The 288,358-nt window shown below is 37.5% G+C and overlaps 2 protein-coding genes and 1 long non-coding RNA gene across 19 annotated transcripts; 1 reads left to right on the forward strand and 2 right to left on the reverse strand.

Annotated features, from left to right (window-relative positions):
• Positions 1-1,061: 1,061 nt before the first annotated feature.
• AEBP2 (AE binding protein 2) lies at positions 1,062-53,000 on the reverse strand. Of its 2 annotated transcripts, XM_055711743.1 has the most exons (9): positions 52,209-53,000; positions 33,549-33,756; positions 30,311-30,418; positions 21,721-21,907; positions 15,847-15,971; positions 8,446-8,513; positions 4,751-4,864; positions 4,429-4,495; positions 1,062-3,147 (listed from the first exon to the last, which is right to left on the reverse strand). In XM_055711743.1, the coding sequence occupies exons 1-8, from the start codon at positions 52,829-52,831 to the stop codon at positions 4,441-4,443; spliced, it is 1,488 nt and encodes a 495-aa protein (XP_055567718.1). In that variant the 5' UTR covers positions 52,832-53,000; the 3' UTR covers positions 1,062-3,147; positions 4,429-4,440. The 2 variants fall into 2 exon arrangements, with proteins under 2 accessions (XP_055567718.1, XP_055567719.1); XM_055711744.1 differs by lacking the exon at positions 4,429-4,495 and having other exon boundaries at positions 52,209-52,998.
• A 15,970-nt stretch (positions 53,001-68,970) lies between these two features.
• On the reverse strand, positions 68,971-237,750 carry PLEKHA5 (pleckstrin homology domain containing A5). 16 transcript variants are annotated; one of them, XM_055711670.1, is made up of 30 exons: positions 237,511-237,745; positions 237,303-237,379; positions 234,210-234,267; positions 140,746-140,829; positions 139,647-139,767; positions 133,245-133,349; positions 129,074-129,146; positions 125,349-125,449; positions 124,212-124,327; positions 116,167-116,634; positions 111,007-111,475; positions 109,378-109,461; positions 106,565-106,684; positions 105,814-105,867; positions 99,303-99,383; positions 93,365-93,427; positions 92,098-92,178; positions 91,814-91,963; positions 90,274-90,375; positions 89,103-89,214; positions 88,801-88,847; positions 87,699-87,887; positions 87,026-87,143; positions 83,036-83,151; positions 81,481-81,690; positions 78,602-78,760; positions 77,128-77,255; positions 76,178-76,323; positions 74,953-75,037; positions 68,971-71,914 (listed from the first exon to the last, which is right to left on the reverse strand). In XM_055711670.1, exons 1-30 carry the CDS (start codon positions 237,606-237,608, stop codon positions 71,896-71,898), a joined length of 3,834 nt encoding a protein of 1,277 aa, XP_055567645.1. In that variant the 5' UTR covers positions 237,609-237,745; the 3' UTR covers positions 68,971-71,895. The 16 variants fall into 16 exon arrangements, 15 of the variants coding, with proteins under 15 accessions (XP_055567645.1, XP_055567651.1, XP_055567647.1 ...); XM_055711676.1 differs by lacking the exon at positions 87,699-87,887 and adding an exon at positions 87,971-88,018 and having other exon boundaries at positions 237,511-237,744; XM_055711671.1 differs by having other exon boundaries at positions 71,871-71,914; positions 74,933-75,037.
• Positions 237,751-245,175: 7,425 nt separating this feature from the next.
• On the forward strand, positions 245,176-252,010 carry LOC129736213 (uncharacterized). The gene is made up of 3 exons (XR_008732520.1): positions 245,176-246,422; positions 249,471-249,599; positions 251,534-252,010. It is a non-coding gene; the product is annotated as an uncharacterized LOC129736213 (long non-coding RNA).
• The last annotated feature ends 36,348 nt before the right edge of the window (positions 252,011-288,358 follow it).

The raw sequence follows: 288,358 nt of genomic DNA on the forward strand, positions 1-288,358 counted from the left end.
GGCTCCATCCTCCTTGTAACTTCTTAGGTACTGGAAGGCTGCTGTGAGGTTCACCTAAAGCATCCTCTTTCCAGGCTGAACTTGTCCAGCTACCTCAGCCTCTCCTCAAGGAGTACACACTCATTTTGCTATGATTTAACTTCAGCTGTAAAATCAGTCATATATTTTTGCACACCTTCTGTAACGTGTTAAAGATAACACACAATCTCTAAGAAAAAAAGCACAGATTTAGGATATTTACCTCGTTACTCATTAAAGCAGACTGGAAACAGACTGCAGCAAAGGGTAAAATAACTACAAGTTTTTCCTGGTGCCATTTCTCTACAAAGAAAATAAACTCTGCAGCTGGGTGTAGGTATTTGGAAAACCTATTAAAAACCCCAGCCCTGCTCTTGAGAAAGTTAACTTCCCAAAAGAAAGCACATGGAACTACTCAAAAGGGGAGGGGCCAATTAGTTCATTAACACTTTTCAAGGACAAAAATAAAAGCAGTAAGATTTTATTTTTTTTTCCCAGAACAAAGTGATCAATGCCACCCAACACACTCTACCAGTCCCATATTATCTGATACTCTAACAAAACTGAAATTCATCTGGGGACACACAAAGTGAAACAGAGCTTTAGAGAGGTGTGATTGTCATTTGAAATAAAACACCACCAAGTAATAACATAATTCATAGAACACAAACAACTTTCAAGCATAAATAGTTTTAGCAATTCAGTTTGATAACTTCAAGGTAAAAGCAGCCAGCAGTCCACTTACCTGTTGACTACTATGGAACCTTCAATTAACTCCAACATATCCATTTGTTCACAGATGTTTTGAATTTAAACTGATTTTTCCTTCCAAGGTAGAAGCTGTACCATGAGAACATCAGATAATACTTTTCTCAAACCCAAGAAAGAGCCTTTGTTTACATGAACAATACATGACTTGAATCCATTAATTCCCTTTTTTTTAAAGATATGCCTGTTACTATGTACAGAGTAAATAATGCGATAGTGACATTTTTATATTTATCTTTGAAAACTTCATTGAAATCTTACACTTTTGAAGCTAATGAGGTTTGTTTGCTTTGTTTTATTAGAAAAAATACTCAGGCAAGGTCTACAATCATCTGTCAATTATAAATGACTTACAAGAAACTCATGAAGCAATAAAATTAAAAAAATACAAATACAAACTATATCTGAAACACTTCTATTTGGCAATTTTATAACAAATTCAAAAAAGAAACAAAGATTACGGATTACTTTATAGGTACAGAAAAAGCAGTAGGTGAAGTGCTCAAGCAAAAAAAAATAAAACCAAAACACTGCATTTTTTCAAAAATAAAGTCACATCACTACAGATTTTATGAATAATACCCTTATTAAACAACCATTCCAGAACATCTTATATTAGTGGTGCTTTTAATCTGCACTTTATTTCGTTTGATAAGATTTTTTTTTTGTGTGTATATAAGTAACATTTTTAACCCACTGGAGCTAAGCAAGGCTCTCGTGTCAGTACCAATGCAGAATGCATTTGTATTATATTAGGATATGCTCACTTCTGCAACCAAAGGGTTACTTTAAGTTTTATTCTATTTAATAAAAATTTAGTGTAAAAACTGCTGGTTATTAGTTTCACTGTAGTAAATTCCTCCCCAACAAGGAGGACTAACTCTGCAGTTTGACTGCATATATCCATACAAATTTTACATATTAGTTCCTTCCAATAGTAAGGAAAAAACTAATTTTGTGTTTACTATTAGAAAGGAGCGCCATGAATTAACTATGGGTACTATTCATCCCTCTAAGATTTCTGGGAAGGATGTTCAATGTATTTTTGTTCTTACAACAGATATTAACAGTAGTATATAGTCCCTTAGGTATGTAAAAGAAGGGTTTTTTTATTGTTAAGGAAGGTGCTTTTTTAAAACAATTCTTCTGGCAGCACTAGTGAATTACAATATCCTTCAATATTATTTCTACCATAATATATACATTTTAACTTTCATGCCTCTAGAAAAACATCTACAGTACATTTCATAATATAAAAATATATTACAAATCTGCTGAAATATTTACAAGCAATGTCCTATTATCTATATGCAACATTTTTGTCTCCATACAAAGACTAAACAGGTTAGACGCATCTCTATTTGTCAGTTAAAAAAAATCCATGGCTTCTTGCTTATTAAGCAAGAAAATGATTTTACTTTCCTTTTCAAAGCCAACTTTGGTGCATAAAGGATTGAATTTCTAGATTATTTTTTTTTCAAAAATACCATTTTCTTTACATCTAGAAAACATCAGGCCAAATAAAAAAAGTATACTTTACAAGTGAACGGGGATCCTAAAGGGCCAAAAAAGTAAAACAAAACACCAATAACACTAACTGCTTAAGTAGAGGTTTTTCAAAACCCGTCCATTGATACGGATCACATAAAAGCAGATCTTAACATACTATACTACTCCTGAAAAGGGGGTCAGACATACTGCAACACTCTTAACATCTTTAAACCGTACTATATGTATTCATAGTTGATTGGAAAAGACAAGCATTCCATCAACATTCGTTTAAATATTATAATCCAACATATTTTAGGGATCTGCAAAAGGACACGAGATTACAAATGACAAATGATTACTATCCACCATACTCAAAGGGCAACAGGATAATCCCTCGGTAGCTGTTTATTGTCTGGCGTGTGTTATATTTAGTTAACATTGACAAGAAGCCTAATAGCTTGTTGACAGTTCTCCTGGGAATTGTGAGTAAATGGTGATGGTTACTTTTTCTTTTCATCAAATATAAACTACTGTATTCACTAAAGAAAAAAGCAGCTTAAAGAAGCAAGCATGCAAAGCCTTTCAGTTGTTCCACTAAGTTGCCAGAAGAGTGTTTGCTCAGTCTCCCACTGTACCATTCCATGAAAATGTGGATATACAGTAATATATTAATATATTCCACGGAAGCATCAACTTCATTCACAGAATGTTTACACTAAGCATAAATATTTATCTAAGAAAAAGAAAAAAAAAAAGGATGGGATTTGACTAATGTGCAACTTTATTTCTAAATCCATTGTCAGTGACTAAGACTGCAGGTGTCCCCACTTGCTTGGTTTTTACCTCTTCAACCTCTTCTGGGGCATTGTTCTGTAAAAGAAGATAGTACAGTTTTACATAAAGACCCTGAAAGTCAGCCAGAATACACTATGAAATCATGACTGTATAGAATCTAGTTTAATTTTATTAAAACTGAAAGCCATTTTAGATGATCCCATATTAGCATACACTTCAGATAATTCAAATTTGCCGTTGGAGTCATCATTTTAGCGTGACATTAATAGCTGTCACTGAATTTCTTTAACCACTTTTTCCCCTTGCAAAATTTTAATCTTCAACTTTCTTTGACCTCCCACAGTTCACCCCAAAGCTCTTCTTAATTATACACTGCTCTGTACTGTTAAAAGTCTAGTGCAGTATCATGTGATAGGACTTTAATTTTATTTGGGAGAGAGAGAAAGGGTTGCTCATTTTTCTCCAAAGACTTAATCCCAAAGATTACATTTTTATTTTGAAAGGTTATTTTTTTTTCCTTTTCAAATCAAACTAATCTATCAAGTTCTGCAAAAGTAAACAATACAAAAATTAACACCTAAATCAGATTATAAAAGTCACTGTGTTAAGCAGTTTTAAAAGACACAATCCAATTTCCTCATACCATTTTTATGATTTATGATTAACATCAGTTGTTCATATACTAAAGTATTTTAAACACTTGTATTTGCAAAGATAGCAGATACAGTATGATGATTTATTTTCATATTGTAAACCAAGGTTTCATTAATTTGATTAGTGAAATACACTGAATATTAAAGGTGAACTGAAAGGCTTATCATATACTGAGACCTCAGATTAGTGTTCTAGTTACTCCTTTAGACCATCCTAGGTCACTGGATATTAAAGAAGAAACACAGGAACATCGAACTTCTGTTACGGCAGAAAAAACTCTTTTTTTCTGACCCATTTTCATGAATTTTTAATAGAAACCCATAAATATGTATCTCTGGATGTTCAAAAACTTTAGAGTGAATTAAGCATTTCAGATTACCTTTAAGAACTGTACACACACAGAACTGTGGGTACTGACAATTATGTGAGCGCACTAATAAAGGTGGGTGGGTGGGGAAATCAGGGAATTATTAGAAACAACATGTATTAGAAGCCAATCTGAAGTCCTAAAAACACAAATGTGAATGCAGCTTAAAGACAAGTGACGTACTGTCCCCTTCTGTCCCCCTCTATAGAATCTTGTATTAAAAAATAACAGTACTTGGATACAAGTACAGATTTCAAGGTAATACTGCATGTATTACAGTTGAATATAAAATATGTAAAGATAAATTTGGACTTTAAAAAAATTGGTATACAAACCAGTATGTGATCTTAACAGAAGTGATCTTTCAGGATTCCACTGTATGTACCTCCTTTACTAGAATTTCTGTACACCAAGCACAAAAAAGTAAAATACACTTGGTAAATACACACATTCCCCGTTTCTCAGTAACTAGAGTTCAGTTCAAGTAGTAAAGTAATTCTGAAACAACTTAAGACCTCAGAACTTAACTCCTGGACGCTGACAGGATTGAGGCTCCCTGGTCTAGTGTATAATGTATTAGCAATCCTGATATTCCAACGTCAAAAAGTTAAGTGAGGCTTAAGACTATATTTAAGAGATTCAAAATTAGGACGTTACCTGTATATGTTCGGGTCCAGAAGCAAGGCAGTATCTTTTGGTAGTTTTGATAAATGAACTACTTTAGTTTTTAACTGATGTCGCTCACTTTCATTTACCCACACATCAGGCAGACTATGAATAAATAAATAAAATAAAAATATTCAAAAAAGATCAACTGTTTTTCTTACCATAAAATTATGCGGTAAACTAGTACATATGATTTTTTTAAAGTAATCTTCACATTTCACTGGTTAAAAAGCATTTGCACTGGCCTGAGGAAAAGACAGCCAGTCTTTACACAATGAACTTCAAAGTTTTTCCAAGTTCTCAGTGTGAAAAAGATACTAAACAGAACTTAGATTATTCCAGAAGGATACTAAACCAAACATACAATGATAATGGCACTACACTCTCCAATTTAATGTGAAAATGAATAGCAGGAAAAAACCCAGTTCTTTGAAAACACTTTATTTTACTGGGCATAAATACTTGGATGTTGTCAAAAAGTAAAGGCCAGGATATACTGCAGGCGCTGAGCTTCAAGTTACACTAATTTGCTTGCTCCAAGTTCAAAGCTTTCAATGTCAATATGCTCCAACTCTGCCAAAGTTAATAGTTTGATTATATTCTGAGGAAATCCAGGCAATCACCACAAAATATTCTGGCTATGTAACAGTTCCCATTGTGAGATGGAATAAAACTTGGTCTTCACACAATAAAAATAATTGTTCTTTCAGTGTCACTTGCAGTGAAACTTGGGGAAGAGAGAGGCAGATAACACACAATTGAGCTATGTTCTGTACTTTAATTCTTTGAAACCAAACATGCCTACTTCAGAGTGGCTTTATTGCATTATTGCTTCTTTTACTGAAAGTACATTGTGTTTTTAAGGCCTTGCTGAGGTTTTCAGGTGACACATTGTTAAGAGAGGTACTGGGCTTGCATAGGTTATCAGTATCTTACTTCCCTGTCTCCTTCCTAAAAGTCAGCAATGACCAAGGCCATGCAGAAAACACAAGTGATCCATTTTGCTTCCACTACTGGAAAACATAGAAAAAAACCCACACCCACCCAAAAAAAAGCATAAAAAACCAACCCAAAACCCAACAACCTCCTGAAATCCCACATAAAATCTGGGAGATTTTTGTTGGGTTTTTTTGCATGTGTGGGTTTTGTTTGTTTGGAGGCTGGGGGGGTGGGGGAGTGGTGGGAATGGTGCTTGTTTTGTTTTTGTTTGGGGTTTTTTGTTGGTGGTTGGGGTTTTTTTTGTGTACATGACACAAGAGTCAAAAAGTAATTTCAGGTTAGGGAAAAAAGTTTAAGTTTGTAGCTGAGAATTCTAACATTCTGAAACAAAATTCAAATCGAGCAACCCAACATTTAAGACTATTTAAATGAAACAGTTCCTTCCTTGACCAACACTATATAACACTATATGCAATTTTAGAGACTTTTGCAAATTATTAAACTGAATCTCGATTTTTCAGCAATAAAAGTTAGCTGCAATTCAAAATCAAATTTTTGGGTAATCCATCCAAAAATTGAAATGAAACTGAAAACTTTTATCCTGGTAGGAAAAGGAGTTACTCCAATAATACCTTTCCCTTTTCAGATGAAGATGGAAGAAAAAAGAAAAAAAATGGAGGGGACGACACCAAAACACTCAGGAGGCAATATGCTAAGGTTTAATACGGATCATGACAGGTGAAAAACAATAAGACTTTTTTTTTTTTAAAGTCAAAATCAGGTTTTTGACAAATAACATTTGAAAGACATTTTTAGTAGAAGCTATATGCTGAAGATGCAGAACACCACAAACAGCAAATAAGAAAACTTTTCACATGCAAAGACTATTTGAAATATACATAAAGACAACTAATTAAGCTAAGTAGTACTGGCACAAAGAATAAATTCCTGCTCTAATTTAAAAGTTATTTCCCTCTTGTAGAGGAAATGGCTTAAAGACTGGTATTCACTTTTCCTGAAAAATTACTTAATGTACAGATAACCTGAGCAGTTAAACAGTTTCACAAAATGACTCAGCACAGAAAAAGTTAAAATTATGACTAGGTCCATCTGAAAGACTGATGAACAGCTCAGCAGAACAGAAAGTAATCACCATGACTGCATTCAACTCTTCTGAAGCGCGAGTACGTTCACTGCATAAGACTGATGACATGATACCTTGCATTTGCTGTTCTTAACTGCAATAACTGATGGAATTGAATCTACTGAATACTCAATAATTCAAAACTATGTAACTCAGTGCAGGAAATATACCCTCTACCTAACCCAATCAAGATGCAAGAAATACATCAATATAAAATACATTATTCCTTTGACCTGACTGACCAAATCACATTCTGTCAGGGATGTCTTAACATTACTGAATAACTTGTCTTCTCTGATGCAGAGATTCTAATATTGTATTCATCTGCATGATCAAAAAAACTCATTCAACTCTGTATAAAGGACAAAAAGTACTCTGTATGTTCCCAGTGTTTTATGTTTTTAGTGTTTTTTATCTTAAAATGCAATTAACTATCTTTACCTATAATATTTTAGTAACTTCAGAATGCTGTTACATGAAGTATTACCAGCTGTCCTAAAAAAATCCCAAAACCCTACACATTTTACTAGAATATTTCAGTTATCTTCTTGCAAGTTGAATTGAAACTTGCAGTCTACAAGTGCTGCAGTGAACAGCAAAAGTTACAGACACTTTAAAATTGCATCAAAATGCCAAAGATAAACAGCAGCCTTAGCCCTCTGCAAATAAAAGTTATAATAGATTCACACTGCCAAGTTCACATTACTGTAAATGAATAATTTGGGACACTACAAAACTAAGTAATTTAAACCACTTGACCAAAGCCAAGGTAAATTTCTGTTATGTTAAGGCTTTTCATCACTGTCCCACACAGCCACTTAAAAACAGCACTGAATCTGAACGATCTCCTTGTTGTAAAAGCTTCAGAAGAAAGAGATGGTATCTTAGCTATTTCAAAGTAGTAGAAAAATGATTTCTGAAGTACACTTACTACTCCATAAGTCCCAAGCCTACCTGAGGGCAGTGCCTTCATCCTGCATTGCACAGAAGGAACAAGGCAGAACTTCGAAAAACCAGGAGAAAAAAAGCAGCCAAACATGCTGAAAGTGTATTCTAAGCTTCAGTGGGAGAGCCCAAAGAAGCAGCAACATGGGATGGGTACCTTAAAGGGACCAGCTGTAGCTGTTACACTGTTAAAATTGTGGCACCTAAGCAAAGATTCTTGTAGTTCTACTGTTACACTGATGACGGTACATTTTTCAGTACCTGAAAGTATTTCAGGATCATGATGAAACAGTGGGTAAAACAAAGCTGTCTTAGTGACAAATTTCTGTATATATACAGCTGGCAAAACCAACCTGAACATCAATAACAGAGAACCTTGTTATTAATACCCATTCTGAGAAAATGCATTAAAAATACATCTTCAGATTTACCTGAACTGGTATCAGAGTCTAAAGACTTGAAAGCTAAAGTAAAAAAAAAAAAAATCAAAGCACTGCTTATTGTTTTTTAAAATTCTACATTACTCTTTAAAATGCATTTTTAAAAATATGAACTTTAATTTAAATATTCAAAGGCATAACATAATTTAGTGACAGCTCGTTTACCCCACTGTAAATCCTTCCCCATTTAAATCCTGTATCACTAGCAACATACTCACATGTCCTCTGGCGTCCAATGAAGCAAGAGTTTTATTTTTCCAGAATCTTCTTTTCTTTTAGCTATTACCTGATAATAATTACATAAATCATAATTAAAACCAACTCTGCAGATCTTTTGCTCAAATATTGTTGTTCTTCATGTTCAACTGAACATTCATAAAAAGCAAACTTTTTTACTCTCTGAAATGGTGTATTAACTCTAGATATAGTAGAATGTACGTATCACTACTCAAGCCATTCTTGGCAAGGCTTAACATTTTCCTGTAATATTTTTCTACTGAGTGGTCCCTGGGAAAAAAAAAAAATACATCCTGTAAGTAGTCAGCTTTCCTTTTAAATAATACAAATTTTTAAGCAGCTACTTCAAAAGCTTTGAAGAACATACTCTCCTCTACAGATATGCTCATGTTGTTCCACAACATATCTACAGAAGATGCAAGAACTGATGCAGCTTATAGTTTAATTATAACATGGCATAAGAATAAATTCTCTGACAAATATTTTGACATCTTGACACATCATACATATAACTTCCTAGGCAACCTTTACTCATTCCTCTTCAATACCTAAACAACACACTGAATGACACAACAGCAAAGGCTGCTTGGAAGAACTCACAGGTTTACAGAGATTGTTTAATGCGTACATACCAGTGACCCTTAACACTACTAGTGAGCATACTTGATACATCGTTGTATGAATGACAAATCAAATGACGTGTCAAAGACATGTCAGCAATAGGTAAGAGTTTAAACAGAACACAGGTGCTCCACTGCTAAGGTCCCAGACAAAAAGTGAGAAGTCCCTTATAGTTTCTCATACTAGCTCACAGTAGACCAGCACATAAGACACTCTCACAGAGAATGAAGTCTAACTTCAGGGTCCTACACATAAAGACTCCTGCCTTTAACAAAGATAAAGTTAGAAATACACACAGAGGAAGTATAAAAAAAGAAATCTGTTCATTCTGGCACAAATATATTCTTTAACACTGGCATTCAAAAGGTATCATAAAGATTTACAGTACCTGGAAAAACAGGGAAAAGCTGTTTGCTTCCTCTTCTACTGATTTACCCTCAACCTCTTTACTACATGTTAGAATACTTCATACAAATTTTCCTATTTGCTTCAAACACCAACTCCCCCACCTTCTGTGCATATGAGCATAAAATGGTAATTAAATCTTTGAAAGATTCTATACACAGCCACTGCAGATACTGTAAACTCCAAAAAGTTTACTAGAGAACCTCTGAAGCACAGAAATACCAAATGGTGGCAAGCATTCTTTATGAAAAAGACTAATTAAAATGTAGCATTCAGAACTTAAATACTGAAGTCCATAATCTGCATCAGCCAAAGCAACTTCCCACAACTGAGTATCACGGTAAAGTATACTTAGTCATGACATTTCAAAGAATTCACAAACTTGTTTAAAGTTTTATTTTTACAACTACGCAATGATCCTCTAAGCAAAAATGATGCAGAGAGATGCATCCATGGATTAAATCGCCAGATTATTAATACAGATATGTTTGAGATACCTGAAGGTATCGTATCAATATGCTTGTAGATGAGAACTGGGTTTGCACAGCAAGGTTTTGAGAAGCTGCTAGAAGCCTCCCCTATGTCCAACAGAGCCAGTGCCAGCTGGCTCCAAGATGGTCAAAGCCAAGCCCATCAGCAATGGTGGTAGCACCTCTGGGATAACATATTTAAGGAGGAGGAAAATTTGCTGTACAAGAGTAGCTGGGAAAGAGGAGTTAGAATCTGTGAAAGCAACAACCCTGCAGACACCAAGGTCAGTGAAGAAAGGAGAAGGTGCTCCCGGCACCAGAGCAAAGATTCCCCTGCAGCCCGTGAAGACCATGGTGAAGCAGGCGGTCCTGACGGGGGACCCACGCTGGAGCAGTCTGTTCCTGAAGGACTGCACCCCATGGAAGGGGCCCACGCTGGAGCAGTTTGTGAAGAACTACAGTTCTACAGTTCAGTGGAGAAGTTCACGGAGAACTGTCTCACTCTCCCGTGAAGAGGGTCCCCACACTGAAGCAGGGGAAAACTATCAGGAGGAAGGAGCAGAAGAGACTATGTGTGATGAACTGATGGCAACCCCCATTCCCTGTCCCCTTACACTGCTCAGAGGGACAGGACGTAGAGAAATTGAGAGTGAAGCTGAGCCCAGAAAGGAGGAAGGGGTGGGGGGAAGTTTTTTTAATATTTAGTTTTATTTCTCAGTACCCTACTCTGATTTGATTGGCAATAAATTAAGCTCCCTGAGTTGAGCCCGTTTTGCCTGTGGCAGTAATTGGCAAGTGATCTCTCCCTGTCCTAATCTCAACCCATGAGCCTTTAGTTATATTTTCTGTCCTGTCCAGCTAAGGAGGTGAATGATAGAGCAGCTTGGTGGTCACCTGGCATTCAGTCAAGGTCAACCCACCGCAGTGATAGTGAGGTTTTTAAAACAAACAAACAAACAAAAAAACCCCAAAACTCAAAACCACACAACAAAAAACCTGAAGTCTTACACTAGAAGGTTTTAAACCAAGTTGTCATATGGTATGGAAAAGGCCATCCAATGGCCTAAGATTAGAGAAGCAATAAACAAAGTACAGTAACACACCGTTCAGTTCTTCCAAAAGGAGAAAGTTCCCATCAGCTAGCCCCAGTTTTAGGACCTCTCCTATATATGTGAATATATATTCACAATTCATCTGGAAATGGGATTGGAAGGCAGAATGAAAAAATCTGCTTTGCTGTCTGGCAATTCAAGATAAACTGAAGGAATGATCCCTGCAAGAACTGCAATAGGATGTTGTAGTGCAACACTGTAGATAATTGACAGTAAAAAAATCCTTTTTTTATTAATTTTTGCCAATTAGACAAAGTTTAATTGACTCTTGAATTAAAGTTTACTATAAGGCTCTTAAATTTGGGCATGCAAAACATTGCTAAGACTTTTCCTCATAAGTTTCAAACCATACCCACACCAGGATACATCCTTTTACTGAATTTGGAGCAGGGATGAAAACCTTTTTAAACAAAGATTTCTAAAGCACTCCTCCAATCCCTTCCAATTTGTAAGTTTTAGCCTTTGCCCAGAACCCAGCTGCTGCTTCTGCAAACTCAATTTCTTTGCTGCAGGCTGGAACACCTGAGCCTGGAACCATATAAAGTTAAGTCAAAGGTCAATTTACAGTGCAAATAAAACTCAGTTCTCACCAGCCTTCCCATTCAAAACCATACATTTTCTTGTACAGTCCAGTTCATTCTCAAATTAACCTACAAGTGTTAAGGAGATGCATAGGCTCTCTCATGTAATGCAAGCATCAAGGATATCACATACTCAAAAATTTGTGACATTTTAAAATGTTACAATATCGACACAGTAAACTAGTTACAACCAAATCACAAGGAAGAAGTTAGTCACCACAAACTGCTCTTCATCCTATCTAAATCTTGAAGAACAGAAACTAGGAAACCATACAAAATACACAAGTCACAGACGCTTATTACATATAAGTACTGGTTAAAGCTGAAGTTGCTGTCCCTCTATCACACGATCAATAGCACTGCTTCTACAGCAATTTACAGTATAAGATATGGTGATTCCAGAACCTCATAGAGCTCTGTGAGAGCCACCCAACATCACCTGCATTCTCCGAGGGGGGGGGGGTGGGGGGGTGGGGGTAAAAAAGTATGACATTAACAATTCCTCATTTTCAAGAATATGCAGTAAAAAATTTAAGACTCTCTTGTCTCACCATCACCACACTGAGAAGAGATATTTATAAAAAATAAAATAACGAAATACTGATGTGTAAAAGAGATTTGGGGTACAAAATTTAGGGCAATTCAGGTAGACCTGAATTATACCGCTACAGCTACCACCGACCTTATTCTAGAGCCCTCGTAACACCTTCAAGCAGTCAGTGCTAAACTCAGGGCTTGAACCAGCTCTCTCACACATGCAGAAGTTTAATAGAAAGAGAAAGTAAATTTTAGCAGTGGAAAATAAAATCAGAATTTTTCATAACAAAGAAGTTAAACATATATAATACAAGTAAGGTATTAAAGTTATGGCTAGGATGCTTTTGCACAGATACACTTGCATCCAATGTGCATTTTGCAGATTTCTTGCCCGTACCATTGGCTTATCTTGTCTCAACTAAATAATCAATACTCAAAATCTGAGCAATTCACTTGTTTTTGACTGGGATGAAAGATCCTCTCTCCATATATGGAACAAGTCAATTTTTATTTAATATTAAAAAGCAGTATTTTAGCTTTCTGTCAGGAGACAAAAGAAATATGGCATCTATTGCTTTTTCCCAATGTATTTTGAAATGGTCAATTTAAAAAAGTTTTTATAAAAAGGTGAAAAAAACCATGCAGTTTTATCACAATAGTGCAATGAAAATTTGACCACATACTAGGCAGGCTCGAGTCAGAAACACAGCTATGATGCAGACAAATCGAAAATTGCAAAAATTTTGCGGAAAAGCAACTTAAAAATATTATTTGCTATTTTGACACTAGTAATCAGAGTTTTATGGTCAAGTCTGCAAAAGTTTAAAATGACATGGAGGAAATCTAGCATATCTGCAGTAACGGTGCTCTGAAGACTTAAAATGGTTGTGCAAGGAACGTAAGTCCACTTAAGTTTTTAATTTTAAAATATCATTCAGCCAGTAGATGTATGCTCAGTAAAGCTTTGTTTGAAAAATCTCTTACTACGTTCTTTACATTTCATGCACTGTCCCGGGAAAAAAAAAAATAAATAAGGGTGGCTAGGGGGTGGAAATCAATTTGAATTTCTCTGTGAAGGAAATGTGCATCAAACTTGTCTCAAATCAGAAATGGAGTTCTGCTGACCTCTTCTGGAAAAGAAAAAAATGTCACCCTTTAAATTGGTATGCATCATCTTACTTTTATTCACTCACCATGTTTCAGAGTTTTAGGATTTCAAAATCACATGTAACTAGTATTAATATGTGATCAGTAAACTGAAGTATCTAAAAGCTAAAACCAGTGAAGAACAGTTTAGTATTCAAATATATTAGAGAATTAATTCTAGCCATTTCAAAGAGCTGAAGGTGGGAGAGGGGGCCACAGAGGACAGAGTAATCTATAAGCTGGATTTTTTAATCAGTGTAATGTCTACTATTCTTTGGGTTAAATGGAAAAGTTTGACTTTTTCCATCTGAAAATTCAGAGAATCGAAGTACCAAGAATTTGACTCCAATTACAAAAAAAACCCAAACTGGGCAGAAAAAAATTATAATGAAGTAAAAGGTAAACTCTGGATGGCAAAAAACATTTCTTCAAAAAGGCTTTATTGACAACTTCATTCTACAGCTTTCCATATCTATAATTAAAAAGGATGGGTTTAAAAAATATACATGTACATTAAAAAAAGGAGCGCCTTTCCGTAGCAGATGAAAGCTATGTATAGTGACTGCTCAGAAATTCTTCGCATTAGTGATTTTTCACTACAATATCCATCCTGTAAAATGCTGCATTGTGCTGACACTATTCTTATGCTGCATTAAAAAAAAAACCCTACATCATTTATGCGAGTTTTCAGACAGCAAGGCTGTGTTCATGTTTTTCACCTTTTAAATTAATGCCCCTGATAATTACGCATTTTTTCTTCACCTGAAGGTGGACCACACAAACTGTATTATTAGGCTATTTAGCCAGTCACCATTCAAACTCAACGTCCTAATGCTTATAAGTTACGCAAAATGTGTTTGCATCTGAGGTGACCATGAGCTAACAGTGTACATCCACAAGACTGCTTCTATTCTACCTTTTCTTTTTAAAGCAGATTTTAGGCTGAGTGTCTTCAATATAGCTGATGTCCAGCACAAGCCCACACAACATCAGCAGCACACTAAAATAGGGTAGCAGTATAAGGCTGGAATCTTAGAACAGTTATCCCATTGGTACAACATTTCCCACAGCTGAGGTCTTAGCAATTTCAGATCTAATCAACCCCCTACCATCTCAAGTGACACATGCATGGATGAGCTAAAAGGATTTTCACCACTTCCTCCAAGTTAGTTCGAAGCAGTTTTAGAGCACATTCCTCACTAATTCCATCTCCTTATAAATTATTCCAATAGCCAGAGGTGAACTTCCACAACCGAGCAGTCTGTCTGGATAACCTTTCAGATTAAAAGCAAGCTGTGAATTGGAAGAGAATCTGCTTTTCTCACAGTACTGTGAAATCCACATTGGCCAGGAAAACTAGAATGAGATTTAAATACAGTAACAGCTAAATCACCTGCAAATCTTCACTGCTCAACTGAGCTGGTGCTCAAGGCACACAAATTTCAGGAGTAATCATCTGAGAAAAATTTCTAATACATGCCACAGATTGTTTATAAACAATCATCAGTCTTGGAGAAAAGGACAAAGTAAGTTTCATGCATATAAAATTATCTTTTATTTATGGAAAGAGACTTGACAGTTCAATAGGTTGAATCATGTGTTAAGGTTAAGCCACAACTAAAGACACAGCAGTCAGCATTCCTTCCTCGGACTGCAGTCCATCTTGCCCTAGTCTGCCAATTTACAAAGTGTGTTTCTCTGTGTCCACCCCATTTTGTCCCATCTCACAATTCTTTTCTTCAGATAAATCTCTACCTGTTCTGTGCCCGTATCGACCAATTCAGTCCAGGAAACCTGAGGTTACATAGCTTTTTGAACTTTCAACCCCTATACCTCAATTCAGTATTTTTTTCCTCCGTTTTTAACTTTCCTAAATTAATACAGATGTCTATCCTATCCAAACACAAATGAAATTAACAAAATAGGATATGGAAACAGGACTAAAGGACAGTTCCCCACCTGGTCCTTGCCCCCTAGCAATTCACTGATATTTTGGTGGCAAGTTTATTAAAACAAAAAGAATAAAAGGGGAACAACAATAGATTTATTCAGGATTCTATCTTTTAATCTGAAAAAAGGAATACACGTAGATTTCAGATCAACATCTTTAAATACTCAATTATACAATTACCCTCGAAAATATTCCTGTGATAAATTAGCACTGTCACTCATGACTATGGAAATGCCATCTGAATTGCATTCTTATTTAGAAGACATAACCAAATGCTTCTGCAACATTATTTACTGTTAGCTATTTCCCCAAGTGTATCAGACAGGAAACATTGCAAACTACTCAATTTGTGAGCTAGAAAAACTACTAACACTACCTTTAAAAAGTTAATGTACTAATAGAAATACCAACAATGTAAAATACGCCGTTAGTTATTTCTGGTTAAACACCTACAGCAGTTAAGAGGAAAAATAAATCTTTCTGGAGTATTAGATTTTTCAGATGCATAGGTAAACAAACAAAATGCGTCATATACATATATATATATATATATACTTACAGTACTATGAAATACAACACTGTGGCCTTTTCCTAAACTTTCTATATGTGCCGAGAGGTTAAAGCAGATTGCTCGATGTCTTATAGCATCCAGTGTTTGCGCATCAAAGAAGTCATGAGGTCTTGCTAGAAAAAAAAAGGAAAAGAGATCCTTAGGTGTTCAAACATTGAAATACTCAAACACATTCAGACATATAAAGAAGTCTGAAGTGTCATTAGTAAATCATTTATCATTATGGCAGTAGCATCACCTTGTCAAAGAGTTGTAAACATTAATTTAACTGAGAGGAAAAAATGGCTCCAAGAGGGGCACAATTCATTTAAGTTTGGTCAAAACATACTCCTTGTAGATCAAACAGCTATTCTGACAAACTCAATTACACTCACTTTTTTTTAAAGTTTCAGGTGAATTCTATTATTTCTTAATTTTGAAAATTAAGAATTCATTAATTTTGCTGAGTACCTCTGGGAACGTTCATTGCTATTATCTCTTATTAAAAAAAGGGAAGGAAAGAAGTCCCAGTACAAATAAACTAAACCCAAAACTCATTAATTCACGTGAATTCTAATTTAATGTGAAAACAGCACAGTTAGATTGTGATGTTTATGGAAACCTAAATGGCCAAGTCACTCTTACAGCAATCAGTAATTCCAGTATTACTGCTGTGACTTTGTAAAAAATATTATTAAAGTACTTCAAAACATGATCAGGCATACAATCAACATCTTAAAAGCAGAATTATACCTATACCTTATTTCTTAATTTTATTAAAAACAATCTCCTCTGATCTAATTTATAATCAGTAAAAACTCCAGCTATTTTCAGTGAATACTGAGATGCTGCAAAGAGATCAACAATGGCACTGAAAACAAAACTGCTGGGTACTGCAGTGGAACACAAAGCAAAGGATTAAGTAAGAATTACTATGAACATACAGAGAATACTAGCTCATCAAGAATTTTTTCATCTCCAAGGAGTAATAACAATGAACAGTCACATCGCATGAAAAACTCCACACTCACTGCTAGACATGTTTCTTTCTACATACAAGCTGTCATTCCATGTTCTTTGATTATTAGTGAAGAGATTATTTTCTTCTGCCAAGAAGCAGCAACTGCATCACATACTACACCTCAATTTATGACTAAAGTGCAATTAACATTCATCTGGTATTTTTACAAGTAGTCGAAAACCAGCAGGCACTAATAAAGCCCTTTATCCTTTTAGAAAAGGACTTTTACAGTTAAAGTGTTTTTTTAAAAAATTAAATTCAGTAAAAAAATACTGAATTCTGATTTAGAGCATAAAGGTCTATCAATTCTACACTCAGAGTCCTTTAAAAAATAATTGCTACTAGGCACATATCTGTATACTACTAGAAATACTTCACACAATTTTGAAAAATATACCATATAGTACAGCAGTAAAATTATACGAGCAAATAAGCATGAATAGAAGTACTTGTATTTTTTAAGTCTTATATGACAGCAGTAGTTCTCTATATAACACACTGAAATTAAAACTAAGAACAGGAGTTGATATTACATTGTCAACTATCATTCTATACTGTAAAAACTGATTCAAAAGTTCTGTTGTCTTCATTTAAAACAACTTTTATATTCCTTTTCATCAAGGTTATCTATCCATTATTTCAAAACAAACTCCACTTAAAGCTAGTCTTTGCTACACTCCTGGGACTAACTGTAAACTGTAGTTAAGCATTCATCTGTGCATTATGTTCTGTCCTTACTCTATCTCTCAGATACTGCCAAATAGGCAATCATCTCATTGAAATCTTTTCTTGCTCTAAGTGGTAACATAGAACCACAGCTCATGCTGCAGGTGGTCAGTGATGCAAGCATATAAATATTTTATAAATAAATATGAGGGAGGAAGGAAGGGAGGGTGGAAAGGAAAAGATAACCCCAAATGTTTGCTTCTGGTATCATACAGCAAATTTCTCCACGATTTACCACTGGATAACACTAAACAGATGCAAAAGAAAGGGCATAATTTGTCAAAGGCATACAAATAGTTTTATATATCTCCTATTGAGTGTTAATGCTGTACCTTCTGTGTATCTTAAATTTACTTCCTCAGAAGTATTTTCAGAGTAAGGTATCTCCCTTCCTGCATAATACAAGTTCCAAGTACACATCACTTAAGTCAAATAAATTAAAACCTTCATACCAGTAGCCTACTAAATTAATTTCCAAGTGTTACATAACTAACATAGTCTTATCGTCAATTCCATGAACAGAAAGTTTCCTTATCTTGCTTACAGTTCTCCAGTGAACTCTATTACAATGCTTGTTAATAACTACAGTGTCATCCTAGCTATTCAAAAAGCAAGTGACAATATTGTAAATATAATCTTAGGTTCTGCAAAATTCTTTGAGGTAGCTTCAGAATAGCAATACTATGACCTATTTGAGAGATAGATACTTGAAATATGTTTGGCTCTGTACCTCTAAATGACAGACTACATAGAGCAGTGCATGTGTATAATGCTATCCAGAAGAAAAAGAAAGCTGTGACTGTAATCTTGAATTACTCTGCAACGTCAAAGTTTGTATAACAAATCAGTCTCTATATCACCAATAATGTAACCAGCTATATAGGGGGTGTCTATAGTAAAACACGCTTTCATCATAGAAGTACTAATTTCCAAATTTTAAAGAACACATGCTGTCTACAGACAGGAAAAAAGAAATGGAAAACTGTTCAAGAATGGCAAGACATTACCAAAGAATGGGAAAAAAAAAAAAGTACCAAGTAACAGTAAGAATTCTCTACAGTTAAGGTAGAAGATCATGCCCTTGTCATATATAAAGCCACAATAAAGTCTCCTTTTTTTATTTATGCATTAATGTCTGTTAGAAAGGTAGCGTTCAGATATAAAACACAGAGGAAGCAAATTTATTGGTTTGCTGTATTTAAACTATTAAGAATTTATAAGAGGATGCTTCAATAGCAGCATGTATTAGCCATCAATTGCCAATAAATATTCAGTAAGCCACTTACAACTTGCAAAAAATAGCCAAGGACTAACCAAACCATGAGGAGGTACAAAGAACACTACAACAACATTTTCTCACAAGAAAAAATTGTTTTGTGATGCAAAACTGTAAATCACAAATAATCATTTGATGAAAAACTAAACACATTGTACACTATCACATAGCATCTTGCTTTACACCCATTTGTCGTAACTTCTTGTGACCCAGCTTGCAAAGAACCTGGTACTTAACTTCAACACCTCTCCTTTTGGACACTTTTAAAATATCTAAATGTAAGTCTATGTTCCTAGCTTTATACACTCTAGACTGAAAATACTTAATGCTATTATTTTGTTATTGTGGCTTCTTAGATAACGGTTCTTGCCCTTCCCCAACATACAAACTTGCACACTTTAACATTCTTTAACTAAGTAAAACTAAGCTAAAAACCAGAACGATAAGCAAAACTGTATCAGCCCTTTGTCAAGGTCACCTGATCAACAATAATCCACACAAAGTTTTAAAGAAAAGCTACCAATACTTAGCATTATCAGAAAATGCCATCAACTTTGGATCCATTTCTGGGTCGCGTACCCTCTGGAGAAATACATTACAGTAGTCAGTTCCCAACTCAGAGATTATTTCTGCCTTAAGGCAAAACTCTACAGCCAGCACTGCATTTGTCTCAAGAGGCAAGAAGATAAGAAATTGCTCAAGCAGATGTCATTTTTCTTCCTGTGCAAGACTTGATCAAGACAGCAGACCATTCAAGTACCACAGTCTGATCTTTAAGATTCGCATAATATTTACTTCTTACTTTTTTTCTTTGCTATACACTCATTCAACAATTCTGCAGTAAACATCTTAGCAGGTAATTTGAAGTTTTAACTACAAAGCACTGATATAAAACTTTTAAGTCAATAAAGTTCATCAATAACTAATAAAACGCCAATCTAAAAAACTACTTCTGCATATAGTGGGGCAGGGGAGAAGCGGAACTGAATTAAAACACATTAAATCAGCCACCTAACAAAATCAATCTGGAGGTGCGAGCCAAGATGCAACTCGGTAACCTCTGAAAGTGAAAACTTTGAAGTGACCAGTCTTAGACATCTATATTTTGTTTGAGTAATGCAGACAATAAATTGCGATAATCCTTCAGGAACCTGCAACTCTTTCAGTAATCCTCTCTTTCCTAGCATCTAAGATGAAGTAAAGGATACTGCAAAGTGACCACATAACCCTTCATTGATCAGCTTTCCCTTCTCATTTACATAGATTCCTAGATGAAAGGGAAAGCTCTTTGGAAGTCAAATTCTCTTTCCACCTTCTTTGAACGTCAAATCAGTGTCAAAATCAGAGGAGTTCCTGTAATTTACACTTTTAGATATTTAATGATACAAATTGCTCACATATATAAAAAAAAATGAAAGAAAAAAGTCACCGTAACTGAAGTTAACAGTGGCTCTTCCAGCACTGAACTGCACAGCTGTCACTGTGTGCAAGACAGACACAGAAAATAAACTTCTCAGAATCTAGGTGATACTGGTACTGTCCAGGACAGGGTTCTTTGCCTTCAAGGCAGAAACATGGCACATGGGTGGAGTAATTCCCTTAGACCACTACTATGTGTATCCATTGTTGTAGTACTGTTTGAAAAACCTGTAACTACTTCTTCACAGGAACACAGAGATAGATACAGCTAAGTGTTTACCACAGAAGAGTTCTGGAAAAATAAGAATTACTGACCCAACAAAGCAACACAAGTTCTCCAGCACATCATCACTAAACTTGTACCACCACCCAGGAGACAGGACTGAAATAACTGTCTGCTTATGAACACAGCTCCGTTTCTGTGGACAGTATGAGATGTAACAGGCCCAGTGGTTCATAAAAATGGTATCCTGCCCTTCTCTCCAGTACTGCAAGGTTGACTTTACACCACAGGTAAAAATTCATGGAAGTTTTTTCTTCAGCTGTTGACATACCAGCAGGAAAAAAATCTAAATGGGTTTTTACATGTCTCTACTCTAAAACGCAACTGTCCCAGTAACAGTTTAAAATTAGTAAATAATCAGTTCAGTACTGGAAAGTTGCATCCCAAGCAGTTAAAAAACAAAGTTAAATACTTCAATAATTTCCTAGTCTTTTCCAACCATTTCTGTGCGTGACAATCTCTAAATAAATTTGACATGGTTATCACCGATACTAGGACAACTCTGGAATCGCACAACTGGATCAAAACTGACTAGAAAAGGTACTGCATAAGTGATTATTACTTGCTAGAGGAAACAATCCTCACTTTAAATGATACATCACACTTCTCAGCACATTGGTTCATACAAAATTAATGAACGTCAACTAACTGTGCAGAAAAAGATTTTAAAACCCCAGCAAGTCACATCTGCCCAGAATTAGATCTTGGTTATGCTCATAAAACTATCATTAAGCTAATGAAATGTTGTGCTTGAAAGAGAGCTTATATAATATGCATTTATCTCTAATTTCTATGAATCCGCAGTCTCTGTTTGCAGTACTGAACTTCAGATCTCATCACTAAACAGAAAGTTTTCCAATAGTAATATAGTTAAAGAAAAAGCAACTCTAAAAATGAAATTCATCTTTAAATCATAAACTCAAACTGTTGCTCACAGAAACCTGATCTCTTCTACCAAACACATAGATGCTTTACCTGAAAAAGGAACACAAACAGAATCTGGAATTGTTTTCCTCCCATCTCAAGAGATGCCAACAATATAATGCTAAAGAGATCACCAACCCTACCAGACTCACACCTGCAGAGAAACAACCACATTGAAGAGGAACTTCCCATCCAAGACAAAGCTTGCAAGAACTTCTAAGTGGAAATACTTACGTAATGATCGTCGTCTCTTGTTCTTCAACTTTCTTCTTTTATTCATTCCAGCTTTAGATGGAGATTCCTCTTTGGCCTTTGGCTGGCTGGCAACTTTTGAAGAGTTCTGCTGGCTGAAGTGTGTGGGCACATGACGGGCAAGTCCTCCCTGAGATGCAAAGCTGGCATTGCACCCACCAACTACACACTGAGAAAAAGAAACCAGAACAACTATTTTATCAGCGTGCTATAAGGCACTCATTCACAGGATCTTTTCATTTGACTTTTCTGGCTCAACCTCAAACACACTAAAAGGAAGGCAACTTCTTAATGACCATGCAATTCTTAAAACCAAACATAATCTGAAATAAATTTCTACCTGAACTTTGTAACTCTCAATAATTATTCCATGGAATAAAGATTTTTTTCTATGCTATATTATATTCCAGAATATTGTATAGCATAAAACCAAATACACTGAAAGTCTTCATACAGAAAATAAATGCTTCTGAAGAACTTTCCCCTTCATAGACTAATATTCCCACCTTTCAAAATACTGCACAGTTATTCTGTATTTCTCAACAGCTCTCCAATCTTCTGCATTTGATAACTAATTCTCCAATGTCCTCCTTTCTTTTAACAAGTCAGAAGTAAAATAAAACATTCTTACTCGTTAAATTTGAAACAGCTTAATGCTTTTTATAAATGCTATAAAAAGTCAATAAACAGTTATCTTATAGTTCTATATAAACCTTTAACTTCAGTAACTTGAAAGTTGTATTAATAATTTATGCATTTATTTTGGGATGTTACTATTATTTCAGAGCTATTTAAGAAAGTTCTTATTTAAAGAAAATGCCCTCTTTTCTCAAACAGAAAAATAAGAAAAGATCCAACAATACTTAAACAGAAATCACAAGATACGTGCAACTAAGCTAGTACTGGCTATGGTAATCATTGGTATTTTTGTAAGTATTTGGTTTCTATTTAAAATTATTTCATTTTCAAAATCAGTATTGAAATTATACTGTTGGAGAGGGAGGCACAAACCTTTTCTCCTGTGCTCTGAGCTTACAAGGGTAATAGAAAGGTCATTTTAAGATATGCATTCCATCATTGGCTGCAATGAATTGTGCATCCACATGACCAATTCTCCTTCTGATCCAGAGAGCAGTGGTTGATCAGCCAGTAGCAAAAAACCCATACCACTCTAAACTATTGGCAAGTTCTTCTTCCACATCTGTTCTGCTCCTTCCTCTCTTTCTCAGCTCTTTCACCTGTACCCCTCTTATCCAGCACTTCAAAGCAAACTGATGAGGCAGCTCCAACAAGAGTTCAGGACTAAGTAATATTGCAACTATATACATAGTGCTAAATTTTCTCTGAAGGACAAATTTGCAAGCTCTTACAGTAATCTGCCCCAAGTCTGCACATTTGATTGAAAGACAATAAAACATCACTCAGCATGGTTTGTAGACTGAAAAGTCTGTTTCTGCTTCAGACCTAGCAAATGGTTTTCCATGAGCACCATAAAACAATGCAGCATCCATGAAGAGAAAAACCTGTATTAACCCCAAACACTTAATACTTGCTATAGGACTGAAAATATGTATATATATATTTCAAGATAGTAAAAGACAAAAAATAGCAGGGTATTTTTCACATTTTTATTTGGGGTTCCCCCCCTCCCCCCTTTATTAAGGGGGAAAAAAACACAGAAGTAGTTAGGGGAAGTTTTCTAAGTACTGAGCTAACTACAAACATGTAATTCCCTGACAAAAGAACTTCAGGATCTTCACACTGTATTTGTTCCTCCCTCTCTCTCTCACTAGTAACTATCTTCATAATTGTGAAGATTTTTACCAAAAACCTACCTACGCCTTTTTAGCTTGCCCTGTAATTTCCCGTGCTCAAACAGCAGCAATATTGTATACTTATATTTTAGTGACTTACAATGTAAGAAATGCCAGCACATTATGAAATTCAAAACTCAAGAACATGATCTCATTTAAACTACAGCAACCTCAATGCAGTATTTATTACTTAAAATCAATACTGACAATTACAATTTACACTTACAGATTCATAGAATGGTTTGGGTTGGAAGGGGCCTTTAAAAATCATCCAGTTCCAACCCCACTACTGTGGGTAGGGACATCTACTGGATTAGTAGCCCCATCAAACCTGACCTTGAATGTGACCCATTTACTTGTATTAAAGATGATCAAATTCAAAATCAAATACAGGTAAAATATATGTGTGCATTAATTCAAATAGTTTTTTATCCTCCTTGAAATAGCTGTCTTGCCCATAAAAACAGTTTCATGAAACTAAACCAAGCAACTAAATCTAAACTTAGATTTAACTTTCATTAAGGTATTCCTAACTTCAGCTTCTGGATCCTTCTGATCCTACAAATACTGACATACACAATTAAAAAAAAAAATCCACAAAAAAAATAGCCTCCATACCCTGAAGTTCAGTCAGAAAGAGAAATTAAAATTTCAGCCTTGTCAATGCCTGGTAGAAGTCAAAAAAACAAACTGAAGTTTTGGTACAGTGCATCCATTAGCATATTCCAAGTTTAATAAAGTGTAATATCAAAAGGCAATACCTTCTGAAAATAACACAAACTTTGTATCAAGCGCATTTCTGAAACTTTTTAAAACACAGGTTCGTAAGACTTAATTGTATTTCTTGTCAGATGGGAAACCGTTATGACAAACTACAGTTTGACTCACAATGTCGTAACTTGACTTTAGTCATGTAAAACAAGCACAGATATTCTATACAGATTATCTACAGAAGCTACCACTTACTTGTCTTGCTCTACACATTTTACTTTCAAAAGCCCCAAACCGGCATCCTTAAGTCTTCACAATATATAAAATGTGCAACTAGAAATTATCTTTTCCAGAAAGCCTACTTACAGCCTGCAGCCACAGAATGAAATATTTGCAGAAATCATTACATTTAGGTATCACATATTTTGAGACTACCTGATCATGTCATCAAATAATCAACAGCTGATATATCAAAGATGACACAGAATTCCTTTGCAGTAGACAGGAAATAGTAGAAGAGGAGAAAAATCTTACCTGGTTTTTTTTCCTTTTTATTTTTTTTTCTCTAAAATAATATATCCAGCAATCCGTTACTAATGGGTAAAGTCTCTTCTCTCCAAAGATAAAGGAGCAGTTCAGGCTGTCACTTCAGGATCTCTGGACGGTAAGTCACACCAAATCAGCTTCCCACCAAATAATTATACAGATCTAGAGGGCTTCTAATAAATCAAACTCAACTATTATGCAGAACTTTAAACCAATCTCTTTACTTTTCCCCCAAAACCTAAATCTCAACATTTTGCATTCAATTTTAAGTATGATAGATTGGGTCCGGATTGGTGGATATGTTACTTCAAGAGAAAATAAGTCAACACATAAGAAGTTTAATTTCTCCAGTGTACCCATACCCACCATTATTAATGGGCAGTAATGACCAGTGACTTTAACAAACAGGATATAAAAATATCTAGCAATACAGGGGTTTTTTTCTAGATTCAAAATTCAGAATGTCCTTTTTAGAATATTCAATGTGTAATTTTTCCAGTAAATCTCACAGTAATATTGTAGACATCTGGATAAACTCTCATACTATCTCAACAGCTAAGTGTTCAGGTAGAATGCATTTACATTTTCTAACTGCATCTGCATTGCTCTTAATGAATTGAAAATATTCTGCCAGAAGAGTAACATACACAAATTTCAAATGAGGACTGAACTGCTTGGCTGTGTTTTTTACATTTCAGCAAGTGTTACTCTACTGAGAGTCGTACCAAATGCAGTCACCATTTAATGAATTCTGGGAGTTACAGGTGGCAGAATGAGCACCAAATTTCATTTTTGTTATTACTTTCTTCTCCCCATTCTAACAAAGGACAAAAGCCTGCAATAAACCTGTGTATTGTCATTGAATGCCTTTATCCCACATGAGCAAACCTTGCATGACTGATGTGAAGCACACCCACTGGAATCAGTATGTGAAAGCAGTTGGTTGCACACCTACACGCAGTCTTAGATTTACAGAAGATTACTATATGCAATTATTTTGCATAAAATCTCACACTGTTTTGTGCTTGCTCTACTATTTTTCCTTTCATTGTGCCTAACATTTTGCATTTGGTCACCCAGACTACATTTTAAGAGTTCATTTGATGTGTCTTCAAGAACACGTACAGCATGTACACTGTACAGCAACAAGGTATGGTGAGTAGTACTTTGTTGGGGTTTTGGGTTTGGGTTTTTTTGTTTGTTTTTTTTGAGTACCAGCAACCATGCTGGAAAATGCAGGTTGTCACAGCATATTAATTGTTCAAATACTTACTATTTGTAACAGGCAAGTTTAGGACAAGCAAGAATTTCTTCATTCACTTTTTCTCAGCTTACCAAAGACAGCTACCAGCATCAGTTTTCTAACTCAGCAGATTATACCTCTAGATCTACCTGTCTACATGTTCTGAAAGTCTGAAAGTTAAATTGCTGAACCCTTGACACGACCATCACTACATGTTGATCATACACCACAACATTCCACCATTTTCTAAAAAGCTGCAAAAATTATGTAATAACAGAACTAAAAAAGAAAAATGTTTAGGTTTTTCTCTCTCAACTCTGAATGTAAAATCAGACACAAACACACTAACATCTCCAGAGAAATAATTACATGCTCTGAGAATACGTATATTAAATGAATGTCTACAATGACAGGAAAAAAAAAAAAAAACAACCAAAAACTAAAAAAAAAAACAACCCAAAACCCAAAAAACACCACGATGGCTGGAATCAGACTGCAATACGCAAAGAGAAAACTTCCAGCAGCACATGAGCCATTAACTTCAGGTATTAAGAGGAACAACATAACTTCAAAAATACCCAAGAGCGGGCCAAAGGCGGCCAGTAAGTTCTCAACCAGATACATGTTCTGTAAGACCAGTCTGTTTGTTCCTCCTGACAAGAAAAACAGATCTAGGAAACTCCGCTTACCAAAAGTAGGACTGGAAAAGCATGCTGATTGGCAGAAACAGTATTTGACTAGAGACTGAGAACTAGCTGTAATGGTTACTATATCTCATTTAACACACTTTTTCTTTGGTGAAGGGCTTGGTGGGTGCCCTAGGAAAAGACACTTTATCAGTAACAGAAGTTAGTGATTATGGCCTCAAAAAAAAAAAAAAAAAACCACAGGCAAAAAAATCCATCCATGCGTTCCACATGAAATCCAAGGCTATCAGTATTAAAAACTTAGAAGAAAAAGGAGGGAATGAACAGAAAAGCAATATGACAACTAAAGGGGAACTGAGGTCCTAAAATCTGCCCTGAGATCTAGGGTATCTTCCCCCACCACCATCACCCTAATTCACTAGATAACTCAGATATAAAATGTCTCCTTCTTAGGGGCTGGACATGCACTACCAGGATATTGCCCCATATAAAAATGGAGCTAGCATAACAGAGGTCTCAAAAATGGATATTGATAAAGATTAATTTACTTTTTCTGTGACACAGGTATTGCAATATTAATGCTGAGGGTGACACACTAAACTACACAAAAAACCCAGGAGAAAATTATAAAAATATGAAACATTTTGACTTTGTAATTTAGACGTGTGTTCACTTCTGTGACATATAAACTATGTGACTCTGTAGTTCATTCGAATGTATGGAAAGCGCAGGTAAATCCACAAAGACCTTTTAATATGAAAGCACAGCAGCTCATTTACAGCTGGATACAGCTTTTAATCAAAGGACACCACCATGTGTACCACAATAATAGATAATTAAACCCAAAATGGGCAACTACATAAAACGAGTACATTTGCAAGCAAAAGGGTGACAGGCCAGGGACATATCCTTAATGGAGTAGTTCTAATGCCAATGACAGCTTTATGCCTAAGACAGTCCCCAACTACCTTTCAATTTAAGAAAATACTGTTTTCTCTTATTTTGACTAGAGAAATAAGAATATGGCAGTCTGCCATATATTTTTTACGCTATCCTCTGGTCATTATATGATTACTTTGCTTTTACCGTTACAAAAGTAAATTTTCCATGCTTTTAATTGTCACTTTCCTAGTTAACATTCTTTGCTTTTCTTAAAAGCATCCTGAACAGCAGTTCTTCAGACAGAAACACGTATCTATACTATTTCCATTATGGCTTTTTACAGCTTCCCTCAAAAATCCTGACACTCGTTTATTTTTTTTTTCAATATAACACTGAATGACTAAGTATTTTCAGCAAGTTCTCTGTAAGTATATTCACATGACGCAACACAAATTTCATTTGTAATTTAGGTTTTGGGAGATATTGTCTGCTCATCATCAAGAACAAGAGGTCCTTAATCCAACTCTGACTTGAAAAAATTTGGGTTTTCCTAAATGTGAGCAGTCCAGATTTATAAGAACAGCTAAATGCACCAAATGGAAACATTTGCTCTGTTTTTGAATGACTGACATAAAACAATTAGTAATGGCTGTTCTTTGCCCAATCAAGACTAATTTCCAACACTAAGTGTTCTTCTATCAGACAGCAGGTTTCAAAAGCTTGTAAAAAAAAAAGTGAGGAAGGGGGGCTAGTTAATTAATAGGTTGCTACCACAGACAGTTATGTATGAGCCCTGAAGCCTATATTCAGCATAAATGACAGGGGAACAAAAGATGTTACAAAATTCTACTGAGACCACAATTATCCTCCATTCAAAGCCCCCAGGAACAGACTGAGAAATACAGAGATAAAAACAAACAGAAGGACTAAAGACAACAGTAGGAAAAAATGCGGAAGTGACACACGTTGGGCCATGATGATTAGTGCAATCCTAGCCTGTGCTTTGTTCTTTCCTTTAGTATGACCAGAAAGTACAGAAAATCAGCTGGTGAAATAACACATTAAACACAAGATTATTACTAGAACTAATTGTTGTAAATTTTAGGGCTCTAGCTCTAACTAGCCAAGCCAAAAACCTGGGATACCAACTTTTACTGACTTTGCTAAGTAACTCTGACAGATTCAAAAGTACTACTGATATTTCTGACCTATGCCCACTTCTTTTTAAACGCAATGTCTCTAAAATTTAGTTTCTTCGATTTAGATCAAGTATACAAATTACCCTACTGAAAGACTTTCCCTCAACACTAAAGCTTGCCATTATACTTTAAGGTATGTAAAATACTAAATCCCAAAATGACTAAGGTACAAGTTTCCTCTGATGAGTGGGGGGGGTTTTATTTTATTCAGGGATTAGCACCTAAGATTTGATCAGTTGCTGGAACAATCATATCTGCAAACTTTCAGGGATCTATGATCCTTATGCAATGCTTCCAAAAGCATGCTAATTTTATTCCTTTGAACAAAGGGTATGATAACCTCAAGAGCAAGTTACCTGTTCCTATTAGTCTGAAAATTTCTGACTGAGAGCGAAACTACACAGTTCAGTATGGAAAAAAAGTCTAGCCTTTATTAAAAAACTTTTTCATATACAACGCACTATTTTTACTCTCTAGGTTTGAGTTTAGTTTTGTTTTCTGTCACAACTACTGTTTATAAGCTATGTAGAAGTAGTAACTTCTGGAAGACATCACTGTAACACAAAATTATTTTTCAGTAATAAAGCTGCCTTAAAATAAATAAATAATAATTAAAAAAAAAGGCAAAAGATACTACCTGAGAAGAAAGAGAGGAGAGGGAAACAGTGACTAAAACTTGGTGGGGTTGGGGGGTGAGGGAGAGGAAGGTATAAAATGCTACCTAAACTTTTTTTTTTTAAAAAAAAAACCAAACCACAACAAACAAACAAAAAAACCAAAACAAAAAACTAATTCATTTTCATATCCTATATGGAAGGAGAACTTCAGTCTGAAGTAGTGTGGGTGGGACTTACCATCAAGTGATGCAGGACTGACAGCTATGAACTGCCCCAACTGTATCCATAAGAGGATGAAGCAACTCATTAATAACGGATTGGTGGATATGGGAATGATAAACACTACTATACCTAGAATTGCAGGTACAGATTAGGGGGAGAAAGAAAGAGAAAGTTAGAAAATACTATGCAGGAAACAGTCAGCTCAATGGTCCTGCATTCCTGACTTCCTTATTATTCTGAGAGGTTAACCAGTCACTGACTGTGTTTCAACTGAATTTTGTTAACAAAACCAGTTCTTCCCTCAAGCACAGGATGTGCACCATCAGGCATGATCCAAAGTTTAATGTGAAAGTGTAAAGCATGAGGCAAAATATCTCACTGTTACAGTGTAAGCAGCTCAACTGGAAAATAAGCAAAAAAATGGAAGTTCAGTAGTATTTAGTTTTACACTCTCCTACCATTTATAGGCTAAAAGAAACAGGGACAGAGAAAGCAATAGTAGGATCTTCACCTGTCTTCATAACAGAACAGGACCTTTGGGCACTACTACTGCAAAGATGAAAGCTCAGCTCGCTGGATACTTTTTAAGAAATCCTGCTGTGATGCCATTTTTAATTAATATATTGAATCAGGAAAAATAAATAGGATCGCTCTTAAAATAAAAAATTATGTATCTTACAATGGACCTTACCTTGAAAGGTTTGTCCCCACTGTGTGTCAGCATGTGCCTCTGCAACCAACTTTGACTTGTTGAAGGTGTATTATATACTTTGCAACCTTTCCACAAGCAAACAAACACCTAATAGAGTAAAAATGTGGTAAGTTTACACACGTCAAAGAAAACACAAAGAAAACCACATTAGCAAAGAAGCCTGTTTTCACAAAACAAATTACTTCAAAGAATTGTGAACAATTTTGCAACTACTTCTCATACCTCACCAAGATAAAAATAATTACAATCACAAGAATTCAAAAAAAGGAGGTCACTGGAAAAAATATCAAAACACAGATGTTCCTGCAGATACACACAATCAAGAGCCACAGCATCCACTGTAAAGAGTTTGCATCTGCAATCAATAGCTGTATCCACCAGACACTGAGACAGGTCATTTTTAAATGAAAAATTCACATTTTCTGGGTAGCAGATACAGAAATAAAATAATTTACTGTCATAAGCAATTAATAACTTCATCCTTTGAGCATGAGAAGCTGAAAACTCTTAATTACAATACAATTGTTTACATACCAGAGTTTTGTATTATGGAATACTGGGTATCTCTAATTAGGGCCTTATACTCAATTCCTGACGAAGAAAGTTACACTTTCTCATGGGATTAAAAAAAAAAATAAATCTATGGGTGTTCTGTGATTCTAGTGCACAGATCAGTCACATGCACAATAGTGCATTAAGAGTAGAACCTACTCTTTTGTCTTTCCTCTCACGTCTATCTATAACTGAGAGAATAAAAAAGCTCAATGAACTTGCCTTTCATTAGAATTTCCTCAACAGGTCTGTGTGAAGTGAGGTATAGGTCTTATTTGTGGCAACAAAATACAGTATCAGGGAGTAGCACTGACCACCATACAGGTTTTCAGAACTTCAAGAAACTAAATGGAAATTAATTCTCTTTGGGAGATTATAAAACTCAATCTTCAAAAGATTGTTTTTTTTCAAAACAAAAGAGCAGCCACAGGAGTGCTATGTACTTGCTGTACAATATGTATAACCCAGCTTACTAATACAAAGCTGAAAACCCTGCATGTCTGTACGAGTGATCCAGACCTACCGACACATGAAGGCCCTACCCCCTAAACCTTTGGTGTCTGCCACTCCTCAGTTTTGAGATCCCCCTGAAGCCACAGAATTGGCATTTCTGAGATTCCTGGCTCTGCAACAGCTCTGTAACTGTTCAAATATTTCCATCAGCAACTGCAGGGCACTCAAAGGAGTGTCATTATGAAGTTACAGGTCATGGAAATGCAATCCCTCCAAAAACCAAGACCCTGGTTTTACAACTTGCCAGAAGTTCAGGCAGGGCTTTTTGTGAACCTTGTAAAAAGGCTGAATCCGGTATTTTTGTGGAAAAAAAAAAAAAAGTCCGGTAAGTAAAACTATTTTGTCAAAAAGTTTTGTGGGCTCTTCATGGATCTGTCTGGATTAGTTTGAAGCTGTTATCTCAGTATTAGCTTAAATATATACATTTTACCATACAAAGACGCTTATCACATTGCTTTTAAGTTTTCAATAAGCAGTTACTACAACCCCCCCCTTTTCTTCAAATTTATAGCCATTGTATGTAAGTAATATCTGAAAAATCAAATCAAATAAGAATACAACTTCTAACACCACTTAAACACCTCACCAGCAGGTGGCAGACAAATCCTTGAAACAAACCAGCCAGGATCAGTCCCCTTCCATAGCATCAAGTTGGAGAATTTTTCAAGTAAACCAGCTCCAGTAGGGGGATAAAAAGTGTGAACTGAATGCAACAGTTACTAGACACCAGGTGCTTCCAACAACCTCCTCCTTCAGAAAGACAAACAGTCTGACATTTTCTACATAATAATATCCACAAATCATGTTACGTGGAATGTAAGTGAACAGAATTTTTTAAAAAAGACAAAAAAAACCCCACACACAACCCAACCACCCTGAAAAATCTTCTAGTCCCTTTTTAAGAATTGAAAAGGGGTCATGGATGGGTAACGAAGATCCCCAGAGGTGCAGTTATGGGAAAGCCCACAAGATACCAGTACACCTCATCCACTTCATTGTTTCATCCAGGATTCATGTAATACTTCTATAAACCTACAAACAGAACTACAGAAACTATCTTATAGGTGGCTAAAAAGCCAGCTCACTAGATGGATGATTCTGCTTAGAGCCTGAACTAGAAAGCCAAACATGAAGCCGAAAGTCCAACCATACCAAAAAACCTTAGCTAAATACAACCAGTTACACCTGCCTCAGTGACACAATTACATAATAAAGTCATGCAAATTAGTGTTTTATTCAAGTCTCTTACTCAAGATAAAAAGTGTAATGTCCTAAGATATTACTTCTGGAGAAGGGACAGGACATAAAGTCATAAGATAATGAGCATTATATGTTAAATTTTGGTATTAGCTCTCCAAGAGCTGCGATATAACAGTGTTGAAACCGGGCAGATTGCTTCTGTTTTATGTGGAGATAGTCTACACAACGTATTGCAGGCATCAAAGGTGATTTTGGAGGTTCAGGAGGGGAAGGTAGTTAAAAGTACAGTGTTGAAATAACTCTACTGGAGGATGGTTGAAACATTAAAATTGTGAGACCAATGGAAACTGCATCGTTTGACCAGGGTTTAGACTTAAATATACATGATTATATATGCACCTCAATTAAAAAAATACTAGACGCAATTATATTGAAGGTATACTTGCCATCAGTACTACAGACAGAGCTGCTCTGGTAAGAGTTCGCACTCTCAAATCAACAAGTCTTACATCTTCCCTATTATATGTTCTATAGATGTTTTACCTCTATTGAGACTCCATTCATAAAAATAATCAAGATACAACTTCACCTGAGTTCACCTGCAGTAACACGTACACTAACAATTTAAGGAAAATTAATTCCAAGTATAAGCACTTCAAGATATACCAACAGCTTCAGGATGTTGACAAGTTAGCATATCTAGCCTCAAATTGTTTATTAAAAAGAACTTACTACATTCTTCAGGAGAGACATTCAATTAAAAACACAGAATACCAAATGAAGTGAACTATGAAAAGACAACAGCTGAATGCCTAATACTGGCAGGCTGAAGGCCCAAACTTAGTTGCCACTAGCTACAGAACTGATACTTTAAAACATAAAATTTGCTACTGTCATCAGAGTAAAATACTAGCAACTAATAAAGAGGGAGAAAACAAAAATTAACACCAACCCCTCCTCGTTGACCATCCACATGTATGGAGCGAATGTGATCTGCCAAATCCGGGCTGGAGCTGAAGCAAGCATGGCAGTGGTCCCAACAACAGTTATAAGCAATGCTTTTTGCAGAGGAGGCAGGAACTCCTTGTCCATTCATCATAACTGGAGTTGAACGCCCACTGGAAATTGTGCTGTCTACATCCATAATAGTGCTGCTTATGCTAGGGTGGTGGGGAGAGAGAGAGAGAAAGTTTGTAGTTGTTGCATGTTAACAGAACAAATAAGAATCATAGCTCTTTGGGGTTTTGTTTCAGATATATTTAGATAGATTGAAAAGAAAATCTTACACAAACTTACAATTTATTGTGGTTCATCACTTTAACTATAATAAATATATAGCCAGAAAATAGCTACTATTACTCGACCCTATATCTTCTTCTGGACACTGGCACAAAAGGGAGGGATGGAAGATTCTCCCATTCACTGATTTGTCAGAAAATTAACTCTCATGTGATTACCAAAGTCATTGTTAAGCTACATTAAACAGCCATTCATTATTTTTATTTCCCAGGAGGGAAGAAAAGGGGGGGAAAAAAAAAAAAGAAAAAGGAAAAAAAAAAGGCAGGTCAAACTGGAGATGTATTTAGCTCAGCATTCACTGCTAACACTAGATCCTTAAAAAAGAATACAGCACTGAGGTTTTACAGAAGGCTTAAAAGGTACACTTGGACACATGGATGGTGCCCACCACATGCTTTTTCTAAGCTAATGCTTTTTGTTCTGTTGTTTTAAAACTTTCCAGAGAAGCCAGACACCACAGTGGGAATACCCGGCCAGCAGGGGTCATTTTCATCAGCCGTTCTGCTCTGCATCTTGGCAGGTACAAACCCAAGTATCAAACTGACCCGGAACAAAATTGCAGAGTGTGCTCTTTCCATACATAAGCCAAAATATGGAGACACATGGATGTTCTACCTGGGAAAACTTTAAATAGCTACTGATATACTTTTAACTTGTGAACCTGTTCACTGCCTTTTAGGACCTTTATGTTTTTGCCTTCCACAAAGCCACAGCATTACAGAACAACTCATCTTTGGAAGGACCTCAAAAGACCAGGTGGTGAAAATCTCCTGCTCAAACAGGAGCAAGTGAACTCAGATTGCTTGTGGTCTTGACCAGCTGAGTTGTTAAAGGGTGTTTTCAAAGCCTGGAATTTCTGCTACCTTTCTGAACAATCTCCCCAATGTCTGATTAATCTCATTGTGGGGGAGGGAGGAAATTTCCCAACATCTCATCAGAATTTCCAGTGTTGCAATTTCATCTGTCGTCTCTCATCCTCAGCAGCTGGTTGAGATGACTCTGGCTCCCCTTCTGCCAAGCCTCCCTATCAGGTCACTGAAAACAGCAATAACCCTGCCCCTCTTATCCTAACAGTGAAGAAACCCAATCTCTCAGTCTCTCCATGTATAGTATTCGCTTCAGCCTTCTAACCATCCTAGAAACCCTCCACCGCATCCTCTCCAGTATGTGAGCATCTGGGATGAGTTCCAAACTAGTCACAGTAATCCAGACAGTCTTAAAGGCACCAAGTAGAGATGAACAATGATTTCTGTTGACTGTATAGACAAGCTTTAGCTAATACAGCCCAATATGCAGCAGTAATTTTTACGCAGGTCTCTACATATTCTTCTAAGCAAAGTGCAAGGGAAAAAAAAAAAATCATCTGATGACATTAAAGAAAAAATATTAATTTCCCATTCAGTTCTACATATTATTTACTTTTATCATATCCCTCTTATCCCCCACCACTTGCACACAATTTCTATGCTAAAGCATTCTGTTTTTAAAGGTATAGATACTGTTCCGTATTTTTTACTATCACCATATACATATCCCTCATTGTTCTATTGCACATTCTGTGATGGATGAAACAAAAAATACATCATTATTCAAATTTTGATAATATTATTAGCTTGTTTGGGTTTTTGCTCCAAAAGCCTTTACTAACAATTTCTTACATTATCTGTATCTTTTTTCAAATCATTACTGTGCTAGCAGTTTTTTTCCTGTGATAGATCTTGAAAATATCATAGATGATTTGTCTTGGTTAGATATCCTCCTCACCTACCCACCATGTGGATTCTACTGCATTTATCAATAAAAAGTGTCTTGCCTTAGAATAACAGATTCCTGATAGCAATGCTTTCTATAGTTAAGCTTCAGTTTTAACTACCTGGAGTAATTTGGTTTCATAGGCAAACTATGACCTGAGAGATACCAGCAAGGTAACATTTATGAGAATGCTCACTACCATGTCCCAAGCACAGACCCCTTCAAAGTCTTCTTCCAACCCATTATCCTCCTCCTATTACTGAAACTGACCAACTGTTCTTACACTTTTGCTTTCCAAGTTAAAAAGAAAGTTTTAGAGACCTTTTCAAGAGTTCTTTTGCTTTAAAAAAATTATATAAAATACATACTTCCTAAATGCTATACAAATACCACATGCCTTTTTTAATTCTCCTGCCCAATTTCAAAAAAGATCTAACCATTCACAAATCATGACTTCTATGCATGAAAGCCATACAGGCTCTTTGCTGCTACACAGCATTTTTCCATGTGCCCACTATTTTGATTTTCTTGCCTTTTCTATACCCTGAATAAACACAGCTTGCCATGATTCCTCCCCACCTCCTCCTTCCCCCTAAGCAGTCTTGATTACTTTCATGACATACAATCTCACAATCTGCAACTAGCAAATACAAAAAAGGTGGGCAACAGAGGGCTAGATAGTTTTGAATCTTCCATATTGCTGCCTTTCCCAAAGAGCTGCTTTTATATTCACCAGAACTTTTTAAAAAAATAATACGCAACTAGCATTGAGCTGTAGCTACCAGTCCCAACCACATTAACAGCCACTAACTACAGCTACTGGTAATAGTAATTTCAGATCCCTCCAAGAAATTGTCAGAAGCTTTTAAATCCAAAATATGTTGCAAGCAACCCAATTTTTGCACCATGCCAGGCCCACAATAGATCCAACTAGGACTAACATCCCTCCTTCTTCAGCTGATGCCTAAGCCAAAAATTATCCCCAAAAGCAAAATCTGTAGAACTGTGTTATGAAAGCAAAGTTTACCAACAGGACAGGAAAAACTGAATAATTATATGTTACCCCCCAACTGAATCTGAGTTATCCAACTACAGTTTTCTCAGAATCAGTACTTAGAAGTAGGTCTGAATGTGTGCAAAATGGCATACAGCCTGACCACTTCTGTTGCATACAGTAATGTTACACAGATCAGTGGTTCCAACAGGAAGCTGCTTAACCAAGGATGGCAAAGCACTGCAGATACAGCACTCCTGCAACAGCTGCCTCAGATCATTTCACGTGGATACATAACCCTAACTTTCTCACAGCTGAAAGGTGCTGAAGTACAGTACTTTGCAAATACTTTAACCAGGAGCTCAGACTTCCAAAGCTATTTACCAGTATTAGTACCATTCTCAAAACCCCCACAAATACGCATATGCAAACTTCAGGCTCAGAAGTATGCATGGTGCTGGTGACCTCAAGGACAGACTATGAAGTGGTATTTTGCACAGTTCTTTCAAGGGTTCCCTGGTTTTACAGCCTGGTCTTATGCAGGAAAGTAATGAGAAAACATAACCCAGAACGATTTCTGTGAAGGAATCTGGGGGAAGGAGAGTGGGGAGAAGGACACGAGCAGGTGTGTGTGGTTTCTCTGGGTCACAGACATGCTATCTGGTTAATTTCTCTAAGCAGAGATAAAAAAACCCTCAAACCGATGAACTTGTAGCCTAAGAGTCTATTTCATATTGCAAATGCAATTCAACAGACCTTGACCACCTCACCATACAAAATCACAGGTCTCTAATTCTACAGCCTAAAGAATACAAATACTTAGGCATTATGAATATATATATATATGTGCGCTATCCTACCTGTAGAAGAAAAATATATAAAAGTCAACTAATAATAGTGATCCAGCAGAAGATACTCTGATCAGTAGGGTTATTAGTGACAAAAGAAACCAATAACACTTCAAAAGCTGATTTAGTTATAATAGTTTAAATGTTTGCTTGGTTTGGTTCTAACAGCCTAAGTGTTTGCTAAGGGCTAACAGATCAGAGTTGCGTACACTATACCAAAATCTAGTATCAGAGGAACTGGAATAAAAAAAGATTGCCCATAGCACTTAAATCACATAGAAGCATACAGAATTTATTCTAAACTGAGTTTGAACATAGTCTAAAAATGAAGGAAAAAAAGTAACTAAAATCCAGTTGAATGATAACAGATCAGAATTTTATTTAAGAGGGAATGCCTGCCTTTCTTCTAGTTTGAAGAATGTTGTGTAAGTCATTAAGTAGTACAGACAAATATTGCTGTAACAGGACTTACTACAGAAACTAAACAGCTCATAAAACAAAATGGCCAGGAGTCACACAAGAGATCACAGTTTTCTGATGGTTCTCTTGATAGGCTCCACCAAAATGCAAGAAACCTGCTGCCCTGACACACTCCTCTAAAAATTAACCCATTAAACAAAAACGTCAATTTTTATTTTTTTTTTTTTACTTTCTCTTCTGCACCTCTCGAACCAACATTATTTAAGGTGATCAGGCACCTCACAGTACTGAGAACCTAGAATTAGTTTGCATCTTTCTCACTTAGTGAGTTCTGCGTGACCCAGGAAAGAGGTAAAGGCTGTGAAAAGGATCTGTGAAAGACCAGCAACATCTTTCTTCTCTGTAGTAGTGCCTTGTACGGCTCAAGCTTGTGTACGTTTTCTTCCCCATACTGAGAAAATCTGAAGAAGCTTTTCAGGGAAAAGTTTGTAGTATATATATAGCCTCAGAGAAGAAACCAACTTGGGAGGTCTCTTGCCCTCAACTTGCCATTTCAAGATAAAGCAGAAAGATGATAGTAAGCTTTATAGTCAGAGTTGTGGCTGCTGCTAAGTCTGCGAAGACTTAACTGCAACACTGTTTTCGTTAGACCTGCTAGTTCATCCACTTACTTGTTTCTTGGGATTTCAGAAAGGGTGCGAGGGCAGAACACACAAGTGGGCAAGATGTGTGCACACACTCCACCATCTTACCTAGTCCACTTGAGTCTTTTCCTGACCAAAATAGTGGAAGCCCAAAACAGGCTAGGTGACCAAAATAGCATCTGTATATCTTTCAATCTGTGAATGGGTCTTTTCAACCCAATCTGACTTTATATCTGCTTGGGATAATCCAAGACAGTGAAAAAGTTCCTTAACAAAGGGAAGGTAGTAATGGAAAATACATCTTTCTGCTTTCTCATCTGGAATCCAGAAAGCCTCTAAGTAGGAAAGTAACGTGTATTAAAGAGGAGAAAACAAAACAAAGTAAGGAAGATACAGATATTCTGACAAACTACTGGTAATAAAACAAAGAGATCGAAACAAATATTTAGCCAAGTAAGTTAAAGCAAGTTTTTCTGGCTTTTTCTAAGCCCTTTTTCCCCAGCTGGGAGATCTGTTTAAGTCCTGACTGCCACTATCAAAGCAGAATGACACGAGCAGAGAACTTAAGCGCTTGTGGCATTCCCCTATTGCTAGTGACAGACAGGTCTGGGTTTGCTCCCAAGCTGTAAGCAGGCTCCAGCTCCATTGTAATGGATCTATAGACCATAGCCTGATGAAGAACATTAGACATTTGAGTTTCAGGAGAGTTCAACTCAGGGGTCATCCCAAACAATAGAGCATCAAAAACAGTCACTGCTGGAGAGAGCTTGCATACACAATAGCTGTTTTTAAGAAGCACCATTCAAAAGACTGACTAATTACCAAAATTTAAAACTGTTACAGCAAGCACAACATAGTCATGGAGCTCATGTTATCACTATTTCCATCCTAATCTAAGCATCAGAATCAACTTGAAGTAAAAATCACAGCTCTAGAGGCAAGAACTGAATGCCCTTCTAAAATACCTTACTAAACCCACACCTTATTTTACCAAGTCTGCAAGCACTGGCAAACAGGGCCTTCCAAATGCAGAAAGGTAGAAGTAAAGACACAGAATCTTCTCAAAAGTCAGATCTCTCTCCCTCCTCCTCCATTTTTTCCCTCTACCAAGAGATCAACAGCTTTGGAATGAAATTGACATTTAAAGTGTGTTCATTAAGCAACAGTAATGCAAGCTTAAATAGAGAAATCATTACCTCAAAGGCACTTCTTTCAGGTCTTATTTTCACCTGTACCTACTTTACCTGTAGCTAGAAATAACACCTCTTCATAATCAAGATGATTAAGATTTTTTTAGCATCACTTTCATGTTAAAAGGTTAGTGCCTGCACAGTCTATATGTTCATGCGAACCAAGTGTGTCTCACTGGTTAAATCCAGTCAAAAGTGTATTTTAAAACAATCCTGAAACTGAAACAAAAAATAATAGCTAAAAACTTATAAGAAGTTGCAAGTCATTTTCACTTTTATAGAGAATAAAAAAAGTTCTTCAATCATTTTAAGTCCTGGGTTATTTTTTTGCTTTAAGGATCTGAGCAAAAGTCAGTCATAGTCAGAGTCACGTAAACAGGAATATTTTCTATAAGGAAAAAAAATTTCCAAAATGATCCCAAATTAAAATGCACATATCTGAAACTACATTTTACCATGTGCGCATTTGGGCACTAATTATTGTGTACTGTTAAATATGAATGAAAATATAACGAGCCTATTATTGAATGCATAAAAGAAAACGGTGTATCACATACCATTATTGACACACACTTGGCTCTCCAAGGAGTTCAATTTCCTCACTACTACAAGTAATCCCTTCCATTGAATTTAATGAATGAAATGCCCAAAATATTTTCTTTCTCTTTTTTTGTTAAATCTTTCAGAACAACAGACAGTAGGAGTCTAGAAGGAGTATCAACAAAAGAAAAACAGTGTAATTTTATTTTTACTTTCCATGAACCCCCATTAGCAACTGTCCACTTGAAGTAATAGTAGAGCCAGGCACCGAACACATGCACAAAAGCCCAATCAATTTCCTATTATACTTTTAACGTCTGCTAAACATACTCCCTGTAGACCTTAACTGAAGTAACCTTCCCTCAGGCAAATTCAGCCCTAACAGATGGGCCTTATACCATGCCCTTGAGGGTCAATGAGCACTACTTCAGCCTGATCAACAGGAGCTCATTTCAGAGTTACAGTACCTCCACCGAGAATGCTTAGCTTCCAGTCCCCAGATGTTCAGTAGGTAAGCAAAGGACCCAGATGATTTCAGCTAACACCAAGGGAAACAACTGTGACAGATCCTGTAATAAATAACCTCATCTTGTAAAGCATCAAATTAAAAATAAGCAAGAGATTTCAGTGAACACACACTGCAGGGTCACTACAACCAACACTACTGAATAGCCACCAAGCTGCACACAACACTAATCCAAGTGACAAATCTTCAGAAACGGTTTCTTCTGAAGTACACAGTGATAATCCAGCCAAAGCATCACATCCACAGATAAAAAGCATGATTAACATTCAAGAATCCAAATACTACAAACCTCACTGGAAGCAGATGAACATTTGAAGGATAAAAATAAAAAATACCCTGTTAGCTTCTTCAGCTTTTACTAGTCAGTGAAATAACCTGTCATTATTGTGTGGAGCTTCAGCGGCATTGTCCAAATCCACGAGGGAAGCTTAAGAAAGAAAATTGAACTGTAACACACAGATAAACTCAGAATATGGAAACACTGTGAATGACAGTCATTTCTTACAGCAGTTTCAAGGGTTAAAACCTAGAATCCAACACAAAAGCTTTTACCACATGGAAGACTAAATCACAACTAGGTACTAATCCTAAAAGAAAACAAACAGCAATCACAATCATTCAATTACAAACACCAAATCCAAACAGAAGAATGAAAACAGAAAGGGGGGGGGGGGGGGGAGCCTGGGGACATACCCCAGCACCTCATTCTTTACATTTCACTAGGAAAAGTCCAGCATGAAAACAAAAACTTCTCAAGTTTTCCCATTACTCTATTCCTTTCCAAGACAAAGGGTGGAAAACTCTGGTGTGCAGCTCTGGCCAATGGACTAGTTCCACAAAAATAACAGACCACCTAACACAGTTGTTTGAGGCCACCAGATTCAAAGTTATTTACACTCACTACTTCCTAATGCAAGCAATGGTCAAGCAAAAATTTTTCAGGCTTTGTGAGCATTTGATCAAATTATCAACTCTGAGCTCCCACCATTGATAGGAATCTCCTCTGTCTTAGGAATTTTGTATTTTTTATAAAATCTCCATCACTTCCAAACATGGGAGCTGCTGCGTCTTCTCCAAGAAGCATTTGATGACTAACTTTTAATTTTTTTACATTCCATTCAGCAATATGAACTGCAGACCAAGGCTGTTAAAACCCGACAGTTTCAATGACGCAACTGAACTCACTACAACTGATTAACAACAGAAATTGCTACGTTGGCTCCTAAGTGAAAGCAGAGGTATAATTCATTCATATGCTTTTCTACTAAGATTTAACTTTTGCTGACCTTCAATGAATATTAAACAAATTTTAATGCCAACTCCTTTATGAAGTTTCTATCAGAACATCTGTATCAGGGTACCAATATGCAATAAAATGCAGTGCTCAAGGCAACTACACACAGGTGTCCAAGCAGATTAAAATTAACATTTGCTTTATGCTCTCCAAATGATCACGACAATTTAAAAGTGATATTAAAACAGATCCTAAGAAAAACAATGAGTTCACAAAGCATGAGCAACCACTATAAGCCAGCAACTGAGTGGAAAAGTTTAAGATTTTCATGATTTTTTTTGTTCCTCTCCCTGGTTTTGGTGGATTTGGTATTTTATGATACATCTACATTGGTAACAGATATACTCCTACTACTAAATTTCCATGATTTGTTGATTTAATTCCCCAAATCAAACAGTTACGTTTCACAAACAAAACAGTTTCTCTTATTTTAATGGATGTAGTTTGATTGTGGCATAGAAATGACGTAATGCTTTAGAGCTCCTACAGTTTCTTTTTATCTAACAAGCAAGTAACGCAGAGACAACCTTCAAAGCAGACAGAAAATAACTTCAGCTACCCGTATTTCTAAGTTGTAGATTTTTTTCTATTTTCCTGAGAAAACAATTAGTCTACAATTTAAACAAAAAGTATCCAAAATAGTTTAATGACTGATAATGACCAGTTTCTGAACTCAGGAAAACCTACCACCACTAAGAAAAAAGTATGCTGATAAACCACCATCAAAACAAGAACAGAACAAAAACAGATTGCAGAACACTAAATGGCTGCCAAAGAGAAAGAATTCTCATGGCAACAAGAAATTAGAATACCTGGATCAAAACAATAAGCCAGAACTACATAAAGTGAAAGCCTGCCACTGTGGTTTAAAGGCAGTCCCTTCTGTTCACATCTGCTCCTGTCCACAAAGACCCCCCAATATTGGACAACAAAACTGACTCCATGGCTCTTCAGAAGCAAGGGCAGAAAAACAGAACAGGTAAAAATTGCACATATCAGCAAAGTGACTTCATGGAAGTGAGGGAGAATCAATCTAGCAAGTAAGAGATACAATACTAATAAGTTAGGAGAGAGAAAAAAGGAAAATAGTAGTGTTTGGTGGTATAGCATTTTCCAGAAGCACCTTCAGGTTCTTGATACCTTTAAATAAGAAAAAGCAACATTAAGGCAACTTCTAGATAAAGGAAAAAGATGTGATTTCCAGGATTGCATGATTCTACTCACTTGGAAGCTCTTATGCTCCTGAATCACTTAAGCATTTATCTTTTTTTAAAATCAAATCTATGCTTTACACAGATTAAGTTATTCTAACAAAAACTTCTCAAAGTGAACAAAAGTCAAAAAGTATTCACACATCCATCTTAAAAATAAGTCCATAAAATGTATTTAATAGCTATATAGTTCTATGACTACTAAAAAATCAATACAGTAGAAGATAAAACAGTCGAGAGAGAATTTTACACAACATGGCAAGTGATAACATTACAATTTTGTTTTGAAATTCTTTTTGAAGCAGCAGCTTATTATAGGGTAAAGCTATGTCTAGCTTAGGTATAAATACCTAGAAAAGGGAGCAACACTGCAAACACTTCAGACTGATAATATACAACCAGGGGAAGATAGTAAAGCTCTTCAAGATAGCGGAATCAAAGGAACTTAAAATAACAAACATGCACAGGAAACAAAACAAGACTGAAAAAGTGTGTTATGAATCACCACCTCTCTAGAGCTGTTTCCACTCTCCTGGAACACTTAACTTTGATTATTTAAATTGTCAGCCCTAGAATATTTGGGCTCATAATATTTACATAACACAAACCCAGGTTATCACCGGATTTGTAGCATACAGAGGAACAGGTAACACTAAAGAAACTTGGAATGACAAAATACCAGAAAAGCAGTGAGCGTAGAGCAGGTTAAACATACATGCCCTGTGATATGACAGCACAAAGACAACATATGCAAAAGGATTACACAAATCAAGAAACTGTAAGTGGTTCTGCCTTGAAGATAGAAATGAAGCTGACTCATTTCTGGGAACCACATTATCTTCAAGTTGATAATCCACTTGGAAAATTAGGGAACAGCAACAAGTGGTTCATAATTTTCAGTCTTTACTGATAAAATAGTATGTTTACTAGCACAGCCTAAGAGAAGCACAGGAGTAACACATTTGTCGTTAAAGAACCACGAGAATTAATTTTTTTTTGAGCTGTGCTTGCCATCCCAAGAACCAGTCAATATAAAGTTGTCTAATCAGTACAGTTAATAGCCTTCAGGCATGGTGTCAAGGAAGTTTCACCTGCTGTAACTACTACCATCCCATTCTCCCATCCTCAGGATACCTTCCCCAACACCCACAACACAAAACAAGCAGAAGACAAAACCCCCAAAGAAAGATGCAAAACTCCCAGAGGAGTACTAAAAAAAACCCTCCAGTTTCAGTTACCGTTACGTCAGGTTCAACTTAACAGAGAATAAAAATACATAGATAGGATAGCATTCTATAAAGTAGCAGCTTTGCCTACTCATACCTCAGTGAACAGTTGCTACTTCTAAGTATTAACGCAGGCATCAAAAGCAGAGAAACCAGCAAAGTAAAACTTCACTAATTGAGTCAATTCCTAACAGAAACGTCATAAATTAAGGTCTGATTCCTGTTCTGCTGGGGACTGAATTGTCTAATCTACAACTTGGCATGCAACTTAGCCTAAGGAAGTCTACTTAAATACATGTCAAAAGTACTTTTTCATTTACAAATGGAAAAAAAAAATGTTTATGTTTCTCTGTTTACTCTGTATACAATGAAAATACTTTCTTTGCACCTTTAAGATTTTTTGTGTTTGGAATCTAAGTTATGATTACAGCACAATAAAATATAATTATCAAAATAAGGACTTTACTGCAATTTTACATGGGAATTAGTCATCTGTACAAGATACATGGAACACCACTGAGATCAACAATAAGTGGAGATTCTTTATGCTATATGCTTATTTAGGTAAAGTATATTTATTAAATGATACTACCACTATATGTTTCAACAATCTTGTCTTTTCCAAGTCTCCCACCTCAAACAACTTAGGTTCATTTTACTCCCTCTGACACTACACAAGCTAATTGAATTACAGCACTCTTCTACAGTGCATCACCGTAACAGGACTTTGAAGATCATAAACTTTTTGCTTTTCTATCACTATCACGTATCTTTGGATAGACCTTACGCAACCCTCTATTAAAGAAAGTATCCATTAAACATTTGCAACTGAAGTTTATCAAAATATATTAAGATTTTAAATTCTAGCATAGAGAAGAGAATTAGATATGAGAAAAGAAATCCCCAGTCTTTTTTTTTTTCCCCTGTGCATTTTACCACAATGAAAGGAAAAAAAAGTACACCAGTATCTTGAGTGAGAGGCTTCAAATGTTTCCTTGGAATCATTTGTTGGTTTTTTTAGTTTTGCAAAATCGCAATCTGAGAATTGTAAACACTATCTTGGCACATCACAAAACCAATGATAAATAGCAAGCATAACATGGAATATTTATATTTCATTTTCTAAAGCAAATTTATTTGAACATGTTCAAATTCTAAGTATGAACAACTGTGGACAGAATTCATATAAAGCTATAAAAAGGAACCAGCTAGACAGATAGCAAAACAAAGAAATCTCTACCTCAAAGAATCTATCAAAACTACCACTTTTTCTGCAAGTCATGACACTGTTTTTTGAATAGCAAATGGGAGAGTGGATAAAACTCACTGTTCACATGAAGGAGTTAACTAGACATTAGACTCCCACCTGCTTCAAGGATTCCCTGCAATTGCTTGGCTCCTTTATGGCAGAAAGTAATTTTTCACTTCCTTTGGGTTAAGCTTTTGTTCTTCTTCAGGATATCAGACCTATCTCATTCCCCATCATACCTAAAGTTTTCTGTATATCACATCTCCCTTTTGCCCAAAACCTCTATTCTCATCTCAAATGCTCCATCTCGCCCCTTCTAAGCCATGCCTCTACTTTCCTACCCAGTAACAGGTTATTCTACAACTACCTCAACACCGTGGGTTCTAGGTGTACTTTCATACTGCTGTCTTCCACGCTAGCGCTGCATACTGCTCATTCCCCTGTTATTCTCTAACTGGACAGTGATATCCAGATATTTTCAAAAAATATGTAACTATATCAAAGCTATTGGAAAGATGTGCAGATTTGAGTAAGAGTGGTTATAGTACATTTCCACTGCAGCAGTGGAAAAACTGAACAGTTTTATCTGTGACCAGCCTCAGAAATGCACGACATCACATCTCTGTCAAATGGATGTTCAAGCTATACATAACACTTGGTTTAACTTAAAGAGAAATGGACAAGGGCAGGGAGGGAATGAAATAAAATACCAAGACAGGTCTTTCCACTACTGCCTAGGAAATTCCTTGAAACAACCCACCAATCAAACCTCATATTCAGAAGTTAACAGACTTAATGAACCACAAACTTAAAACAAAACGTACATAGACCTGCGTGGAGGTACAAATCCAACATAAAAGCAATACCATTTATCTCAAACTGAATAAGATAATGTTTTTCTCAAATTCTATGAAGTATATTTACATCTTACTACAATAACTGTAACAGCTCATTATACCAGACTCTTTCATCTAGTTCACAAAAAGACCTCATGTTAACCACTCAATTATAACAACCAACAGCTTTAGCAATAAAGATACTCGCAGTATAAAATATCTGTCCTGTTTTGTCTTCCCATGAGAAGCTATTTTCTTCAGTGCCAGAAAGGCCTGGACATAACCATTACAGAAACAAGGGGTTTATTTTGCACTTTGAAAGCAAGTAACAATAAATGCAGTCAAACCCACAGAGTTTTGGAAACTCAGGTGATCTTCTATATAGCCCAATTTGACACGTCAATATTACACACACTCAAAAAAAAAAAAAAAAAAGGCTTAACCACCTTGCCGTTAGTGCTAATGAATGATTCTTCATTTCCTGGATAGGAACAAGTGAGACTATGCAGCAAAGAGAGGACTGAAGCACTTCTTAATCTGGTCACATGGATACATCAAGTATACCTATTAGTACCGTATGCCTTCCTGATTATATTTCAAATTTACTATTCTGACTTCCTTCATAAACATCACTCATATTCACATCATTGCCTAGTCAGCCTTGAAAATTTTTCATTTTTAAGAGTTTAAAAACTAGATAAAGACTATATTTAAACTTTTAAATAACTAGTATTTTAAAATCAGCACACCTATTAAAAATTGAGAAGGCTTTCATTTTAAACAACATTAAAAAAACTCTCAGCCTAGATCCTGGATTTTTCACATCTAAGCCTCTTATCTTTCAAACTATTAGTTTCACACTGCCTCATTCCACTCAATAAAATGAACAAACCTGACAGTCTGAAGCACAAAAAGGTTTATTATTGAAAATTTCTGAAACTTCCATTTTCAGTACTGCTCACCTATTACACAGAAACAGAATAATAGCCAGAATAGTAACATTTCTAGAGGTATTCTACAAGTCTAAGATGGTTAAGATAGCTAAAATTTTCCTTGAGTATTATTAGGATTATTGAGTATTCCTTGAGTCAGTCTCTCCTAATAACTGATTCTGTTGGTGAGTAACAGTAAATGTGAAAAGGCTAGGGGGGGGGGAAGGCAAAAAGCAATCCCTACAAATTACATGAAAATTGCCCACTCTGTGAAAAAGATGGACATTAATGAGTGCAGTGCCTGAGGGAAAGATTACTACATAGGTCCAATGACAACCTGTTACATTTGGCATACCAGCTAGTCAATCAGCACTTCTGTAACAGTCAGCAAACCAGCTGATATCTCCAGCTAAAACGTATTTTTTCAGTGCTTCTTGCCTAGTGGGTAAGAGGAGGTAGCAAAGGATGAACTGCTAAAAAGAAGGGCAAAGATGATGTAAGAACCAAAGACCAGGGGTAACTTCTAGATGAGAGTACAAAGACACAAGGCAAATTCACAAGGGTGAACAAAAAAGCCCTTCATACAGCTTTACTTCTTATATTTCTTCTAAATATCTTACTACAATTGCAATTATCTACCACTGTTCTAAAGTCAAACAAAGTCTGATAATGCAACTATTTCAGATTTAAATGTACTTCCATAACAAACTTTCCAGTGTTAGATTACGGAAATAATTGTTTACTAAGTGTTTGTAAGTAAATATTGTAGTTCAGCAGTAACAAATCAGCAAGTTGCAGATGCATCTTCACTGTATTCCGATCGGCTGATTTACACCCCAATCCATGCACCTGCTTAGGTCTAGTTTCAGTACCTGTGGCTCAATGCTGAACTCAATTACTCTTTTTATAGTTACCTGAACTATTATTTTTTCTTTTAAAGTCATATCAAATGTTTCTCCGCATTGTAATAAGACTAGCTGCTCCAGAGAACTCTGGGGAAACACAGCCATCCTTTCAGCACATGTCTGAAGTTAGGGAAAGGCACATGAAAACTGCCAGCATTCACATGCTGATAATAGTCTTTGTTCTAACTATAAATCTGGAGGATAACTAGCCTTGAATGCAGCCTATTATTATTGCACCAGCTGATCTAAGCTTGCTGTAAGGTTGCAGAAAAACTTCAGCACAATAGTGGGAACTTAGCACAATTCCTAGGAAAGTCTGGAATGATTACAGATCAACAAGACACCTACTAGTCATAGATATTACCCCTGAACTGTAAACGCCACCTGGTTATCCTAGGTATCAGTTTGGGGTTTGCTTCTTGCTTTCTGGGGTTTTCTTGGGGGGGCATGATGGGTGGGGAAGATATGTTTTAACGAAGTGCAAAGCCTGTCCAAGTATGTGGAAATAGCTGGTTAAAATACACCCTAAGTTTCAGGGCATTGATATTCAACGTTGTATTTGTTTCTTGTGTTGTTACTGATACTTACAGATTTCCTGCTGTAATGCCCCAAATTATTTATTCCATTAGCAAATATATTCAAATTGTTAGTAATAGAAGCTGCTGAACAGTAGTTATATTTTGATCATATGCAAGATTTTCCCGTTCAGCTAGTTTATTTGTAGTTTATATTTGGTATGACTAAACAAAAAATCAAGAGATAACACATTGATAATTGTAGAGAATGATAAAGATCATATACATGGAAACAGGAATTTGATTACTCACAGAACTCAGGCCTTCTCACCACACCCTCTTATTTATTCAAATTTTCTAAAGAGGAAACAAGAAAAGAAATTCCAAGCCTAGGGGCATGGTCTGAATGTTACCAAACCTGCCTACAGCAGAAGCATCTTTACGAAGTATACCCTTCTACCAGCTTCCTCTTGCTTAACACAGGGACTGTAAATTCAAGCATGTTACTTCAGTCTCTCTCCTTCCTTTTCTGTCTTCCCTCCCCAGGTAATCTTACTCTACAACACACTTTTCAGACCAGACACCAAGTTCCTTCGGACTTCAGAGACACAAGTAGTCAGCAAAGGTCATGAAATACTGCACAATTTCATACAAAACACCACTTAATAGATAGAATTTAAATTCTCTAATAGTTACAGAACTTACATTTTAACACAGAGGTGATCAAATCAATGAATGATTAAATCTGTAAGGATTTTAATCTATTATCATAAACCTGTACTTCTGCCTAGAAGTCTAAACTGTTCCCACCTCTTCCCTGGTATTTCACCATCCCACCTCACATACTATTTAGCTCTTCAGGACATCCCCTACTTTTGAAACACTCTGCTTGTCTGTCTGATCATCTTAAAGGCGCAAGATTATGTTGTGGCTGGCTTCCAAGCAGCAGCAACCGTTCACATCACTAGGTCAAGCAAGTGACTTGCTAGACCGCATGTAGCAAAAATAAAGCATTCTACCATGCTGCTGTGCAGGGAGTGCACACAAAATTAAATTCTCAACCACCAGGAGTAACAAATGGCACTCTTGGTAGCACTGCTCTTCTCCTACCCAACTCAGCTTTGAAATTACAGCACAAAATTCCCTCTCAGCACCCTAAGTTTTCAGCCTGGCAGCTGAAAACTTTGCTAAGCTCGAAAACAAGATACAGCCCTTATTTAAACCACTAAATGCAGAGAGTCCCTCTTCTGCAACTGAGTCTGTATCAATGGTATTAAAAACGCACAATGATGAGTACACACAGAGATTTAACTGTGTGAGAGTACAGCAAGAGAACCATGAGAACAATGACAGGGAAAGAAAGTGGCACACTAGCTCTGGAGCACACAGGCAGGGCAAAACAACTCTGCACTTCCAAAAACCCCTGCAGATTATTTCTGTTACTTCCTCAACCCACAAACTGACACACACTCAGATAAGATGAGGATTAGATTTTTTTTTATATATATATATGAAAAACAATAAACTATTATTTTAAAACTCCATTATGTACCTGTTGTTTTAACAGAAGCCTACTCCCATCTTACAAGACTTCACGTAAAATCTCAGCTTTTGAAAAAACAAAACTCCAACACCCATTCCCCATTTCCATCTTGCATAAGTTTGGAAGAAAGAAAATGTGACTCCTATGAGTAGTCTCAAAAGTCAGAGGGCAGCCAAAGAATGTTTTCTCTCATCTTAAGACTTTTAGGCCAATTACATGATTTGGGGGAACTGACTCACAAGGATTTTGTTGTTTGTTTTTAACACTTGAGGCTGTAGACGTAGTGATGCTCTACTTCTTAAATATGGGCATTTGTATAGCTACACAGAACTTAACCTAATATATTCAAAGTACATTTCTGGATCAAACCCACGTAATTCTTCACACTTAACAATGAAGCTAATTTAACATACAAACAAAATCACCATTGCTGCTTAACTAATTCTAACAGGGAAGTCTGATACTTTTTTATGCTAAACTGGAGTAAGAAAATAACACAACTTTCTTAAACTATTTGAAAGGATTAATTAGTACAAGGCACCTACAGCATTTCAAGACAGCTCTTACATCCATTTTTCATCCTATTTTCAGTTTGTCAATTAAACCGTTGCACACAACATCCAAGAAAACTACTATATGAGCCATGTTCTTTGAAATGCTTGACTCAGTATGCTAAACCTGCCATGAAAGGTAGAATTCAACCATGGGTGAAAATCTGGTTGTGCTTTTCCACAAGAATCAAGCTAAAATAAGTGTACACTTAACATACAGAAGTCTACAAAATAATTATTCCATTTACTATTACAGAACTCATCCAAAGATGACTTTGAGCCTCAAATGACTGAGCCTTGCTTAATACTGTGCATGCTTATTACCTGTGCACAACTAATACGGAAAGGTCACTCTCGTTTTTATTTTAGTAAACTAGAGGAGGGGGGTTTGCCCCTTACGTTTTAAGAGGTTACCGCCCAGGTTTCTGCCTCTAGTGCAAAGACCCTTGTGCGGGCGCAGGTAAAATCGCATCCACCGATGATTTCCCATCGCGAAGCTTTGGTACACCCTGCCTGTGCGTTAGCGCAAGACACAACCCTAAAGAAGCCCAAAAGCACCATCTGAAAAAAAAATCTGCAGGTTCTGAGGAAAGCGGCAACCAAGTACCGCCACCTGAACGGGCAGCGCCCCGCGCTCAGATCGCAGCGGGGGCCGCTCCGGGGCTCTGCGCAAAGCACCTAACGGTGATGGCTGAGGCCCCAGCAGCCCCCCCGCAGCCCGGTGCCGGGCCAGGGGGGGCGCGCCCCCCCCCCAAAAAAAAAAAAAAAAAAGCAGCGGCCAGGCTGTCGGAGGCGGCCCGCCGGAGCCGAGGCGGGGGCGGAGGGCTCGCCGCGCCGCCACAGGCCGCCCCCCGACCCGCCCGGCACAAGTTGGCCAGAGAAACCTGTGGCTGACCCCCGCCGCCGCCCTGACAGCCCCCGCGGCCGGGAGGGCGGCGAGGGGCGGTGGGCGCCACGGGAACTGGGGCCCCTTCGCCGCTGCGGCGGGGCGGGCAGGCTGGCGAGCCCCCCGGCGCTGCGAGGCGGGGAGGCGACCGGACATGGCGCCCGCCGGCCCCGGGCCCGAGGGACCCCCCCTGCTCCCCGGGGAAGGGCCCAGGCGGCGGCCGCCGGTGGGGGGACGAGACACGTACTGACCTGTCCTCCGAGTCCATGCGGCTGAGGGGCTCCCCGTCCGAGGACATCTCCAGGCTGCCCCGCCGGCCCCCCGACGTGGCGCTGCAGCTGCTGCTGCCGCTGCTGCTGCCGCCGCCGCCGCCGGTGCCGTAGCCCTCGTCGCCACCGCTGGACACGCTGCTGGAGCTGCTCCCCCCGCCGCCGCCGCCGCCGCCGCGGCCCAGCCCGTCCTCCTGGCTGCCCCGGGGGCCCTTGGACTCCTCCTTGGCGTCGGCCTCGCTGCTGCCGCCGGGGCTCAGCGAGCGGGTCTCGTCGCTGCAGCAGCCGCTGCTTGTGCTGCTGCTCCCTACCAGGCTGCTCTCCTCCTCCTCGCCGCCCTCCTCCTCCTCCTCCTCCTCTTCCTCCTCCTCCTCGTCCTCGTCCTCCCCGTCCCCGGCCTGGCTGGCGCTCTCCGGGCTCGGCTCCGACATGCTCTCCGCCTCGCCGTTCAGCAGCAGCAGCGACTCCGTCTCCGCCGCGGCCGCCGCCGACGAGGACGAAGGCGACGACGAGGATCCAGCCCCAGCCTCCTCCTCCTCGGCGGCCGCCGCCTCGCCGGGAAGCAGCCCCTCCGGCTCCGCCATGTCGCTGCGAGCGGCCGCCATGGCGCCTGCGAGTCGCTGCGAGCGGAGCGGAGCCGAGCGGGGCCGGGCGCGCGCGGCGGCGGCAACGGCGGGGGCGTGCGCGCGGCCCGTGCGCGCGGCCGCGCCCCCCCCCCCCGCCGCGCGCGCTCCCTCCCCTTGCCCTTCTCACCCGCACAATCGCGCGGCGGCGCGAGCCGCAGAGAGGAGGGGCCCGGTCCGCCGCCGCACGCGCTACGGAACGCGCCCGAGGACAAAAATGTGGGAAGGGCGGAGGGGCGGCCGCCGGCGCGGGGTGCCGAGGGGGGCGGTGCGCGGGAGGGGCGTTAACGGTCGAGCGGGGCGGGGCGGCGGTTGGGCGGCGGGGCCCCTGGCTCGCGCCTAACGCCTCGCTTGAATCGCGCCATCGTCACTCGCCGCGCCCGGGGAAGCGTGTGCGGCGGGGAGCCCCGAGGAGGAGCCGGGAACGGCGAGGGAGGCTCTCCCGGCTGGGGTCGCAGCCCCTGCCGCGCCCCGCCCCGCCCGGCAGAAAGCCCGGTGGCGCGAGCGTCCCGCCGCCCCTCAGGCGCCTCCCGGCGGGTTCAGTCAGGAGCGGGGTAGCCTGGGGCCGGAGGGGGCCAGAGCCCGGGAGTCACCGCTGGGGAAGGCTTAGCGACATTTGTATCCCTGAGAGGAAAAGGGGGGGACGACGACGACGACGAGTCGGTAGGAACTCCCCAGCTGGCTGGACTCGTAATAACTAAAACGGGGGAAACGGAATATAGAACTTAGGAGAAAGGGAGAAGCGAGGCACCTCAGCAAAGAGACCTTACAGGGTGCAGGGCACGATGTGACATTACCCAGTGAGAACTGTCAAAAGACAATTTCAGCGGAGACACAAAGGGGACAGAAAAAGGTTCTCAGCGATACTCAGGAAAAGGAACGAAAAAGCCGTGGCACTACGCAGTGAGGAGGGAGAGCGCAAAGAGAATAAACTAAATGTGGCCTTAAGCCTCCATTTGCCATAAAGAGGCGTGTTGGCTACCAGGGAAAAGCAGTGTGACTAAAGGGGAATGCAAAGTATAGATTACGGCATTTAAATGAAAGTAAAACCAAAGCGTTTAACGTACTAAAAGTGGGGAAATTGTTCGGGTTCTTTTTCCTCATGAGGCTAAATTTGGTTCTGGAGGCGTGGGCTTAGTAAATCGAGTTGGGAATTGTCCAGTCTGAAAAAAACCCCACTGCTATGTATATGTATAGGGGGAAAGGTGAGAGACAGCTGAAGAGAATGTCAATCACATACAAGACTTCAGGGGAAATTTTGAAAATTAAAGTCATTTTAATATTAATGTAAAATGGGATAAAGTTTACAAAAAGTAAATCATGCCAGCCTAATGTTACAGGCTTTTTGACAAGAATCTTGTTCTACATGGACATCAAGAAAGCATTTGATAAATTGTTGTGTGGAAGTGATTAGCAAAAGTTTATAGGAAGGGGATTTGCCATAGAACAGGAGGGCGGGTAGAATCTGAACACAGAGATGAAATCAGGTAGTTTGACAAATTACTGCAGGGATGAAGAGAGTAACTGAAAGAATAAAATGCTATTGCACATGTATTTTATATGTCATGTATACATCTGTCAGTCTTTACCCAACTCTTACAGAGCTTGCCACATTTAAAAAAAAAAAAGTGAAGCAATAGCAGTTTAGTTTAGAATCAAACTACAAAACACTGAACCACAACTCAGTCCAGAAAAACACTGTGCTTTCTGCACAATAGGAAGAACATCTCCAATTCAAGTTACAGCAGGTATATCTGGCATAGCCACAGAGATCCTAGATTCCAGAAGTTAACCACGTAGGATTAAAATCTGGAAAGGGTGCTTCTAAAACCTGCATAGGCATAGCTGGAGATGGCTCCCAGCCCATAAACAAATGCAGTTGTTAGCAGCAACACCAGCAACCCGTGGTACAGCAGCATCAAAACAGAATGCCACAGTGCTGAAACAGCAACACAACATTGGAGCAAAGGGACATGACATCGGATTAAGCTTTGAAAACAAACCAATAACACTGGGAACCTGCAGAGGAGTATAAGCGAACCTTGGAAACCAACAACATCAAAAAAGTGATGATAGTTCCCCAGATATCTAGAAAACAGCCTCAGCTATAAAGTGGAAATCGCAAGAATGCTTAAAAAAAAAAAAAAAAAAAAGAGAGAGAAGAAAAAAGACAAGGACAGCTGTAATGCTGTTTAAGCTGTATAATATATGTATTGCTCGTCTAGTAACCACCACAAGAGTCACCAAACCCTGAGCTTCTACATCCTCTTCTGCCTTCCCCCTTCTCTCCTGGTAACAATGTGCCTTGTACTTCATTCTTCACTCAGCAAGGTGTGGCACTCCCGGGTGGGTGTTGCTGCCACTAGTCTTACCGAAGAAGAAGTGTGAGGTTTCAAAAAATAGATGGCAGTAGCTGAAGTAATTCCTGTCTCTTCTACCCATTTATATCCTTATGGAATTCTCTGCTTTAGCAAGGGACAGATTCAGAGAGGGGTCAACTCATGAGAAACCAACAATGTATAAAGGACTTGGGTAAAAAGACATCTTTCTCCTGACCTAGGAATTTAAGGGAAAAGGGGGAAAAGCTGAAAAGTTTATCTCAAAAACCTCCATGTACCCTAATGTAAATTGTCCAAATCCACTCCACTGTGTGTTCACAAGCCCACCAATGTACTTTTTTTTTTTTTTTTTTTATCTCCAGTCTCTGGGTTTCTCGAGGTCCTGTGCGCAGGCAAGGCTCCCGCTGTTTGTGTACTGAAAGCAAGCAGGGCCATTCAGACCTCCCACTTTCCTAGTAGAACGGTAGAGACGCCAGCTCATTTGGTAATTTGTGTATTCAAAGAGGGTCAGGGAAGGAAACCTCAGGACACGAATGAATAGGAAAGCCGGTGTGAACCTGCCTAATGCAAATCACTTAGCATTTAAGCAAGAGATCAGTACCAAAGGGGTCACTACTGCAGCAGGCAGTCATCAAAGAAATACTCCGTGATAACATCTTGGTGTCCTGCTCTCAGTTTTCTGAAACCACAAAATTCTGCATCCAGGCTTGGTCCTTGAGTGCTGTAATATAGTGAAAGACTCACCAAGTGCAAGCAGCAATGATTAGTTGAGTCACTTGTTACTGAGCTTTGTACAAAAATACCCAGCTTGCCAAAGGTAAATCTCCTTTTTCTCCAATTTTTTTTTGACTTTTCAAGCCTTTTGAAAAAGGAGATCTATCTGAGAACAGGTGACTCTAGAACTTGCAAAGGCATCTAAATCACTTGTATTTGAATGGTCTGATGAAAGCTCAAAGCAGGAGACAGGCTGTTAGGAAATCCTTTGGCAAAAAGAACTTACACATCCACTTAGGCTTTGAGGGTGGAGGTTACTCTCTTGTTCACACAAAGGGCTTCTGGAATGCTCAGTCTAGCTTGGTACTATCATGTTACAACAGGGATGATGTTTTAAAGCTGAGATATTTGTGTTGAGGCATACTAATCTCTGGTACTTGGAAGACATTCTCAACAAAGTACAGAGTGAAAAAGAAATGTAAGTAGATAAACTAGGAGAAGTTTGTTGACAAGCAAAGAATCCAAGCAGAACCATTCTTCAGCAGTGTGAGAACAAACCATGTTGGAGACACAGCAGAGCAGGGGGAAGAAATTAAGATGTTATTCTCTTACCTGAGGAACACCAGGGTGCAGGACGTTCACATTGACTGCAGCATCAATAATGAGCACACTCTAAAGAAGTAGTTTCTTCTTGAGTCACAACAATTTTGCTGTTTCGGGGTTTGGTTTGGGTTTTTTTGAAGGACAATTAGATGAGATCATCAGAAGATTTTGTACATGTAAGGCAGGTTTTTTGAGGGTTTTTTTTCCTAATGTTGATCAGCATCATAATATGTAATAGTAGTAGGTACTATAATATGCAAGCAAAACACTGCCAAACGGTAAGAAATGCCTATATAGAGAGAAGAAAAATGTCATAGGCCCAAGATACAGGAAAAGTGACATCCTGTCTTGCATTTGTTAGGATAACAGGGGAAATTCTGTAAAACAAAACATTTGGTCACTGAACTCCCTTCTCCTGCTCCTGCCTCCGCATGCATGTCTTAAGCACTGCAGGAAATTCCTGCTGCCTGAACCTCATGACTCACCTTGCTCGCAATATTCTGCCTGCTCAGCAGCCTCTGGAAACGGCACCCTTCCCTTCTTTCTGCCCCACCCTCCCACATCCAAATTGAAGGGCTGGAGGAAGAGACAGCAGTCTCCCATTGCTCCAAGTAAGCATCCAGCTCTCAGTTCTCACCCAGCCCTTCAGACCGGACTGAAACTGTCTCATTCTGCAATTCTGACCCCACCCTCTCCTGCAGCACGCAGTTAATTCTCCCTTTAAACTCAGCTTCTACGCTGTTTTCTTTTTAAAGGTGCCTTTAATCTTTGCCCATACTGTTTGCTTAGAAACCATGACTATAGGAAACGTCAAGCCTTGCTTAGGTTGGGTCAACCATAGGAAGGCTGCTGGAAATGCATGTTGTGCTGGAATCCTGCTCTCCCCACTGGGTGGTGAGCCCTTGCTGGGGCTGTACGCAAAACACTTTGCAGTGATATGAATTCTAGACGCTGCTCGGGTCCTTCTTCCCCCTCTTGCCTGCTTGTGGTTTGTTACAGCTCTCATGGTGACACACTGCCTCTTCTGTTGTGCCAGCACAGCTGTCTCTGAAATTCAGCTAGACCAAGGAACTGTTTTTAGTGGTAACTAGGAGAAAAAAAAAAAAAGAAAAAAAAAAGTCATTCTGTTGCTGTTAATTCATGAAACTTAAGAAAACTCCAGACAGCTCAGTTAAATGTAACTGTGCCCACTCTGGAGACAGAAAAAAAGGAATAGAAGAATTAAGAAATTATTAAGGTGACACAAAGAACCAGGAGTTAGTTCAGGAGTGGAAAACCCCATTCTGTCATTCTGGAGCTCCTCCAGAAGCACATCCTAACATTCATTATATTTGCATTTGTATTATTCTAACAACATGCAAGCCCAGCAGAGATGAGGGCATCTTTGCATTAAGCCATCTATTAACACAAACAGTAAGAGGAAGCCTGTCTTCCATAGATGCTTTCATACAATTGAATCAGATATTTTGAAAGTGCATAAAACCTCTTCTCTAAAATGCACACTAATTGATGTTAAATTTGCTGTCAAATGATATTGAAGGGAAAACAAAGCTAAACAAGAAAGCATGAAGATCTCCTGTAAGTGAAAGATACATAAAGCTTTCAGTTCAAGGCACTGAAAGGCCTCGTAATATGGTTCATTTATGTGCTTTACAGCTTGTTGCAAAAACTGAAAAATAGGCATAGAATTTCAAATAGATACTATTTAGCTATGATAAGCTATTGGTTATTATACGATACCACTGAGAATGAACTCGGAATTTGCTTCAAAAGCACAAGCTACTTCCCATTCTTTTGCATTGGTATACCTACCTGAATATTAATTCTGTCACTCCATGTCTCAAAATTTTTGTGAGTTCCAGGGACTTGCATAAATATATGCTAAAAATATGTTGTGCTTTTCTTTGAAAATATTCAGAAAGTTTTCCAAGTGCCATATTGGAAAATTTAAATAGCTGATGCAATACATTGTATGTACGGGTGAAAAAATAATATATGCAGTACTATACAAACAAATAGAGCATCTTTTCTCTGTCATGAATATTGTCAATATTTACGTATTATGATTTAAAAAAATTATAAGAGACATTTTCTTTTCCTCCCAAAGTATCCTATACCTCCTTGTGTGTATTTTTTACTTGGCAGAGTCTGCTCTTTTTCAGTAAAAGGCAGCCAAAATTCTTAAGTCTCAGAAGAATCAACATTCTTAAAGAGTGCAATTTAGATTAGTTTTAACCAGAGATAATTAGCATATTTCCAGATTAAAGAGTCTTAACATGCTGTTAATTTGGGGAATGCTGTTTTCCACATTCTTATACAGAACAGAGCCGGATTCCAGCTGTAAATGAAGGTGTGCACCTGACCACAGATACAAGGTTGCTACCAGTATGGCCATTTATTTTCTGCAGGTCAGTTACTACAGAGCTTTACAATAAAACCAGGGGGATGTCATCCCAATGCAGGGGGCAATTCTGCACAAGCACACTAGGCAGTAAATCCCAGCAGTTTTTTTCTAAAAGTGTAGATGTGAAGTCAAGAGCAGAGTCTTTCTTTGCACACATGGAGGTTCTTTTCAAAACCATAAAAGTAATCAAGATCTTGCATGTTGCAAAACTGGTGTGTAACCATTACAACCAAACAGAAATGCATAATGAATTGAATGCTCATTAAATACAAATCACAGCTTGGATGGAGTACAAGTTTACAGCAGCTTTTCCATGTTCTTCTAGGATTACTTTAAAACTCCCCTTATTCGATTTGCGGTTGTAACTAGAATATGGGTTTTTCATAGAACAGTCTTTTTTTTAATATTTCATAGAATGTAAAAGAAAATTTCCTTGAAGAAATGTAGTTATAAAGTTTGTGCTTTTTTCCCCACCCTTCTTTTCATTCTTGGAAGACTTTCTTGTCTTTCAAAGATCAAGTTCTTGTGAACACATGTCCTTCCAACCACGGTTCTCAGCTTCTCAGAACATGCTGTGGTGGCCCAGCAAGGGGCCCTGAAGATAGTTAAGGGAGTGGAACATGTCAGATGAGCAGAGAGTGGGAGAGCTGGGACTGTTCAGCCTGGCAAAGTGAAGGCTTAGGGGTATAAGGTGTATAAATGTCTGGGGGGGAGGGGGGGGAGCAAAGAAGATCGAGCCAGACTCTTCTCAGTGGTATCTGGTGAAGGGCAAGAGGCAATGGCCATGGACTGAAATTCAGAAAATTCTATTTAAACATAACAAAAACCTTTTTCACAGTAAGGTATGTCAAACAGTGGAAGACTTTGCCCAGAGAGGTTGTGGCATCACCATTCCTGAAGATATTCAAAACACATCTGGACATGGTTCTGAGCAGCCTGTTCTAGCTGACAGTGCTTTGAGCAGAGGGGTTGGTCTTGGCAATCTCCAGGAGTGCCTTCCAACCTCAGCTATTTTGTGATTCTGTAAAGTTGAGATATTCTTCCCACATTACACAAAGACACAGGCATTGCCAAATCTGCAAAAACAGTAAACATTTTTCTGAGCTCCCAGATATAACCATATACCCTGGCTTTGCTCCAGCTCCACATGGGGATAAAAAACATGTTCACATCAGTCATGTCTTGCACCGTGATTTCAAAAAATGGGAAGGGAACCCTGGTCAGGAGCCACAGAAGCTGAGCTGAGCTGCATGACTAGGACCAAGCAGTGAGTCCCTGCAGGCAGGTTTAGATGCAGCCTGAAAGACTAATGACTACATTCAGAAATCCCATGGTAGTGTGTATGACAAATCTAGGGTCCTGCTAAATCCTGTAAGATTAAAAGTGATAAGCAACTAAGATTACATATTTTCCAAGATCTTTCCAGATGTTGACATGATAGAGTGTTAAGGGAGAGAGGTTATTATCCTTAAGAGAGGCATTTATCACACAGTCTGGTCAGCCTTGGGCAAGATGCTGCCATGGAGAAGGTATCACATTCCAGATTTCCCAAAACCTTAGCAGCTGGACAATTTCTCTTCTCTCCACACTGCTCTGCTTAGGTTAAAATAAAAATCCAGGTCATGAAATGTTTATCAAACAGCTAGAGTTATACAGAATTAGTGTATTTATATAGAAATTATTATTTGGTAGGCTTAAGCACAAGCAAACAGCTACATTTCAGAAAAGTTCAGGTTTGCATCCATTATCCTTTCCATTATTATGGTATCCACTGAACAGCAGAAGCCATATTCAAAGTAATCAAAACTAATAATTACAAAAACAGTAGGATGACTTTATTGTCATTTGTCAGTAACAAATATTTATTACAGATATTGTATTTGCCTGATGAGCTATTAAAACATTTCCAATTCATAGCTCTTCAAACCTTTTCTATAAAATCAAGGATCCATCGTGTTCATGGAAAATAAGCGGAGTCCACAGAAGTACAGCATCCGTCCCTGTTCTCAATCAATCAATTAAATCTGAGAGAGAGAGGGAGATTGATGAGAACAACCTACTTTTCTGTGCATGGCATTCACTGAATGTGAAAAGGGGTTTCAGAGGACTGAGAAAGTAGCTGTTGTCATGACAGCACTGGGAAGCCCAGGGACTGAAAAGATCTTCATCAGCTCACTGCAGCAATTCTGTGCCAAAGGAACTGCACTGCCTGTCTGCATACTGACAACAGAGCCAGGGGAATGCCTGCCTGTCAAATCTCCCTGGTTTTGCTCTGCAAACTTCCCCACTCTGAAGCTGGAATATAGTTGCAAACTTGCAAAAATGGAACTCTCCTGCTCCCCTCCTCCCTCTTCAATACCCACACACACCTTCTATTCATGTATCCGGTTTGACAGGGGGAGCACCCAGCCTTGTGTACTCCCTTTTGCCCCACCCTGGCAACAGAAACATAGAACGCAGCAGTAATCTGTAGAAAACCTATACACATACCAGCACATTCTGCAATCCAACTCCATTGATGTAACAACTGCCACTCCTGTTACCTCATGTTATGGGCCAGTGTGTCTGTATGCTGTGATGTTTGCATGGCAGCTTTGGGGCAAGAGGTTGAGAACGTTTCTGTGGCAGTATCAGCTGCTTGGGGTCGTACTCTGGACAGCCGTGGGATCTTGGCAACTCTGGCCATTCCATTCCCAGTAAATGCACTGTCTTTCATGCTGCAGTTAGGCAATGTGCCATCCAGGCCAACTGCCCCACTGTAAACACCACAAGTACCAGTTCTGAGTGACCTGTGAGTCCATTTCTTTCAGTGAAGCTTTTATTTTACCAAAATAACTGAAATGTTTGGTGCATGGCTGAGATCCTCATAATGTAAACAAAGAAGGAGAAAATAAGGTCTTAACTATGCACATGTTGATTGAGTTCCAACAGTGTTTCTTTGAAGCACTGGGAAATAAACATTTGAAAACTTGCATTATGCTCCTGCTGATTATCACTAATGGAAACTGAGATTGAGTGCTTTACACCCAAACTCGCAACAGCCACCTTTATTGCAAACTAAATGGTGAGAGATGTGTGCTCTCAAATGAACTCTGTAAGCCTTGTCGGAAACTTTGGCCTTGCAGGTATTGATTGCAAAATTCCCATTGACCTCAATGGGGCCAGGATGTCAAAACCAGCCCAAGAGCTGGGATTGTGATGAGTTTTGAGGAGCTCGTAGCAAATCCTGATATTGTTGGCCTATAGAAGCTGGCTGCTAGGAGGTGGGGACTTGGCACGTATCACACAGGAGAGTCTAAGTTGCACCGTGACCCTTCCATAATTCAGAATTTAAGTAGTTCAGAGGGTCCCTCGAATACATTGCAGAATTGAGAGACCTAAATCTTAAATTAGCTTAATGCCCCAATGACATGCCCTACAGACATGCTGCATGTCTTCTAATAAGCAAAGCAGCAATTCCCCTCTTCTGAAGTCTATTCCCAGCCCAGTTGCTCACAGCCTCTCCAAAGCAACGGACTGTATAGGAGCAGGTAAACTATTTTTTCATTTTATTATGCAGCAGTTTAACCATGGTTAGGGTGTGCATAATAAAGTCTCTTTCCCAGGATTGCTCAGAGGTATAGTTGTCTGTCTTTGAAGTCTTCAGGTGAAAGCTGTTATATATAGACATGGAGTATTCTCAGTAGAGATGGGTCTAGTTTTTAATCACATAAGGCTTTTGATTTTACTCAGTCTTTTAAAATGTCTTTTTTTCAGTGAAGACGAACATTTATTATGTGCTTAATGATTTTTGCCTAGTGACACATTTAAACTGTATTCAAGAAACAAATACTGTCTAGTACTTTTCCTAGGCAGTTCAGTGCCCCAAAACGACATACTATACTACTTAAAATATCATAGGAAAATGTGGCACTATAAATTCTTAGCAAGCTGTTGCTGTAGAAGTCTACTATCAGGACAAATGGCAGCAGTTTGGCTTTATATTACATTTAACTAGATATTTTATCAGAACCATCATCTTTATGGTTGAATTTCTAGCTGGTTTGGCAACGTGAAGTATTTGTTTCATCTTGGTGAAAAGTGGATCCAGCTATTTAAAGCTTAGAAAACATAGGAAACATTTTTATTGTAACACTTTGGAGCAAGGTGAAAAAGATCTAATTTTAAATGTGCGTCTTACAACAATTCATGCCTACATGTCTTCACGTAAAACTGTGGACTTTAAAGGTGAGAAAAATATTTGATTTAGGTTGCGCTAGCGCATGAGGTACAACAAAGCAGCACATATTATAGAAATGTAATTCAGGCACTGAAAAGTGTTAAGGTGTCAGCCTGCAGAGAGCGATGACCTACTTCTGCTTGTTTCTGCCAAGAAAAATCCTTGCCACCACTTGAGGCCATGGTTTCTGTGCTCCCTGCTACCTTGAGGATCTGATCTTACACACCTGTCCTTCAGCCACCTTCACTTCCCAGTTTCACAACCACAAGTTCCATGTAAAGAGGGAGCAAAGCATTCAGCTTAAGATGAGGCTTTACAGAAAAAAACCCAAAACCATTCCCCCCCTTGATTATTTTCACATTAATTAATGCTGGACCAGTGGCTGTGAACCACTTGGTTTTCAGTTTTGTTACACTAGCATACATTTTGAGGATCTTTTTTTGTGCTAATACAGTCAGATTTTGGGGCTTGATTACACTAGGTGATCTCAGTCCATCACCTGCAGTGTCTGTGGTAACTTCCTTTGGCAGATTGCATATATAATATATTCATTTCCATTACATGCAACATACTATCATCAGCTGATGCTCTATAGTAAAATATGTATGTACAGTACACCTCAACAACCCCGTTTCTATCATGCGTAACAAAGTACAACAAAATAAACGCTGGTTTAAAAGCTATACAAATACTAAAACATGAAATTTGAGAGTTACTCTCCTCCTCCCTTATCTAGTTACAGAATTTCTAAGCAACATGCTGAATTTCCTCTGAGATGTAGTAACCACAAGAGATCAGACTCTCACACAGATTCTCTCTCGTATCATGTTTGTAGTATAAGCATGTTTAACTTTTAATTAGACAAGCTGTCCACCCGAAGCCAAAAGGGCTGTTCCCATCTGGGCTTAGGTCTGCTATGTGAACTTGAACTCTGTTGCCCTGTTTGTATGCAACTCCAGATTAGGCCAAGCACATATTTTCTCTGTTTTGCAATATTTTTTTCCCTGTAGTTCCTATTTAATATGATTGCCCAATTTTTATCATTAGCCATTGCTGTGCATGATTAAGCAGCAATTCCATGACACCTAAGTCACTTTGTCTTTATGGTTGGTAAAGCAACCCTGATTTAGGGGCAAAGGAAGGCTCTGAGATGTGGCTATAACCTTGCAAAGAAACCTGCTTATGCAGAGTCACATCAAGAACTTCTTTCATTTAGGTTAAAAGGATCTAGTCCTTAATATTTGAAAATACGCAATAAACATACAACACTGGATCATTGAGTGTGAAGGTTAATAAAAACACGCCTAGCATTAACATTAAAAAGGCTCTAATTTTTTCCTCGCAGGTAATTACTTCACACAATGAAATAATCTCCTTTCTTATCCTGGAAACACATGCATAAAACAGCTCAGATAACATCATTTACATATAGGCTGCTGCATCTGCATGTTAATGTCTGGCAGTGAAAAGTTCAGACAAGTTTGTAATCCCCGATTTCCTGCGCGTGCTCAGCACCCAGATTCCCAGAAAGTCAGAAGAGAATGGGATACTAAATATTACTAAGATGACAGGTCAGCTGCAGTCTGTGCCACATCTGGACGGCTCAGAAGGTATGTGGATTCCCAGACCACAAGATCTTTTGACAGTTCTGGACATTTTAACATCAGGGTGTTGATTTTTTTTTTTTTTTTTCCAGAAGTGTTGGTATTTTTATATCACCATTTCTTTTGTCAGTCACTTATGTTTATGGTGGCCATTCTAAGCCTATTCTGCTGCCTCCACTTGCTTTGTCAGCGTTACTATATTGCTTGGTATTGGAACCAATCTGAATTCCCACTTAAAGCCCTACCATGTCACCCATCAGCCATCATTTGCTTTCATCCCTTAAAACTACTATAAAATGGCAAGCACACCAGGAGGACAAAAGCACAGGCAGAGGAAAAAGGAGGAAAGCTAAAGTGGAAAAGTGGCAGCAGCATCTGCAGCAGCCTAACTTTGCTCTTTTGGGGTCCTTCCGGCTAAGTACTTGAACTTGGCCTGACAATGTACGCGCCCCTCATCATCTGCTTCCCCTGTTAACACAACTTACCTTCCCCGCGCGAATACTGGAAGCAAGCTTAGATTGGCTGCTTTTGCATCAAGGCCAACAGGTAATAACACTGTTTTTACAGCACAAGCCAGCGAGTCTGTGCCTACTGACAGCTGCAGGAAAAAGGAGGGCTGTGGGAGGGAAAGCCTCCTGTTGCAGTAATACTGATCTAGCAGCACTTTACAACACAAATCCAGCTTGCTGGGCATCCTTAAAATCAACAGCTCCTCGGCAGTTGTTGGAAGAGGCCATCCAATCAACTGAACAGAAATCCTGTTTGCTGCATTCAAAGATGCAGTTACAGCATCGCAGGATTTGGGAATTGCCTAGAAAGTCTGGAGTGCTTAGGCTTTAACTGGCATTCACTCCTTCCTGTATACGGCCATCCTCCTAATAATTTAGAGCCATTAGCTGTAAAGAGATCTTGGACTTCACAGACTGCCTATGATTAATTGCCTGAAAATGTTCTAAAAGTTAGGGATTCTGTTCAAAGGTGAAATAACTGAAGTGCTGTAGCCTGGAACCAGACAGACAGGGAAAGATGTATGGTAATTCATGCAGAGCATTTCTCTGAAACAGGCATCGCTCAAAGCAAGGCTTTAGACTCCTGTCTTTTACAAACATGCCCTAACTGTGCTCCTTGGAGTCCACAAGATTTTAATGAGGCAAAAATGATCAAAATGTCATGAACTCTGTTCTTCCTTGTCCTAAATTCTGGATAATGGAAAACAAGAGGAGCTTAGCTAGGTTATGTTTAGCTGATCACATAGAATGGAGTATGTTTAAGATCATGAAATAAAAGTTCTAAAATAAAATGCTGTGAGTTCAGAGTACTTATGCCCCCCATATTCCAAAGAATCAGATTATATAAGCAAATACGGTTTTCCCAGCCCAGTGTTGTAAATCCTTTTAGTATTAACCGATTCTTCTTCACTAACACAGACTCCTAAATGGTTGAGAGGCTGGCGCTTCAACTAGGAACTGCTAATTTGTAAACAGTGATCAGGATCTCACACATTATCCAGGCACTTTGTCTTTATTAAAAATATTTATTATTTGTAGGCACAATATACTAGAAACAGTAATTACAAAATATTATAGGTATGTTGCCATAGGCTAAGAAAACAGCCAGAATTGTTATTCAAAGGTGCTTTAGCTCAAACAATCCCAGGTTTCCAGGGAATCTCCTAGCTCACAAAAGGACACCTTCAGCTAATCCTCACTCATACACAAGTTGGCTTCTGTGCAATACCAGCCCTTGCATGTGTAAACTCTCTAAGAGTCTCCAGGCAGCCAGAAATCAAACACAAAATTGCAGTATTAGTCACAAACATCAGAAAACATTAATCAGAAAATTCAGTTGTCTTTTCTCTGTCTAGATGCGACCATTTCAGTGTATAAAAAGAATAAATACAATAGCCACTAACAGCTGTTTTCAAGACTGGTGGATAAGCTATTAAAAAAATAAAAATCATTCATCTTTAAAGCTGAAACATCTGAAACAGCCTCCACATTCTTGCTGACTTGGGATTTTATCAAGAAAGTTGCACAATACAGAGCAGTTGACTACACGTGTAATCAGTGTCAAGACTCAGCAGAAATTCATATTGTGAAGGGGTGATTTTTCCGAGTTGAAAGTTGCTGAATTTTGCTACTTTTTTTTCCAATCACTTTGAAATGTGCTCGTCAATTAATGACAATTTCCTCAAATTCTTATGTATTTGTTTGTACCTAGTAATTATTTGATTTCTAGCAATGTGACTAGTACTTTGAAAAAAATCTGTTTTTCTTCTAAATATAATTATTGCTGAAAATAAGAGAGATCCACATGCAAGTTATTTCAAAACATTGGGTGCCTCACATAATATGCTTTGAGCTTGATCTTTCAAGATGCTAAGCACCTGCAGGTTTTAGTGAATTCAAGCAATTAACTGGTGGCCTGGATTCAGCTGATGTAGGGACAGACAGCTGTTGTACGGATAAAGCACTTTTTCTCCATACAAGGAACACAGAATATTTGACACATCAGGCTGGAGTGGATTTAAAGCTGGAGAAGAGAGTCCTGGACTGTGCCAGTCACTTCACTGAAGTGAAGATCAGGAAAACTACCAGATGACAACATATGAGGATCAGGTATTTTTCTGAAAGTTTTCATTGACCACATCTCTAGGCCGTAAGTAAATCTTGCTGCTTCTACTTATAAACTTAAACCTGCAGAGTCTGCTTTTTTTTTTTTTTTTTTTTTTTTTTTTTTAACAGTACTCATTTTACCTTCAAAGGAGGAAGAGGGTGTTTCCATTTTTAGTCTGAAATTCTTTGAAGTAGTCCTGTTCCATAGAACAGGGATCTGGATAGAATTTAACAAAAAATTAATTCCTTATTTTAGGTTTGGTTTCAGCAATAAAGAAGTAAATGAGATCACATCTGTTTTTGTCCTGATAGACTCTACAGCAGTCCACTGGAAACATCACCATTTGCTTACAGCTTTTTCTTTTATTCCAAACAGAACCTAACCCAGCCTAAGTAAGTGTTCTTAAACACATCCAAAGCAAGACTGCCACATGAGCCAATTAGCAACCAGTGATGTCACTTCGCTACACTTAGCTACAACTGAGAATTGCCTGCAGTTTCACAACACCTAGGTAATATTTAGGTAGACCTCAAAAACATTTTCTTTGCCATATGACAGAATAAAGAAACATCACAAAAAATACCAAAAACTTCATTCCATGAGTAACATTTGAATACTGACATCTGGAACAGCTGGGTAACAAGTTGTGCATGTCAAGTTCAGAAAGCAGCTGCTTTTAGCCTTCATTTCGGGCCAGACGTTTGCTTTCAGCCACCAGTATATTCCATTTTATTTTGTAGCAGCTTCTTCAGTGTTCCCATATGGACAAGCTAAACAGCTCCAAGGATATAACAGCAAGTATATATAATGTTCTTTAGAAGAAATAAAGGCCAGATGTTGCTTTGTTATCTTCACACGCATCCTTAAAAAAGTTAAATTGTTTCAGATATATTATTAATACCAGGTACAGGCAATTTGTTCAATGGCCATTTAAATGTCAACTTTCCAAAGGATGGAAAATAATGTTTTAACTGAGGATTCAAACTGGAAAAAGATTAAACTACCCTAGAATAACTTAAGTAGTATAGCAAAATCTAGGACCACTGGGACAAAAAAAAGTTTTGTGCAGAAAATACATGATGACTCACTTCTGAGATCTGAACGAGTATTACTTCTGGCTTGTTTTATTAGAAAAGAAAATCACTTCACCTTATTGTTACAATATAATGAAAAGTTTGGGCTAAGAGTTATCCAACACCACCACTGATTAAAGATCTTCCACTTTCCTGCTTTACTCAACCAGGACAGAACTTAAGCCACCAGTCCAAGTACTAGAGGATTTAATAGATCTATTACTAACAGTATAATTAATCCATTAACGTTTTTCATGTATGTATGCCTGGTTACTATATCTAGTGGATCCAATAGGGTGGGTAATAATTCTTTCCCAGACTGTCCAATTAAAGTGATTTAGATAGAAATGAGCTGTTTAAAATTATTCTGATTTCCTGAAAATAGACCTTATTAGATTATAACAGATATATTTATGAGAAAATATTAACTGAAGTCTACTTTTCCCCCCTTAGTAATAATATAAACAAGCTTTGGTTTTCAACTGCCCGGTGAGGTCTTTCTCTTTCGAACCAGTCCACAACATACAAAAACTGCCAAGACACCAACTATAACTTTTTGAGTAATGTCACTTTATTAAGGGACTTAAAAGATTCATATTCTCTAGTAGTCTTGGAACAATGCAAATGGTGAACAAAAGACAAAAATAGATGTAATTGGTTCTGAAAAGCATGAACATCTGTAGAGAATGTGTTGCATTATTCCTAAGGACTCTTGCTTTTGAAAAAAGCACGTTCCATATATACAAGTGTCAGTGCAATAGCCAATAAAGCAATCAGAAATATAAAAATATCCTAGATACAAACTTAAAATAGATGTCTGAAGGCTGACTATCAGTGTTCTGATATTTCTGTACCTCAGGAGTATGATCACTGGGATAAGTTATTCTGATGAGGTAAGAGACAGTAGATGCTCTGCGATAACACAAAGCCATTCATTTTTTTCATAAGACACAAAAAAATAGAGCACCCAGTGAAACTGCAAGTCTTTGCTGCAAGTGCCCATAGGAAGTGAAATTATAGCCTATGAGCATTACTACATTCCTGCATCATTTACATTTGCTGTGTTTGCCAACAGTTACACCAGCAAAAACTTGCCAATTCTCCCACCTGCCCTCCCCCAGCTTCAGTATAAACTGCATGTACTTCGCAGATACACCAGACTGACACTGCTTTAAACACAGACAAGATCTATAAATGTCCAAAACCCACTTAGTCATTCTTTTCTTTATAGGTTGCAATTCTTTTTTTGGCAGCAAGGACAGAAAGAGATTGCAAAGCTTGACAGCTGAACAGCTCTCTCCAGAAGGGTTAGGGAGAGAACAGGGTGTGTTCTATTTGCTTTGCCCCAGGTGTTCCAGCGATGCCACAGAACTTAAACCTCAGTTGTTGAGCAATAAAAAATAATGAAAAAAATCACACTCCTTTTCTTTGCTCTACATTTTGAATGGAATGATGCTCTAGTTTGGGGCTACTGTTCCAAAAAAAAGGCGTCTATTTCATCAAACTTTCAGCTGGATGCTGTCTGCCTGCATCACGCTGCATCATCTTCAGCTATCTCTTTCACTGTGACCCTCCAAGCTCTGCTGCTAAATTCTGCTTCCTGTTTCTTCACTTTTCAAATGGCAAAATGACAGGTAGGCAGACAGCGTACTCTGTGTCTTTGTGGCAAAGACCACAGGAAGAACTGGCAGCAGAGGTTGGAGGGGCAGAGGAGTACAATGAACACAAACTCCTACTTAGGGGGCAATGATAAAGAATTAATTTCAAACTGCGTATCAATCTCAGGTCTCCTCTATGGAAAAGTACAATGAATTATATAGTCCCCAGTACAGCAATATTAACTTGAACAGGATATGATTTCTATGATAAAAAAGCACAACAGGAGCTGGCAGTTGTCTTCTTATGAAACTTGCCCTACCACTTATGGCATGCACGTGCACTGAAGCACACAGCAGTTGCCTGAATCTTTAAAAGATTTCTTAGTTTTATATACTAGATTCAAAAGCTTTCCCTTAAATCTTTTGATTTTTCATCATTCTTTTCTAAACCCCTCTTGTCTCAGGCAAATTCAGACAGCTGTGTGAGATGGAAAAGCGAAGCTAGTAACATCTGTAGTATGATGACACTTGACAAATTATTTCAGGTTTTCTTGCAGTTTCTGGAAGATGGTTTGCAGATATCAAAGCCTCAAGGAATCATCATGCGTCTCTCCTTAACCCCACTGAATGTGGCATTCAACATTTGAAAATATTGAATTACTACTCACCACACCCCATCAGCAAGACAGGCTATTACCTCTCAAGTAAACAGGCAGGGAACAGACACACAGAATGACTAAGTGATTATTCCAACATCATGATACAAGTCTGGGAGAGTCACGAGCTGAACCTGTATTTCTTGCGTCTCCGTCTCAGGTTGTCTTTTTGTTCTGTGTTGCAGCCTTATTCCTTCCTGTAGAGGAAGACTGGAATCTCTTAAAAGAGTCTGTCACTGCTACTCTGGTTGACAGGTGATGTCGCCAATGAGATAAGACTTGTTGCATTTCCCACATCAAAATGTGGAACACAGTGTGACATCTGTTTGCTGGAAGAAGTACTAACCATACAAGTCCTTAAGAACATCAACATTTATTTAATATGATATAAAAGAAATGGGATATGAACATTCGTATTTGAACAATAATAGGTGGCTTCTTATACTTACATCGTATGTGCTCATTGTATAATATATACACAATGAACATAATTACATTTGTACACAAACTAAGTACTGGATTGAAAACCTGCTTATTGCTGTACACACCCTAACCCAATGAATGAGAAGCCCAGTACCTCAAAATACCTACGCTCCATTTTATTTAAGAAAAAGTAACCACTAACATTAATGTATAAGTTGACAGAAGTGTGGCAGTAACTGCTGACATTGCAACCTGACCAAGAAATAATTACAGCAGAAACAGGACATATTTTACTAAGCAATAATAAAAATGGCACATTTTAAATATATCTATATTATATATATATAAAAATTTTACAAATAAAATGTTAAAACAATAAGTTGTAATGTTTTAAAAGTGTAAAACAAGGTTTAGTGGCAATATGTAAAATTAACTGAGTTACACATCTAAAAGAAGCAAAAAAGTAAACTTATACGATCCATAATTAAAAGAACACTAAATTCTGGGGAAAATCAAATAAAGTTCTGACTGTAGGCTGCACATTAAAAAAAGCCTTTATTTTATGTGCACAGAAATCATAGCAGCAAGCTGGTATCAGGAGAACAATCTGAAGGTTGCTGAGTGTACATGTGGGCCATTTAAAGCTCTCTTGGAATAAACATTTTCCAGGAAGTGATAAAATGATGCTCTGTGGCCAAAAGCATCAAAACTATGAATTTCATAGATTTAAAATATACTGTACAATATCTTCTCATATTTTCATAGGTCAGCTCCATACATCTCAGGCATGAATTGTTTCAATAGAAGCCATTAGTGCTGAAAGACAGATATACATTAAGTTACTCTATTTTAGCAACAACAGAATATTGTATAAAGCAGTTCCTGGGATTGAGCACAGCAAGAAATTTCTGACCTCATGCTAGCAGTAGTTATCTATGGTGTAGAACATAACAAAATATCTTAGAAATCAGCTGTTTCCAAAATCAGTTTTCCTGATGAATATTACTGCTGTCGATACTTCAACAGCAAGAAGCAAAAGTGAGCTTCTCTCAAATTTACACAACTTTGTATGAAAGTCTGTTTATTCGGAGAGTTTTATCTTGTTATACATGGCTATCTCCAAATGTTCTTTATATAAAACCAGTAATAATAACAAAGACCCTAATTGCTCTTGCAAACAACAGGCACAATTTGAAGAGGAATGCAGAATTACTCAGTTGCTACCCTGTCATGGCAGCCTAGCTGTAAGGTGTTCTGAAGTTCAAGTGGTCCACCCAGAGCCTGCTGTATTTTGGAAACTGCTGAAAGGACTTCTATAAATAGCTTTTAACAGTTCATTAGTAAAAACATTTCTGAGCTTTGAAACCAGGTGCTGTATAAAATTTCATTATCTCTCCATTACTCAGTGTAAATGTAAGGCTTAAAACATAATGTTAGTGGTACAGATCCAGATTTGTCTCTGCAAAGCAAAAGCCATGACAAAGAAAGTAGCTTTGTACTCATGGGGTGAATTTCCTCAGCCCTACAATATCCTGTGCCACCAATTTCCTATACCAAATTCCCCTGGCATTGTGCCAAGAGTATCATTTTACTAATTGACCATAAAAGCCAAATATAGGTATTACCTCATTATTCTTTGAAATCTACCATACATTTTCCAGATGCTGCCTGAAAAATTTGGTTGCATATGAACAGGGCTGATCCCACAGCTCTGAAGTTCCCTCTGCCGCATAGCATTTCTGGCATCTGAGCTCTTGCACGTTAAAAGACCTATCTTTCAGCAAAGCGCAAAGCACTGGAATACAGCCCCAAAAGGTACGAGGCCGTAAATACTGCAGGCAAGCAGACTATGCATGCTTCATACATCTCCTGTGTATACTAGGGCCAGCTCATGGCATGAATTTGTTTTGGAGCTCCTAGGAAACAACCAACAGAGACATCAGGAACAGCAAAGAAGTGCGGAATGTATATGCGCAGAGTTCAATGCTTTTTCCAACACAATTCAAAGAATAAACAGCCAAAATGGATATATTTTAACTTCTGGAATCTTTTCTTCATTATAGCGAGGCATGTGTAAGCAGAGCGTCAGTTCTACACGTGCCATCCCAGATGCACCGTTTTGTCACAAGCAATTAAAGCCTATTTGCAGAATTGTACTTAACACAGAAATGGTACAGCTGCAGTACTACCTATGAGGATACACCACACTGTGGGATGTCGAGGACTGGGCATTAAGTTACAAAGCAGATCGCTATAGGAATGCTTCACTTTTTCTAGTCTCATATTTAGCATAAATCCTTAAAAAAAAGAAGAATTTGCTGATCTGATCATTTGAGCTGATGACAAGAGCTGAAAGCAACTTGGTGTCATTGGTGATAAATTTCTACTGAAGCTGTAAGTTGCTTCCCCTTTCAAGACAGGCATGCTATGGCTACGGACAGAACTCAGCAGCACAGTTTCAGTTTCACTACTGACCTGAAACTGAGTTGATAGGGTAATGTTTGTCCTATTTAAAAAGGAAGATGCATGATAAATGCATATGTATTTATACAATGAAACTGAAAAGCATTAACGCAAATTAGTATTTCCAGGAAAACTGAATAGTTCCACTTATCTTTTTTAAATAGTTCTGTAATAAAACTTTTCAATAAAAGTACAGAAGTCCAAGCAAAATCTAATCATGACAGACCACAACCATCAGGAAACCAGCAGCACAAGTGGCAGTACTGAACGTGAAGAGGACATTTTCCACTCTCTCAAAAGCAGAAAAAGATATATATATATTTTTTTTTTTTGTAAGAATACAAATAATATATTGCCCATAGTTCATACAAGAAAGGTGTCTATGATGAATACTAAGCCTAATTTTGCTAAGATAAAAGCTTGGCAATGGAGATTGGGACAGTGAATGACAAAATGCATTTTCAGATCTCCTCATGCTAAATGACTGCGAACATCTTGATTTAAAATTTTTCATAAGTTACATTGGTAATGGCATTTAATATTACCATTGCAGCAAAGCTCATTTTTTTAGTAGAAAGCTTATTTAAACAGGTACTTCCTGACAACAAAGAGATGTGGATTGATTTAATTGCTGTTAAAGTGCTGAAGCATTCACATTGGTATCCTATTAATTTCTTTAAACACTTGTATAAATAAATATGCTTACTTATAATTCCATTTCTATTCATTAAGTAGGTAGGAACTTCTAAATATAGCTTAAATCATGCTTTCTAACTTGATTCCTAGAAAAAAAAAAAAAATCACCTACTATGACAAGGGAAGAGAAGCTGTGTAGGGCTATCGCTATAGAAAGAAAAAAGTTTTGTAATTGTTACATTTCTTCCACCTTCACTTTTTCCATTCCTGTGTGTCATGCCTCAGTTATCTAAGTCTTAAGCCATAAACTCTTCAGGGCATTAGACCATTCCCTCCTATGAATCACTAAGAGATGTAGCTCTAGTTGCTATTACCAAGACTGAGGCATCAAGATTCACGTGCACCTCAAGACTGATGCTGTATCTTAACTGGGTGTCTGTTTTCTAACAGCTTTGGTCTCTCATGTAATTCAAAGGGCTATTATCTTGCCAGTTGTGGAGAATGTGCTTGATAAGCCAATTCGTTCCTTTCTCTTTGTACTTGGGTAGAGAGTACATTACTTGCAAGTAAATCTATACATGTATTCGTTTTGTTTTCTGGTTAGTTGATATTCAACACTGCAGGTAACTTTGTCTTGCCAAGTATTGTCTACAGATGTTTCTCAGAAAAATAAGTAGACTACATATACTTAGAAAAATAGGAACATGGCAGGAGGGGTGGGAAAAAAAGACGTACTTCTCTGTAACTATACACACATGAAATGTGATCCTTCTGTGAGCTGTGTCTGTGTAGATGGAGCTGGTGACAATGACGATTCTGGTGAAGAAGGCAAACTTTTCACTGCGAGTCATACAGCAAGATAAATAAAAATACAAGTTACAGAATGCATGATTTCAAGCCATAATAAATATAAGCAGAACCAAATGAAAGTTACACAAGTGAAGACTTAAAATCTGATCAGCACAATAAGCACAACTTCAAGGGACACCATAGCTGTTCTCAGGAAAGATCATTACTCAGGCCTATAAGTGATTAGTAGAACACCAAAGGAACGAACAAAGGACACATGAATGCTGATGTGTTATTTATGTTGCAAAGAGGTTGTGTGTGTGTGAAGTAAAATTTAACTAGTTGTGATACTTCCAGACCCACCTTTATCCCAGTTCAGATTAACTAAGCATTTTTTATTCTGCTAAGCGCTATAAAATGTATTTACAAGTTCTGGTTTTGATTATCAAGTCACAGAAAGGATTGCTGACTGCACTACAAAGGTCCAGGTCACCTTTTATATCCATAAATTGAACCCTTTGGCTTAACCATTCCCATCACCAAATAACCTAAAAACATCTTAAATTCTATCTTCTTCCTTCATCCTCCCCTACGCACTCCCCTCTTTTTCTCTTTGCAAACAATTTTGCTTTATTCCAGCCTTGTCTTCTTGCAGAGTAGTACCCCACCAGTCATTTTACCAGTCAGCTAGTGTTTTCTGCTTTTTTGTACTCCTGAAAACATGACCAAACTGGGGTCTTTTACTTGCTAATTCAAATTCTGCTAGATATATTGGAAACTCTCGCAGATTCCTCTATCTTGGGCATACCTGGGGTCATCCATTATCAAGGAGGTGAAGGTAAATAATCTACACACGATCAGAATTGAGATGCCGTTCTACAAGATGAATAGGAAAGGATTTGCTCCAACTAACAACTATAGTATGACTCAATTTATGGCAACAGTTTATTTAATTCCCGAATTAAACAAAACCATAAAATCTATATTAAAGCCTCAGAAAAATGGAATTTCTGTAGTCGTCCACTGGGAAAATACTCTCCTCTATGTTATAAAACCATACACTTGACATCTAGACTAGCTCAGCACTTTACATTCACAAGCGTTTCAGAGCATCAAAAGACAATCAAAATGAAATAAAGTTTTACATATGTACTATATAAACTGTGCTTCAGTCAAAACTCTTTTCCATACCTGCTGTTGCCTGATTTCCTTTTGAAGACTGTGCTGCTAATTCAAATGAAGACATAATCCCTTCTTGTTCTTGAATGCTAACTACTTCACTTTCTTCTGAACTGGTTTTGGGTTTGTGGTTTGTAACTGTGGTTACACTCTGCAAGCTGATTAAAAAAAGCACAGCATTCAGAACTCACTCTAACTTCATTTCAAGTGTTAACCACTAAGTATAGGAGTTACAATTTAATTTTCTTTTGTTAGAAAAAAAGTTGCAACTTGCAAGTTTGTGTAATATAAATTAAACATGTATTTTGAAATCCTTCTACCTTGTAAAGTTTGACTTTTTTGGAAACTGAATTCCTTTCCTTTACATACTCATGCAGTTTCCTACTGCGTGATATCCATTTTGCTGAAGGGCGCTATGAAGAAGTTATGACCTAATGTAAGAACTCACTTAGGATCTGCAGTGCAACTTACACTGAAGTTACAAATCCTTAAAGAGGAATATCCATGTCACAGTATTTCTCTAACTCTGCAATGCTCCAAAAGAGTGAAGTAAAAGTTAGGCAGGAGATACAGAAAAAGCTGTTTAGTCATCTCCTAAATATCAGTGGTAAAGAGCTTGCTAAGGAAGCCCTGGCTGAAGCTTTCGTAATAAAGCGATACAAAGCCAGAACTCACATTACTAAACACATTTTGTATCCCAAAGCAAGGATTATGAATGTATTCTCCTTATAACTGGGGCACTATTTGAAAATAAACATTGCTTCACCCACCAACTCATCACCTCTTACTGAACCCCTGCAGTCGTTACGTTTCTTACTAGATTTCTTTGAATGTAAAACCACTCAAAAATATATACCTTTTAAGTATTTACAGCAGCATTTCATTAGTTGCTTCATCCGATGAGCTAATAAATACAATGTGCAAGTTTAAAAGAGCCTCTGAACATCTTGTTTTATTTTTACCTTATATCACCATCATGTGTTTCTTCCAATTTATTTTTCTTTTCCTTTTCTGCTTTCTCTTCATTACTCACTTCTTTTGAGTCAGATACAACATGTGTATCTGATAAAAGATCACCAGTTTTTGTCAGCTATAAAAAAATTGAAATCATGAAACAAAAAGCTGTAGCACATACTAAGTGGCAGATAAGAAATACAGTATCAGGAAACAGTTTTATTAACAGACAAATTTTGCCATCATGTATACTTAGTAACTCAGAATTACATAACTTAAGAAATTTTTATCAATACCATTCAGGTTAATAGAGTTATCCTGAAACTTATACCACAGCCAATGGGCAGGGCTTGGCTTAATAACTTCCAGAACTTATCTGAACTGTTTGGATTGTAGCCTGGCTATTTTTTTGTGATATACCTCTCTTCACAATGCCAACAGAGATTCCAGCTACTGGAATATATTGCTGATAAGCCTGAACACTGCCCTTACAGGTATGATTAGATACTACCGATACAAGTATATTACATAAGTTTCCCTTAAAAAGATCTGCATACATAAGAAAGCAACAGACTCTCAACAGAAAATGTTTTTAGAGAATAACAACAGATGTTACTTGATTTTATAGCATTCTCCAGACATATTTTTAGAAATGCTTAACACAAAATAGGAAAACAAGAGGAAAAATGAACGACGAAAAGGAAAAGCAAAGCATGATTAATTAAAGAATATGGATAGAAAAGAAGAAAAAAACCCCTCTACACAAATTTTTTTAAAATATTAAAATATAAGAAGGATATGATTACGTAGAAACAACTCCAGTAATCTATTCTTCACGGTCAGCCTGTTTTTGCCAAGTCTTCAGGGCACTTTAGTATCAGACACACCAAGGTAACTCACTGCCAAGTGAGTGAAAGAAAGCATTTCCAGACAGAAATCAATCCAGTGACCAAATAGCACAAACTAGTTACTGCCTACTTCCATGTACAAACTGTTGTGTCAGCTTTATTCTGCTTTCTATAAACGATTTGATGCACTACAGTCAACCGAACAAAAAGTGTATTAAATTGCTGTCAAAAAATACACTGCGATATTCTGATCAATGAACAGATCAATGATTATTATTTAAAGATGCATGAGTATTTGTTTTGTTTCCAAAGTAGTAAAGACCATAATTTTGTAATTTTCCAATCAATCAAGATAGTAAAGAAAAAGTTAAGCAAAGTGAAATTTAGGAAGAAAATAGACAAGAAAACTCTATAGAAAAGATATATATATATATATATATATAAAAGCTATAGACAGATCTGATACAGAATATTCTATAGAGAAGCACAAAATTGTTAATATCCAAAAAGAAAAATTAATCTTCCAAGCAAAAGGAACTGACTCAATTTCCCACACACTGCTGTCTGTGGCTCAAAATACTTTTTCTGCTGCAAGACAAGCTGATGAACAGTTTAACAAGGGAAAGTTTAGTACCTCTTTAGTAAAACCTGAATTATGTTCCTGTTCTCCATCATGTTTTAGTTGTGCTATTTCTTCTCCAGGACTTCCATTATTTTGTTTCAAATTATTTTCTTTACTGGTCCTCTCTAATTCCTTCATGTTACTAGATACAGTATCATCCTTTTTTCGATTCTGTGGAACAAAATTGATATACAGATGTATTCATATAAAAGCTATCACAGTCTCAGTTCTGGGTCTTGCACTGTCCTCTGACTGTGATAAAACAAATGCTTAAAAAACCTTAAGTATACCACACTGCAATAAGAAAAATGGAAATTGTTAAAGACTTAGAATTTTCTCATTTTTTGTACCTTTCAAAACAGTTCAGGCTACCTAAAAAGACTGTACTTTGTGCACCCTGCCCCAATCCCCAGCATTTCTATTAGGCACCTTTTCATCTGAAATTTCATTCCTACTTAGCTTAGTCACACACAGGCTTAGTACCATTCTTATTTGAGCTCATAAGCACTGATTTTTTTTTTTTTTAAATAGCTTTTCCCGATTAAAACAAAAAGATGGCTAAAAATCTGCCGTCAGTACAAAATTCAGTGCACCTGCATGCACTTTCTCCAGTTACCTTGAATGTCTTCCAGGCTTATCCTGTTATAACAGAGAACAACACAGCATCTTACAATGACAGAGAATAATACTTAAAAAAAAAATTTAAAAAAATACTTAAAAAAACCAAACCCATTGTACAGAGAATAATTTGACATAAAAGTTTTGAGGAAGGATGACAGAGGTGACTTAAGATTGTGAACTGCAAATGTGATGTTGGCAGTGTAGCAAACTGAAGTGAGGTTCACATGAGCGTCACCAAACTAAGTACTAGGGCTGAGAAGAACAGGAGCCATGAAAGTAGTAAATCTTGTGACTGAATTCCTGCGATTTAACACACGCACTCTGTTAAAAGCAAATTCCATGTAAGTCAGTTCACAAATGAATCTTTACTTTCCTAACTGAAGAATGCACCCATATCATACACTTGTCCCAAACAGTAACAATTGTGAAACTACTTCCTTTTGTACTTTGGTAACCACTTAAAAATTACACAGTAGGCCATTTATAAAATCTTTTTTTTTTTTTTTCTCCAATTCTCAAAAAAAAACAAATCCCAATTGAAAAGACTTTCAGCAGTTAATGCTATTGCATTATTTTTCTGTATAAAAATCAATAGGCATAGAAACTAAGCTTATAAAAGTAAGAGCTATTACTACAGTGTAAGCCTCATCTTGGGGCTTTTTGCCAAACAGCATTCTGGAAGAACTAAAGTTGTGACAGAAAAAGTGATTCTGTAGCATGGATTACTAGCTAAATATTAAATTCAGACATACTCTCACTTATTCTATACATTTCTTCTCTCATCCGCGTAGCACTGATTTCACACAGAAGGCTGAAGAACATGCTGACATGAACAAAATTATTTTGCGTTCTATATAGCAAATAGTGCTGGCACAGAGGATTTGGCCACTTGTCCCACTGCTCCCAACATCCTGGCTAACCAGGTATGACACATACGTGATTGCAGTTTCCTCACCTTGAGGTATGACATGATACCATAGGAAAGTGGTAAAGCTCAAACACCGCTGTAAAAACCGCAAAGAAACATCTGTAAAGCTCTGCTTTGCATGTCCCCTTCTTGAGAAGGGGCAGTGTTAATCACAAAAATATTTGTAGAGGCCTACTTCATGTTTAGCCTTCATGCGAGCCCAAATACAGATGCTCTAATGCAAAGGCAAAACTTTAATTCAGTGTCTTCTGGGGATCCAATGTTGTTGAAGGAAAAGTAACTTTTGTATAGCTCTGAAGGCAGCTTAGCATGCTTAGAGAAAAAACAAAAAATCCCCAACCAAACCTAAAACTTCTCTGAAAATATGTGACTGAACAGTGCAATGCATTTAATCTGTTAAATCAGATCTTAAAATGCCTATGAAACATAGAAGAAGGCATTTCCATGCCACTGTAAAAAAAAACCCAAAACAACAAACCAAACCAAAACCAACCAACCAAAAAAATCCAACAAACCAATGTGGTCTAAGGAAAAAAAAGTATGCCAGAAGCATAAAAAAATCCCCCCAAAACAACCAACAACCCCCCTTCCCCCCCGACCTTGATTAAGCTATTGAAAAATGAAACATTCCTAGCATTTAGAAAATAGTAGGTTGTCTAACATCCACTACCCTGAATCTGGGTTTGGTTTTGGTTTTGTGGGGTTTTTTTTTGGATGTATGTTCAGGATAGTATTTCCTGGCTAATGACAAGCAGTTATATCTTCCTCCTCTCTCCCCACTCTTTACCCTTAAATAAACTCACTTCTTTGCCTTAACTGTTTAAGAATGAGTGAAAAGTGTTCTATTTTTATGTATTTATGGGCTCAAAAACTACAGCAAAAAAGCACCAGTTAAGAGCTATCATCATAAATATACATTCCTACCTAAAAAAGTTACAGATGTTTGAATATATTATATGGCAGAAAAATCTTCATAATTTACACATCAACTGAATCATGATTCTCCCCGAAACTGCCTTTAGTCACAAAGCTTGTCATTTCATGTTGTTTGCTAAATTTGACAAAATAAAACCTGTTAACAAACATCAAAATGCATAATCAAACATATGTAGATTTGAACTATTTATTTTACAAAAAGACAAAGAAGTGACTTCTACTATCATTAGGTATAAACATGAAGATTGGTATCTCCCCTCCTCTTGTGGCTGGCAGAAAACTGACTTTTACTCTATACAAGCACTCTCAAATCGACACCTATACTATCATGTGATTTTGAAAAAAGAACAATATTGTAACTTTTTAAATTGGACATATTAAAGTTTTTGAGTAACGTGGCACCCACCTGTGCCAATTTGAATGGATTATCTCTGACAAACGACAAACTCTGTGAAGGAGACTGGTCTGAAACACCAATAATATTGAGTCCTTTTCTCTTCTCTCTCAGGCAAGCTTGTTGGTGTCTCTTTATTCTTTCCATCTGTTCCTCCACAGTCATTCGAGGCCGTGTGCTTTCTGCAAGACACAGCTGCTCCACTGCACTTCTTGGTCTTTCCTTAAATGGAAGAATATATACACACACACACACACACATATATATACACACACACATAAATATGTGTTTGTTTTAAAAAAAAACAAGGTTCTAAACTGTTTAGCTTATTAGAAAGATCACCTAAAGATTTTACTAAAAAGCAGAAAAATAGTGCACAAGTAACGTTTTCCTATGTCTGTGAAGAAAGTACAAAACCCAATCATTAATAAATGAACACCAAAATTCAAAATAAAAGGAAGGGATACTTTGCTTTTTTGAACAGTGGCATTACCACCATCAATGATAAACATTAGGAAAATGGGCAGATGCTCTCTCAAAGCCATCCTATTAAGCTGAAACAATTTACCAGACATTATACAACAGGCAAACACAAGTTACTTGACTGAGATAGAAACATAATCAAAATTTAATGATCCAGGACATTTATACTAGTTGATCTAATAGTGATTTCTGCCTTTTTATTTCAAGAACTGCAGCTGGGCATCACTTAATGGCAAGTGCAGGCTGAGACAGAATAAATTTATCACCACTTAAAAATATGTAATTCTAAGCATTATATTATTCCCAAAATAACAACGATCACTTTACCTACTCTGTTCTTGAAATTCACTGTTTTTCAGTTAGGTCTGTATTTTGTATGACAGGAAAAAATTTACTTGGGGCTAATCAGCTGCATTTAGTACATTCACAGTAACTGATTTCACTTCTGAAAAGCCGTGTGCTTTCTCCAGTCAACATCCTGTGAGTTTCTCTCTCCTCTCCCATTCTTCCTACAAGTTTTCATTTTCTATTCATGCTGTAACTATGGCAAAAGTTTTCCTCTTTTTTGTGTCAACTACGTGTAGACATCTGTCTTCAACCCAGAGACTACAGACTCTCTAATCTGAAATCGCAGGCTAATTACCTACATATTGCTTACTGTATGCTTGTTTTCTGGCTGCTTTAGGTATTTCCCAAATCATCTTAGTAATGAAATAAATAAAAGCCAGTATTTTTTATGCAGGGCCCCAGAAGCCAAATACAAGTCCTTCAAGTTTTCACCTAAGATGCTTCATATCCTTTTAACTCAAGCCTGAGCTTCAGTACCTTAGCAGATCTATCATTTCCATTCAGTTCTTGCCCAGTTTGAATGCCTCTATGCAGTTTAACATACATGAGCTTTACATTTTGTCATTCTTTCTACAGCTGTCTCCATTAATCTGATTATTATATTTTTATAACAGTGATTTTTTTGTAAAAAAAAATAATTACAAAGATAACTACCACTTTTGAATTTACTACAGAAATTAAACTTAGAAATTAACACATCACTATTCATTAATGTTCAAAGGTTATCTTAAAGTACCGTTCTTAGATCTATCTTCTTATTCTTCCTCAAAGTGACATAGGATGCGATTGTTGAAGACTCTGGTGTTGGTGATTTGGTCCTGGGTGGTACAACTCCCACAGGAAAATGTGAACCTGCAGAACAGTAAAGCAATATACTAAGTGCTATGCAAAACATTGCCCAAATACATGTTGTTAGCCTTGGAAACTATTTTTCAAAAGACAGCAAAGATTTGAATGCCTATCAAGTCTGCTAATGTATGCAGGCAGATGGGTAGCCCCTGGCCTGAGGTTTAGCTACACAGCTGAACAGAACATGGGAAACTGTTGCACATGGCACGAGAAACTGTTGGACATAAAAATAACAGTGGGAAACAGACACAAATTAGCGCTTTGTGGAATGGCAACATTTCACAGATCTTTAAGGGGGAATCACATGAAAGATGGCCAAACATCCCAGCTAACTGGACGGCCATACTGGGGACTTTTTCTGGACTAGAGTTTGCAAGGCCAGCAGAGATCAGTGCTATCACTTACAGCCAAGCTTACCTAGACAGCAGTGTCAAAATACAAGATTTAGCAAAAGTAGGACTAATGAAGAAAAAGTAATTATGAGTGGGATGTTTATTTGGAAAGAAGCAAAGGCTGTGATAGGGAGGGGGCAAGGTGGATGGGAAAGAACAGGCATGGAATAACGGAGAGGAAGGGGAATAAAAGGCACCAGCTTTGCATAAACAAGCTGTTCGTCAGCACGCTTGCCTGATCAAGTCCCATGCCTCAGTATTGCATTCTGTCCTATCTTCTTATTAAACTTTATTCTGTAAAATATTTTGCATGTGAGTATGCCTTCCCTTTTCTGTATGAGAGCGTGAGAGATGCTACTGATCCTCAGGCCAGGCTAGCTGGCGAGTAGGAGACAGCTACCGAGAGATCACAGGTCTGGGAGCCAAAGGCAGGAAAGACTGCAGGCCTGCGGGCTGGCTACCAGAGGGACCGTAACTCTGGCCCTGCTAACCAGGGCAAACCTTTTGTCTCTGAGATGCTAACAAACTTCAGGGAAGACTGGATGGCAAATCAAACACAAGGCATGGGAGCCAGCTGTTCAAGAGACCTTTAGGTCTAGGATTCAGATGCTGGAGAGGTTAGAGGTACTGACAGTTGACAGATGAAGATACTATAGGTCTACTCAGCTGCTGGCGGGACTCATTTGTGTGTGTGCACACACGTGCTCACGTCTATGTATGTATGAGACCAGCGAGCAAGCTTTGAGCCTGGTGAGCTGGCGAGTGAGAACAGGATCATGCTGTTTGTGTTGCCCCATTTTCACGCAAGTGCTGGTCTTGTTTACACGGTGCCTGTAACACCACCACTCAAACCTGTTTGTGTTACCAGTTGTGGTTAGCTGAGCATGTGCTTGTGCACAGCTGGGACTATATCCTCAGCCTCGCAGCTCGATGCACTTAGGGACAGGGAACTGCAGCAGCCAGGCACTGTCTGGTTGGGAGCTGAGCATATTCTGTGTCCTGATGTCCACTACATATTTGGCCTCTTGTAGTCATATCCACCACTAGTTTTTTAGAGAAACCCTGCCAAAATGTTATTAAGCTGGCAGAAAATTGGAGTAAGTTAAAACTTGCCAAAATACACAGATATAATTACATAACACATGCTTTGTTTTTGCTTCTTGATACATGCAGGAAATCAAACTATTGAAAATACTGTTTCCTTGCTGATTTTGCCTAAAAAAACAGATATGCCTTCTCTGATACGCAAATTATTTCTATTTGTTTTTCCTGAGGTTGCACAGATTTTAGAGGCTATATTGACTTGGTGAAGGCTCAACTCTTTCTCCAAATTGTTCGACAGTCTGACAAAACAGCCTAGAAGTATTTGAATGCCAAATCCATCATTCAAAACAAAACCTATAAAGCAACAGTTTGGGTGTCCTTTAGACATAAAAAGGATAAAACACAGCAAAAGTCCATTTTCCTTTTGAGTCACCTTTATGTACCACTCAGGTCATAAATATTTCTCTGTTTGCAGACAGCTGTACGGGTTACTTTACATATCCCCATTAAAACATTTCTCTTTGATTGCTGACATTTGAAAAAAGAGGGAAATGGCTGACATGAGAAGTGTCTAGATACAGCTATGTGCACAATGAATTAGAAAAAATGTTTTAAATTTCCTCTGAATTTACTTGTTTTTAGAAACACCCTCAATAGGAAACTACATCATTTAAGTATGACTTCTTGAAACAGCAAGAAAGAAAAATTGCAGAGATGAGCTGCCTTTGTTTCCTTTTCAGCTTATAAACTGTTAAGATAGAATGGCATAAAAATGTTTGTGAACCAGCATATAGTTGTAGTGGCATACACACTATAAAAAACCCCAAACACCCAGGAATGTTTATATTTTTCCTACTGCATGGGGATTGTTACTACAAGTGAATGCCCAGAACAAGAAATATCTGTTAGAAAATTCGCATGCTCAAAAAGTGTAGACAGGTTGATAAAATGCAGCTATGATAAACCCACTTTGCTCTGTTGTTAAAGAAGATAAAAAGCCTCTCGCTGCTTGCTACCACTGCAGCTATTCTCTTCCTCACCCCTGAAGATTATTTATTTTAGAGGAATTTGTATTATAACTTTCCTTTGCTGAGGAATGGTTTTCTACAAATCGACATAATAAAATTATTTCTGCCTTTACAGAAGGAGATAGAAAGTAGATTGGGGTGCTCAGAAAGTATTGGTTTGCTTTATATAGTCAGCAGAGGCTTTCTTACAGCATCTTGATAATTACTTTCCCTCTTGTCATAAATTAATACAAATAATGTGGAACACCACAGGTCAATAAAATCTAGGCATGTTGTCAGAAAGGCAAATTCCTCTATTTAGGTGGTTGATGATTACCAAATCTCAGGTTAAACCTTGCATTTTTCACCAACAAGTTAAAAGAAATTTAACATGTATCTTAAGTGAACCTTGCATGTGAGCAAATACCATGGTGAATTTGAATTGGCTAATTGCCTGGCAAGTGCAAGCTTACACCGAGCACATTGTTTACACCCAAACTATATGCTAACCTTAGTTTTAAAAACCTCCACTACCATTTGCCAAAAATAACACCCTTATATGATATTAGCTCTTGGTCAAATTCTAGTACTGTTACACCCACCTACTATGTGCATGCTTAGTCAAACTACCAGAACAGAAGGCAGCGATCTTGCTGGCACTGGAAACATCACCTTTTCCAGTGAAAAATGAATGGGTAAGTTTAGTCACTTTTAGTAAAAGTTCTTAATGTGGTTTTGGGAGGTGCTCAAGCTACTTTTCCGGAAGTCACCTTTAACAAACAATTCTGTGTGTTTTAACAAACAGAATGGAGAAGCACTTCCTGGTAAAAGACTCTACCAAGCAATTAGTAGGTTTTATGGAAGCTAGATGAAGAGAAGAATCTAAAGCATTTAGCAATTGCAAAGACCTTTATTGTCTGTACACTCCGAGGTCATGATCATTATTCCTATTATATCAGAGGACAGAAGGCAATTCAACAATTACAAGATTAAAAAAAGAAAAAGACATTGTTTCCCTGCCTTATGAGAGCCTGAAAATTCTGTGGTGCTGCCTTTTTGGACGTTCCGGCAACATAACATCGGGAGCTTGATTCAAAAACTGAGTAATTGTTCAAGGGCAAGAACATAAAATGGGTAATTGTTCAAGGGAATGGTGTGTGGGGAATGTGAGTGATGTGATTAGACATGGTGTCAATAAGGATTTCAGGGTTGTTGGCGAGTGTAATGTTTGATTTTTCTGCAGTGTAACTGACTGAAATCTTTCTCGTCATATAATTAAATCATTATTTTATTGTGGAAGCTGTTTCATCATATTAAGAAACGGACAGACTACAAAAAGTACAAAAGATGATATAGCTTCTATAACACAGTTAAAGCTTTGCATTCCTTGTGAGAAAGGCTGAGAAGTTGTAAACACCACGCCTGGGGACAAACCTTTAGCAGCAGACTCTGATTCTGAAATTTGTTCTGTTTTTTCTTCACCATTAGACTCATCCACTTCTGCTACTGTAGTTAACTCTGGTTCACTCTTATAAAGCCTATAATCAGGACCCTGAGGAACGACAAATTAAGAGGTGAATAAACAGGCATTTTCATAAAAGCATTTATGTCTTAAGACTCAAAACAGTTATTTTGTGATGACTCTGCTCTCACTTTAAGACAATGTTTCATTGTTCAAGTGTGCTATTGAAGCAGTATTCTTCTGTAGTTAATTTGACTAATAACATTTGCAGACTTTTCAGAAATTACAGAAAAAAATTGCCATAAAAATGCAGGGGACTTTTTTCTTTTAGATAATCTGCAGGAAACAAATTTGTAGAAGGCTTCAGCAAAAACTGATTCTAAGCCTAGACTTTAAGAACTTGTGAGTAGAAGAATCTAAGTTTCTGAAATCTACTCTGACACAAGCATTTAAGTCTTAAGACATTATATATATGTGTAGAGTATATGACAGGAAAATGTGGAGAGCAAATGATGGAGCTTTACATAAAGCTAAGTAAACAAAAGTAAAACCAACACAAAAGTAGCCAGATGACAAAATAAAAACTGTGACTGTGCAAAGGAAGGAGGATGCTTCAAGAACAATGTGGCAGTTTAAGCCACTTACACAATAAGATCCATTTCTCTGATATCCTTGAACTTGGTGAATCTTCTTTTCTTCTGGCAGATGTACTGGGCCCCTGCTATAACAGAGCAAGGAGCTGCTATCACTGGGCAGAGGGGGGATTATGGGAGGATGCTCTGTAAAGTCATAGGACCGAGGGAGTGGAGGACGAGGTGGGACTACTTCCTCTTCCTAAAGATTGTAGAATAGTCACCTTATTTAGATGTGCACACCTGTTACAATTATTTATAACTTTAAAAGAAAAAATATATTACCATAGCTACACCAGCTATAGATTTTGAAATTAAAGGGACAACGTCACACTAAAAAAGAAAAGAAAAGAAAAAAAAAAGGTTTAATTTTCTTTGGGTTTATTTGTTTTGGGTTTTTTTGTTTGTTCGCTTTTTAATTACTAGCGCCTAGACTGAAATATTTCAACAGTTTCATTATTCAGCTTATCAAATTTTTTTCTAATTCTAACACCTGCATTTTCTGCTGGATATGTATGAACTTTAAATCATCCTCTTAAAAATTAATTTCAAGATATTTTTAAAGATTTTCAGATAAATTAGACTTCTAGAAAGTTCTGTAAGCCAAATATATATTGCATACACTATAGATAACCATGACAATGTCCCTTTAAAACTGTAGCTTGCAGCCAGATTTTCAGAGGAATTAAACATTTTGGAGCTCCCACAATTTCAGCTGTTCTTGTGGGTGCTCTGGCCATCTGAGAACCAGGCTCAATATGTGAACAGACATATAAAGCAATGTATTTTTTCCCATGAAAAGTGTGGTGGGTAGAAAACAAATCCATAAATCAGGGTTTATATTTCTAGGGTAAAAGCCTAGGGAGGGGAAAAGGTGAGAAACGGTAAAGAGAAACGTACTGGTGAGAATATAAAGACATAGAACAAATGAAAGTGTTAGAATTACTAGTGGCGATATCAAGTCTTCAAAACTAATTCATAATGCAGTATTTTCCCAGAAACATACTGAGTACATACTTCAGACATCCTTGAAACAATTATGATAATGTTCATTTTTATCATCGGTATATTAGAAATCCAATGATGTTAAAATGGTAAATATACTAAAACCATACCTCATTTTTATATTTAATAGTTGAAAACGTCCTTGATCCCATGATACCTGTTTGAAGGGAAGGGAAAAGCACAGAAAGAAAGAGAAAACTTGATTTCAATAGACAGCTTTTAAAATATGAACAATAACCTGTTGGTATCAAATAAATACACAAAGCATCAACTTCAAATAGACGATTACTAACTTCTTTTCTCAGCAATTGTACCATTTTTTCAAGCATACAAAAGCAACTATGGAGCTTATCCTTCAAAAACGCGTATCATCCAGTCTCACTTCCTGTAAGATAAAAACACATCAGTTTACCTGCCTCTGAAGAGCTTCTTTGTTGTTTATGTTTACTTAAACCCTCCATGACATCTTGAATTCTCCACAGTTCCTTCTGAATCTGAGCACGCTGTATCCCTGCTGACTCAGTCTGCCAATAGATAAACAGCATATATAGGCAATACGTTAGCATACACTGGAAGTGGAAAAAAACAGAAAACCTTTTCCTTTCTTTAGACTGCCCTGCCATATCCTTTCCCAATGAAGGAAATTGAATGCAGTAACGACAGGCACTGTCCTTTACTGTGAAAGTGGAACATTCAAGTATTGTCAGAAACAAAAAGGATTTTCATAAAACAAATCCCCAAAATTAATTTCATAATGTGTTAGTTAATTTGACAGCAATTTGCTAGTTCAGATTCCACTTAAGAATAGAGCTGTATCTACTGTCTCCAAAGAAAATCCAAGCCAACTTTGCACAGGAGGTCTACATACAATGAAAGAAAAGGAATTGTCAGTTCCAACCCTAACTTAGGTGGAAATGAACATGGTGTTTGCATACTGGCACATAAACCGTAGGCCTATTTGCATTTGTGGTCATGCATGCTTTGGAGTGCATAACACTAATTTCTCAGCTCTTGGGCTTTCTTGTAATCTCCCTTTCATAGCTGCATAGAAAATTAATCCCTGGAGCAAACAGCCTCTAACACCTCCCAGCACGGACCACACCTGTCTGCCTGGTCCAGATAACCTCTGTCTGTCTGCATCTGTCCAATTCCTCCACAGCTTGGCAGAGGTAAGAAGATACACATCAGAACTCTTCACATGCAAGACCCAAAGCAATGCCTAGAATCTTTTTTATTGTAATTTATTTTGATACAATGATTTAATTATATTTTTTAAAATTCAGTAAATGGAAGGATCTGTGTGAAGATTTACTATGACTGTTACAGCAATTAAGGGCTGAGAAAACTACGCCTTTTCGGACCCCATCACTGAAACAGAAAGAGGATGCTTCCAGACACTGGAAGCCCAGTGCTGCAGCTTCAAAAAACACCAGGAAAAAACAGACCTCAGAACCTACACCTTTTTAATTTCTTTTTATACCTTGTACGTTAATGCACCATATGTCCCCCTTTTTTTCATTTGTGTAGTTTTTAAACAAAATCAGAAAATGAATGACTCAAGTGTACTTTAAGACCTATGCCACCTGAATTTCTCCAAGGCGATCAAGTTGCTCCTGCATGTGGTTCCTTGTTACAGTTACATCATACTCCAATTTATCATATTCTCTCCAAGCTCTTTCCAGTTCCTAAGTATATAAAAAAAGTAAAGAATTACAGATGCACACTCAAGTAAAAAAAAAAAAAAAAAAAAAAAAAAAAAAAGAAAGAAAGAAAGGTGTATTTATTTTTCTTTATTCAGTGGCATGCAACTTCAGGAAGTAATGCATAAATACATATCAGCAATAAATAAATATATATTTTTGAGAATGCAATGTTTAAACAGCTTTTTGATTTTCTAATGATACGGAATGGAATTCAAACAAACAGCACTTTGTCTTTTCACAAACAGAAAAGACAGGCAAGGGTAAAATCTTCAGAATACATCTTTATAGTCGGCAGGCATCTGGGTCTTAAGCCATCCTTCCATAGAAGAAGAAAACCCACAAAAATGGATGCAAATTTGTCTCTTTTATCACATAGAATACATATATGTGAGTACACAGCATGTGCATTTATATATATAATGTATTATATGCAAGACAAATATAAGTCTCCCAACCCAGCCTATAAGGTTACCGGTGAATGCCCCAGTCCTGCTAGTAAACCAGTACCTATGTATGTAAAGCACCAGAAGGGAGAAGGTGCAAAAAGAAAAACTTCTTTGAGGTCAGCTCTGCCACCTCACTTTTGAAGCCTTCATCAAGCAATTTACTCAATTTAGCATAAATTAATAAGTGAATGAGGAAAAGTATATCTTGAAGATTTCCTTTCTCCAAATTCCCTTTTCTTTGCCCAATCAATTCCTTTTGCAACATAATCTAACATTCCAACTAAACCCAGTATTTCAAGGCCTACTTCATAACCACTGGAATTTGCACAGAAATACCTTTTTGGATACATATCTATATATAAGTAGGCAAAAATGATTCTTTGCCTTCTCGCTTCAGTATAGAAACCATCACGAAGTGGAAAAGGACAGTACATAAAAAAAAAGGAAAGAAAAGGAATTGCGAAGTTTTTTTTTAAAGTGTGTAGCTGGAAAGATCACTTAAATATAATGGCCCAGTATTAAGAGAGACCATGACAATATAATCTGTTATACTTTTCATCCTGCGGCTGCTTTTGCTTAAAATAAGTCACCTATCTGATTGAATACCTGAAAGTTTTTGCTTGCTAATACATTGCCATCACATAAAATAGCTTATTTGCATTATTCACTACTTTTGTAATCAATTTTTCATATTTTAAATATGAAAGTTACCACACCAATTAAAGTCAGTATGCACTTATTCCTGTCCAGGAAAAAAAAAAAAAAAAAAAAAAAGAAAGAAACACTACTCAATGAATACAGTGAAAAGATCATTTTCCAGCTGCCTTTGACAAAAAAACCAAGCAAGTAAAAGACAACTGAGTTTTATTGGAACATAATGACAAATAACCAAAGTCAACCCCATTAAAGATATGAACATGAAGATAATCGTTTAACACTTCATTGAGTTTTACTGGCAAGAACATATTACTTACTGCAGTAGCTCGCGATACTTCTCGACAAGTGCTAAGCAGTCCGTTCTGCAAGTCATCTCTCTGTAAGACTACGCTTTGTATGGCTGCGGGATTATCTGCATTCATTTCTATCTCCTGACTTGCTGATAGCAAAGCTTGCTCAAGCGTGTACTATTATAATAAAAAGAATTATTTTTAATGTTCTGCATCATTGCGCTGATTTTAGTGTTATTTCAGTTATCAATGTTCTGATAATAAGCATGTAAAATAACATCCACTTTAGGTAATAAATACAATTGTCCTACTTTCTCCTTGTGCAGCTGTTGAAGCTTCTCCTCCAGTGCTTGTACAACTTTATCTTGTTCACATAAATGGCTAAGCTTAGCCTAATACATAACAGAAAATTTTTGCAATTAGGATTTCATTTTTAACATCTTCAGTAATCAAAATATAACTTGATCAAATCATTTCACGAATCTATATACAATATTATTACCACAAAATATGAATTCTAAAACTATGAAGGCAGTCTTGCATTTTTAAATTTACCTTAAGAAACCCTCTTAAGATACTATGAAATAAGTGTTATTATATATTATAACTTCAAACAGCATGGTTCAAAACTTATAATTTATGAGTCTAGAGATAAATCTTTACAACTTAAGAAGTAGTATTGAAAACTGCTACAATTTCTGTATTTCTCAGTATAATAAAGAATATTATATACATTCACAGGCCTTCCCATGGTTTATCTCAGGTGGTAGTTTTTAATAGTTAGCTACTAGTACTAAGTAGTACCTTAACTAACTACTACCATAAACTAGTTACTGTCAATGCTCTGCTCTGTTTTAGCTGTGACTGACGCTTGGCTATGACTAACACTGTTCCATTCCAGCTCCAGTTTGAGCAAATAACCGTTCAGGGCACTCTAACCAATTTGAAACAGTTGACTTTTCTATTTGAACAAAGTTTTTGGTTCAGTTTGTGCTGCTCTGATTTTTTAACTCTAAGATAACATTAGAAGACTGCTTTCTTTTTAACTCTTAAAATAATATCCCTTACATCTTTATGTCTACTCTTAGTTGCATTGTGCAAGCATGACTAGACATGCATATGTATGCATATACAGTAGGATGATACGTGTGTATTTTTCACCACCAATTTTACACCAAGTCCCTTTTCTTTACTAACTAGCAACCCAATACTCTCAGTGGTAACTACCCATGCCAAATTGCAGTTTTGGAGCACAGTCCTGTCTCCTGAGAAATTACATCTCATGCTTATAACTGAGCTACAGGTGCAGAGTTTTTCCCTTCTAAAATAATTAATTCTTTTCTAGAAGCAATTAACTTTTGAACACATATAATACTCAAAATTTAAATTTAATGCTTCCTGCAAGTTAGAAGCTTATTACAAAAACAGTCTTATGCCCCTCAATTCCACAAGGCAATTTCTGTTGGTAATCACCTATATGAAATGCATTTCAAACCCAAAAGTCAAGGGGAAAATTATTACCAAAATAAAGAGACAAACACCAGCATTTCCAAGGAAGAAGAAATACAAATGACTTACATCAATATCCAGCTCTTCAGTTCTATATTTGTATAGTGTACCCCTACATTCTTCTTGTGTTAACTATAAGGAAGAATAATATTGCCATAAAACAACTTAATTGGACTATGAAAATGAAACTACTGTTCAGCTTAAGAGTTTTAATACAGAAATCAGCTTTTGCTTGACAGTCAGACATACCACACTGAACAATATATTTTAGCCAATATATATTAATGAAGATAAGTAAATGGGAGGTCAAGCAGACTGTCAGTAGAAAGTTGCATTAACTTAATAGGCAATGTTTCTAATGCAAACCGGATTTTTAAAGATGCACAGCTAAATCAAACATGGATTATGTAGAAAGATGAAGCTACCAGAATACACCTAGACACAGTTATACATCGTTATGTAAGTTTCTTATGTACATTCTAAATACTGGGGCTCATTCCACTTGGAAATAATCACTCTAGGCCCACTAAGGTCAAGTGTATTCACAAGGAGCATGTTCTGATGTGAACCTGAAATCAGAACAGAATGACCAAAGTATACAAAATACGTCTAAAATACCTTGTTAGACATATGCCCAATAAGTGCCACCAAACACCTTTCTACCTGCTTTTCCAAATGGATTCCCTGCCCTCCAACAGCATTACCAGAAATGCCATAAAAGTAAGCCCTTCTACTTTAGCTTTGGATCTAGGCAAACTTGTCTCTCCATGCCAGTTAGCATGTAAGGTATCCTCAAACTACTTTCACACAGCTCCCCACATGAAGTGCTTAACTTTTTCAGACTCTGAACTGACCAGTAACAAGATCTAAAAATATTTTACATGAAAAAAGGTAGCTTCCCATTTTAGAATGGACTGTCACAGAGTAACTACTTAATGTCCTATACAGCAAGGATTAGCATAACGCTATCAGCCTTAGTGTTCTATTTAATTAAGAACATGCGTGCATTGAGGCCCAACATAGATGCTTTCCTTTCATCTATCTGTCATAATTAGGTCATCATGACTCAATAGTGCAAGAAAGACTATAAAAACACAAGTCCATTTTAAAGGACAATTATAAATACAAGGGCTAGGGAAGGGTTAATCAGACAAGCATTCCAAACAAACAATAAATCTTCAACACACTTAAGTGTTTCATTTCAAGACATTATGTCCACATACGTCATGCAAATGCACCTGGTGACAATTTAAAAGTATGTATAGTGTATTAAAACCACATAGGAACTTTCTTTGAAACGGACATTTTATGAAAATGAGTGTTGGAATATGAAAAAAGCCACAGCACTTTTGCACCTCATGAATGTCACAAAAATTAAGATATCCATTTAAACTCCTAATACTGTAGTTGTGTTTTTTAACTGTTGATTTTATCACAATGAGAGAAAAATGAGGAATGGAAATATTTAAAAAAAACCAACTCATAAACATGGCCAAATGTCTTTAACTTAGAGAGAAAATCTAGTTATATTTCACAACATAAAGATTTTACATAACAAAGATTATACCCTATTAGATAAATACAACTTCCCAAGACATGGCTCAGCATTTTATATGGCTTGCCTGGAAAGATATCATGTTACTTTTTCAAGCCAGTATTTTTTTTACACATTTTTTTAAAAAGAGAACTTTTTATTTTTTGCATTTCACCCTTAATTATAGCTGAGTTTAACACAGCTTGCCAATTCAGCATCCTTATCCCTGCCTACCTCCTAAAAGGAACATATTTTATGTATTCAGAGAAGAAAACCACATTTTCAAGGAACACTATACACGTGCTAATTCTTCTTATTAAAATCCTTCCACACTTAAAATTGCTGCCAACTTCTTGCTTTTGTCAGCAGTACTAGTTTCCCACAATAGGCACTGCTGGAGAGCCACTTCATTTCAACTTTTCTACTTCAACATTTTATGTAGACTGAGCACAAAACCTCTAAAAATAGTATGAAACACTTAATCAGTCTCCGACTAAACAGCAGCTTCTCTTTCCACAGCACATCTATATATCAGCTTAAGGCAAAAAGTGCAGAATGCTATTGCATCCTACTGGAATTATGAGAGGAATAGCAGTAGACAAAATGCAATTAAACATTACAAGAAAGGTTAACAACCTCATAACCCTGGAAAATGCATTATAACAGCTCCAACGATCAAGTTATCAAAATGTATTTTATGTCACGTTCAACAAATGCCTCTCTCACCAAATCATTTCTACAAATACTTTTACCAGGACAGTAATTTCAGATCAAGAGTGCCACCTACTGAACCAACGACATGACTTGCTGATGGCTTCTACGCTTTCCCCCGACATTTGCCTACTCGATTACAAAAAAATTCCATCCCTCTTAATGTGATGAAATACACTGCACAGCTCCAAAACATTCAGGAGCAACACCCTCGATACCTACAAACAGAACTTGCCATTCCTGACATGCAAACTACACACACAGAACTTGGCCAAACGTGTATCTTACATGTAAAAAGCTAAAGTGACCTTAATTGAATCTCCATTTTGTGTTAGAAACAATTTGTTTTAACAATTTGTTAGCTACTGTACAGTCCCCATCTCCATTAAACGCCCGTACCAGATGAATCACAGATGTGGATAAATCTACCACAATGGACACAATATAAAATGTCCTTAGAGGGAAATTTTTTTCCAAATAAATGCAGATTAGGCAAATCTCTCTCTTGAGACATAAAGGGTTAAACCTATTTAAGCAGTCAAGATTAAAAACATTCCAGTGACAGTACTATTTCATTACCTTATAAGCTATTTTCAGATTCCACTAACCATTTTGATTCAACAAATACATGGCAGGCAATTTCACACTCTGAGAGCACACTGAGCACCTCTGCAAAATACTGCACTTAGGAAATTAAAACAGGACAATCTAAGACATATTGTGGGGAGCACGAAGTTAAAGTCAGACTTCCAAGAGGCTTTTTTTGTTTTTTCTTTTTTGAAGTACTTCTTACTATCAGGAAGCAGGGCAAACGGGCATTTACCCCACAGTAAGCAAGATTCTCTTCTAATTGTGCATAACATGACAGATAACATTGCAAATACAAATTGGAAATAAAAGATTTTTAGCTCAAATGCAATCATCCTGTGTTTGTAACACGACCTGAAAAATATTTCTACCTACAAATCTCAAAATCTACCATGCACAACAGTTTAAATGCATGCAGCTGCAACAATAATAATACTATTAATACTAATAGCCATAAACAAGATCTCCCTATCCTTACAGGAGCAAAAAAACAAGGACTATTTTAATACATTTTAAATATATTAAGAATAATAATCCAAGCAAAGACTTGGTGTTAAGTTGTTGCACTCAGATGTTTTTCCCTTTTTAGGGAACTCACACACATAAGAGGAACTGAGGATAATTCTACTTTTTAAAATCATCATATACTGCTTTAGAAAAGAAGATTAACTCTCCTCACCTAGCATTAGAAAGAAATAATAACATAAACAAGGTAGAAATGGGTGGGTCCAGGCTGTAAAAAGTCTCTATTTTTCTCGTCTTTATATATGGAATCATTGTCCTGGCTTATACTTGCAAATTTACAGTAAAGTCTGTAGACTGATGTAAGTCAAAGTGATTTAAGTAACTGTGAAGATGTAACAAATCACAAAAATGTGTTATAAATTACACATTAGAAATAATATGTATTTTAGCTATTTTACTAAAGTACAAGTGAACAGGAAGACACCTTAATTTTTAATTAATTACAAGCTTTTCTTGCTTTCCTTTGCTTAACTCTAAATGAGCACAGTCATAAAACTTAACTGGATAAATTGAAGCAAAGAAACATCCTTTCTTTGTACCCACAGGAATAGTTACTGTCATCAGAAACTAGTTTATCATCTTGACAACAAAACGGGTTTCAGTTGCTTACACAGAGGCTTCTCCCAATTGTTTACATAGTTTTAAAACTGCATCGGGAAAGATGACTAGCAAAAAATATATATTCTCTTATTGGAATAAAAAAAAAATAAATAATTGTACGTTGTTTAAACTTCAAATAGGTTCCCAGAATTTTAAACTGGTTAGTTTTCAATTACAAAAGTTTAGAAGACTATTTAGGTAGGGAAATTTTTAGTGTATTTTTCTCTTTTCCTGGAAATCAGTTGACACAGTATTTCATATCGGAAACTTCATCCATGAAAGCAGAAAGTCTTGCTGTTCTCCAGCTTGTGCAAATCTTCTGCCCAAGCCTGCCAACATGTCACAAACACTCTGACCTGAAGAAACCACATCCCCAGTGACAAAAGGTTATTCAGTCTTCATGACCTGTTGGTTTCATTGTTTCTTTGACAAGAATGTCAAAAAAGGTGCTTATCCAGTGTCAAATCGGAAGCAGCAGGTACGCCTGCAAGGTGAAGGCAGTGCTGTGTAGCAATACCTTAGCTGATGGCGTGCTTTGCCAAGACAGCACTCTGAAATTTTCTGGTATCTTTAAATAAGTGGGCAGACGAGCCCAGCCACAGCTATACCGCAGGTGTGTCTATAGGAGTGTTAGAAGCTGAGCTAGTTTACCCTGACACCTCCAAAGCACCTTTGGTCATGTTTTGGTATGTTGACTTACTGGTCTTACATACGCTATTACAGAAAATTGATTTGCTTTCAAAAAATTGTAACAGCTAGGCTTCTTGGGGGTGGGGGGGTGGAAAAGAAAACACAATTTCATCTAGGGCTTGAGGGCACCCTACTTCTCCCATTCCTCTCCCAAACAGCTCCTTCAGGTTCCAAGTAAAGCTCCTAGTTTACACACAGGAGCACAAATTGCATGATCCTGAAATCAAAGTCACTCACAACCCAACCTCCTTTGGAAAGCTGAAATTTTTCTTACAACTTTTCTGGATCACAATCAATCTACTATGTGAAGCTGACGTCCAGAAAAAATGAAACATGAAATTAAGGCAGACTTTTTTAGAAACAGGGCAAAGCATTAACCACTACCACATTACTGTTTTACACGGCAGAACATCTCCTTTCCTTCAACCTGTGCAACCTTTTTATGTCATTTTGGTTCACAAGGGCATAATTGCAAGCGTAAGGGAACAGGTCAGATACTCCCTTGTGACTAGCAGCCAGAATTGCACACCTCACCTGCTGCAAAATTATCATAGTCCTTTACAGAAGAACATCATCTTTGTTGCAGTTGAGGCTAGAAACTTCTTAGACATTCCCTGATGTGACAGCAGCTGCTCAATTAAGCACCGGTATCCCTAAGACTGCAGTGCCAACAGATATGTATTGGCCATGCTCATAAGTTAATGCAGGTCTCAACTCACAGACAATATTTCCATTCACATTTCTGATTCTTCTTCCATCTTACCATTTACAACCATCGCTAGATACTCTGTAAGTGTGCACGGTTAAGTCTGCTGTGACTTTATGAACAGACACTGCCTTTTGGATTTACAGTCCCCAGATCAAAGTATTTTTGATCCTTCCTTTCTCCAGTGGCTAAAGGCTTGGTAGGTACAAACAAAAACTTGTAAATCCACTTCCTAGAACAAAACAAAATTGCCAGAAATGACCAGGTAAACGCCACTCACATGCTTTTGTAGTGGTCAAAAGAAAGAAGCACCTTTGAACACTAATTGCAGAGAATCATGCTAAGACAAATGTTGGAAGCTTATTGGAAATTTTATGAATTTACTGGACACCTGCATAAAACATCAACTACTTAAATCATCTAGACAGAAAGAGTAATTCAAAAGTGTACATTTAATACTTAACAACAAAAACGCAGCAAAAGCCATGCTAACGATATTGCAGCATTTTATAAAGCATGGATGACTTGTGGTTTTCCAAAGCAAATAAGAGAAACACCAATGTTATGAATAAATCTGAGGAACAACCAAAACTGTCACTAAGGAAAATTTTCGCAGATGATAAAGCAATTTCATTCACTATCCAAGACCTTACTTGCTGGTACAGTTGCGGTCTTAGCGCCGAGTTCTCAATCATAGTGTGAACCATGGTGATTAAAGGTTCATTCTCTTTCATCTATTTCAAATCAGGAGGAGCATACAGCAAACATCAGTTTACAGCATGGCTAGATTTGAAAGACGACACTGTAAAATATAGCCTCTACTTTAATTTTTTCTAATAATGCAGTAGATTACATTTTATCCCATGCTTTTTACATATTCCATCATTCAGTAATATCAACATCTGAAAACTTTAATATCAAACAAATGTATCAAAACCACATAAATGCTCAAAACCAAAAAGTAATAGTTATTCACCGGTACTCTCCTCTTTTAAAAATAAAAATGTTTCAAATAACCCCAGCTTTGCAAAATATTGAAATGAAAAGTATTATCGGATTATGCAATAGGAACACTCAAACCTTTATCAGAAAACCTTTTAAATTATAGATTTAATAACTCAATGTACATTAAAAATATAAGCATTCCCAGCCTCTGAACACTGAAGCAAGGTTTAGGCTCATGTTCACGTATCAAAAAATGTCTTTATATACTACGCTGATTTATACACTTAGGAACTTTGAATCATTAGTCACCATATTTATCCACCCCCATATATGGGTGTGAAAATATTTCAGAACTAGTCAGACATTTTCTATAATGATAATCATTTATTGATATGTGTGTAAATGTCAAAACCAGATACTTTGATGATTAAAATAAAAATTGCATACATTTAGGATTTCAAAAAAGTATGCAGCACAGAAAACAGTATGGTATTTGGGGTTTTAAAAAGGAAACTTTCCTAAAAGTAAGGGAAAAAATTATTAAAACAGATACGTTTTTCTCTCCAAAAGAAACTAAAAGTCACTTAATGCACAATCCCCCCTGTATTTTCGTTTGAAACTTTAGGAAACCTTAGCAACACTTGTTTCAAGTATGGTCAGACAGGAAGGAAGTGTGTGTATAAATATTTATGATCTTTCACTCTGTCTTTACACATATATATGCACTCACCATGAATTTGCATAGCAAGGCTTTGTTTCACAGATTGAAATGCAACAAAAAGCCTGAATTTTTTATGCCTTTTGGAATGTCTTACTCCTAATTATTTAGGAAAAAACACTAACTTGTACATTTGGAGAAGTATTTTTTTTTTCCTCCTCATGGGAAACACATTTTTCTTGTAGACAGATGACCTTTTTGTTGTTGTTGTTGTTTTATACATACTAAAGTATAATCAGCTGATATGTTAATCACCCAATGAAGAGTATTGTAACTTAAGAAGGCAAGCTTATGATGCTGTTTGTTCAAGGCAGGAAAAAAACCTCAAACAAGCAACCCTTCCCACTTGCTCCATCATCTACAGTACACATAAACAAAAAACTAGAACTGACACAAGAAGTTGTTCTCCCTTTACATCATTTTTTTTTTTCAGAGAGTGGGTGCACTAGGTGATACCAAAAGATGTCTCAATAGTAAGATCAACAATAAGGTCCAAAGCCAAGCAACCAAACTACAGCCAACTGAAATATTTGTAAATTATGCTCTGAGGCTGAAATATTTTACTGGAAGTACACGGGTTTAGATGCATTTTTATTAGGAGGACTTTAAGAGCTTCAGGCTCTTTGGCTATTTCTTTCTTACAGTATTTCAAAATTTTACTTTCTGACCGATAACAGGCGATGCTGGAATTAATTTCTGTGGAGCTGTTCAAAGATTATTTTCATCCAGATTAGAAAAGAAGCAAAGTGGTGAAGTGGATTTGCTCAGAAGATGTTCTGAAATAACACTTTGTCCCCCACGAGGTCCAACTTTGATTTATAGGACTTTCTCCAATATTTTTACTACCATTAGTGCTTAACTGTGCTTATCTAACACTGTTTGCAAAGGCCAGTTATATTCAGAAAAGCTCCAGCTCCTTAAGCCCTTATGGAACAAAGATGAAAACCCACAGAACTGGTATAGTAATGCCAACCAAAGAGCCTTTGTAGCAGTCAAATATAGCAAGCTTTTTTCCCCCCTTTAGGAAATACTGTTTCTAAAAAAACCACTGACTGTTGAGAAGTTAAATTCTTGAGGGAGCACATGTCACAAACCTTCCATTAACTGAAGCTAGCGCACACGCAAGGCAATGCGTACTGAAGAACTAGCAAAGTAAACCAGTTACACGGGACACAACGGCAAGTGCCATGCTTTAAAAGGCAAAGAGGATACCTGTTTTGTGTTCTTAAAGCATTATCATGAGGCTAGTCCCACACTGAAGTTGGACACTATTCACATTGAACAAATAGCTCAAGGAAAAATATTTGCTTGCTCATAACAGAAATAAGCCTTGATTTTCTCTCACTTCAGAAAACAAATAGTATTTGTTTGGTATGGAATTAATATTTTCATAAGCAAATTAAATCATAAGCAAATTAAAGTGTGTACTGCCTGATGCCACACAGCAACACAGCAGTAAAACCAAATAAAATTAATCAGTCTTGGCTTTATCGCTTTCTACTTCCAGTAAATAATTCTTCCTCCCCAGAAGTGATGCTTTATCTTTGTTTTTTTTCTTGAGTGATGTAGTATATAAAACCATTTTCCAGTTGTAAAAAACGAAAAAAACACCTCCTGGATATATGATCTATATGAACAGCCACATTATTTATGAGTGAGCATCTGAGTGGGTAGTTTGTGTTTTAAACTGTAAAGCCAATCTATCAACAAATCTCCCCTTCCTTCCTTTTCCTATATTCGCTTCCGTGTTTGATAACACCCTACACAGATGACATTTCAGTGTGTGCTGTTCTGGTGGCAGCCATCAGCTGGAAGAGCGGCTCCCCATCGGCAGAGCTGACCTCACTGACGAGATAAGACCGTATATGTTATGGGTGACAAAAGACTGAGCTGAGGTTGGCAGTTTTATCCATTTCCTATCAAGCTTCCTGATGGCAAAAGCAGTGGCAATAGGACCCGACCAAGCTTTTCTCCCATCTTTCCTCTTTCATTTTCTGTCCAAAGAAAGAAGGAAGCACTTTTCCTCACTGCCTTCTTTGTACAGCAATGCTGCCTCCAGCATACTCTTTTTTTTTCACCCTACAGAGCCCCTGGTTTTGAGCCTCCCTTCTTCCTCTGGGGAGGAAAAAGGGAAAGAAAAAAAAAGCAGCAGAAAGAACAACAGGGTGGCTGGGTCAGCTCCCTCTACCTTTTCCAGATAACCTGAAAAATACAAGTAAAGTAGTATCCTATATGGTGCTAGTATAGGATATAGAATTTTAGGCTGAAACACAAGATATCAAATATAATACAGAATATATGTCAGGTCTATCCAAACCCCCTTGTACTATTCCAGCCTCTCTTAATTTACTACCTTCGGCATCTAAGAAAGAGGGTAGTAAAGAGGAGAAAACAAAAGCAAACCACCAAGACAGTATGTATGTTGGCTGTGGGACCTTCACTCCTTTATTTGACAACTTCTTGTTCAAGTTCTGTTTATTTTTATGCACCCTTTGAAAAGTGAAAGAAACTAAAAATGAAAATACCTACAGAAGTGTATGAACTACTTAACACCTACACTATTTACATAAATAGCCATTTCAAAAAACAGGGATAAAAAAGACTAAATTTAATTTAGTAGAGCTTCTACTGTGTCAAACCAACTTGGGATATGCTGAAATAAATTATGAAAACACGCATGGAGAGTTTTACATAGATAGTTTGAGCTCAGTAGAAAAAGAGTTTTTCTGTAAAGAAAAGTTTTACTATCAACATAAAATGCAGAAGTATACTAAAAGACTGGTTTGCTGGAATTCTCTGTATCAACAGACTGATTCAAGTGGCACTTTCTGCCACGGCTTTATTTACAAAGGGATAAAAAGCATGTCTAGCTTTTATTTGAGTTCCTATTTTTTATTACTGTTATTGTAACTACTGGGTACAAATACATTAAGGAAACTGCTGGCTTGGATTTAGTAATATGCAGTAAGTGATCCCTTAAAATTTGATAATGCATAAGACTGAGATTACATGTGCCTTCATAACATGTCCCACCCTGGCAAACAAGTCATCATTGCCTAGGGTTGCTAGCTATGTCCAAAGAAGTACCTTCTAAAAGGCAGATGAGTCTCTCTCCTACCTCTCTATAAACCTTGAGCCAGCAGAGTAACTCACAACGTAAATGCTGGGCAATCATTCTTTTTGGACATAAGTCATCAAAGAAATCATGTGGCTGGATATATCTGTGTCAGTCTCTTCAGTCTTTTTTTCCCTATCTCTCTGAACTCCAACAACAACAACAAAAATATAAAAATGTCAAAAAGCATAACAGAAGAATTTCTAAGCATCTCAAAAGGAAACAGCAATATAAAATGAAGTATGATTTAAAAAGGCTATGGGATATTCTTGAGCCTTGATAAGAAAGCCACCTAACCAGTAGACAACTTACTGCAACAGCCCAGAATTTACCCTCCCTACACATGAACTTTAGTCTGCCTGAAAATTCACTTGTGCAGCCTCAGTACAAATAGTAATTACAGATTATTGTTATATACAGTACTGAATTCTTTGTGACCAAAGAGGTGAAAGCCGAAGACAATGGGACTGGAGTTCCACCATGTATTCTAAGGCAAAGCAGGAGTGGAATTACCTAATTTAAGTACACCAGACATTTAAAATTCAAAGAGGGCAAATGATTATGCAAGCTGGTTACAGATGCAGGTAACAAGGAAGAAAGGCCTCACTCAGACTAAAAGAAACTTTGATTTTATTTTTTTTTTCCCAACATAAAGGAAAGCTGATAATGGGCAAAGTAATAAAGAGATATAAATGAGATATCACCCTAGAAGCAGTGGTATTCAAAGCAAAAAGACTCTCCGGGGGATTTATTTCATACAGGTAGGTGGCAGTATTATATTAGAACAAGGGAAAAAAGAAAACTGATCCGAAACTGGGACAAGTATTCCAACCTGCTCTTCCATGATTAGTGATTAAGGTAATACATTTTAGACTTCATAATGATTTCTTACTGTAAGTGCAGTGATTTCTTGTATCTCTGGTAGGGGTAATTATGGCACATTTACAAGAATCAGACCTTTCCCTAAATCAATGTTTATCACATCACATTGCAATTCTAAATTTTATCTGATGCAAACGAAAAAACCTGCCCTCCTTACCACTTCACATGTTATACGTAGGCAATTCTCTCCATTTAATTCTGTCTAATATATATATATTTTTTATATATATATATATATACACTCACAAGCTTGGCTCATCAAGCAACAGCCTAGTACACAGTTTTACACTTCACATGTACAGTTATACTTTCTTGGCAATAAATTACATTGTTGAAGACAGAATTACTCCCTTATTCCAAAACATTATAAACTGGAAATATTTGAGTTGGATGAAATATTTTGGCCTAATTTAGCAAGCAGTTTTTCCCCAATGTTTTGGGCCTCCTGGTGCTCTTTAAGACAAGGCAGAGATGTCACACTGACAACTAACTGAATTGGTCACAAGACACACCTTATGCCTCAAAGATAACAGGAAAATAAAGTCACTGGATGAACCAAGCACATGTATGTGTGTGTGTTTATGTCTCTACGTGCATGTGTGGTTCTTAACTCATTGAAATCCTATTACAGGAACATGTAGGACATAAAAGCTCCAAGAACACTTTAAGTCTAAGGCTGAAAAATTTAATCAGAAGAAAGAATGTTAGAAAAAGAAAAAGCTTAGCAAATTTTATATTTTTAACTAATGGACTTCTATTTGCTTATATTTCTTCTAAGAACTTACAACTACCTTTTATAAGTGCTAGCAAAAACTTCCCATTTAAAAACCTCACACACAACTTGTACGGAAGTCCCACTTGATCATGCAACAGAGCTACAAAAAGAGGTATGTGGTATCACCGTTCTTCACTGGCTATCAATTATGTTAGTGAAGACAGAATTGCACCCGCATTCAGTAAGTTATAAGAAATCGTGAAGAAGTAAAATATTATTCTTCTATAAGTATTTAAGAAATAACTGAGTAAAAGGAAAGTATTGAGCTATGCTTTTATTTGAAATATTTTTCATGTTTTACCTCCCTTTCATTTCACATCCTGTAGAAACATCTAACTCTTCTTAATCCAGAAAACTAAAATTATCAGAAGTACTAATCTTCTATAAATTGCATGTGTGTCATATGAGCTTGGAAATAAATACAGTACAACTTTGGTTAAAGATGGTAAAACGCCACAGTGTTATTATAAGGAGGAAATGAAGAACAGAAAAAGTAATTGGTAAATGGCTATTGTATTCTGATGACGTTTAAATTGAGGGTTATTTTTTCCATTACATGTCAAATCTGTAATCGATTATGATATTCTGTGCTACTTAAAAAGGTCATGTACTAAATATCTAACTTTATAAAAAGCACTGAAAATCCTTCTCCCCAAATATTTCCAGCTTGATAGAAGCAGGCAAAAAGCATTAAGAAATGTAAACACGCAAGAAAATTGCAAATCCCACCTGATGATCCAAATATATGGCATTCCTTTGAAGGTGATGTGAAAGAATCTCATTCTAGCAGGCAGCAGTCAGGGTGGGGGGTGGTGGAAAGGAAAGGGACAGAAGGTGCAGAATGCATGAAAAGAGCTTTAAGATGTAAACTAGACAGTGATCTTTCTGTTTTACGTAGAAATATAATGCCGCTTTTATCTGCCTTTTTTTGGTTTTGTTGAACTCTTAACAAGTACTGATCCCGAAACAGAAACGATGAAAGTTTGCCATGAATCAGACTACAAACTACCACATTACATTTTGGTTTTACATATAAAATACAGTAAGCTGATGTAAATGTCTACTACACAGACAACTATAAACCCTTTGATAAATCTGTGTTTTAAACATGTCCTGATTTTCATACACAGACTACAAATAAGATTGTATCTGATACCAGGCAGTAGAATCAATAAGTTAGTCTCATGGTCACTACTAATTTTGCTTATAATGCCAAAAGGTTAAACCCCTTTAATTTCAAACTTAACAATATATTGAAAATATTCCTATGTAATTTTGACTCCACTAATTTAAAAAAAGCTATGAGTGAAACCTCAAAGGGTTAATAGCAGAACATCACATACACAAGAACCAATGTTACTCTATTCTACTCCCACAATAGTCAGAAAATTTTGCACTAACGGTACAACCCGAACTGTGAGTAATGAATGACTACAAGTTAGTGAGAATGGTACATGACACACATTGCTTTATAGCTGACCTTTGGGCTGCTGGCCTCAAGTTTTAGTTGCATGAGCTGTGCTAGTGTGTGTTCCCGGATACTACTCAGTTCAGCTTGCTGCCGTCTCAGCTTTATTAGCAGCAGCGTGAGCTCCTCTGGCTGAAGGAGTGCAGTGTGACAAGCCAAAGAGTAGAAAAAGGGTTAATTGGTATCCTAAACAAAACTTAATTAAAATTAGAGTTCTTAGTATCTTTCTTACAAAGACTTTCTAACAGTGATACAACAAAAGATATACCATTTTCCCCAAAATTGCCCACTTTCAAATATATAACAAAGGGTTAACTTTTAACTAGTCAAAACAATTGATACTGCAAATGCCAAAACAGTGGAACATTCTGTATAAAGGACAAAAATAAGTGAGGATTTTGCAGAAGAAAGTCTGTGCAGCCCTCAAAACTTTTCCTGACATGCGTGTCAAATTGATGATATTGACTTAAGTGAAGGGGGGAGGTAATTCCAGCCCTTAGGGTGTCATTACCTGTACATGGACAGCCATGTGAGCTTGGTGACACAATCAAAAAATGCCCTCAAGAATATTTAGTTTCTAAAATAATTATTCAAGTTTGCATCAAAATTAAGAGTAAAAATAATTAAAACCCCATGATAACTGAACTACATCAGAACCGATCCCCTTTCACAAAACAAAACTACACAAGCAAGACAAAAATAATTTTCCATCCCACCTTCCACAGGTCTGAGGCTACCAGTTCATTTATTGCTTTACTTTTATGACTAAGATGTACAATACATCCTTAGGAAGGGATGAAGAATAGTATTTAAACCCCAAGACTACATATATAATGGAAATAAAGTCACGCTCAAATGGGTATTTGTCAGGTAATCCTGACACACAGATCAGTTTAGGTCAATTTGGGAAATTCTACCTGAACCATTCCTGGGAACCACTTCTACTACCAATACTTCAAAGAAAACAAAACACTTAACTCATAAGTATTTTTTTGATGTTTCTGTTTGCTTCTGTTTCTTACACTTCTCCAGAAGTCAATCTTATAAGAGGCTAAATGTTCATCCAGCATTTTGATTTTCTCACAAGTTCTGAATTAAAAAATACCCCAAACCCAAATCAGACCCTAAGCCCCTGCTCGCTCTCTCCTGCAGTCACAGAATTTTCCCAAAGCAAAGAAGGAAAGAAAAAAAAGCTCCAGAGACCCACGTATTAAACCACTGAAAAATGAATACCAGTTTCCCAGAATAAAGAAGAACAAGCGTAGCGCTGGCACTGGTGTGAGCTCGCACCGAAGCAACCCACAAGAGGGAGCAAGGGATTGCCACATAGCGTCACCTGCCGAAACCATTTGCTTTGAGGGAAAACCAACACCAAAGCCAAATTGTCTAACGGTCAGTCTTGCTCTTATTGCAAGGTCCTCTTTCAATACTTGGATTTAAGATACTTAATTGCAGAGACTAAGTGTAAATCTAGACTGCTATGCAAGACATTTTCCAGTTCTCTCCAAAACCTGGTGACAATGCTTTCAGTCTGAAAGTTAGCATCATTGCAAAGCAGAACAAAACTTATTTTTAGAAGAAAGATAACTGAAAGTAGCATCTTCAAGCAAAAGGAACAGTGAATCACTTTTTCAAGATCAAAATTCTTCATGGTGCGTTCTACAAAAGCCCAATTTTAGTGCATTAGGAATAAGCTATTTAATGGTACTTAAATCCAGTGTTTGTAAGCCAACTTTTTTCCAGAGGAGCCCATTGAACAGTAAACCTTACTCCTCTCCAGATATTCATAGTGTTGCAAACATTTTTTACATTGCTGTAAATGCTGTGCTTTCGACATAACTCTTGGGATTCTTGTAACACAAAATTTTGTTTAAAGAGCTACCTACAGGTTTCCTCCTCTGGCCCCTGCAACGCTTATGCTGAGGGCAGGACTTCTGGTTTCTACGGTCAGAAGCTTGGACCTCCTTGCCCCCTAGCCCAGCTCCAGCAGCAGAGCCCAGGAGAGCTCAGGGGGCTGTGAACCCAAAGAAACATCTGCAGAAAACAGGGTGCAGAGATAAGGCGCCAGCTGCCAAAGGCCAACCCATAAATTTCCGAAGGTGCCAGGGATTCATGCTGGGAAGTGCAAGAAACAGGGGTTGAGGCAATGGAAGGATTTACTGGGGAGCTGTTGCCCACAGTGTGATTCAAAATCTGTATTCTTGAATCATAACTCTCTCAAACAGTAATTTCAGATGGATAGAGAAAGATTATGGAAAGGAGACAAAACCTGGTAAAGAAATAACAAATTTAGGACAGTCTCTTAGTTTTTGGCTAAGAGTTGCATTTCAGTTGGGAAGGTGGACAGTATTCACTGTTACTACTTTGATTAAATACCTTCAATGAGAATTTCAGCTCTACCACAGTAAACTAGCAGATGTCAGAAAAGACAAAATTTTACCAAATGCAATTTTAGTATCCTTAAGATTTCAAAAAAAGGTAAACTTTACTTCTAGGATTTTCTAAGTAATGGAGAAGTAAGTGTGCTGTGATGCATTCTACCCTTTCCCAGGGATTTCTGTAATGTATCAAAGATGATTAAAAAAAATACCTGTATTTCTCAAAGAAAATCTGGATTCAGTGGCCACACAATATTCTCAGAATTTAATGGAACCACAAAGTATTGCTTTGCTTTAAAAACCCCTGATAATTAAGATAAAGCTACTTAAATTAAAGTGCTGTCAGATGCAAGCTTTGAATAGAATAAAATTTTAGCGTTGCCTCTTCATACTTAAAGAATTATTCTTAAAAAAACCCCTGATGTACCAAATAAAAATCCAACTCACTGTTTTGCCTTGGAGGCTCTGAGGAGTAACAGGCTGTAAACTCAGACCTGCTGGCATTGACCTTCTGTCGGGCACAAAAACATGCTGTACAAAAACAAAATAGCACAGTATGATCCACAGTTCTCTAAAGACTCAAAACTATTAAATGCTAAAAAAAAAAAAAAAGTCAAGCCAACTCCACGCTCATGACAAATTTGCTATGATTCATGCCAGCTTTGGCCAGTCATGCTCCCTGCTGATCTACCATCTAGGACACTCGAGTAGCCCACCTCTAAACTTTAGAAATACCCCACCTTTCATCATTCATTAATTAAAAGTCCTCGGTCACAGTTGTTACCCTACTGATAGCCCATGTAAACAACAATTTTAGTTTTTCACCCATCACTGAAAGCTGTTTAAAACCCAAGATCTCTATATAGATGGGGTTTAAATCTTAAATCTACCCTACTGATTGTCAATAGCCAGTCTCCTAATTATCCATCACTTAAAACCAGGTCTGTGTTTTTAACTTAGTGGCAAAAGCTAGTTATGTACCCAAGTAGCATGAAAAACAAAAGGGAAACAGGAGTCTTGTATAAAAGATACTGAATATGAAATTAAATACTAGCATAAAGTGTTTCACAAGGGAAAAAAATAATTACCAAAACATGGCTGAAAGGACAAGTAAGGACACACTTTGCAGCACTGACCCCCAGTGACATTTCTCAGATGTGTGAGAAGCACCAATTAGTAAATTTCCAGTGCAGTTGAGAGAAAGGATGTCAAAACAAAATGACTTCTTTGATAGGGACCTAACAGCTTCCAAAAGCAAGACTCAGTAATCAACTCTAAGTTGTTTAAACTGCTTTAAGATGTAGTTGAAGATTTTTTCCCTGAATCAAGAAACATAAAGACACTAGAGATAAAGATTTAGGAAAAATGTTCAGGAGCATTTTATGCAAACTCTAGTTTTACATCCAACTGAAAGGGTAATTTCTACGTAATTATCTCCAATGTATTAAAAAGCATGCATAACACAAGCATGATGGGTACAGCCGAGCCACATCTGGCTCCCAGGTTTACAATTTGTGTCTCCCTCTCACTGATGAAGACCAAAGACACGAGTTAATGCTAAGGTTGCGTGCAAATAGATTCTGATGTTTAGTAATGTCCCCAATAACTCAAAGGCATCAAAAGAAACAATCACACTCAATTTTCTACTGGAACCCAAGGCAGCCAGACTTGTGGCCAAAGAACAGAAAACAGCACGTGTAAAGAAATCTGGGATTTTCAGTCCTTGTAAGACTTCCAACTAAAAAAGCTAGAAAAGAGAAAGATTTCTGCACGTACTACAGACTATTTGGCATAATTTGCCTGCTGACTCCTTTCCTTTAGAGAAACATAGTATCACGGACAGTAACGTTAGGATAACGTGTTTTAACCTACTGTATTAGAAAAATACCTTTTTAATACCTTTAGATTTTTAAATGCTTTTGAAAAATCAAGCCTTTCTCCATGAAGAGTGATGAAAGTTAATCATCATTATAATAAATTACACTACAAGGTAACAGGAGTTTTACAGTAACTGTATACTTTCCACTAAAAATCCTTGTAAATAAGATTTTTAATTATTAAAGTAAGTATTTTTACCTTAGTGTGATGTGTCCTGTGCCTGCGATCAATAGTTATATCTCCCCTTTGCACTGGTGAAGACACTTCTGATCTGTAGGTCCGCTGTGGGGAATATCCTTGGAAACCAGCTATTGAACCATGAGAAGGCGAGGTGGGAATCGAATGCATTGTCTGATCAGAAATATTAATCATAGTTTTTGGGCTACTTAAAGTACTGTGTCTAGTAAGAGTTGTTTGCTTATTGTAAAACTGACGCTGCTGCCATTCATAAAGCTGCCACATTGTGTCATCACGCATTGATCTTCGTTTTTCTTCAGCTATTACCGGTCCTACGGCTCTGTCATAACCTGACGGTGTCACGCTGCAGAGGCTCTCGGGCCGTGCTTTGCTGTTTCTCGGTAGTGTTCTGTAGCCTTCTGGGTACCGAGGTAAAACTTGAGGTCGATGGCTTGGCATGTTTCTTGGCAAGGTCTGATACGAGATTATGCTGAAAGACAAATTTTCTTTTTATTAGTGGACAGCATTAATATTATGGCAATATAAAGTTTTTCAATATTTGTTAGGTTTATCTAACTAGCTTACTTTTACATATTTTTTTAATTCTACAAATGTTATTTTAAAAACATGCAACAAAATCAAGATGACAATTAAAGAATCAACTCTACTGATTGAACGCACTGTAGCAGCTGAAACTGGATTCTCTCTGATTAAGCTGCTTGATTATATAATCCATATTTCATCTTTTCAACAGTCTGTAGTGTCAAGTTTAGATCAAATCTTGTACTTGTCTATGTGCTGAATAGGTCCAGCTTTTGAAAGCTCTGAAGTTCTATACTGCTTCCATATGAGCCCATTTAAAATGTTCTCTTTTGAAAAAGTGAAAGAATTCTCCTCCTTCCCTAAGAAAATCTTGATCAATTACTATGTTAAAAAAAATAATGTCATTTTTTTTTAACAGCAGACCAAGGTAAAATAGCAGTAGTTGTCTAATGAAATAATATTTTGCAATTGCCAAGGTCAAGCCATTCCACATCAGCTATTCAAGTAAAAGAAACAGCAAAATATTTCCTTGTTTGATAATATTATTATATTGCTTTTCAACTCAGATACGAATTCAAAGGCATATTCTTTAATTTGTTGCCACATGAAATTTCTGGGGTGCTACAGTCATTTAGCAGCTTTCAGCATTATGCAAAATTTTCCATGCTGATTATTGACGCATGCTTAACTATGACAAAGCACTAATTGTGGGTTTTTTTTTTTCAGAGGACAAAATCTAGGTCATAAACATAGACCCATTCAACCCTTATGTAAAATTCAGATAAGCATCCCTGAAAGGCTTTTGCTACTGATCACGTGTATGATAGATGCTTGCCCAGAGACAACAGAACTGATCTCAGACTGGACACGATTCAGCCATCAGAGGGCAGCGGCTTCCAGCTACACCCCAGACTAAATCGAACGGCCACCACCAGGCACCAGGATTCCAAGATGGTTTTTAGTAACTTCAGTGCCACAAAAGCATTAAAGAAATGATGCAGGGCAAATGACAAGATAAACCAGCATTATGCATGTTAGATCCATATGGAATAACTATCAGAGAAATTGATGATTGTAAACCCCACTTTTCACTGAAAATAGTTAAGCTGAGTATTTATGATCACCTGTAACATTTTGGAGATGAAAACTGCTATAAAGAGCTTTACATACAAAATCTGCTACAGTTTCTGAAGCTTTCCAAGAATTAATAAAGTATTGTCCCCATTTTGTAGATTGGACAGCTTTCCAGTCTAAGAACAACAACAAAAAAAAACAACAAAAAAAAGGAAATGGATTCTAAATCCTATCCTTTTGCTGCAAAACCTGCTTAAATACTTGTCAATTTCTTCATATAACATACCATTAATGATATGGGCTTTTTCCCATCTCTATATTTAAAACAAACCCAAACCATCAAGACACTGTTGGTTCAAATTCTAAATTTCAAAACATCATTTTAGCTATTCACAAACAGCTATGGTGAAGACTGGTATTTTTTTCATGAAGATATTTGGCAGCTCGATACACCTCACTCACTAAAGCTCCTCTCCCATTTTGTTAATGGAATGGGCAGTGTAATCCTGTTGGCTCCTTTAAATAACCCGGACAACTTGAAGTTCTCTGTAAATACAGCAATTTAAAGTCTGCACGCAAGTACTTGCATTCTAAAACATTTAGGAAGACAAAATATGCATCTTGTATTGGTAAACCATGAAAACTAAAAACCCCAACAGCCTCAATATTAAGCCTTGCTTTACACCATTTGATAAAATCGGAGCAGATTCACCAGTGTTCTGTTGATACTTGCAATAACGTCATTCCAGTCAAATCCAAAAAATAACTCTCGACAGTACTGCACCTATTGCCTTGCATGCAAGGGGAGATCGCTGCAGCTGGTCAAGCAGTCACGCATACTGCAAGGCTTCAAAATCCTTCTGCAACTGTCATCGTACAAATGTTCCCATATGAAAAGGCGGCTTCCACATGAGTTTATAGACTCCAGAGCTTGTCTCTAGGATTACTGTTGGGTAGCAATCCTGGTTCTGGTGTCCAAGTTGGATTATTTGGGAAAGCAACTTTGCTGCTAAGCCTTCAGGGGCTCAGCTCCGCTATGTTATGAAATACCCTCAGATCAAAACCTCAAAATAATTCTTCATCCTAAAGAATGCAAACACCAGCTGGCCCAGAATATAGAACTTCCTTGTGTGAATCAAGCAAACGGTGGCAGAGTAAAGACATAAACCTGGTGCTATGTGTGCAGCAGGTGTTTAATATATAGGATGAGGCTTCTATAGGCAAGACAGGGAGACAGAGGCTCAAATCATGGGTTAAGAACAACAAAACCATCACTTAGTACTATGCAACCACACTGTATTTTTTCACATTTAAGAAAGACCACTCAAGAGAACCACTTTGGTGAAGACATGTACTTATAACTGACTTGTGCAAAATTAATTCAATAAAATGATACCAAAGTGGAATGTTTTTGTTTTTCATTTAAAAAAAAACATTTATTTTCCATTTTAAAAAAATTGTTGGTCCCCCTGTCCCCCCAAAAAGCATCAGTTGTCTTTAATCATATGGCTCTCTCAAAACTAGATGTCTAGATCCACAGAAATGGCAGATAATAGATTCAAGAATTAAAAAACTGCCACCATTCTCATAAATTTCTCAGGCAATCAAACTACTAAGGGGGTCAGTCTGTTCCTCCAAAAAAATAATTTAACAGTGAGCCCTTTTCATTCCATACTGAGGACAGCTAATAGCTCCTACTTTATACATACTTTATACATCTGAACCTGTGTACATTTTACTATTTTAAATTTTTTTCCAGTCTGGCATACCAGAGACACTCAGTTTGATCCTTCATGATTTCTCTGAAACATCAGAGACTGATGCAATGGAGAGCATCTTTGTTAGGAGTCAGCAACCTTACCCCACTAAGCGAAGACTACTTTTCTCAAAAATCCAAGTTATGAGTTGATCAGGTCTTACTACAAAGAGCCTTACTAGCCTCTCACCCCAGCCTTAAGCTTATGTAACATAAAGGGGAGCTGCTTTCTACTCTCATTCACCAACTTCAATTCTACTTAAATTTCTGTCCCCAGCCAGAAACTGGCAATCTGAACAAAAATAAAATGTAAATGAAATCACGTTCTAAAGACATCACTATACATTAGAAATTTGGATCATTATTCAAGGTCACTTCCACACAAAGCAAAAAAGATAGCTCAAGGCCAAATCTTTTCCAGTTTGCAACTTTTACGTAGAACTGCATTTGAAAGCATACCCTTTGTGCTATCAATGCTACCCTTATTTAAACAAGAGGCATTCTCTAATAGTCAAGAACAAAATATTGTTTATTAGCAACATATTGTTAACCGTACTTCCCTCTATTTGATTCCCCCAATGAAACCAGTTTTAGGGGTTTTATGCTTGCTCACAAGTGAAAAATGCCACAGGTATTCAGATTTCTACTCTTTGCTTGCAAATTTTACAGTACAATTTTTTTAAAAAATCTAATTGCCTCAAAGAGCCTTCTCAGTTCTCATTACGCAAGCATGCATAATAAACTAAATATCAGAGTGTGCAACTCACTGTATGTACTGCAAGTTCAAACTTGATCAAACTACTTATGTTGAGTATTAAATGAAACAACACATTAACAATTCCTGATTATATTTAATGAAGGACTGAAGGCAATGAGGAAATGTTCAACCAATTTTGGCAAGTGTAAGTCAAACTAATGTAAATTTTTTAAGTTTTTGCAAAAACTGCAAAGTCCCCAACCCCTGTATTTTGAAGTCTGCCGAAAACATATTTCTGAATTTCATTCTGTCTTAAGCTCTGCTCTGCCATCTATCTATACACAAGCTCCCTAATTTCCAGCTCTTCAAAATACTCCTGTGATAGCATCCTATCTAATGTAATATTAAAAACTTTTACATTTCACTGCTAAAGCTACTTGTCTGTAAGCCAGCCTGGAAGCAATGTTCCTACACTTCCGTCAGACAGAGAAATTGCTGTCGGCACAAGACTCAACATTGTCAATCATTCACACATAATTTTAAAGCCTCATGAATAAGCACTGGAACTCGATATTAGAACTGGGAGATGTTTAATTTCAGGAGAAGAGAAGCTTCAAGCATCAGCAACTTAGTTAGATTTCTGTGACTTACACTTCAGTAGAACTTGTCTCTCTCTCTTCAGTTAAAGCTGGTTTAAAGTTTAAAAGGTCCCTGGAATATTTTAAGAAACTTAAATAAAATATTACTACAAAAATCTGTAAACAAAAATGCAGAAGACAGGGCAATTTTAAGAAGAAAAATAATTGTTATGACTGATGACACCTTCTCCCTGCTAGGACAGAGAAATTTCTAACACTCAAAAAAGGGTTTCTGGCTGTTTTTATATATTAATATAGTTTAATTTATTAATAATCATTCAAATGCTAAAAAAAGAGAAACTATAAATCTGTTCCGAGCAGTCATCCAGGCACTTCTCAGAGAGAACGATGATTATATATTTATGTAATGTAGACCAAAACCTAAAGAATCTAACCAGGATATGAGTCTGAGAATGACTTGCTAGAAAGCCTAGAAAAAAAAAAAAATAATAAAAAAATTACATAATACCTACCCTCTCGTTTCCTCTTCTTGTCCTTTTCCTCTCTGTATTTTAATCCACTGTTCCAACTGCAGCATCGAATTAGTTCTCTGCATAACTCGTTCAGACTCCATATGTGCCTGAACCACATTGTGCTGACCTCCATCTCCAGCCTCTGCCAGGACAACCCCAAGAGCTTTATTCTCAGACCCATTTAAATGAACCGGTCTGAAGTGTCCAGCCGGAATCATGCTTATGGGTAAAGTCCTGTATTCGGATCCCAAAGGATTTAACTTTACACTATTAATTTTTGTTAATGGTTTATCTTGCCCAACTTTCTGGAATCCATATTTTTCGGCTTCCAAAGCTTTCTTCTCCTCATTTTTGTTCACTTCTTTGTTCTTCTGGTTATTTTGCGCATCTGGCTTAATTAGCACCCGATGGTTTGAAATATTATTTGCCTCTCGCGGTGGTGTATTTTCGGTGGTTAACTTCTCTACTCTGGAAAGGAATAATATCACAAGCTATAGCAGCAATATAATATTCATTAAAAAATAGAGTAATAAAAATGAAAAGAGAATATATTGTTGTTTATCACTGTTATTTCAGTGAATACCTCTAGATATTTTACATCAGTATCTCGACTCAGAGAAAAATTCAGGACGTTTTCACAATAATCAAGGACATGTTAGTAGTTTGTTGTTGTTGAGGTTTTTTTTGTTTTTTTTTTTTTTTTGTGTGTGTGTGTGTGTGTTGTTTCTTGGTTGGGTTGTTGTTTTTTTGTTTTGTTTTTTGTTGGGTTGTTTTTTGTTGTGCCTTTTTTTTTTCCCCTCAGTTGGAGAGCATGAGTGTTTTTCTTCCACAGGTCTTTGCTAATTTAAAAGCATTTATAACATGGGGTAATTTTTTTAAGCCAACTTCCAATTAACCCACTACAAAAAAAATGTGCACAAGAGGAAAAAAAAGCCAGAGTCTGAAAAAGCGGATGTTTGGTTCCTGGAGGGCTGGACACTCAAGCAGTAAAAATATCCAGTGGCTCTCCAAAAGCTACAGCTTCCAGATGTTAATAGCCTAAAATTCAGATTACTTTTAAAGACATCTTTAAAAATGGTAGCAGATTAAATTGCTAACCAGCTTGTGATTCACAGTACTACTGAATTTAACATATAATGAACTCCTTTTAAAAAAACAAACAATTTTTCATGGTCACTAGCATCAATTAGGTTTCTCTGGTATGTTATCACTTTGGCTGGCATACATTTTGTGGAAAATAACTGTGGCTTCCCTAATTTTAAGGGGGAAAATAGCTGCTGACTTAGGGAACTGTACCACAAAAATAATATTTTTAGAACAGTTACTGCTTTACAGTACTTACACAAGTACTCAATGTATGCAGTTCTATTAGCTATCTTTTTAAAATTTGAGAAAGTCAAGCAGCTGTATCTTTATCTATACTGGGAGATGAACAGAACATCCAGCTCAAATAATATTTCCCCCCCCCCCCCCCCCCCGGTTTACTAGAAAAAACACAACACAAAAAACCAAAAACCCTGAAATGTTTTGTTGATATTTTTTGGTATAGCAGGAAAGAAGAGGAAGAGATATAATTCTTTAAGATTTCATGTCTATATAAAACCAAACCAAGAATAAAACTTTTTTTTATAATGATGTCAAAGTAACCTTCCACAGTTTTTTCAGATTAATTATTCAGCTTTGTAACCGTGTCTGGTTCAAGTGCCTAAAAGGCACGTGAGTAAAAAGGCCATCACACTGACCAAGAGCACAAGTGTGACCGCTCCTCTGAACAGTAATTGCAAGCAGACTAACTACATACATAACTGTAAGCATTTTTGCTTACTCCATGTTGAAAAACAGGCTTAAATGTCTACAAGTCTACACTTCCCCAACAGATTAAGCCATGAATTCCCAACAGGCCATAATCATTCGGGACAGAACCCCAGCAAATACATACAGGGTTGAAAATTGTAAGGTCCTTATAAAATACTCCCCACTGCTAATAATACTGGACACTTAATTTTAAATGCACCTCCCATTGCCACCCTGCTCTTGCCATCAAGTCTCCATAACATGAAAGGAATCAAGAGACCCCTGCCTTGACAAGTATATGATTTCAATCCTATCAATCTGAAACAGCAAGACATCAACACCTGCACACTTTACATGCGTTAGAATAAAATGCTTATGCACTTTGCATGTTAACAAGGGGCATGATTTTTTTCCCCATGCCTCTTCTTGTCATAGTTGTGATGATCCCAATCTCTGCTTGATGCTTCAAAGTCCTCCAAAATTCACTCTATTAATATAAGTAACTCAAAATAGTCCTTTCAGTGATTACTCCTGAGCTGCTGACGAGAAAGCGTACACGCACGTCAAACGCATTGCAAATGAAAACATTCACACCAATAATCTAAGATGAACATCTCCTTGGCTATATGCATCAGCATTCTTTTTAAACACAATGGATTTTTTTCATACATCACTACTAAATGCAGAGGTTAGATACATCTGATGTTTTCTACTGTCAGAAAGGAGAGGGTTGTATTTCTGCCAACAGTAACTTTTAAAGAAAAAAAAATTCCTGATGTAGAACCAGTTTTTATGTAGACTTTTGTGGGGGAGCAAGCATGTGGTGGGACCTGTATACCTATGTCATCTTTTTTTATAATTTCTTAAGTATCAGTGAAGAAATGGTATGCTAATCTCCTACTGCAATTTAATAAAAAGGAGACACCTCATTTTTATTTTCCCCCAAGACTTTAAAGTGTTCCCAAGACAAAACATTTCTGCCTACGTTTCTTCTCAGGGTTATGGAAAAAAAAACTGGATCTCTTCCTTCCTCCCACCTTAAAACTGTACTACCCAGTGTTCTACCACAAACTAAAGCAATTCCCCAAACAGGAAAGTGAATGAAGAACTCCATTTCCCAGTTCTCAAGTCAAAAAAGGGTGTTAAAATTTCAGTTTGCAGCCAGTGTTCAAGAGTTTACAAATAAATGTAAGGACCACCTTGCAAATATTCCTAAACATCGGCATCAATGTATGCCTTAATAGTACCACATACTCTCTTATGCAGGACTTTTTATCAGTCTTTCTCAAGGTGCTTTACAGCACAGAAGCAGTTGCCATTTTACAGATGGAAAATCTGTGCTGCAGAGGGAGAGTGGCATCCCTAAGGACATTCATCGGCTACGCGGCAAGGTCAAGGCTTGGCACAGCGTTCAGTTCACACTGTCCTACTACCTTCTACTGTCTGGCTTCATTAAAAAAACAACAAACCCTAAAAATCACAGAACTGTTTTTCCAGACAATCTCTATGCTGTATCACTTGTTGCTATGGTTATACACAACAAAGCCAAGCACTTGTATTTGACATTCTTTGCGATGGTGTAGAGGCTGAATGACTGACATTCAAATAGACTTCTGGGCTCTCCTTCAACTTTGTGCATCAACTCAGTCAACTTGTTGTAAGCAAGAGACCTCTTTCCACAGCAAATTATCCAAAATGGAAAGAATTATCAGAAACTAATAGGTAAATGTAAGAAACATAAATCAGTATTTAAATTTGGCTCCATGTTTATATCTAGCTTTCAAAGACAGCTAACAAAACTTGCAGAGGATTTTGATGATGGGAGAGGGAGAAGGCAAAGAGAATCGACATTGAACACATCTTTCAGCATATACTGAATGCAATTTATAGACTTCCACAACCAAACAGGAATAATATGTATGGAACAGGAAAAGTAATATTTTTCCTGTTTTGTATAAATAAATAATTCTAACAAGATTGGGTGGGGGCATATAATTATCAGACAAGACATGAAGACTGTGATTTAACAAAGCCAGGCAGAGGCATCTGAAAAAAAATAATCCATCTTTTCCGAACACAGTGACATCAGTAAATCCCCAATGTGGATGTCACTATGCTAACAAGTGCTTTTTGGCAGCCTAGCTAATGCTGTTCAGGGAAAGTAACTACACTAGGAGGAGAAGAAAACCACCTTTCCTTAGTACATGCTGCATCACTTAGAAGAAACAAAGGCTCTAGCACACACAGCTGACAGTGAAAGGATAGAAAAATTATGCTTTTAAATAAGTGAGAGTAGATGTTGGTGGATATTGGTATCTACAAACACAAGCAATTGGTACTGAGATACAACTTAACTGTGGTCTCCACTGATACAACGAAGGAGTAAGATGTTTTGCTAATCAAAACAGGTTGTTTGAGATAGTATTTTGAGTCATAAGCTTAAATAATTCCTCGCTGACTAAAGTATTTGTGTTTAACTATTTTGATAGGCCTCTCAGTACATTATTAAACTTTAATTTACTATATAGGCAAAATCAAAACAAAAATGTTTATAAAGGAGTAATTACAGTTAAGTCAATAGGACCAAATAAGATTTGTCCTTCCCTGCAGTTACACATTACAAGGGTTTTTCTGCTGTGACTCCAGATCAGTTCTAAAAGAAACAATTACGTTTTTATTTTCTCACCTCGGTATCTCATTTCTGTATTATGTGGCTAACTATGTGTGGAAAGTAAGAATATTTTATGGAAAGCCAAGTAAAATCCCCACAACTTACTGCTTTAAATATTCCTTTTATCTTTTTTCTCTCCAAGGAACTCACATCCTCAGAAAAATAAATATACAGATTGTGGCTCTGAAATTATTTAAAGCTGAAACATTCAGTTTAACAGACTGATGGGTTTGGATTTCCATAGTATCATAAGCAGAGAAGTACCTTGACTTCTAGATTTAAAGAAAAATAGTCTAAAAACTCTCACTTATCATTGGGCAATTTATATCAACAAGTACTTAAACAGGGTTCAATATCAGCTTGCATAAATATTTAAGGAAGGAAGTTCTTCATAAAGCTAGCTATTGTATCGTAAACCGCTAGTCTGTTAGATAACTGCATTCAGTACAACGTTAAAGCCTCTAGAAAAAGCAGATTTGAGAAATAAAGGCACTGGCTGAATCTGACTGAACCAAGATTATTTATGCTTAGAGCTATGTGCATGGCAAACTTTAGGTTACAGATGACTTAATACAATACATAATCCTTAACAGAGTCTTACAGGGAAGAAACAGCATTTCTTCTGGATAAGATCATATCTTGATACATGGCTCATTTTAAGAACTGGTTTGACAGCCAAAAGATGGATCTTTTAGAAAACAGATGTCTGAAGAACTTTCTTCCTTATTATAGCTAATAGACATGAGAGTCTTTGAGACTTCATTGGTCTTGAAATGTATTTTCCCCCCAAGTAATTATTTCAAGACTAGACTACTAACAGACTTTTCAGAGGTCACATTTACTTCTGTTTTGTTCTAAGGCTTCTTGCCTGAATTGAGACAAGATGGTGCTACACAAGTTGCTGCTCTTGTGCTTTTTTTGACACTTGTTTTGGCTGTTGGCAAGCCCATTCTGCCCATGATATCAGCAGAAAAACACTGAATTTGATCCTGAATGTTTTTCTATTCATTTAGTATGCTACACTGATTCACCAAGAAGTGCCTGAAGAAATGCAAGGCAGATTGCAGGTGCATTCATAGCTGGACAAAAAGTGTTAGATCATATCAGCTGTACTGGGGATCCCCACCATTTCCCTATACTCTGTCAAACACCTGGAACAGGCAGACATCACTGCTGGAACAGGCAATACAGCTGACAGAAAAGGGTAGGAATGCACACAGCCAAGCATTTCTGGAGACTAGAACACCCTTCGTGGCAGTGGGCTGCATGTCTGTCTTGTTAGAGCAGCCGTGGCCCTGCAGCCTGCAGGACAGCCAGCCTGCGGAGCTGCACGGGGCGCCAGGGTGGGCTCCCTGTTGTGTCTTGATAGACTCTGAGGCAGCAATCATGACTGTAGAGCTGTACTAATGGACTGCACAAAAACGTGGTTATTTAACATTTTAGATTGCTTCCTATGTTAAAAGAAGTGTCACAAGTAATAACGTAACATCTGCCTATATAAAATTTACTAAATATCTTCTATAGACCATTGACTATTACAGGAGACACTATGAAGACAACACTCATTAAGAAGGCTCTGTCAGAGGGAGATACACTTTCTTCACATTAACTTCCTTCTACTACTAAGATGTCTTCTTCAAACAGTCTTCAGTGTTACAAACACCAAATGAAGTTAATTTCACTGGTTACGAAAAGATTCAGATTGACCCACTTCAGTATTATTCCCCCTATGAAGTGCTTATACAATCAATACATGATTTTTATTTGAAGTGGGTCTCATTTGGTTTAATAATTTCTCCATCTGTAAGATACCACAGATATCTACAATACGCTTACAATGCAAACCAAAACTGATTTTTCAGATTAAGTGTATTATTCACTAAGCAATATGAGGTATTTTATTTTGTCAAGGTAACTTCATTCTTTTAAAAGCATTCTCTTAAAGTCTCTGAACAGAGAAATAAAAGGAGGAAAATGCTATTAAGTATCTACTTGCTTATGCTCAGTCTCACTCCGCTCATCCTTTCCCTGTAACATTTACTGTTCTCAAACATGAGGAGGCTTACAGGAGGCAAAGAACATAACATCTTCATATATAATATGAAATCATACATAACCTGATCAAATTTCATTGTGGTAATTGGACCTACCACTCCTCCTTTCTGTAGGCTGAAATAAGTGTTTTTTCCAACATTACTGAAGGAAAAAAAAAAAGGACACAGAGCTTGAAGCACATGTGTAATTTTTTCAAAGTATAGAGAACAACATATTTTTTCCTGTTAAGCTATTTCATCATGCTGTCAAATGCAGAGAAAGAAATATTTCATATACTACCTATATATTTAAAGGATCTTAGAGATGAAAGCTAAGACTTCAACCTTTTGTTTAAGATTAGTCACTAAAATTTGCACAGGTACAAATTTAAAAGTGTTCCTAGCTTACCGTTATCCTTCTGAACGTTGTGTAGATTGGCGTAAGTAAAAGTTTCATTATGTTTAACTGAGAAGCCCACAAAGCATTAAAAAATGTAACATTAAAAAAAAAGCGTCTAATCATTCTGCATTCCATTTTACGCTTCTGCTAGCACGATACTGCAATATGGCTTATAGAAATGTCAGGAACAAGTTAACAGGAATGACTTGCACTAGCAATGCAAAATTTGGAAAGATGGCTTGTATTTTGACAAGTTGAATGTGTTTACTCTTCTGCAAAGATTGTACCTTTTCCTTCTTTGCTACGTGTGCCTATGCAATTCTTTACTATTTTTTTTTAACTTAAATTTTCTCAGCATTGCTGCCATTTATTTAGCTCCAGTGTAGCAGGAATGAACAGAGCGTGGAATAGATCAAGTGACAGCAGCCATCAGCAACAACTTCTGTGCCATCAATAGCAAGGAGCTTTTAAATTTTCAGTTGATGAGGTTTCCATTATAGATGCCATGGAGCTGACCCAAGGGACCACATTCAGAGAGAAAACAGTTCTTACTAGACAGACAGTAGCAGACAAGATTCAGTTTCTGAGAACACACGGCTTCCAGTGATAACTTGGTATTCATTGTCAACACCTGGATACATAAAGGATATGGCTCCAGATCAGGTAAGTATGAATTTGATGACAGCTTAATGATGAACCAGAATGACTCCCCACAGGTTGCCTGTAGGTACAACTGTTTAATTTAGCCAGAAACTACAGTTGTGAAATTGAGGCTTATGACAGGTCTAAGCCAAAGACTACCACCAGCTGAGCTGCTATTGCTACTCAGTAAGGGGAAGTGAAGCATGCCTGCACATAGTATTTGTCATTGCACTTCTTTTGATGCCACTGGCTAAAGGAATCAGTCACTTTTTTTTTTTCCTAGCCCCTTACACTCAAGGCATCCATATTCAGAATAGAACTTAAGATTATTTACTACTTCAAAATTTTATCCAACGTTACCAAATCAGTAAGGGATCTTCAATATAAGGAGAAATTACTTCAGCCAATTAACAATCTATTTTAAGGTACACCATTTAATTCAAATAAATCAAACTAAATATGAAAAAGAAATGCACTGTGCCACTGTTGTGTCAGTCCACACTACCTTTTCACAGGCTCTGTCTGCACAAGTGCTGCATCTGTCATGGCTTTCATCCACAACTCCATTTCCTTCCCTGTATCTGTGCAGAAATAATAGGTCCTCATGTTTGGATGAGCTGCCTGATTGGAAATGACATGGTCATTGCAATAAAAAGATAAGATTCTGTAAAAGAAGAGAGACAAATAATGTTACTGTATACTCATTCTAATGTTTTGTATAATAAGATTTATGCACATAATACTATCAGAAAAAATATTGGAAGGAATACTTCAATGTTTCCCTGTCACTGCATTCACCTTTTCAAAATAATTGCCTATAATTTTCAGTCATTGCTGCTTCTTCATTAATACTCAACCCCCCCTTAAATTTCTTCAATCTATTAAAAACTATCTTGACTATCCATAAATGTAAATTAATATAATTATTATAAATAAGATTTTGGCATAGGTTTTTGCAGTCTGAATGATATAGTAAATTTTAATTAGTACTTACCGTAGTAAATAAATGATGTGTTGCATAGAAGGCCAAAAGAAGAGCCAGAAGGAGCTCATAAAACAACAAAAAAAGTCAAGAGAAAATATTTAGTAGAGTGATTTATATCATGGTTAAAAAGATTAGCTGGGAAACACAGCTAACAATGATTCATGTAATAATGCGACTGAAGTGATAATAAAACCTTATTTTTATTTATATGTAACTATAACTTTCAACTTATATTAAATAGATTTTATTATTTTTATATATATACACTATATAAGTTATAGTATATAGTTATTATTCTTATTAATAAATGTAAATAGAAACTTTGTATCTAAATAACTGGAGAACTTTCGTTAGTGGGATAAGTCCAGCTGCAGATACAGTCTACAATTCTAAAACACCACACAGTATTTAAGATCCATGAACTAAAACTAAAAGACTAATAACAAGTGATACTCATCCATCTTCTCATTCTGGTAATTATGTCTATATTTACACCAGGCTAAATACTGGAATCCTCTGCCACTGTACTATTCAAAAGTCAGTCTCAGAAGCTGTTTGTCAGTCCTGTTTTGCATAATAACTCAGTAAAATGAATTCTGATCACTAGGTTACTGTGCTTTCAGACATAAAATTAAACTGAAAAATCAAGTCCCTTACCTTAAAGGCATATTTGCGGTTAATATGATCCTCAGCAGAAAGCACAGATATCTGAAAACTAGGTAGAAGTATGCTACCTAGTATTCCTTCTTCTTTCTCATCTGTGAATGCATAGTCTTTGATTAGAGAAACAAAATGTGTTGACACACAACAACACAAGAGCACTCAAGAAGTTTAGCTCAGAGGAAAATGAATTGGGGAATCCAAAAGCCAGACTGATTTGTTAGGTAGGTGTCTGTATAGTCTCAAAGGTGTGCAGTCCACAACAGCAGTTGTGCAGCCCCTCTCTGCCAACACACGCCACCGGACTTGTATCACACAAGTGAGTGTCCCCCAAAACCTGCTAAGCACCAGGAAGCATAAGTCACCTGAAAACACCTGCCTCCAGCTTTTTCCCCAAGACGGACAAGCACAAAAACCACTCCTGAGGGTGCTAGTTCTGTAAAAGTTTAAGCACATGAGCTACCTTATGGAATCTGCCTTATGGAAAACACCACAAACAACTACGCCTAGTTTTTTCTGGGGGTCAGTGCTTACCTGCGTATGACTTCAAAACTGAAAAGCAGATGGAAGTTAAGCCTCTAATTCAGTGACAAGAACAACACCTGCCATCTACTGCCTGCTCAGTAAAAATGGCAAATACCTATGAGAGCAGAAGTATTTTAAAATACTGCTTATAACTGTTGGCCTTTGAGAAAATTTGTTCATTCTTCTTCTGGTATTGGGCATATTAAGCTACAAGTTTTTATAATTCCCATGAAGAGTTTACACTCAATTACATTCTATTTGTGAGAATGCATGTGCCAGATAACTTGTAAAAAAACCCCACAAACTCCCCCAAGCACCCTTTTCCCAGAATCTTGTTTTACATAAAATTTTAGAGCAATACATTACAATAATAAACTGAGATTTTAACTGGAAGCCATAACCAGCTCTTAAAGTCAATTATGCTTTAATAAAGGAATAACTGGATGCAATTTACGAGTCAATCTTAATTGTATTCAAGATACAGACTTCTATTTACAACCAGTATCTTAGGAGACCATTCCTCATAATGCTTCTCTTAGTTGAAGATATTGCCCATAACAAACGACTACTTGTCTTAATTTCACAAATACAAATATAGCTATACAAAGTTTCAAGCATCGGAAATTAGTAGTTACAATTAAAATGCATGTAAACAGCACAAAAGGACTACCTCTTATATGCGGATTCAGAAATCTTTTCCCAGTTCTTGTTTACTCACTAAATTCTGAAAAGCCACTGCTTTTAAGTTATTCATATGGGGAAAGCTCTGCCCAGCCATTTTAGCATTACATGATGTTCAACGTAAAAATGATGCTTTCTGGGATAGATATTTAATTGGAGAACTGAGCATGAAATTAGTCTGATGAAAAGGTAGAAAAGGAATGAAAGGAGTGGATTTACTTTCAGGTACTCAACTGTACTCATAAGTATGCCTGAAACCATCCCACCTTTCCCTATCAAATATTTATTCCTTGCTAGCCACACACACACATAGACACACAAATTTGCCTTTTTTCCTCCGTCCCAGAATGCATGGCAAATACTGTGGTTGACTTCATTTGGACTGCTGTTTCAGGGAAAAAAAAACCCCTTCTGCTAGATTATACTTTGACTTACTTCTAAACTACATGTCTGGAGGTCTTTGTTAAAGACAAACTGCTATGTTCCATTTCCAGATTTTAAGAATCTGTTTCCAATTAGACTAGCTTTTATCTACACATCACACTGCCCTATAACCATCTTTACTTGTATGCTGTGTATAAATAATACAAGAGAAAAACATCTGATCTTCTGTCCAGATTTAAGATCTTTTATTTGTTGCAACAGTAACCTTCCAATATGAAAGTGGTCAGTCTTTTCTCCCTCTGTGAAACAGAAGACTATTCTCTGAGCTCTGAAAAAATACAATGGAATAATTTTTCTTTTCATCTATAAATTAGATATTATAAGGTACTAACACTGGAACACAATCAGTGAGATTTACTAACAAAAGCAAAAAAAACCCAACAACCACAATCACTGGTTGCAATCTGGGAGTAAAGTGCATGGCTCCCTCCTTTCAAATTTTCAATATCTGAGACAGAATTTACAAAACCATAAAAACACAGGGTTTAGAGTGCAAGTTTTTTTGTATTTTAGTAGACATTTCTAATGCCTTTAAGATTGTCACTTTACATGTTTACTTACAGTTTATCACCTTTAACTGCCTTCTCACAAGTGATAGCTAAAAGCTAAGGTTTTTTATGTAAACAATTTAAACTGTTCTGCTTGTATTTCAGCTTATTTGACACATTCACATGTAGAAATGAAAAATATTATAGAGCTGTTTGGATTTATTTTATTTGTTGTTGGGTTTACTTATGGCTTTTTTGTTTTATTTTGAGACACTTCATGTGCAGGGCTTTAAGTCAATTTAATCTGTTCTTAAGGCTGCTACAAAGCAGCACTTTCTTTAAAACCTTTCGAAGAGAGAGCCTGAAGACTTGTTTAAAATAGGAAAACCCTATAAGAAAGCACAGAGTATATGATGACCACTTAACTAAATGCACTGTAACTTTATCACGATTGATGCCTTCACAAATGAAATTATAGCCTAATTTTGACTGAGCAGTGGTTTATCTGGCTATGTATACTTCTTGGGGTAAAGAAACAAAGCCTAATGATTATATTTCAGTAATTCAGAATTTGTTAACTAAACCGGTTACAGTTACAAAGCTTTTGTTTCATGACCTGATTTGTCTTGATTAGATTAGAACCATCCTGCACTTTAACAGAACAGCATTTTAAATCTATCAGTCATTGCTTTCAGCATCACCAGCGTCAACACCACTTCTACCAATTCTAAAGTCTCATCCTAAACAGAAACCCTTTCTCACCCTTCATTTGAACCTAAGGCTGCAGATGGCCTTAACTGTTTACTTTCCTCTATTTTGCCATGCTTTACAATTTTCTTTGCTCCTAGCCTCCTTTAAACTGTTATGGTTTTACATCTTCTTTCAGGACTGAATACATTTCAATATGCTAAAATCCCATTTGTTTATCCCCTCAGGAGCACTACAGTTAATAATCTGTAATAGTGAAGGAATCCGTTTTCTAACACACATATCTCCAGACTAGGATTATAAACAGCTAATTTTCCCCATGTACAGTAAGTGTAATGTAGCTACATAAGGGAACTAATAGATTCCTTTGTTCCAAATACAGCAGACTTCTACTCATATAGAATTGGACATCATTTTATGTAAGTATTGACAAACATTGATTACATTCCCAAAAGGCACATATATCCTCTTTATCATTCCAAAGGCAGAGTTTCAGCTCCCCAGCACTATCCCTTTCCCATCCCAATTTCAGTAACATAATTTCCATGAAAAAACTCAGATTTAACCTGGCATATTTAGATCCTAGCAACAGAAGCAGTGAGAAAACTACAATCCAGAATTTAATGGAAAAGGTAGTTGTGAATGGGTTTGCCCTTAGAGCACATCTGACAGGCAGGAAGCAATTATGTGAAATCGGTAATTAAGAAAGAAAGAAAAAAAAAAGATAAAGTAGCAAGGCCTGGATATTGACAGCTATACAACTATTTTAATCCATTAATTTAAGTAGCAGCTTCTTATTTTACATTTGAGTGGTGTGTAAAAATTTATCTGCTTCCAGTAAAAGAGGCAAACGCAACTCTGCTGAGTGGAACTTACCTCTGTAATAGAAGAGACACAGATCTGAGAGCACAAACCACCGTTTCTTCCACAATTTCATTCCAGTGCTATCCTGTGTTAATCAAAGCAATCAAGTAAGAACTTTCAGACTGTTAATAGTAATAGTTCATAAAGTAAACCAGGTACTACATAACTGTGGTGGCTAGTAGTTAATTTTCTTGGCTGAGGTATTTTAAGTATCATTGACTTCTCATCACAGACTTAACACTGCAAACAAAGATCATAAACCAGGAAGCCTGAAGTTAACATGATTCTAGTATAAGTAAGTGTCCATTATTTTAGCATGCTAGAGACTACCATCTACAATTAACTGAAAAAAATGTGTACATTTTTAAAAAAGGAAAAAAGCAAGATAATACTTGAGGTACATCCTCCTCTGTTTTCTAAAGAAAGTCTGCTGAACTTCATTTTCTGCTAGCATTCATATATCTAGAGGAAATTTCTTTCCCAAATAAAGTTTATTCCTAAAGTAATTTCATTTTCCTTTATGCTTATAACCAATTTACACTGCACAACTCTGAATGAAAGACTGCCACCATTACTGCAGTGGAAATAAGCCAGAGCATTACATTGCACACATCCTAGTAGAATTAGATTTAATAAATACGTTAATCTGTTCCAAGAAGAAAAGCAGGTGTGAATTATCAATAGTCTTGAGGTAAATAGGTTTTGTGACAATCGAGAAGAGGGATTCTATAATGAAAAACTGTGGGGTGGTATGGGCTTGGTTTTGGGGTGGTTTTTTTTGTGTTTGGGTTTTTTTTTGTTTTGTTTGTTTGTTTGGGTTGGTTTTTTTTTTGAGAAAAGTCAGCATAATTTTTAGCTTTGTATTTTAAGCCCTGCTCTTTTTGGGGTGAGGAAATAAGCTGTAGGAGGGAGAAGAAAGGTTAAAGCAAGCATTAGCTAGGAAATACTATTCAGAAAGAGCAAAAAAATCCTTTGCCACAAACATTTCCATAAATACAATAACTAAACACTTTATAGCACCTTCCTTCTGAGGACCTCGAAGTAGTTTAACAAACAGCAGTGAAGTCTGGAAGCACTGCCTGTAGCAGTCAGCTCCTATTACACAGCTGGAAAGGCAGATACCAGGAGGGGAGGCTGCCCCCCTCACCTCCCTGACAAAGTCACTGACCCAGCAGCAGATGAGGATGCTGGCCCCCTGGTCCAACATACACTGGCAATAAAATCAACCGTTTAAAATGAAAATCCCCAAACTTCTTTAGTATAAAGGATTATCACAAACCCTTGGACAGACTTTCTGAAGAGGCTGTTATATCAACATCACATTTATCCCATCACTCAAAAACACCAACAGGTTTCTGCACGGCCACAAGTAAGTATCTGCCAGCAATGAGACGTGCTAGAAATGATCTTTTGGCCTTCTTCAGACATAGAAGAGGGGCATACAAAATGACTGTGGTTCTCATATTTTAAATTCTTTCCTACTATAAAGCATATCCTTTCTGTATCAGTGAATTTACTAATTATTATTTCCTTATGATTGTGACTACGTCATAATATGGTTATAGTATACTGACATTAAACCTTTCCAAAAGAAGTTGACTCTGGACTTAAAAACTAGTAGAAAAATGGCAGAATAGCATTGCACGCAATAAGGCAGCACACCCCGAGTCAAACAAAACTTGATGTTACCTGTGATTACATAAATATTTTAAGAAAGTTATCTTAATATCAAAGAGAAACCTGTACAGGCTTTCACTGTAAATTTCTGAAGATAGTATCGGCTGGTAGAGCTCTTAACTAAAATTGGCTTTCAATTTACTGCTACAACGTGGAACATACAGCAAACCCTCTTCTTCCAAAAACTAATCAAACATCATAGCATTTAAATAATGTTACACATAAGCTCTGTTCTGTGGTATGCATTTTGACAGTGAGGTGTATTGAAAACTGGTTGAACTACCAGGCCCAGAGAATGGTGATCAGTGACACCAGCGGTGGCCAGTTGCTTGTGATCTGCCCCAGGGGCTGATACTGTGGCCAAGACTATTTAGTATCTTCATTAATGACCTGCATGCTGAGACAGAGTGCACCCTCAGCAAGTTTGCACGTAATAGGAACTGTGTGGGGTGGCTGACACACCAGATGGGTGTGCCGTCATTCAGAGGGACCTTGACAGGCTGGGAAAATAGGGCAGAGCAGAATCTCATGAAGTTCAGCAAAGGGAAATGCCCAAGTCCTCCATCTGGAGAGGAATAACCCCTCACACCAGTACACATGGGGGCTGATCAGCTAAAAAGGAGCTCTGTGGGGAAGAACCCAGGGGGTCCTGGTGGACAAGCTGATCAGGAGCCAGCAATGCACCTTCAAAGACGATCAATAGCATCCTAGACTGCATTAGCAGTGCTGTCAACAGATGGAGGGAGGACATCCTTTCCTCTCAGCACTACTGAAGTCTAGCTGGAGTGCTGCGTTCACTGCGGGGCTCACTGCTACAGAAGAAATATGAACATACCGGAGTGAATCCAGCAAAGGGCCACAAAGCTGATTAAGGGATCAAAGCATCTTTCATATGAAGAGAGGCTGAGAAGGCTGGGACTGTTCAGTCTGGAGAAAGGGGGCATCTTATCAATACGTATAAATACCTGAAGGGAGAGTGTAGAGAAGATGGAGCCAAACTCCAGCTAGCAGTGCCCAGTGACAGGACAAGAGACAATGGGCACAAATTAAGAAACATGAAATTCCACCTGAGCAGAGGTAAAATTTTTTACTGTGGGCGAACACTGGCACAGGTTGCCCAAAGAGGTTGTGGTGCAGTCTCCCATCTGTGAGGATACTCAAAACCAGCTCTGGACAACCAGCCCTAGGTAAGGCTGCTTGAACAGGGGAGGTTGTGCGAGATTTAAAACTCACTACAAAGGACCTCAGAATGAAAAGCCAGATCATCACGAATCTAACTTATTCAGAAGCAAGCAGCAAAGATAACAACACAGATACTCATGTGCACAACCACCTGTGCTGTAATTCAGACTTCATATTTCAATCAAGTTAATTGATTGACTCACTTAATGAAAAAATCCAGAGAACAGTACTTTAGGAAGAGTGACTTTTTTTTCAAGCTAAAAAGTTTAATAGCCCCAAAACAGCAAAAAACCTCTTGCCTTTGTGACAACTTTCCAGTCTCAATACTGAACGAGAGTAGAGGCCACAAGAATATCTAAATAGGGAAAAATCTACTAAACAGATATTTCTAGATCTTTTTATCTGATAAGTATTTTTTAAAACTAACTCAACAGCATTCAAAAATCCATGAGGGTTATACCAGCCTATCAGAGTAGGGGCAGTAAATGACAATGCAGATTGAAAACTTTATATATATATATATATATATACACACACACACACAGTTGCCTCAGCTGAGTTTAAATGACAAGTTCTTACAGGGTTGTTGTTGTACTTACAAAATATATTCCTAATATGGCCTAGTCAGTTTTGTTGTTCAATTTTTTGATCAAACTACTCTGATTTCCTGAATAGCAAGAAAGTACAGGTGGTCTGGTGTTGCAAAATACAAAGCAAGTCTCCAGAAGACTGAATACACTAAATACTAAAGAGCACATACTTCAGATTAGTTTATATTCAATAGAAAAACCTAAAATGATCTCTGGTTTTAAGATAATTAGCTTTCAGTTAAGAAAACTCTCTCTCTCTTTTCATATGTGAAAAAATGGCTTGAATTCCAATTTGTTACTGGAAGTATTTACTTTAAAAAAATAACAATTAAGACATTCAGCCTAACAAAAGAAACTTCAGAATTTAAAAACCACAATATCCTGGGCCATACATCCTTGTCCCATCATCTCCACATGCCTGAAACTAATTCAGCTATTTACTACTAAAATCAGTCTAGATTTTTTAAGCCCTTTGTGGATTTTAGAAAGAAATACATACATATGATATACCAATACCAATGTTCTGTACTTGCCTAATGCCCTTACCCATTTATATCAGATGTTATCCAATAAGCAGCTAATTAATTAAAATACCATGTGTCAGTTCCTCACAGCTCACAGCTTCACTCTGGTATTGCTATCGTTGCATTTTATGCAGATGACTGTCTTTTGTACATTACACACCTTACCAAAAAACCCCAAAACCCAGAAGGGGGTGAAGAGGGGAAGAGTACCTGTTTGTAGAGCCAGCCACGTCTGACAACTGGTGCATTAGGATTTCTCTTTATTGAGTTTGATCTCTTTCCAAAATTATGAACCTTCTTTGAAGATCGTGATGTCTAAATTGAATTGAACATGTTAAAGAAAACATGACATTAATATCTGTTGAAAAATCATAAGGCATTTTCTTTTCTTTAAGACCTTTTTCTTACATGTGTTACTCTGGGGAACTGCAGAATGCAAACTGTATTCCTTTTTTTAGATAAATTATTATGATGATGATGGTTCTTGCTGGCTTCAGCATTTCTTTTTTCCTCTGCAGAAAATTTAAAGACAAATCCCAAGACAAGTACTTAAAGTTGTTGGGTTATTTTTTTATAACAAGAAAAACCAACTTATTACATATCTGGCCTTCTTATACAGTAGGTAAAAAGCTTACCAAGCTGTAGAAAGAGAAGTAAAATGAATCAAACTATTACTAATTATGAAAAGTTACAACACCTGGGCAAGAAAATTTTACTCTTTCCTGATTCCAACACTGGCCTAATACATGAAAGTTGTTTAGACTTCAACAGGTTATAACTCCACCTTTCCTAACATATGCTAAATATTTTAAAGTTCTTTCTTCCCTCTCAAGAACCCTTTGCTCTGCGATGCTTTCGCTGGTTTGAATGTTCGTTATTTTACCTGCTTGTGGTAAGAACTACTTTGACACTTCTGCCCTGAAACTCCAGTGCTTATATCTGCTGTTGCTTATACCTTTTACAACCTTACAGCTGTGCAATGATCACAGATGACTAAGAGAAGTAGGATAAATAACCCATTTGAGATTTTATCCTTCTACTTGAGTAACCAAAAGAAATTGGAAAAGGCATAAAGAAACATGCAAGTGCTTGGCCAATTCACACTTCATTCATTTCAGCCTGCATTTGGAAAGTCTGTTCTGCAACTACATGTGCTAAGCATTTACTTGCGTTTTAAATTTTGTAAGAATTAGTGCCTCAGAGACCATGGGATATGATACAGCAAAGTATCGCACTCTGCAAAAGAAGTCAAGTTTTTTAAGCTGTGCTCATGGCTTTCCTCCAAATCCACCATTTGAATTGAGACAATACAACCCTGTGCTTCAGCTTCCCCATCTCCACTACTGAGAGTAATCATAAGATTATGCAAAGTTCCTAACATACACTTGGGTTTTGTTGCAAATTAGGGTATGGTGTTTCTCTATGGAAACTCTCTCAACACGCACCGCAGAACTGAGCTGGGTTTTATACATGCTGCAGAGAGCATTCCACAGTAGGTTAAAAATCATAAACCGAAACCTGCAATTTAAAATGATATGCAGCTTCTGTTAATGATGCCATTAACCGAAGAATACAACATAACTTAGCCAAAAAAGAACAAATTACAAAAACTATGTGTGTTTCTGTTGTAGACAGACTTAAGGCAATGAAACAAGGTCGTTTTATTTTTTGAAAGAATCAGGTGGGAATATAAAAACAGAGTGCTTTTAATTTCCCTTGGAGATACAGAAATTTGACTCAGCTCTGTTTGGAAAACAAGATAGAACAAGCAATTGAAAGCCTAATTAAAAATAAAAGTAAAAACCTTTCACATTTTCATCTGAAAAAATTCTACCAGTGCAAAATGGACAAAGCTTTGTAAGAAGCCAAGGAATGACATACAGAGGACCTATAAGAATCCAGAGCACGTTACAAAGTTAACTAGATGTACTTCAGTTGATCTATATGGCTACTATATTGGCATATCACACAAGAGCTATGCCAAGATTTTGATCAGAAATAATTTAGAATGCTCATACCTGCTCTATTAGGTATTAAAGGTTCAAAACCTCTCAAGAGCATTCCAGACTTGCTATGCTTGTAAAATGGCTAATGCATTAAGGATGCTTCTGAAAACACAGTAAACCACGAGTACTACTAATGTCAAGTCTACTAACAAATTCAGGTAATTTAGATAGATATCTGTTAGGTAGGTTTGATGATAAAACATAGTGACTCTAATTTCACTGAGCTCACAGCAAAGTTTTAATGGGTTACATCTTACCAACTGTGAATACAAACTTCCTTTAATTAAACACAGCATCACAAGTGCTTTCTAATTTTAGTTAATAAATACTTTAGATGACTCGTGATTATTTTACCACACACAGCATTCAGAAAGTAACTGTTCACAACAAATTCTGAGTCTCGAGACAATGAGTATTTTAGGATATTGGAATTTTGTAGGTGTATATATAAACATAATTATCAGTTCTCAAACTTTTTAGACCACCTCCTCCTCTTGTTATGCCTGGGATCCCTGGCCATCACGTATTCTCTCACACAAACATCTAATATCTTACAAACTGGAGAAGCAGGAAGAAAGGAAAAAAAATAAGAATTGAAGAGTTCAACTACCTTTTACCCCACACCACTAAAAATATAGGACATATTGCACAGCTCCAGCTTCTGGAGAAGGCAAAGAGAAAAGGAGGATACTGAACAAAGGTCCACCTACTAAGTACTTGCTGGAAGGTGTAGAAGGTAACAGAGCTAGCAAACTTATATTCACATCTGACTGGTTCTAAAGAATGGTCCCAGCCACTGCGATGCCTCCAAAACCAGAACCCACAGGAGGGACCCTGTACAGAAGAAGCCAGGAAGTCCAGCCAGTGACATTCATACTTTCCAAAACCTGAAGACGACAAACACCAGCAGAGCTTTGAACTCTGGGTAACAGACCAGTCAGTAGCTGGGGCTGCACAGTTCATCACTTTGAAAGCTGCTCTTCTCTATCCTTAGCTGGTAGACACAGAACTTATGGGAGGCTTCTTCCCCAGTTGCAGAACTAGAACAAAAGTAATTAATTAACACTAAACATATTGTGTCTATGTTTGAAAAACGTGGGTTGAGAACCTTGCTGACAAGGAAATTTTCTGCATGTGAGCTGAAAGAATGGAAATCTAAATCTCCGTTACTTTCAACTTCTGTTTAAAAATATGTTTCCAGACTTCAAGGCTTATATTATCTTCCAAACCACAAACCAACACGATGCTGCCTTCTGGATTGTGTAGGCAATTTTCAGTGCCTTCCAGTGAGCTGAGTGGGTTTCTGTCTCAGCACTTTAACTTGCACCAGGAGGTTGCTCTTGAAACAAATCTCCCAGTTGTTCCCTTTCACTGTGCTTTGGTTTGCACAGTAGAGCAAACTGGCTTTATTTTAGGTAAGACTAAAATGTAAGATGCACAAGAAGCACTACTGGACTGGTCTGAATATAAACCATGAAAACACAGTACCGATGTTTAGCATTGAGCACAAACACTGCCCTTCACACCACTCCTGTTTATTATGCTATTTGCTAATGTATCTTACGATTATTACTCCAAAATTTCTGGCTAACCTGAATCCTGAGAAGGCATGTATGTCTATACCTGAACCAGCCATTTAAAGCTGGGCTGGCTTAAGCACTGTATGAGCATCTATAAACAAACTGATGAATACTTATAAATAACGTGATACATTCTAGCTGTAATGGAGACACAAGGAGCTCTGCAGCAGCTGTCCTGGGCTGTCACTCCATTCCACTTACTGTGAGATAAAATTGTTAGCCTTATTCTGCTGATCATCAGGACAGCAACGAAGAGCAGGGAAGGTGAACTGTGGAGGGCGATTGGTAATATGACTGACTTTACCCATTAAAAAGCTTATTCCCTGAACGCGTTTCAGGACATACAATCTTATTTGCCTAGGCAGTGACTTTAACAGTGGGGAGAAACAGGAAGAAAAAAAAAAAAGCAACTACAAAAGCATCTTCTTAATTTTCAAGAGGGGTGGAAATATGTAACTGTGGCAATCTCAAGCCTACACAGATCTTTTTCACAGTCAGAGGTCTAAGCTAGTGGCTATAAGTTTAGAAATGCACTTCAAGCTAATAGGGAAGAATCAGTGCTTAACAGAGCTGGAGTGTGTTATTTGGCCAGCATTATGTATACAGTGGGAAAGGAGGATTACCATTAAGACTTTTACAGGGGAGAGACTGATTTTTGCCTCACTTCATATTAGCCTTTAGACAGCAACAGCACTAGACTCCAGTGAGTCCTTCTGCCACGAAATAGAAACTTCTCCATGTTCTGTTTGTATTCGGGATCAATTAACATTAATGAAAGGTGGAGCTTATTTCTGTACACCTGTCTGAAACGTCAGTCATACCACAAACTTCCCTTCCATTCCTCATACCTTCCAATTTCAGGTGTGTTCATGAGTCATCTCTGAATACAGAAATACCTAAAAACAGGTGTAGCAACCACATGAAGCATTCTTCTGCTCTGTAATTTACTTTCCTCACCAATATTTTACTCCTCTCTTACTGTGCTGCAATATACAGAGCCTCTACATATTATATTCAAAAACTGATAAAACAGCTAAGATATTCAGGTTCTACTGTTGAGAGACATGCATAAAAACACAGAAGACAATCAGCTGTTGTATCTGGGTACAACCAGCAGGCAATTTCTATGTAGTTATCTTAAAAGCAATTCAACTCATTAGCTTTAAATAACCACCAGAAAATGCTGACTAATATTAGCTGTGGTTCTACTTTGCAAGAATTCACCTCCTGAAAACAAAACTTTTAAAATTATATTGCAGTCATTCAGACAAATTCATATTTGAAAACTGTTGTGCAGTAACTGTACATACAGTCACAGTAATCATATTAGTATTTTAAATGCTTTTGAAAACAAGAACAGACAGGAGGAATGCAAAGTAGAACAGATTTCTATTTTTTCAATATATAGTAATTTCTACAGGAAACTAGAATCATTAATCAATGACAGTAATAACAGTAACTGGGCCATGGCAATCTCAATTTTCTTGTAGAACACTATGAAACGAACATGTTAAGGGGCATTTTAAACTTCTCTTTCAAAAGAGTATGAAAAATATGTTTGTAAAACATGTGCCCCTAAATTGTAATTCCTTTCCTACATTTAACCTGAGAATGCTTCCTAGCTAGTTCTGTCATAATTAATTTTCTAACTACTGCAATCTACATCAGTATTACAACTCTTAACAGTAAGTTGTTTTGGGTTTTTTGTTTGCTTGGTTGTTTTAGGGCTTGGTTGGGTTTGTGTTTGTTATTGTTGTTGTTTGGGTTTTTTCTAGTTTGCTTTGTTTTGCTTTAAACTGCCTTTCCTGCATGGCCTTGAACATGATCATATGAAAATTGAGATGGATTTTGTTACTCTTTAATTCATCTGTGACTTCTTCTTTCCCCAGAAACACTAATAGATTTAAGACACTTTTCTCATGAAATAACAGTTTTCCAACGTAGGTCAAGGATTCTACCTATCAAATGACAGATATAAAACAATAAAAAATGTTTCCAAAACGCACTTGAAGAATGTTTACAATGTTTCCTACTACATGGAAAATAAACTATTTCAATCCACATTGCCGAAATTAAGGGATTTGCTCAGTTAGAACACATTCCAAAGTTTATTTTTCTCTTGCAGGCTAGATTAATCAGCTGAAAAGCACTTCTCAGGGTTAAAGTTTTTAATTACTTGTAAAAGTATGGGGATTTTTTTTCCTTGTTTAAACGTTAAGTGCTGAGTAGAAGAGATTACAGGGCTCTTGTCTGTAATCACTGATCTAAGTTGTTACCTTGGTGTCCTAGTAAACATAAGGAAGTTCTTAATTTTGTAGAAAATATACTTCCATTCAGAAAAGTTGTCCAGAAAATGGAAAAGAAAAAGAACCCAGAAACGCACACAATAGCCTCATCAGCTTTATCCAATAAACTTAAAAGCTGATATAATTGAACCTACCACCTCAATAAACATCTGGACATTTACCCCAGCCTTCTGAGAAGCTGAGTCAATGGAGAAAGCGGGACACAAAGCAACCTAGGGATCTCCAGGTATTTTCCTAGGAAACCAGAACTTCTGCTTCTGCCTCATGAGAGCAAATCATGTCACTGCCCTTTAATTTTACCACAGGGTCACCTTCCATCTCTCTTGTAACTACTTCTTACACACTATTATAATTCTCTCTATTTTAACTGGACAAATCCAGTCAATTGTGATTGAGCGATTTCTGTAACGATGCTTACGCAGATGTCTGATCAGTCACTCAAGGTTTTGCTGTTCACACAGATTAGAAAGGTCAGATTCTGTAAACAATCTAAGTACGTGCAAGTCATAAGATCTGAGATACCTGAAAAAAATTACAGCTTCAGTAATAATTTCAGACATCTCAGTTTCCAAATTAAATGTGAAAGGAGCCAAGTGCCCTGAAAAAGATATATGCTTGGTTTCTTTTTTTCATAAGAACGCTAATATATAGCACTGACTAGTACCTTGTGGAATAACTGAGTTATTTAACTTTTAATTTAATTTGGACATGAAGACTTACTCTGCCCACAGGGCTCATGGGATGAGCAGCATAATCTGATGTCAGATTATAGTTAGTTGCTTCACATATCATGCTTACTGGTCGCTCCTTCTTTTCTTCAGATGTCATTGCTGCAGCAGTCCTGAAAATAGAATATGTAATAGCACTAGAACATGCTGTGTGTGCAGACTGCTATTAGAAAGCACGCCTAAACGTAGCCCAGTACAGCCCGTGTCCTACTTTCCCAATTTGAAAGCAATTCACATTGAACTGTAAAGTTACCTGCATTATGTTTTAAACTTAAACCCATTAGAGATGAATTTTAAGATGATGTTTTAAAATAGGATTTCTCTGTTAGGATGAGGTGTTGGTGGGAGGAGAAAAAAGACAGGTATGAGCACGAGATGGAAATTGAAGGAAATGCTCTTCAAAGGCCCCATATGGCTTTGTCCCACTTCAATGAGAACATGCACATTTGTGAGATTTCACATATTGCAGCTCACAGTTCACACAGGTTTTCACTCAAGCCACCATATAACACGTTGCAGCAATGGTGGCGAGTAGGACACCCGATACCCATATAAAATCCCGAGGTCAGGTATGATTTTCATGCATAGTGTCTCATATTGTGTACTTTACAAAACTAATGCAAACCTAGCAAAACCAAGTTCTTATCTAGCGATTCAGAAAGTGTCTCAACTGGCCAAGAAAATAACCAATTGAGGAGAAACTATCAAGCAAGATACAATAGAATAATGGCATGTGATTGTCCCTAAGTGATTACAAAATTTATTCCTTTTTGGGAGCTTACTGGTTTATTACATAATATACAGGTCATTGGCTACCACTACAGGATAAAGTGGCAAATGGAAATGCACACAGTGCATAAACATGGTGCATTTCTATCATATAACTAAGTTGGGCTATGGTTTTTAATCTTAAAAATTCATATTCAATATTTCATGTTACTTTCAAAGAATTTAAACAAATAATTAAAACTTTATACATGCTTGTCTGACCTGGAAAAAATAAACATTGCAATTAGCAATGACTGAATCTTACTCCAATATTAACACGTTTTAAAACATGTATTTTATAGACTGAAACAGATGCCACTTACTGTTCATTCACAACAAAAATACAGTTGTCCTGCGATGGCTGTCCTGTTACTGGATGTTTGCAGGTTACTTTTCGTTCATTATGACTGTGGTAGAGAGATAAGGAAAATTATTAGGCAATAATTTTTTGGTTTTCCAACTCAAGCATACCATTGTACTGGATTCATATATCAGCTCAGTGAAAACAACTATGAATATTTCATTACAGCATCTAATAATGTATGTGTACACACATACACAAATGCATATACATATGTATAAACTAATAAAAAGAATGATAACAAGTATTAAAGGATCTTCATTAATAGCCTGGAAAGAGATAGGAAACATTGGCACTGGGTTGCTAATGGTTTTGAATTTAAAAACTAGAGCTGTAAGAGTACTACTAGATCATATATGATCACTGATAATTCACTTCAGCTAAGTCTTTATATATACATACACAGGACTTCAGATAGACAGGGACAGGTTAAACATAAGACAAACAACTGCTCTGTAGGGATCAAATATCACTATCACAAAAGTGATTGTCTTCCAGCTTAGAACATGAAGTTCCCAGTTTAAAATTTTTCAGTAATACAAATAAATACTCAGTGATTGGTACAAGAGTGACTGCACTCAGAGTTCTACTTTTCCTGGTGACTTTTTAATTCGGAGTGCTACTGCCCTGCAGCAATCTTGGGAGTACCTTCAAGTGGCAGGGGGCCTGTGGCTGAGGGCTTCACCATCAGCAGCACAAAATGTTCACTTTGCAGTATCTCATTCCCCTGAACGGCAGGTGTTGCTAGATCACAGCAGCTCCCACAATTTGGAAGAAATTGCCAAAACCCAACAACTATTAGCTGCTACCACTCAAGAAGGAAATGTTTTGACTTGTGCCCTCCAGCCCTTAGAGGGGAAGGAAGAGAAAGGGAGGAATATCCTTCACTGCCTACCAGGTACATCGAACAGCTGACAGTTCTAACTTGTGCCTGCTGCAGACCAGGGCTTTTCCACGCCCAGCCTCCATGCAAGCAGCAGGGCTCCAGCCCCAGTTATGCCACCAGCACACCTGAGAGCTCGGAGCCGCCAGCTGGCACAGCAGCAAGACCGTGCACCTAGGAGAGGCAAGGGTGGCTGAACTGCAATAACCTGCTCTGAAGTCTCTAGCTCCAAAATGTAGGAAAGAGCAGGAAAGGTGCACTGATGAGATTTAAACCTGATTCAGTGAATAAAAAGCATACGAGCTGGCATCAGATTAAGAACAGGCAGTAAGTATATAACATAGATGCATTATTTGGATAGAAGCCACATGCTTCAAAAAAACCTCATCTCTTCTGTATTTCACACTTTAAATAATATTTATAAATAAAAAAAATATATATAATGCAAACCCCCCAGTATCTGAAATTCACACTGTAGATCACAAAGATGGTAGTTCCATTTGATAGTATTTACTTTTGCGAAGAATATGTGATGATAACCTTTTTCTTTTTCATGTAAGGTATCTTACAGAATACTCTCCCTTTCTTTTCACAGCTTCAGCCCTGAAAAATATTCTTAGACAGAGAACAAACCTGGGACAAAAAAGTGTATTAGTTGCAGGACAGCAGAAAAACAAAAGCTTAGGATGGCACTTCATCCTTAGCACCTACTTCTCTTATTGCCTATTCATTTAATCATCTTAGCATTCAAAACTATCTTTCAAAACAAATGTTACACTCTCTACCCTTCCTGATTCTTAAAACAACCTAGACTTAACAAGACTAAACATTCCCCATGTTGTTAAAAAATTCCCTTAGATCATAACATTTTGCTATTATGAAGCATTACTATTTAATTACCTCCAAACGAAAGCCTAATAAAATATTCACACTACTTTAATGGTCAATGGATAGTTGGATAAATCTGCATAAATCTCAAGTGCAAGATTAGAAAGACAGCCCAATTCTTTGCACTTTCTTTACTGGGATTTTAAAAACTAGTAATACCTAAATGGATAGGTGCCTTATGGGTTTAACTAATGAGCTAGTGAATGCTGGTTCTTTATTCTTCACACTAAATTCAACAGAATTCTAAGTTTAGCTTCTAAAGAAGCTTCTACTGCAGAAATGCAGCTATTACAATGAGGGGACAGAAAAGAGAGGACCTGAGTACCTCTGTGCCACTCCTAACTGCCATGGTCCTAACACATTTTTCAAGTGAAAATGGCCCAGGTTGAAGAGAATTAAAATTCAAAACATTCCTGAGGAAGCATCCAGGATTTTTTTGTGATTGTTCTTTTTCTTCAATTCCAAAATCTTTCTTTTTCTCCCCCTTTTACATTTCAGAAACTCGTAACACCAAACTGAAAAAAAAAAAAAATGGAGATGAGCTGGCTTTGCCAAGATGTTGCCATCTTGTTCACATTAAACCTTGTCAGCTAGTTGTCAGCTGACACCTAGAACTGTAGAAATAAGTGGATCACTACTTCTGCTCAAGGACCGTCAATACCCAGGACCACTACAGTGGAGACATCCCGTTTTGTAGGAGTGCAGCTGGCTCTCACACTGACACTGGAAGCGGCTACACTCAAAGACTGGAAAGGTGAGGTTCATACAAAACCAGCAGGGAAAGCAGGAAGGGAAGGAAAAGAAGAGAAGAGAGAAAGCACTGGCACAAACCTGTTAAAGAATATTTTCTTTCAGGTTGGAGTCATATATCAAGTCAGTATTGCAAAAATATCAAAATGGTATTGGATAACATAAAAAGTTTTCTTCACCACTCACACTGATGTCAAAAAGTACAGAGGTATAGCTGACATCACATAAAGAAGGCAAAAAAATATCTTAGACATGAAACACTCTCCTGTGGGATACACAGTACTTTCTAGTATTTGAGAGACCTTTATAGTCACTTTCTTCTAATAAGGCGAGGCAAAAGAAGAACCATATTTTCTTCCTTTCAGCTTAGACACAAGCGAAATCTTGCGAACGAACACTGCAAATTCAGCTTGTACAACTAAGTAGTACAATGACTGTAAATATGTCTAACTGAATTAGTAGATATTTAATACATCAACTTGAAAAGATTTTTATTATTTATCTGAATTACCGCATTTTTGGCATTGATTTAGCTGATATTTTGACATGACTCTTCAAAATAGTTGCGTAAGGTGTACAAGAGCTTCGTAATCATTGTCATAACCCTCCCACATAAACAGTAGGTTAAGGCATTTGTTTTAAACTTGATCTGCAGACTACAGAAAGTTTCATTAGAACAAAACTACAATTTGGTATTCACAATCTTCAACATCTGATTCAGACAGTTATTCAGTTACCCATGAATTTCTGGGTCCACGCACACGCTTACTATTTCATTTATTACACTATAATAATACATACCTCATCAATAAATCTCAGGGGGAAAAGTTGGTGGGTTTTTTGTTTTGGTGTGGTTTTATTTGTTTTTTTTACTGAGAGCTCTAACTTCAATTTTATACAAACCCCAGTGTGTAATTCAGAGCTTCAACTCTGCATATTTATGTGTCTGTACTCTTATTATGTGGTAGAGTGATTCACTTTGACACAGGCAGCTAGAAGCCAGTGTGTTATTTTTTTTTGCTTATGCAGAGATATAGTCTCCAAGAGGTACATGGAAACAACATATCTCTTCCTTCTCTCTCCAATCATTTTTTTTTATATCGACACATTTTGAGAACACAGGGTAACTATACACACACACACTGTTGCACCTATACTGAAGGATAGAACCGACTCACTATTTTAGCATCCATGGTTAGGTTGTATTAATGGCATGCTAAACACCACAGCCAGAGATGGAAAAAATTTGCGTATTTTGTTAGTATTCATGAGCATACTCTCCAGCCTCAGTATGTGGCAGAAACTATTCCTCATTAATATTTGCTGCTGGGATGTGTTGGGCTCCAGAAATCGACACAACTGACTAAGATGATATGACAGATAAGTATTTCAATGCAAAATATAGCATAGTTCTTCCATGTATCAATATTCGGATTTTGATTCCATTAGTGACCTGGGACATAGTGACCTGCTATAAAAAGATAAAAACCAGACAAACAATAAATAAAACCCCCTACAACACAAAATACTAACCACACCAAAATAGCTCACACAGGGACAAGTTCCTTTTTTAGTTATCTCAGGGCAAAACAACTGATACCAGCTTAGCAGCACCAACTTGACCTCTTTTCTCCAGAATTTTTGAACTTCTCCTTCCCAGTCCTTTCCTCTGAACACTGCAAGCTTTGGCATCAATTAGCTGGTAGCTTAGCTCTGGCACATGGACAAGCCCTCAGAGCAAAAGGATTTATCTTGTTCAGGTTAGAAGCCGACAGCAACCTTGAATTTGACTCATGTTATTTGTCTTCTTATCTACTCTCTCCCTTCCATCCCTTGAGACCCTTAATCTCTTTAGAAGACAGGATTATTTTACTAATTTCTAGACACATTCAAAAAACCTTGTTGTGTAGTTTTAGGCTACTCACTAAATGTACAGTCAACAGCAATCTTTTTGATGGTCAAAAGTGATCCAAGCACTATTAAAAAAACATAAAAATATAAAGACTTCAAATGCATCATTCAAATATATTATTCTATTTGTAAGTAGCAATAGAATGCATAATTCCAGGAGCAGACTTGCCAATGGAAGTCCTACACAAGCAGGGTTGGTTGGTTGTTTTCATTCTACCTTGTGTTTTACAGGACTGCTGAGCCAAAACCACCTGGTACCAATTATTTTATTCTAACACACAACACCACAAAATCAGCAATTTCAACATTCTGTCCAGTTTTACCATTCTGAAATTGCTATCACCTTTAACAGTACCAGGATTTTTTGGATAGGGAATAAACTCAGATAACAGCAGCTGGATAGGGGGACAAGAAAAAAAAAAAATATCTGTAATCCAGTTGTACAGATACAGAAAGCTGCACACAATTAAAAATGAAGGGTTAGACTATCTTTCCACTGGAACAGAGCAGTTCACTCAGCAGTGGCAAGAAAGATCAAAGTCCTTGGGTGGGGCAGTTGGTTTGAGGTCTCTCCATTGTATGATTTGGTTGAGTTCCCTGTCCTCCTAAAATAAAAAAAATGAGCTGGGCCAGAACTCCCCAAGACACATCTGGTTTTCTCCCACTAAAATTAAAACTAGATGCCACTTCAAAGCTTCTCCCATGCCCTTTCTTTGTAGATTTTTTTTATGTGTTCCTAAATGCTAAGGTCTTCTCATTTGCTCATTCTCAACGTGACCATCAAAGCAAAGGCTGAGTTCTACTTCAGTGAAAGAATACAAACAAAAGCCAGGACACAACTTTCAACAGGCCTCCATATCTTTACTTTAGAAAGAATGTTCCTTTTGACAAGAGAAAACTGAAGAACACATTTCAGAAGAATGCTACACCAATTATCTGCCTCCTAACATTTATTGTCTAAATTTCATAATCTGACAATCTAATCTCTACTATGCAAACGTAATCCCTATATATCACAAATACACTTAAGTACATAGAGATATTTCTTAGAGAAGCTGGTTTATGCATTTTTCAGACCTGCTTCATGAGAAAATAATTTAAAAGATTACATATTAAGTAAGGCAACCAAAATTACCAGAGTAATAAAGTCATCCTCTCTACATTAACGCTAAATGTTTGCATTTAAAGGTAAAGTTCAACTCAAGACAAACGTCTAGGCCAGCTTTATTCTGCTTCTGTGAAGCACTTAATTCCTGAACTGGGGTGGGAAGAAATAATAAAAAACCAAAACCAAACCGAACACCCCCCCGGCCCCCAACCAAACAAAAAATCCCACATCCAAAATCCCACATCCAATTTTTACCTTGTGTGCTTGCTTTCCAGTGTACCAATGTCTCCTTTCTAACTGAAATAAATGCAGTAACTTATAGTTATCTAACAAAAAGTTGTTTGAATTTGGAAAAAATCTAAGTAAATGTAGTCCCTACACAACTGTTAGCAAGGATGTGGTCTGTGGCTGCACCAACACTTCTATTTTACTAAATCTGTAATGCCACATTGTACAGTAAATAGCAGATGCAAGCACTTTTTTGTCAGTGCTATCATACCCTAGAATTACGAGTCTTTTTCAATTAAGCTTTTTAAACAACTTGGAAAACCAGGCTGTATGGCTCCACTGGAAAACATATGAGCATGGTAACTAAACATCAGGGAGTCCAAACGAAAGAGGGTGTAAAGAGACAGCAAGTTTCAAAGCGAAGTGCTGACAGACCTGTGTAACATCACATATGCTGCTAAGAGCAAAGTGTTGAATCCTTCGTGTGTGCACATGCTTGGCAAGGTGCATACAAAAGACTACTAATATTCCTGGCAGATATTGCAACACCTAAACTATAGCTGCTGCTGTCACCATTTTTTGGTCTCCTATGAATTTATTTTGTTCAATGAGTCAATTCCGTAGGCTATCCTTTTAGGCCTTTCTTAGTTAGTTATACAAGTTTTGCTATCCTTGCTGCTGCTGTAATGAAAAAGCACCTGAACATTTCTATACAACTGACTGTAATCCAGCTTTTCATTTATTATTGAGATTTTCCAAAAAATTAAGCACTACTGCCCTGAAATTGTAAACCTTTCTGTCAATAGGACCATTCTAAAAATCAGACTTTTATTCCAATGAAAATATTTATGTAAAACCAAAGCCTTTTCTCACTTAGGCAGATACGATTAACATGCTATGACATACTTCCAATGTAAAACTGTAGGTTTATGTAATTAAATGCAAATAGTAAATAAAAACGTTTCAAAATGCTAGGATGAAATACCTTCTAAAATAGCGTATACTGTATTACAGATAGAGAAGCTTTTAGTAAGTAACTGTCCTTTCTAATCAAGCACTGTATTTTCAGAAGAAGAAAGTTTTATTTTTTTAAATTTTGCCAAAACTTTGTGGGAGGGTGTCCTGTAGGTAACATATTTGGGAATCTGTAAGATACTGAGACTTGGTAAAGGCCACAGAAGCCACATATCTTTAAACAGAAGTGTGGCAATTTGTGAGATGTACTTGCCATGCGTCATCAATTTATGTAATAATTCACTACACACATTTTAACCCCTGGGCACAGTACCTAACAGTATCTTCATAGCAGCACTGCAGATGAAGAAAATTTTCAATTCTGTAAGTCTACAGTAGTAAAAATTACTAATACTGCTGTTTGAGATAAGTTTGAGAAAATAGTGAGGTGGGTGTTAGTAGGCAGAACTATCTGTAAGCCTCAGATTTGACAGTTGAAATCAAAGCATCCTTTAATGGATAACTATGTGGAAAGTTTCCAAGAACTAGAGCAGGGGTCCTCAAACTTTTTAACCAGGGGGCCGGCGCGCGGATGCAGTGGCAGGCAGTCATCTGCGGCTGCTTGGTTTGCCCCCCCCAAACCCCGGCGGGGGGCGGGTGTGTGTGTGTGTGTCTGTAAATACCGGTGGCCGGATTAAGGACCCTGGGGGGCCGTATCCAGCCCGCGGGCCGTAGTTTGAGGACCCCTGAACTAGAGTAACATAAAAATTCTGCAGTGAAAACCCACAACCTGTTTCCTAAAGAAAAATGATATTTGGAGTAGCATGGTTCAGCAGGTGGCTTGTGGACCAGAACCAGCACTGGATGCTCCAGCCTGGCTGCTACTGCCTCTTCCTCTTGAAGACCAATGGCAGATGTCTGATCACCTAATGCTGCCCCAAGCTCACTTCCCCAACGCAGGAGGGAGGCTGCAGCCTCTCCAAAAGGGGCAGAGAGAATGGAAGAAGTAAAAACTAACTTGCAGAGAGGGCAACAAAAAGCCACAGTCAACAGCTGTTCTGATACGAAGAACAAGCTGTCTTTGCTGCTGAAGCTAAACAAATTAGCGGACTAATAACTAACTATATTTCATTAAGATGAGTTAATTAGGAACCATTAATTGGTATTTTCTTACACATATGATGTTAAAGGTTTTAAGAACCTGAAACAAACCTGACTTGAATTTACAAGGGACAACTGCACTTAGGCTGTCTAACTGCATGATCATGACTGTAACACACTACCTGGAGCAATTAATCACACCAAGTACATTACAGAGAATTCAGTTGTCTTAGTCACCTTCCACAACTCTAAGAATCAATCTCAGTAAAAACTTCTAGCAAAAGCTTTAACAGCTGCATACCAAAGCTCACTATACAGGACACTGTCTCCAACACATATCGCTAAGCTCAGTTCTGCAAGCCTTGTCCTTCATGATTTATTGCAGTGTTAGAAGTGTGAGATGCACTCGAGCAAGTGTTACGAACAGAAGTACAAACTCAAATGCAATTTTATCTCACGCTTCAATTTCACCATGAAATCTAGACACATTTTGCAAGAGAAGCCTACTCTAGTAACAGTTCCTTTTACTAGTTTTTGTTTTTCAATAATTACATTTTGAAAAAGAACTGCTACTGATAATAAGAAAAGTGAATACAAATCAAGCACACACCTACATATGTGTATGCATACTTTAAGATACATTAATATATGGGTTATGCAAAAAACCCCCAATCTTGCTGTCAAAACTATTCCCAACTGAAGTCTGACTCTGCAAGCTCATGTGGTTTCAAAAGCTCAAGATGTCTCCACTTGGCATACCCTGAAAAAAAGTCAAAGCTGTGCTGCAATGTCTTAATTTTCATTCGTCTTGAAGAGCCTGCATCACTGTTGCTTCTCTGAACCTCTCAAGCGCTGACAACCCTGACTGCCCTGTCACTCAGTCCCACCACTTCTCCACTTTCAGTTCAAAAGGGATCTCAATGGATTTGGTAATCAGAGGACTTTGGATTTCATTTGGAAACAGTTGTGCATTTGTTAGTAAGAACAACAGATCCTACAAGCACTTAACCTCATTTTTTCGACCAGTTTAGAGCATCCTCTGATACAGAACAAGTATTTCAGAACAATGAGCAATTCCCCTTCACAAAATCTATGTGTTTAGTAAGTTGCTGTAGTTGTGTCCTATTAATAGTTCTCTCACTAATGATCCGTTTTGCCCCACATACATCATGGATCAAATTTCTTTTCATCCCCGTTTTAACCATATTGTGTGGGGTTTGGGTGTTGTTTCCATTTTTTGTTTGGTTCATTTTTTTTGCTTTCTGTGCACACAAAAGAGCACACTATGAGTATATGTTCATCACCTACTGCACAACTCTCCCATTTTCAACATTTAGCACTTAAAAGCCTTGTCTCTGCCTCTCTCTGTCCCCCCCAGTTAACAAACCAGAGGACCATGAAATGATTAACCATGCATGTAGTTGCCTCCCTAACTTTCCACTCTTTTCATGCAACAATTTCAATGTTTCACTGTTACACCTTCTTTCTCTTCCTACTTTCCACTCTTCCGTAATGGCATACAATTACTTATTACCGAAATAACCCAAATTTTATGGATTCTCATTCTCTCAAAACTCACATTCCACTTTGTGTCCATTGCTGGTCTCCTTAGATCTCGGCTCTCAATTAACTTCACTCAAGACTGCTTGCTGGTTTGTTAAAGTATATGACTTGCCTAGTATTTTTTTTCTTATCATTTAACTCAATGTTGTTTAGTTTAGTCTCAAACTATTTAGAGAGTGACAGTCTTTCAAGAATAATTACAGAAGTTACAGCACAAGTAAATTGTTCAACTAAACTCCTGATGTAGAACTGTAAAGCTGATTAATATTATTGAATTACAGATGCAATATGTAATATATACAAAAATATAAAAAAATTAATTTCAGTAAATCCTCAAGTTAAAAAAAACACACTCAAATTCAACAGCAGACTTTCAAGTGATGTTTGGTGAAATCACACTCTTGCTTTGCAAATCTAGCTAAGCACATCAGGATCAAAACATGACATACATTAACAGAATTAGTTAAATATCTTGTTTCTCTTAAAGGTTTTTTACCTTTGGCCAGACTTCTAGGGATATCTTTCCCTTATCACATTTGCCATTATTTATGATTACTCTGGTTTGGGTTTTTTTTGGGGGTGTGTGATTTTTTTGTTTGTTTTTTTTTAAGATTACGTGAATCACAATATTAGCTATGAAGCAAATACCTTTTTTATCTTCACCAAAGTTACACAGAAAGTGTAAAACTATACTGCTGTCTTCAGCCAGTTATATGACTTCCATGATTTCTTAATCACTTTCCCAATGCCTTAGAAGTTGGCATACTTCCACAATCACATCTCTAGTAAACAGTGATTTTTATTAAGCAACAACACACTTCTATTAATAACCCAGTAGAACTTCTAAAAGAAAGTTTAAAAGAAAGCCATGTTTATCAAGCACTTATATCAGAATATACTAGGTCATAACTAGACACTTCCTCAGTCTGCTGAGAGCGAAAAATGGTCTGGGCCAAGCTTCTGCAAAGTAAATACAGAACCATCTGGGAAATGCTTAGAAATAGTTCTTTTAACAATTTGATAGAAGAAAGCAGCTGAAATGTCAGTGCATCCACTTGTGTATCAGTTCTAATTGTGGAACCCATTCAGACATATCCTGTATCTCAGGCTTTCCCTCACAACCGGTCCTATTTTGCAAGAAATAAGGATAGATGCTGAAATTTATAAAAAGAATTCTATACATATAATAAATATATGAACACTCATCATTAATGCTTTAATCACTGGCCTTCTTAAAGCCACTGTAAGGATTTAATTGAATAATCTTGGTGGTCCACTGACAGAGCATATGCAAATATGTGCACCAGACCCCAGAGGATAATTAATTGAAGCTTACATCATGTGTGGCCTGCATTCATCTCAGACAAAAGAGTACAAAGTCTATTAAAAATATTCATTGCTTATGATGTAAAGGTCAAGTACAGAGACACACATGGTATAAAGTGTGGCACTGAACTGGAACACTGAATGCGTCAGCTGTCATCTCCAAGGTCCGAGGGCACAGCTCAGCCTTGCTCAGCTCTTACTTATTTCAGTCCATTTGGATTCATCTTCAGGAACCGATCATTTCAGAAAAATATTAATACTGTTGCTTTAGAAGACTAGCAGCAAGTTGGTTTAGAAGTCTGCAAGGCCTGAAACATCAGTAACAAATAAAATTGGTGCGAGATTTGTTTGAAATCACAAGTAGATCAGAAATTATCTCAGGATTTTCTCTGCATACTCACATCCTTTAAAAAAAAAAAAAAAACAAACCCTAAACAGTTTTCTTGAAACATCCACACTAATGTTCATGTTTGCACTTCACGTTCATTTCTTCATATTTCAGAATAAAGATCCTGTTGGAGGTATAACGTATTTTAATCCAGCAGTGTGGACACCAGTCAGGTTTGTGGGAAACCTTGAAAAATGATTTACCTGCAAAGAGTAATGATTTACCTGCATTTTCTCTCTTTTCTCTGGTTTTAAATTCATAATTCCCTACTATTCCTCATTAGCTCCAAGTATTTCTAAAAATTAGGCAGGCCTCGACACTTCAGCAAATGCTTTCCAGAAAAAAAACCACCACTATAATATTATCCACAAAAAATACCAAAGAGTATCACACTGAGATGTGGTGTTAATTCCTCTTACACCTTTATCTTAAGCATGGGCACCAGACTTTACCAGGGAGAGAATGCCAGGCCAGATGGACCCACTGTCTGATCTACGGTGATGGCTCTTATGCTGCTATCGTGAGTTTAACTCCGATTGTCTGTGCCTAATTGTTGGTGCTAAGAATATCTGTCAGCAAACAGCAAAACCACCCCTTAACGTTGAACCTATTTTCCATGCTGCCTAATGCTATTAATCTACAGCATTCACTCCTTGCTTTGATGCATACGATCAAAACGCAATGGAAGCCCCCAGTTTTATGCAACAAGAAAAGGGATAAGAAATATGCCATGGAAACAGGTAGAGCCAAACTACAGCTGGGAACTGGAGCCCTTCCTCTGCCACCAGGCACAAAATGGAGGAGTGGGGCATTTGGAGGCAGTAATGTAAAGGGAAATGTCCAAGGTTATGTAACAGGTGATTAGTCAGATTCATATAAAAAAAAGCAAAAGAAAATGAACCCTCTTTCAAATAGAATTTTGGTTTGCTTTCTCTTGATCTCTTCTTATATGCGTCATCACAACTGGCAGGAGCTCCAGATACTCAAATATCTTTATGTTTGTTCAGAATGTACACAGAAAAAGTTGTAGCACGCTAGTGTTATCAGATATTGTCATCTGATACTTAAGATTCCTAGGTGTGTTGGATCTTTTACACAATTTAAACATCTTCCCCAAAATTATGTCAAAAATGTGAACTTAGTTAGAAAAAGATCACTAAGAAAGAACAAGCAATAAAAAAGATTGCTTCCATAATCTTTTTCACGGAGGCATTAAAAAGATACTTGCATAAAAAAGATTATTCACACTAACAATTTTTATGATAAAATCCATTGATTTTAGAACTCATCTACCTACAAATAGCAACAAAACCAAGTCAACCTGGACACAAAATTAAGTACTATTCCCTTTATGTAGTGTTTTAGCTACTTATTCCCATCTCAATGTCAAGCTTCTTATAGAATAATTGAACATCAGAATTTAGGCAGACTACTGAAGTAGTAGGAACGATTTATGGTAACATTGGCATCATTTACTCATTATTAGGTAAGGAAGTGGAAAAGATGAAGAGTGACTACAATATACTTTCTCTGTAGATTAAACCAATTTGGCCTTTTTAAACGAAGAAAAAAAATTCTTTCTGGAGGCGTAAACACACAGTTTAAGGTATTTTCTTTTAGGATATGGCCTCACTACACTGAAAATAAGATTTACTTTTTAGAATGTGTTTTAATACATACAGTCAGGTATTTTAAAAGGTGAACTGCCCAAGTAAGTACCATGAGAACAAAGTCATTTAGGTAGTAGGCTATATAATTATTCAATTTACCAGGTGAAATTTTAGCACCCCATCTGGTCGAGTTTATATCTACCACCCAGTGCTTATATGCCCTCTTCTTTGACAATATGTCAATCACTTTGATGTCTCTTGGTCTCATATAATTAAGCCATTGGCTCTAGAAGTTTGGAAATTTCCATTTGACAAAAGTATTTCTTGGCTGCGTCCCCTTGTACTTTCACATCTTTGGTTTCAACACCTAGACAGATTGTTCTGTGTTATCCATTTCTTTCATAAATGCAAAGGAACAACTACAGGTTATTTACAAAAACAACTGTTAGCAGATTTGATAGCTTTGCAGGAAATATGCACAGCAAAAACATATTATAATTCAGTTTTTTAGTTTTACATCCTGACACTCACAACTGTATCCTTATCCCACAATACAACTGAAAGAACATTCAATTTCTATTAAAAACTACTGCTGACCCAGCAACACAGATCCCATCAAAAAATGGCACACCAGATTGCCTCTTCCAATTAAAATCATAGGTTAACTGCAGCAGTAGAAAAAGCTGCAGGACAATACCTCCTCTTGAACAGACAAGATGCCTCTGATGACCTTGCCAGCATTTTCTTGCATTAAATTCATACTTCTGTGAAAGCCAGAAGCTGGGAGCTGGTTTCTTTCACAGGTGCTTTTTTCAAGTTGTGAGACTCCAAGCTGCTGGGATTGCAGCATGCCAGTCAAAGTCTACACACAAGCTGTAGAGAGCCAACTCTGGTAGGCTGCTCTCTCACATACTGAGCAATAAAATGCTAACAGCATTGTTGATGACTTCTTTAGTTTTAATTCCAGAAGCTAGAATTTTCTGATGTGAAGCACACATACACGCCCCCCTGCCACGGACCACTGAAAATTAATGTAACACAAGGGCAGCTATAACACTGAAGTATTTTGCTGTTGCATACAGAATGCAGCCCACAACCCGCAACTGGGACAGAAGCAGCACAGGCTTCAGCTTCAATGCCACAGTGAGGCAGGTATACACACGGCTGTTGCATTGGAATTGCATATGCCTGGTTCACCAGAACAACCAAACAGCTGTCATCTGTGTGCAGGCCCACATCTTCTGCTTAAAGCCAGATCTTGAGACTACACTCTTACAACTGCTTGGAGAAAATAGCTAGCTGTTCTAGAATGACAAGCCCAGCCCACCCTTTGCTCTTGTGCTGGCACCAGTGCTCAAGCAGTCACACAGTGCTCCAGTTCACACAACTGAAAATGAGTTGTTTTTCATGGCATTAACCCTTCTGCAGGCTCACAGCACAGAGTGCGGCAAGGGGAGATGGAAATGGCCTTTCTGACAACAGGTGACTATCGCATTGGTTTAACTACATCCTCAGCCTCAAGTTGGCAAAAGTGATGTTTTTAATGTCAGAGCAGTTCATCTGTACCAGACATTTGTAAGAGTGTAACTATATGTTAATGAAAAACAATCCTGGTGAAGACTAATTTCACAAAGAAACATCTTATGCAAAAATGACCAACTAGTCTGTCTGATTTGTGACAGAGGAAGAGGTCAGGGACAAAGGGAAACTTCTGTGGCAGGCATTACATTGACAGCAAAGTAATTTCAATGGAATTTTTAAATAACAAAGAAAATCCAATACCACCCTCTGTATTGGGTGGGAACACCATCTCCTATCAACTTCTTCGGGAACTTACATTGAATCTGGCTTTAGAAAGTATTTTAAAGGACTAGTAAAATCACATCCAAGATGATAAATTAACTGCAGTTTACCATATGAAGTATTACTTATTTCTCCTTTTACCACTAGAATACATGAACATAAGGAAGAGATTTGTAAGGCAGTGAATTTTCATACAAAATGCAGAAGTGAAAACTCCATCCCTCTTTTTTTTTTTTCTGGATTACACATTCTATCAGAAAAGCAGATTTCAGGCTGCATTTCAAGACTATAAAACAGAGAATTTTTTTAAAAAGTTGCTTTTTTACTCCACCTTATAGAGTATTTCCCAAATCAGCAATTTTAGAGAAATTCCAGATATATAAAGTAACTATACCATGCAAATTCTTTACAGATCTCCAGCTACTCAATACAGTTTTCACATGTTATGTACTTTCTGACACTAAATTCAGAATAGTTTTCTTCTGGCATCCACTGTTCCCTGATATTATTTATGGGTACCCAGCCTCTATATGGGTGTACCCCCTCTCCTAGTGAGGAAGTGGGGGATGGGGGGGTGTTGAAATATATTTATGGCCAGCAGGTTTATAGTAGCACAATACTTTAACTTTGTTATAAAAAAGACACACCCCAAACATTGTAGATGTTGCATTAAAAAGACCTCTGGGTCGTCCTGGCAGAAAAGAACACTGTTCACTTATTTGTTTGCCTTAAAACCAGATTCCTGGTGTCCACTAAAGATTCAGGCACAGCTTAGATCACAGAGCAGGTATCACAGATCAGCACTAACTCCTTATCAGCTTTCTATTGTGTACAACTGTTCTGATCAACATAGAAGCGACATCTCTAAAACAGGCTACTGTCTAGAGCTGTAAGTACAATAATGTTACTTATTAATGGTGGACATTACAATAAAAAAGTCATTTGAAGACAGCCTTTGAAGCTATTTGTGAATATTAATTCACCTTCTATCCTAGTCGAGTCTCATAAAGCAAGGGTACGGAATTTTCAAAGTGGAAGGCTGGGGGTGGTGACGGGGAGACGATTGACCAGCAATTTCTCATTCCATGTAAAAAAATGGGCACAAAATAAATCTTGCTTGTGGAAAACAAAATGCCACTTGAATAACTCTTCCATGGAGTATGAATGTAGGGAGTTTGGCTGTATTATTGCCTTGGGCTGAGAAATTTCCAGATGTCAGTTGACTGCAGGGTGTACGAACACTCAGTTTGCTCCTGTTCCCTGGCTGCCTCGGGCAGGGAGTCTGAAAATGCTCTGCCAACAACAAGTCAGCAAAAAAGCTTGCCATGCTCTCCTCCCACTTCATGCCCTTTCCCTGGTGATAACTGAGGCAAAAACAGCCAAATCAAAACAACCTACTTTATGCATTTTAAAGGAGTAGAAAATGCACAAGTCAAAATATGTATTGGTAGATCAACTTCAGATAAAACTGATTTTCTCTTTTACTCTGACCCTGAAAATGATTGGCATTGCTACATAACTGTTTTAAACGATTTAATGCTAAAAGTTTGATCCCATAGTATGCATTTTACAGAAACAAACATGTTCTTCACAAAATAAGCCTTTTTAGTACTTTCAACAAAAGAACATTCTAGAAGATGAAAACAGATCAATGCATGAGGCAAATCAAATAAAATGTTAAGGCCATGCAATAAATTCATCACCTTCACCAAAAGCAAGTGTGAACAAGTGGTACTGCTTTCCCATGACTGTTGTTTGTACTTTTCTTCATTAGGCAGAAGGTATTTTGAGGTAAAGAATTTGTTCAGTGACCACTGCTCTAATCTATTTCACTGCTGAGTGAAATCAGAAATTTACCCTTCCTCTGTCCACTCCCCAAAATAAACATCACATTAAGATTTTGAAAATTTCTGGCAGAATGATAGCTTTCACTCTTTTCATGAAGGAAATTTGTTTCTAAAGCCAAATAAGGGAAAATACAGATCACGCTGAATGTTCACAGTCTGTGTTCCTTTAGAGATCGTATTCTTTAGATAAAATAGGAGTTTCAATACTAGAAGAAACATATTTAACCCCCCTCCCTGCTCCCCCATTAATATAGGAAGACTGATATAACTGGCTTAGTTTAGAAGCAAAGCCAAAAGCTTCTTTCAATCGCTTGGCTTGGTGACATACATCTTTAAATACGTCAATATATTCCTCTTTTAGCTTGTATTAGGTAGCCACACATTTCAGTCAATATATACTTTAAGGTTTAAACCCCACACACACACTTGCTTATACTTAAACTGTATACTTTTCTGCTTTAAAAAAACCCTAATCCTGCAAGAGAATGGGAGACTTATGAGCAAGACTTTTAATCCTATAGGTAAGAAAAAGCAACTGGAAAATTCCAGCCATCGCCACACTAACTCAAAATAACTATGGCTGTGTTCAGTTTGCCAACAAAACCAGAAAGTTTCAGATTAACAACTACGTGATGTAGCCAGTAAGTATCTTTAGACATGTATTTAAGAAAGGCCTCTCATTCCACTCTCCCTTCTTTTTCCTGGAAAGGATTTAAGCAAGTTATCGTGATTAATTTAAAAGTATAGCTGCATGTTTTCTTTTGGTAAGGAAAAGCAGCAAATTAGAAGTTTATGCACAATCCTAAATTCCAGGATCACATAAATCACATAAATCATAAATATGGTATCAATTCTGTACCTACAATATAACATCACCACACTACTGTATCATAAAAATTGCCAGTTGACACATTAACAAAATTATCCTAAGCACAGGCTTCTGAAAGCTAACACATTACATTCACATAGCTATATACAACTCTGATTCAGATCATCCACATTCAGTCTGGAATTGATTTCCTGCTGGAAATAAGTACCTAACTTTTACCAGGATGAGTTTCACTATTCCCCAGAATCTTCAGACAAATGAATAAGATATTTGTGCATGTATTCATCCTTCAATACTTGTAATCATTAAAGAAAACAACAAAAGAAACCAAATCCAAAGTGACACAGCAAAACCCTGGGCTTCCCTTGCAAAATACCTCTGTGTAGGTAGGTGTGCTGTCATTTGCTAGGTATACTATGGAAGATTATCAGCATATTAAAATAAAAAACCTTTCAAAATTCAAATCTGCCAAGATTTCTGAATGTCATAGTATTGCAGCAATTTCACAATTAGACCTCTAAGTGCTAGGGAGGAGAAAACAAGGCATGTATTTTACATTTTTTCTGTGATGAGAAAATAGTTGCCATGAAGTGGAAACTAAAGCATACATCAGTTATTTAAAACTTAAGATACAACCACATACAGTTTTGTGGGTTGTTGGTTTGGTTTTTTTTTTTTCCCCCTGAATAATTATTATGCTGACAGATTTTGCAGCTCAATATATGACATTCATATAGAAACAAATACGCAGCTTGGCCAATGATACATACAGATACATACACTAACTGGAAATGCATCTGTTTTTCCTTTTGGTACCCTCACAACACATACACAACCCCCAAAACAACATTTGAAGCACGGTCATCTTAACATTGCCATATGAGCTGTATGATAAAATAAAGTAACTTACAAGTGTATTTGGAAAGTACTTCCCATTCAGTGTTGCAAACTAATTAAAATAGCTCAAATTCCTGCTACATTCAATCCCTTAAAACATGTGATCTAGTTGACAAGCACGTTTGAATAAAGCCCTTGGAAATTATACACAGTTATAGTGAGAAATAAATCAGGAAACACTTAATCTCTACCTAAAATTAGGTTGCTATTTAAAATCTTAACTTGAATGCTATAAAAGTTGTATGCTACTTTGCATATGTTGTGGAATACTGAATGCTGGATAAAAAGAAAAAAAAAGGTGTTTTTCCAAAGGAGGAGGAAATGCTTCATGTCTAAAGATAAACAGTTGTTAAAATGTATAAGAATTACTCACCAGTCTCCAGGGAAATTCATTCTTTACCAAAAGCTTGACACACAAACAAAAACCACATAGGGATGTGAGGTACAACCCTTTTTACTTGGAAGCTGCTCCCCAATGAGTACTGCACAACCCTGACCCACAGAAAAAGCAACTTAGCTGTAAGGATTGCTAGCCTCGGAGAAAGCCGATACCAGAGTGATGTCACATACTTCTGAAATGTTACTGCAGCTCCAAACTATTGACTCTTCCACCAATAAAATCTCTACCTCCAGATGATGGAAGATAAAACATTTAACAACAGGATCAAGTTTCAACAGGAGCTAACACTAAAGATTTTTAAGAGCATTTCATAGGCTTAGACAAAACATTACAATCGGAAAAAATGAAAAAGAACAGATGCAGGCTGTGTTACCTAGATACACTCTTCAATTTACCTTCAACCTGCAAAGTTTTTATTTGTTGCAGCAATATTCATAAAACACTTCCTGAGTTGGAGGGGAAGAGCAAAGACTAGTAGAGACCACTACAGCATCTCTATAGCTGAGAAGTTCTTAAACTCCACATGGTGGCCCTCAGCTGCCTCTTCTGGCCTCCTGCCCCGCTATCCTTTCTGTCACCCTGCACACTCTTGTCACAGTCACAGGGAGTACTGGGAAGCACAATGGACTCTAACCCAAGATCCTCAGAGAGCACTTGCCTAATGGCATGGGAAAACAAAAGACTAGGAAACTAGATGCAAAAAAAATAACAATAATCACCATAATCCTTGTGTGCTAAGATCATGAGCTTTGATACCGAAATGGATGCATCCAAACTACTAAAGGATGATGTGAATCTATATGTACTATGAGGAATACCACAGAAAGGAAAGGAATGATCATAAAAGAGGTACTGAAAGAAATTACTACACCGGAAAGAAAAATCACAGACTAATGTTCTACTTTAAAAGTAAAGCAAAAAGATGACACGAATGCAGTGTGGAAAATTCACTTTGCAGAAGTAAAAATTAGAGTTGCAGTTGCAGGGACAGATAGCTTCTACAAATCCCAGTATTTAGACTGGGGTATGGACAGAGATATTTCATATTAAACCATAAACATCAAAGATTATCTTCATGAATATTTTCAAATTAACATCACACATCTTTAAATGTGACAGCCCACAGATCTTCAACAGTCCTGAACCAACAACTATGCTAATTTAGAGCTGGTTAGTAATCAACAGGGGCACTGTGTGGGCAAGTACAGCCTTCAGTCAACTAGACTAAGGGCAGTACAAGTCTTGCAGTACAGAAGAGGCCTGAAATTTTTTTGATGTTTAATTAGTGAAATTATCTGTGACCTATAAAGAGAAGAATCTTGCATCAAAAGGTTCAAAATTCACAAGGTAAATTACTACTTTTTTAAAATGAACCAGCATGAGTAAGATGAGGAATTCTAAGGGAAGGATGAAGGAACAAGCAAGAAAGAATATACAGGCCTTCAAAATAGAGAAATGGCAACTTAAGTTAGGTACTAGAAACATTCTTCTGACAGAAAGAATAAGGACTGGGAAAAAAACCCCAAACTGGTACGCAGTCAGAAAGCAGTTAAAACAGGAGTTAGCTGAGGTGGGGATCAAAACCCAAGTAATATTCTTCCTCGGATATTGGCAGTATCTGTCAATATGAACAGGATCAGCCATGAGAGCCAGGAGGCAGAATGAACTAACAGAAATAAATCCACAGGAACAGGCTGCCATTGGGGCAGGGAAGAAACTGGTTAAAAAGAAGCAGCCAAATGCAAAATCAGGAAGCAATGGATGCACAGAATACTACTTAGAGAATTCAATCTTGTTCAGAGGACTAACCTAAAATTAGTGTTTTCATTGGTAACTAAAAAGAAAGGCATATGTAATGAAGTCTGCTGGTGACAAAGCCATGGGGCATCATCAGACATATGAGCTATATTCATTAAAATATGAGAAACAGACAAGTTTCACACAGAAAGAAATGGATAACAAAGAGGTAAGAAGCAATGATGGTGGAACAAAATTCAGGAGTACAATTGTAAGGTGATATCCCTAACTAACAAAATAGCTGTTAAAAGACAAGAAAGTGAATGGCATCCTATAGGCACACGGATGGTTCTAACCTGAGATCTCTACCTCTGCGTCCTGTGGCTACTTCTATGGTAAAACATGGAGAAAATCTGCACTTCCCACTAACTGCTTTTGCCCCTTTTCTAATGGGTCCATAACCTGAGAAAGGTCGAAAAACAAAAGAGCCAGAATATGATTAAGTAGCACAGCTATGTAAATTACTTATACCATTACTTTAAACCAGAACAAAGAAACAAATAATTAATTTGCCAGTATGACCACTCATTCTAAGAGAGATTACAGGAATAAGCCTCACCTGGCCAAGCAGTATGAAGCAGGACTACACTACATAAAGGTGATTCTAAGCTGTGAAAGATAAAACACTAGACAAGGTAAATAATGCTTGAGGCTAGAACAAACAGATGAAGGTTGTCCAAGATATAGAATCTGGAAATAAAAAAATCGTTAAATGAGGCTGGTCTTGTTAATGGGTGAGATCATACAACTTTTCTGTGTCAGAAGGAGGCTGGCGTCAAAATCCACAAGCGCTAACCCTTAAGGCAAGTGACCTATTTTGAAACAATTTCACCTGTCACACTTAATGGCAAAAGTCTGGAGTGCAAAACCTGAGCAGAGGTTTTTCCAAAAAGGTACGGAATATGAGACTTGAAGCCAAAAGTTAACAGTCCAGGAATCAGCTGAAAAACTGCAGTTTTACCATCAGTCATGTGTTAAGTGATCAATACTGAAAACTACGCTTCCCTTTCTCACTTGCTTGCACGTTTCATGTATAAAATTGACCCACTGCTTGAAATCAAGTTGGTAATCTTTTCCTCCTTTTTTGTTAACAAACAACAGCCTTTATAGAAGTAACTGATCTCCCATTAGTTCCACAGCATTAATGCCTCTCCTTCTAAGAGCTGTGCTATTTCCAGAAGCATCTAAGTTTCATTAATAGCCTCCATCCCTGATTTCAGAGTTAAGATTTCATTAAGCATCAGCACATGATGTTTGAAGACAAAGACAAGCAGGACCAAGGCAACTAGGAGAGAGAACTATGAGGTTCAAGACATGGTAGCTTACCATCAGGTAAGGGCTAATTTTGAATGGATGAAAAACTTAGTATTAAATTACAACTTCCTGCTAATCTCCAGTTTTTGATTTTAGTAAAAAATGAAAATAATTACTTCAGAACAAAAATCTAACTCCCCACTTCTGAACAGCCTGCAAAACGAGAGAGCACTCAGTGCTGAAGCACAGAATTTTGAACAGTTTAATATCATAAAAATGTAAGATAGCTGAGATTAATCCTGAAAATATGAATCAAAGCAGGACAACTAGTCACAATTTGGCACTGTTGAGCATACTATCCCAGGTATGGACTGTTGCAGTAAACCTAATTTGTTGTTTTCAAGTAAGAAGAATTTTTTTTTTCTCCCCCCACCCCCATCAAGCCAATATAAAGACAAAACCTAACTGGGTCAAAGGAGCAGGGGAAAATAAAATTGCTTTGGGCACATATGTACAGATGACCACATCGTAAGCTTACCTGTATTTTACATGGAATTTAAGGTTTTATTTTCATGTTATCACTAAGGTCTTTAAAGATACAGTTTAGGGAATGTGCTTGTGATGACTGCAACAGGCTGTCTTATGGACAGTCTCAGGATAAGCGCTATGCTGTATAAAAACCTTAAGCCAAAAAGATTTTCCATATAAATGAGACTCCCACAAAAACATAAGTTGGGCCAAGACCCCTGGTGGTCATCAAGTCCTGCCCCATGCTCAGAGATAATTTCAATACCATATCAGGTTGCAAAGGCTTCTGTCTAGCCGAGTCTTAAAAATCTTCAAGAATGATGATGCCATAGCCCCTCTGTGCTCAAAAGCTTTGTGGTTTGTTTTTTGACTACTACTATTTCTTTTTATTTTCACCTGTTAGAATGTACTTTACTGGAATTTATGACCACTGCATCTTGCCCTTTCTTTGGGCACTTCTGAGGAGAGTCTGTCTCCTTTATAAAACCCGTGCAGGTAATGAAAGACTGCAGTTTAGGCATTTTCCAGGATACTGCTCCTCCACCTGCATGTTTGCCTTTGGTGAACTTCAGAATGTTCCAGTCTGCTCACTTGTCCCGTTTGCCAAGGTCTCTGTGAATGACCGCCCTTCCCTTCGGCATACCAACCTCTCCTCCCAAGGGTGGTGTTATCATGGAACTTGCTGATAGTGCATTCCACCTCACCACCCAACTTGCTGATGAGTGTTAAAATAGTTTCACACCATTATCAACTCTGAGAAAGACTTCTAGTAAACAGTCCCTCATTTAAAACTTCAAACTATTGATTGGTAATCCTTAAGCCTGATGGTGCAATCAGTTTTTCGCCCACCTTTGTAGTCCATTTGTCCAGTTCACACCCCCTCATATGGATATAAGGCTACTAAATGAAAATACATCAAAAGCCTTGCTAAAAGTAGGTGGCTTCCACTGTTTTCCCCCCCTCACCTGTAGAGATAGTCATAGAAGGTAGTCAGGTTGGTCAAGCAAGATTTTTCCTTAACACACTCATGCTGGCTGTTTCCAATTACCTTCCAATCCTTCGTAAGCCTAGAAATAGTTTACATGAGAATTTGCTCCATAACATTCCCAGGGAAAAAAGTGAAGTTGATCAGTGTTTAGGTTCCCTGGATTCTCTTTCTTACTTTTATTTTGAAAACAGTAATGTTTGCCTTTTTCCAGTCATCATGGTTCTTCACACTGATAAAAAAGTCTCACTGTGACACCTGACAGCTTACTCAGCACCCTCAGATGTTTTTGTTCTTAGAATAAGAGTCCATAGCTGTTTCAAACACCAGTCAGAAAATTACTTTTAACTGAATGTCACTTTAAAAAAGAAATGTGAGGAGGAAGTGGCCTTGAGGCAGCTTATATCTGTCAAAACAAGAAAGAAGAGGTAGAACAACAAATGACCTCATAGGAAAGACTCACTGGTCCTGGTTGCAAAGAAATCCAGGTTGCTGGTATGCTCCAGGACCTACTGGCTGTCTTCTGGTATTTCGACTATATCCATGGAATTGCGGTAAATCTATGACCAAAAACACCGATGTGTTGCTCTAGCATTTCTTTAAGCTTGCTCTGCTTAGTTTAAGCTCTATATACAATGAACAAAAAAAATTAATAAATTTTGGAGTAGGAATTTTGACTGCTTGCTGTTGGCAGAACAGACAGAACAAATCTTTCCAAAGGGAAAGCCCAGCCTTGGCTTGCAACTGGAATATCTTGTTCTGCCCCAAACAAACAGGTTACAGATATGTAATAGAACCTGCATACCACATGAACATTACCAATCCAGCAACCTTGGCAGGGAAAACAAGGTCTCAACAGCATGTGGGACACTTTTGCTCAATGAATGAGATATATAAACACTGAGAATGAACCCCAAATAAGCTTGGGAATAAACAGTCATCATTTAGAGCTGTTAGTCTTTCTAGAATAACATGTTTAAAGTACCTTACATGCTCACAGCATTTGATTCTATGCATTTAAAATGAAAAGAAACAATGAAAATGAATGTTTCCTCCCTTCCAATGCTTTTAGAGGAAGGAAACTATTTCTAGATTTATTTCTGGAATACCAGGATTAAAGCGAATGTCTGGTTAAAACAACAGCCATGCACTTATTAATTTAAAAAATTACTTACATTTCTCAACTACAGCATCTTCTATTAAAGCAAAATGCACCCCAATCCAAGTGATGTAGTCACTTAGATTGCACTCTCCTGCTAAGAAGGAGCGTGCCATTGGGCATAGCTGCAACCAATAGTTTCAGAGAATAACTGTATCGCTCTACTTAAGCTGACACCAGCCTCAATCTACTCTTCATACTACTAATAACGTAAAGGGTATTTTCTTTCCTTCATTTTTCTAAAATATGCTTCATGTTTAACCCAATCCAAATTCAGAATGTAACTCTTCAGAAAAAAGCAATCATGAAACCTGATTATCTAGGACTTTTATTCACTGTAAAACAGATTTTCAAGCATGTGCCAGCTGAAGGACCCGCAGTTTCCCACAGCTCAGCACTAAGACCTGAATCTCCCTGAAGCCTGTCACAGCCTACTGCTCCCCCCCGTGGCAAAAAAAAAATAATCCAGGAGGCCATTAAAAAAAGCATCACTTGCTCATGCAGTACTGTTCTTGAAGGTTCTTCAAACTGAAAGTTTCTAGTACTTAGAGGAGATTTTTATTCTACAAAAAAATGAACAAACAGACCAAATCAACATTCATCTTGAACCCATATTTATAAAACAAAAAAAAAAGTTTTAGGAACTGATAAATATGAAGTCATTGATAATGAAAAGAGATTTTAAATTGATCTATAATCCTAAAATTGGCAGCCATTTTCCCAGGTTATAATAAAAACGCCATCTTTAAACACAAAAATACTTTAGATAGTAGTATTAGTAGCAGTCTTCTGTTAAAAACAAAGCTCAGAGCTGCTGCCACACAGATATCACTTGCCTATTCTTATCAGTGTTCTGATGTGTCCCTTTTCAGAAGCTTCAGTAAGCTTTTAAAGTGAGCATAGTAAGAACAGTGATCTCTGAAAGGTGAAACAAATGAGTATTTTAGAAAGTAATTCTGACATTTAGTGTAACTTTAACAGTAAAGGCATATCTAAGACATATCCTCAAACACTTATGTAAAGAGCAATCTTTTATATTCAAAGACTGACTGCAAAGTTACGTTACTTCAAATACTTTTGGCTTATCTTACTGGTACCTTATATGCAATTTACCCTCATCTAACAACCAACTGACCTCTATTTGAAATTTATATGCTGCTTATGAAAAGTGATTTCTAATTTAAGACTCAGAAATCCCAGTTCCCTGAGAAGCCAACAGCCACGGCCAAGCATAAGGGGCATGACCTGCAGTCTAGTCGCTGCTTCAACAGAACTGCAACATTTAGCAACAGTGTAAGAGAGGCAGCCACTAAACATTAACATGTAACATTTCAAACTTTCTGATAGGCGAAATGGACCTGATATTGACCGAAAAGCTTCCTGCAAAGCCTCATGTGCTATATTGCAGCTAAGCAAACCCTTATTAATAAGCACCACTGTAGCTACTTTGCTGTGGCAACCCTCTGACAAATTTGTTTTCTATTTAGTACCAAAAACCTGGAAAGACTGTTGTTTTGGTCAAGATAAGGTATTGTTTGACCTACACACACCCAGGGAAGGCTCAGCGACAAGCCAACAGATGGCACAAACCCAGATAAATCACAGGGAATGACACTGAAGCCAACATCCAATGCAGTGACCAAAGATTTAACTGGAGACTATGATCCGGTTGGATTAATGCCAAGAGATGGCCAGATAGTCTACATGGGTTCAAAAACACAATATGCAGAAGTTGAAATGGGGAACAGAGAGAACAAGAGCCTTCAAGAAAATGACAAAAGTAGGTGGATCAGACCAAGTTTGCAGATGACACCAATCTGCAGGTGGGGGCTGCCACCCAGCAGGACCCTGCCAGGCCGAGGGCCCAGTGTCCCTGAGCAGGGCGAAGGCAGAGCCGAGCCACGGGGGGACGAGCCCCGGCAGCCGCCCCGGCTGGGCCCGGCCTGGGGAGCAGCTCTGCCGAGCGGTCCCGGGGCCCGGTGGGCAGCGAGCTGGGCACCAGCCAGCCCTGCCCCGGCAGCAGGGACGGCCAGCGGCCACCCGGGCCGGGCAGCGGGGACACGGCCCGGAGCTCGCGGGGAGGGGGGATCGTCCCCTCTGCACTTGTTAGGCCGTATCTGGAAGACCATGTCCGGTTTTGTTCCCCCTCAAACGAGAGAGATCGACAAACTGCCACAAGTTCAGCAGAGGGCCACCAAGATGGTCAGGGGCTGCAGCAGTGGTCCTGTGAGGAGATGCTGAGGGTGGCTTAGCCTGGGGAAGAGATGGCATTGGGGTCCTAACAGCAGCCTGCTTGTACCTACAAGGAGAGGAGAATGAAAGCAAGCACTTCACAATGGAGCGTGGGCAGAGGTTGAGAGACAACAGACATGAATGGAAACCTGAGAGGTTCAGACCACACATGAGTAAAAACTTCGTCATGCAGGACAGTCAGGTGGTGGGACAGATTGCCCAGAGAAGCTGTAGAGTCTCCATCCTTGGGGGCTCTCAGGACCACACAGGATAAAATCCCTCCACAGCATGGTCTGAGCTCAAGACTGACCCCACTTGGGGCAGGATGTTGGACAAGTGACAACCTGTGTCACTTTCGAACAGAGTAATCCTGTGATTACTTATCAGTCACCTTCAATAAGCTTAAGGAATGATAAAAAATCCCTTGGGTTCTTTTGTATTTCATGCACTGAATGAGGTGAGGTGAGATACTGAACCCACATGTGAAGGACTAAAACTTTACCACAAGACTTTAAACAGTGTATTTAAGAAAATAAATTATCAAATCTCACTGGTCCAAGCTGAAGCCACTGGAGGCAAGTAAAAGTTAAGAAAGTTAACTGAAAAACTAATTCTTAAATTTACCAGAGGTTTTAAGCAATCCAAAAATTCTCTAACACTGATATTGAAAACAACCTACATGCTGCATTTCTTTTAAATATAACATACCTAAGTGTGCAACATTTGCACAAATTCAATGTTATCTAATAGATTCGATCATTAGATCCCAAAGGATCTTACAATAAATATGGTTTAAAATGCTTCTAAAGAACTTCTAGGTTGGAGTTCTTTCACTTATTTCCAAGGATTCCTGTACCACCCCTGTACTTCTAACACAGAGAAATAATAACTTCCATTATCTTTGCATACTTTGATGTTTTTGTGTGCTATTAAGTCAAAGTCTTTGGACTGTCATGAAGCAGTTCTAGCCAGCCTTCACATCCCTCATTTATTCTGAGGAACAAAACAATGAATTGACCAACCCATCTAGAAAGAGTATGTTCTGTCAATAAAAATGAATGCTAGCCACATGGAGTAATCATGTCAAATGCTGGTATTAGCATTACTACAAGCAGCACTGAAGCCAGCAAGGCAAGGTTTACACAAGGATCAGCATCTTTTGTTACATCTACTGACAACACTGGAAATGAGTTACAGGACTCCAAAGCAAGACCCATTGCTCAAGCTTGAAGCAAAGGCAGCAATGCCCACCAATTCAGGAAAGCTGAAAACCATCATGCTGAGTGGAAATTAGGTATGTTTATCAGACCAGCTGAGAAGAGGACTTCAGAGCCCAGTAGATGGGAGCAAGATTTTTTAATAATATTTTTTTAATTACTATTATTCCTTTTTTTTCTCCCCCTAAAGGGGAAGGTGTTTAAATGGTGGGATTAGCTGAAGCAGACAAGAAAATTACCTGGTATAAAACCACTGACTTAATGAGTTTTAAGATCTAATAGATTTCTGAATTTCCCATGCTTGCCATTCAAATGCATATTGCAGACTTTCCTTGAGGATTAGGACAATGGCGCAAGAAGCAGCTTTGTAAGAATTTTTCTCCCACTCTCTTTCAATGATTTTGAAAGTGTTCATACTTTCCCAGTGATTGCTTAGCTTCACTGGAACAGTTTCCACAAGTATGCTCCACTGAGGTACCTCAAACAAAATTGCGTTAGTTATTTTGATATCTCAAAAATAATCAGGACATCAAATATTCAGTGCTCAAGACTAAGACAGCACATTTTTTTCCAACAATTATACCAAGATCCACATTTTGAACAGCTCAGCTCTGCAGAATAAGTTCTGATGATCCATATCTATTGGCTATGCAAGTGAATACTGCCTGTCAGAAAACATGAATTTAACATTGACAGAAACAGAATTACTGGTAACCATTTTCAGAGTCACAAAGAATTTGGCACAGTCTGAAAAACCATCTAGTTAAAAGTTATAAGCTTTTTTACTCAATGTTTTTGGATTCTGTTTCTAACATAGATGACATGCTCTACCATTTTCATTTAATCATTTAAACAAAACCATGGAGGTAATAAGAGAAAAAAATACACAGTCTGGGAAGCTGAAGTTCTTTCTGGAACAGAAAGTCTAGTGCTAGAGAAACTACAACATGGTGGGGGTTAATGTAAAGTACTGGCTAAACTTGCATACACACATATGTACACACCCACATGCACTCACACTGCAGTCACTCCAACATCTTTTAGCTTCTATTCACTTGACTGCTGTGTTATTACTCTTTCATACAGTTCTCAGACTTTGTTCCAGCTTTACATAGATGCAATAGAGGTTTTCAGAAATTTTATGTGAAAATGGAGGAGGGGACTGCAGTCAGAATCTCTCAACATCACTTCAACACAGTTGTCAGAAGATGACATGTTGCTGCTTTAATAGATGTGTCACTATAACAAAAAAAAAAGAAATTAAATAAATCTAATTCTGTTGAAGTCCCACGCTGTTTAATATATTTAATAGTTCTGTTTAAACAAAATCTACACTGTTCTTACTTGATTTCAACACAGACATGTTAATGAAATAAAACCCCACATCTAGTGGGTCAAATTATCGATCTCAATATATCCTGGAAACAAGAATCATTACAGGACAGAAAAAGGGCAAGGATACCTTAGTGATCATGGTCCCAAACTGATGAAGTACAGACCTTAAACTTAGTATGTTACAGGGCAGTGGCATGTTAGGATACCAGAATGGGCTGTGAGTGATCTGGAATTTCTAGATGAGATAATGCAAAGCTGGTAGCTAAAATCTCAAAAACAGTCCAACCTCCTGAACAAAATGTTTCTCTGGGGCTATTTGGCTTTCCTCCCTATGGGGCCAAGTGCAGCTCTGCCCTGACATGCATTTCAGTACCTGAGGTATTTCACTGACAGTTATTCAGGGATCACAACATCAAGTTAATTGCATCAGGGATATGCCCTTTGGCTTTACTTTCTGCTTCATTAAACTTTCTATGCAACCTTGGTTAATTAAACCTCTGTTTCCAGTTCCAATTTGTACTATCATGATATATACTCCTCATCATTAAAGCAACTAAATACAACTGAAATAGTGAGATCCTAATGCTGTAATGGAAGGTTGTGGGGAATGTTCTCAACTTATCCTGATCATTAAGGCTGTCAGAAATCAAACTGAGCCTCAACCTATCAAGTACCAGTCTTAAAAATCAAACTCACTAGGTCTAGAAAACAGTTAAGAAAGGTCTTAACTGCTTTCCAAAGGGCTCAAGTAAGCTATTCAGTAGCTGGTTTTCCTCCTTCTTGACCAATGAAGATCTGTAACGAGCTACATCTTACAGATATTTCTGCAAGATACAGCTTAGGATATAACTTTAAGGACCTGGTGAAATTCCACCAGTCACAATTATTTCCTTTGATTCACACGACCTCCTCTTTCCCTCATCCTCTGTGCAAATCCTGCCTCCCACTGGCATTGCTGTGATCCACTGAGCAGCAGCCAGACTATACCAGACAGGTAACTGAAGCCGCCTCTGCAGGAAACACATTATAGCTGCAATCATGCTGTACTTTGAGATACTTTCAAAGGCAGCACTAAAGTACTTATTTTGACAGCCTCAGCATGAGGGCTACTAAAGATATCTGTCTTCTCTTTGCTCATAGAGAAAACAAAAGTACTGGGCAGTGTGGGATGAAACAGATGGCATTACAGAAAATGGCATTGTTTAAGTCATGCCTTTTCATTCTTTGCTAGGATACAACAACTTTGACACCTTAGCGTATTTTCTCCAGAAGGAAAAAAAAAATTAATACTACTTCTCAGAACAGTGAAAAAACAAATTAAAAAATCTATTTAAGATTTGCCAGGTAAGATACACTGTCTTGCCTCAGACAAATTTCTATTTGGTACAAGTGCTCAAAACTGTACTGATCTCCTGGTTTTTAATGACAGTTCTGAAAATGTTTTTTCATTTCTTCATTCTCAGAACATTTTTCCCTCAAAAACCTCCATCACATGCTGAACACCTCCTTTAATTAAATCATGGGTCACAGTTAATATGGCCTAAAAAAAAAAAAAAAAAAAAAAGGAAACCTCTGTAAGAAGACTCCATAGCAAATATTGTTCTATCAACAGCTTGAATGTCATTCCACTAAGTGTTTTTTTCACTTTTTTTTTTTCACCAAACACCATGTTTTCACTGATTAAAAAGTCTTTAAATGCAAATGACAGATTATCTGCCAACATGGTTATATTATGATGCCTATGTAATTCCTTAGAAAAAACCCGCACACATTATTATATATAAAGCCAAAAGTTACAATGGAAGCATCTGAAATATAAATGCAGACGGATTTGTGAATAAACTTTAAAATACTGAAATACTATTAGTCATTTCTATACAAAAGGGAAACTACAGAACATCGAATCCTTTTGGTGTTTGAAGTGTTTGGACAAGAACATAAAACATGAACTGCATACAATCCCTTTCAAATGTCCTGCAGTATATAAAAATTAACTTTTAATTCAATGGTCATGCTTTGGAAGAATATCAGTTTGCGACTAGCTTACAAACAAGTAAATCACTGTATGGCATGCACCTCCATTAAATTCAGATTAGCTTTAAGATGACAATTCAATTCTAGTTTTCTTAAAGCCACTGAGATGTTTAAATACCATTCTATTGTCTCCTTACCACAGTATTTAAGTATGCATAAGACCAAATATCCTAAAAATATTTCAAATGTTGATGTACTCTAGAGCATAAAACAGTATCCCAGGTTCTCTTAAAAAATATGGATGCATGTATACACATAAGGCAAGTGATGTTGTACTGTGCTGAAAACTCAAGGAAAAAATTAAAACTTACATACTATTTTGAGAAACGTTCCTGTACTTCCCTGCCCCCCCCACCTTTTTTTTGTTTGTTTGTTTGTTTTTTATTTTTGCCCTTTTCTCTTCCCTGTGCTTTTTTTGAGGACTGGAAAGTCTGACCTACAAAAAGGACTATTTTACTCTTGGTCATCTTTTAGGAAATGCAAAGCTACCAGCACTTACTTTATAAAAAATACTTTTCTAAATTTTTATTGATAGATACTCCCACTAAATAGCTATTCATTATTGAATTGCAATGATCTACTATATTTACAGCTAAAATCTACTAAAATTCATATAATTTAATTAGACTGTATATAATACCCATTTTATACCTCAGTGCACTGAAAAAGTACAGACAGTTCTCTGCTCATTCAGCAAGGACTTGGCCAACTCTTTACATTTCTACTCTTGGTACAAAAATGCTGAAGATTTTTTAAAAATAATTTACAGCATTTTAGGTTTGCACTTTAATAAACCTGTTTCTCAACTTATACTATATACATATAGAAAGAACTAATAACGCCTTCTTTATTTTTCCATAAAATCTCAGACCTGATGCTGACATTACAGCCAATTATTTTAAATGAGTACTGGTGTGCAGTTTCTTTTTCATTTGGAAAAGTAATTTCAGATCATACTTGTGAAACATAGTTCCACTCCATAAAAAACGAAACTAAAAAATGCCATTCTTCTCTAGAAAGTACCAGATTACAGCATGGTGTCTAAAATGGGTCAAGATTTGATGCAGAATGCTGACAAAGTTTTTAGACACAACCTTCAGTCTAAAATTGTGACAGGCTCTCCATCTGGCACATGAACCGAGTAGATGCAATTGTCAGCAGTAGTAAAATCTTTCATTTAGAAGCCAACATGAATGGAAAAAGACTGAGCCTCCTATGTCCAAAAAATTTTAATTGTTCAAAAAATAGTTGGCAGGCAGCTTAAGTGGTGTATATGCAAGACGTTCCTCTTCACCCCACATCCCTAACCTTCACATCCTTTTCTGATTTTTTCCTTAGTCCTGTACAAACTTTTACATGTGAAAAAACCTCAAGCAGCGCAAAATTCATTTAAACATTATTTCAGCAGTGGTGCTTCCTCAAAATGACTAAAATCACTGTCATGTTCTTACAGGTATACTGCTTTCCTAGTGAAAAAGCACCACAAGTCAGTAACTTTTTATTCATGTGGAAAACAGAATAAATTTTTTATCTTCTTCAAAAAATAATAGAAGAAGGTGCATTACATGCCTCATATTGCCAGTCACATCAATGGGCACCTCAGAGATCCTTCCAGAGACCTACCCAGAATTTCTGAAAATCTGAAAGGTAGGTCTACATTGCAGAGTGGTAAGAACTTAAACTTTACACTCTGGTATTTTATTGCAAGTTACAATATGTTGATCCCCAATAAAATAAAATCCTAATGATGACTGGCCTGTGTACAATGACTGAATCATATCATTCTTTGAAACAGAATTAAATATTTTTTTCATTTTAATTCTCAATTCAGTGTAATTTAAACACATTCGGGAAAAGCTTGTACAACCAGCAGCCCTTATGCACATTCACTCTCCCTGCACATCTTCTGTGTGTATGTGTATATATATATACACATAAATAAAGAAATCAACAAAACTAACACCATAAAATTACAGCAAAACAAAAGGTAATAAATATATAGGTGTCAGGCTCTCTAAGATCTCAAATTCATCTAGTTATGTGCAATCACCATTACGATTACAAACACAAGGCAATTTTTTGTGCACGCTACCCATGACAAAATGTGGACTTATATGCTACATAAAATGGGTACAGACAAGAGCAGCACTGCAGGGTAGACAGCATCTTGCCTGTAAAACTTCAGTTAACCTTTGTAACTATAATATAAGAATTCCTCTTTGGAAAACTAACAAGAGTAAGCACTTCAAAGGAAAGGATAAACATTATTCTGAAGATTAAAATAAACAAGATCAAGGTTGTAAAAATAACTTAATTTGATATATTTAACTTCTGTTTTCCCTGAGACTAACAATTGTTCCCTTATAAAACCTTAAAATACAACTTTTTATACTTTTAATCTTAAGTTATTTCAAAGGGGTATCTCAGGAAAATCACACCAAGGTCAAAATTTCTTCATCAATCCAAACCAGAAATCTCACATTTTTGCATGCTCACACTGATACAGGAACACTGCCAAAACAGCTAAATGCTACTTGCTTTACACACGTTCACCTTCTACAATTCTGTTCCTCTTTATATTGCCATTCCCATTACCTGCTCTGCAAGTCTTTACCTTTCTCATCTCTTTGTTCCCTTCCTAAAAGGTGTTAAGTTTTCTAGGTTTGCTGTTCATCTGGAAGCTGTCCTATGGCAAATCTGTGCAGCTTTATAGCATTTTCCAGATCTCCAAGACACCCAGCTCATGGCACCTGAAAGCACCACCACTATGAAATGACATATTCTAGTTATAAGAGCAAAAACTTAGTATTAGAAATAACATGCTTTGAAGATAACAAGTCAGAACAGTAATATATTTTGCACGACACAGGTTTGCAGTTACCCCTCACTGTCTCTCATCAGTTGTCAGGGCCGTGTGCTAGAACCCTGTTTTGGCAGCCAAAGTGCAGGTTTTCTGATGGGTTATGACAGGCTTTGCCACAGAAAGGCCTCAATTAAATGCATTATCCTCAGACTTTAACAAAAATCTCATCTATTACACCCATTTAGATCATTCCCCCTGAGAACCCTGTGTCAGGGGATCAAGCAAACTACTGCTCAAGTACTCAAGATTCACACACACCACTCTCCATCCTGCCCCCTACCAACTTCGACTGTCAAGGCAATGAAAAAGCTTAAGGTTTTATTGATTTTACTCCAAAGAATCAGGTCAGTCGGAATCATAACAGGGGTTATATGTTCAGCAAGAATCTCTTTTATCAGGCACAGTGAATTCACTGACAAGCAGTTTATCCCATTGTAATTCAAATCTTTTATCCAGAGGACTTTTTAAAGTACATGTGCACAATCACAACAGGATAAAGAGTACCTGCTTGTAAAAACAAGCAACTCTCCCAATCCAAAAAATCTATGTGACTGTATTATAATTAAGACCTCCAACCTCAATCCAGCAACAAATTGTATTCTAGGAAGTATTTAGTATGTCACAAGTTAAACTTTAAAACACACAAGAAGTTCAACCATGATATTAAATCATCTTTATTCACTGGGAGGTAAGTGTAATTAGGAACCAACTTTTTTCTTGGGGGGGGTGGGGGGTGGGGGGTGGGGGGGGGGTGGTGGTGTCAGATTTTATCAATTCACTCACTGCTTTTTACAATCCCAGTTTAGATGTTTTAAAAATACATTGTCAACTGAGGTTTTGCTACAAGCTAAATGCATTGCATTAAAGAATTTAAAAGTCATATTTTGCAGATACTTTTGGAGGAAAAAAAATTTTAAACCAAGTGCAAGAACTAAGCTTTGATAATGCTTCACATCATAAATCCTGCCTTCCCACAGTTGAATAAAAGTTAATTAAATGTTAAGCTGTATCAAACATTCACTTTAGCTACTATGAAGACTATAAATTTGTTCAGAAATTCCTATTATATCCAATCTCTATATATGTAAGATCTAAGTTATAAATGATTATGCCTTTTTCTATTTCTTAGCCGGTTAAAGAAGGAAATACATGTATATCTATCAGCGAAACTAACAGATGACAACAGTTAACTTACCCTGTTTGGCAATTTGTGTTGAAACCAAATACTGTAAATATCCTTCAGCATTGTCTTACATAAATAAAATTATATTCTGCAAGACTACGAAATCTCCCTCTAAAATATGAGATAAACCAACCAACCTAGATTTTAAACCAATTTACTAAGAACAAAGAAAATGAAAAATGACTGAGAAGTGATGGTTGAAGAACTGTTGCTATATTTAGAATAGTTAGCTAATTTGATGTCAGATGAAAAAAAGATACATACACATTTTTTTGACTTCTGAGCAAAATAGCCTAGCATTCCTTTTAAAAAAGCAACTCTTCTCCAGTAAAGAAATTAATGCATACGTACCATAAAGATACCATCATTAGAGAACAGAGACAAGTATGAAGCTGAGTTTTATCTGAGATATCTAAAAGGCATTAGAAAGGAAAGAGATGAATATTGACTCACCAAAAATACTGGTGATCTAACAGCAAGGCTTGTCTCACATCAAGTTTCCAGTTCCAAGAGAAATCATATGTGCACTGATGGAAAGATGACAAAAGGGCATGCTGTGCTCTCCTCTACTTCAGTAGAATGACAGCTCCACTAACAGGGAACAGAGACACACGCTGCAAAATCTAAGAGAGTGGGTACTTGATATGAGCATGCTCGGTATCTAATTTAAAATGGCCTGATGCTTCATCTCAGCATGAGATGGCCTACTTCCAAACAATTTCAGAACTTTAAGTCAAATATAAAATCTTTAACTGGAATACACAAAACTACCACCAAGCAGTATTGATTTTTTTTTTCTTTTTCTTTTTTTTTTTTTTTTTAATCTGCACTGATGCACAGATAATTATTTGCATTACTTCCCCACAAGGCATCCTAAGGCTTAAACACTATCATCATGTAATTATGTTGAAGCACATGATGCCACTGTAATAGACTAAAACCGATTTCAGGATAGCATATGATTTGAACACTAAGCAGTACAATTCATAAATCAGACAAAGACAACAAATCTTTTAAATATTCTCCAAATCAATTTAAAAATTACCCTACCTGGTGACTTCTGGGCAGCTTTTTTTTTTTTTTCCTAGGGTGGAGGAGGCAAGAAGGAGGGCTAGAGAACCGTCTAACTAGTGATCTATGTTCCAAAGCAGTTTACCTGCACTTAAAATCTTTTTATACATAAAGAAATCATTTAGATTCTTAATGAAACAATTTATTTTGATATTGAAAGGCAGGTTATTCACACATGAAAATCCTATGACAAAGAAAACAGATATTCAAAGCCTTTCCCTTTAGAGATTATCATCTTTTAATTCACCCACAGACACAAGTAGGAGAAATCATCTGGTTTTGTTTTCTCTGTTTCACAGGCCTCTTTCCATATTTATTGTATATTAATCTTTTTTTAAATGAATACGCTACGTTCTTCCCCTGTTGTGGGAAGACAAAAGTTATGCCCCAGCATTTTTCATTTTTTAAATGCTTTCCTGCTTCTCATTCAGGCTGAAAGCAAAGCCAGGCAGGCTACTTTATAAATGCTGTATTTTAAAAGATGCTATACAAAAAACAGCACAGCCTACTTCCTGGTCACTACCACAGCTGGACACTAGAAATACTTAATTTGGAATAAACTACCACTGGGAAGGCATGTATCAAATCCTCTACTTCTAGTACAGTGGTTTAAAGGTTAATAGAACGTTTGTTAAAGCAGCAAGATATTCTTCACTAATGTCTATAAAATTAAAAATGAGGTTTTCATATTTGTGTAAAAATGCTTGTATTTACTACGGGAATCTTCAGCTTCAGCCATAGAAATCCGAAGTCTAAAACTCAACACACTGCAGTCCTACGATTTGAAAATCCACTTTGCATGAAAACAAAATATTTACTAAGGTAATTTTAACATTCATCCTTACCCTTTCCTTTGCCTTTGAACTAACACAAAACAAGTACTTTCACGTTAGAAATTCCTTCCAGGCATAAACACAGAAGATGCAAAACAGAGCTATGGCACACTTAAACCTGATTTCATAAACAAACAGAAACATCCCTTTTTATATTTCAGAGATAATACCACACCACTGTAAAAAGAAATTTATTTATAATCACCTAACACTAACTGCATTAATTTGATTTTTTATCACACAATACCTTGGTAGTTAGTTTTCTTAGTCCAATACATACAAAAAAGAACCCTTGTTACGTGATCTGTAACAGATTGCAAAATTCAAATTAATTCTACAGTCTACCATTAAGTGATGAAAAGTCTGCTTCTTGATAGGAAATTCAGTCTTTCTTTGCCAGCTAAATAAGTCTTTAAAGAAAAGAGAAGTTAGTATTAAATCATATTCCACATTTTTATCTGAGCTTATCTGCTCTCATCACCTAACTTTTCATCATTTCCTGTGTTACAGGAATGCTGTAAAAAAAAAAAAAAAAAAAGCTCTCAACTTCTGCAGATTCAGACTGCTGAAATACAAAAAATTTTAAAAATGCAAGATGGTGTTAACAGTTGCCTCCTGAGCGAGAAATTTTTTTCATCCAGGCAAGTCCAATCTAGCTTCATTCTCAAAAAAACCCAAACCAACCACTGAAGAAATATTAATTGTGCAAATCTGTATCTACCTAATCAGTAGTTTGTAGTTTACACATGTAACACATATAGAAGACGAAGGGGGGAAAAAGAAGTCATTAATAAAATCCACTAAAATTGAAGTGAATACTGTTCTCTTGTTTAAGGTTTATTTGCCTTTGCTTCCCAAAATTCCATGAAGTTGAGCAAAATAAGAATTTTATTTGAGCTAGACAAAAATTTACAAGTTCAAGAGGTCTGCTGTGAAATCAGGTTCTTGTGAGTATGTTCTCCCCCAAAAGACAGTGTTTCACAGAAAAAAACCCACCCTCTGCATTTCATGGACATCTGCCCAACTTACAGGAGCTTAAGGAAGTTTCGGGACAATTTTTGTTCCTTCTTTTGATGAATCTGTATTTTATGCTCTTAATGACCTACAAATAGTAACTATGATAATGAAATGCAAAAGGGCTATGAATAGCACATAAAAACAAAATACTTTGATTCCAGAATTAATGCAAACTGCTACTTGCAAAGAAGTCTCTCACTGAACTTGAAATGGGTCCTTTACAATGACATAATTTTGAGTTTCAGGAACTATACTTTTGATAAGAAAGGTCTGTAGTAACTGAGTATAAATTTGCCAATCTGCAAACTAACAAACATCTCTTGAAAGAAAAAAAACCACAAAATCAGTATCAAAGTATGAAAACATACCCTGTACATAGAACTTCCAGAAAATAATTATTCTTCTGAACTTGACAAAGGTGACATCAGATTAAAATTAAACTTCAGACCTGGAAGCTGAAATATTTTTCTAAAGTTTCTGCATTGATATCCAAACAAAAGGCCTGTTATCATACAGCACACAAACTATGCCAGACTACTGCGTGTTGCTATAAAGACTGCGTTCAATGAGCCCTCAGGGAGTATTACAGGAATAGGAATAATTTCTGTGAACTCAGCACAAAGTTAGAAGACATGACAGAAAATGTTTAGTGACTGAGGTGGTGGTGGTGTTAGATTTTGGGGTTTTTTTTCCCTTTTAATATATTTATCAAGAAATCAGGTGGTGAATACTTAAGATATCTTGCTCCTTTCTAACAGCTTCGTAGCAACAGTTCACACACAAACACCTTTGATCACCTGTTCTGACAGTAAAGATATCTTATTATTTTAATAAGAATGGTGTTTTGCATTATGTTTAGGTTCATTTTAAATACCAATATCAAACTCACAAATATTTCAGAATGAAGTATGTTTCACTTTTAAGCTTACAACTCTCTTTTATATGGATCTTTTTTAAGCTGCAACTGAATCAACTGATGTTTTTAACTAAACGTAATAAATTCTTCAGTAAATTATATACATCTAATTTTCACAAGACTTTCTGGCTTCCTAAGAAGATTTTCATAATCATGCATTTTTTACACAAGCTCTTTCAGCTCTCACCTTGGTTTGGCATGATCACACAAACAGCTTCCCTGGATTTGGTCTACTCTAAGTAATAACTCAAATTCCTCTTCCTAATACTAAAACATCTTCCTTTTCTATATAAAGCTCTGTTCCCCAGAAACTTGTAGCAATTTAAAATGTTTGCCACTATGTTTTTATACCTTAACTATCAGCTAACCTATTCAAGTGTAAAGAACATTTTTCGAACAGAACCAAGAAAAAAGTGTGTATCTGGATCTAACCAACCACAAGAGAAAAACTACATACGCAGTTTAAAAGATGAGTTCTTTTGCTTTTATTTATATAATAACTTTTACGGTCTTGTTTCTATTCAGTTTTGCCTGCGCTACATATTTCCAGTGTGCCTACTGTGTAATATTTAAGTCTTCCTATACTAGTAAGTGTATTTCTCTGTGGTTTTTTTTTTTTTTTTCTTCTGTGATGATTCTTGCATCTTATTTGAAACTATTGTCTTGGTTTACAGCTTTCCTTTTGATCCCATGTATTGTTTTTGCTTTCTTCAACTTCCCTTTTTTTTTTCCTCCCCTGTTAATCCACTTCTCAATGCCTTCAATACTGAAAACAAATTAAATAGATGTTGAATATTACTCATGAATACTAACTTCAAACAATCAGAAACAAAAATAGTTGAGAAAAATGAATACCTAAGTCTTCTGAACTTTCATTAATGCACATATCATATAGCTAAAGGCACCAGGAACTGATTACCACCAAAATCAGGACTAGGGCATGAAAATCCCATAGAAAGATAGCATTTATTGTCTGTGGTGTTTGTTTTACTTCTGTCAATATGTATGTTTCCACAGTTTATCTGAGTAGTTAAGACATTCAGAGAAGCAAGTTTCTTACTCCACTGGAGTTTAATACTCAGCACACCTGCAGCAAATCTAAAAAGAACAGATAGTCTTCAACTATCTTGCAGGGCTTGCATAACCCACCAAAAGGGCATTACTACTACTGACTCAGTGAACCTTCTCCAAAGGATGTCCTCTTCACCTCACCTCTTCATTTGAAGGCTTCATGATGGAAGACTTGACAATTACATGAAATTGCATGAATTGAGGAATCAAGGGATCCACAAAATACATGTACTACATCAACTGAGAATAGACCTGTATTCTACTCCTTATTAAGTTATTGCAAACCCCTGGTAAGTCTGTCTTTTTATAGTCTTTCACTCTTCATATGCCCACAATTGGATTGAATAGTCAACTGTAAGTTTGTGCGCTACCATTTACATTGTCGTTTTCTTTATAAATATGGGTATACTAAATGTTACAGATACAACAGTTTGTGCTCAGGCTCTTGAGTAAGTATAATGCTTATATCTGCTGTTCACAGCTTATAAAAAGCAGACTGTGAGTTGGTCTTTAATATATGACCACAGATAATACATCTGGAAAATTATATCAGACAATGTGCCAGAATATATAAAAAACTGCCACTGCTGCCTAGATTGTTAGTGTTGTTTTCCAAATTTATATATATTACAGGGTACCTGAGACTAAGACCAAATCTGAACCAACCACCTTTCATAACTACAAGCTATGTATGAGCCTATCCTGATCACAAACTCTAGCTACAGAGACCGACAACCCACTACTTATCCTCAGAGTAGAGAGAATTCCCCCTCACCCATTCTTCCTAATAAATTTGCTTTTCCTTTAGAAATACTCAATAGCTTTAAAAACATATTGAAGATTGACAGGAGAACAACAGCCTAACAAAGGAACTGTACTTGGTAAGGCAACTCTTGATTGTTTCTAAAATTCAACTAATTAGTGCCACTCTATTTTATGTCTATTTCCAGAATTGCCATTAAAAAAAATAAAATATCTAGTAAGTGATTCCATACATGAATAAGTTTACTTCTGCTCAAAACCAACAATCTCAGAGACCCAGTCTGCATACTTACTCTTAACGTCCAATGCAATTGATTTTTTTGCACATTTCTTATACTGCAAAAATCATACAAGAATTTTTTTTTTTTTAGGGCAACACCACCACAGACCTAGTCAACCAATAACACATCCTTCAATTCTATTTAGCATCAAAAAAAGCAGCATAAAATATTTTTCAGTTTGGATGTAACACAGAACATGAGTGAAACAACCCATCAAACATGAGTTTCTGTATAAGAAACACTGAAGCTCAGCAGCACTTTTGCGCTGCAAGCCCTATAGTTATTTTCAAATCATTATTCAGTAACTGTCACATGGCACGAATCCTTTTTATTAACTGATAAAGCCAGAGTTGGAACTGCTGTGATCCCATCTGGAAAATATCTGAATTATCCTCTCAAACTAACCTATCAGCCAGACAAAGCTCTTTGCAAGGTTCTTAAACTAAATCTGAATCTGTTATGCATGCACTCATTAAGCTTCTTTGTATCAACAGAAGGAATTCTAAAGTAAAAATATCCTTTTGTAGAGTTATTACTTATAAAATACAATCTTTTAATGAATTTAAAATTGACTATTTAGAAAAACATGCTACTCTGACAACTTGCTGACTGTGTACCTGATACAGAATTATAGACACGAGCACTGGCTGAACCAATCTGAAAGAGCACTAAGATCTCTGCCTCCTCTCCCAAGTCTCTTGATATGGAAAAATTAAGGTGATGAATTACCTGCAGTGAAAAACAAGACAAACTCTTCTGCATTACAGAAAATGTAGTGTATTGCAAGGAAAATGTGTATCATTTATTTCAAAATTATTTAAAGCAAAATACAGATCAGCGTCACTAAACAGTAAGGTAAGACAAGTTTAATGAAAGAAAGAAAAATTTTGAAAGTTTTCAAATGGGAAGAAGAATACAAGGCTCAATGAAAACTCACAAGCAGGCAAGTCAAAAAGTAAATACATTGCAGGCTCTGAGGAACCACTTGTAAATGTGTAGAGGGTGAAAAAGGGCGAGGCAGACCCTCTATCTCAAGCCTAGTATAGCTCCTCTTTTAAACTTTAGAATCAGAAAGCTTTTCAACCAAAAAAAGAAATTAAACAAAGAAAAAAAATCAAGATGCCTGATAGAAGGTAAGGTTACTTCAGAAAGTTCAGCTACATCATTTTTCTGTATTTGTTTTCACAGTTGGGGATGCATTTATGGCAGCCTTGTTCACCTAATTGACTCAAGGCTGATTCTCCAAAGAATTAAACTATTGGTTGAACAGGGTGAAGCAGCCAGGTAAGTGTTCTCTAACCACAGAGCTTATCTATTGTCCAAGGTATCAAAATTGCCTCATTTCCACAGAACTGGAAGGTCCCTGACCCTATGTCAAGTTTTACAAAGCTTCTAGGGTCAGCTAGAGGACTGCAGGCCAGGTAAGCCTTATGATTTGTACCAGTCAAAACAGCAAGAACTATTCTAAATGACTGAATTAACAGGTATGAAACTGTTGCAGTGAGGAAAAGTCACCACGACTTTTAAAAAGGAAAGCCATACCTCAGAGATCTACCAGATTTATTACCAGTAAATAAACTAACAACAACAAAAACCCCACAAAAAACCACAAAACAAACAAACAAACAAAAACCCACAACAAAACACCACCAAACAAGCAAACAAAAAGACCCAGAAAGAAGCAAACAGGCCTTTCAGCTCAGAGAGAACCTGGTTTTCCTAAAAGCATCCAGTAAGGTCACTCGCTAAAGCTGCTCAAAGAAACTAAGCTGCCAGAGGGTAAGAGGGAAGGCTGTCACATAGACAACCTGGTTGTCTGGTTCAACAGGAAGGTTCGACCAGGTAACTGGTTCAAAAGAATGAAAGGATACAAATTAGTAAGACCTGCAAGGGCTTGAGCTCACATATACTCTTCGTCCTGATTTCAAAAAGGGGATGAATACAGAAATAAAACTTTACCAGGAAGTATCTTGTACCAAGGATGCTATTCAGGATAACAGCAGCAAGGGCCCAATTGAAGAATTGCAGAGGAACTTTATAAGATCGGGAACACAAGCAGTTAAATAGCAAGTGATATTTAATAGTGGTAATGCAACATAATGGAAACAATCCCCCCCTGTATTTTACATATTCAAAAATGGGCTCTGAGATGACCATTTCTACTACAGAACAAAACCTTTGACCTAGTCATCTCAGAGAATTGACAGAAAATTTTGTGTGTAGATTAATCCTTACACACATACTAAAAAAACCCCACACCACAAGTTCCAAAAAAATGACAAGAAGAATGACTAAAGGGTGAAGAACACCTTCCACATGTAAGGAACAAAAAGTAGTTTGACAGGCCTCAGACCAAGCGATGCAATAAAGATCCTCTTACCCCTCAGGCTTTTATGGTAAACAATGCATCACTGCACCTACACGAAACACAGGACACACCAAATGAAACTAGATGGTAGCAATGCTGCAGTATGGAGCTCCATTTAGCCTCTAAAACAACTCATGGAGAGAACCCATTGGGTGCAGTTAAATGCAAAGGTATTGCCTCTGCAAGTCACCGAACACAGACTGCGGCTGGCCAGAAATTCCTGTGCAGGTTCTCAAAAAACAAAACAGAAATCCTTATTTCTGGCAAAAACTGTGAAAACTGTAAATATACTCTGTTAGAAACCTTGAAGACAGGATGTATCAAACTACTAGAGAAAATTTCTCCTATATTTGCTTTTCTCAGCTACTATAAAGCCCAGTAGGAATGGTACTACAGCATCAATTGATTACAAACCTAGGGTGTTGGGTTTTTTTATTTTTTTCCCCCCAAACTTACAAATTTCTTCAAACAGTTGGTTTTTGGGGTTTGTTTTGGTTTTCGTTTGTTTGTTTTTTTCTATTCTCCTGGCTTCCCCAACATCCTTTTCAACAACATAGGGAGTACTCCAATTTGTGGCATACAGTTTGACTTTCACTTCAAATTACACCAGTTTGCCAAATACGAATGTTTTCCTTTGGTGGGCCAGAGCTTACGGACTGTTCCCTATTTCCCTGGAAACTGATGTAGCATGGATTGTGCAAAGGAGAGGAGAGTAATTCTGGAGCCACAGACACTGGAAGATTATTAAACCAGTGAACAGGATAATTAAACCCTGAATGATCCATAGCCAATTTGCAGCTGTGTGTAATTATAATTTTCAATCCAATACTTGATCTAAGAGCCCTTATTAGGGTGTTCTCACAGGTAGATGCCTAAAAGAGGGATACTATTTAATATACTTCAAGAAAAAATTCACAAGCTAGTGTGTAGCCACTTAATTTTATATTCAACTGTAACACCAGATCCAGCACAGTGCAGGATTAGTCGCTAATATCACAAGCTTTCCTTCCGTACAATCTGCCACCAATTCAGCAGAGCCATCCTCACCAAGAGCTCCTACTGTCAGATACCAACCACTTAAAACTGCTGAAAGCAAATCTAATCAAAGTGACAGTTAAAATAACATCAGCACAGATTAAAATCATCATATTACGGCTTTCTCTTTTGTTAAAGTCAATTTAACTGATCTAATGGGCTTTATATTCCTCAATATGAAAAAGCCTACACGCATAAATGAGAACTAGGGGGAGCAACAGTTTAAATGCTTTTTTAATTGACTTTTGTTTTCAGGCCAACAGCCCAGGGATAAAGTTTCATTATTACTCGCATATTTCAAGTCCTTCAAAAAATATGCAATATGTACTCGGGATACCATTTAAACAGGATTCAGAGGAAATAAGTGAAAACCAAAACCACAAGCAAAATCAACGATTAAATTGGATTTACACAAATAATAAAAATCTTCAGTTTTGAATCCTACAGTGAAATTTTACTTCAGAAAGAAAACACCAAGGATATTTTGAAAGTTATTCATATTTTCTTAAAATATCCATCTTTAAGACATACTCACACTGACAAGGGAATAATGTATATTTACAGTATCCTTAAGAAGGTAAGCACTGGAGATCTGACTTCCTATAACTAAAACCTCATTGTCACCCAACACACTTAAAAAAAAAAATAAAATCAAAGGAAGTTTGAGTGGTAAAGTTTGTGGTATATTACATGCTGAAACCAAATTCAAAAAACCTAATGAGTCCAAAATGGAAAAATAAAAATTAATGAGCAAGGTACCTTGTGTGTGTGGCTTCAATGCAAATCATGCACAAAGCAAACCCTACCAGACCACTCCTACATCCCAGCCAGCTTCAAAATTCTTAGGAAATCATCTGCAGACAAACAGAAGCTTAACAATTTTATCACATGAATTCCTCCATCTAAAAAAACTTGGCGGTCTGAAGTGCTTAAAAAACAATTTATGTAGAGCTACATAATTGATTTCCATACAATATCCTATGCTGCATGGCAAACAAATCATGTTTGAAAACCCTTGAAACAATGGTCTAATTTATTCTGTATATACACATGTAGTATTGTTACAATAATTATGAAACAACATTAACTATGGATTAATATTCTTTACTGGTAAATCCTTAGTTGCTAAGACTGTAATACTCAGATATTGCAGTATTACAAAAATGCGTTACTGCCCTCTTAATTGCAGAACGATGCCAGGCACACTGCAATAGGCTGGCAGCATTCTGCCAATGGTGAAAAATCAGATATTGTATTTTTTTAGCAAAGGGTGTTATTACAGGTCTTCACTTCTGGCAATGTCTTGTACCTGAAAGACTATATAAATGAAGCCCAAATATTAATTGTGGGTTATTAATCAAGTATTAACGGGCTTTTAACTTTTCCACCTACAGGAGGGCAGTTCCTAATGCATATACTTGCAGCTTCCGTCTCACTGGAAGTCACACCACATGCAGCCCAGTAAGAAGTTCTGGGATACATGATTGCACAGCAGTGCCTAAAGAAGTTTGCCATCTTTCCCCTATTTTGAGTAATTCATTCAGTGTTCAAACAAACAAAACACAACCCGCATTCAAAAGCCCACACATCCAAACAGTCCCCACTCAAAAAATGGCCTGAAATTCAGTCTCTTATTTAGAACTAGAAGTTTGATAGACAAAGTGTTTTTCAAAAAAGTAAGTTTCAATTAATGTGCTAACAGTAAAAACCTGATCTTTGTTGGCAATCCTGTCCTTCCCTCTCTCTGATGCACGGTGTCTTCTGACTAGTGGTTTGCTTTTTAAAAAACTAAATCAGCCTAGATAAGACATTCTCAAGGTTCCTATCATACTGAAACATCTAAATATTATGACTACTATTAAAAAAAGTTAACTTTGTGATAAGGTTTTAAATTTTTTTCTTAAATAAGCGTATTTAAGACAAACACACATCCTACGAATTATTGCAAGTAAGTTTGTATTACAGTAAGTAGTGGTATTTGTTGTATTACTAAAGGCTTGCTGTTAACAAAACACAGGAGGAGTTGGCAGGATTTGTTTGTGGACTTGTTTTTTGTTTTAAGTAGCTTGCTATAAAGCTAATATCCAGAGAAATCCTTCACCCACCTCCCCTCACATTTTAGAACTGCTATTTCCTTTAGATTTTATAATGGGTAGTAAAAATCAATCTCCCTAAGCAATAACCTAGTACTCCACTACCAACAAGTGTAAATAAGAATCATCCAGAGAGCCCATACAGAAAAAAAAATGCTATCAAAACCCTTGTTAGATATATAAATATCTGAACTAGATGCATAGAAATACTTTAGTGTCTTTATTGTACCGTCACTCAAAATTAGGAACACCACTTCCCATTTCAAACAGAATGTACTAAAGAATATCAAGCCAAACTTCTTTTTAGTAGATAGAGGCATTTTGATTATTTAATGTTATTTTGAGGCTTATTACTTTTTTCCTTTTCTATTTAATTTCTTTTGACAAACTGTTTCAGACTTCTGTGTGCTTGAGAAGTGACTTGTGCAAGTTGACTGACAAGCATTTGAATTTCCTGTTGAGTCTGAAGACAGACATTACCTTTGATGATTAACACATGTATCCCTTCTGGATATGAATTTTAAACCCTAGATATTTATTTTAAAGACAAGATACAGCATTTCTGCTCTTTCAAGCTTTGGTGACAGACACTCAGAAGTAAAGTCTCAGCATTTATGTTTGTCTGTAATGTTCATTTACTCCAAAGCTTTCAATTTTATTAACACAGAAAAAACATTAACCCTCAAATATTCTACCCAATTTTTAAAGTTTAGAAACATTAGAATGCTGAACTACTACACCAGTGTTGCCTCCTGGCAACTTTCTGCTTTCAAACCCTGTACAGATCATTTGTACCTCTTCATGTATGAATGCAGGTTAGTGTGGCAACAGGTCCCACAACGGCATTCTAAAAATCACCCCCCAAATCCTCTTCGCTCTTGAAAACACCAAGAAATTCTACACAGGTGTCAACTTCCTTTCCCTGAATCCTTACCAGTATCCCAGAACAATTCATATTTAGAGCGATTCACATAAGCATAATGTAAAGATTTGGAAAACTTCACTGTATGCAAGTTTATACATGATACTAAATGCACTGCAAAGAAGAATTACACATAAGCCAGTCCTTTTCTTTGGCACTGCAGTATGTGGCATGGCTTTTACAACCTGAAGTCACTTCACATGGAAAATCTTATTCCTGTGCAAAGGAGTCAAATATATCCTCCATTAATATTTTAATGTGGAACATACATAAGTTATTCACAGAAGTTTCTGAAAGAACTTGATCTGCAGTGTAAATTAATATACAGATGCAATTTAAAAAAAAAAACACACCACCTGTCCCAAAGAAAAACTAAATCCCATCCTAGCATTTAGCTTGTCCTGAAAAGGCAAAGCTTGTAACATAAGATAGTCTGCATTTATAAAGATAAGCCTCATATGTTCTTCCTGGCTTGTATAGCAAGAGCAGGAAGGTTGCCACAGGGACAGCTCTTACACTACTGAAATGCATCTTAAGTAGTAGAATGGACACAAGGTAAAATTATTCAGAAAAAATATTCTCACATTTATTTGTCCACAACTTCATCTAAAGTTTCAAAGATACTGAAAAAGGACTTACACGATTTTTTATACAAAGAACAGAATTTGCCTTCAGAGTGAAGAAAACAGAATAAGCTTCCTGGGGAAAAAAAATAATTCTCTTTCCTCTGGGCTATCTACTCAAGGATAGGACAGAGAGCAGGGATAAGGAAAGAGAAGAAAAGAATGGATTAAACAGTCACAAATTTCTATTGCTAGCAATAACAGATTTACTTTACCTATCACATCTTTTGTCATTACAAGAGTTACTCTCTTTCCTCTTCCGAATCAATGATTTAATTTATTCACACTGAGATACTCGTAAATCATCAGTGACCTTTACCTTCAAGACATAAGAATTTGGTCAGTTTCAGTAGATGTATAGCCCAAAGAAAGTGCAACATGTTAGAGCTATTCATTAGGAGCAACACATGATAAAACATTTGCAGCACAGGTATTATAAAGTTCTTCCATGAAGGCTAATGCTTTTACCAGCCAGTCAATTACCAATTCTTCAGGATATTTTCCATATATGTTCTGATTATTTCAAAGTGTCTTCAATATGTCAGGCAAAAATTATCCAAATGTTTTTGTTAACAGGATCAAAATATTTTAACTGTATTTTCATTATGTTCCTTGAATTCATCTGGATACAAAAGTCAGCACTTCCATAATGCAATAAACTATTTTCATTCCCTCCTCTAATCATTTCAAGGACATAAAAAGCAACAGTCAAAAATATTTTGCTACTTTTGTCCCCTCACATATACTAAACAGTTTAAAGCACAGCTACCCAATAAAGCCTGCTTGTTTTTACAGGAAGGATGAAAACACTGAATATTGCAACTCTCTTCACCCTTAACGTACCTGCTTCTTCCACGCTGTCCTCATTCTGTCCCACTAAAGTTTACTCCACATCCTACTCCCGCTTCCCCCCCCCCCCATAGTTGACTTCTAAGCTTATGCATTATATTAAAGTAAAATATTAGACTGGACACTGACTGTGTTCTTGGAACAGGTTTGCAAAGAGGAAGAAATACTGAAAGCTTGAAATAAAGATTGAAAATAACACCCACCTTAAACAGTCTGGATAATCTCTGCTATTAAAGCAAGGTAATACTAATTACAGATTTCTTTCTAGAAGAATCCTAGTCTTTATGTTCAAATCCAAAGCCTCACCTGAGTTTAATTGATCTTAAGCATACACTATTTATATATACTGTATTTACAGTACATGTATACTGCAATCAGTATTTAGACTTGTGCAACAGACTAGCATCACCTTTTACTCTGAGGCTGAACTACTCTGTCTCCTCCAAGAGCTACCACACAAACCAGGACAAGAAAAATAAAAAACACTCCTCAGCTGAGGTGCTCTGAGTAAGAAACATTAATGATTCCACAAGGAGAAAGGCACATCGCCACAGCTGGTATTGCCCCTTGGCGGTGTTCACTCCAAGTCTGAGAGAATGCTGACAACATTTTTTCTCCCTCTTCCCCCTTGCTTTAACACGTTACTCCTATATGAGCACTTATTAACTGAAGGTAGCCATCCAGCTCCTCCAGCGAAGCACTGGGACAGGCAGAACAGGCAGTAAATGCTGCCATCTACCAGAAAGTCGAGACTTTTCATTTTCAGGTGGCAGTAAGCGAGTGGGGAGGTGGGGGGGGGGGGGAGGCAGATGAATTGCTAGGTAGACATGGTAGCCAACTCTTATGCAGTTGTAATCTTTAAAACATAAAAAGTGACTAAATAGAACCCACAAGAAAAATGACCTTTCAAAAAGCGGAACTCACATCTAAGTATGGAAAGAAAAAATGTAAAGCTGCAATTCAGCAGGCCAAGAAAATTCGCCTCTGGCACATGCACACACAGACACAAAAAACCCACCACCACCCCCAGAAAAAAAGAACAGAGATTTTCTCCAAATAGACAAAAATAAAATCTTCCAGAATCTGAAGAACTTATTTGATTTGAAGATGCAGGAGGAGTACTCAAGGCAGAAAAAACCACAGCAAGCAGCCATACTTCTCTCACTGGAGAAACCAAGTTCCCCTTAAAAGTGTTTTCTTTATATGCAAGGAAGTTTTAAACTGTCTCAAAGCAGTATCTGTACAAGAGATTTATTTTACAGAGCTGATACAAGTGAAATACAGTAGTACCAGGTCAAATTAGTATTTATTTAATAATTCTAAGGAAATATAGTGAAAAAAAGGAGAGGGAAAAAAAAAAATAGTATGACATAACAGTATCTCTCATATAAACTGACTTTTGTATCAGAAGAATGAAGATGCCAAACAGCAATCCTATGTGCTATAAAGTGCTCCACTTTTTCAAGTTTAGTTTCTGTACTGAGTTATCAGGTATTATAATGAAGAACACAATTAATAGATATTTGAATATATATAGTATACTGCAAAAGAGTCAACAGCACCTCTGCAAAAGAAAGCCACACCTTGCATGTTTACTGCAATGGAATCATACTGATCAGATCCATATGCTTATCACTATAAAAATTCTATTTTTACGAAGTCCTTCATTTTCAGTCCTCTTAAAGAAGCCTAATTACAATGAAACAAAACAAAGTCCTCTATGTACAGGTAGGAAGTTGCAAAACACAAGAACCCATTATACTCAAGATATGCATAAGCTGTCTGAAAACGCAAGTGAACAGCACAGAAATAATTTGCAATTGATATGAAATTATTCAGGACAGACAAAATTAGATTGAAGAGAGCTGCAGAGAAAACACATAATAGGCTGTGCCTGAAATACAAGATAGCAATTGAAACCAAGCACATTAATTGCAAAGTGATTCTTACAGGAAAGAGAAGCACAGAGACAAAGGTCAGACTTGAATTGAGCGGGTGCCACCTCTGAGTGAAGGGCTAGAGATCTACCTGGTGGTTTCAAGAAGCATCAGCTCAGTGGCAGTCAAAAAGGCAAACACGTTAGAGGAACCGGTAACAGCAAACAACCATACCACCATTGAACTCTTTCAGGCATGGAGATCATCTTGTCCCCCAACTCCCAATACGTGCTGAAGCACTCCATAAGGCACAATCAGAAACACAGAATGGTCTAAAAGAGTCAAGGTTCAACTCAGCAGGACTCAAGCTTAAAGTGTGGGGAGGAGACACACACACAAAGTGGTGCAGATAAACCAGAAAGCTGAATTCACAAACGCTATTGAAAAGTGATACTGAAAATTACTTCTACACAGGACGCCCTCATCCTTTCTCAAGACATAAGAAATTGTAATGTTAATAGTAACTACTGAAAAGCAAGCTTTGTTTAACAGAAGAAAAAACTGAACTTTTAAAAATTCTGGATCTCCTTAACACGAAGTATTCTGGAAAGCAAAAATACCATATGCATATGCAGAATAAAGTACTAACAAATACCACGACACACTTTGAAGCAGTTTTTAGCTGCACCCATGTTCTTCATAGTTGCTCTATTTTTATTACATTATTTCCTAAAGGTCTTAACATTCATCACACAAAGATCTCTTTGGTCTGCCTAGTATAGCCATCTTGATGTTATACCCAAGATGACCATTGATTAAAAAGAAATAACTTTCATTTACTGGACAATTAAGATTGAGCTATGAAATAACGCCACTTGGACCAAATGTCCCTAAGGCAGCCTTAATTTTTTTTTTCACCATAGGAACATTGGCATCATGTAATAAAAAAGTAGAACATTTAAGATTACAATAAAATCCTACCCCTGAATATGCTTTAGGGAATGCACTAGCATTGTTTTGAAACTAGTATATAATTCTTCATGAGAACAAACATTCTTGTGAGGCCTTTCTGCCCTCCACCTATTAAAAAATATGTGAAATTGATATTCATGTCATAGCATAGAACCTGCACTCCCAATTCATTAGTTTATTAACACAAAAGAAATCTATTATACCCAACAGTAATATTTCTACACCCTAGCACAAAGTTTAATTACTAATGGTACTTCAGATTTCAAACCAAACTTCCCCAAAACACAGAGCTGTGATGCAGCCTTCAGAATACGCTTTAAAACTATATGGACTAACATCCGTATGTCACATCACAGCAAGGTTAATACTGTAATTCAGGTGAACTAACTGTGCTCTCCATCAAGAATTTTGCCAACAACAATCACAGAAAGCAACATTTGCGTAGGAAAGAGCACTAAAAGACTCTTACACTGGCAGTCTACGCAGCCATTGCTACGCATGTGTTTAGAAAAGAAAGAACACTCATTCCTAAAAGGCAAAAATCAATTTCCCTGTAGAAGGAGCATTTACATATAAAAATTGTGTAACCATCTGAACAAAGGGAAATCAGACATTCAGCTCCCCAAAGGATGGTGAAAACACTTGCTCCAGCATGCAAAGCAAAGCTGATTCCCAAATATGCCAAACAGTAAGTTACATTATACTAGTTCCAGTCTTCAATAACCACTTAATAGATACCATGTAACAAAGCTGTTTTGATAACCTGGTATCATTGCAAATGTATGCACCTGCCAACTGCATGACAGTTTTTTACTTACTTGACATCTTTCTTGTGTCAGAAAACCAAGTGGTCTTTTGACTTGTATGCTACACACGATACAGGAAAACAAAGGATCTTGGTCAAGGACAGGTAGTACCTTACCTTACATATAAGCACAGAATAAAACCTCTTACTTCAAAGAGATTACATTCAGAAATAGAAAGGGAAAAGACAAACCAGAAAAGCAGACAATAGGCAACAGAATGCAACTGATGAATTTACTTCAGGAAAATAAACAAAAAGCAAAACAAAAAATCCCTCCCTGAAGTAATATGCATTTATAAAGTCTTTCAAAATGCAGAAAGCAACATAAAAACACCCAAACAAAAACCAGCTCAAATACTGATTTAGCAAGTTTAACACATCTAAAGCAACATATTAATTTGACAGTGGGAACAATGACACTCGTGCAGTATATTCTTCGCCAATAAATCTAGAATATAGCTAGATATTTTAATGCTTTCATCACATGTTTAATGAATTAACAATTTGCAGGTATGTTAGCATCATGAATGTATACAAATATAGACTGTCATTGCAGTCTGTCCCATCAAGGCTTATGAAGGCTTATCAGGGACATTCTTCCTTTTAGAGCCTTTTTTTCCTTTCAGCTCCAACTTAAGTCCATTATTACTTGTCTTACCTACCAGAGACATAGAAAACCAATTACTCCCACTTTGCTGTAGCTGTTGATGTATTTCTGGAGTTCTATTCCCTTCCAGCTTTCTCTTCTGTAGGCCAATAATCTCTACAGGTTGCATTAACTAACTGACTCTGCAACTGGCTTGCACTGGTTTTGGTATCTCAGGAAGTCTTGCGCTCACTCTATGCGATTTCACATGTTCAACTGTTCATTCTTGCTTAAATATAGTGCACTTATATATGAATTTACAACAATTTCACTGTTTTCTGCAACTGGTGTTTCTGGAGGAAAGCAGAAATCTGCATATTCTGAAATCCACTACTGCCTTCAACAAGGGTCTAATCACCCCGATCATGTTACATAGGTTCTACCTGCTCTAATAAACTGGATTGGCGATAACTTGCTTTCACAGTCCCAAGATTCTCAGCACTGATCAAACCATTGGCATGTCTCATCCTCAACAGGCACACTCCATGCTTTTAACATTAGAGGTTTTGTTGGGTTTTTTTCCACCACCCCACCCAGCCCCAGCCCCAGTTTCAAATATACTTATAAAAAAAATCTTAAAGGCACCTTACAAGCCAAGCAAGTTTTAAACAGTTACAACCTTCAGCTAATATACAACTGACATACAACCACAGATACACAGGTATCTAATAAATCCTGGGAAGAGAAGCTGACTTGCGCTCAGGATCACCTACGTACCACAGGACCTACTATGCACTTCAACCAACAATCTTATAGTGGAAACCTTCACCACATGTTACTAAATGCAAAGGAATTCTGCTCTGTTTTTAAGGTCATCTCCAACAAAAGGTTCTATAGCCGAGGATATACCTATGTAGCGCACTCTCAAAAAGACACATTAATTGTACAACAACCTCTAAGATTCAGTTGCAAGTCCTATCCAGGATGATCAATTCCTGGCAAGAAAGAATACTAACAAGATTGCCCTCCAGCAAGGACATAAGAATTAACAAATCATTATTATAAAACTGTTGCACTGCTGACAAGGAAATCAAGATGCTTTCAAAAGTCAATTAATTCCAGATAGGCTTGAAAGTGTTCTTGTAACAAAGTTTACTGGACAGTATGTAGTGGGATAATCTCCTGTTAATTTTAGGACAATAGCGACACTTTCTTTTAAACAAACCATGTGTCACTGAAATATACACAATTTGTCAATAAACGTCCCTTTTATGGGGAAACGCTTACTCTATCCTACAAGCCCCAAAATCTGCTTCAGAGTTTCTTTCCAAAATAACAATCATTGTATGCACATTCAAAACATTTTCTTGATCTGCATCACTTACTTAATTGCTCCAATTTTTCCTTGAAAGAGGCAAATGGAGGGGGTTTTGAGGTTTCTTCCTTGCTTTATTCTGAGAATGAAGAAACCTGCAGCAGCAGCAGAACCACAAACAAACGATGATGCCAGCCAGCATGAAGGGTTGGGAATGGTCCGTAGACAAATGTGCTTTTAACTTCTAGACAGAAGTAGTGCATCATAACTATTGGCATCACAAAACATCATTGAATCCAATATCTAACAGTGTACATCTCTTTACCCCTCCTGTATATTTTCTTATTAAGAATTTATGTTGATTAAATATTTTATTTAAATACCAAACAACTTCCTTCTGTACTTATAATCCCAGACTAAGTAACTCTAATGAGTAGTAAACAAATCAAACTTTTTCAAGATTTAATTTTTAGGTACCACATTTTTCCAAAGAAGCAACAGTTGTACTAATCAATCATTCCAGAAAGTAGGACAGAAGTACACATGGAAATGCTACCGGGAGTACCAACCCCTGAAGCATTCAGAGAGCCTTTGCTGACAAAAGTACTTCAGAGAGGATTGGTTTTAATGGGATTTGAGCATCAGTTGACTAGGTACCAACTTCTACAGTAACTGAGGTTGACCAGAGAGGTCAGTCTCCAGGATGCTCCTGAGAGTGGTTTCAGCAAGGAAGCACACTCAGAAGTCTCCCAAAAGAACAAAAGCATGGCCCTACTGAAATTTAAGCAATCCATTGCATCTGCAGTCTTTATTGTCCTTCTCCTACCCAAGATGAGATCGAATGAAAGCAAGAAGAGAATAAAATGAATAGAAAAGGAGAATAATGGGTTGAATGCAAGACAGTATCAGTGGCAAGCCTGGCTTTGCCATTAATTCCAAGTTAGAAGATCAAACCTCATAACAAGAATCCACAGAGATCAAAGGAGGAAATAATCACATATGAAGATACGTAAGAAATGATCCAGTATTTATAAAGGAATAAACTTAACATGATGTGGGGAAACCCCAACAAGTCATACAGGCGCACAATAAAATCCGGCCAGTGCCAGTCCTTCCTCTCAAATCACCGTAGTTGATCCTCTAGCTCAAGGCTACAAAGCTAAACAGAAACTATGGAACAAAAATCAAGCTACCAATTAGTTCAGCCTATAGTAGACTTGAAACACTGGTGTACTCTAGCCAAACTAACCAATTATTTTATTCCTCAGATTTACAGACTTCTACCAGACTTACAGACTCTCTTTTCCAGGTTTCCCCTTCCAATATTGCACTAGATATCAGATATTCATTACACGTATATCCTGTGCGGGCCACATCAACAGAAGGTTGTTTATTCCTATTTCCCTTCTGTTTTTCTTCTACTTTCAAATGCTGACTTACCACTTCACTTTCAATTTCACATACCTACAACTACTTTAACTTCTCCAGGTTAGGACATCCCTTCCTGTGTCTTGCATCGATTCGCCTCTTCCTATTTCACTTCCTCTTATAGCAGATTCAGCCCTCTTGATAGCACCCTAGTATTGAATACTGAATAAGAAACCAGACAATCTCTACAGGTTTCTTGCAAGGAAAATAAAGATTAGAATGAAAGACTACATCTTGAAGGTAGCTTCTTTCTTGGCGTGCATCCAAAACTGCCTTTTTAAGACTATTATGTCTCATGTACTACTTCAGAGAACATGATTACTACTGACTTCAGAAATAAATTCTAGTTCCCTTTGTAAACACCACCCCCCACCACTTTTCTGACATTAAGGAAGCTGTAGGATCTTTTTTTGTGGGACCTCAAAGAAAAACCGAAACAACCAACCAACCTTAAGTCATTTACAAGGTCTTTCTTCATATGGAGTGAATCCAAGATGACAGCCTAAAGGCACTGGTAGCAACATCCTCAAGGCATCATTTTTATTTCAAAAGCCAGTTTGAACACATTTAGGAAATGTGGAAACAGGCTTTTGTTTATACAGAGTTACACAAGAGGGTCACAGGGATCCAAAGTGCAGAAGCCTGAAGCTGATGGTGATTCTGATGCTGATGTGAAGAGATTCCTCACCTCCTGAACTGAAAATTTCAATGTATTTTTAAAGCAGCAACACAATCACACAGTGCACTTAACACGGCAAATCAGTTCAGTAAAGAATACTCAATCTAATGAGGCTATTACACACTCAGCTGTTAACACAATAAAAATCTACAGTTTCCAGACAGCTGCTATAGTGAACTCAAGAGACTTAACATGCTAGCTGACATTTCTTTAAATAAATCTACTGCCTAAGATGGTGTCACCCTGGTAGCAACTGAAAGCCTGAAAGTTTTAGGTTATGCTTCCCATCACTGATACCTGCTGGCAGGCAGGAACAAGAGACAAACTGAGAAATTGTCAGCCCAAAAAAGCTGCCTGAGTAACAGCACCTTTTGGAAGCATTTTAAACTAGAGAAACCACATGGATGAGGTCATTTAATTTACAGTTCTACTTTGAAAAACACAAAGAAATCTTGCATTTCAAATTGAGCAGGAAGTAATACACAATTACAGATTGTTAATGAAGGAATGAAGGAGCTGCCAAATGTGCTCGAAACTATCAGCTTCACCATAACAGCAGCAGCACAGAAGAGCCATGTATGCCCCTTCCGAAACCTGGCACAATAGAAGGTACTTGGAGTAACACAGGTGAAACTATGAAGACAGGAATCACTAGAGAGGGATTGCAGAGGGAGTTTTAAGGTGCAAGCAGAGCTGAGGCATTGTGAAGAAATCTTCAAAAACATGCCAAGTTCTGTCTTTCACTATGGTTTAAATGCTTTTGGTGTGTAAGCTAACTCTTTAAAATTTAGCGAGCCCAGAAATCTCTACACTACAGCTTAAGTGTCAGCACAGGCATCCCTTCCAAAATAATTTTGACGTGCCTGAAGCTACAAGATTAAATCCCTTAGGAATTCTAACTCAAAATGCTATCCCATTTAGAATAACAACTTGAGGGTTGTTGATGTGGAGGTTCCAGCAGAATGTGCTGGCAGGCAAACCATCTCAAGCATAATATACTCCTCAGCTACGTCCACTGTACTGCTCAGTTACATCACCTTAATTGAGTAAAAAGCAACTTTAGTTGTACTGAGTGCTGACAGACACAAAGACTAACCTGTAGGCACGTTTCAAAAACTCATCTGCTGTCTGAGGTGATGTGATTTACGCTTGGCTCTGAAATGAGGACCGAGACGACCGAGCTCCTGAGCTGGTTGAACAATAGACTGAGAACCAGCATATAAACATCCTGCTTCTCATCACAACCAACTGCAGCAACGTGACAGGGCCAAAAAAGCATTCCTTAGAAGGCAGTTTTCACTACTGTCTTTCTGACTGTTTCCCAAATAACTTCCCAGCTAAATAACCCAACATGGAGATGTCAAATATGCAAACTTTTATTGTCATGTTTTCACCTAATAAAAGGCATTTGCCCAGACAGTGGTATACAGCCTATAGCATCTCAGCTACCTGGGTGGTCTGGAGTTTTTGAGAGGAAATTGCGTAAAACCTTGCTGGAACACATAAGAGTTTTCTAGCAACAGTAAATAACCACCCATTGCTCTACCGTACTTGGAAGCAGGGATAAAGCTGCAACTTAATTCCAGCTTTGTCCATTATAAAACTTTAAGTTGCAGGACGCTGCTTCGAAAAGGTCATCTTTTACTGTTAAGATCATCATTGTCCTGTTACGCCTTAGCCTGAAGCTTGGAATAATGGCATACAAGTCATCTATACGCTATATTTATTAGTAGATTGTTATGTTTTCAGTGACTAAGTAGAAAAGAAAGATGACAGTTGCTTCTAAGACTGAAAAACCACAACTGATGCAACTCTTTCTTACTCCAAGAAATATGTAATTTCACTTCTCTACTGATGGTTCACTAATAATCACAGTGAACACTAACCTTAACTGAGCACACAGGGATAAGACTTTTAACCTACAATCTCCAATATCTTTTTCTGCAAAGATACCTTGAGTTTCAGCAGCTACTGGTAGCAGTCAAAAATACAGAGGTACAAATTAACTCTAAACCTGACCATTTTGAGTTAATTGCCATGTGCGGTTCACACAGTATTGATCATTTCAATAAACATGATGCAAGATCTTTGAAGAAGCTAGTGCTGCAACCTGAAGTTTATATTATGCAACTTGTGTTAATTAGCCGTTTCACTGTACAGAATGACTCCATCAGCTGCAGTCTTTGTGTGACTACAATAAAGCAGATTTTAACTCAAGTTTTTTCAAAATTAAAAGTTTTGCTTTAAAATAGAAAGTATTTTATGAAAAAACAACTTCCTAAAGTTATTGAGATATTTTGACAATTTTTATATATCATGCAGCAAAAGTGTCAGAGAGAAATGCTCCGTATAAAAACTCTACATGATATTCAAGACAAATTCATTTACAGCCATCTTCTAGACTACCATTTTGGTAGTTATTACTACTTATGTATCAGAGTCACGCAACACTCCAGAGCCTTTTGCAAGCCCTTGTTATTTTCAAGAAAATGATAACATGGTTATTAACTGATAGAATTCTTTATTATTTTTATTTTGTTAAAAATCAAAGGTCTTATTCAAGCAGAACATATGAAAGGAGCTCATTTGAAACAAACAGAGCAATTAAAACTGGCAAAAAAGAAGAGTCGATAACAGCAGTTTGGCTGGGAAAGCAAGGAGCCGTAGTGCAGCTCAATTCCACATGGGGGACCCAAGTCTAACACTTAACAGCTCTGACACCGAAAATTATTGAGGCAAGATACCAAAGCTCTGGAAGAAGTTTGAAGTCCTTCTGAAGTGGTATGTCCAGTCACACAAAGAACCTTTTTGATTATCATAGAAGAATTACAGGTACGTTAACACAACTGATAAAAGGACTGTCAGTTCAGAACTGGGGAGGAGAAGAGCAAGCACACATGAACCCAAGTAGCTGACTGACACTGGGACAGGGTGAAGCGGAGACTGATCCAGTCTACCGACTCAGTGTTTTGACAAGCTCAACTTCATATTTGTTTCTTTGAAGAACCGACTCATTGCACTGGGCTAGGGGGGCAGCCTGCAGTAACCCACCACTCTTTAGTGTTTTGCAGTTGTGTCATAAAAGCCTATAATGCCAAAATACACAGGCCCCCAAACAGATTCTTGAACACTAAGGAATTTTCCTGACACGTCTTCATTGGTTGTCACATGAGATATTCCAAAATAGTTTCTCATTACTTCTCCCCAGAGCCATTTCCTTCTTAAATAGTGACTACTGAAATGCAAAGACGACACCCAAAAAGCATTTTAATATCAAGGTTGAAATACCATGGTAACTAGAAGTTGCTATGCATTTTTAGTTTATTACTTCTTCTGAATTTCCATTTATAACAAAGAGTTGTTTCCTTAACGCCTAAACACATTGATAGTCCATTATGTACCTGAACAAATGTTTAGCGGAACAGAATAAGCTTTCATATATGTTTTAGACTTCTGATGAGCATGAGATACCGCACTGTTTTCATATCAGAACAGCTACTGAATCCAAATTTTTAAAGGGAAAACTTAAACACAAAATAATTGGCAAGCACCCAGCACAAGTGAAAGGTTGGTGAAAAGGCACTATTTCGGCCATAACGTAGAAGCTAACCTTCTGGATTTATTTCAGTCCAATTTGTCTGTTGAGGAAGTTGAAACCAGAACCACTCGCTCATTTACAAAACCAAAAGACTCAAGTAAATGAATAAGTATGTTCTACTGTGAAACAGACATTTCATGTGTTTGCCCCAAGAAGCGACCGTGTATTCCTCTTGCATGTAAGTCTCCGAGCAATATTTAACTGACCAAGGACTCTGCGTCCCGAGTCCAAAGCGTATTTCAGTTCAGTGATTCTACTTACTGTGGCATAAAGCAGATATTGCAAATTCGTATCAATACCTAACTGTGTGACATTGCTGTAACTGATGGCAGGGGCCCATTTCACACCTGAAGGGACACCTTTATTCTTTATGATAATTCAGCTAAACCCTTTCTGCTTGTATTTAGTACTTCAGAGCTCAGATTATAAAATTTTAAGGAACTGGGTTGCCAGAGTGTGTGTTTCTATCTCTGTTTAAATGCAACTCCATTGTTTGAAGTTCTTTAAAAAAAAGTTGGTTTGGTGAAAACAGTTCATATTTAACACATGACATATTTCAGCAGTTTGTACTATAATGGCACATGGAAGAATACTATATATTTCATATTTTTATCATGTGTTTTTACAGCTGAATGTGCTGCAACAGTTACTTTTGCTAAAAAAGCTATAGTTAAAACTAGTTTTGGCAGACTTTACACACTTAAATATATTTAAGATAATGGCTTGCTTTTCCATTTCTACATCAAGTATTCAAACAAAGCATGCACATCCAGTTACAGGCTGTGTAAAATTTATAGATTCTGGACAGTAAGTGCTTAATACTTGTGTAACTATAATACATCCTGCATAACCATCTTTGCTGAAAAAGCCTCTAGCATCCACTAAGTGAAACCATGGAAGAGAAAAAAGTAGGCTTTAATGAAAATTCTTAATCGACAAGCTAAAACATTTAACAAATTAAGAGTTATTACTTTGCTGCCTTAATTAGCACTGACACTTTAAAACTATGGAATTTCTGAACAGAAAGCAGCAGCAAAACATCACAAAAAAGGGGCATAATGGAAGGCTCTCAAAGTCTTAAAAGACATAGGATTGTCAGATTTTTGTAAAAGGAAAACAGTTCAAATTAGCTGAAAGGTATGCTAGATTAGAAAGATTCAATAGTTAAAAAAAGGCACATAACGTTCCAAAAATGTTTAAAATGCTGAACAGTCTCAATCCATGAAAACTTTTGAACAGAGGAAAATAGCAGGGAAATACATCAGAAACTTACTATATTTGACTATTGCGTATTTCCTGCTGGTAAGTAAGGAACGAGGATATTTTAAAACCTTGTGTGAATTGAGTATAACATGCACATTTAGCAGTTACTGACTACAGCAGCAAACAGAGGAAATAAATAGGAGCAGATCTCTAAAAGCAAAACCTTGGTGCCAAGGAGCTGTAAGTAAACACCACCCATTTCAGTTAGGATTGGGTTTGCTTTCAAATACTCAGAGCAGCTACAGATCAGTTCCATAGCTAGAACATTTGAAACAGAGTAACAGGAGAAGAAAATGTTGAACCACTACCTACTTCCTTCAGTGGTCCATCCTGGCTGACAAAGTGTAGAGCTGAAGGTCTAAACTTCCTGGAGGTAACAATCTGTGCAGCAAACACACCAGGGAAAGAGCGCTCCAGCTTACAGAAACGCTCAGCCCACCACAGAACAGAAGTCATGAGTTTCCAACAGAGGGAGCTGGCCAGACATCTACTGTTCTCAAAATAAAATTAAAAAGTAAAACAACCACACAGAATAACTTATTCACACTTCTGTAGGAAGCTGAATTTAAACATGCCAGCAGTCAGGCTATTTAAAAATGGGGAAATGTCACTTTTTGAACAGAAAGATTTCAAGGCAAGGAAGTGGCAGAATATTTAGTTTTATTTGGGATATTTTAGTTGAATATGGTGACCACGCTTGAAAAGGAAAAAAAAGTAAATTCTTTTTGGTCTACATCCTCTTTTTTTTCTGCTTTTGCCTACAAACCAGTAAAACATGTTCTAGGAGTGACTGTCTCAAACAGCTTTGCAAGAGGGTTGTGTTTTGTTCCAGCGACAAGTGGTATGGAAGACAGTGCAAGTTTTAAGGGGTCTACAATTCTAATTCTGTAATCTTTTCCAATTAGTAGGTCTGCTTAGAGGCCAATAACAGACCGTCAGATGGGGCAGCTTTATCACCCATGGGCAGGGAAGGCAACACTGCAAATTAATGCGTGTTCCTAATGATCTGACAAGGTAATCTTTATTAAAAGCAATTCTTCATGTGTAACCATGACTGCAAGACAAAAAAAGAAACGAACTTTAGAAGACTTTTTGCTTATGTAAAACTCACTAAAAATCCAAAGGATGGCTGAAGGTATCTTTTTCTATAATTCCATAAGAAACCTTGATAACAATTACTCATTGGCATAAGTGTGAATGTCAAGCAGTGACCACTCTGACTTAGCACAATTTGTGAAAGGACTCTGATGTGGATTTAAATTAAAAGGGCTCTTCCCTTTGCCCCAAGGTGCAGTAAAACTCAGATGCCGACTTCAGTATTTTGGCTTCATTTATAAACTACTTTTTGACTGACAGAAGACTTCCAAGACATTCACTTTAATGGAGATGGGAAGATAAGAAGGTGGCTGTTAGTCATATCCATAACATACATGCATATTGCAGCTACCAGACAGTCTTAAAATTACCAGGCTTTTAAATATATTTTTAGCACTTCAAATAACTGCAGGAGCAAAATTATATCCCTAACATTTCTTAGAAGAAAAAGGAAGACACTTCAGTATTTTCATATGTAAGAGGCTACTACCATTAAGACTTGATAAGAATCTTTAACTAATTTGTTAAGATGCCAGTTGATATTTATTAAAGATGAAATACAAACGAGCAAAATAAATCCCCTCATGTGTTATATACACAACTGATATACATTTTTTTTTTAAGTAGTACTTGGAAAAAATGGAAATATTAGTTCCATTAGGTTACTTGAGGCTATGAGAAGACCTCCAAATACACTTGTACACATACAAATCCCCATCCCCCCACCCCTCAAGAATTCCTAGAAATTTATAACCTGGCAGCTCACAGATGCTCTCTAGCAATTCAAGACCTAATACAGGTTTAAAAGGCAGCTGGCTGCCCCACCTCAATCCTAGGAGTTTACATGCCTGCAGCAGGGGAGGCAGAATCCTAAAACACAGAATAATTTTGACTGGAATGGACCTCTGGAAGCAGTCATTTTGACCAGTTCCTCACTCAGAGCAGGGCCAACATGGATCAAGTTGCTCAGGGTCTTGTCCTGTTGAGTCTTGGATGGAGATTCAACAATCTCTCTGGGCAACCTGTCCCTGTATGTGATTACCCTCATAGAATTTTTTTTCTCTTAATACTTCATTAAATTTTCCTTCGCTACAACTTGGTTCTGTTGCCTTTCATCCTATCATTACGTACCTCCAAGAAGACTATGCTTACCAGCTACTCAGCATCAATATCATGCCAATTTGTGAACATTGTAAAGAATACAGTTTCTTTATGCTGTGCTATAAATAAGCGACAGTTCTTGTTGTGTTGCTTTTCCTAAAAGTATGACACACAAAAAAAATCTTTGGTAAAAGATGGGGAGGTAACCTCTTAAACTTAACATCTAAGTGAGGTAATCTTTTCAATTAAACCGACATGAAATGCAATGAGCCTACCTTCAGACAGACTTTAAAGGGATCAGCTCAGTTTTCTTTGCCTTACAAGTTGCCAGTCTTTATCCCGCTACAGTAGTTCTTTACACACATAACAGTCTATTTTCTGCTATATCTAGATTAGAGACTTGCTTCAGAAAACCACCAAGTGTTTCAGGTTGCATCTACCACTTTAAGCACCTTCTCACCTAGAAGGCTGACTTGAAACTATTACTGAACTACCTACCACTTTTAATAGCTATTCAGCTTCATTATTTCAGAAGTTCAAATGTTACTTTTGCTGATACTGGTGAATTCTAACAACTTTAGGTAAAATACCTTAAGAACAATTACATGGAGACAGTGGACCACACAGAAACGAGGACTGTCTGACACCAACCCAAATATTTAAAATGCTGGAAAAGGTGTAACAGTTTCATATTTATCATAAGCTGCACAGGTTTTGAATTCTTAACTCATAAATTTTTAATTTATCTATGCTCCCCCCCCCCCCCCCCAGTAGCTTAGTAAATAAAACAAAGATTGGAATTTTATGGGGGGTGGGGTGGTTGATTAGTTGGTTGGTTGGTTTTTTTCAGGGGTTGAGAGTGGTGCGTTTAAAGGGTTTTTTTTAGGAACTGTCTAATTAACATGTATACATTTAGACTTTTAGAAAGCTAAAGAAGACCGATACATACAAACTCTCTTTTGTGGTATGCACTGGAAGAGAAAGCATTGCATCACCAACACTGCTGCTAACATAAGCATCCAACTACAAAGTGCAAGCCAATGCAAAGTGTGCATCTTCCAAGAGTCATACTCCCGCTTGAAAATGCTTGATCCTTCCCATTCACCCAGAAAAAGAATCCAAAGTCTCAAAATCCTTAAAGCTGAAAAACTTTTATAAGCACCACGTTGAATCAAACATTCCTTCTATGCTTGTTCTTTTCTAGTTCTTTATTGTTTAGTTTTACATTTTGTGGTTGCTGTTTTTATTTATTTTAACTTAAGAACTGTCATGTTATAAATTCCATTTATCCTCATCTTTCTGGTAGGTACAAATGTGACATACTATTTTCCATGTTAAAAATCAAAACACACATACGTTCATGAAACTACTTCTTGCCTTGAGGGATTTTTCTTCTTATCGTCTCATTGCATTTTCTTCCAAAAAGAATAAACTTTAATCTCACGAAACTGAATTGATTTAAATATTTTGGTCTGAAAAGGTATCAATCTCAGTTATACAAAGCTGTGTTTATGAAATAATACTTTTTTTACTCATTCTTCTTTCACACTGGCATAATTCATTATTTCTCAAAACAGGAGAAAAGTCAACACTGGCATTAAAGTTTGTATAATCCCAAATGATTTTAAAAAAAGAAAAAAATTTACAAGAGCTTCACAGCAGTCATCAGGTACTTACCCTAAGGCCTGAAACAAGTTTTTCCTGTTGACCACACCAACCATAAAGTTCATCATTTAGCAAGGAAGAGCACACTCCAATTAAGTAGTGGTGTACAAAAAGGATGTTTACTTTTTCCTTCTGTGCTAGTCCTTCTCCACTTTTAGATTGAGGTAAGATAATTCATTGCCAAGACTCCTCCACCCCAGCATTACTCATGTGTTTTGAGTGAGAAGTGGAACAAAACAGTGAAATGTTTAAGACACAGTTTAAATCGAAGCAACACAAACAGCAACGCTAGCATTTTATTGCTATTACCCATTTAACTACACGTTGCTATACACTTGAAAGACAAGGTCCTAAACTGGTTGTAAACTGCTGTAAACTGAGTTCACCACCTGCACCACCACCCGAGAAAGCTACAATCACATGTAAATGGCATTGTGCAACATACTAATAATCTTGAAACGCACTAAACATTACATTCACCACTGCTTCATTGCGTAATTTATAATAGCTACAATAATGTTGGTCTTAAAGCAGTAACTCTGACTTAGCTGATGAATGTCCTCCATTGTCTGACTGAGTTCAGGCAAAATAAATCACACAAAAGCAACTCTTTTTCTTGCTCCCAAAGGTGAGGATTTTGTGTTTGATCAAATACTCATCAAAAGGGATGCTAAGGACCTATGGAAGAAGTTTCACAAGCACTTGCTATTTTATGTTGTCAAATGAGAAAAATTCTGGACACAGGCTACCTAATTTTTGACAGGTATCGAAGAAAAACATTGGGTGGATTTGCTCTTACTTTGGAAAACTGAGTAAGTATGCAGATACCTTTCAGGCCATTTCAGGCCAAAAAAATCACAATAAAGAGGAAAATAGTACAAGAGAGCTTTCCGAAGCTCAGAAAAATAGACACTTTTTCACACATTGCCACAACAGACATAACAGGACTCCTTCTCCCACAGATGAAAACAGGCAAGTCTTGCTTTATGCATACTATTAGTCTAAAATAAGGTGTTTACTCCACTTCGTCCTAAGTTTTGTTGGGCCTTATGAGAGAAAAGGTGAGGGCTACAGTTTAATAATCGGGTCATTTCAACAAGAAGCTGAAGTTCTGTTTCTCTTCTGCCTCCAGTAGCCAAAAACCAGTCTTTCTCAGATTTCTGAACTACTTTCCTGGCAACTATTACCCTCTTAAGCAATCGAGCTGCAAAGTTAAGATTAATTTCTAGGCAAACAAACTCAAACCAATAGTCTGAACTTGAATGCTCCTTTAGAACCAGGACAGCACTCCTATGAGGTACAGGTGTGCGTAATCTCATTTTACAAACTCTGTGCCTAAAAGTAAGGTCCTAAGCCCATTAAGCCTCCTCAACAGCCCTGTATCATTTGCAGCCTTTAAATATAGTATTTGCATTTCCTTGCCCTCTGCTAAACTCCTGCAGTTTTTCCCTAAATAACAACATTTCTAATAGGAGATCACTGTTTGAATACTCAAAAATAACCAACCACAAAAAACACCCACCCCAAAACCCCACAACAAACATACACTGATTTTACTTCAAAAACACGATCAAAGAAATCAGCGTGAGTTAGATGAAAAGGTCAAAGCCTTTCATATATATAAATGTGACAGAACTGCAGACGTATCTCACATCCATTCAGTTTCTGAAAGAAACAGGTTTGATCAAGTGAAAAAGTTGCAGACTCAACAGGTGAGGGGTTCTCAGTGTCCTGCTCCATAAATAAGCTGCTTATAGCATTCCTGCTATTCTTAAAAATAGCTTGCCCTGTCCATATGAAACTATTCCACTCAAAAAGAATCACTCCACCTTCCTTTTCCTTGGAGGCTGGGGGCAGGGAAAGGGTTAATTCACTTATTTCCCCCCTACACTATTCAGAGCAGTTACTGTCACCACGGTATAGGCAGCTTACACCAAAATGTCAAACCTTACTCCATGTATCCTAAAAATTACTTGGAATTTCCTCGTCTGTCCTTCACTGTATCATTTTTTCACCAATGCTTCCAAATTTTTACAGAAGCATGAACTTAAAGTAACTGCAGTGATGATCCCACCAACACAGATTCTCTCTAGGAGGTGCCCAAAAGTTCACACTTGCTCTATTTTCTGAATGCTGGTGAACACCGCACTTTGGAAGACATCTATTAAGACAGCCATCACTGCTGTACTAACAAATGTTAAAAACTTCAGGACATATTAAAGATGTGAAAGCATAGTGGAAATCTCAAACAGGGGTCAAATTGGAAATACTAGTATACAGAACTATGCAGCTTTGGTATGGAACTAGTACAGAACTATGCCAGATATTAAAACCATACAAACCAAAAATCAAACACACACATACATCCTCTTTAGGCTCCAGAAAATTCACTCAGGAAGGACTTCTTGACTAAGAAGTGGATTATCTAACATGTCACACAGGAATTATTTTTTGAGGCTCTCCATAATATTTTCGCACATGGAATAGATCCTTATACATGTTTTCACAAAAATTTGTAGAAATTAATCACCTTTGAGGTCTAAACAACATCAGGCACATCTGAAATTACTTACTGCAGTCAAGTGTCATTAGATATGCATATCATTTCATCTGTCCATAGTCATGTCTTTGGTTGACAATTAAGACAGAGGATAACATGTAAGTCAACAGTGCTTTGACAGTCTCAGAGTGCACTCAAGCTGATGCAGATGGCTTTGTCCAGGTGACAGTAGCTGTAATACAAAATAAGGCTGTATATATACACTGGCAAGGGGGTACATGCATGAGAGGAAGGCTGCGAGAGAATGAGACAAAGATGCCAGAGTAGCTGTACCTATACTAGTTGCTTTTCTCCCACATAAAGAGGCAAAACTATTTTTCTCTGAAGTGATCTGCACTTGCCACAGGGAAGTTATATTAACTGAAGTCTGCAGAGAGAGCATAAAACCCAGTCATCTCAAAAAAAGTGACCTCAACCGAGTTACAAGTCTGTGTGTACACCAGTTACGATCAGTTACAATACAGGACTGCAGTTACAATCCCAGACTCCTCCCATCAGTTTCTTTCTTTAAGAAAAATATCCCTATGAAATAAGATGAAGATATTAATCTATTGGCATGAAATGAAGTAGTTACAACAAAACAGTCAAAATGGAAAAACAATTAAGCTCCTCAAAGTAAGTGCATATGTTATTTAACTTCCATAAAAGATCCTCTACAACAAATGAAAATAAAGATGAGTCCATCAGTACACAAATTTTCTACAAAAGTCCCTGTTCTTCTCTTCCTGCTTTAGACTCCCACATAATGGAGGGAACTGTTTAATTTTTAAATTATATATGAAATATAAATTAAAATAGATTTACTTGTAACCAGCACTGCAAAATACTCACACACCAAAAAACCAAAAAATATCACATAGTGCAAGTAGTAATAATAGTAACCTCAAATTTAATGAAGTCTTGACTCTTTTTGCCATATTTACAGGTAATATTTACAGTTACACTATATAAATAAAAGCTAAAGGAAACACATAAAAAAGATCACAGTTTTCCACCCTAATTCCAGGTCAGTACAGATGTTTGAAAAAATGTTGCTAAACAGCAAAAAGAAAAATGAAAGTACTTCTGTATCACACCAGTAAATATATAAATACAATAATGTTATGAAAAGAGATGTTCTGTGCTTTAAAAAAAATATCTAAGACTTCACAACATACAGTTTGTTTGAATGCATTGTATCAACAAATAGTCAACTAATACATGATGGTAGCTTGCATCTGCACTGTTAAAACATTCCTGGAGCACTACTATTATTTAGCACTGTTTAATGCAATTTATTTCATGTATAGTATATTGTTGAGACTCTCTAATCCAGCAGTATTATTAGCTACCTAGGTTAAAAAAAGAAATACAGCACAATTTATCATTCCTTAACTGTGCCTTCTGTATTTATATAATAGAATAATAACATTTTAAAGGATACACAGCACACAGCAAACCAGAAACACCTATGCTTATAGCTGTAAGCAAACATTCAACTACTACTGATTTAAAGACAAAACCAAAAATGAACAAAACCAACCCCACCCTGCACTTCCACCAAAAAAAAAATAAAATCTGAACACCACACACACCACAAAACAAACCGCGTTTTGTCTGGGAACATCCAGAAAAGCTGTCACACTCAATCCTCCTCCAATTCCATTTTAAATTACTTGGAATCAAATGCTTCATGGACACACATGCATATATGAAAGCATGAAAATAGATTAGAAATACAAAAATTTGCATAACATCCCAAATTTTAACATTGGAGGAGTTCTGCTATCCATTTACATGAAAAAAACCCAACGATATGAACCAAACTGAGTTATGTTGTATCCCTATCATCCATGGTATTGAAAACACTTAAAAAGCTAAAGAGATTTTCTTGCCCATGCACTTCTCCTGTACCAACAGTTTACAGGACCAAACCAGAAATGGGGCAACTGTCAGTACTGCTCTGCAGCTTCCCTGTATGTTTCTATTTTGAAATGCACTACAAAGCTCTCTCAAGAAGGTATGCAAAGTGTTGGATTTTTTTTGTTTGGCTGTTGTTTTTAAATTATGCATTTAAAGACACTAACAGTATCAAGCTCCTTCTACTATTACATTTACTTCCGAGTTGTCAGTTAAGCACAAGACCAGGAAAAATGCCTAGACAGGTCTGGGTCCTAAAAGAAGAATATTGATTATTAAGACTTTTTTTTCAACATTTTTTTTTATAAATTTAAAAGTTGCAAGTTCCAAATTCAATAAGGTATGGGCAGGACTTATTAGTAGTTACTGTAACACTTAAAACTTATAAACAAACTATACAAATCAACATTAAGTAGAAATAATTGTTGCCTTCAAAAAAATCTATGTTCATAAATAGAAACACTGAAAATACTACACAAGGAAAAAACACCATAAAATTCTCCTCTTCAGCTCACCACATTCAGGACAAGTTGGTGCCTTAACTCATTTCATTAACTTTTTACCTACATTTCAACCATTATTCATTGACCTTTCATCATATCCACTCAGATACAGAGTCTTCTCCACTAAAATATATTTTAAGTATTGTCTTAACATCATACAAAACTCCAGTGCTGCAAACAAACTCAAACTACAGCTTCTCCTAGAAGCCTGGGGAAGGTGCTTGCTTATAGCATTCCCTTCAGCCCAGACTACATCACACCAGTCTGCTCTGAACTAAGTTTGAGCTAGCCACCTTAGAGTTTCAGTTCCCTCCCAGGTACACACAGACAAAACTTTTAATTTCTGCATTCAAAGTCTGTCCTGATTCTTCAGCTCAGGCAGACTAAACTGAAAATGCACCTCTCCTTGGCACTAGGATACATGAAGATGCCCAGCTTGCATCGTTACAGAACAAAATATGTCGTTTCAGAGACATTTACAACTCTGTGTAAGCTACAACTGTACTTGCAAACACAGAAGCAGCAAAAGACAATCACTTCTCAGAAATTTGTGTATGTAGTTCAATTTTTGCTTAGCATTCCTCCTTCCACAGTTCAGCCAAAAGCTGATGCCCATGGGAAAAAAGCAGCTACAATATTATTATATACTATTAATAATTATTAATCATTAGTATGAATAATATTATGCCAATATATTATTATAAGAGGTACTTAGAAAGTACCTCTGGAGCTCATTTAGTCTGACCCCCTGCTCCAAGCAGGGCCAGCTTCAAACCTACTTCAGGTTAATTAGAGCCTTGCGCTGTCAACTTTGGACAGTCTTGAAAGACAGAGAACCCACGGCCTTACTGGGCAAGAATTGAGATGAGGTAAATCACAGATTACAGATTTCACAAGGATATTGACATTTTCTTATCACCAAAAACTGCCAAAAGCCCCTACTATTATTGACAAAATCATATTGCCATGTCAAATAGCACTGAAAGAGTTAGCAGCAGCTGTCCGTTCCTATAATAGAGTTTCTGCACTGAAAACTTGCTTCTGACAGTATTTTTCAAGGCAGAAACATTTCCTGAAGTCATCTTGCCAAAACTGACAAAACTCCTGGTATTCAGTCAGAAATATTTCCTTTATTTTTAGGCATATAGGTCCATGTTTTTAATGCTATGCTGTAATAACAGGAGCAAATACGGCACATGCTCGCTGCCTTTAAAACCAACAGACACATCAAATCTGTGGAGAAAAAAACTGTTTACAAACAAGTCAGACAAAATAAAGGAAAAGATCATTAATATATCATTGTGATAAATGACTTGTACTTCTGAAGTCAACTTCTGTTGAAGAAGTTTTTAAAATTAATTACAGAAATAAGCACAAAGACAACCTAAGGATTCAAATTTCTCTAGGAATTTGTAGCCAAGGGAAACATTCCTTTTGCCATAATTTTATATTTAGTGCTTCCCTCACTCTCTTCTATTCTACCTTCATCTGCTTTACCACAGAAATATTAGTAATGTTAATTCTTTTCTGGTTTTGCTGAAATTTTAGAGATCTCAGACATGAATCATTTTATCTAAATAATTCTCTACTTTTTCTCATAGTTATTCATTAGGGATCAGTAATTAAATAAAATTATTAACCTGGAGATTGAAAAAAAATCTTTACCCAAGCAGTCAGCTTGGCATTCCTTTTCTTATGTCAACCTCAACAGTTCTCTAGCTGTCATCTAGAAGTCCAAGAGAGGACCTGAATTTTTAACATAGAAACTAGCAGAAAACTAGAAAACAAATCTCAAACTTTTTTGAATATGTATACACACATGTACACATACATGATAATCAGGAAAAAGCACAAAGGGGAAGTAGCCTTCCCCCATTCCCAAAGTCACTTTAAAAAGTTCATAGAAGTTTAGACTCATACCTGCAAGTGTAATCAAAGGTTTTAAACTCACCTCAAAAAGTTCTAGTTATTACAGATATCAACACACACTGCTAAACCAGAACAGTTAGTTATACCATTTTAATCAATTCCTGTTAGTACAGCTACATTTTAACTTGACTCACCTACCATATCAGCTATATACTACAGCATTCTTTTTCAAATCTCTGTAAACAGACCGGCAAATTGTTCAATTCAATAAACAGTATTAACAAATTTTCTGGATTCTAAAGCTTCTGCTGATTTTGGACACAGCCATAAAAGCAGACTTCAAAGAGTATTTTGACACCTTTATTTCAGCATTCCTTCTATGCTATAAATAGCACCTACTTGCTGTTTAAGCTAATCAAAGAAAACTTTAAGTATAAATAGAAACACAAGTTGCAGGGAAATACTGAGCTGGCATTACTTAAGTATGCACACAAGAATACTGCATAGAAAACTATAAGCAAACCTACATCGTGAATTTTTCCCCATATAGCAGTACCATGCAGCATGCTATTTCGTGAGAAATGTTTCAACGTTAACAAACCCTCTTAAGACAGATGGAGCTATACCAATGTAAGTGTCTTCTCTCTTAATAGCTGCTACTGCCTGATGAACTGGTATTTGCAGAAGCACTTCTTGAAAGCAATACAGGTTCAAGTCAGCTCAAAAACTCAACTAAAAACTACTCCTACAATAGACAAATTATCAGTTTGTACAACTGCATGACTGCAAAAGCCATTGTAAGAGAAGGACTACATGACTAAGATAAAAGGAACTGTGGGACTGATCTCTTCTAGATAGTTACAAATCAGTTTAAACCAAGATGAACCTATCCTGGGAAAGTGTAACAAACGTACACACACACACAAACAAAAACAAATAAAAAAATCCCTTCCTCCCTGGAGTGAGCCATTAACTTTCAACTTGGCAAACTTATACACATGCTATACAATTTTTTGATTAGTTATGAAAGAGTAACTGGTTTCACAAGCACTTCAGAGAGAACATACAAAGCATGAAATAACTGTTTTGCACAGCACTCCCATTCTCTTAAACCTGCTATGCTTAACCAATGGTAACTTCCATTGATAATTCCATGCACAGAGATTTTTGCTACAGAATTCACTTGTCTGGGTTTTTTTGGTTTACATACTTCATATTGCCAGCACTTAAAGCAGCCTCAATTCACCACTGCTTCAAGCTTGCTCAAAAAGTATGTACCAGACAGTAGCAGGGAGCAACTGCTACTGTGGGAGTCTTTGACATAACTTACAAGATAATTCCTTGTGTTATTTCCTGTATTCCAATTCCTTCATCTATTACAAAGTGTAGCAAGATGCAAGAATTAGGTCCTACAACTTCTTTGTAGGGAATGCAAATTAGAAACAAGTGTAGCTGCACCTCAATAATCTATCATTTTTGATGTGGAAGTGCCATCACATAGATTAAAATGTAGGTATAAGTAATTACAAGAGCCAATTAACCTGTAAAGAAAACAGAACCTATTTTCAGGTAAAAATATTTTGCAAATGTTATTTCATATAGAAGAATTTTAAAGTAACTACATAGAAAGATGAAGTCTCTCTAAAGTGAAGTCCATTTTCCATTTAGACTTCTGGAAGACTGGAGATTTTTTTTTTTTTTTCTTATTCCCCCCCCCCCCCCCCCCCCCCAAGTTCTGTCCATGCTTTTGCTGTCAGCAACCTGGCTTAAAAAGCTGAAGACAGTGCCAAGACACAAGTTGTTGACTTCTCTGCCAAATATTCTTCTATTGTTTTTGCGGATTTAAACTGACATCTGCTTGGGTAAAGTAACAGTCACAAAACAGTCCAAATTAAAGAGCCTGAAAATTGGGAAAGCATGGCAAGATCTTTATCAACACTTGGAAACCCATTCAGTTATTCTTTAGTTTTGTTATTTTCTTGTTCTCTCTTCAGAAATGGATAAGCCATGCAAAAGAAGTCATCAAATGCCTTTAAAAGTCTGGCTAAAATCCTGGTAGGTTTAAATTTAGGCAGTGTTGGTAGAATGATTCACAACCTAATTCCTGGTGATGAGCAGCTTAAATGAAGAAATTTGATTTCTCAATTACCATTTTCCAATATTCTTCTTACTCAGGTCTCTCTTGTTTACTCGATAGAATAAGAATCCAGGTTTCTAGTATTATTATATACTTATTCCTAATCTTGTTCTTCCCAACCCAAGTGAGAAATAATTAAATGCAAATAAATCCTAGAGTAGGAATCCAGGTGGTGTTACACTAAGCAGCTTTTACCAGCTAAAACCTCTTTATGGCATTCACTTTATATTTTAAAGATATTCCAGAGGCACATCCAGCAAATTTAGGAATTGATTCCTACCCATTGAGACCATTTACATATCCATTCCCACAAAATGCAGTTTAACAGCAAAAAACTTCATTTGTGTCAGCCAAGAATCTGTATTTCCGTTCTTCAAGATACCTGAAAAGGAATAAACCCACAGGCTTTCTCTTTTCTTTACTAACACAAGAGAATACTGATTCCAAAAAACTAAACCTTCTAACAGAGTTCTCGTACTTCAAAGCCTTTTGAAGTTTTGTGTATACAATTTACAGTAATTTAGTATTAGCAATAGTAAGTCATATTTATGAATATTCTTGTTACTTTGGAACTCCAAATTCTGACATCAGTTATGGGGTGGCATGCAGAGAAACAGAATTTAGTTTTCAGAGTTGTCAAGCACTGACATCTGTATGTAAGAAAACTTCGAAATTCACTGCTCTAGTAAATTCCTGAAGTTTCATTAATAAAAAAAATAACAAAAGTCAAATCTATAACTTTGTAGAAAAGTTACATAATTTATGCTTAAAGCTGTAACTGTATTTGTATCCCACTTGTTATATTTTCCAAAAAATGTATTTCTTGAGAGCAATATTATAAAGCATAGTTATCTCCCAATAATCCAAGTACTGATTTAGAATTGAAGAAAAATCATTCTTCAAATGTCCATGTTTTTAGGTAGAACTGACACGTCTTTTGGAGAGAAAGGGAGAAAAGAGGAAAATAAATTTTATATTTATTTTTTTTTCCTTTGCAAATAAATAATCAGTCTGTCATTTAGGCTGTTGAAAATATCTCATTCTACCCTCACCAAGCTTGTATCATGCAAGTTTATCTCCAACTATCTCTTAGGATTTCTGAAGGCAAGTACAAGTTTAACAGTTCAATTCCATTTACAATCTGAAAAACAATTTCTGCTTTAAAATCTCTTTGCCTGGTACCACCTCACTCGCACAAGCACCTTCATGCATAAAGTTAAGTCAGTTACATCAGTCTCAATCAATACTCAACTAGCAGACACTATCTAATGATTTCATAAGTTTTACAACCCTTTCATTAAGGGATATAAAACTTATGAAATCATTAGATTTCATATCTAATGATATGTAGCATTTTCGTGTTAACATAGTTTTTTTCAAAACAAGTTAAGACCAACACGTTAGTACAAGGAACATATTGCCACACCGCAATGCCTTGTGCATACACAGGATCCATCAAAGCTTTAGTGATAAGATACCAGAGATACTCTTCAAGGCCATTCCTAAGAATCTGCGTAACCATAATTAAAACAACACTCTCCTCACTTACTACTAGTAAATGAATATTTATAAATTGGTGATTAGCGTTGTTCTTGAGAGCAGCTGAACTAGGTGAGATCAAAAGTCTGCATAACACCGTGCCCTGTTCCCAGCCGTGATTAGCAGCAAGTCTCTTGGAGAGCCCATCAGTACAGGGGAGACACAGCAATACCTTGCTTCAGCAATTGTAAGCCTCAAAGGTGGGATACTACATGACAGATGACCACACACTCTTCTTCCATGAATGCAGACTTACATCCTGCAGAATCCTGAGCTATACTTTCTGTGTGTTTTCACTTTCCTTAATTACATAAGCATTTCTCTCAGATATTTTTAACATTAGCCACAAGGGTCAACTCTTCTTGATTCGTAGTTCCTCCTGCTAGTTCTTTTATTGGAAGATACAGCAAATATGTTCTCTACTTTCCTTTCTACCATTTATAATTTTATAGACTTACGCTCTCCACATCAGCCCTCAGTGAAATATTATTACAGGCATCCTTCAAATGATGAGCTTCTATCTTTGATCACCCTTGACAAACTTCTCTACCTTCTTTACTTCTATTATATCATTTTCCTGTTAAACTAGTACTACTTTAGCATAAAGCTATACTCATGTTTCCAGACATGCCTAACTAGAACAGTATTATATCAGATGTCAAGCCTTTACAGTCACGTGACTTTTTCACCTGGAGTCTGATTTTAAGAAGTCTTCTTTCTGTCTACACTGTGGATCAAGGCATCAGTTTCCATTTTTTTCCTAACTGAAAATGACAGAATATAATCTGAATATCAATAGATCATATTTTTTATATCCTGAGGGTGTGCAACACTGTCAATTCATAAACCTTACATCACGAAGATGTTAGATTTATAAAGTGATGCCACCTTTCAAACAGGAAATCTTGTTAAAAAGAGCTAGAAATCCTTGCATGAAAGGTCGGTCAAAAGCAGTGGCACCACGACAAAAAAAAAAAAAAAAAAAAAAAAAGAACACCTAAATCAGAAAGACAAACACTTTCCTGAAAGGCTTAGAAGTCTCTCAGCACTGCCAGGAGATCAGGTAAAAAGTAGAAATAACCCCTGCTTGTCTCTAATAAACAAGCTATCATTGCATCTGTCTGTCTGGACAGTACCAGTCATACAGCTCATGACAACAAAATGCTAATTAGGTATAGATGCTTTATTTCCACTTGCCTGCCACTACAGTTGGTAAGTTGACCATCTATTGGTAAGTTCCCCCCCACTTCCGGGAAATTCTAGTAAGACAAAAAATATGATATAGTTGCACGCAAAGCTTTAAATGCATGTAGAGCTTCCTTGCTAAAACTGCAAGAATATTAGTTCTATGAACAGACATTTCTCCAAGTTTATTTTAACAAAGGGTAAATAAAAGATTCAATTAAGATATTGGTTTAAAAGGAGATATAAAGAAGAAAAAAACCACAAACACCCCAGAACTTAGCCAACTTTAGAAAGACATCACTAAAATTTAGGATCTGGTGGCTTCATAGACTGAAGTGATAAAATAGCATCTATCATCTGCAGATTGCCTGTGTAGATGTTCATATCACATCAGGGAACAAAAAAATGCTATTTTTTAACTGCTTCTGGGAAACAAGACTCACAGCTTAAATTTAGTGCCCGCTTCAAAAAATCTGTACTACTATTCACAACAACTGGGATTTATATGAAAATCTTTGAAAGGCAGTCTGACAAAAGGAGCTTATACTCTCCTCCGTATGGCATGTTACTGTGGAATTCAGTATTCAACATGGCACATTTGTAGTGAGAGTGCAATCTTGCTCCTAGTTAACTTAAATAAGAAGCCAAGTATTACACTTTTTTAAGAAACCAGTGGTAGAATCTATCTAGAAAGGGATTTCAATTTTCAAATCACTACCTAAAGAATGAACACTGCAAGTCAGCTACAAACTCTTGACCCCAGTATTAACACTACAGAAATGTGCTTTTTTTTTGTTATTATTTTACTTTGGGAAAGTCCCTCTCCCCAGGCAAGGCAAATTAAAAAAAAAAAAAAAAAAAGGAAAAGAAGTCAATTAAGTAGTCAAAATAAACAAGCATATAAAAAGGAAAAAACATTCACCAAAATGAGTTCTCTATAGAATGTCATTAGAGACCTCAATAAAATTTATTTTTTTTTAATGCTGAACCACTTATACAGGGCAAACAAGAAAATCTTTTAATTGGCCTCTAACTTCATATTCCTCCACGTATTAATCTTGTACCACAATGAAAACCTTTAATTTGTTTTCATAGCAGAAAGGTCCCCTACAAGCAGATGGTTAACTTTGGTTAGATAAAAAAAAAAGAAAATCTTCCAATGGGAGAGCTGAGCCATGTAAAATGTTTAACATGAACCACTTCAGCTGCCTCAAAACAGGTTATAAAGATACATAAACTTTTGATGAATTCACACTGTTCAGTTCATCTACTGCCCAGACAGGTCATATCTTGAAAACATACCTGTTTCCTTTAAGCTGAAAACAACAATAATTGTATATAAATTCCTGTCCTAACTCCATGTAATTCTCTTCTCAGCTGCTGGGACTATATGCCAGTTCTATTCCCAAGTATTTGAAAAAGCACAAAGCTATCTTCCCTGCAGATTTTTTTTTTCTCCATTGAAAGTTTTTTTTCCTGAAGAAATGTGTCAATTCAGAAGCATGCTGCCTCTCCCCACTTATCTCCCTACCTATTTACTAGTGTAATTCACAAAATATTTCTATCACTCAATAGGTTGCTTCCAGTTACTGATGCACATCAACTAACATTCTGATACCATTACCTTTTTGCGACTTACCTCCTTAGCTTTCTGAGAACCAGTTTCTGTCAAATTATTATCTTGGCCATTACTATGCTACCTGGTGAATCATAACAGCATAAAGTAGTAAACACTGGAAGATAAGTACAGCTAATTACTGAAAATAAAATCACAGCTTCAAAGATTGTTCCACACATAATGTTTATATACTCTCCTTTATTACACCTTGAGGCAAGTAAATATATATTTATTAAATATCCAAGTATAGCTTACAGACTAGTAATGGTCTTTTATAATTTCTGATGGCCCAAAGAATTATCAAAACACCAAAGAGGGTTCAGAACATATACAGCAAAAGCTCAAAGCAGTATCCCCAGAGAACTCTAGAACAAGCATTTCCATGATATTTTGTGCAGTACAAGACATGGTCTAAAAACATGAAAAGTTGAGCTTCCTTGGAAAATGAAGAAACAACAGTGGGTTTGGATGCAAATTAAAAAAAAAAAAAATCAAGTACTTGAACACATAATAGAAATACAAGTTGCTAAGTTATGAAAACGTATTATGAAATTAGATTTTTCTCCTTTGCCATTTCTTTTGAGTGCTAAGTGCTAAGTACGTACCATTATATGGAATTAAGTCAAGCAACTTTTTTTTTTGTTTTTACCATTTCAATACATAACTTGGAATGCAACCAATGAAATAGCACATTTATCTCTAAAAATAAGACCAGAGAGCTTAGTAGCTCTTTATTATGTTTTCCTTACAAGGATCCTTTACAGAAAAGTACATGTTTCAGTTTAGAACAATGATAATTAGTGCCTGTGGGAATAAAGCAAACTAATTTTTCCACAGCAATATAATTTCCTGTAACTTTAATTTTTACATGATGATGCTCTAGTAGCTGCTCAGATACAACATTTTACTGTCTACAGTGTGATCAGGATTTGAAACAATTAGCTGTTTTCAGTTTAATCCCCCCCATTTAAAAAGAGTTAGTTTTACTCATTTATTATAAAAAAAAACTGTATATGAAGAAAGAGAATTTGCCAGTAAGCTACACATATTTTTATGGATGCTAATGAATTCCTCTAACTTTGGATTAAATTATTTAAAGTGACACAACCAAACAGATGCAACTTGTAAGTGCATCTGGATTACAGGCATTGCAGCCATCCCCTTCTCGATACTGCAATGGAACTCATCTTCAGAACTCCGGGAATCCATCTTCACTGACTAGGAAGACTAGTATTTAATCTACATAAAAGGGGGCATAGCCAAACACATAAATAAAGCTATAAGAGCTGCCAGTGGTTTGCAGAGAGACAACATTACAGAAGCTACACACCAACATGTAATGCCAATCCCAGAATACTCTTAACACAGTTCAGATGTGTAGGAAACTACTGTTACCTTAGAGCCCCTGAACAGCTATTTTACATTCAGCAACCGTAAGAAACAGTGTTTTAAGGGGAATGTAGCTGTACAAAAGTCAGCAAATGCAACCAAATTTGACAGAACCTGCACACTTTCCTAATGAAATGAAAAATAGATATCAGCACTTTTTTTTTTTCTTTTCTTCAAGTTTTAATGGTGCACTGGGAACTATGTTTAATCATCATGCCTCATGAGGAGGATTCATTAAAGACTTCAAAAGAAGCTTCTAAAAAAGACCAATATTCTATTTCATAGGAGAAAAAACACCAACCAAACAACAAACCAATCCCTACGTTCCCTTGTAGACTTCTCAGACAACTGTATTGGATCTTTCCCAAAATAAATCCTGGGGTTATAAAATTAGACCAAGAAAAGCACTGATGTAACGATGAGTTGAACGGACATCGTGTCATTCACTCAGGCAGTTCCAAAAGCCAAAACAGAGTCAATCCACAAGACAAAGTTATGCACGTATTAGTAGTTACATCATCCTTATGCCCTGACTTTAAGGCTCTAGAAATTCAACAGCACTAGTGCAAATTTTTGTAAAACAAGAAAACCCAGCAAACCTCACAAATCCTAACAGCCAGTTCTATACCAGACTTCTTGTAATCCTGCTGAAAAAATTCCCATCATTTTCAAATGGAAATCAGAAATTATTATTACATCATTTCATAAACAACAAACCCCACGTTCTTTTGAGTAAGTAACAAAAATAGCTTTTTATTTAATTTTGAAAGAAAGTATGGAACTGGTAGATTAGCTGGTCCTACTACTCCACAGCCAATAACCTGAATTTTTACTTAAATATTTTAAGCATTGTCCTACCAGTACACAGGTATTTATGCTTTAAATTTTTAGAGAGAAATGCTATGTAAAGTTGATCTCAAATAATATCAAGTATAGTGAAATATGCTGTTTAATGGCACTAGACTATTAATAGAACCGTTCAAGAAACATATTTGAGTACCATTCTTCAAAGACTGCTTTATGCACCATAATACATTTATCCTTGCTTCAGAATGAGCCATTTCATAATGCACTAATTTGAACTTAACATTACTTTACTTACAAGACAGCTACAAATGCTTTCCATTTTAGAATCTGTTTTATTCTCAGTTCACCACTGTACTTTTTCATTAATAGCCCCAACAGTTAATTTCAATATTCACTTTAATCTGCTAAGAAAATTGGATTGTAGCATTCAATAATCAAGTATTTCTTCATCTGAGTCTCATGAAAGCCTCCCACACAAAGCCACAGATGTGTTGGTAAAACTTTACCAGGAACATTACAGAAGCACGTAAAGCAGTGTGGACTTACCTAACGATGGCAACACTATTTATCTCCTCCACAAAAATAAAAGTTTTGATAAAAAGAAAGCAAAATTTCCCTGACAAGTCATATTTTTCTGTTGTCATTTCACAGTAACATTATTATGACATCTTAGAGACCTGGAGATAAAATGGAGAATTTATCAGTCTCATCATGGTGTGGCCAACAGAACGCACCAAAGAACAATCCAACCCCTGACTTGTCCATTAACATTCAGAGGTTATTTTCTTCTAGTTTCACCAATTGGGCAGATTCCTACCACCAAAACTAATAGCAGCCAATACTTCATACACAACAGTTCAAAAGACAAATATGCCTAAACATGCTGATCCACTGACGGTACCACAAAGCCAAAAAACTCAAGTTCAATTGTTAATCCATACTTTCACTCCTTGTAAAATGAGAATGGCTGCATCAAGTCCTTAGCAGCACACAGATGCAAGTAATTCAAACTATCATATGACTAATTAAAGAGCATCACTGATCTAAAGGAAAAATCACTGGGCATTTCGCCCTCAAAAGAACTGGCAGGTTCATATGAAGTACAGGAGACTGTCATAAAAAGCAATTTGGTTTTGCTGTGCTATGCGAGTTTCACCACAGTCCTTTTTCCCCACCGTTCTTTTTCAGGAAAAAAGGTAGGGAAGGAGGTGAGGAGAAACATGGAGTAATAGACAGGCTGAAGATTTTATTTGTTATCAAAACCACATGACTTCAATGCCTAAGTATCAATGTTTTAAATATGTTGAAGGTGAGCAGCATGCACACACATGTACTGCTTCCTCTGGCTTACAACCTTAAAGAAATATGCCAAATAATCCATCAGTGTATATAGAGAGATGTTCTTAAAAATCCCTATTAATTACCACAATTACAGTGAGATGTCCCTAGCACTACTCTGCTTTTAGTTTAGGGGAAAGAAGTAAACAAAGTAAAAAATAAAACAAATCTGTAAAGCATAACATATAATTTAAAGTCTCGACTTTTCACTGTTTAGCACCATATCCTAAGCAGGTTCTAATTTTGACTGACTCGCAGAAGATCCTGCAGGGTTCATTTCAGGCTGCAGGCATTTGATACTGAACTGACCTCACAGTATTTACATTACCCTTAGGAAAATTTGGCATGCAGTCCAACTGGGGAAGATCATGTCTAAAACTACTTGAGCTACCAGTGCTTGAAGCAAGCAGAACAACAGTGAAAAGAGTAGGGTGAACATTAAGGGCACATGTACAGAAATAAATTAAAAAGGAAGAAGAGAAAGAGAAGGTCAAACAGCAGAAGAAAAGAAGTAATGAGGAGACAAGAGATGGAAACAGTTGTTTTTCTGATTTAAGTAAGTCCCTAATTGGTTTTGGGTTAGGTTTTGGGTTGGTTTTTTTGTTTGGGTTGTGTTTTGTTTTGGGTTTTTTTTCAAACTAGTAGTGCAGACAGGCTTTTCAACTAGTAAAAAGCAAACTACTTCAAACTCAAGGAAAATAAACTGATCAGAAGACTTGAAATATTTGTCTCTGCTCAAAACAAATTAACAGCTGCCAACCACAGCTTTGCCTCTTGTGGTCACCATACCTATGTCAAATTTAGAGAGAAAAAAAACAAAACCATAAAACTCCCCCACCATAAGCTCTGCTTTTGACTATTCCCACTACAGTTGTAATAGACATCTGTCAAATCCAAAACAGATTCACCTCCACTCATTACAATTTAGGTCCTTACTGCTCCAAAGAAATCAGATAGGAATACAAGTGCCAGTCAGCAAACCCTACTCCCATTTCCCTTCAAAGTGCTTATCTCATCTTCAAACAAGTGAAAAAAATGTTTGTTCTTCACAAATTCGCTCTGTCAACTACATAATCTTCTACACACTAGCCTGCTGAAATCCTATGAAACACAGGTTCTGAACCAACCAGGTTATTTCTTCACCTCCTTGAAAAATTAAATAAAAACCTTAAGTTACCATAATTTCTTTGAAAACCCCTTTTCCAATTGCACAAGGCAATTTTTAAACAAAGTAATAAAATAATTGAAAAGCAAGAGTTCTTGCACAAGTTAATGACTGCAATACCTGTCTGAAATGATGGTATCTTCAATCCGCACTAGAAGTTTTAGAAGTTTCCATCTGCTTTAATTACTTACAAGTAGCATCACTAAAAGTCAAAAGGAAAAACCAATGCCATTACTGAACGACTATCAAAAGACTCGCTCCTCTTATTTAAAACCAGGATGTTAATAACTCCAACGCTGCAGCCTGATGCAGTCTCTCAGGTAGCCCAAGCTCGAAATCACTTAAGGGCTGTGAAACACAACCAAACCCACTTACAAGCTGATATGACATCACTGCTTTAATCAAGAGGTTGTTTTTTTTTACTTATGTCTCACTTAACGTAGTTCTTTTCTATCTACAAAATCGCAAGATTTTGACCCAACTTACATATTTAAGCTCAAAAATGTTTTGAGGCAGCAAGAGATTATAATGAAGCACTGGCATTTGAATTGACTGCTGAATTTGATAGCACTATTTGTTGTTTTAAACCACAAGTGAGCAATCAGAGGTAACAAATCCCGAATTTCTTGTTAGACAGGTTTGGCACTCTCACCTGAAGTTGAACAAAAACCACAGAGTGAGCTCTGTTCTGAAGCATATTGCAAAATCTCTTTCATGTTTAGCTTAGGATACAAGAATAAACAGCATTTCAGGAAGAAGTTCAGATTTCTCCTGATGTCTAGAAATCTTTTTATATTTTGAAAGTGAAGCAAAATGCAAGCATTCCATGTAAGAAATCTGGAGTGGGGGTCCTTGAAAGAGGCATAATGTGACCTGTATACACATGTGTATGTGTATATACATATATATACATGAAATACACAACCACTGCTGGCAATGAGAGGACCAAAAGGTTAGTTTCATTTAATTTATATTTAATCAGAAGTCACTTTACACATAATACTATGTATCACTCATGTAAATAATTCCAAAACTTGGCCTTTTATGCTGTTTACTACACATTGTGGAATGTACTCAGCTGGAAAATTAAGCAGATGTAATGGATTTGTTGTCAAGTTTGTCTGCTCTTAAGAACAAGAAACTTTTCTTAAGCCCTATTTGTTGCTAACAGTGCAGAGAAAGTTTTAACCACAGAACGTCTTTAATTTGACTTCCAGGAAAAAAAAACCACCTTTAGTTTAGTAATTGAATTATCAGACAGACAGGAGCTGCAGAGAAATACCAGAATCAGTACAAAAGGAAATAAAAGTCAAACCACCTTTTCCAGCAGTGTTACCACAATTAGCACTCTACTTCCTTCTAGTCTCATCGCCACACTACAAGGCAAGGTTTGCTGAAGCATTGCCAATTGCAATATTGTCAGTTCATTTTTATCTGAAGTTGAGCAAAAGGAGGTACATACACAGGAGACAGAGTGTATGGCAGAGATCAGAGCACACTACTGTCTCAGGGTTCTTCAGCCTGGTGTAGTCCCTACTTATGCTTGTATAAAGAGATAAGAAACCCTAAATCAGTATTTTTTACTGACTGCAAACTACAGACAGATGGCCCATGACTCCCATTGATGAGTGTAAATACTTAGGTTCCTAAATACTTCAAAGTCATTGTAGCACAATTGTAGTAACTACCTCCTATCTGATCAAGGACAACTATAGCTACTTACTACCGTAAAAGTCACTATATTAGAGATATTCTTAGGTGTTTGATTCAACCAACTAAAAATGTATGGGTTCAAATGTCAAATCTTTTAACTCTGCAGATACAACGAAGGTGGATTAATTAGTAAAACCTAAAATGTTACTAATTGCAAAAAAGTTTAGTAATATTTATGTGCTTTAACAACCAAAAACATTTCAGTGTTTCAGATCAGGTAAGCAACTGATATCCACATCAAGCATAGAAGATAGAGATTGTACTATAAAAGAGATTTAGGATCAGAACAGATAATACAAATTTCTAATGAAGTGTAACTTGCATCATTATTCTGATTAAAATTAATTGTTAAAATAAACATTTGACATTATGAACTTGATTGCTCAAATGCATGTTACTGTTTGTAATTTTCTTTTTCAATCTTTGTGTCAAGTGTTATCCAAAAACTTCAACTAAAAAGTTTTATATTTGGAGGATTTTCTTTGTATATGGAAAAATAATAAAGAAGCGTTACAAATGGTGTGGCCAACATGTAAAAACAACAAACCAACCAACCCCCACCAGCACCCCAACGGTCCTGGCCAGCTTTACTCTCTCCATCAAGAAACCAAATTATCTTTTTTGACATTTAATCAGATTAATTTTTTTTCTTCCCCATAGTTATTTGAAAGCACCATGTGTTTATTCTTATTGTTCGCAATATTTTATATCAACGTGAGATTTCTTTCATATAAACCAAATTCATTGAATAATTTTAAAGAAGATATGTCATCTGTTTTTACACATCCCAAAAGATATTTGCAAAAATTATAAGTGTTAAACATTTGTCAGCAGCTGCATAGTCTGTAGGATTTAACACAAAATTAATGAAAAAAATTACAGAATTATGCTAGTAGTACAGCTCAGAAAAAAAGCACAAAACCCTGTATTTTTGCAGGATTTATACAATTTCAGTAGTTCTACTTACTCAAAGAATAGTAAAGAATATGCAAATTTCCATGAAATACTGAAATTGAAAGATAGCAGAGATGGCATTTTAAATCAAAACTTTCAGCAGGTATTTTCCTTTCAAACACCTTTGTTTACTAGGATCCCTCTTACCTGGTCTGACACACTGAAATGTTTCCAGTTAATAAAACACAAACGTAATTTTTTATGTATTTGTTTCTATTACACATGATTTATAATAGATTCAAAGAAGAAGAATACAGAAAGCTAATTTTAAAGGATAGGTTGCATGGCAATATAGGTTTCCTTACAAATAATTGTTCTTACTAAGTAACTATGGAGAAAGCCATGAAGACCTAAGTTGCTGGAGCCTCCTGAATACGGCAAGTGGTTTTGGTTTGGTTTGGTTTTTGGTTTTTTTTTTTCATTTTTCATATAAAGCTCCGAGACCATCACAGGCTACACAGGCATTCAAAATGCTGTCTTTTTTTCCACTTCACAGATTTCAAATAAGTATTCAACTCAAGTTTTATAGGTCTGGAGCAGAAAGATACAACTTCACAACCAACTATTTAAGCAGATTTCCCAGTCCTACCCAGTACTGGGAAGTAGGAATCTTTCCCACAGTTTTACTGAAGTGCCTATACTATCAAGTTCCCATTCCCCAACTTCTACTTCTGAAAGTGGCTACTGATGCAACTTCTTCACCCTCAACATCACCGTTGGAGAACACCTTCCCTTCAACCAAATGCAAAAGCAAGTGAAATAAACAGAGAAAAGCTGCTGTCTTCCACGTTCAAAAGAAAGAAGGCAAGGGAAATAGAGGAGAGAATGGGGAAGTGTTTAAATTTAGATATTTACTTACTGAAACACAGAAAAACATACAGGCACCACATTGGCAGAAATCCCAGCAGTCAGGGGTATGGAACTTAGCTTCCAGCAAGCATTGGCCTCAAGCTTCACATGAGTTTTCTCCCCCTCTCACTCAAACAGAAGCGTACTGAAGATCACTCTAAACTGCCAACCAAAGTGTATCTCAGGTTTAATGAAAGTGTAATTCATTATAATAAGAGCCAGCGTAACATAAACATATGCAGGAAAAACAGGCTTAGCGCAGCACCACAAGATGCTAGTTTTGATCCAGTACAACAAAACACTTGCAGACCACAGAAAAAAAGTGAGTGCAATTCCTTTAAAGTAGAAGCAGAACACAGTGTGTACCAGGTAAAATCTGGACCCATAAAAGTTCTACCAAATACTGGCTACAGCAAGTAGACTCCTTTGTTGGCAGTGTTCACAAAGCACCTGCCTGCCAGTTCAGGTGTTTTTGGAAGTGTCCCTCAGTTCCAGGTACTGCAGGGCATGGATACCAAAATGGGGAAAATAAAAAGAACCTGTGCAACACCCTGACACAGCAGGAAGATGGAATACTGGTAAGGACCTAAAAATAATTCTTAAGAGCACATACCAGTAATCTTCTTTTCGCAAAGGGGTGAGGGTTGGCAAAAGAAAAAAGCATCACTATATTTACAAAAAAACACAGCAACCATCTACATAAAGTCACAATCGATCAGTATTTCCTTTTCTTTTTACCATGCTTCACACATTGTAGATAGCAAAAACAAAAGACCACAGAAGAATGCGCTACACTGTAGTAACACCTTAGATGTATTATCTTTACCAGCTACTATTACTCAATCACTAATTAAGACCATAGAGAAGAAATATGATCATTTCCAAAACAAGAATCTAAAATTAGGAAGTTAACTGTCCTAGTTCAACAGATACCAAAAACTTGAGTGTTCTCAATGTCTTTTCATGGATTTCAACATTTTATGTAGCAATTTACATATAGTTTTTTAAAAAAATAATTATCCATTAATTCTTACAAGCATGTAAAAACTTAGTAATGGTTTACAAAAATATAAATCAGTAAGCTCCCTTCATGGCTTCAAGTCCGTCTTAGTAAAACTAAAACACTCAAAGTACTACTCAATTTAGAAACACTTCAGGAAAAAAGAGCTCGAAATACCAGCCACAGACATCACAGTCAAAGAGGCTTTATAAGCACAGTAATTCCTAACATTCACATTTGATCTTCTACCTGACAGACTAACTTTAAAACAGGTTCATAAGCCAGGGGTAATAGGCCCTGCCAGATCTGCACGAGCCAGACAACACGTTTTCTCAGGGTGAACTCTTGCCACCCTTCCCTCTGGGAGAAATTCCATTGAGTTTGCTCCTAGGAAATCAGCTCCCACTCCTGCTCCCTCCACTCACTGACTTTCCACTGCCAGTGCTCCATTCTGCCTGGTTTAGCCTTCACTCCTCCCCCTTCGGCAACTACTCCCACCCTTTTAGCCTTCTTCAGGACACCACCACCTCCATCCTCTTCCTTCCACATCTACCCCATAAACTGCTTTTTTTGGGTGCGGACCCCCCTCTCCTTCTCTGACCCACACCTGTTTATTCCTGTGTCTAGAGCCCTTCCACCTCCACACCCAACTTCAGCACTGCAATATTTTTGATTCTTCAAATATTTCAATGGAATAAAGAAGTAAAAGTTACAATAGATAATAAATGTGCAGACATTCCTAAAAACTTCTCCTTTTCTCAACAGCTTTGCTCACTGCAAATATAAAAGGCACAAGTTAGTTAATTGTAATGTTATGTCCCAGGTCACCCATCCAGCCATATGACATTATTTGACCTAGAGTTCTCACCATTTAAGAATGAACCAAATGAAGGCCATGAAAAAACTTTTGGTTTTCCTTAATTTTAGTAAAATAAAGGTTAGAGTTAACAAGAACTAAATTTCTGGAGGGAACACTGTGATTCTTACTGTTGGAGGAAAACAGTCTGATCTGTTCTTTTTTTTTATTATTATTTTCGAATTCCATTTTTCCTTTCAAGAAAGGGCTACTGTGCAAACATGACTAGGTGTGCTTTGATTTTTCTGGAGAAAGACTCAGCTGAGAGGGAGAGGATGCTTAGAATGCACATAAAAGACAAAGGTTCGAACAAAAGCGGAATTCTCAATGAGCACAGGTTTATTTTAGTAAACAACAGAAACTCAAAGCTGAACAAGATCTTATCCCTCTTAATCACTTAATAAATTTTTCTCACCTTCCCTATTTTCAAGCTACATGACTACAATAAACAAACCTGCATTGATAAAAGTTTCTATAAAAGCATACAAAGCCTCGATTTAATGCAACAGTGAACTCGCCTCACCTCAGCTTTGGCCTGGGTTTGCCAATGCCTTGCTTCAGCAAGCAACAGGCAAAAACTGTGCTGATAAATACAGAAAAAGGTAAACTTCAACACAAAGCCCTAAAAATGGTTGTTTAAGAACTTTTTCACTCAGCTTTTGTACTGCCCAAAAGGTATCAGTCCTGCAGCAGAGTTAAGAAATACGAAATTCTAACACCCAAACGGTTTATCTGAGAATATTTCTGTAGAGCCCGAACTAGGTAGACTGATGCAAAAATCCCCAAATATCATCCTTAGATTGATTTTTGATACAACTTTATTTGGTAAATTAATAAGCTGAGTAATATAAGATCCTAACATATTCAGAACTACTGAAATGAAAAAGGAAATAAGGTAAGAAAAGTAAGCAAATGCCTGAGTTTAGATATTCAGGTGGATTTAACCAGGAATAAGGGGTTTTTTAAAACATGCATATGAATAAATACACACACACATATACAAACACAGAGAGGACGTATTTATGCAAATTTATAGCACGCAAAACCAGTGCCTTGGTGCCTAATGACTATGTAGTCACCATGAGGTACTAAAAACATTAAGCTGAAAATTCTCCTTGATCTTAATAGATGTGGAGCCTGAAGCCCATGACCAGGTATGTCTCCTCTGTTGACAGGTTTCATGCTGGGCTTGTCATATGGGTCCATTTCCTTATGAACTTAAAAAATAACATAAGGAATTTAAGCTTCCCATACTGCCATCCAACTTAAATCTGCTTTGGGATAAATCTCTTAACTTTTCAGAGCTCAATGAGTGCTCAATACACAAAGCATAAGTAACTAGCCCAGTGAAGTATTCTAAGCATAACAAAAGAAAATGTCAAATTTTTAAGCATCTTGTTTTACTTCATAGTATGGAAGATCCAACAGTTAACTGATAATAAACTAATTATTAAAGGTTATGTTCGAATGTGTTGATTCGAGTCATACAGCCCTATATTCCAGGTAAAAGTTGTATAAATAAAGATTACACCCAAACCAAGCATTACTTCAGAAGAGTTTACTGGTAGAGTTCCTTCCCATCAAGTGATGAGAAAGGGCTATCCAGGCACATTTCTAACATTAAATAAACAAAGCCAGACTGTATCACTCCCAAAGAGACAAAACACTAACAGTATAAGGACATCTCATGAGAATGTATAAAGTATATTACAGCATTACTTTTTTTTTTTAACTCCAAATAACAAACACCTTTTGTTATTTGCATTTACATGAGATGGGGAGGATGTGGGAGAGGGATTCCATCATTACGAAGTATTAGAATTAATTCTACTAATCCAAAAAAATGCAACAGAAAGTCCAAGTCCTAGTTAGCATCAACTTACTAATACAACCCTATAGAAAACCATAACCATTTTATGCAATGGAAACAACTCCTTATCTATGCCTGTTTCAGAATATCTTTCCTTCTTAAAGCTAGAACACATTACATGTCATGGGAGGAGGGGGGCATTTGCTATTTACTTATTCCGAAAACAAGTGTAGACTCCCAAGAAAAAGATAGCATCCTTTAAAAATAATCACATTTCAATGCAGTCTGTATCCTGAGTCATTTGTTTGAAATGCCAGTCCAAGGAATGTTAAGATTTAGCTGACGATTATCTCCTCGACATTATCCCAATTTGATTATACAGTGTTTACTACATCAAAGCCAGAAAAAGCGCAGTAATAGATTCAGTGACACACCCACTTGGAACACTGAAGACCTATTATTAAAGAACCATAAGAATGACTTTCAAAAGGTTTTTATTTTCAAACACAGTCTAGCATATGATCTTACCATAAAGCAAGGTTGTTAAATATTTTTAGTCAACCCACATATTTGAAGCTGTGCTTCAGAAGTTAGGTGATATTATTTATGTGATCAGGAAACTTGACTACCCTTCTTGTCTAACTCTCTTATTGGACACATTACAAAAGTACAACAGCCAAGTTTCACACAGCTGAATGCACCAGTAGCGTGCCATTAACGTTCATTCCCTTGTAACTCACACTGGAACAACATACTTCTTTCAGATCTGACCATGAACGAACAAGTTTTCAATGTTCTCAGTTTAACATAGTTTTATTATTCCGTAATCGATATAATAATTATTACTATTTAGCAAGTCAGTGCACTTAAATGAGCCAGTTACGGTTAAAACTCATCACGTGGGGGTGCCTGTACAGCCCAAGATCACAACAACCTGCACTGTTTCCCACTCACGCTGGAGTACCACAAGTAGTTTAGATTCAGACAACTGGAATTATTATAATCAACACATCATCCAGAGTTACAATGTCTAGTATTTTAAGATAGTGATTATAGTGTTGTCACCCTGTCTATGTTCGTGCTCACATCTTCTCCAGCACCAGTAGGGCTGACTGCTAGACAGCTTTCAAAGGAGCAGCTTAAAAGGAGAAGTTTAAACTCAGCCTAAGAGGCTACGCAACGAACATGTACTCAACTAAGGATGCCAAACTGGTCATACCATGTGAGCCTTTCAGCAGGCCTGACAGCACCATCCCTGCTATCCTCCTACACCTACCAAATCACAGAGAAGCGCTGTTTATGCAAAATGTTTTCAAAGATGCAGCACAACTTTTAAAAAGAGCTATTTAGTGCTGGCTATCAGCAAAACAATCAACTTCATCCACATGGTCTAAAAACACCTTGAACACAAAATATTTTAAGGACAAAAGTACACAACTTACCACTTGGTAAGTTTGTCCATAAGCGCATCAGTCACTCTACAATAGCTGTCCACATGTTATTTTTTAATTATTATTCTAAGAAAACTCAGGTTGCTATTTTCCAATTATTACAGCTAACACATTCATAGTTTTATTCTGTGAGAACAAGTTCCATCTGAAAGTCTACAAGGATTTCTTTTGACATTATATACACACACAAATACAGCTTGGTTAAATTTTCAATTTTTTTTGATTTAATAATCTGATTAGAACATCAGAGGTGAAATTCTTAGTACGTTCCTGTCCTCAGTCTGGTCTAGTTCTTGTCAGTTGCTATACAACACTAGTGTAATGTAAATTACAAGAAGGCAGAATAGAACAGTACAACAAACATGTTGCCTATTAACAAGAAGTCCCCTTCTAGAAAGCGCAGCACCAGTTCAGACAAGATTTTTGGAGCATTATCCTTCAATATATTCTTTTTATTTTTTTTAGGATCAAATCAAACACATCCCTATATAAAATAAACCATGCAACACACATACAACGTCCATCTCACTGACTACAATGCAACTTACGCTGAGCAGCTACCCTTTGCTCAACACTAAGACACAGAAAAACCTACCTGCAGCCTATAACCTCTGTGACAATCAGTAACCTTCACTCATAGAAGTTATCCCACTGATTACACTATTCATTTAAAGATAGCAAATGAAACACACAGTGTAGTGAGCAAAATCTGAATGAATCGAGAAAAGCCTGCCAATTGTTAAATAACAGGAAAAGTAGTATATTAACCAGACAAATGCACATAGGTGCTACTTTAAAATTTTCCAGATAAGGATGGTCTGACTATCTGGAGAGGAAAAGCTTGTAAGTTGTTACAGATCTGATCAACACAACATCTGGACTTCTACATAAGCACTCAATTTCCACTCCTCTCATTCAAAAAGACTACATACAGCAAGTCTACCATAGTGGACACACTCAAAGCATATTAAAACTTGAATAAAAAAAAATTAAAACCAATGCTAGAAGGAAGAGATCTGCAAAGAAAAAAGCCACATTAAACCTTCAGGATGGCTTTAAACAATGTAATTACTAGAGAGCAGGGCTGAATCAAGACTCTTCTCCTAGTGACGATGTAACATCTTGCCTTTCTGAAAGCATTTATGGCATGACTATAAACACACAAGTGTCAAACAGACAAACTCAAGGTATTCTCAATTTGCAAGGACATTTGTTGCTAGATGATTACATTCAGCAGAAATTTCATTTGAATCTGCATCCTTAAGCAGCTTTAATTAAAATTATTAACATAAAAACTGAAGAAATTGTTTTAGCTGTGCAGAATTCAATAAACAAAGGATTACATAGACCATGACAAGCTTGAATACTCCTTTTAGATTTATAGCATTACATTAAAATTCTGTTTGGAATACAGTCATGATTACAGCAACATTTAGACAAACTAACTGAAAATTACAGTATTGTGACAGATAAACATTCAACTTACTTTACATAATATCTTGCACCTTCAAAAGTATAAGCTTCCTCCCAACCTGTGGGTAAGTCTGGAAAACAAGTAGCAAAACATTTAAATTAACTTTTGAAATTATGCTAGTCATACTAGTCTACTCCCTAAAAGTAAAGTAGTTAAAATACTGTGCATCCCACATGTTGAAAACTTTAGTCCTATAAACAAGTCTTTTAGAACTGACCCACAATACCATCTCAGTTTAAATTCTGTAATCCAAGAAAAGCTACAGGCATGAAAATCTGGTTTGGATTTCTCGTTCTCAAATAATAACAACAAAGGTTCAAGCATGCACTTATTTAACAGTGTTCCCTCCTTTGACCAGTAACTAGAACTCACGGTCATCGCCAGATCTTTCTGCCTTGAACTTCAGTAGCATCAAATTACCTGACAGGCAGAAATCTGAACAAAAATCCATTTACTGAGTTTGCGTTACATGCCAGTCACAAGCATCTTAACTGGCATATCAACTATACCACAGAGCATTAGCATCATATTAGCATAATTCCACCACTGTTGTGACTAACAAGTGTTCCTGCAGTGTTTACAACTCTATTCAATTTTACATGAAAATAATTTTTAATGCAAATCTAGTGGAGGAAGTGGGTACATCTTTTCCTTCTCTATTATCACTCTTAAAAGACCAGATATTAAAAAAAAAAACAAACTACCACTAATGGTCAATCTTTTTTCAAGTAAAAGCTGCCTGATGTAATGCAAGCTCTGAAGATGCCAGGCACCTCAGTGCAACTCTAGGTACATCACTACCCTTAAAAATTTGCTCCAGTTAATAAAAACTGTAATTAATACATAAGACTAACTCATTGAATTATAAAAGCATGAATGTATTTCCCAAATACAATAAAAAATATTCAGCCTTGGTCATGTGCTGCTCCTCCCCCAGTTTACCTATTTATTCTGGCTGTTTTTTTCTTCACTCCCACCTTCTCCAGAAGAAAAATCAAGGTGTCTTTGATAACAGCACAGGGCAAAGTATCAAACAGGAAGTTTATCTAGCAGAAGTATTTATGGCTGCTATAAGAACTTCGATAAAAATATCTTTCCAGCACCGAACATATCCAGGAATAAAAAGCACTTCATAATGGTGGCCAAAGCCTTCCTCATCATCTAGTAAATATCTTGGGAGTATTATTTAAAAGGAGCTTCACATTAATATACACTTCCAAAGGAAGTGCTATTTGCCCAAAAATCATTTCTTAAGAAGACATATTTTGAACACATTTTGACCAGGTTCCAAAACAGTGGTCAGGGCAAAACAAGATAAAAAACCACCAGAATTAATCCATTTGATTTTATCTATATGTGGAGAGATTCATTAACATACACATGAATGAGAAAAACTACAGAAACAGGTTTGTTTTGCAGATACTTCACTACCTGATTGATAAATAATGGTCAGTACATCCAAGGTCATGCCCCACTCTTGCATTCAGAAACAAGTCTAATTTACCTGATAATAACCCTGCTATGGTACATGTAATACTCTAGATATTCAAAAGCAAACTGCATTTCCTTTAGAAGGCACTTAATGGCAGAAACAAACGAGACACTTGGAAAATTACTGGGAAATCACCATCAGTCAACAGACACTGATACGAGTTTCAAAAAAGAATTAACACTCAGCTAACATTAGTGTCCAACAAGCAAAGCACTTCCCATACATCTGCCTCCATGCATATTGCTGTCGATGAAGGCCAGTTTCTTAATTAATCTGAGTACTGAAAGCAAGGGAAAGAGGAGCCTGATAGCAATCAGAAGTTCTATTTCCTGGCATTAAATGACTTCTTGCAAACAACAGACCTTCACTGCAAATTGAACTGCAGAATCCAATAGCCATAAACCTGTGCGTTTCAAACTATTTCCAACTCGAAAGAACCCCCAAACAAACAAAACAAACAAAAAAAGGCTACCCACAGTTTTTTTAAAGACTATTTCTGATTTCTTAATGTGCAAGTATTAACCAAACATTAAAAGCAAATAATCTGATACAGTCCAATTCACTTGCAGATTTTCCTGCGATTATCCAAGTGATTACATACATAAAACCAACTGCACTTATTACTACACTCCACCACCTCCCAGTGGCATATGCTGCCTGTGTGCAATTCCAGCAGTCAAGAGTTTGGCTCTGGGTCTCCAGAGTGTCTGCTGTAAATCCTCCTCCTCCAGCACCTCCTGCTGCTACTTCTCCAGAGTGGAACAATCAGCAGTAGCAAAGACGACACATTCCACCCTCCAAGTTATTCCTAATGTTTCAGTTCCTTTTCCTCCTACCTATTCCACCTCTCGCAGTCACTTAGAAACCACCCACACTCTCAGCCTAGATGGAAGCGAAGGGAGGAAAAGGGTTTCTAGGTGACCAGTGAAATCAGCCTCTACGTTTCCAGCACACCTATCGTGGTTATATCTAGGTACTGCTGGAAACCGAAACAAGATGAGTGGTTTAATACTAAACTGTGCAAGGATGCTATGCAGGTGAACGAACGGGGTAGCCTGTAGGAAGCGTAAGAGGAATGAGGCGGTTTCTAATGGTAACTATATATATATATATATTAGAGGAGTGATACAAGGCAAGTGAAAGCGAGCAGAGAAAATTACACAGACACGGAGGGAAACCACGGGTGCAAAGGACAGCGTTTTAAGAAAGAGCCGAGGAGCCCACTGACGGCAAGGTGGACGCACGGCTGCACTGTAATGTCATCCTTGCTCAATCCGGGGGCAAACAACTGCAAGAAGTGCGGGGCGTGCGGCCGGCGCGGGATGAGGAGTTGTCCTCGGGTGGCTGCGGCGGCACCGAGGGGGCTCCCAGCACCGGGCGGCCGGGGGGCAGCGGGGCGAAGGCGGGGGCGCTGCCCGCGGCGGGGCGGAGGGGACGGGGCCGCGGGGCCGAGCCCGCCGGGGGCCGGGGGCGCCCAGGAGGCGACGGGCTCGGCGAGACCCCGGCCGGCGAGGAGAGGAGGGCGGCGCTCGCCGGGCGGCCGGGAGGGGGCGGCCGGGCCGGGGAAGCGCCGGGGGCCCCGGCCGCCCCCGACCCCCGGGCGGGGCTCCTACCTGCGCTGCGGCGGTGCCCGGTGATCACGGCCTCTCCGGTGAGCGGGTGCAGCCAGGTCGTGCTCTTCGCCTCCTCGCTGCGGGGACGGACACACGGACCGAGTCAGGCAGGCGCAGCCCCGCCGCCCCCTTCCCCTCCGCACGCCCCTCCCGGCCCCCCGCACGGCCAGCCCAGCCCCGCTCCCCTCCTCGCCGGCCCCCCGCTCACTTGATGAAGAAGACGCGGCCGCCCTGGCTGATCCCGTAACTCCAGCTGCCGGGCAGCGCCCGCAGCCGCTCCGCGCTCAGCTCCGCCGGGGCCGCCATGGCCGAGCCGCCGCCGCCGCTACCAGCGCAGCCGGGGAGAGGCGAGGGGAGCGGGGAGGGGGAGCGGGGAGGGGGGCGGCGCGGGCACGAGCGAGCGCGTCCCCGCCGCCGCCAACACCTTGGGGTGGGGGAGGGCACAGCGCGAGGGGGAGGGGGTGCAGCGGCACGCCCCGCCCCGCGCGGGCACGCCCCTCCCGCCGCGGGGGCGCGCGCGGCGCCCTGGCTCTCTGCCCGCGGGGGCGCGCCGCCTGCCCCCACCGCGGCCGTTGGGGCGGGGCGGGGCGGGGCGCGAGTTCCGGCGGGCGGGGAGGGAGCGGGGAGGGAGCTTGGCGGGGCCGCGTCGCACCCGGCCCGCAGGGGGCCCGCGGGCGGCCGGGCTCGGCCCTGGCGGGGCAGGGGGTGCCCGGGAGGCGGGGAGGGCTGCCCGGCACGGGGGCGAGGCCCGGCCGTGCGGAGGCCCTGGCTGGCTGCGGCCGTGCGGGGGGAGGGGGCCTCGGCCGTGCGGCGCGGGCGGGCACAGTCCGGTAATGCTGTGAGGAGCGCGGGGGCTGAGGCGCTCCCGTGGCGGTCCCGTGTCGCAGCTACAGAGCTGAGCCGGATCGCTGCGTTTCGTCTCGCCCGGGGCTGACCCCCCCGGTTCTTTGTGGGGGTGGTTCCCCACCGGCCGGGGGCCCGGCCCCGCCGGCGCTACGAGCCCGCACCGCCCGCCCCGGCCGTTTGAGCTGCTGCTGCGAGGCACCACCTCTGGTGGTCTCTCGCCGGGTCCTCAAATGGCACGCATTGCTGCGGGAAGCTAAAACTTTTGTCGAATTTCCTGCAGCGGTGAAAATACGCTCTTTCAAGTTTTATTTTTCTTACAAAAAGATGTAGTCTCCCGAGGCAAGAGTGGAGAGGTGCCATATTTTTTCATCACATAAGAGATCTAGGATATGGCATGCACACATTTGCAGTGTTTAGGGAGGTGGTAGTAATTCAGCTAAAATCCACATCCGCAAAAATGAAAGTGTGTGTGTGTGTACTTTTATTCACATGAATAATGTGATTGCATGTGCATTCATACGTAGCTGTGCACGCCTTTGATTTCAGTTATACATGACAAAAGTAAATTGCTTAAAGTGTGTAGTGGCTGTGATACTTCTAAGAGAATCTTGCCTTACAAAACCACTTTCTGAGTGAGGAGTGAAGCTGGGAAGTCTGATCGTGTTCCTGTGTCCAGAAAATAATTTGAAATTCACAGCTGACAGTGTTCTGCATAACAGTTTTGTCCTCTCTCCCATTCTGAACACCTTGGGGAAAAATAAAATCTGACAGAACAAGCTGCTGTGTGGTTTGGTCCCCACCATGCCATGTGGTCAAAGCCTTAAAACCCAACTGCCCCACGCAAGATACTCAGGACCTGAAGAACAGTGAACATGTGAGCAGATCTTAAGTTATCTTTTATGTTACTGGGTATAAGAATTCCTCCCTGTCCAACAATACCCTTCATTTCCACTCACCACTGACAGCACCTGAGATTTATAGTCTACCAGAAAAAGATACACTGGAGAAAACACAAGTTATTCTATAAACAGTTTCCTTCTCCTAAGAGCAAGAGCCCGTGGATGATGAGTAAAAGTGAATAATGACCCTTCCTCTGAAGGGCTGTGGAATGCTGCCTGGCAACAGCAGGGGGGAAATCACACGTGGTTTTGGCTCCTGAGGTGGTAGTGGTCATGTCCTGATACTTCCTCATGCAGCCTAACTAAAGCAAAGAGCAAATGCCCTTCATCTTCAGAACACTGGGTACCTTCCACCATGCAGAATCAATTTTCTTCTCTAGAAGAGGAGGGCATGCAGCACAGCTAGGCTTACATTGGCCCAGATCTGTAAATTGGGCAAATTAGGTAGGATTTAGGTGCATAAATCCTGCCTAATCCCAGAAATGCCTGCCTTAGGCGAGTAAATCTTACCAGGACCTTGCTTTACAGCCTTCTTTCTGCTTTGTGTATGTTTAGAATTGCTGCAATCTTGGTAAAACCAAAAGCGTGGTACCTAAAATACATCGGAGCCTGGCTGAATTCTCAGGCAAGGCATTCCTCCAAGTGCTGCAGAGGCCTGATAAATCGGCCGCATTCGGGCCGCACTTACAAAGGACTTAGAAGATTAGTTTCTGTATAACTCATAGGAAACAGGTTGGCATCAGAGTCACCACTGTGAACACTACAGAAAACCTCTTCAGCCTGAAGGATGAAGGCCATTTAAAACGATGCAACTCTTTTCCCAGGAGGATGTTTTTGCTGCAAGCTATAAGCTATTCTGAAGCTGAGACTGAGACTATTGAGTATGGTGAAGGTGCTCATCCTGCCCTTTTGAAGTTATTTTGCAAATATAATTATTGGGCTATAGGGTGGTGGCATGATGCTGCTTTTTGAATAGGAAGCTCACCCATGGAGTGATGGAAGATCTTGGTTCTACTCCATTGTTCAGGGATTCATGTATTTTGCATTGAGTCATCAGATAAAATTTGGTATTAGTTCTGGGACACATGGAAGGCACATTACAAGTCTACTTGCCAATACTAATCCTGCAAGGTGCCATGCACAATGCACCCACAGTGCTTTCTGGGAGCCCAGAGTTTAAATGTTTTGTGGAACAGAGCCCATGAACTGCAAAGTGCGTGAGTGAAACCACACCTTCATCTTTTCTGCAGGCTGGTGCCAGCAGTTCTTTCTGAAGACTGCTGTTGGTTCCATAGTCAAGTCTTTTGCTTCAGAGTTAGTCTGAAAGTTTGATAAAAACAAATCACACATTGAGTTTTCACAAAGCTCAGTAAGAGTACATCTTTTCTACAGTCAGGTAAGTGCCTGAATGCTCTTAGAAGAGGGACTTGAGAATAATATTTTTTTAAAAGCCACATCACTTAGGGGAGTAAAAATCTCTTTTGAAAGCAGTTTATATCACTGGAACAAATCCATGCATAGTTTAGGACACCACATATTGTACCTTTCACATCATTCTTTTATAAAATTAAGCTGATTATTCCAAACGTGAAATTGGTCAATCTGATTTACAAGACCCAGAGAAATCCATCGGGATGCTCCCATCTGGCCCATACTTTTTTTCCCAGAAGAATTGAAGATGAACTGTTGAAGTGGTGACCAGCACTGATGCAACCGCTCTCTGTTTTCTACATGTATGGCCTGATCTATCTGCTGCTTCTGTCTCTGATGGGAAGTAGACAGGGGATGTGGAGTGAGATATGAATCTGTGTGGGAGGCAGAGCCCTCTGACCATTGTATTGATGACGTGACTGGGAGCTTGGGATAAAGTAAAAAGCTCCACTGAGCTTTTCCCCATGGTTCTCTATTGTGACCCCACCTTTTTTCCTTCCTCTTTCGCCGCCCCAGGACAGTAGCTTTCCTAGCAACTCCCTCAGGGTCAGGGAGTACTAAGGGAGTAGTAAGTTTATTGATGTTTTAAAAAAAATAATTTGGCCCAAAAATGTATTCATAATCAAAATATTTAAAATTCCTGAGGCAAAGGAACCTTGCCCGCAAAACAATGGATCCCTTTAAATGGGATTAATTAAAAACTAGCATTGGGAGAACATTTATTGTGTAAGACTCGGAGAAATACACCCACACCTCTCCCAACAGGTATGAGGTGACAACATAGGATAAGCCAAGAAAAAAAGGACTACATCTAAGCATAGCGTCTGACAAAGCCAGTAGCCTCTGTAGCAGGGAGTGGACTGCAGTGCCGACACTCCACCTAAAACCTTTCACAAAATTGTGTTCATCAAGATTGATTCTGTGTGTTCTGTCAGTATGAATCAAATTGGTTGACATTATTTCATGGAGTCTTTGACTTTACCTTTTTTATGCTGTTTAACTAGCAAGACAATATAACGCTTAACATCACAAGAAAAGCCCATTGCTGGTGGTGCAGTTTTATGTTACACCTTCTCATGAGGGAGCTGCTGCTGAAGGGTGGGTTCCTTTTTGCCCCATCCTTAATCATGAGTTTTTCTTGCCTCTGTACCAATATTGCAGCCCGCAGCGGATTAGATCAGTTTGCTCATCTGGTAGAAAACAAATCACAAATTCTCTCAAATAATTCATTTCCCATCAGATCAGTAAGCTGATACAGCTCGTCGTATCAAGTTATCACTTGATAACTAGATCCAACACACCAGGTGGGAAGAGAAGAACCCCTCCTTTTAGTTTAGACTACATTCCTCAGTGACAGAAGTGGGGAAAAATCAACAAATATGCTGATTGACATTCTCTGGAGTCAGGGTATCTCTGTGTAGATGAAAGAAACAATTAGCCTAGGTCAGAGGAAATAAGAGGAAAAAAGCTGTCTAACACAGCCTCTGCAGACAGCTCCGCTGGTAGAGTGGAGCCTCTTCTTTGCTCTAAATAAAGAGCCTGGTAACAGTTCAGGGCTCCTGTCCAGTAGCAATGAAAGCTGCAAGTTTTTCTAGGGGTCATTGGTACAAGTGGCACAGTAGTCCTCTTCTGGGTTAGTGTAGAGCACCAATATGACTGAACAAGCATTGGGTCATTAGCCTCCCTGTCATCAGCATGAGATATCCTAGCAGACTGTTTTCACAGGCTGTGAGATACAGAGCTAAAGCCTGCACTTAGGCAGTAGAAACAAAGTGCTATTTTGCAGTTTAATAAGTTTTGCAATCTGTGCTTGACAGAATTTTGCTCATTTCAAAACCTTTTTTTAGCTGCAATTAATGATTTCTGAGTATAGCTATGTTGTGTGAAAATGTTGTTATCTTTTGGGACATATGTTGTCTTTGGGACATCATATAATGTCTTTGGGACATTATATGAGCCTGATTTCTTTTAAAGATCCTGTCAGACTAACGCAAAACAAACTCCAAAGCCACAGCATGAGTTTTGCTTTTCCCTGACAGGCAGCATCAGAAAAGCAAAAGGGCTTATTACCCTCTGACCAGCATCATCTTGTCAGGATTGTATTGACCATTTGCATCAATTTTGAACAGAGAACACTCTTTTTGTAATAAGTCTCTTCAGAGACTTGTGTACCTTACCATCCATGTCATGTATACCATGATGAGCTTCTCGCCCAGTCTTCCAGCCTGAAATGATGTATGCCATAATAGGGACCTTCAGATTTCTTTTGCTGATTGTGTAATATTCAATATCTCAAAAAACCTGAGGCCTCAAGATCAAAAGCTGGAACCTCCTTTTCTTCCTTTTCACACCGTTTCACAAGCCTTCTTGTTTAGTAAGTTCTGAAGCCTACCATAACAATGGCTGCCTGTGACTTTCACACAACAGTCAAATGACATTTTGAAATCACATTTATTACCAGGATTAGTTTAAAATAATATTAGGAAGGAAAAAAAATTGTGAGGGAAATACAGTGATCTCAATATCCCATTTGTCCTTTCACTAGCATTGTTAGCCACAGCTGGCTGAAGCCAGGACATTTCCTCTTTCAAGTAACCCTCTCATTTGAATAAACCAGAAGAAAATCATATACAGTACAACGCAAATAAATTCTGTGTCTCAGCTGCCCTCTCTGTTTCACAGATCTCTTCAGTATCTGGTAGACTTCAACATCTGCTTTTCTTCACAGAGTTCTCTTCATTGCTGCTGTCCCTGCTCTGTTTAAAACTCTAGGAGATGCAGAAGCTTTCTCTGTTTTGGAAGAAGCAGATTACCTGTGTTTCTCCTAGGAATTGTCTTTGTTCAGTAATTGCTTGAACAAATAAAGAGAAACTTCATGTGGAATATCTGGAAGGGCTTCACCTCTGATTTGCATTATGTAAGATACACAGAGCCCTATGACTGCACGGGGTTTCACTTATGTGATCTTTTCGCATATCTTTTCTCATGTGCATTCCCCTCCCCCACACCTTTTTTTTTTTTCTCCCCTTAGTGGGGCTAGCAAGAATTTGCAGCATATTTATATTTAATACTAGCAACTATATAATGAATTTCAAGCTATCCGCATTAAACTTTCAATGATGGATAGTCTGTTCTCAGAGTAAGGGAAATAATAGCGTGTTTCACCCATGAGATTTTTGTAAACACCCCTGCTGCAGTCTTGACATTTTCCATAAAACCATTATGTTGTGGATACCTTAGCCATGAAGTGCTTTAAGTGATACTATTTTTGCAATACATTTAACATCATAATCAGATCATGGTCCATTTTCTGTAATTACCACAGTTGGTGTAATATATACGTCAGTCTTTATGGACTAGACATAAGATTACCAGTGTAGCAGTGATATCCTTTAATAGTGTTATAGCATAATAATAAGAAATGTAATCTATTTTCAGTCTGTAATTTTCCCAGCATCATAGGCAAAACCAGGCCACCTCTTAACTTACTGTTCTAAAGTTTCCTTGAGTATGTTTAGATGTGAGGTAGTAGCTGTTCCAACAGTCGTTATATTGTTAACAACACTCACCTTTTGTCATTTTAGCACTGTTTCTGCCCTGACCTGTTTACTAGAAATTCTGTTCTTGTTTTGGTGTATTTTCATGTACTTCAGCTTTCCTATACACATCTTTTTCATTTTATCTTCATGAACTCCTGTTCTTCCATAGTTTCAGCTCTCCCAATGGGAGGTAAGACAGTGTTTTGTTCTTTCACATTTGTTTCCTTTACATCTGATTTATATTTTACTCACTGTAAGAATATTTTGTTCACTGCATGACGTGAGTTTTACCTACTTGTGCTGGACAGATATATAACTGAAAAAAATGTTACTGAAACTTGCAAAATTGTGTCCAACTCATATTCATTGTATTTCAGGTACTGGGATTGCATTTTTCTGACAAAATGAAGGTATTTCACAGGGCCACTTTTACAGCAGCAGTGGGCTCGACAATATAGTCAATATAGTCTATGGTGTAGTTCTTATTCTGATGTAGGTATGTATATCTGCTCAGTTCAATCACACCTTGAACTGTTCTGACTACATCGACTCACACTCTGTTAACAGCAATGAGATTCTTCCCCAGGCAGAAATAGACACCTTTATCATAAACTGCTGTACTCAGAGGAGACAAATCCCACCTGAAACATAACTGTCAGAACAGTTCCCACAAAGAACCCTCCCATACAGAATATTTCTTTTAAAGACACTTGTAGTCAGTGATGAGAAGCTTTTGCAAAATGTTTTGTTAATTCTCACAGTCTTTACTAAGCTAAACCTGTGTTCTTCTGGAAGCCTTTTTCTGAGTTTTGGGTCTCTTGATCCCTATAGTGTTCTGATCTTAGACTGGATTTTGAAAATTACACAACTGACAGTACTTTCAAACCCTGTAAGTATCTTGAAAGATTTCCTTTTTGGTTTAATTTGTACAACTGCTATGTCTCAAATATTTCAGTCTTTCCAAGAGTGCGATATTTTCTCAAATCTCTATAGCACAGCATTTCTCATTTGCAATCTGGTGCTTGTGGTCTTGCAGTACTCAGAAAGGGAGTTACCTTAATTCATCTTCCTTTTCATCAGTCCTGTCTCCTTTTTAAAGAAAAATTGTGTTATTTGATTGAATCTCCTTCAAAGCATAAGGATTTCTGGAGAATTTAATCTGCTCTGAACTTTTTTAGCTTCTGCTTCATAGTGTTCTCCACATACCACTTCTTCTAGTCTATTATTTCTCTGGGCCGTCTTTTGTCTTTACCTCTGCTAGTGCTCACATGTAAGGCTTTTAAGTTGCATTAAAGAAAACGCTAGATTAGTGATAAAAAAGGCATCTTTAATACAAAATAAGGGTAACATGCATTAAGTAAGATACAAGAGATGAAAGAATTTATGAAGGAGAAGCTAAAAATGCTATGCTAAGCCAGTTGCTGGCACCAGCTTTGAATGGCAACAGTCACTGTGTTGAAGAGCATTCCGTCCTCTAAGCCAACAGGTCACTCAATTGCAACCAGAAACCCACTGTCATTTGTCTTGCTAGTTCTTGCATGATCTCAGTTGCCTGTCTGTACATTAAGTTTTATGCTCATATAGTTCTGCATAGTCTGTATGTTCTCATATACTATTGTCATTCAAGTGGTTTTCAACCTTTTTTTGATTTGTGGAGTGCTCTTTTTGAGGAGAGGCAGGAGCCTTGTGTGGCAGGGCTACATATTCACTGAAAATAGGGTTATTTTCCTTTAAACACTTAGTAATTCATGGATTGCACACAGTCTGTATCTCCCTGGTTAAATATTGCTGTTAATAGATCTCTTTTTTCCCTCAGTTATTTCCATTTGTCCCGGCTTGTAGCAAAGGTTAACCCAGCTTCATTTCTAGTAGTTTCCTTTTATCCTTATACTTCCAGATTTCTGAAATTAAATTTTCTTTATTGAGCAATATTAATGTCTTTTTTTTAACGTATTTCTGCATATTTTAAATATCTTGTTTGATGTATTTATTAACTTAGAGTTATCATCCCTGCTGTCCCTGTAGGTTGCCCCCCACCTCCCCCTTCGTTATTTGGCATTAAATATCCAGAAGCTTCTGGGATTTTTTGACACAAGAATTGCTGTTGTGTCCTGCATCAAGTTCCCTATACTTTTTAATTTGATAACCTCACCAGTCAAATCCCTTACCACCAGAAGAATCTTCCAGTAAAACAGCACTCTGTTGTTTGTTCAGTATTTTAGATACCGCTTTTGATTAGCACATCAATTTTCTTTTGCAGGAGCAGGCTGTCCTCATGTGCCAAAAGACAAGCTGGCAAGGAAAAAGGCCAGCCTATCTGAACAGAGCTTTGGCTGGAACTCAGGAAAAAGAGGAGAGTCCACAACCTCTGGAAGAAGGGGCAGTCAACTCAGGAGTGTGCCCAGGTAGCCAAGACCAACAGCATCCTGACTTGCACCAGAAATAGTGTGGCCAGCAGGACTAGGGAAGTGATTGTCCCCCTGTACTTGGCACTGGTGAGGTGGCCTGTGGAATACTGTGTTTGGTCCCCTCACTACAAGAAAGACATTGGGGTGCTTGAGCATGTCCAAAGAAGAGCAATGAAGCTGGTGAAGGGTTTAGAGAACAACCCTTACAAGGAGTGACTGAGGGAACTGGGGTGGTTTAGCCTGCAGAAAAGGAGGCTCAGGGCAAACCTTATCACTCTCTACAACTACCTGAAAAGGGGCTGTGGTGAGGTGGGTGTCAGTCTCTTCTCCCACATAACAAGCTACAGGACTAGGGGAAATGGCCTCAAGTTGTGCCAGGGAAGGTTTAGATTGAATATTAGGAAAAATTTCTTCACCGAAGGGGTGGCCAAGCATTGGAACAGGCTTCCCAGGGAAGTGGTTGAGTCACCATCCCTGGAGGTATTTAAAAGACGTGTAGATATGGTGCTTAGGGAGATTGTTTAGTGACTTGGCAGCGCTGGGTTAATTGTCAGACTCAATGATATTAAAGTTCTTTTCCAGCCTAAATGATCCTATGATTCTATGTTTCTCTTTCCTTTCTTTCTTGCTGCTCCCACTAGCTTTTACTTTCTCATTTTGCCTCCCAGTCTCAACTTCCTTTTTCTGCCTCTGAGATGGCTGATACCCATTCCACCTTGAACCCTACTTCCTCATCATCATCTTTGCCTCTCCTAGTATTCCCCTTTGACTCAATCACTCTCCTTCCATTTACACTTCTTCTTCTTCTAAACAGAACCAGCATAGCACAGAAATAGGTAAAAACTGTGACAAAATGACCTTTCCTCTGCTCTTCATTTTTGACAAAGGCTGCATCTTCTCTCCGACACTGGCTGTGCACCTGCCCTCTCTTGTGATAATTTCTGCAAAACTCTGCACCTCCAGCTGGTCCCTAGAGGAGTCACATTGGTGCTTTAGATAATGAGGCTTCCCTCCCTCCAGTCTGTTCTGGCTATCACTTTTTTTTAATACCTGCCTACTAACTTTCTATGTTCATTGTCCATGTGACACCATTTTTCTCTCTCTCCTGTACTAAAACTTCCATTACAACTGGCTTCTGGCTTTCTGTTTTGCTCTTTCTGTAGCTGATCATTTCATTTTTTTACACTGAGATCTCTGCTTCTTTGTAAGTCTAGATCAGCTGCTTTATTTCTCCAGATAAGTACTGTTTGTCTTGCTTGCCTCATGCCACTTCAGTGTGTTCTTGTTCCTTCCATCAACCAAGATATTTCAGGTTTTAGAGAGGGCAAGAAGGTATATGGCAGACTTGCAAATTGAAGAGTTAACTTCTCAAAGCTTTGCCACCATGCATTATTATTCCTGATGTTTTAAAAAAAGGATACTGTTCTCAAATCAGGAAAACCACAAGAAAATCTCAGTGAGATCAGGCTGCTGGGAAAAGCTTGAAAGAAAGGGAACTCTGAAACGGAAAGAAATTGAGTAATCCTGATTCTTAGGAAATGACAGAAAATGAAAATCAGAATTCCTGAGTAAGGGCAGGGGGAAGGGCATTTAAATAGATCCTATAACAAAGACAACTGCAGAGGGAATTGCAAAAGCACAGAGGAATGAAGCAACCCTGCTCAACAGAAAACAGGAGTAAGCAGCAGTATGCTGGAGGCCCTGAAGACTGCTAGTCTTTCACAGCAAGTTGCAACAGCAGAGTTCCCTGCCGCATGGCCACCAGGCTAGAGAAGCTATGTAAACCCTGGTGGGTGTATTAGACTACATTCAGAGAAGCCACAAGAGTATCAGATAAATGTCCTAATATTTGTGGTAGGAGATGGGACAATGCAGTTGTTATCATCTGTGTGTCCCTTTACTAATGTGGAAAAGGAAGAAAGTTTGCAGAGGAAAAGACATGCTTGATTCCTGATTAATGACAGACAGATTTTGTTTCTAGTGCCACTTACTAAGATTGCAAAAAAAAACAAGCAGAGAAATAATATACTTCTTTAACAAGAGTTGTTCAGTGCTATTTACATGATTGTGGGGGAAAAAAATGTTTTACCAGGTCAGCTATCCCACGGAACAATTTCTTAAATTTTGTTGACCACTAGTGAAAAGATCATGTAAGCCAGTAGCATTCTTTATGCCACCAGCAGAATATACAACATTTCCAGTAACACTAAGAAGTCAAAAAAAGAAGTATGAGAGAAATGAGAAAGCCAGATTTCCAACATAGTAGTCTTAGTGCCATAGACTTGCTCATACCAGAACACCTTTATAAAAGCAGAATAACAATAAACTCTAGAAGAGGCCAGGCTTCTGGGCTGCATCCAGCATAGGTGACAAGAAGGAAGAAAAGCAGCAGTATATAACCACGTCACATCAGGATGCAAATAGCTAAAAATATTGGAAACCACCCAGAGGACCGAGATCAGAAGATGCTTCCACGTTCCCCACAGGAAATAACATGATGAGATAGACAACCCCATATTACACAAAAAAAAAATCAAATTGGATGAGAATTCAAATTGATTCTAGAATGGTTGTGCAAGGGACAGTTGTGCCAAAAGAGTACAAGTGTTTCAGCCATGTGTCTGAAAAGACTGTAGACTCTATGTTCACCCAGGAAAGCTGTGTTAGATATTGGTTGACAGTTCCTAGGGAACTGCTGGAACCACAATACAGAAGAATGAATGTAAGTGGAAGAAAGATAAAATTGTTTTTGGAGCAGTTATCACTGTGAAAAAACCAAAAACCTGAAGCCTGTTCAGTTGCAGACCTCAGAGACCTGGTGCAATTTTGGACATGTGCAGTATTACTATACGGCATAATATATGTAGGCAGTTTATACCCAGTTCCTAAGGAAACTAGAGAAAGGGAAGAAAATGTTCCAAGAAAAATGCGAGAAATTATTAGCTACTTTTACTGTGATTGCCAGGAATGAAAGAGTTAGCTGCAGAATGAGAGCTTGGTTACACTGGTGATAGAAAGTAATCTATAAATAAATGCATTTCACAGGTCTTCACAGGATTGAAAAAAAGGAACAAAATAAGATTGAGATAATTTGCCACTTCCTTTGGTGTCATAGTTCTTCATTGCTTTCCAGTATCAAGGCAATGCAGTTATTTCCAAGACAGGAAGTATTGGGTAAGTACTTTTTAAGTGAAAAGCCAATTACTTCCATAGGCATCACAGAACTTAATGAAAGTATGGTTTTGGAATAATACTTGCTTCATTCAGCACATCAGATATTTGTTAGGTTATCCAAAGCCAAAATACTATTAGAAATAGGTGACAGAAGAAGCTTTTGGTACATGCTTTCCTGTGAAAGAATCAGCTTAACTATAGCCCCTGTGTTTACAGTCGTATCCCTTAAACATTTCCTTAGTACTCTTAGTCTTCAGAAAGAATCAGCCTTATGGGAACCAGATTACTAGTGTAATATCTGACTGGTAAAGCTGACAGAGAACACAAAGCTGAACAAAATGTATACCATATGTAGGTCTAACAAGACAACCAGACAACCTTGCCTTGCATGAAAGGAAACATAAAACTCTAGGAAATCTGAAGAGGAAATGAGAAGTGTTTCCAGCCTTAACATATACAACTTGTAAACAGTATCATAAGAATTACTTTTATTTAAAAAAAATATATTTTTAAAAGATTCTGTATATACCAAAATCTATATGCAATCTCAAATGAAGATAATGCATGGAATGTAATTTGCTTACCGAAAAGGTCCGTTCACTGTGTGCTTCAGCAACTGTAGAAAATGGTGCATCTTTGTAACATTTAACAACCGTGTTTAAAAAATAAGAACAAATGAAGAGGAAAACCAGAAGCCTGTCACATATTTCAAGCATTGCAAACATACAAACAAACCCAACCCAGCATTATGTCCCAGTGGAAATGAAAGTCTTAGTAATGACACAAACATTTGAACAGCTTACTGAGTATTTGGTTTGGTTTGTTTCTGTTGTAAAAATGCCTCCTTAAGCCTTTAGTGGCACGGCTGAATCCAAAACCGTTGAACAATTTTTTGCCTAGAATACAAATACTGTTACTGCAACATGGCAACTTTAACTGAGCACTTCCCAGAGTGCAGTCTTAGGGACACATGTTTTGTCAAGAGCTCCAGTTACGCAATAACGCAACAGGAAAGAGCTTAGAGTCAAGGGGAAAAAAAACAACAAACAAACCCTGAGGCCTTTGCTGACCTTACAACAACAGCAATTTCAGCATCAGCCAGCTGACTGGAGCCAGAGATGCACCATTAAAAAGCCTGCTGGAAACTTGCGCAAAGCTGGGTGGAGCAGAAGGAACAAGCCTCTGCCAGGTTTGCTCTCATCTTGGCAATGACCTCTGTATCACTGACAAAGTGTTTCTGAAAGAACAGCATATTTTTATGATTTCACTTCTTTGAAAATAAGTGCTTTACGATATCCACAAGGGATGCTGATATAAACAAATTTAGGACAAAAATACAGCAGTCAGGTGGAAGGCCTTGACCACACAGACTCATACTCTATCACACAGCTGTAAAATATATAACCTAAACAGAAAAAACAACCTTGTTTCCCACCCTGCAGAGTCACTTAATGGATTTCAGCAGCAAGTAGGCCACAAAGCTGTTTTTCTGGAATGGAAATGTTGTAGTTATTTCCTTCTCTAAATATACAGAGCAGGCAATAATGCTTAAAGAATCTCATCCATAAATAGAAATCAATATTGCAATACATGATCCTCATGAAGTCCTGATTTGGCTAAAAGCTCTTAATTTCTGGTATAGCCCTTCATGGCATTTGTGCTGCTGGCAGGAAGCTGCCCAGCAGTGATTTATCAACAAGGAAAATAAGTATCTGAAGCTGGGCTCCTATGTCCATACTTAGTTACCAAAATAAATTGCCTGATTTTCAAGCTTGCCAAGAACCAGAAGCTCCCAGGAGCACATGTGTGATAGAGAAGGAACAATTACATAGCAGATCAAAGCTAAAGCAGGCTAACCAGAGTCCACGAAATTACAGAGGAATTCAAGCCTTTAGTGCCAAATGGAACATATTTTATTTCTTTTTGCTTTTCAGTTCCAGATCTCCAGTCTGTGACCCACTGAGAAAGCTACTAACTCCAGAATCGCCTGTTGGTGACCAAATCTGACAAACTTCAGAACAATTTAGGGAGTTTTCACCTGACATTTTTAGGACGGCTTTCTAAAGCTGTGCCAGATCACTTACATGTCCAGATATCTTCTAATCCAGGGTAATGTAATGAATTTTAAATCACTGTCTCCAGATGTCTAGCACAAAATAGTTTAAGAGAGCTTAAACTTAAGTCAGCTTTCTGTGGAAAAGGAGTATAACATTTTGATATTCATGCATTATCTACAATGTTTCCTGCTTGATGCAAGCATAAAATTAAAGGTCCGTCTTCAGAAAGTGTCTGATACTGTCAGAGCTACATGTTACTTCTTATAGCTCCAAGTGGCCAGAACTGAAGTCAGACTACCTTGGGCAGATGATGACCCTAATTGGTGTCACTCAGACAGAAAAATATGGCCCCACAACACCACAATAAATCATGATATTATAAATTATTTATTCACAAGTAAAGCTTCAGCCTCCTGTGGACTAAAAAAAATATACGTATTTCAAGACATAAATAAGAAAAAAATGGCTAATAAATTCAGAGCTGTTTTGTTGCAAAATAAATAAAAATAAATAGTTTTTTTCAGTTTGGTTCAAATAAATCCAGTTGGACATGACTTAATGAATGTCCAGGAAACAAATCCCAAACATTTCATCTCTATCACATATCACCAGCTACATATAACCATAATGAAGTCAGTGAGGGCCCAGTGTCATAAGAGGGTATGGATGCTACTAGAATAAAAATAACCTCAGTAATATTTCCCACACTAGAACCAAGAGGCAATTTAACCTCAGAATAATAAGCCTAGTGTTCTGTGTTTACTCTGACATATTAGAAAAAAAATTACTGTTGCCAGTTTCAGCTATATCTGATCCAACATTGCTTTAAAGCTGTGTTAGTAGCACATGTGTGGTGTTTTAGAGCAACCTGTGTGCTAGTTAGAGTCATGGAAGGTTATTCATAAGAAAATTACATAGTAAATCTGTTTCAGTAGGAGAGAAAAAAAAAATTCTTCTCATTATATCCCATATTTGTTATGTGTTAAGCTTAGCTCTCCTCTTCCACTATAATTTTTCATCTTGACCCAAATATGACTGATTTTAGGAAGACAAGAAGTTAAAATGCTCAGTCTCAAATGGACCTACACTACCTTGCAGCACACAGGTTAAATGCTATTCAACTCATATTACAGGAAGGTGGATTAGACCTGTAGGTCTTGTAATACTGACTAAAGCTGGCATGACTCGACTACATTTTCAGTTTAAAGTAATGGTGAGGAGCATGCAATTCCTTCAGTGAGAGATTTGCTGTTGAAGAATGACCTAGAATTTTCACATGTAAATCTATTTATTACCATAAGCTTATGATTTTTTTGGGTGGTTCTCTTTAAATTTGCATATCTGTATGTAGGGCTCAGGCATAGTCTCATCCGTCTGCTCTCCCATTCCTTGCACACAGTTGACAGTGTGAGGTTCTCAGCTTTTACAAAAACATGACTCATAGAAAAAAGTTTCCTTTTGGGAAGCTCCACTTCATTAGGTCTTGTGTGAGCCAGCCTCTTCTGACCATTCCAGCTCAAATATTAGGACATCTTTGTGTTCAGCTCTCTAATTCTCTGCCAACTCCTTCTCATGAAATAGTTTCAATAGGAAGCCTCAGCCACAGCCTTCTGCTTCTCTCTCTAATTCCTGGACTCACAACTTATTTTGCTTAGGGACTCTGCCACCACCCTCTTGCATTAGTTTCTTCAGAACACAGACAGTGTTCTTAAAGGTCATTGGTGCCCAAGTCCTCGTCCATGTCCTCACAGACTGAGTGGGTCCACCTGGGGCCAATCTGAGCCCCTTCTCCTTGCTCTGGGCCTATCATATTTGAACAAAGCACCTAACGCGCATTCTCACCTTGTCCAACCATTAAAAAAAAATCTGTGGTCAAATCCTGCACCAAAGGTCTGTATTTTACTAACGCTCAGGTGCTCATATGATTACTCAAGAATGTTAGCATTTGCACATCACAGATTTCAGTGTGAAACTCACAGGCTGCCAGTGAAAGTCCTCAAATCCATTCTGCACTTTTTTACTTCTCAGAAGTCTGTGCTGAACATGCAGACCGTGTGTTCTAACATACTTGCAAAAATGCACAATGAAACAACACATTTGAATCTAAAACCTGTTCCTGGAATTACTGCTTGTTTTATTTTAATGAACAACTGAGTTTTAAACATGTTGAAAAATAGGAATCAGGAGTTTATTTTGCTATTTGTGCAGCCCCAATATTTGCTGTCCAACTATCTGTGAGCAAGATTTGAATGTTCTTGAAAATGATTACATGTCTTAAGGTCCTTAAATTTTTTTCCCCAATTCTATTTCATTAGCACCACTTTCTGATTGTTAGATACAAATACTTTCTCTGCTTTTCTGCCATCCATTGTATGGGCAAAACCAAAAAAAAGTGACCCTATGCATATCCAACTTCAGTGTTTCCAGAAAATCCAAATGCTTAAGTTAATTCTCAGAAATGACTTGAAAAACATTTATATTGATTTTAATATTAACCTAGAGAAGCCCAAATAAAAACTCCAGCACTTACTGAGAGACAGTTTAAGAGACCACAATTTTAAAAAAAACACCAGAAACACAGAAACAGACAAAAACCTCAGCAACCTTACAGTACAATATTTTGATATAACAAGATAGCAGACGGAGATGGGTCAGATTTTCTCTTTCCTGTGCACATAACTCATAATAATACATGCTTCTTAGCAATGTTGCTGTAAAGATATACCCCGTAGCATATCAACAAGTGTACTTGCAGAAATCAGATCAGTTTAAGAAATGATTCATGAACATAAAGAAGGGCTGCATGTGTAACAAATATTCAGCCATCTGCACATTTTGTTTTCTCATCTCCTGCTTACCAAGTAGCTTCTCTTTGAGAGTTTGCAGTATTCCCTGTCAAAATGGAAGTGCTAGTCCGGTCGCCAGCCACACCTTTTTATGTTTAAGTACATATATTTGCACCAGGTGACTAAGGCTTTTCTTTCCAAGTTAAACAAAGTGTTTTCCTACATGATGACTACCCTGTATTTTTGTTCCTCACTTTAAAGCTTTGTGGAGGCAAAAAAAAAATTATCTTATTTTACTGTGAAACATAGCAGGTGGAGTCACTTACAAGCACATGATGTAGCGTTGAACTTACTTTGCTACCTCTCAGTGGAAGCACAAGGGTTTCTCACCACTGGGATTTTAAAGCAAGATAACCACCCTGACATACTTATCTCCCTGTATAAGATACAGCAGTAGAGAATAAGCTTGAAGTGTGAATTAATTTCTTACTCATCAGCAAGTATGTAGAGCCTCTAGACCCTGTCATATAGAGTTGCTGAACATGTTGCACAACAGAGCCACAGTAACTCGTACACCTATTATGAGGGAGTCTTGTCTCTCTGAGTGTTTCCACAATGTCATCAGTGTTAGGGCTGAAGAGGAGGTGTCAGAAAAAAGATTTGAAATTTTTTTGTAACAAAACCAATGAGGGTAGGCAAGTCATAGACTGAGGTAGGACGTGTGGTTGTGACTTGCTGAGATCAGATCCTTGGAGCATATTAAGCCAATCATACAGTATCACTTTATTTCAACAGCTGAAAGCACCCCTAAGTTATAACCTAATTAGAGACATTAAGATTCATTTACATGTTATGGGACAAGCTTCTTTGATCTTTAAAAAAAGACCAATAAATGGCTGTCCTCTACTGTATCTGAATCAGGTAACTTGAAGTTAATATGAACTGAGGTTCAGTACGCTAGAATTTACATAGACATGATTAACATTTCAAATGGAATGGAGCAAACATTAAGTGCAGGCATGTTATGTGTTTATGACTGTCAGGAGGGTTGGTTTATTGCTGTCCTAGGAGATAAGTCCTAGGTGACTTCATAATCTTTCAAACAGAGTAGACAATATTCAATTGGATTCAAGTACCTCAAAAATGGGTTATAAAAAGCACTATATGCTGGATATAAGTACTCAAGACAGGGGGAGAGGGAAAGACATTTTACTCTCTAATGGAGACTCTTTTCCTGAAATATGATCACGGATTTTATTCAACTCTTTCCCTAGGTTAATATAATCAGGTAATTCTTCTAATCTGTATTCAGGACATTTGAGCCAGTAATAATTTAGGCATGAGAAAAAATATTCAGGTCTCTCTTCATCTTTGCAGAGTCTGGAAATTGACTGCAGACTATGGGCCCAAATGCTTCATGTTTTACCTGGGAACAAGTTACAGTCAATCCTCTGGTTTAGTGCACATGTTTATGTGAATGAGATTATTAAAGATCATATATAATTGGGCAGCCTGTTTGTGACTATGAAACACAAGTAAAAATAAAAGGGTTGTATGGCATACAGAGCTCTCCCCTACAGCTGCAGTTAAGAGGGGGGAAATTCCCCTTTTTCTGTTTATCTTGCTGAACACTTTCCACACTAAGCTCTGCTTCTGTCTTGGCTGGTGTGCCAATATTTCTTTTTCCTGTTTATATACATACCTTCTGTATATCAGCAGCAGTCTGGGGCTCTCACTCTTGACATCCCAAGTTATTTTCCTATTAGTCATTTATTTTTCAACTGTGCTGTCCGCCTGCCTGCTTCTGATGCCATTAGCTGTCACTGCATCTACAGTACGCATAACAGGCTTTTCATATAGGAGCCAGTTGCTGCATTAACATAGAAACTGTGCTATGCTGGAGATTAAAGTGCTGTGGGGTAAATATGGGCTTTTTCTTATACGGAAAACCTACCCCTAGCTGTCCGTCATCGCTGCTCACGTTTTGTACTTGCATTCAGAGAGCTGGGTAAGATAGTGCAGAATAATACCAACATCTTTTCTCATGCATGTTTACTTTCTCCAAAGATTTAATAGGTTCCTTGTGTATTGAGAAAGCCTTTGTGTATAAACACATAAAGGAGATGGGTAGAAAAAATAGAGAGAAAGGAAAGATTATAGTAGAAAATACAAGTAAAGTCTACTCACATATTATTTTTATATACATATATTACTGCATTAGCTATTCAGCATCTAAAGCCCAATGTCACTTAAAATTGCTTCATCAGATTATCATGGTTCAGAAAGCCTGTTTCCCTTTGACACTCCACTGCACTAGTGGCCTCTATTGTTTTTACTTTTGTACATGGGCACCAAGTCCTTTGAGCCTCCCTAGCCTTTTTGAATTCCTACTGCTATTAATAATGATGGATAAATTATATGGGCCATAACATGTGAAAGGCCAACTGTCTAGATCATGAAGAGGTGAAAACCTGGTCACTGCTAAGCTTATCTTTTTCTCAAGAATGCACAGATTCAGATAGTGTTATATGGTTTTGAGAAGGTGTTTAGCTGTCTCTTATCTTAACTTGTATCTGTACACACAATAATAATTAATGACAATACTATAAGAATATTGAAAAATATTAACTGCTTTGGGAGCCTCAAATGAACAGTGTTAGGTAAGGACACAACACTGTTATTAAATACAAGTATTGCCTACAGCACTAAGTATGCATTCATACATTCATTCATTCATTCCATTTGCACCCAGAAAACATACTGGGGCAAAGCCTGAGGTCTCCATCCAGGTTTTAACCTAAGCTTTACTTGGACTAGCCCTACATAAAAAACAAGGTAAACAACAATTATTAATAGTGCTAACTGAATGAGTAAAGAGATGCTTCTTGGCTGTGCTGGCCTGTTCATTACAATGGTGGTCAGAAAAGGAAAACAAATACCACCTCCTCACACTGTTTTATTCCTTAATGAAAAGTAAGGAGGGTCTGAAACAACTTATTTTTTTGTTTCTTTTCCTGCTGTGCATTTTACATCAGAAATTCATATTCTTTTAACACTGCCAGACCAGTGAAAAAATAACCAGATGATAATAAAAGGCCTGGGAATGAGGGTAAATGTTTTCAGTTGATATTATATTGAAATATTTTTGCCAGATACCCTTGCCTATTGCAGACTTTATGCTGTTTAAGTTATTCAAAGTAGCTAAAAAAGTTCCTGGCTCTAGCAAGGTAGCAAGGCAATTCTCCTTGTAGATGACTGGTTTCAGCAGTCACAGCATTCCCGTGTTTGTGTCACACTGTCCCCCCTCAAAGGAGGGATGACAGAGGCTCACCATCGGAGCACATACGCCTCTCCCCAGTTGGTGTACTTTCCCTCTGGGAGCATTGCCAGTTGGTGGAGGTTAGAACAGCCCTTGGGCTTCTTACCGGCCGCTTTCCCTTCACTGAACTTGACTGAAAAATCTGCCAATGTGTGGTTCCATTTTGAGAATAGGTATGTGTGACAAGCGTGTGAGTGACTCTGGGTGGTTAAAGGCTGTCACTTATGTGGCATGTTTGCATTATGAGCAGGATAAATATTTCACTCTGAGAGGTCTGTCTAGTTAGCAGAACTCCAGTTCTAGGCAGAAGCAAATTGTCCTTTTATCTGAATGCAAGAAGGGCCTTCAAGGTACAGAGCCAGAGCAAATAGCAAAAGGAATGCAGGGGAGGGAGCCACAGCAGGCAGGTGCAAGCAGGTTGGTTAGTGGGATGCGTGCTTGGGTCTGTCCCTGCGCTTTGCTCGGAAAGCCAGGTGGGCAGAATTTGCGGGCACACGTAAGACTGGATGAGCTTAAACATGCTTGAAGTATGGCTGCTAATTCTGAATCTTTCTTTCTCTAATGCATTATTCCAACTCCTAAGTAAAAATTATTCATTATAATGTGTTGGTCAGTATGCGTATGCCTGTGTCACATTATATGTGCTCCAATGCCAGCCTGAGTTTCGGGAGCCCAGTGTGGCCCAGTTGCACCTGTGCAGACAGCGAGGTAGAGCAGGAATGTGGGCTGGTGCCTGTACCTTCCATGGCAGGACAATAAAAAATAACTTGCATCACTGTGCCCTGTCCTGGAGAACAAACAAAGGTCCCTTCCAGGGGAGGGGGTGGATTATCAAGTGTGAGAGGTAAGGAGAAATGCAAAACTTTCAGGATAAGAATGGAAGAATGACAGGATTATACCTGGGGAGAAGTGCCTGGGTGCCCATAGCCTAAGAGAAGGCAGAAGCATCACGGGAGTAGAGCTGCATGTTACCATGACAATAGGCAACAATGTATCTGTGTGCGGAACAAAAGGATTAGCAGTCATCCAGGAAAGATTCTCATCAAAACCCTATCTTTCCTACAGTCTAATGAACGGAAATTTAACCTTTTATTTGAAAGACTGTCAACTCTTTGGAGTCTTGCCTTCCTATCCCACCAGCAACTAATACATCTTGTAGCAATTACAAATTTTGTGTATTGTAACGTTTTCCACATCCTTCTGAAGGCATATTAGAATTGGATGATAGCCCTAAGTGTGATGTGAATGTGAAGAACTTTTCTGGGGAAAAGAGTCTCTCTGCAGTTTAAAATTTTGCTCTATCACTCTAGTGAATCCTAAATAAATTTCTGTTTTTACCCTCGATGCTACTGTGTGGTTGGTCCATTGATTCATTTTTGCCTCTCACATATGCAATCATTTGCATAAGTATGAAATGGTTGTAAAATACTATTATACTGATGAGGTGATATTTTACCTCCGCTTTGCATTGTTACAGTAATGATTCCTGGTTCAGAGCCCTGGTTAATAAAATTTAATAGCTTTTTCCACTGGAGCTGTTTTTGTGATCTTTCAGCTATCTCTGCTCTCACGGGGTGAAGAGAATGATATATCCAAAACTGGCATGTTCTGAGACCTCAAACTGTCTACCATATGCCTAACAAGAAATGTGAGCTTAAAGTTAAGCAAATAGTAGAGTAACCTGGGTGATGGGTTAAGGTAGATAGGGGGATTAGATTAAGGGACCAGCTAATTAAAAAAATCTGAAGGTAAACAAATTACTCTTAAACTATAATGTTTTACTGGATATTAATGCTATATGCTGTGAATTAATTGTTTATTCTTATGTATCATGTAAGTTTGTTTAATTCATGTTTGTCCAGCACACAGATCTATATGCATGTTATGAAACAAATAAAAGGAATGAAAATGCACTGATCTAGATGTACAGACACACACAAAAGAGCAGGTTAATTTGAGTGGCTTTGTACAAATACCTAGGAAGGCTTGTTTGGAATATTTATGCTAAGCTATTAGTCATCTTCCCAAATATTCATTTAGATTTTCTTAGGCTCTTAGAGGAGATATAATCAAATATTTGTGAAGGCTGCACGCAGCACTGCTGGTGGAATTGTGTTTTGGATTCTGCAACATGGGGACAGAGTTATGTGGATTGCTGCTGTGCACTCTCTAACAGGCTCTGCCAAGCCTTCTAATTTGAAAGACAGCTATTATTTCCCCAAAGCCTGACACAGTGAGTGTTCACGTCCTGATTTTCATTACTTTCATTTTCAGTGACTGAAAGCCTCAGTCCGTGTGCTGCAGAGGTTTCGCTCTAATCAGACTTCTTTTTTTAAAACTTTACTCAGCTACTGTTTGCATTAGAAGCGAAAGAAAGGCATAAGGATTGTACTTTCCAGTTGGGTTCCTTTTACATACATAGCACATCCTAGTCTCATTACTTTCTCTTCATACATGACATCATTTATAAGACACGTTATTTGACGACTCCTAGGAAGTTACCTAGTAGTTTTAGAAAGATACTGTTTGGCCTCAATCACAGTCTGTTTTTTTAATCATTATATGTATAGACAGACTATTTCTTCAAGTTCAGACAAGGTTCTATTGTAATAATAATTGTAAATTGACGTTTTATTTCATAGTGCTCCGCTTACACTGGATACAATGGAAGAATTACAACCTTAAATATTAGTATATATATCCTGGATAGAAATCTATAAAACACATGAATTATCATAAGAAAGAAGAAATCGTTCAGTTTCTCAAACATAATAATCTTCAAGTACCAGTAGGAGGACTGTAGACTACATATAAGGGGTAATTTCTGCGGTGTAGAAATTGGCAGACACAAAATTTACCTAGAGATAATTCACCAGTGATGATCCATGTGGTGTTCTGCAGCTGATTCTTTGCACACTAAAGTGTAGAGAGGTCTTCACACAGTAATGGTGGTTATTGTACAAGGCTCAATGAGTATGCATGTAAACAAACACTTTTGTATGTCCTGGAAATTCAAAGTGCATTGGCATGAAAATCAACATTGTAGGAAATTCAGAATCTCGACCCAGTCAAACACAAAATGGGATCAATTCATTTTTGGTTTAAGAACTTGATGTGTTTTTGAATATTGTTCTCTACTTGAACTACGTTTAAAGCTGAGTATTGAAATCAATACAAGAAAACCATCAAAAATTTTGTCAGTATTTTAAAACTCTTCTTTCTGATGCTGACTAAGCCATAATTCATAATACAGAAACATAGAAGGAGAATTCAAAAATCACAGCCCCCAACTTTTAAGGCACTGACCTAACTCCCATTTACTTAAACAGTGTATGTGGGTTCTGTGGCTCCATGAATGTTCTTAACACCTCAGGTCCAGGTGCATATCCAGTTATGTCCAAATTCCTCTTCAGGATGAGACCTGAGTGTGCACCTGTGAGACCTGGATGGATGGGCTAGGAGACAGCTGCAGGGCTCTGGAAAAGTTCAAGGTAACTGGTGGACCAGGAGTGTAAAACATGCCATGAAGTGTAACTACCCCATGGTCTAGACAATGTCATTAAGAATTAGGTGCTTGACTTCTCTAATTTCCCTTGAAATTGCTTAGCTGTTGGCTAGAAGAAGGAAACCACAGATCTCAGGGGGTTTTAAAGTTTTGTTTCTGGTGGCATTTATGTTGTCTTTGATAGGGAGCTTTAAAAGCAAAAAGCATTATTGCAAAAAGCCAATAATTAAACCCACTTGCAAAATTAATATTTAATTTTAAGATATCTAAATCACTCTTATCCAAAACATTCCAATATGTAAAACACTACTGCTGTGTGAGCTGCACAAATGTGCCCTGTTGCTCCAGGAATGACTGGTGTTTGTTTTACAACCCTGTTCAAACGAGCTGTTCTTGTAGTTCAGGATAGAAAATGTAAAAAGTAATCAGCTGGGATCCTGATTACCTTTGCCCATGCTGTAATGAGACTTTTGTGATAAAACAAAAAATTCTGAACAACAGCATCTGCATCATCATTAAAAGCCAATATTAAAATAAATGTTCAGTTATGCTTGGGAAAGTCTGATGACCTGTTTTTCCAAAGTGCTGTGTTTCTGGAAGCAACCTTTTCATTCCAGGTGCAAATGATAGAGAAAGATAAAAGTAAAGTATTTACTTGTAAAGAGTAATCAAACTGGAAAAAGTTATAAATCTACTTCTACAAAATGAGTCCTTCAATAAGCCATGGTCAACAACAACTTTAGCAGAAGGGAGACTAAATTTACTAGCATATATGGAATGAGTGATTTAATCTATCGCTGAATGACTGCCAATGCTGGGGTGGAATACAGCAGATGTTTTTCATGGAAACTTTAAACATAATTTTCCAATAGAAAGTAAAGCATAATATTGTGTCTAATTGAAATAGTAGGAAAAACTTCAGTACACCCAGTGACTACTGTCTTCCTCCTAGCAGTTTCATTTATAGCCTTCTTTCTCATTTCAATTTTAATAATTTTTCTGCTAAAGAATCAAGATATTTATAAATAAGCAAACTGTCATAGTAAACTAAAGTGGAATTAATTCTGCAGAGTAGCAACAGAATTAGCTAGCCAGAATTAGTAGGTAAGCTTGTGTACTATGCAAAGCCTACGTATTTAGACCTTGTTACTTGTCTCAGCTGGTACCTAGATGGAAGAACAAACACTTGAAAAAGCCACTCCACAATTGCAGCACCAGGTATTAGAGGCAAAACAACAGTGCACAGTTTAGGTAATTATCAAATGTAAGACTCTACGTTTGATAAGGACACAGAAATGCCAAATGAGGCACTGGAAATTGTGACCTGCAATGCAGCTATTCTCAACACTTCTGCAGAGGATCCCTTTGAGGTATATCCAAGATGAGCTCTGCCCCTAAGGCTGTGCAATGCCAACTCAAATCCTCTGAAATATTCAGTTTATAACTTAGAAATGTCTGTGCTAAGATGAACAATAAGAGAATACAAAGGATCTTGACCCGTAAAGGTCTTGGTTTGCCTAATTTTTCCTGGGATTAGACAAGGGAAGATATATTTAGTACTATGAAAAGTTATGGGAAAAATTTGCAACAGATATGTGTGTGCATGGGGAATCCACATCATGAAATGCTTTTGAGAGTGAGCCAAAAGTTTTAAATTAATATTTATATTGTACTATCACAGGAAACAGAAGAATGACAAACAACAGTACATTAATCCTGTTGGTAATCAATTTATTTGGGATAAGTATGTATACAGGCTTTAAAAGTCTAATACATTAACGTGTTGATATGGATTATCCCACAGTTCATGCCACGGAGATACAAAGGGAGTGTGCTTGATTAGAAAGAGAGAGGAGAGGAACCATAAGCCAGTGCACAGCCCCCACACTGTTGCTCACTGTAGAGCTATTCCAGCTTGTTTAAAATGGCTCAGTGATGAGGTTTTCATGACTTCCTCTGGGAGATTATTCTACAGAATTGCAAATCTCAGAAATGGGAAGTGTAAATATTCTCTCAGTTAATTTAATTAAACTACTCTCCATTCTTGCCCTTTCACAACCTAGTAATTTCCGTCTTTTCTTACTATATGCTTGAATGGCCACTAATCTGACTGGGGATAGGGAAAAATCCTTCTTTCTCTTGTTTTTCCATGTTTGATCCACTGCTTGACTTGTGCTTGGGAGGAAGGGAGAAAGTCACACAGGACATTGGGTGGCCAGAGGAATGCATGTGTCTACTGAGGGGCCAGCTCAGCTTGCACCGCCTACAGAAGGACTCTGGTGGAGTTCCACATGGCTTCTTTTACCATGCTGAGTACTTCAGTGGTATGTACGCCTTTATCCCTATAGCACTCCTGTAAGGAAGCAGAATAACCCCATTTTAAGATACTGGAAGCAGAAACCAAGGCATCCGCATGAGTTGTTAAGCAAGTGATCATGTCTCCACCACACAGTGCAGTACCAAGCTGAGGTACTCAAGATACTTTTAGCAGATTAGGTGGGTTGCCGGAGGCAATCTCCTGGTGTGCTCTGCACAGAATAATTTACTCTGCAAAGTAGCTAACTTGGGTATCTCTACACTGCACTAAGAAGTGTAAGCATAGTATCTGTGACAGATGTTAAATGAGCTCATCTCTGTTAGGCAGCTAAGGAAAGACTAAAGGGCTCTGATGGAGTCCGAGTGAAAAGGCTGCTGACTGGCGCGAAAATCACAAAAGATGGTAGTGATACAGGACCTTTCCTGTCAAAAGCCTGGGATAATGTCACCTCAGCTCTGTAAACTTTGGGTAAAAGTGAATATTCAAGCTAAGGTTTTCATGGCAATAATGCCTTGCCTCTGCTGCTCGGTTACTTATTAGGCTGCTAATTTTCTACTTTTTAATATTCAATAGGCTACAGTCTGCAGCCTTCATAATAATTGGAATCAGATCACCTCCTTGATCCATAGACCTATTGAAATTTTACTCCAGTTTCACTGAAAGTGGGGTTCAGTCACAGTTTCATCTGTAAGAGGGAATTGGTGTTTACAGGCTCTGTTCACGTATCAATAAGAATGGTTTTGCTCAGCTATCCCTGTTGCACTAGTGTTGAGAAAATGGTATGAAACTAACAGGATAGGAACATGTGAAGAGATTCAACCCTCTCTGTCTTCAGTCAGAGCAGTCAAGATTAACAGATGTCCAATATCTTTTGCCCTAAATAACCGTTGGGGGGTTTTTTTGTTTGTTTGTTTTTTGTTTTTTGTTTTGTTTGTTTGTTAAAAGAAGTGTTCTTTTGCACTTCCTGACTTCTTGCTTATGGCTAAAATCCAATTCAGAATATCAGTAGATCTGATGGTTTGAAATAGGATTCCCTGGCTCTATTGAAAAAATAGAAATCAAGGTCAGATGATGAAGGTTGCTATAGTTGAATCGGAAGAGTTACATCAATGTTAAACAATTATAAAGGACAGATAAACCAAACTTTAAATACACTCTGTAGGATTTGACCTTTAATGAATAGCTGTTAATACTTCAGCTCAATTCTTTATACTTCTTCTCAGATCTCCATTCATGCCTGTTGTCTCCAGTTCCTTTTTCTACTTGGCCCCAACATGTTCAAATCTTAGTGTATGCCCAATGACCTTCCCTATCCACAAATGTTTTTTTCCCTTTTTGCTCTCTATTATTAACTTCCTCTTAAATTTGCTAGATGTCAAAAGCTTGTAAAACATTCATTACCTTCAAACCTCCTCCCCACTCTCTTTAAAACTCTATTGTTCATCTTTGCCTGTACTGTGCTGGCACTGGTACATGCACTTAGTAACTTAGAGGAAGCAGTTCTGCTTCTTCAAGTTCAATAAGTGGATCAGCTCAGCACAGAAGGTCAGGAGGATAGCATGGCAGTGACAAGGAGATGCTGTTAAAATTGTCCAGTAAGAAATGGTAGAATGAGCATCTAATGGTCAAGCAAGAGAGGGTAAAATCAGGTGGCAAATCTCTCCTGAATTTGCTTTATTAAGAATACATCCTTGTGATAAGTAATGTGCGATATTTTAGAATAAGCTACATCTCATGTTCAGCATTTCTTCATGTCTGCAAGGCATGTTTTTTAAAATTTAGCTTGTGACCTTTCCTGATTCATGACATATAAAAATAGAAAGTTCTTATTGAATTTATTTTTCTAGCAGTGTTGAATTTTGAAAATGTATTAGTAGTACAAAGATTTTTATTTCAGGAGCTACAACCAGCGTTTACTCTGACACTTTGTGAAGGGGTGTTCTTTTCTCACGATAGCCTTTTCTCCAAGAATGCTAAGTAACCACAGAAATTTAAAAATTTACAGCTGCCAACTCCGTGTTTAAATACACGTTCAGATTTTGGTTTTGCTGTGATGCTCACCATTTCATTAATTGTTGTAGGTTTTTTCCATGTATAGGTCATCGTTACAAAGAATGTGGTTTTGTGAAGAATGTGGTTTTGCAAAAAATGACCTTTACCAACACTGTGTTCAGGTTTGTAGAAAATGCCATTTTGCTCTCAAGTGAGGTGAGATTTATGTGGGAAATACTGTTGCTCCGCAATACTGAAAGCAATTGCACACTTCTTTCCTCTAAGACAGGATAAGCAGATGCTTTTTGCAGGCCTGCCTAGAAGAAAGTGTGGCTACACACTCTTAGTCAAGACTACTGTTGGCATTCCAGTCAGTCCTTTTCACAAAAACATACTGCATACTAGAGTAGTGGTGTTAAACAAAATGCTCTTGCGTATTTACATAGTTTGCAATATTGCCCTCATAATTTTATACTTAACTGCCTGATAGACTTTAATAAATTTATCTGCACTATGTCTCTAAGGTATACAAAAGTAGGAATTACAGAGTTTCCCCAGAGGGCAGAGATTCATCCTAACATGTACAAACCCATTCTGTAACAAAAAGGGTGTATAATATCATCAAGTCATTGGCTACCCCCTATTCTAAACCTTTTGGAGAAAATCTCTATCCAAAACACTGGTAAGATTGAATAGGAATTTCAAAGAAGAAATTGCCATAAGCCTTCTAACATGTTTGCCATCAAGTTTCTGAGCAAAGTGTAGAGGCTCTGTCACCTCTTCTTCTCACTGCTCATGGTCACTGGTCACATTCTGGGCTTTCACTGATCTTTCATTGCCCATGTTCAAAGCCAGCACTGGTATGGGGCAGCAGTGACTCTGGGTGAGACTGCTGGGCAAAGAGCTGGGTGAACAAGAGCTGGGAGAAACCTGGCTGAGAGATTCCCCTGTTTGTGCTGGATCTATGAGTAAACCCAGGCCCTCCACCTTGGTCCTTACCTGACCCACGCCACAGCCTTGCCCATCCCAGATACAGATGAAGAAAGATTAAAGCCTCATTTATTCCTCAAGACATTATCTATGAGTAGCTTTCATGCATGACATACACACAGCTTCTTCAGAGATACACAAAGACTTTCACCAGCAACTTCTTTTAACCTGATGACATAGCCTCTGCAATGTGCTCCCTTCCTGAAAAGTGTGATGGGAGGAAAGAACCAGGGAAGAACCTACTCAGCATCTGCACTCTGAGCGTGGATGCAGGAAAGGGGACAGAGTATGTTAGAAAGCACCTAAAAAGGTAAGGTATTGCAAAGGAGTAATTTCTATCCTCTGCAGTAAGCAAAAGGATCCCCTTTAGAATATTTAGCTGTCATTTGATTTGCAGGTAGAAGTTTGATTTACAGATGGAAGTAATTTTGTTCACCTTAATGAAAAAAGATAAGATCTTAAAGCTCTTCTTCCTAATTCAAACATTTAATTTCAGTGCCATGATAAAAACCTAGAGAACAGTTAATATGTGGATGGAAAACCATGTAGTTAGTTACACACTCTTATTAGCATGGTTGTGAATAGGTACTTTGTGAATAACATATTTCAATCATTTATATATATATGGATCAGTTATTTACAAGGGGTTGGTTACGAAATTACAAAAATATGCTCTGATTTTATTTGCCAAGTTTTTCTTCAATTGTCAGATTACTTCTAATACTTGCATGTTTTCCTGTATTTAGTCAGAGGTAACCAGTGCTGGTCCAGTCCCTGATCTGTGAGAGGTTTAACATATGCTTAAGTTTTTACAATGCGAGTATTCCTGTTAGCTTTGATAGGGCTAGTCACTGGGCATAAGCATAAACTTGGTGAGAGCTGATGCCAAGTCCTTTGCTGTCTAACTCTTGGCAGGAGAATGACCTCAGGCTGGATTACAATACTGGGTGGTGGTGATGGGGAATTATATAGACACTGTTACTATTCTCCTGAGTCATACAGACTCTAAAAATATTTTAAAACCTGTACACTTCAAAATTAAAGAGTGCTTAGAAGCATTCAAATTATTTGTTTTAATAGAGTGTGTATAAATATACACCTCTTAACTTTGTTTTTCTGAAAAGTATTGTTCCTTGAATTAAAGACATTTTTGTGGTTAACCTTAAGGGATAATATCTGTTTATTAACTAACAGAAAAACTGCGGTGCTTATGGCAGCAGGAACAGCATCATATTTCAGTTTGAACAGCTGCTATCACCACGACCAGACCTGGCAATCCTTTTTGAATGTACACACAGAATAGGCCCAAACAAGATGATGTGATTCAGCAGTGTCCCTAGAAAGACTTTTATGACCTATACTGTAGCCACACCTATGTGGCTGCATGAGTCAGCAAAGCAGAAATTAAATTTTCAATGAGTCTAGTGAATTCAGCAAGCAAATAGAACTCATCATTTCCTGGTAATTCAGCTCCCTGTTGTGTCACTGACCTTGGGCAAGTTATTCAGCTTTCCAGTATTTCATCTTCTATGTAAAATGACTTTAACAAGACCTAATCATCACACAGTGTTCTGTAGATCTCAGTGGAACTGCAGCCCTATAGATGAAGGCAGAATTTAACACACAGCTCTGCCACAGTATTTTGGGGTTCTCAGACGACTTTTGACCTAAATGAAATTTAAATTATGCAGGAACCAGCTAACATTTAATTAAGTGAAGCCTCTTGCTATTTCAAGAACGGTTTCTTAACAAGCAGAATTAACAGAAATATTCTGCTGGTGGAAGCCAATAGCTTCTCCAAGCAGAGCTGGTCTCTTTCTATCCTGGTAAGGCTGTAAACTCCTTCTGTGTTTTCAGAATCATGTTTCTCCAAATTTCTGATATTATGGGTGCAATTTTTCCTTTACTTAGCACTAAAGAACCAGTGCAGCTAACACATGGTAAGGTGACAGCTGTTATTTTTTGTACACCCATGAGCAGAATTGCATAGTAGTTTAAGCCACTTTGCAACTGTACAAACACACTGTGAGCAGTAGGAATGCAGTTACGTCCCCAAGGACCTAATCTGGCTTGCAAAACTTCCACTAGTGGCACAGATGTGCAAAAAGCAAAAACACAGCTTCACTCTCTGGTTGCATGTGCAGAATGTGGATGCAGCTAGAAAATAATATATTAGCATTTCTACACTGATTTGTATTCATATTCTTGAAGCGTTTTATGTACATTGAGCAGTAAGAGTCATACCAGTTTATATTTCATATTTGGAAACTGAGCCAAAATGTGTCAAAGTGATTCCTTCAAAATCATCCAGCAAGTCAGTCTTGGAGAGAAATGTGCCTGTTTCATTGGTCTGTATATATATTGTTATTTATGAACAGCTGTGACTATTAGAATCTATTATTTATATTTCCACTAAGCTTATTTTCCTCACTGCAGTAGATATTCTACAAAGGCAGAACTGTTGTCATTTTTCTGCAGGTACTGTGATTCACTGGATTATTATGGACAATAATGAAGCAGCACTGCAGATGCTGTTAAGCAAGAATCCCTTTGTAAAGCCATTTGAAATGTGTTACCTAAAACAAATATAGCACTTTAAAAAAGAATTAAAACAAAAATGTGTGGGTTGTGGATTTTCAGTGACAAAGCAACTCAGAAAAGGTTTGCTTTGCCTGCATCATTGACCCCACACCATCAAACATTCTCAAGCAGTGTCAGTGTTTATCCTCAATGCTAGCAGTTTGATTTGCATGTGTACACTGTACTAACACCAAACACTGAGAGCCGGTTACAACTTTAAGTAGGGAGAATTTGTCACCTGTCCGCAGTAGTGGCCTGAGGTTTACACTGGTGATAAGCAAATTCCAAAAAGCCTAAAGGATTTGCTTCAGGCCCAGAATCTGAAATCGTCAGAGGCTGGCACCCACGAAAGAAAGCAATAATAAAATAATAGAAATTGTCACTGCTAAGCTACAGAGATCCTTAGCACAGAAGAGGTGTGTATAAGGCACTAGTGATGGAGGGAGGTGTGCTGCGTGCCCTGTGATCGGTGGCGGAGCTGTGTTTTAGGAGGGTGTGGCTGTGGGGAAATGGTAAAACAGGGTGTGTGAAGAATCAGTGCATAAACTAACTAGCATTGACTGAAGATGCAGACATCTGTTTTTAATTTGCATGGAGCTGCTAATTTTTAAAGGAGGAATTTGCATATCTCTAATTTTAGCCAGGGGTTGTAATTGGTACTTTCAGAAAATGTGGTGGTTGCTGCAGGCTTTGCCAGAGCAAAAACCAGGTTCCAATTCTGCACTGGTCACCTGGCGGAACAAGACCCTTTGGCCAGTAGGAATAGGCAAGACATAGGAACCATAACGTATTTTATTCAGTAGGAAAAACTTTGAAACACAGTTCCCCTTTTCCTCCTTCTTTCACAAAACAACTTGATTTTCTCGTGGGGATTGCAGCATTCTGATTTTCCCCCTGAGTGACAACAGATGGGTTTGAAAGTTTCCACTACAATAGTATTTCAGTCCCTCAATTTTTTCCTCCCCTTTAAAAAAAAGTAGTAAATGATTTTATCCAAGGCAGTTTCTCCTTCATACTCTTTTACAGCCTTAGAACCTATATCCTGTTAAATGAACTCCTCTGGTTTATCTTCCAGTTTTCTCAGCTTGCGGCGTCCTGTACCTCACTGTAGTGTCACCTCGCAGCCATCTTACAGTGGCCATCCTGGTCACACACCAAGAGCTGGGGAACTGTTTCTCTGGTCTCCAGTGGCTGTAGGGGTAGGTTTGGAAGGCAGTTCTTCCTTGTGATGTTGGAACATGAAATAACAACAGTGCATTATCCACCCCTGACAAACACTTGGAATATCTTCCTTAGGCTCTGGCAAGGTGCGTCTAGCTTGTCATGCCAGTAAACATTTTTTGACTGATTTGGAATTGAAACATTAACTCAGTTCCCAGAGGGGACATTTTAGTCATCTAAGCATCACATTTAAAATACCCAAACGCTTTCAGTCTTGCAAGATCCACTGATCCATTCACTGTTCTGAGATTCAGATGAGATACATTACTTAGTATGTTTTCACATGAGATCTGGAAAACCAAGTAATGCACCTTGTGGTACTTTTTGGGTAAAGATTTCTCCTTTTTAGCTATATACAGAATGACCTTTAAAAAATAAAATAATTTTCTCTGGTCACCTCTATGTTGTTTATTGGGTCACCCCATGCAGTGATAAGGGCTTTTTAAGTGGCAACCTGTCAGCATTACATAGACTAGCAAACTGAACCTTGGTCACTTAAGACATAGCCTCAGTTTTCTAGCAATTACATTTCCTCTGACAGCTCTTGATGCTGGTTGAGCTTGTCCCTATCAGCAATTGCTGTTATGTGGTTAGGTAGGCTGTGTATATTATTTGTAAAATAATTTGTAATTCTTTGGAATGAAAAATGTATTATAATGTAATACCATGAGCCAGACACTCAGCATACTTCTATTGACTTGAGACCTGTTCCAGATGAGGATGTGGAGTATTAAATATGTTCCTATGACAACCTATGACATGCTTGTCAAAACTGACTTTTCCTAAGTTTATAATAATTGAATTCATCCTGGTTTACAGGATTTTTTTATTTGTGAAGTTCCTAAGCCTCACTCAACTAAATGGAGCAGCTCTTTCTCCCATGGATGACTCTGCTAATGCTGTGATATAAACAAGGGTGGTACTTCCAAAAGAACAGTAGATTCTTGTATCTGCATAGCACCAGACAGATACCAACCTCTATCTCTGCGTCACGATATCTGCATGCATCACGCTGTTGTTTGGTTATAAAGGAATAAAGGCAACTTAGAAGTCCTGATGGAAGGAAATGTGTGATATAAATTTTGATTTAATGGCCAGATTGTGGCCTTTTTGATGAAAAACATGGGAAGGAAAATTCTTAGAAATGCCCTTAAATACTTGCAGAAAGAGGCCAAGGCCAAGCTGTGTGTCTAGCTCTGAAAAACCAGGGCCTTCTTCTCTGCCTGCTTGATATCCTGGAGACCTGCTGGAAGGCAGAGCACCTGCTGTATTTTCCCACCTTCTGGCAATACACTTCCTTGAGAGCTAGGTGAGTTAGCTAAGGGTCTTTTTCCTGGGTATACTACTGACATCGCATCTCTTTTCCAGTGCAGTTCGTCCGAGTTACCAAGCCTTTCCACTGTTTCTGCTCTGGAGGTTGAATCATAGATCACAGGGGCTGATGGGGAGGAGGAGCGAGAGCTGCACAGAGGTATCTGATATTCTGACAGAAGAACAACAACTGCTCTCATGGGGATCTCTGTGTACTGAACTCAAACAAAATGTCTATATTCCATTTTTAAACAAAAACCCCCAAATGAAACAAAACAACTACAAAAAAAAATGCTGTTTTGAGCTGTTTTGCTTTCACCTGCTACCTTTACCTATGCTTCCCTCCTTCTCTTCATAGCCCCAACTATCATGGCCTCCTTAGTCAGATTTTCTTTTTATAAAATGTAATCTGCAAGCTGTAGGTTGAAATCAATAATGTCAGAATCCAGCCAGAGTGGTAATGGGAGATGCAATCCACTACATAATGCCACTTTAAGAATGTTGGCTGTGTTTTTTAGGAACAGCCTGGAATTTTCTGTAATTGTTTATTCTCAAAAAAAAGGAAAACTGTTCTTGTGTTGTATTTTCTATATTTTCTTTTCCTCCAACTTTTTACATTATTCCTATATGTGTAGGAAGCATGATTTTTTTTTTTTTTTTGCTAAAAATCTATAGCACATCAATTAGGTGAACAACAGAGTAATATCTTCCAGTATCTTGATTTTAATGGTATGTGTATATATAATAAAGCAACTAATATGGATAGTTAAGCTTCCATGACATCTGAATTTTGCAGTTGGAAATGTTTCTGTGTTTGACTGCCTGGCTTCATAGCAGAGTGACAATGAAAAAACAAAAAGAATGAAGAAAAAAAATCTGGTTTAAACATTTCTCCTTTTTTTTTTTGTTGTTGTTGTTGTTGTTGTCAGACAAGACAAGCATGATAGTTATACAACAGTCTCAGAGTATAATGAACTAATACTCTGAAACCAAAGCTCCAAAGGCACTATGATTATTTTTAAACTGCCTGCCAAGATCCTAAAGTATGATAATTAATGAACTTTAACATATGTGACAAAAATCCTAATTAAAGTAGGAGTGGTGCAGTGAGCATTAATGAAATGAAACTGATTTTTTTAAGCATCAGTTTTGACCAATTCCATTTCAACTTTAATTATTAGATTTAAGGGATAGCCTTGAGACCTTCAGTGATGTTCATGGTACAGTCAGAGGCATTGTGGACAACTGTGGCAAAAGACAGTACCTCCTTAAGGTTTCAATGAAGTCACCAATCTTGCAAGTCTTGTCTATGTATTTTGTAGACTCAGGGCCTAGGAAAAAAGAAATGGTGCAAAGCACAGGGAGATGAAACAGTTTAGGTGTACTTCACAGTGTAGGCAGGAGAGGCAGGAGTAGGATACAGCTGTTCTGATGCCTAACCCCAAGGTGCTACCCTCCAGACCTTACTGACTCTTACCCTTTCAGCACTCCCATTCATATTTACAATGGAAATGTGATTGCAATAGTGATTAAAACCAGGTTATTTTGGGCGAGTTAGAAAAAAACTAATGACAGAAATAAATGATAAAGAGTGGTTCTTGCATCAGTGTGTCTGGGACTTAATTTTCTTCTCTTTTCTCCTCTTTTCTTATTTCTTTTTAACATAGTCCAAATGTAGAAGAGAATCTTATAGAAGGAAAAGCCCACTACTGATATGGCAAAACAGAGTAGTTATCTTCTACAAACCTTCATCTGCTTGAATTGTTGGTTAGTTTGCACACCTGTCTGCTACCTAGCTGATGAAAATTATGTCACCCTGCAAAATAAACAGATTTTAGATTGTCTAGTGTATGGAGAGTGCATGAGGATGATGATGCAGGAGTGAAGTAGGGGCCTGGTGAGGCTGTGGAGCCTCCATCCTTGGAGGCCTTCACAATTTGGTTGCAACCTGACTTTGAAAGTTGACACCACTTTGAGTGGGAGGTGGGAGCAGAGCACCTCCAGAGGTCCCCTTCAACATGCCTTGTTCAGTGGGTTCACTCTGTGGAACTGGTGCTGCTGTGTGCGCCCTGGATCTGGTTTCAGTTCCTCCTGAGGGAAGTGGAATCCCTTACGCAGCATTTCATGTTAGCAGGAGCAGAACTGGCTGTGTGTTTATGCTTGAGTCAGGAAACTGAAAAGTAAGTTTGACACAAAGCCTCACAGTTTCCTAGTCACTTTTCCCTTTTGCCTATTTGCTTAAATAAAATCTGAAGAAAAAAATGACCTTTACTGCTGTTCTTCGTTTGCTTTCAATTAGAAATGCAATCCTTCCGGGATGTAGAATTTGCTAATATTTAAAAGGATTCTAGACACAGTCCCTTAACTGAAGGAAAAAATAGTACAGTTTTTAAACTAGCATGGACAAAATTTCCTTTTCTAGTGCCCTCATATTATTTTATAAATCCCTAAGACCAGGAGGAAGATTACCCTCAGAACCATTGCATATATGAAAGATGAGAACAACGCGAATATTTTGTTGTATGTCCTATCATTTGTTTTAGGCTGAAAATTAAGAATGCTGTTTGCCTCTGAAAATACGGATTTAAAATGATACTTGAAATGATAACATTTTTGTTTTCAAGACTAAAGATTCTCAGGTTCCTTCAGATTGTTTTAGAGAATCAGAAAACATGAAAGTTAAAATAAAACCAAAAATGCAATGATACACTAATAGCCATTTTCCTTGGAAAAGAAATATATGCTGCTATTAAAGAAAAACTAAAAAGAAAAGCAGAAAACAAGCCCAATTCTTTGGCATTCTTTGCCTGCCGTCACTCACATTTTCTCCAGTGAGACACTTGAATCCTCTACGAGTATGCAATTACTACTGCCATTTGTACTCTTCTGGTGCCTGGAGGTCTCAGCCAGGGACTGGGCCCTATTGTGTATGTGCTGTACAAACACATTGAAGAGCTCATTGTAAAACCCTTCTAAAGCAATAGCTAAGCAGAACATGAGAAACAACTGAAGAGCAGATGAGGGGTGGTACGCAGTCGGAGGGAGGTGATTATGATCACAGTTGAAGCAGGAGTCAGGGCAGCCACAGACTAATCATTGCTGAAGGGCTTTTTGGCATTTAATCTATGCAGCCATCGTTGGCTTATGTAGCCGCCAGCGCTGCAGTAAGTGAACATCTTTAATATGTTTATCTTCACTCGCCCTCCCTGGGATAGGAGAGCATTAGCCTCATTTAACATGGCGTTCGCACACTCAGCTCGGTTGGGGCACTCCACCCCAGGAGCTCCGCAGGCGGGTTCCCTCCCGCTTCCCCTTGCCCGGCCCTGCAGGGCACTGGGGTGTCCCGCAGCTCCCGGCCCACCTGCCAGAGGGGAGCCTCTGCGTGACCCCAGGTGCCAAACCAACTGTTTCAACCCCAGATCTCCCCACCCCACCAGGACCTCTCCCCCAGGGTTGAGGAGCAGGGACCCTACGTGGATCTGGGCCTCGGTGCTCTGGCTCTCTCACCCGGCAGTGCGTGCACTGGCCGCGGCAACGCCAGGGCAGCCATCACACCACCAGCAGTGCTGGCGGCTCAGCCCGGCTGAGCCCATCTATTTGCATGTTCTTAGGTAATTAGATAGCAAAGGTAGTGGTAAAACATCATGACTGTCTGTATCTTCCCCTTCCCTTCTTCTATCTCAGACTGTATTTGAGAAAATTAAGTATATATACATTCATGTCAACAGCTCCAAGTGTTGTGCTCTTTTATTGTTTTGGGTTTGCCTTTTTTTGGTTTTAAATAAATGGCAAAACCCTGGAAAGCTTGATAAACCATTTATTTGCCTGGTTTGCAAGGCAGGTAAAACATGAAACCGGCCCCCTGTCAAGGCCTCCAATAATTTCCAGTGCTTACTATTTTGAAACACAACTGTATGAAAATCTTGTGAATAAACACTAGATGTAGACTCATTTGCTGAATACTCTTCAGTTTAATTTTGCCTGCCTCCTTTCAATTTTAATAACTGATTATCTTCCTACATATACAATGCAGATTAATTGACTCTATGGTTTAAGTACAAAAAACAGAGGCATAATCAATACCCTTTATCCAATTTATTAGGCCTGCATGACATTTAGGTAATTAGAAAGCAAAACACAAGGATCAAGAGCAGAATAATATATTACTAACAGTAAAAGGGACTTTGTTTTCTTTCCCAAGTGAAGTGGTATTAAAATAGCTTAAAAGAGGTAAAAATAGAAAGTTTGGCAGATACATTTTGCCCTGTGTTCACTGTTGAATCCCTGTGCTTTCAAGGCCATTTAAAAGGTTTAATATCATAGTTTAAGGCCCTTATTCCATACTGAATAGAAAAACAAACACAATGGAAAACTTCATGCTAATAAATAAGACAAAGGATTCTTGCTCCTGCAGTTAGCAGCCGGACAATATTCTCATTGAAACTGAAAGTTCAAGTGTATGCATTTTGGGATTTTTGCCTTCCCCTCAAACTCCTGGCTGTCCACTTAAGACTATTTTAACACCCATTTTGCACACACGAGTACATTGAAAACCTGCTGCCATTGGCTCTTATTGTGCTCCTTTTTTATTATTCACTGCTGACATTTACCACAAACAAAATTACCAGCTATCACTGCTGAAGGTGGGTTGGTGATTTGTTGCAATACTCTGACAGCTCCTTGTGCGACTCGGCCACCCGGGCCTGGTGCTAATATGTAAAATACCACTAAGTGACAAAATAAAGGAAACTGTGCCCCTTAACTGGGCCTCCTTGTTTTTTTCCATCTTGTCTTCCCATGCCCCTTTCCCATGTAGCCCACTGTACAGAAGGTTATTTTGTGCAAAATAGAGCACAGCACTCTGTTTGTATAAAACTACATGTGCCTGTCACCAGCTTTGTCACCAGCATGTAGCACCCCCGAGTCTTTTAATTAGGGTTAGTGCAAATATAGTGCGCTCCCACTCCCCGGGAAGACCAGACATTTCACCCAGTCGCTCACGTTCAATGCTTGCACCTGGCACCCTGACCCTCAGCAAACAGCTCTGGAAAACTGTTATTGCTGCATGCAGTTAGGCGAATTTCTACTCAGGGTTTGCCTATTAGCAAACATAATATTGAGCACTGCATTGCGTTTTATATTCTGGAAGACTACCAAAACTTTCTGCTTTATGCTGGCCAGTGAACTGGAGGCCAAGACACAAGCGTTGCTCTGTTCCACGTTGGCTCGATCTCTAGGAGTGATGTTTGTATAAGGAAATACAGTGAAAATAATGAGTATTTCACTGGAGAAGCATGGAACTACATTTTGGTTTCACTTTCTGTGCTCTACTCAACAAATTGGGAGTTTGGTTTGGACTTGTTTAAATCAGGAATAAATACTCCTCTGCTTGTTGCTCCAGCTTGTGTTTGCCAGAGAGGAAATATCCCTAACACCCAGCGTTTGTGTGTGCCAGCCCTCACATTGGCCCTAAGCATCTTGGCAGAGATACTACCAGCTTATGTCTGTGATATTTCTGCAAACACATAACCTTCAAAAGCTGCCACATATTCATTTGGATTTACTACCTTCATGGATGTGGAGTAAGCTGGCTTTCTCTATTTCACCACACTGCACTTTGCACTCAAAACGCTAGGCAAGAGTAGCAGTTAAGAGTAATTCCCTCCTCATAATCACACATACACATTTGCATTTACTGAGGAAGATTTGATGCTGGGATCTCAGACAGATTACTAAAAGCAGGTAAACAAGCAGGCCAAACATAAATGCAGTCCTAGGTTTGCTTGATGATTGAATACCTTTCTAATTGCCCAGCCTTTAAAACTGGAGGTTTACAGTATCTACTAACACTAGCCAGAGGTTGTTCAATCTGAAAGACTTTCTTTGTGCCCTACTGGAATATCTTTGGAGTTTGAATTTCAGATGTCACTGTGGCTGTTCCTGACAGTTCTCTGGAGAAGGCTCACCACCCTTCTGGGTACTGAATGGTGATTTCCTCTCCTGCATCATTTGGGCAGATGCAGGTTGCGCAAGTTGGTACTGACAAGTCTGAGAGCATGAGAGTTGAAAAGCTTTAGCTGCTTTGTTTCTAGCTTGCTGAGCCTATGACTGCTTCCCATCTCCACCTGGGTAGAGCCTTTTGTCTGGTTTATTGATACATTCATGGTAAGTAGATCAGGCACTGGTTACACAGAATCACTGCAAAGGGTGAGACTGGCTATGCTGCAAATTGTTTTTACAAAGAAAATGTGATGCAAAGAAGCTTTGTGACAGATTGAAGCCTAGTACGAGCTTTAGGGGTGCAAAGCCCTCTATAATATGGAGACTAATGTGTTGTATATTTTGAAAAATTCTGTTTTGCTTCTCCAGTCTTTTTTAGTTCTGTCATACTGCTATCAGTGATCAAATGTAATTGTGCAACTACTGATTCATTTCTGTCAGGTTGCTCTTTAATGTCTCTATTTTTCATCTGGTACTATCCTAGGAGTAAAATGCTGTTTACTAGTTCAGAAGAAAAAAAAATCCCAAGATTTGCAGATGAATGACAGATGAATTAACTTTCAAATTCTTGACTTAGAAGTGTAAATGCTTTTTAAATAGGTCCAAATAATTTTTTCCTTTTCTTTCCATTCACTCTTTTTAGAATCAACCAGTTGCCCACATCATGTTCCTTGTAATTTTTTGTGTCTGTTTACAAAGCTACAAATTTGAGGGCTGGCTGTATTACAAATACCTTAGGAATTACAGAGAGCAAAAGAAAAATGGCCTGGTGAGCATGATTAGTAGAGTTTAGAAGAAGTTTTAGTACTACCTGCTGTAGTTAACATCCAGAAGCTACATATCTGATCAATTCATTAGTCATACTGAAATCTAACTGTACTCTAATTTGCAGGTGCAAGTAATTTGATACCACACAAAATTATAGATCTTTCATTGCAGGGCCTTGTCTAATCAAGTTGGATACAGTAGTCAAATTATGGGAGTGCCAAGGCATTTCATCCGGTATAACATTAATGTTGGGGGTAGGCACAATTCTGACAATTTATTGTTAAAAAAATATTTAATCACAATAAATATTCCTGCTTGTGAGTCATAACCAAGTCTTTCCTCTTCCCTCAAAACCTCCAATGTAAGAAAGAGGTAATATTAGCTGAAGTACCAGTGTGGGGTATGGGTGGGTCTTGTGCCTTTTCAAACACCTGTCCAAATGTGGTGAAAGCTCCCTGCACTACAAAGCGGTTCAAAAGTCTTTTTCCTTTCAAGTTTTAAAGATACTGTCATTCTTTTTCTGACCAGAAAACAAGTGCCATTTCTGGTTGATGGCACTGGAAGCTAAAGCATTTAGCGAGTTTCCTGTAGCAGAAAGTGATAGGCTGTGTCAATACAACACACCTAACCAGTCTTGGCAACCTCAGCTGCTTATTGTTGTATCTCTATTGTTAGTCAATGAAGGTTAAACTTGGCTGTGAAATACTGCGATGTTATACTCTGAGATCACTGCTGGATTATAATTCAGGTACTTATCTTCTGAGAAGTACAGAACTTTAAAATAATTAAGTCTTCTCTTGTGGGAAAGAAAACCACATTTTGCTACTTCCCACTGGAACCAGTCTATACATTCATTCTCCTACTCAGCTTGACAGTGACAATAACTGGTTTTCTAAGACACACAGAAAATTCAGTTAATTTAATTTTAAGTATTAATACAATTCACTTCTTTCTGGATTTTGCAATGGATTCTCTAAGATTGTCAGTGAAACAAAATGTTCAGGCATGTCATAACAAGCCTTTTATGTTAAGAGGCAGCACAGTCTTAGTCATCTCTTTCATTCAAATATGTTACCAAGATTTAATATTTATAATCTATTGTATAGCTCAGCAAAAATAAAAAGGACCTCACCTGACCTCAATTTAGCCTTAATTACATAGCCATCCTTTATAACAGTTATTCCCTAAGATAGGTTGCTGCTTAATGTGTATCAGATACTCAGGATGAAACATCACTGGTATTCACAAAAAAGGTTTACTTGCATTTCACAGTCTGCAATGTCCTTTCCACATAGCAGTCATACAGGAACTTTTACTACGTGTAGATATTTTGAAGGATCATGTTGATAATGATACTGAGATTATGCTATGTCTGTTAATGACCTGTCTTCCAGTTTTTTTAACATTGTTTGCAGTGTGTCTTTTAAATACATGGCTCAAACATTCTGATACAAGTTGGTGTTAAAGTGCTAGATCCTAATTTCAAAATTAAAAATGCTGAACAAGGTAAGTCTTCTGTACAATCTGAGCACTTCCTGTGGCACACTGAGGTTTAAACTTTAGCTGCTTTTAGCTATCATGATTTTTTCCTTTTATTTCTAAGAGTGTGTGGGTGTGCAGAAAACAGTGATTTTATGCTAAGATTTGCTTTTGTTTCTTGACAGATTGGGAAATACCCCATGACTTCAGGTAGAAAACTTATTCTTCCTTATTTTTTGGTTTGTTTTTTTTTTAAACTAAAAAGCTATTAGCATTTTCAGCTACTCCAACCCATTCCTTTGTTTGAAGATGTGTTATACGGCAGTTTTAACAGTTACATCTTTTCATTCCATAGCCTGGATGACACTGAGTTACTGAAACTGGAGAATCTCTCTGGGATTTTTTCACAGTCTATCCTGGTTTTCTGTTAATTTTACAAAAAAGTGTCCTGACCCTTTTTGGAAACAAACAACAAAAAAAGTAACCCCAAATTTTAACTTGAGATGACAAGAATAATATTCTGTTCACTTAAATGTATGGGCATCCTGAGGGGGAACTTTGGATTTCCCAGCCCACACCAAACAGGACTGTCATCTGATTTTGTAATGTAGGTTTGTTTGACTGTAGTTTTCAGGCATTCAAAATCTCTGTGTTTCACAGAAAGTGTGTCATCCTTGGTAAGCAAAGAAGAAAGGCAGTGCTCAAGCTTTGTGGCTGCTTGTTTGGTTTTGCATATGCCTGTAGCTTGTTGTTTTGTTGGTTTTGCTTAGTGAAACACAGTTGGAACCCCCCCTAACTTTATAAAGCAGGTTCTCTGCTTTATAGGACTTCCATGTAAACTCTGTCGGATATCCTACATCCTAAATGGTCTCTGACTTTTTGAGTCAAATGGATGGTCCAAAAGAATGGCTTACAACAATGGCTTTCCCCCTGCCCCAGTCTGTATTCTTCTGTATTTGTGCAGAATTATCTCCTTTCATTTACAAATGATGAGCAAGTCAGTATCCAGAGGTGGTGCCTTTTGATACGCTTGCAGAACAATTTACTTTACATAGGTGACTCTTACATTCTAATAAAAAAAATTAATTTTTGTTATCTTTTCTTAGAACTTTTTCCTGCTTTTCTTTCTATGCTGTCATTTCATTTCCTTCTAATTGTAAAAATCTGTTTTCTTCTGGATTGGAGAAATCCTTGGTATGTCAAGTGTTACCTTTAGCAGGGAAATCACAGTGTAAGGGCAGTGTAAGGTGGAGTGTTCTACACAGAGCACAGAAAAGTCTTACGTTTTAAAGGAAAAGTGTTAGATCAGTCCTTGTGCTGGACAAAGTCATTGTAGGCTCCCGACCAGGGAATTGTGGCTGTGAAATGGTGGCTGTAGCGCAGAGTCTCTGGTCATTCCAGGGATTATTAAGTAATGGGCAGTAATAAGCATGTCAAAGCCATAGCACTGGTTTGCAACCACTTTGCCCATTAAGCACTCGAGTCTTCTGTTGATTGTGGCACAAGAGGAATAGACTCTACCTCTAACTCTGTTTCTCTAGATATTATCAGATGGTCTGTCAATTTGAAGAGAAACTGAACAGTCTCTTTTTTATTATAAGCATGTGCAGGATGAAATTTTTTTCCCTAATATGAAATGATTTAATTTAGTCATCTCTGGCTTCACTTAAAATACCAATTTCTGTAACTTACTCATCACAAAAAAAACCAGCTCTTGGTGACTAATATTGATTGTACTGTGAGATTCTCAGCACATATTTAAATATGTGGTTTTAAGAATAAATAATTGTAGCAAATGAATGCAAACTAATAAAGTTGTTTCTAGACGGAAGTAATTTCTTGAGGGAAGTATTGTGGCAGATGTTTCTGTGATTGTTTATACTCTTTGCCCGAGAATGTGTTTTGAATTGTGACACAAAGTAAAAGTAAATTATAGAAAATGGGTGCAAAATTAAGACTAAGCTTATTTTTTGGAATTCAAGCGCAGGCTTCACCAGAATTACTTTAAACTAGTCCAGAAGAAGAATCAGGCCTTTTTTTTTCACATCAAAGCAAACTTTGAACCTGATTTTTCATTTTATGAAGGAGGTTTTGATATACCATGTGGGACTACAAATAGCAAAGATGAGTAGGTGTGCATCCAAGTCACTATAATTGCTGTCTGTGAATTGATGCATATTCTGGAACTGTAGCCTTTTGGATGGTGACTATATTAAACTTCTCCTCTCAGATTAGCTCCTAGAAGAATATAAATAACAAGTCAGGTATTGTGGAGTGATTAGGGCCACGCAGGGCAGGATATATGTAAAATATGTTCAGTGCCCACCTTGAGACAGCAGTTCTGCTGTTTGCTTCAGAGTTTTATGACAGTTCAACTGCATCTGAAAATGATGCAGAATGAATGTAATGAAGAACAGAAGAAACAGGCTCTCCTTGTACTAAGGTGTAGCAGCAAATGTTAGGGAATGCTCTGCCTTGTTTTAGCTGTCAGCGAAAATGGGCTCCTAATAGATCCTTCTCCAGAGGAAGAAGGGAGAAAAGAATTGTTCAAGAAATTCAGAAAACTTTCTGTGATTTTTTTTTTTTTGTATTGTTGGTTATTCTTTGTCCTTCTTGTATACCTGAAGATACTCAACTCCAAACCTAAGAAAATCCTAACAAAGTGCTCGTGCTGTTTGGATTTGAAAAATGAGTACAATGTGTGTAAGACAGCAACTCAACCCATGGAAGCTCATGCATTTTAAGTTGTTCAGACTAATTATAATTTCACAATGTCTCTGCTTTGGTTTAGGCTTTAGCTGTGAAGAGTTTGGTGAACCAAATAAGAACATTTATGATACTAATAAACAGTGAAGCTGGAAAGAAAAAAGCATCCAGAAGCCAATAAAAGAAAGTGTGAGGTAGATTGACAAATCTTTTTTTGTACAATGAACTTGCAAATATAACACTCTGTGGCCACATTGGAAGAACAAATAAAAAAAATGACCAACAATTGTTAAAAGCAAAACAAAAGCTTACAGAATTCATACAATTATTCCCAGAGTTAGGTGAAATAAAAGTCTTAGGCAATCTCGGCTAACAAACACTGAGGAGGTCATGGGTTGAATGTCAGTCAGTCATTATGTATTAGATCCAGTACATCTGCTGCAAGAGATGCATCCATCCAGACACTCTTTAAAAAGTGAGTGAAGATTTTAAGTTTTCCCTTCTGCAAAGAGAATGGAAAGTTTTGTTTTGGTTTTTTTTTTTTCTTTTTCTTTTAAAGGTTTGTAAGTTTCTAAAGATCCAAATAGCTTTACAATCATTAACTCTCACAAGGTTCAATGGAGGCAGGCAGTATTATAAAAAGTGTATAGAGAAATTGTGGCATGCACTTACAGGCTAAATTGTGGAATGGTTTGAACTTGTGACACTCTGCCTGTGCCTATACTAGTCCCATTAAAGTGCTTCTGGGAGGCTTGTCTTGAACTTGTCTTTCCCAGGACTCAGGAAGCTTATCTGTCTTTGTGGCAGGTGCCATTAGGACTCTTTTACAAAGAAAACCAGAGTTCAAAGGGTAGATGGGACAGCTTGAGGTCCAGAGCCCTTTCACACTGCATGCAACTGCTTTCTGTTTTGAATATGGCTGGAGAGTGCTCTTTATGTCAAGGTTTTCCCTAATTACAGGAAATCCTCTCCAAAACTGGCCCTGGGGGTACTCTAGATCTCATCTCCTGTAGCCAGGTACCAATTTTGGCTTTGACAGCATTCTTGGAGCATTACCTGAAACAATGCAGATGTATCCATAATGCTAGATTTTCAGGGAGAGTGAGCACAAAACATGTCAGGAACACACAAAAGATTGGGGTAAAAATATACACTCCTGTCCAAACTGCTAGAAGACATCAAAGATAAAACAAAAAGCTCTGTTTTGGCACAGTTCTTAGAAAATGTGGTAATAAGAAATACAGCTAATAATTCTGCATTAATGGAAGTCAAATAGCTTTTTAGAATTTTGGTTGCACCAAAGAGGTTTTCTTTTTTGCTGCCCTTAGCAAACTTGAAGCAGTGACTAGTATGTAAATGAAGAAGTGAGGAGTTTAATAAAAAGAAAGCATTATATTCTATGTGGCATAAAGGCTCATAATATTTTGTATTCATCACATTTTTTGCTTATGCTCCTTATGGACATATAATTAACCTTACAGTTTTGTTTCATGTTTGGTTTTTTTTGTTGTTGTTGTTTGTCTTTTTTTTTTTTATACCTCTTTGAATAGTAAATCTTCTCAAATGTGAGCTATGAGACTGAGTTAGATATCCCCTGCATAAAAGCACAGTCCTGATAGTTTTAATGTTGCATGGTAAAATATTACAGGGTTAAAGAAGGTTTATTATTCACTTTGGAAGGCAAATACACAGGTGTATCCAGTTCTACTATTTTTTTTTCTTTTCATTTTGCCAGTCTTCATTTTTTTTTATAAATGTTAAAACTTTGATTTTTAAATAGTTGTCCTCAGGGAGCAGACTTCAGACTGGTGACTAAATTCAGATAGCAGAAAATTTCTTTAACATGCAGTAAACAGGCACTAGTTAAACTTTGTGGGGGTGAAAAGATATGGCAATTCCTGAAAAATCTTCAAGCAGGAAATCTTGTCCCTGACTGGATAGCGTGAAAGGTCAAAAGAGGAAGAGATTTTAACTGTGTATAAAATTGGATATTTAAAGCCTAAATAATTTTTTTAATTGCACTTGGTTGAGTTTAGCATAGAGAATGGCTTTTTTTGAAATGTGATTTGTCTGAAATAGGCCATGTCTGAGAATGTAACTGGGCAATGACATCATTGAAAGCTTTTTTGAGTGATGCTCAGATTACTGTAAGCTTACTTAAAACTGTCCATGGTGAGTGTTTTAAAATGGAAAGCTAAAAGCCTCATTTGTCTAACTAGTCCTTGAAAGAAGATTCTTCAAGATTTTGGACACACTAAAAGTTTACCAGTGCATCCCCAAACCAAGGCTAGCTATAACCATTGGTGAAATAATCTGAATACTCTTGTCCTCTGTTAAACAGGCCATGGAAGCTAAATAATTTCCTCTGCCTACTCTAACCTACACCTGGTCATGTTAATTTATTTTCCTTTGGACCTTTGTTTCTTTTGCTTGAGTTTCCAACTTTTTTTAATAACAACGGAGGAGAATGGGAGTGCCCAATATTTAAGATAATAGGTCAGTTGTAATTGGCTGAACAGTTCTCACAATGTATTTGAGAGTTTAGGGAGATTTCATGTTGCCACCATGACTTGCTGGCTTACAGTTTTTAGCAGTGCAGCAGGATTCTGTTGTGACAAGTGAGGTCTGAAACCATCTTGACACATGGGTGTTTCCTAATCAGACTTCTGCTGACTTCCAAGCACCTGCGTCAGGGGTGGATAAATCCCAGCTACTGCTACTTCTTCCTGAGCAAAGGGATGGAGGAGTAAATGTTGTGGGAAAGGCTGGGTACGGATGAATACAGGTTGTCCACTTCTGACTGGGCAAGACCTATGTGTAGCCTTTTCTCAGGTGCAAGCACCTTCCTTCAGCATTGGTTTATATTCTCTGCTGTACCAGGTGTAAGAGATGTTTCTGGTGACAATGTTTTCTGTCTGTCTTAGTCTTCTAACATACAATAGGGTGAATCTGCTGACAGACAACCATCTCTCCTCTCTCCATGAAATTATGGGAAGACCGCAGATGAGCAGCTATGAGGTAAAGCCTCCCTTGAAAATCCACAGTAGGATCTGAAAAGTGGATCAAAACTGCTTCATTCTCCTCAGGCAATGTTTCAGAAGGGAAAAAAATAGAAGAAGGAAAGAAAAGAAAAAGAAAAAAGGCAGTCCTTGAAAATAAATAATCTACTTCCAAACACCTCCAAGCAGCTAGACTGATGACTATTGTTTTCCTTCTGTGTGGCATTATCTCGTGGCTTCTTACATGTACTGGTTTTAGACATGATGCTGGTTTTTTGCATACTGATTGTTCTATATCTTATTATGAAATACTTCATATTCTCTGTACAACATACTGGCAACTAGTATGCCTAACACAGTTTAGGGAGGAGAAGGTGCTTAGAAGTTACAGACCTTCACTTCTGGACAACCAAGTCCTGTATTTGATAGGAATCCTTAATCTTAATCGGACCTCAGCTCCCAACTCTGTAAAGAAAGAATAAAACCAGCATGTTAATACATGCTCACTAATATATGCAAACAATACCTTTTTGGATCCTTCTTGAGACAAAGCTCCCCAAGAAAAATCACCACTGGTTTTGGAAGGTTAAATTATAGCCCTCACTGTAAGCATCTATTACTGAACCAATGATTATGCTAGTAGTAGTCATAACCATTTAGGTATGAAGGCCTGTAGCCAAAATGTTGATGCTACTCTTATTGTTGTAAGACCTTTCCTGTGTTTCCAAGAAAGCTTTGCTGTGCAGAGAAGAGTCTCCTGACCTAAGCTTTTAAAAAGATTGGCAGACTGTTCTGAGTGGGAGGGTGCATGAGAGCAAAGGATAAATATTTGCAATACAATGGAGATAAAGAGGAGGCTGGAAATGTTACTGCAGCATCAAGGCTTTATTTTACTTTTGAATTTGGGTAAGTGCCAAAAGGACTAAATCAGCACACTGGAAAATATAAGAATGAACTTTCTTAGAAAAAAAGATAAGTTACTAACATCAGGAGTACAAATTTTATTCTGAATGTGACTCTTGGAATTTTTTCTTTTCTGAACCTGAAGTAATACTAATGGAAAAAAATACTGTGTTTTGATTTCTAGCCCGTATATATCTGCCTTTATAATTTACATAAGTATTGTAGTGGAATATTAACTTCCATTATTTATGAATCTATTGAACTTTGCAAAGATGTGCTGACAGTTGAAGGATTATAATTGTAAAGGCAGTTTGGTTCACATCATAAATATCCTAAAAGGTCACATACTACCTTACAGTAACATCTGAAGGAGAATGAGCTTAAAGTCAGAGTTGTTTCTGTCAATTCAGTAAAAGTTTCACCAACATTATCATTCTAGAAATCAAAAAGTACCAATTCATCACGCTGTGGGAATATTTTTATACAAGTTTTTGTGAAGTGTTGTGCTTCCATGTATATTGTGTTACTATGTGGAGTCCCTCCTTTTGGTTCCTACAGGACCACTTCACTCCAGGTTTACCAAAGAACAGAACTGTGATCACAGCATTCAGGCTACCTTCATACAGCAGGCACATTGCAATATCAAAATCAATTAGATTCTTAACATATTTGTTCTGATGTCTACCTACCCTTGAAATACCATAAATAAAGAAAGGTACTCAGTGTTTTCTGGCAATTGGGTCAGCTTTACATTGTGTAAGGTGAGAAGTCTGAAATATGGAAGCAAGGAAACTTACTGTTTATCTGAAAACCTTATGCTGTGTCAACAATGCCAAGCCCGTACAGCAGTTCAGTCTAACTAGTTTAGATGTGAGTTGTTTCCATTGAAGAGACATCACCACACCGGTATCATCACAGTATTGTATCATTGAAAAAACTTTTACTAGGCCATGGATAAAACATTCACAAGTAAAACTTGAAAGAGTTAGTACAAGTGCACTGACTATAGTAACTAATATTAATTCATTTGTAGTAACTCTTCATTTGTTTTTCTTGATAATCCAATGGCAAATAGTAAATTATCATTTCCATTCCCCTGTTTGCAACAGAGAGGGAATAATAAGGCATTTATTAACTTGGTGTATTAAAATGGATGGATAGTTGATACTGAAAAAATTAGGATATTTCTTTGCATTAAAAAATGGTGCCTGCAAAATTTCTTGCGAACTCAGTTTTCCATGTTGTGATAGCTTCCATAATAAAAACTACTAGCACAGATTTATAAGGACTCTCCATTATAAAGGTAGGAAGGAGACTGACAAATGTAAACTGATGCATTTTGGTCAGACTATTGATTTACCTGAGGGAGTTTGAAACGGCATGCTACACTGCCATTCGTTGCCAGCAACTAAGAATATAGGCCCCATGTCTATACGAATCATATGCAGACGTATTTTTGTTTACCACTGTTGGAATGAAAGTCAGAAACACACTATTTTTTAGTTAAGCATTTCCTAACTGTAAGGCTTTTACACTTTACAATTATTTCCTGTAATTTAAAGGACCAGTCTGCTGCTGCAGAACAAAGCAGTTGGTCTTTAGTAGCTGCTAACAGTCTGTATGCTGCTGTGTAATGTGTGCTAACAGAGCAGAGTCAAGTAGAGAGCCTGTATTGTACTGTCTGGCTTTGAACAAACTCACCTATTCAAATATGGGGAGCTGAAGTATCCCTATTCATGAAAAAACTTGGCGATATTATTTTTTAAGTACATACATTCTTTTATGGTTTTGGCACTTCCATTATCATGCAAGACAATTTATTTTTG

The sequence above is a fragment of the Falco cherrug genome, chromosome 5 (genome assembly GCF_023634085.1).
Source record: "Falco cherrug isolate bFalChe1 chromosome 5, bFalChe1.pri, whole genome shotgun sequence".
NCBI classification, from domain to species: Eukaryota; Metazoa; Chordata; class Aves; order Falconiformes; family Falconidae; genus Falco; species Falco cherrug.

What these genes read in the sequence shown, in the direction of transcription:
- AEBP2 (XM_055711743.1), bottom strand. Translation starts at nt 52,831, where the DNA reads ATGGCGGCCGCTCGCAGCGACATGGCGGAGCCGGAGGGGCTGCTTCCC. An exon ending in GTGGGGACAAACCTTTCAAG is followed by an intron (nt 21,908 to 30,310) that starts GTAAGGTCCATT and finishes TCTTTTTCTCAG; the next exon opens with TGTGTAGTTGGTGGGTGCAA. An exon ending in GTGTTGTATTTCATAGTACT is followed by an intron (nt 8,514 to 15,846) that starts GTAAGTATATAT and finishes AATTATTATCAG; the next exon opens with GTAATAGCTAAAAGAAAAGA.
- PLEKHA5 (XM_055711670.1), bottom strand. Translation starts at nt 237,608, where the DNA reads ATGGCGGCCCCGGCGGAGCTGAGCGCGGAGCGGCTGCGGGCGCTGCCC. An exon ending in AAGAAGCTCTTCAGAGGCAG is followed by an intron (nt 88,848 to 89,102) that starts GTAAACTGATGT and finishes CCCTTCAAACAG; the next exon opens with GTATCATGGGATCAAGGACG. An exon ending in ATCCATTCAAATTGGCACAG is followed by an intron (nt 78,761 to 81,480) that starts GTGGGTGCCACG and finishes TTTGTTCCACAG; the next exon opens with AATCGAAAAAAGGATGATAC.